Source organism: Bos grunniens, chromosome 7 (assembly GCF_055505025.1).
Source record: "Bos grunniens cultivar Pamir isolate PY7600 chromosome 7, Bosgru_T2T1.0, whole genome shotgun sequence".
NCBI lineage: Eukaryota > Metazoa > Chordata > Mammalia > Artiodactyla > Bovidae > Bos > Bos grunniens.
In genome coordinates this window covers 27,302,211-27,590,568 of record NC_141171.1, presented here as the reverse complement: position 1 = coordinate 27,590,568, position 288,358 = coordinate 27,302,211, and the positions used below count along the sequence as shown (strand labels likewise).

Genomic DNA, 288,358 nt, shown 5'->3' with positions numbered 1-288,358 from the left:
AAATAAAACCAGAAATGAAAGAGGAAAAATTACAACTGATACCACTAAAATATGAAGGATCATAAGAGAACACTTGGAGAAGGCAATGGCTTCTTTGCCTGGAATATCCCACGGACGGAGGAGCCTGGTAGGCTGCAGTCCATGGGGTCACTAAGAGTCGGGCACGACTGAGCGACTTCACTTTCACTTTTCACTTTCATGCATTGGAGAAGGAAATGGCAACCCGCTCCAGTGTTCTTGCCTTCGAGAATCCCAGGGATGGGGGAGCCTGGTGGGCTGCCATCTATGGGGTTGCACAGAGTCGGACACGACTGAAGCGACTTAGCAGCAGCAGCAGCAGCAAGAGAACACTATGAACAATTATACACCAATAGATTGAACAACCTGAGGAAAATGAATACATTTCTAGAAATGTACAACCTATCAAGAATGAATCGTGAAGACATGGAGAATCTGAACAGACTGATTACTAGCAAGGAGACTGAATCAGCAACCAAAAACCTCTCAACAAAGTCCAGGACTACATAGCTTCTCTGGTGAAACCCACCAAACACTCAAAACAGAATTAATGTCAGTCTTCTCAACTCTTACAAAAAAATCAAAGAGGAGGGAATGTTTTCAAATTCATTTGACAAGGCCAGCATTACACTGATACCAAAACCTGACAAAGACACCACAAGAAAAGAAAATTACAGATCAATATCCCTGACAATGGGGCTTCCCAGGTGGTTCAGTGGTAAAGAATCCACCTGCCAACGCAGAAGATGCAAGAGAGACGCAGGTTCGATCCCTGGGTTGAGAAGATCCCCTGAAGCAGGAAATGGCAACCTGCTCCCATATTCTTGCCTGGAAAATTCCATGGACAGAGGAGCCTAGAGGCCTGCAGTCCATAGGGTCGCAAAGAATTGGACATGACTGAGCTACTGAACAACAACAGCAACAACACCATGATTGAGTGGGATTTATTCCATGGATACAGGGATGGTTCAACATCTGCAAATCAGTCAATGTGATATATCACATTAACAAAACAAAAGATGAAAACATATGATCATCTCAATGCATACAAAAACATTTTTTACAAAATTCAATTAATTATATTTTAAAAGGACTAGATGAAAATAAAATGAGTGTGTTAAAACATGGCCAAGATTAACTTATTTTTGTACTTCCCCCTACAGATTAATTTCCAAATGAGCTTATAATTAGAAAAACTAAAACTCGAGAATATATTGACTCCTATATTTCTTATCTCCCTGGCAGTGATACCTAAACAGTTACAAATTCACATTTATTAACGGACCAGACTAATACAACCAGTTTTTAAAAAGCCATAGAAATAGCAGGGTCATGTAATCTATTAACTGCATGTAAATTTTTTTCCTTTTCATACCTTTTTCAATAATCCAATAACCTCTACCAGAGGGCTTATAATAAAGGCCTTGGGATCTAGGAGGACAAAGATAAAAGGATTAATGCAAAACAACATTAGAAAAACAACTCAAAATTCAGTTCAGAGTATCATCTTCATAAACAAACATAGCATTTTTAAAAAACAAAACATAACATTTGCCAAACAAGTATCCATATCTGAAAGTACGGTTAATCCAACACAAAACATGTAAACTGGTAAAGAATTAGCAATGCGGAATACAAAGAATAGTCATTCTCACTTCTAACTAAGAAATACAGTAAGTCTCCTTCAAGTTTGGAGTTTCGTTCCAGGATACAACAAAATTTAAATAGCATCAAAGGTACTTCTGTTTCTTTTTAATATGTTGAATGAGGGTTAACAAACTTTTTGTGTAAAAGGCTAGACAGTAAATATGGGACATATGCTTTATGAGACATATGGTCTCTGTCACAACTCAGAGGGTAGCTGCAGAAATTATATAAGCCACATAGGCGTGGCTATGTTTCAGTAAAACTGTATTCACAGAAACAGGTGATGGGCAGGGAGTGGACCATGAATCACAGTTTGTCAACACCTAATGTAGAGAGTCCGGAGAAGGCGATGGCACCCCACTCCAGTACTCCTGCCGGGAAAACCCCATGGACGGAGGAGCCTGGTGGGCTGCAGTCCACGGGGTCTCGAAGAGTCAGACACGACTGAGCGACTTCACTTTCACTTTTCACTTTCATGCATTGGAGAAGGAAATGGCAACCCACTCCAGTGTTCTTGCCTGGAGAATCCCAGGGACGGGGGAGCCTGGTGGGCTGCCGTCTGTGGGGTCGCACAGAGTTGGACACGACTGAAGCGACTTAGCAGCAGCAGCAGCAGCAATGTAGAGAGTCACAAGTGAAAGTTACTGTCATGCAAACAGTGAGAACAAATAGTAAGTACAATAATATACAAATAATAAGTTTTGAGTCCATCAAAGAGCTAGGACTTTTGGATAAAACTAATATAACCAAAACCCAAAGAGTATCAAACTCCTCCAAGGAGAGAAAAGAACCACTGAATATTTCATCTCTAGTAGGAAAGCAAGAAGAAAAGAAATGTACCATAGATAGGGGTAAGAAAAAAGGCAGAAAAGTTAATAAATTTGTGAAAGCGAAGTATGGGTTGGTACATTTAAGCATTTAGTATTATTCATTTTGTTCAATTTTTAGGCCATATCTATTTATGTCACATTAACTTTTTTCTTAACATTATATTTGTTACAATGAACCTCCACGGACACATCATTGTCATTCAAAGACCATAGTTGACATTAGGGCTTACTCTTGGTGTTACCCATTCTATGGGTTTTGAAAAATGTGTTATGACATATCCACTATTACAGTTTCATGCAGAGTAGTTTCACTGCCTTAAAAATCCTCTGTGTCCCCCAAATTCTCTGTGCCACATGCATTCATCCCTGACAACCACTGACCCTTTTACTGTGTTCATAGTTACACGTTTTCCAGAATGTCATATAGTGGAATCATATAGTATGTAGCCTTTTCAGATTGGCTTCTTTCGCTCAGTAATATGCATTCAAATTTTCTCCATGTCTTCTCATGACTTGATAGTCATTTCTTTCTTGTGCTGAATAATGTTTCATTGTCTATATGTACCTCAATTTATTTACCCACTCACTTACTGAAAGATATCTTGGTTGCTTCTGAGTTTGGGAAATTGTGAATAAAGTTGTTGTAATTATCCATGTGTAGCTTTTTGTGGGGACATACATTTTCATCTCCTTTGGGTAATTACTAAGGAGTATGACTGTTGGATCGTATAGTAAGTTTAGGTTAGTTTTATGAGAAACTGAAAAACTGTCTTCCAAAGTCGTTGCACCATTCTGCATTCCTATCAGCAGTGGATGAGAGTTCCTGTTGCTCCAAATTCACTCCAGCATTTGGTATTGTCAATGTTCTAGATTTTGGCCATTCTAAAAGTGTATAGTGGTATCCTACATGCGCATGAGTGCTAACTCACTTCAATCATGTCTGACTCTTTGTGACCCTATAGACTGGAGCCCTCCAGCTTTCTGTGTCGGTGGGATTCTCCAGGCAAGAATAATGGAGTGGGTTGCCATACCCTCCTCCAGGGAATCTTCCCAATCCAGGGATCGAACCTGCCTATCTTAAGTCTCCTATATTGGCAGGCAGGTTCTTTGCCACTAGTGCCACCTGCGAAGCTCTAGAGGTATCTCATGGTTGTTTTAGTGTTTCTTCCTCTTGGTTTTCATGTGATCAGTGGTACTATCACAGCCCCCATGGTGGATGGTAAATGTTACTCATCTATTATCAAACCTCTTAGGAAAAATTTTAGTACTTAATTTTTATTATGCAAGTACTTCCAATTCTCTTGGCTCATTACTGACTAAAAGGTTTGCTGAAATTTTTCTTAAAGTATTATCAAATTAATAAAAGTTATTACAGCAGACATTGTCAATACTCTGTGAATATCCCTCCAACCTCTCCATGTCTTCTAGCCAAATTCCCATGAGTATCTGCATCTCTGTGACAAAGGGCTCCTTTCGTCTAGCCCACCCTCAGAACTGGGGACTGCTGTGCTACTTTTTTATACAGAAATCCAGAAATTCTGAGTAATCAATAACCTCCCAAGAGAAATTCTTGACAACCCTCCAAAGTAGATGCAGAAATACACCCTAACATTGTGCTCCTTCAGTGAAATAATTCTGAACTGTTTGTTTCGTACCATTTCCCAGAGTGTCTCCACAGGATTAAGCTCCAGTCATGTGTGGCAGTAAATGGCTTAATTTTGCACTGTTTGTTTGTTTGTTTAGATCTTGCTGTCCTTTCTTTATTTTTTAATTGAAGGATAATTGCTTTACAGAATTTTGCACTTTTATTGGCCTCCTTACTGCTCTGATTTCCTTCCCCACTACCCTCTAGATATTACTTGCATCTCACAAATAAAGTACATTTACTCTCATCTTTGTTGGACAACTACTCCGCCTCTGAGAAAAAACAAAACTAAGACATCTGTAGATTTATACCATAAAATGAATGATAAAATTACTATTCAAGAACATTCAGACTACTGTCTCTGTACACATCTATTTCTGGTACCCATTTCAGGAAGATCTAACCTGTAATATCCCACTGATTCCATCGAGAGCAGACTAGCCGCTTCCTGTGTTTCAGGTGGAAGCAATGGCCACACGTAACTGGCTAGTACACCAAGAGACCTGAGAGGCAACAGCACCAAAATATTTCTCCTGTCACTATTCAAGACTGGAAGGAGCTAGCCGTCCCTAATCACCAGTGACCAAGGACACTATTTTTATCACTGAGAACCCTGCATATTGGCCTTAAAAAGGAGACATTGGTTATGTTGCCAGCACACTGATCATAGGTCTCATACATGTCCAGACAAGACCACAGAAGAATCTAGAAACACAAAATGGAGGTCTGCTTAACACTTCCCAGCTTATTTTAAGGGGAGAAATATCAGTAATCTCAGATATGCAGATGACACCACACTTATGGTAGAAAGCGAAGAACTAAAGAGCCTCTTGATGAAAGAGAAAAAAGAGAGTGAAAAAGTTGGCTTAAAACTCAACATTCAGAAAACAAAGATCGTGGCATCTGGTCCCATCAGTTCATGGCAAATAGGTGGGGAAACAATGGAAACAGTGACAGACTTTATTTTGGGGGCTCCAAAATCACTGCCGATGATGACTGCAGCCATGAAATTATAAGACGCCTCCTCTTCGGAAGAAAAGTTATGACCAACCTAGACAACATATTAAAGACAGAGACATTACTTTGCCAGCAAAGGTCCATCTAGTCAAAGCTATGGTTTTTCCAGTAGTCACATATGGATGTGAAAGTTGGACTATAAAGAAAGCTCAGCACTGAATAATGGATGCTTTTGAACTGTGGTATTAGAGAAAACTCTTGAGAGTCCCTTGGACTGCAAGGAGATCCAACCAGTCCATCCTAAAGGATATCAGTCCTGAGTATTCATTGGAAGGACTGATTCTGCAGCTGAAACTCCAATACTTTAGCCACCTGATGCATGCAAAGAACTGACTCATTTGAAAAGACTCTGATGCTGGGAAAGATTGAAGGCGGAAGGAGAGGGGGATGACGGAGGATGAGATGGTTGGATGGCATCACTGACTCGATGGACATGAGTTTGAGTAGGTTCCAGGAGTTGGTAATGGACTGGGAAGCCTGGCGTGCTGCAGTCCGTGGGGTCACAAAGAGTCAGACATGACCGAGAGATTGAACTGACTGGCTAACAATAAAAAAATAATGTTTCCTCTTTTAAATTAGGAAATAAAAACAGTATAAATATTAAATTAGATGGAATACAAGGATGTTACGGATAAACCAACTGTGTTTCAGGCCAACAAGAATATGTTCTCTCAAACTTAACATTAAAATGTTACAGGGCTAACACTGAGTACTGCCTACACAAAAGCCATTCACAGCCCCTTTCTCAGCTTAACAGTTGGAAAGGGAGAACACCTTCTCTTGCTCCCTGACCCAGTTCTCACCAATGATATGTAAGCAAATGCTACTGGATGGGGCTTTGGAGAAAGCTTCTTAAAAGAGGCAAACTGGCAGGCCTTTTCATCACTTGGCCCTTCACCCTTCTCCTTTCTGCTTTCTTGTATTCGAATATGATGACTGGGAATCCACTAGCCATTTTTAACCACGAAAAATGAGAAAAAATGGCAATAAAGATGCTTGAGTAATTGGTAATATTGTAGATACCATGGACTGGTCTTTGGATCTCTTTTTATGCACACACACACACACACACAGTCTTTCTTTGTTCATGTGGCTCTAGTAGAGTTTAGTTCTGTTTGGAGTGAAACATTTTCCTAATTGAAATGTATCCAAGTTCTTTCAATAAAAATACCTAACATTCATTATACCCATGAAAGGATTTCTTTCTCTGCTAGTCTTCATTAACTCTACCAAAAATGGAAATTTGATAACTTATGACTCGTGTATGTTAGATCTAAGGTACCATTTGAATTCAATATTAAGACATACACTAACAAGCTTTCTTAACACCTTTAACTTCTTTCCCAAATATTGAGCACTATCTAGAGGCTGCCTAATATTCAATTTTTATGCATATAAGTCATCACAACTTTATTGAAAACTTCTTGAGGGCAGATACAGATTCATATACTTCGGCTGACTCTACGAAATTTATCAATAATTGACTTGAAGCACTTTGCACAGACTTCACTTTCCTACTTATTAGAAACTATTAGAAATGTTTTCCTAAAGATTTCTGTTTTAAATGCTTTTAAAAGCTCTAAAAACTTTCTCTGAATTAAATTATTTCAAAAAGTAGTATGAAAAGTGTATTCCCTCTTTTCTTAGATTAGTTTTAAGTAAACTGAATTTTATATCCCTGTTTAACGTTTTTAAGTTGATTGGCAAGAAGCGAGCTTTCAACACTACAAATTAACCACCTGAGTTAGTTATTTTTAAAAAAGCAAATAGCTCATTTCAATTCCCCTGCCCCCAAAAAGCTATTTTTTACTTCTCTTAGAGTAGATCTGCCTTTAAATGAGAGGATGATTGTGAATCACTCTGAATTACTCACAGACTGTGTTATATTGTTCCTCAAGATGAACTTTAAGAGGTATCTTGTGATTTATGTATTTGTAATCAAAAATAAAGGCATCCTGATGTATTTACTCTGTGAGCAATTTGCATTCCATTATATGTGCTTAGTCAAATGCTAGGTATACAACTGAGGCAGAGGAATGAAGAAAGCAGAGTAATTATAGGTCTTAGTACTAGAATTTACCTGGTTTTGTAAGATCTGAAAGTGAATCACTTGATTGGTCACACACTGTTCTGCTGGGATCCACGTGATAATTTGTACATGTGGGTCAGTTTTTCCTCCCCAACGGGACTAGATTATTTGTGGGCAAGAAATGTGCCTTTTATGCATTGTTTTCTGTCTTCACTGAATGATGTGCTCCTGGGCACATAGCTGAAATTGCATGAATACCATTCAAATGATTGACTGACATCTCACAAGTTGATAGCTATTTTAGGAGCATAAGACCTTCCAGTGATTACTAAAGAGAGAAGAATAGAGTGTCCTTGATTCCCATATTTGTAAGCACATATTTAATAACACAGCTTCTCAAGGGCATTTCTTTCTACTTTGAAAATCACTTGGAAAACATTTGGCACCTATTCTTGGAATCAGTATTAACTTGAAGGAAAATGCCTATAAATTCTTTCAGAGTTATTCCTTCTGTGTTTTTTTTCCCCCTTATTGTATTCTTTTACTGCTAAAAATGAAAACCAAAACAACAACAACAACAAAAAACAATTCTCAGTTGTGTACTAAATTCAGAAATCCTTCAGCTTGATATTAAACTTCCCACTTTGATCATGTGTTCCAGCCAAACCACCTGATTTCTACAGTCCTGGACGCTGTTCATGCTCCCCAGCCTCTATCGTGTCTTAGTGTCCTCTATAACTGAAACACTTTCCTCCATTCTTTGCCTGTCATGATTCTACTCATCTTTGAAGATACCTCCCAAATAATACATCATCCATAGCCTTCTCAAAGGGATATCACCTCTTTTATCCTTAAACCTCCCATATTGGTAAGGTTTCCTAGGTCTCTTATTTGACTCTATTATATAAAGTCATGAGATATGCTTTACATTGCTTCAGCTGTCTGTTATACGGAATTTTAAAAATGCCCTTCATTAAGTGGGAACTGTTCCAGGAACTGTTAGTTCTCCGTACGTTGTTATTTGATCGTCAGAGCAACCCATGTTACTATCTCCATTTTACACGTGGACTGCTAAGCCCTGGGTGGTGACTCATATTTAGGCTCTTGTCCATGGGGAAATGATCCAAGAAGAGAGTCTGGGCAAGAAATATTTAATATAGTGACTACATATCTGGAAGATGCTTAATTAAAATAGAAACATGACTGTGATGTTTAAGGCACAATTTCCTCTCTACCTATCTCCATTTTCCTTCACTGAACCCAATTTGATCTTTCTTGGTTTGCTAGCATTTTCCCGAAATTTGGAGGTTTCTTGAAGGAGCACCGTGAGGTCTCAAATTTAGCTTCCTACCTTATTTACAGCTATACTGTTTCAACACTCTATCCTTAATTATTTTTATCTCACAATCTAACAAGTGCTAGTTTGAAGTCCATACTTACTTGCTGCCTATGGGAAAACCATTCAGTCTTCAGTTAAGTATCAGACTCTTGCTTACACTCATTATTTTGGGTCCAGAAAGTTGGTATACATTTTAGAATATTGCTTTATTAATTTAAAATAATCTATAGGAAAAAAACTTCTATTGGAATGATACTCTGAAACTGTTGTGGTCTGAATTTTCTAACATTTACTTTTTAAAATTATCTCAATCAAAGTAATTATTTTTTCTAATGTTACACTAAAAGTAGGAGCTTAAATTGTTGGACATGAAGATATAATTTAATGAAGGGCATCTTTCTCTACATTGACATGGATGTTAAATCTTTTTTTTAAGATTCTAATGTGGCCTAATTACTTTAATTTAAAATTCTGGGTATGCATGTTTTATTCATGTCTTTCTAGATGATTGAGAAAGTTTTTGCAGCTCCTTTGAAGCTCTAACTTTGGAAATATAACAAATAATGAAGCCATCATATTTTCAAAATGCTCAAATAGAGAAGACTTTTGAAAGACAGTGTAATTGTGAATCAAAGCTTAATCAGCTGCTGTGAAATGAGTTTTTAATTATTACATTGCCCCTGATATGCTGGAGTTCATCAAGGGTAAAAGAATGACCTCACACACATTTCCTCTGAAATGGTAGATTTTTTTTTCTTTGCAGCATATCACCTTGAATATTCAGAAACTAAGTTGTTCTGCCTCCCATGAAAATACTTCTCAGAACAATTGTTCACATACCCTTGGTTAATCTCACACAAGAAATGGAAAGTGTCACTCATTTTTCTCTCACTAAAATACATTATTTCTGCAGTGGGCATGACGATTTCTGAATCAGAATACTCATCTTCTCCCACTGAAAAATCCACATTTTATGAAGTATTTTTAAGTTCATTAAAGAGAATATCATAAAGGGTGCTCAAGGCATAAATCTTTAGATCTAAGAATTCTGGATCAAAATAACTAGCTTTATTTCAAGTGGCCAACGATAATACAGATTTTCCAAGCTAGGGAAGAGTATGTTTACACAAGGAGACTCTCCAGACAGTCAGTACTTGATATCTCTTCAGATAAAGTTCAACTCAAATTTCCATTTTTCAGTTCAGTTCAGTTGCTCGGTCATGTCCGACTCTTTGCGACCCCATGAATTGCAGCATGCCAGGCCTACCTGTCCATCACCAACCCCCGGAGTTCACTCAAATTCATGTCCATCGAGTCGGTGTTGCCATCCAGCCATCTCATCCTCTGTTGTCCCCTTCTCCTCCTGCCCCCAGTCCCTCCCAGGACCAGAGTCTTTTCCAATGAGTCAACTCTTCGCATGAGGTGGCCAAAGTCTTGGAATTTCAGCTTTAGCATCAGTCCTTCCAAAGAACACCCAGGACTGATCTCCTTTAGAATGCAAGTGGTAATCTTCTTGAGTTAAAACAAACAAAATGTAAATAACTTCTCAAACTTTCTGCCTCAAGTGTAGACATTTACATCTATATATTCTAATCTCTCATCACTAAATAAGACAAAGAGATCAGAACTTGTAAGTTTTATGGGAGGAGGGATAAATTAGGAGTCTGGGATTAACATATATACACTACTATGTATAAAATAGATAACCAACAAGGACCTACTGTACAGCACAGGAAACTATACTCAATATTATATAATAAGGGGAAAGAATCCAAAAAAGAATATATATATATATATATATATATATATATATATATATATATCGGAGAAGGCAGTGGCACCCCACTCCAGTACTCTTGCCTGGAAAATCCCATGGGCGGAGGAGCCTGGAAGGCTGCAGTCCATGGGGTCGCTAAGAGTCGGACATGACTGAGCGACTTCACTTTCACTTTTCACTTTCATGCATTGGAGAAGGAAATGGCAACCCACTCCAGTGTTCTTGCCTGGAGAATCCCAGGGACGGCGGAGCCTGGTGGACTGCCGTCTATGGGGTCGCACAGAGTTGGACACGACTGAAGCGACTTAGCAGCAGCATATATATATATATATATATGTGTGTGTGTGTGTGTATAACTGAATGGCTGTGCTGTACACCTGAAACTTACATGGTATTGTAAATCAACTATACTTCAATAAATAATTTTAAAAAAACATGTTTTACAAATATATTTTAATGCATATATATGAAATCTAGAAAAAATGGTATTGATGAACCTATTTGCAGGGAAGGAATGAAGACTCAGATACAGAGAACGGACTTGTGGACACAGTGGTGGAAGGAGAGACTGGGACAAACAGGAAAAGCATCATCGACATATATACATTACAGTGTGTAAAACAGAGAGCTGGTGAGAAGTTGCTGTATAACATAGGGAGTCCAGCCTAGTGCTCTGTGATGACCTAGAAGAGTAGGCTGGGAAAAGGGGAGGGAGGCTCAAGAGGCAGGGGATATATGTATAATTATGGCTGATTTGCACTGTTGTACAGCAGAAATCAACACAACATTGTAAAGCAATTTCCCCTAATTAAAAATAAATTTTTTTAAAAGAAGGAAAAAATAACATTTATTTATTTTAATTGGAGGATAATTGCTTTACAATATTGTGTTGGTTTCTTTTTTAAAAGTTCTCCAAGAATCATAAGAAAACTATTACATCACCACATATTCAAAGCAAAGCCAAAGGACTTTTGATTTCAATTCTGTTGCATATTTTTTCCTTTAGGCTGTAAACAGAAATTCACAAGTGAAAATCTTAAGTTCTCTACAGAAATCAGCACTAACACCTTGACCTTTTCTAAAGCTCTCTCTACGCATGTGTTTGAACTGTGATTCCAATGTGATTTTTTTAATTGATTTATTTTTTATTGAAGGATAATTGCTTTACAGAATTTTGCTATTTTCTGTCAAACCTCAACATGAAATCATAGGTATACATATATGCCCTCCCTTCTGAAGTTCCCTCCCATCTCCCTCCCCATCTCACCCCTCGAGGTTGACACAGAGCCCCTCTTTGAGTTTCCTGAGCCATTAACTCAAGTATTTGAAAGTCAAAATCTCTTAGGTTCCTTAAATATATATATTCAATCAAATCAAAGAAACAGGTGTAGCTGTTGTATGAATCATGACTCAGACTTCTTACTGACAGTTTTCCTTTCTGAGGAATGCAAACAACCTTGGGCTTATTTAATGAGAATAAGTAAAATCCTGAAATAAGTGTTACTTACAGGAGAGTTGTCATTAGAATGCAACAACAGAGGTTCAATTTGCATAAGATCTGATTACATTTAGTAGCTGTTCACGGACCTGTGCTGAATCGATGTCACTTCATCCACACACAGGTTATCTCTGCTGCTCACTTTAGAATGGCCTCAAACTCTAATTGAGAAATGCAGCTTCACACACCCCGTGTGTTCCTCTGTCACCTGCTTTGTTTGCACTCGTTCTTGGCTTATAAAGAAGATCACTCAAGTCTCATATAACATTTCTAAAGTTGAGCAAACCCTGTGTAATTTATCTCTTGAAAATGCTATCTATGAAAGTATCTGACATCTCTGCCAATGGAGATAAATGACCTAAGAGATAGTAGACTCACTAGAAATAATAATAGCTAGCATTTATTGAGCAATTACTAACTGCCAGATGCTAAGGTAAGACTTGCCCAATCATTTAATCTATCATCGGACCTTCTGGCATCTACTATTGTTAACCCCATGTTTACAGGTAAGAAAAATGAAGGCTTGAAGAGGTTATTTACCTAGCTCAGTATCACAGACTCCTCACTGGTGGAGTCAAGACTTAAATTCTAAAGTCTATGCTCTATGCATGTCCCAGGAGCTGAATAATCAATGCTCTAAAATTATGCAGACCCATGCAAAGCTAAAGCAGAACTCTGCTTTTATTAGCTTTGTTGAAACTTAAGAAGCAAATCCACCTCTGTGGAACAAAAATCATTCAGAGGTGTCATCAAAGTGCATTGACCTCTCAATGACACTAAGCCCAGAATAGGACCTGAGTTCCCACCCCCAACCCTCACCACTGCATCCTGATTCTTTACAGCCTAGGCACTTTCTGCTCCAGATCTTAACTGTAAACCAGAAGGAAGGAAAATTGACAGAAAGCCAAAATTGTGCTTTTTGTAATGCACTGAAACTCAGTTTGTGTTTTAAATTTCTATTGTAGTCACTGAAAACACAATTAAGAATTGATGAAAATATTGTAAGCTAATAATATTAATAGAACTAAAAAATTCCCCAAAATTATTGTTAAGCCATGTTGACTACCTGTACAAACACAAACATGTCTTACTTACCATATACCCAGATACACCTATGTGTACTAAGCTAATAGAGAGCTTCACTATTAGAAATCAATTAATATGCAAATAGAGGGCTTCTGTTGCACATGACTATGATCCTAGTTCTGCCCACACTCTACTGGAACATACACAAGGCATTTGTGTATATTCTATTTCTCTAAGAAAGATTTTAAAACTCAAATACTATGAGTCTCAGCCTTCATCAGAATGTTGAGATTTCCATTAACACAAATACTGAACATGGTAGTAATATAAACTGCTAGAAAATGTGCCCTGCTAAAACACACCTTGGAGAAGGCAATGGCACCCCAACACACCTATTGAAGCAACAGATTTTTTAAAAGCATAGTTAAAACAACAAAAAAATCCAGCTTAAAATAAAAGATTATTTTATGTAACTAAGAGATCTTTGGGATTGGAATGAAAACTGACCTTTTCCAGTCCTGTGGCCACTGCTGAGTTTTCCAAATGTGCTGGCATATTGAGTGCAACACTTTCATAGCATCATCTTTCAGGATTTGAAATAGCTCAACTGGAATTCCATCACCTTCACTAGCTTTGTTCATAGTGATGCTTTCTAAGGCTCACTTGACTTCACATTCCAGGATGTCTGGCTCTAGGTCAGTGATCGTGATTATCTTGGTCGTGAAGATCTTTTTTGTACAGTTCTTCTGTGTATTCTTGCCACCTCTTCTTAATATCTTCTGCTTCTGTTAGGTCCATACCATTTCCATCCTTTATCGAGCCCATCTTTGCATGAAATGTTCTCTTGGTATCTCTAATTTTCTTGAAGAGATCACTAGTCTTTCCCATTCTGTTGTTTTCCTCTATTTCTTTGCATTGATCGCTGAGGAAGGCTTTCTTATCTCTTCTTGCTATTCTTTGTAATTCTGCATTCAGATGCTTATATCTTTCCTTTTCGCTTCTCTTCTTTTCACAGCTATTTGTAAGGACTCCCCAGACAGCCATTTTGCTTTTTTGCATTTCTTTTCCATGGGGACGATCTTGATCCCTGTCTCCTGTACAATGTCACAAACCTCTGTCCATAGTTCAACATGCACTCTATCTATCAGATCTAGTCCCTTAAATCTATTTCTCACTTCCACTGTATAATCATAAGGGATTTGATTTAGGTCATACCTGAATGGGTCTAGTGGTTTTCCCTACTTTCTTCAATTTAAATCTGAATTTGGCAATAAGGAGTTCATGGTCTGAGCCACAGTCAGCTCCTGGTCTTGTTTTTGCTAACTGTATAGAGCTTCTCCATCTTTGGCTGCAAAGAATATAATCAATCTGATTTCGGTGTTGACCATCTGGTGATGTCCATGTGTAAACTCTTCTCTTGTGTTGTTGGAAGAGGGTGTTTGCTATGACCAGTGCATTCTCTTGGCAAAACTCTATTAGCCTTTGCCCTGCTTCATTCCATATCCCAAGGCCAAATTCACCTGTTATTCCAGGTGTTTCTTGACTTCCTACTTTTGCATTCCAGTCCCCTATAATGAAAAGGACATCTTTTTTGGGTGTTAATTCTAAAAGGTCTTGTAGGTCTTCATAGAACCGTTCAACTTCAGCTTCTTCAGCGTTACTGGTTGGGGCATAGACCAGTGATTGGATTACTGTGATATTGAATGGTTTGCCTTGGAAACCAACTGGGATCATTTTGTCATTTTTGAGACTGCATCCAAGTACTGCATTTTGGACTCTTTTGTTCAAAATTCTCCAAGCCAGGCTTCAGCAATATGTGAACCGTGAACTTCCAGATGTTCAAGCTGGTTTTAGAAAAGGCAGAGGAACCAGAGATCAAATTTCCAACATCTGCTGGATCATTGAAAAAGCAGGAGAGTTCCAGAAAAACATCTATTTCTGCTTTATTGACTACACCAAAGCCTTTGACTGTGTGGATCACAATAAACCATGGAAAATTCTGAAAGAGATGAGAATACCAGACCACCTGACCTGCCTCTTGAGAAACCTGTATGCAGGTCAGGAAGCAACAGTTAGAACTGGACATGGAACAACAGACTGGTTCCAAACTGGGAAAGGAGTACGTCAAGGCTGTATACTGTCACCCTGCTTATTTAACTTACATGCAGAGTACATCATGAGAAATGCTGGGCTGGAAGAAGCACAAGCTGGAATCAAGATTGCCAGGAGAAATATCAATAACCTCAGATATGCAGATGATACCACCCTTATGGCAGAAAGTGAAGAGGAACTAAAAAGCCTCTTGATGAAAGTGAAAGAGGAGAGTGAAAAAGTTGGCTTAAAGCTCAACATTCAGAAAACAAAGATCATGGCATCTGGTCCCATCACTTCATGGGAAATAGATGGGGAAACAGTGTCAGACTTTATTTTGGGGGGCTCCCAAATCACTGCAGATGGTGATCGCAGCCATGAAATTAAAAGACGCTTACTCCTTGGAAGGAAAATTATGGCCAACCTAGATAGCACATTCAAAAGCAGAGACATTACTTTGCCAACAAAGGTCCATTTAGTCAAGGCTATGGTTTTTCCAGTGGTCATGTATGGATGTGAGAGTTGGACTGTGAAGAAAGCTGAGTGCTGAAGAATTGATGCTTTTGAACTGTGGTGTTGGAGAAGACTCTTGAGAGTCCCTTGGACTGCAAGGAGATCCAACCAGTCCATTCTGAAGGAGATCAGTCCTGGGTGTTTTTTGGAAGGAATGATGCTAAAGCTGAAACTCCAATACTTTGGCCACCTCATGCAAAGAGTTGACTCATTGGAAAAGACTCTGATGCTGGGAGGGATTGGGGGCAGGAGGAGAAGGGGACGACAGAGGATGAGATGGCTGGATGGCATCACTGACTCGAGGGACATGAGTCTGAGTGAACTCTGGGAGTTGGTGATGGACAGGGAGGTCTGGCGTGCTGCGATTCATGGGGTCACAAAGAGTCAGACACGACCGAGCAACTGAACTGAACTGAACTGAAGAGGTCTTTGTGTGGCTGAATGAGAAACATATTAGCTCATAAATAGCAAATATTATATGCCATAACTGCTTCTGGATATTTTTTCCAAGTATCATCAATTCAATCAATAAATGTTTATAGAGCACCTACTACGAGAAAAGCACAAGGATAGACACTAGAGAATACAGAATGATTGACACATGTGCTACACAGCCCCTGCCCTCTATGCCCACCAAAATCATCAGTATCAATGAGTTGGAATACTGACAGTGAGCAGACCCCACAGGCTCTCCTAAGCCTAGACCTGTGCTAGCACCCTGGCAAGGAGTCTGCTTTCTCATGTCAAGGTGGTTTACAAACTTATTTTTGGAGCCCTCTGTGTGAAGCTGTTAGTCAGGGGACACCTACAGGTGTCCCCTGACAGGTACAAGTATGGCCTATACCCGTATCATCATCATGAAGGATTTTAACCAATAAGGTGAAAACTACATTGTCTAAATACAGGATGCACAGTGTCCTCAATCATGGAAACAGGATTACCTTTTCTGGTAAGATATGTGAATGGAGTACCGGTGTCTTCACAGAGGCAGCACCTAGGGTTTCGAAGAAATGCATGAATTGATCCTTATGGACAGGCACACATGTAAACAATTGTTATACATACACATAGGTTAGCTCTTTTGAATTTACACAGTTATATATACGAGTAACTAATATTAAACCTGTGCCAATTGTTTGAATTTTTCATTTGTACATTTTGGACTTTTTCTCTTGGTTGAGTAGAGTATTAAAGTTTCATATGCAAAGTGTATCAGTTTTTGTGTGTGTGTTTTTAGAGCAGAGCAAAGGAAATTGCTACCTAGAGAACAGACTATCTAGAAAATATTGTTAGACTTGTTCTTACAACTAAGCAAAATTATTCACTAATCAATCTAAATCTCTGAGAGAAGAAATAAGAAATCATCTCATCTACTGTTCACTGAATTGCCAGAATTCACACAGGAGTCATATGTGTAACCAAAACAAAAGTAATGTTTCTATATTTCAACCTGAAATATCTGAACTCCAAATTAGTTCCCGAGGCATTCTGAACCATCCTTTTGTTTTCTCTGAGTAGCTCTGTTACACTTGTGCCTACAGAGAAGTGACTAATAAGTTTCACTCTTTCATTGAGGATCAACTTTTGACTTACTTTGGCCTAAGGGAGGGAGGCATATAAATAATATTTGGATCAATTTTAGGCACAGATTAAATAGAACGTTTTCATGTACAAAGCAAGAGCCTAATGAACATCGGACAAACCAGGTGCAGGTTAGAGTATAGCCTTCCTCCCTTTTCACTACGCTGCTGTTAACCTAAGTTCTCTTCTGTCTGAGTGCCCCACTCCTCTCCCCTTTCATACCTCCAAAATATGGAGTACATCCCTTTTCTCTCATGACTATTGTAAGATGGATTTGAAGATGTAACAAACCCTGCGTCCTCATTCTCATATTCGAATGTAACTCCTAGTTTCTGCTTGTGTCAATTTTTACAAAATCTTAACCTGGTGCCTGGCCTCCAGCCTCTGTCTCTGAAAATCACCCTAAATCACCACCTGGTTAATCTTTCCAACAATAATTTCAGCTTCCAATTACTCACCGTGGATGGCACAGTAAAATACAAAACTCTTTAATATGGCTTCTTTAATGGGCTTCCCTTGTGGCTCAGCTGGTAAAGAATCCACTCGCAATGCGGGAGACCTGGGTTCGATCCCTGGGTCGGGAAGATTCCCCTGCAGAAGGGAAAGGCTACCCACTCCAGTATTCTGGCCTGGAGAATCCATGGACTGTACAGTCCATGGGGTCGCAAAGAGTCGGACATGACTGAGCGGCCTTCACTTCACTTTAATATGGCATTTAAGTCCCTCCACTTCAAGGCCCCAAGGAACTAAATGTCAGTAGTAGCTCCATCCAGTCTCTGTGACAACTGAAAGCAGGCACACGTGCTTCCAAGCATACCCTGGGAGACAAGGAGACTCAGACAAGCCTGTGTCACTCTACAGGTGCACATGAGGAAGTTTCTTGTGGTCAAAGGCTGGGTCTGTTTCTAACCTTGTCTGTTTCTGGGGTGCACCTCATCTGATGAAAGCACTGAGAGACTCATTCTCACTTGAATACATTTTTTCCCAAAGCACATGAATTAAAGGAAAAGACATATAAGCGTTAAAGAATTTGAAAAATGTTAAGGTGACAGAGGTTTCCCAAAATTTCTAAGAGTTGTGCATAAGAAGATTCTCATGTGAAATACTAGTCCTATTTCCCCTGAACCCAAACTAGGCATCATTATTCTATAAAAATGTAAGTAGAGAAAAGCCCTTGCTCTACCTTCCCCAAACTTTCCAAATTGAATATTCTTTTCTAGTCTACTCATATCTTTATTTTCCAGATTGTGCTAAAGCTTGAGGACATTTTAACTTTGGCATTTTTGAAAAATAACAATGTTACTTCCTAAGAAACAGTGTAATATAATGCACTAAACTGGGAAGTCCTTGAGAGTAAACACTACTTTAATTATATTTGTAGATTTTCCAGCCAATTGCCAGGTTATTCTTAGGGTAAAATCAGAATGAGAAAAGGGTGCTATGGAAGGCAGGGATTTCACCGTTAATATGCCAGCTACTGACAATATGATTGAAAGGAAATCCCATAACCTGTCTGAGTCTGAGTTTGCTCAATGGCTACAGAGGGGTAATAACAACACTTCCTTCACAGGATAGTCTTGTTGGGAGGACTAATGATATAATGAGTAACAATGTGGTTTGTAAATGATAAGCACTGCATGATAGTGGTTATTGTCACCCCCAAGTATGAACTTGAATCCATAAAATGGGTAGAAAATAAAAAGAGAAAGCTGCACACCTGTAAACAGGCATCTTCTCAATCAGAAAAGCCAAGGCCAAAACCTGGAAAATATGTTATCCACCTGAAAGTCTTCCCCTAGTATATGTCTACAACAGAAAGGAAAAAGAAGAAAATTTCTTTTACATATAGTAAATTGGATTTGGTTTATTTTTTTTATTTTTTTTAATTTTACTTTATTTTTAAACTTTACATAATTGTATTAGCTTTGCCAAATATCAAAATGAATCCGCCACAGGTATACATGTGCTCCCCATCCTGAACCCTCCTCCCTCCTCCCTCCCCATACCATCCCTCTGGGTCGTCCCAGTGCACTAGCCCCAAGCATCCAGTACCGTGCATTGAACCTGGACTGGCATCTCATTTCATACATGATATTTTACATGTTTCAATGCCATTCTCCCAAATCTTCCCACCCTCTCCCTCTCCCACAGAGTCCATAAGACTGTTTCATACATCAGTGTCTCTTTTGCTGTCTCGTACACAGGGTTATTGTTATCATCTTTCTAAATTCCATATATATGTGTTAGTATACTGTATTGGTGTTTTTCCTTCTGGCTTACTTCACTCTGTATAATAGGCTCCAGTTTCATCCACCTCATTAGAACTGATTCAAATGTATTCTTTTTAATGGCTGAGTAATACTCCATTGTGTATATGTACCACAGCTTTCTTATCCATTCATCTGCTGATGGGCATCTAGGTTGCTTCCATGTCCTGGCTATTATAAACAGTGCTGCGATGAACATTGGGGTACACGTGTCTCTTTCCCTTCTGGTTTCCTCAGTGTGTATGCCCAGCAGTGGGATTGCTGGATCATAAGGCAGTTCTATTTCCAGTTTTTTAAGGAATCTCCACACTGTTCTCCATAGTGGCTGTACTAGTTTGCATTCCCACCAACAGTGTAAGAGAGTTCCCTTTTCTCCACACCCTCTCCAACATTTATTATTTGTAGACTTTTGGATCGCAGCCATTCTGACTGGTGTGAAATGGTACCTCATAGTGGTCTTGATTTGCATTTCTCTGATAATGAGTGATGTTGAGCATCTTTTCATGTGTTTGTTAGCCATCTGTATGTCTTCTTTGGAGAAACGTCTATTTAGTTCTTGGGCCCATTTTTTGATTGGGTCATTTATTTTTCTGGAGTTGAGCTGTAGGAGTTGCTTGTATATTTTTGAGATTAGTTGTTTGTCCGTTGCTTCATTTGCTATTATTTTCTCCCATTCTGAAGGCTGTCTTTTCACCTTGCTGATAGTTTCCTTTGATGTGCAGAAGCTTTTAAGGTTAATTAGGTCCCATTTGTTTATTTTTGCTTTTATTTCCAATATTCTGGGAGGTGGGTCATAGAGGATCCTGCTGTGATGTATGTCAGAGAGTGTTTTGCCTATGTTGTCCTCTAGGAGTTTTATAGTTTCTGGTCTTATGTTGAGATCTTTAATCCATTTTGAGTTTATTTTTGTGTATGGTGTTAGAAAGTGTTCTAGTTTCATTCTTTTACAAGTGGTTGACCAGATTTCCCAGCACCACTTGTTAAAGAGATTGTCTTTAATCCATTGTATATTCTTGCCTCCTTTGTCAAAGATAAGGTGTCCATATGTGCGTGGATTTATCTCTGGGCTTTCTATTTTGTTCCATTGATCTATATTTCTGTCTTTGTGCCAGTACCATACTGTCTTGATAACTGTGGCTTTGTAGTAGAGCCTGAAGTCAGGTAGGTTGATTCCTCCAGTTCCATTCTTCTTTCTCAAGATCGCTTTGGCTATTCGAGGTTTTTTGTATTTCCATACAAATTGTGAAATTATTTGTTCTAGCTCTGTGAAGAATACTGTTGGTAGCTTGATAGGGATTGCATTGAATCTATAAATTGCTTTGGGTAGTATACTCATTTTCACTATATTGATTCTTCCAATCCATGGATTTGGTTTATATTCCACCAGTTGAATTGGCCAAATCCAATAACAAGTTGAAATAAAAACTTTGTTTTAAAGCTGTATGGTTTATATGTCAGAGTAATTTGTATCAGACTAACCTTCAATGGAAAACAACTATAAAAGATGGATAAAACACTTGAAACAGGTATTTGGAGTCAGAAAAGATCAAATAATCAAACAGCAGAACTTGAAGGAATAAATCCCAGACAGAAAACGAAATGCACATGTGCACTGGAAGTAGTCTGGACATCAGCCTCCACTTTTGTCCTCATACCATTTTCTAACTCACTGCACACACACACAAAAAGAGCCACACTGAAAGTAAGGGAACTGCCAGTCCCACTGAAGATGATCAATTAATTGATTTATTGATTGATAACTGAATTTAAGAATTCCATAGATGAATTCAGTAAAATTCTAAAATTAAACAAGCAAAAAAAATCGTTGATAACTGATGTTGGATCATTTGGGTAGCCATAAGGGAAAAGGTCCTGTTGACCCCTACCTTATACCATACATACACACACAAAAAAATCAGTTTCAGTTAGATGATAGACATCAATACGAAAGACAAATAATTATGCTTCTAGAAGTTAATATAAGAAACTGTATTTGTGACCTTAGTTTAAATAAATTTCTTTGCGACTCTGTGAACTGTAGCCCACCAGGCTCCTCCGTCCCTGGGATTCTCCAGGCAAGAATACTGGAGTGGGTTGCCATTTTCTTCTCCTTATACAGGGCACAGAAAGAGCTAACCATAAAGAAAAATGTTGATAAATCATATTTCATTACACTTGAGGAAGTCTATTATGTGAAAATATATCACTATGGGAGCAAAAAAATAAAATTAATATAAAAAATATTTTTTAAAAAAAAGTGAAAGAGGCAAGTCAGCAAATAGGAAAAAAATATTTGCAATATATATTTCCAATAAATAGATCATTTCCATAATATATAAAGAAATATAACAAATCCATAAGAAAAAAGCAGAGAAACCAATTTTCAAAAATTGGACAAAAAATCCTGAATATACTATAAAAATCCAAATTGGCCAATTTTAATGACAATATCTAGTGTTAGTACAAATTTAAATCATCTGGAAGATTATCAGTAGGAGTATGAGCCAGTAAAACCACTTCAGAAAACATGCTGTCAATATCTGCCATAGTTGAACATATGTATCCTTTTTAATCCAACAATTCCACCACATGAAAAGCATTAAGATAAGCACAAAAGACATACATAAGGATGTTCATAACAGCCTTAGGCATAATTTCCCCAAAACAAAAATAACCTAAACACCTACAGAACGAATAAATTGTGGCATGGTGTTTCAATAATACAGCAGGGGTCAGCAAACTATAGCCTGTGGGTCAAACCCAGCTATGCTCATTTACAGATCTACAGCTGTATTTGCACCACATTCACCAAGTTGAGGAGTTGCAACATAGACCATATGGCCTACGAGGCTAAAAATGCTTACCACGTCTAGATCTATACAGAAGTTTGTCAATCTCTGCAGTGAATGAGAGCAATGAGAAAGAATGAAATACTACTACTACTTTATCATTATAGCAAGGCAAACTTGACACATATCATGCTGGTGGGTAAAAGCCAGACACAAAAGAATGCGTGTTATGATTCAATTTATGTAACTTTATATAAAGCTCAAACACAAACAAAATTAACATAAGTCAGAGAGAAACAGTGATAGATGCCAGAATGTTGTTTACGTTTGGGGAAACAAAATAACTTGGAAGGGTTTCCCTGGTAGCTCAGCTGTTAAAGAATCTGCCTGCAATGCAGTAAACCTCAGTTTGATTCCTGGGTCAGCAAGTTCCCCTGGAGAAGGGATAGGCTACCCACTCCAGTATTCTTGGGCTTCCCTGGTGGTTCAGATGGTAAAGAATCCACTTGCAATGAGGGGCACATGGGTTCAGTCCCTGGGTTAGGAAGAGCCCCTGAAAGAGGGCATGGCAACCCACTCCCATATTCTTGCCTAGAGAATCCCCATGGACAGAGGAGCCTGGCAGGCTACAGTCCATGGGGTCGCAAAGAGTCGGACATGACTGAGCGACTAAGTACAGCACAGCACAGTAACTTGGAAAAGCAATGGTGCAAATGATCCCTCTCTCTAAACTTGACAGTCTCATTTAAAAGTGAGAATGAAGCGAGCAGGGCTGGAGAGAAGTACCCACACCCAACTCAGTCCTCCACGGCACATCACAGAGGCCACTGCCAAATCTCTCATCAGGTTACACTATAGGCTCCTGAGTTGAAAAGACAAAAGGAGACAAAATCAATCATTCCATAGCTGCTGGGAAGTTTAGATAAAGACCTATTACAAATCTCCTCTGATCCCTTTGTATTTGAACAGTAGGAAAAAAGTGAGCTACAACAATCTAAACCAAATAGAGTGTTTCAATGTCAACTAAAAGAATATGTCCACCCCAAATCCACCCCCTTCATTTGGATGAGTGAATGAAATTGCTGGAGGCTCGTAAGAGTATTGATTTTGGAACAATAATTAAAATCTAATGGAGTTAATCAGCTTCACATAGAACTATAAATTTCATCCAAAGACATGATAAATTGCTTTAAAAAATATCTGACTGCTCATCTACTCAATTTTTTAAAATTTAGATTTCATTTTCTGACAATGTTATTCATCTTAACTGAGAGAAATATTCATACCATCTGAAGTGCTGGACACTTTATTCAAAGAAGAGGAGGGAAAAGGGAATCATTTGGTTCTTTATGGGGGTCAAATTAGACATCAAATAAAGTATGAAGTTTCTTCACCAGATACATTTCATAAAGTTAAATGGTTCTTTCAAGATTATGCTGACAATAGAGTCTTCAGCCTTTATTATAATATAGTCTATGACCTAACTAATAAGGATAATAATGTATCATCAAAAATGCTGTTAATTGAAAACTGTAAGTCTAATTAACCAGGGATGTGACCATGCATAACATATTATTAATAGAATGAAAAGATCGCACCACACCAACTGCTACCCAGGAAAAAACATGACAAGGACAGTCCAGCAGTTCAAAGACACTTCACATCCATTTTGGCAAAAGTTACTGATGTTATTTTCCTTTCATTAAAGGAAATTAATGTAGACTTCCTTGCAAAATGACTTAAAACCAGAAGAAGTAACTTGAGGCAGATTTAAAAGATAGGTCACAGGGCAGCTGCTTGGGACCCCCACCTATAAAGGACCCTCAAACTCTGCTGAAGACATCAGAAATATGGTGCCAATTAACTTGTTTCCACATGAAACTCTATGTTTACATACTGGGTAAAATGTAAATTGGTCCCACTTCCAGTGAATTCTCTGTAATGAAAAATATATTCTGTCCTAGTGCTCATCCCTTTCGATTGAGCATTGTGTGATACGCACGCACATCAGGAAGCTTGGGGACCACTATAGTTTCTCAAAAGTGCTAGCCGCTCAGTCGTGTCTGACTCTCTGTGACCCCATGGCTGCTCTGTCCATGGAATTCTCCAGGCAAGAACACTGGAGTGAGTAGCCATTCCCTTCTCCAAATCCCAAAACAGCCACTAATATTTACTGAAAGTCAGCTGTTAGAGCTAATAAAATTTTAACACTAAAAGAATATGTGGTACAGGACTCACTCCAGATAAAAATGGATTTATTATCTAAATTTTAAATTCTATTTCTCCTAAGAAGTTCCCTTGTATCAGGAAACATCTTCTTAAAAAATCTAACAAGTAAACTGCACTACAGAAAGATGGAACTCATTTTGCCAATATTAAAAGCAAGTATCCAGATGAAAATGGCTTGCTGAGAGCATGTTAAAATCTCCCCAGTCCAGCAGCTAAGACTTAAAATAATATATTGAATACAATGGATATATAGAGAGATATTTAAACATATATATCTGTAGTTGAAGACAAGAAAATAAAATCTCTGCGGGTTAGAAAAGGGAACTCAGTAACAGATGCTTAAGCCTCATAGCTCAAAAGAACTTGGATCTAGTTTGGAATACTGAGACTAAGGCCTCTATGGTCTCATGTGATTGCTTTTAAATGTACCCTAGGGACTTCCCTGGTGGTCCAATGGTTGGGAGTCTTCCTGCTGATTCAGAGGACATGGGTTCAATCCCCAGGTCTGGGAAGATTCCGTGTGCCATGGGGTAACTAGGCTTGTGGGGCACAAATATACAGCCTATGCTCTAGAGCAACAGAGACCCAGTGCAGCCCTAAATAGATAAATAAATATTTTTTTAAGTGTACTCCACACAATGTGGGTGACTCAAACCAGGTTCTCCAATTAAAGGTGACAATTCAGTGTTACCCATGACCTCATGTGAAGCATGTTCAGGGAGCACGACTCTCTCTGTCCTCTAGCATCAAAATTAAATAACAAGCTAGAGCTGCTTTTCAAGAGAGAGATTTCTGACTGGAAATTCCTAAGTTACTACACATTCATTCTGTTGAAATATTTTAAATTTTTATTTCTGATAAAAGTATATATAAATCTTAGTGCAATTAACACCAACAAAATTGTTACATCTACTGTATTTGAATAGGAAGGGTTAATAGACTTCAACACTTTGAAAAAAAATTTTAATATGAATTTATTTATTTTAATTGGAGGCTAATTACTTTACAATATTGTATTGGTTTTGCCACACATTGACATGAATCCACCACTGGTGTACATGCGTTCCCCATCTGAAAAAAAAAAAAATTGACCAAAGATCTCCCAGTAAAAGTTAGTGATGTGCTGAGAAGAACTGTAAGTGTTTAAGAACTTTAAAGATATACAATCAGTATTATGGTTCATAAAATAAAAGCAAGAGTCACGAAGCAAGGGAAACCTAGAAAAGAACAGTGTAATCATTGAAATTTAAACATTCAACAAGTAGACTACATAGCATATTGTGTGTGTGTGTGAGTGTATGTTCAGTTGCTCAGTCATGTCCAAGTCTTTGCCATCCCATGGACTGTAGCCTGCCAGGCTCCTCTGTCTATGGAATCTTCCAGGCAAGAATACTGAAGTGGGTTGCCATTTCCTTCTCCAGAGGAACTTCCCAACCCAGGGATCGAACCCGCATCTCCTGCACTGGCAGGCGGATTCTTTACCACTGTGTCATCTGGGAAGCATATAGTATATTGGGCACAGCCAAAGAGAAAACTGCCAAATGGAAAATTGAATTGAGGAAATCTCCCAAAGCACAACATAAGGAGGTAAGATATGGACATTTAGAAGATAGATATAGAAGTCCCAACACGCAGGTAAGAATGCTGTAAGAAGCAACTAATGGAAAAGCTATGTTCAATGAGATAATTGCAGAGAATTATACAAAACTAAAGAAGGACATGAAACCTCAGGTTAAAAAGCCCATTGAGTACCAGACATGAAAAATTTATTTAAAAATCCATGCTGAGATATATTGTTCATAAAACAAAAATAGATTCTTAAAAACTTCCAAAAAGAAAAGGCATTGTCTATCCAAGCATGACAATCAGACTGACAGTAGATATCAGGTTACAACCCCAGAAAAGAAAAAAACTTAACTTGATACAGTCTAAACTTTCTCAATTAACTATGCTATGCTATGCTATGCTAAGTCACTTCAGTCGTGTCCGACTCTGTGCAACCCCATAGACGGCAGGCCACCAGGCTCCCCCGTCCCTGGGATTCTCCAGGCAAGAACACTGGAGTGGGTTGCCATTTCCTTCTCCAATGCATCAAAGTGAAATGTGAAAGTGAAGTCACTCACTCATGTCCGACTCCTAGCGACCCCATGGACTGCAGCCTACCAGGCTCCTCCGTCCATGGGATTCTCCAGGCAAGAAGAGTACTGGAGTGGGGTGCCATTGCCTTCAAGGCTCAATGAGCATTACTGTCCTCTGACTTAAAATGTAAAACCACTGTTCAGTCTACCTTGACCTCTGTCCTTCCATCCTAGCCTTCTTACTAAACTTACTTTCTTATTAAACTTACTAAGCTTCCCAGGAGGTGCTAGTGGTAAAGAATCCACCTGCCAGGACAGAAGATGTGGGTTCAATCCTTGGATCGGGAAGATACCCTGGAGAAGGGAATGGGAACCGACTGCAATATTCCTGCCTGGGAAATCCCATGGAGAGAGGAGCCTGGCCAGATACAGTCTGTGGGGTCACAAAGAGTGCACAACTGAGCGTGCGCACACACACACACACACACACACACACATACTTACTAAAATTCTTAACTTCAAGGCTAGACTACCTGATGATGAAATGTAGGAAATGATAATTGCTATTCCTACACATGCATCATCATATGTAAGAATTCAAAGTTCATTCTTGGTGAGAAATGCTTCCTGGGATGAATCTTCTCATTTTAAAAAACAGATTCGACTGTAGGAGGAGTAAAATGAATTTCCACTTCCTACATCACATGTCCAGTGGCAATAAGACAAACAGCAAAAGGGAGCTCAAGGCTTCTGCACACTAAGTGTCTTCATATGTTGGGACACTCTAACAGTACACAGAGATATCAATGCCTCATTGAGTACACAGGACATATTTTAATGTAAACTAATTTTTTTCAAAGAAAAACAGAAAAAATGAAGACCTTTTCCCAAATTCTCATATAAAGCATTGTTAACAGAAGAGCTCAGCAGTTTTCTACCTTGAAGAAAAAGGTTGTACTTACATTTCTTACTTTTGAAAAACGTCTTCCACCTGTATTGAATCTGTGCTTCAGTCTAATTGAAAATGAAAAATCTCCAGATAGGAGAAATCCAGTGACACTCAGAGCCTAAGGCTTGACTCACAAAGTAATTCTACCAGTAATATTTTTATGGTTGCAGAAAATGGAAAAACACAGATATTTTGGCTTGTAGTATTAAATTTAATTCATAAGGTTTAGTAGCAATACTTCTGAGGAAAGAGAAAAGCCAGCTTTCAATATAACTAGTCCAGAAAAAAAGAAAAAAAAATGAAACATTGCTGTTGCGGAAATTGCTTACTTCAATTTTCAAATATAGGCTTCAGGGTTCTGAAACATGGAAAGATATAAATGGTTTATTATATATCTCAGATTGTAAAAGTATAAAAAAGATTTTCTAGGGTGAATATAGTTACCTAAAATCATAGAACAAAATAACAGAACAAAGAAAAAAAGGTATTGTTTTATTTTTATTAGTTCTCCTGTCATTCATAATATATAAAGAGGATTCAATATTAGTTTTCTGAATAGATATTATGAGGACTGTAAATACATCTTAGAATCTAGTCTATTTCCCCTTAAAAAGTTATATGTTTTTAAGAAAATAAAGAAAACAGGAGGAAAAGTCTTGGTTTGTGAACATATGCACATATATATCATTTGAGGGACTCCTCAAGTGTAATAGAAACCACTTACAAAGATCAAACCACATTCTTTCATTGTTTTCATTGACCATGTGTCAGAATACTGACCCATTTGACATTGTTAACACACATTGATTAAGTATAGAAATGAAGATTTCTCCCAAAAAAAATAGTAAATGCACCCTCTTCATTTTAGAATTTTATCCATATTAGAGGGAAGAGTTGTAAGCAACCTCAAATGTTCAAGTAGGGACTTAAAGAGAGCTTGCTGTACACTATAATGTACAACACCTGTAATGAAATAACACACTTTAAAGAAATATTGAAAGGAAAATAATTACATTCATAACTTAAATATAATTCTTCAATTCTTCATTTTTAAAGCTGTATACTTTTTCAGGATTTACCTAATTCCAAATCCTACTTCACCTGGGAAAGGAAGGAAGGGGGAACACAGGGAAGGAGGAAAGGAGGAAGGAAGGGAAAAGGGCCCTTTTTCTTTTATTAGCTCAAATATTGTTCTACATTTTCAGAAGCCCAGCAAATATTTTACTTTATTCATGGTGTCTAATTTTCAGTCAATAGAAATATTATTATTCATTTACCATCTAATGAAGGAGACATTTTCATTAAAAAATGCTAGACCAGAAAAAGTATTAGGACAACATATTAAACATTTAAAAGATAGAAGAAAATTATAACTTAGACATGCTGCTGCTGCTAAGTCACTTCAGTCATGTCCGACTTTGTGCGACCCCATAGATGGCAGCCCACCAGGCTCCCCCATCCCTGGGATTCTCCAGGCAAGAACACCGGAGTGGGTTGCCATTTCCTTCTCCAATGCGTGAAAGTGAAGTCGCTCAGTCGTGTCCGACCCCCAGCGACCCCATGGACTGCAGCCTACTAGGCTCCTCCATCCATGGGATTTTCCAGGCAAGAGTACCGGAGTGGGGTGCCATTGCCTTCTCCAATAACTTAGACATGGACCTCACTATTTACTCTAAGCTAATTCCAAATGGATTACACATTTACATATTTTACAAAAAATAGAAGTACCAGACAAATCCAGGGGTTTAATATAGTACTGGAATGGAGAAGGCCTTTCCAAACATGTCACAATTACAGAAGCCATAAATTAAATAAATAAATAAATTTAGTAACCTATTTGGTAAAAAGTTAATGTATACAGAAAACTGCTTTAATAGGCTAGGCTATCATGAAGCAATCCTGTTGATTACACTGAGTTACCATAAAGCAATCACACTGCAGCTTCATTACCAACGTACAAATCATTTTACTTGTATATAAATATGAGTCTCTTTTTCACACTACTTTTTCATTTTTGATGCCTAGTATTAGTAATACACATAACACCTACAGTGTTTTGTATCATATAAGACAATATTGATACAGGTGCTGACAGGTGATCCATCTTATAAACAGACGAGGTAAACATATGGTATTGATAAATACAGTATAGTATTGTAAATATATTTTCTCTTGCTTACAATTTTCTTAATAACATTTTCTTCTCTCTAGCTTATTTATTGTAAGAATACAGTACGTAGTACATATAACATATAATTATGTCTTAATTTTTTTATATTATTGGTAAGGATTGTGGTCATCAGTAGGCTATTAGTAGTTAAGTTTGAAGGAAATCAAAAGTTATACATGGGGGCTTCCTGGGTCATTCTGTAGTAAAGAATCTGCCTGCCAAAGCAGGAGACAGAGGTTCAATCCCTGATCCAACATGCCACAAAGCAAGTAAGCCCATGCACCACAATTATTGAGCCTGTGCTCTAGAGCCCGAGAGCAGCAACCACTAAGCCCACAAGCTGCAACAACTGAAGCCAGAGTACCCTAGAGCCCATGCTCCGCAACGAGAAAAGCCACCAAAACGAGAAGCCCGCACGTGCAATTGGAGAGCAGCAGTCTTTCTTTCTCTTTCTTTCTCTTTCTTTTTCTCTATTTCTCTTTCTTTCTGTCTTTCTCTCTTTCTCTTTCTTTCTTTCTTCCTTTCTTCCTTTCAATTGGAGGCTAGTTACTTTACAATATTGTGGTGGTTTTCGCCATACATCAACATGAATCAGCCTTGGGTGTACATGTGTCCCACCATCCTGAACCCTCCTCCCACCTCCCTTCCCACCCCATCCCTCTGGGTTGTCCCAGAGAACCAGCTTTGGGTGCCCTGCTTCATGCATCAAATTTGCACTGGTCATCTATTTTACATATGATAATACACATGTTTCAATGCCATTCTCTCATATCGTCCAACCCTTGCCTTCTCCCACATATTCCAAAAGTCTGTTCTTTACCAGATTCTTTACCATCTGAGCCACCAGGGAAGCCCAAGAATACTGGAGTGGGTAGTCTATCCCTTCTCCAAGGGATCTTCCTTACCCAGGAATTGAACCGGAATCTCCTGCACTGCAGGCTGAGCTACTAGGGAAGCCTCTCCTTTCCCCTGGTAACCACTAATTCTTTCTCTATGAGTCTGCTTCTTTTTGTTAAATTCACTAGTTTGTTGTATTTTTTATATTCCACATATAAGTGATATTGTATAGTATTTTCATTTCTCTGACTTATTTCATTAAGCATAATACCCTCTGGGCCCATCCATGTTATGCAAATGGCAAATTTTCATTCTCTTTTTTGACTGTGTAGTAGTCCATTCTCTCTATATGTACCACATCTTCTTTATCACCTTGCATGTTGATGGATACTTAGGTTGCTTCCATATCTCGGCTATTATGAATAATACTGCTATGAACATTGGGGTGTATCTTTTCAAACTAATGTTTTTGTTTTCTTCAGATATATAAACAGGAGTGGTATTGCTAGATCATACACTAGTTTTATTTTTAGTTTTTTGAGGAAACTCCATGCTATTTTCCACAATGGCTACACCAATTTACAGTTTCATCAACAGTGCAGGAAGGTTCTCTTTTCTCCACACCCTCACCAAAATTTATTATTTGTGTTTTTTTTGACAACAGCCCTGCTGGGAGATGTGAGGTGACACCTATTGTGGTTTTGATTTGTATTTCTCTCATGATTAGTGAAGTTGAGCTTCTTTTCATATGCCTGTTGGCCATCTTCATTTCCTCTTTAGAAAAATATCTATCCAGTTCTTCTGCCCATTTTTAATATGTCCAAGGTAATCTGTCACAGTATAATTAATAATAGCAAAAGATTGGTATTAACCTAAATTTATGTTAACAAATGTCAAGTAAAATGAATTATGGTAAATCCATTCTACATAGTATGATACAGCTTATTGAAGTGAATAAAAAAAACCTCTTTACACATCTATTTATGTACACATAAAATTACTAGAAGGAGCTGTATGAAAATAACTGCCACCAGGGAGCAGACTGCATTGCTGACAGAATGAGGAAGCCGACTTCGCACTCTGTACTTTTACACCTTTGGATCTTTGATCTATGTTAACGTATTGTTCATTAAAATAAAATAGTAAAGAATGGTCTTGACTAACAACAGTCACTTGTGCTTGACACTCTACTGTTTTACATATTATTTTATATAATTCACATTTTTTTAAATGTTCAATCTCACTCATGATAAATAAATGTATGTCGAAACTACACTGAGATAACTCTTTTCACTTATCAGATCAGCAAATATCCTAGAGTTCGAAAACACACTGTCTGGGCAGGGGAAAAGTTCGCTTTCAGAGGAGGACACTGTGACCCGTGAAGGCTGAGACTTCTCTGTAATCAGAGGCGGGGCTGGAATATTCTCCCAGAAGATCTGGGTCAGGTGTTACGCTGCCTCTCACCACTAAAGGGTGATTATAGCAACATTTTGGTAGAAGACACAGTTGTGACTTTTCACTCTTTATAACAGTCAATAATTATCAACATAAAATTGATTTTTTCAGGGACATTACTTCAGAGACTTTACAGATGATATTCAAAAGGAGTCAACAGAAATGCACTGGACTGGCCATCAGGAGTCGATTCCAGCCTGACTCAGCCATCCCTTTAAATTCTCCTGGCCTTCATTTCTATGTATAGAAAATGAACAAGAAAATATCTAAGTTTCCTTTCAAACTCTAAACCCTTTATGTGACCCAAGTCAACTGTATGATCACAACTCCTCCAGCATTTGGGGATCAGCTCTTTATGTAAAACCAAGTCAGATAGTTTATGTGCCTAACCCAAGTCATAACATGGTCTAGCCTCCTCAACTCTTTCCTTTTCCAACAGTCATATTTCTATGTATTTAAGACCACAAGATTCATTTCTTACCCATCCCTAACAGGTTACATGGAAGCCTGCTTCTTTGCTGTTGCCATACACCTAACAAGCTGCATTCACCTTCTGTCCCTTGCTGACAGTCACTGCTGGGAGCTCGGGAACTGACACCTCTTTCTTGATCCCACTCCAGCACCCCTAACACAATAACAGACATTTCAGGCACTATCAACAGAATATAAAACAAGCAGAAACAGCTACAAATCAATAAAGAGGTAATGCTATACAGTATTCAAATCACTTTGCTGCAGAAATGGCTGGGGATAAAACCTATTCCTAATAAGGAAACAGGAAAATCCTACTGTGTGCCCCTTTCCAAGCCCAGCTCTAACAATAAAAGTCTTGTAAAATAATTTATAATCATAAGAGGGAGGTTTAAGCCAGAGGAGTTTGGTTTTAGTCTAAATGGGTGCTTCTCTCTAGGCTTGAAAGAGTAGAATACCCACAGAGGGGACTACGGGCAAGGGCTCATGAGCCTTCTTGTATTTACTCAGCCATCCCCTGAAGGTCATAAACTCAATAAAGGAGGAGAAAATACAGAAAACAGCTCTCCTATTTCCCCTAATTAATACATCATCTCTGTAATAGGTGAAAGAAAAGCTTTCAAGTTTCCATGTGATTTAAAATCCCTTCTTTCAACAGTGTGACAGAGAGCAAGAAAATTTACACACCCTTGAGACAAGACAGTGAAAATATATTACTGTCCTGCGCAGGTAGATGCAAATTGCTAGTGGTGATTTTTTTATGTACAGATGTAGAAATAAATGCACTGGCCAAATCTGTTGCTAATATTACAGGGCATATTGGATAGCTTTTCCAGAATTGAAACAATCTCAAGTCCTGTATTAACAATGGCAGGAACAATTTTATTACATCAGCAGCAATTTGTAGTTAGTCTCTCAAAATCATTTAAAATGACCACAAGGAAAATTTGAAAAGCAAAATAGTTGCCTACCTGGCATCTTTCAGACCTTTAATGATATTAGGGGTCTCTCCAATTACCTCCAGCACTCTATATTATTTTGCATGAACTCTTCAGACAACCACCTAAATAATGGTAAGCCGTGTAAGTTCTAGTATTACCCTTCTAGAATTTCCACTCACAACTGGTTTAAATTACTCGGGTCCATTCTGGGACAGTAGTTGGCATTCTCCATACCTTGAACAGATGAAAAGGTAATTATGTCAAGAAAACTGGCTCTGTTTTTCCCACTTGGGGAATTAAAAGTACCTATTTTCCTAGGCTTGTCACCTTACCCGAGAACCTGCAAATAAAAATATTTTTTATTTGCTTCAGACTTTGTCGGGCCTTCCTGACATTTCCAGGTGCTGCTAATCCTATGTTTAGTAATTTTCCAAAGGAGAGCATGCTATATGGTCCCATGAACAGTGGATACAAGCAAGGTTATGAAGTCCAGTATCCCAGCAAAGATGGGCAAGGGCCAGGTCTCCTGTTCTCAATTATGAAGTTTAGGCACTCTCATTCCCTTCCCCCACCTCAGGGGCCCTGGAGAGACAGCTGTGACCTTGAAGTCATTGCTCCTCAATGACAGGAGGCAGTAGGCCTTTTGTCAGGTGGCGTCCAGCACCCAGGGACTGGGTCATCGCTCCGATGCAGAGTGTACGGTTGAGGCAGTCAGAATGCTCTTCACACAAGAGGTAGAATGGCATCCAGGTGAGAAACTCAACCGCCTGCCAGTTGTGTAATCTTGGTGGAGTCATCATTTTCTCAGTTAATGTGGGGAAAATACTTAAATCCGGAATTCTTTCTGAGCACTAAATAAGTTTGTACATGTAAAGTGCTTGGAACAGTGCCTGGCACAAAGTAACTACCTAATAAATTCATTAAGTACAATCAGCTACCATCATATTAATTTTGGTTCTTAAAAGTCCAGCAGCCATTCCATGAGACCAGCGTTCCAAATCACACCGACATTCTAAGGAGCCAAGGCCATGAAGTCTCTTGCATTAGATGATATGGTCCCCATCTTGTGGATCCTATTTAAGTAGACAGCAGGTATGTCAGTTTAGGGAGCGTAAATATACCCCAATAAACCAGGTGTGCTACAACAGCCATGGATCTCTTCCTTAATGACTTCTCTAATTCCATTTGAGATGGTTTTCTAAGAATGGAGAAATCTGGCCATTGCTCTGACTCTCTCTTTGCCCCATCCAGATCAGCAGTTTGGATGGATAGGATAGCTCATGATGTAAATGATGCAAATAGATGCAACTCTGATCTTCATTATAGTGGTGGAACTCTGGCCATTCTGTCACCCTCTGCGGAACATTGGACTACATCAGGGCCAACTGCCTTCAGCTTTGGGCTCTTAGATCAAAACTATGAAATAGTAGGAGAAATCTCATTTGACATCCTGTTACATTTGTATCTGTTTTGCCCTGGTGATTTCTTTTTTTTAATGACATTTCTTATTTTCTTTATAATTTTACAAGCAATATATCTTCAATATAGAAACTAGAAATACATAAAAGCATAAAGTAAAAAATAACAAACATCCATAATCCTTACCCTCTAGAGATAACCATCATTAGCATTTTTATACACTTCCTCCCAATGTCTACATATTTTTTAATTGAAATATACTTGACCTACAACACTATGTTAGTTCCAGACACACAACATAGTGATTTGATATTTCTATACATTACAAAGTGATCACCATGCTACATCTAGACTGCGTACTTCTTTACCTTCCAATGTATTCCGAAATCCCAAGTCACTTGCAAAATGTCAGTAAAACTATGTACAATGAAAGAAAGAACCCTGGAGAATCCTTTTTGGAATCAGCCAGCAGGGGAAATAACATAGCATTGAACATTAAGAATGGCCACTGATCAAATTTCACCAAAGACTAGTTGTCTTGACTCAGAACTTCCCAGAAAGAGTAAATAAGAAATAAAGTTGACTTGATTTATTTTGGCAGCCAACAGATAGATTTTGGTTTATTTTCTTCCTGTCTTACAAGATAATTTTTTTTTTAAAGCAAAGAAAAAAATATATAGGGAAGGAACAAGGTAAATCCCAGGTCAATTTTTAAGTAAATGTTCTACTTTGTCCAAAAGGAGCACTGAGCTCACAACAGGCATTAAAAAGAAAAGAAAAAAAAAAAGCTAGGATAAATACTAGACAGTTTAAAATGTAATCAACTGGCAATGCCCTCAAAGGCCACAGGGTACTAAGTAACCCCCAGCAGAAAAGCAAGTGAAAAGCAAGTCCAGTCAGGAAGCAAACGTCCCCTCCTCCCCTCCTCCCTCCTCCCACAGGACAGGCTAAGGAGCTGGCTCTTGACTTGGGACAGGCTTTTTTTTATTCTCTTATACATGAGGTAATAAGATAGTGATCAAGGCTGCCTCCAGCCCTTGGGTTTAAAATATACTCAAGCTCACAAAATACAATAAGTTGATTATTTACCATTATTTTAGAAAACACAATGTCACGTTTCTTGGATTTGTGGTTTACACATTTATCATTTCCTACACTAGACATACTGACAAGTCTCACTTCTACTGATAATTAAAAGAAATTATAAACATTTTCTATGTGTAGCACAATGATCACTTTAACCTTACAAAATACAATTTGCTGCCCACACATTACCATTTTATCTTTCCATTTAACTACAGATAATGATCCTTTATGAATCAAACCCACAACCTAGCAATTTTCTATCCCGTGTTCCTTTGGACCCTTGCAAAAACAATATAGAATGCCTGCAGTGTAAAATTAGGCCAAAACTTAATTATCTTGCAGCTTATTTCCTGAGTTTAATTAACTTTTCTGAGTGGTTTCTACTGCAATGAGGACTAGGCCCATTTTGTATTATTTGGTGTCATAACTTCACTTCTCTCTCAGTTCCAAGGACACCACAAGCTCCCTCCAGTCCTAATTGCCATGGAAAATGCAGAGATATGAGAACTGCAAAACAGCTATAACCAAAATTAAGAATGTGCTGCTGTGCATACTAACAGAGGGACGGAAATCTATGTGTGTGCTATCTATAATCCCTTCTAGCCTCCAAATGAACTGACTTTAAATATTTAATTATCTTGTTAAGTAAATTCAGATTATGGATTCAAATTCTCATCATTACAGATCATCAGGCTGTTTCAGAAGGAGAATAAATTGAGGCCAGGCCAACAGGCTTTTATAAACTAGATTATGATGCACGGTTTATAGCTTAAAGTCTTCCTCCTCCATGCCGATGAATACTACTTCTCTGGACCCTGAGAGGGCTGGAAGTGACAAGACATTCTGCCCTTGGAGTGTCCAAACCTCACCCCCATGCATAGTGGAGTGAATGTGGCCTTTGGAGCCCAACAGATGAAAATCAATCCAGATTGTTCCATGATTTGCTCTGTAGCCTCTGGCAAGTTACTAAGTCTCTCCCAGCCTAGACAGTCCTGCTATTAAATGCAGGTAAAGGTAAGTGCCCCCACGAGGGGTTTTGATGAATGTGGAACTGTGACCTGGAGACTGGGAGGTGAGATCACCAGTGGGCTACCTCACCCTCCCTTCCCACATATAAAGCGTTTCAGGAAAGAAAACAGTTTCCCTCCAGGGAGAATTGTCAACTGATTTTTAACATGCCAAAATGCTTTGTGAATGCCTGAGAGCAGATAATGAACAGGAAATTGGACTTGAGGGAGGAAACAACCTCTGTTGAGAGGCGTAAAAACAAAAAGACTAGAAGAAAGGTTGTGAAGACCTAAACATTGCTTGTAATAAAAAATAAACAGATAGAAAATGCAGTAGAGGGAAGGGGGCAAGAAAAAAGAACATGAAACATCCAGAACATTCTGGCGCAAAGTACAAGAAAGAAGGAGAGCTTACGACAAAAACCAAGGAGAAACCAGAAAGAAAATAGGAACACTACTAGGTCACCTCCCAGTCTCCAGGTCACAGTTCCACATTATCCACGACTGTGCCGCTGTTCTGCCCAGAGCCTGTCTTCACTCCACAGGGCTAGGGAGCAGCTGAGGGTCAGTACTGGGAGATGCTGTAACCTTTTAGATGCCACCAGATAATTTGCGCCTACCCACCTCTCCACTCATTCTTGCTGCTGGTCCAGTCACACAGTTGAGATTCTCCTTGTTTGAAGCACATTTTATATCCTTAGTTCTGTAATGTGGAAGAGTGGAGTGGCCCGCCACTGTTCTGGGTCAGAGGGATACCTCGATCTGGCTCCATTCAGTCTCTCCTTCGTCCCTCCTAGGCTAGCTCTGGAGAATTTTCCTTCACACCAACATCCATCTTTTACCTGTCCAGGACCCTACGCTGGCTCCAGGTATAAGGGTAGGTAAAACAAGGCCTGCTTAAGATCTTCTGAGCCATGGAAAGGGCCATCTCCAGTCTAGAAGGAAGGAACACAGATTTATGACAATAGTGAGAGGAAGGCACTGGCCAAGTGAGGTCCTCACATTAGAGAAAACAAGAGGATAATCACTATAGATTTTAGGCTCAGGTGACCAGTGATGCCACAATTTTGGCTGACACCTAGGATAATGACTGATACTTGCAAAAGTTCCTTCCTAAGCTGTACAAGCATTGCTGTTTATAGTCTAAAACACTCAGTGTCTGGGGGAAAATTCGACTTTCCTGTGCTAAGTGTCCCATACATGAAGATGCTGGGGTTGATCTAGGCAAAGACATGGCTATAACTACAGTGATGACCTCTACTGAGGTCCTGGCATTTTTGTTATTGCTGCTGTTACTGTTCACATCATCTCATAGACCAGGAAGAATTCTCCTCCACATACTCATCTTCTTGCTGTTTTCATTCCAGAATTTTAAATCTACCTCGTCCAGGGAAATTATTCTCGATAATTAATCTAATATATGACTTCGCTCTTCAAAAACAAAAAGGACTCCTAGGAAACAGAGTATCTATATTTTACTCATATTTAGTCCATAACCTTGGCCTTCACAGGCCCTCACATCCATGCACCAGCCCTTATTTTATATTAAAATGTAAAAACTTTGCCTTGAGGTTACTCTGAGCCACAGAGGACTTTGTACCTGAAAGCCTCCTGCCTGCATCTGGTCTCACGGCCTTCCACATACTCCACTGCACAGGCCTTAAATCATCCTGCACACCCTGCTCTTGTACCTGCCAACATCATCCACTGTCTAAATGCAGCTAGCAGCTGTTTATTTACAATTAGATCTGCCAGCTGGAAAGCAAACATTCTCCACTGCCAAATCAATCAATGTTACAGGGAGAGAAAAAAAAATTAGGTACAGCATGAAATGGAGGACAGCAACATCACATTATATTGCAGCTGTCCTTGTGCAATGCCATTAGATGATCTCAGCACCAAGAATTCATATAACTACAGTCTGTGATCAGCTGTCTTCCAGGCACAGATTTGACATCTAAGAAATACTGCCTACCAGAAGTGAAGGTTTGGGCATTGGAAGCCCATGGCCACCTTCTGATGTCATGAACAATACTGTCCTAAGGGGTAGGGTTCTAGCATGGAATCAGGGCTTCTGCCCTAAATTACGATTATCATTTTTGTTTCCTCTTTTATTCAAGTAGTGATTACAACCGAACCATGCATATTGATATTGAGCTTTCAAAATAATATATTACCATGTTGATTATTTGGGGGCATTCTCTCATTTTGGAAATCTCAAATAATGATGAGAAACTCTTCCTCCTTGTAAAGTGGTCCTGCATAAATAAATCCTTCCATTTCTATTGGCTTATGTATTTACTGATGTTCATGACCTTGATTTGAGTTTGGATGTTAATTTAAAAGGCATAAATTAAAATACACTTGACTGATTTAGACCTTTGACTGTGTGGATCACAATAAACTGTGGAAAATTCTGAAAGAGATGGGAATACCAGACCACCTGACCTGCCTCTTGAGAAACCTGTATGCAGGTCAGGAAGCAACAGTTAGAACTGGACATGGAACAGACTGGTTCCAAATAGGAAAAGGAGTACATAAAGGCTGTATATTGTCACCCTGCTTATTTAATTTATATGCAGAGTACATCATGAGAAACACAGGGCTGGATGAAGCACAAGCTGGAATCAAGCTTGCTGGGAGAAATATCAATAACCTCAGATATGCAGATGACACCACCCTTATGGCAGAAAGTGAAGAGGAACTAAAGAGCCTCTTGATGAAAGTGAAAGTGGAGAGTGAAAAAGTGGGCTTAAAGCTCAACATTCAGAAAACAAAGATCATGGCATCCGGTCCCATCACTTCATGGCAAATAGACAGGGAAACAGTGGAAACAGTGGCTGACTTTATTTTGGGGGGCTCCAAAATCACTGCAGATGGTGATTGCAGCCATGAAATTAAAAGACACTTACTCCTTGGAAGGAAAATTATGATCAACCTAGACAGCATATTAAAAAGCAGAGACATTACTTTGTCAACAAAGGTCCGTCTAGTCAAGGCTATGGTTTTTCCAGTGGTCATGAATGGATGTGAGAGTCAGACTATAAAGAAAGCTGCCTAGATGCCCATCAGCAGATGAATGGATAAGAAAGCTATGGTACATATACACAATGGAGTATTACTCAGCCATTAAAAAGAATACATTTGAATCAGTTCTAATGAGATGGATGAAACTGGAACCTATTATACAGAGTGAAGTAAGCCAGAAAGAAAAACACCAATACAGTATACTAACGCATATATATGGAATTTAGAAAGATGGTAACAATAACCCTGTGTACGAGACAGCAAAAGAGACACCGATGTATAGATCAGTCTTATGGATTCTGTGGGAGAGGGAGAGGGTGGGGAGATTTGGGAGAATAGCATTGAAACATGTATAATATCATGTATGAAACAAGTCGCCAGTCCAGGTTCAATGCACGGTACTGGATGCTTGGGGCTGGTGCACTGGGACAACCCAGAGGGAGGGTATGGGGAGGGAGGTGGGAGGAGGGTTCACGATGGGGAACGTGGGTATACCTGTGGCAGATTCATTTTGATATTTGGCAAAACTAATACAATATTGTAAAGTTTAAAAATAAAATAAAATTTAAAAAAAATTAAAAAAAGAAAAGAAAAAAAAAAGCTGAGCACTGAAGAATTGATGCTTTTGAACTGTGGTGTTGGAGAAGACTCTTGAGAATCCCTTGAACTACAAGGAGATCCAACCAGTCTATCCTAAAGGAGATCAGCCCTGGGTGTTCATTGGAAGGACTGATGCTGAAGCTGAAACTCCAATACTTTGGCCACCTGATGTAAAGAGCTGACATTTGAAAAGACCCTGATGCTGGGAAAGATTGAGGATGGGAGGAGAAGGGGACGACAGAGGATGAGATGGTTGGATGGCATCACTGACTCAATGGACATGCTGCTGCTGCTGCTGCTAAGTCGCTTCAGTCGTGTCCAACTCTGTGCGACCCCATAGACGGCAGCCCACCAGGCTCCCCTGCCCCTGGGATTCTCCAGGCAAAACACTGGAGTGGGTTGCCATTTCCTTCTCCAATGCATGAAAGTGAAAAGTGAAAGTGAAGTTGTTCAGTCGTGTCTGACTCTTTAGCGATCCTATGGACTGCAGCCCATCAGGCTCCTCCATCCATGGGGTTTTCCAGGCAAGAGTACTGGAGTGGGGTGCCATTGCCTTCTCCCAATGGACATGAGTTTGGGTAAACTCTGGGAGTTGGTGATGGACAGGGAGGCCTGGCATGCTGCGCAAAAATTCGGACACGACTGAGTGACTGAACTGAATTGAATTGATTTAGACCTAAAAATTAGTAAAGAGTAACAATTTAAAAGGAATATGGCAACAAAAGCATAGCAATATGGTTTGTTTAAATTGGTGTTCAAATGGTGAGGCTCTTTATCTGCAGGAATTTTGTTTGGTTTATGCTGTCCCAATTTTTTTTTTTTTTTTTTGGCTAGTACTTGATGGAGGGGAAAAGGCTACTAATTAAAAATTGGAGGGTCACTAAACATGAGACTCCAGTATACAACCCAACATTTTTAACCCACAAAAATTACTTATGAATGCATTCATACTGTTCAGCACCCCCTAAAACTCACTGCAGTTTGAGTGTATAGCATTTACTTGAAATGCTATAAATGTCCGTCTCTGGCCCTGGTGTGATATGAATTGGAAGGTTTCCCCTCTCTATGTGCTCCTAATACAAAACTCAATTGCACTTGGTGTAAATGCAGAAACATCTGCTCTACCCACCAACTGCTTACTGGAAATGTACAGCCAAGGCTGCTGCAGATCTCCTCTGTCCTCATTAGAAAATATGCTGGCAGTAAACAGAAGCACAGCAAAACTCAGAGGGCTAAAGGAATCAGGAAAAGACAATGAAGACTTTCAGGAGGATAAATGAAACACTCTCAGTCGAGAAGTGGGAGTGGCCATGAGTAGATCCAGAGCCTTCGTTCAGAGCTTCCTAAGTTCTATATCTGCAGGCCCAGATGCCACCCTTTTCATCTACCTCAATTCTAAAGCCATGGTCTACTTTCTTACTGTCTGCTTCACTTAATGGGGCTTCCCAGGTTGCACAATGGTTAAGAATCCTCCTGCCAATGCAGGACTCACAAGAGACACAGGTTCAATCCCTGGGTCAGGAAGATCTGCTGGAGGAGGAAATAGTAACCCACTCCAATATTCTTGCCTGGGAAATCCCATGGACAGAGGCTAATGCTCCAAATTATAGTATAAACACTGAGTTTTCCAGAGTACACAGAAGAGGACTTGGTTCAAAATTATAACCACATGCTGGGAGATTGATAGGTTGACCACGTATATAGGTAGGCTTGGGGCTTCCCTGGTGGCTGCAAGGCAGGAGACCTGGGTTCAATCCCTAGGTTTGGAAAATCCCCTGGAGAAAAGAATGGCTACCCACTCCAGTGTTCTGGCCTGGAGAATTCCATGGACAGAGGAACCTGGCAGGCTACTGTCCATGGGGTTACAGAGAGTCGGACACAACTGAGTAATTAACATACACATACATAAACTTACAGAGGGACCAGACTCATTTCCATACACCATGACATTCAAGTAACAGCATCATATCATCATATTGGCTTGGATTATCTGGCTGAATGTAACAAAGCAGGTTTTGGCTAACTTTAACACAGAAAAAATTTTTTTCACTTTTTGGAAGGAAATTAGGTAGGTAGTACATCAAATGGAAGGGTGAAATGAGCAACCAGATCTCAGGACAGATAAACCCCAGAGTAACGCCGGGAAACAATGTTCGGCCTCTTCAGAACTGCCAGAAGGATGAATCATATTTTTTATCTTGAGCCCTTCTGCTCAGGTTGAGATTCCCATGAAGACTGCATGGAGTGTGGGACAGGAAGGTTCCCAGTGCTGGAGGCCAGGCAGGCATCACAAGTGGCCATCCACCACAACTGTAAATGGACACACTTGTTCATGACACATTTAACACACAGCAATGGCGTGAAACTCAAAGAAACAACATTATCAGGGTCAGCCCTTAAAAGCACAAGTCCGTCAAACTGCTTTTCATTTCATGGCAAAACACATTCTGCTCCAACACCCCCATTCGGTGAATTTTATTCCTTTTAGAAATTTCTCACTTCAGTATCTAACTTTCATTATGCCTGGCTTTCATTCTCCACTCTTGCTCATGAAGTAATTCTGATGAATTCTGTTTATCATGAAGAAAAGCAAGATAGAGCTATAAGAAAGGTCTCAAAAAAAAAGGCGTTTCAACCACATCAACGCTGTCCAAGAGAACTTTCTGTGATGATGGAAATGTATATCCGGATTGTCCAATATGCAAGCCACTGGCCATATATGGCTATTGACCACTTAACATATAACTAGTAAGATGGAGAAAATTAATTGTATTCAATTTCAATTAATTTAAATACAAATCTAAATAACCAAATGTGGGTAGTATGGTAGCATACTAGACAGTACAGAATAGATACATAATCTTCAAGAAATTCCTTGTTCTGTTTATTTTGAATAGATGTGGCTTTTATGTCCTGTCAAATGCCCATGCACTATGAATGTGGAATATTAAAAGCCAAATTAAATGTTTTTCTGGGAACCTACTGTATAAATATGACAAGAAAGGCATCTTGTGGCTAAACAACTTGCATCAGGTCACCCAAAACCAAAACCATCCCAGATAAATACACAAAGCTGCAGGAAGTTCTGAGTTCTCTTTCTCTCTCTTGGTTTCCCTAGGCATGTGACCCTGGGCAGGCCAGCTTTCTCTTTCTTGAAAGGAAAGGGCATAGACTAGATGGGTTCAGGTTCCTTTTCCAACACTAAAAGGCTTAGTTTCTCTTTTCCTCTCACTAGAATCTAGAAGCTATAAGACATGGTTCAGGCTGGTAAGTGAGTAAAACTTGCGTGATGAGATCTGGAGCAAATTGAACAACATATGTCCCAGCGAGTCTTGCAACAGGGAATGTTAGCCCATCATCTGGAGATTCTGGTTTCCAAAAAGACCCCAGAAATCCTTTACTGTTGGAGTCTAAAACTGTTTTTAAGAAAAATTTCTGTGAGCTAAACAAATCTCATCCATGGGAAAGATGCGACATAGCTAAAAACCTGGAACCCTCAAACTCTATCCCAGCACATGACCCCTGGCCCCCATACACACACATACTTCAGAATTTCTTCTCCACAATCCCATATTGTTCTCTGTTTAAATGTTAATTTCCAAATTCCTCTCTTCTAGGTTTCAAACAGAATTTAAGTTAAAATACTAATTGTTAGATCAAGCCATGACACTGCTCTGATTGTGAAGGTAACTTTGTTTCTAATAACCAGAATAGAGGATAAAGTTGTAATATCTCAATGATAACCAGCAGATGCTCCATCTCTCATTTATCATTTGTGATGCTATTAAGGGAATTCAACTCTTATTTGATTCATTAAATTTGTGTTTTACGGGAAATACAGTCAACTCATTCTCTGACAAAAGCTCAAATAATTACCTTCTCAAAAATTTAACCTTTCCCTGAAGCAGTACTTCACGTGTCAACTCCACAAATCTCACTGCAGTAAAAGAACATAAACACCAGGTGGCAGCATTATACCATTAAAGACACTCAGACCTTGCAATTGAGGTACATTGATAACATTTGTCTTGGCACGTTTAAATCAGTCTTCCAACCTTCTAGATCTCTTCTTAGCTGATAATTTATTTAGAATTTATGTTTTAATAAGTTATTACTGTTATTTGAAATTTATTATTATGGTGACTTAGCCTTTAACCTGAAATAGGCCTTCGATTTTTGGAAGGTTCAGTTACCAACATCTTTGGTGTTAAATGGTATAAAATCACATAAAGGATAATTTTTTAATGAATTTGTTTTAAGCAATGCCTATTGTTAATCTATTTGTTTTATAGATGTCTGGGACTGATAAATGTTGCATCTTGGAAGGGAAAGTCTGGATGGTTAAGATTCATGTTCTTGAATCCCAGTACTATACACTCTAGGAGATAGCCTAGATAATAAGCAAAGAACCTCTTTTAAAATCCAAGAATTGCACTTCCATGTATTCTGGAAATGAAGCCTTAGTCAGATATCAACTATAATGCTTAAAACCTGCTCCCCAATGACTGAGAATCAGAGACTCTCTCATCCTCCCTGCCTTCATCCACACAACCTCCACTTTGTTTTCAGTCTGCCACTGGAAACGGCCTTAAATTCAAACAAAACATTTATTTTTACCACAATAAAAAAAAATTGTGTATGGGTTTGTAAATAAAAGGATTTCCTAAATGACTCAGTGGTAAAAGAATCTGCCTGCCAATGCAGGAGATACAAGAGATACAGGTTCGTTCTCTGGGTGGGGAAGATCCCCTGAGGAGGGAATGGCATCCCACTCCAGTATTCTTGCCTGGAGAATCCCATGCACAGAGGAGCCTGGTGGGCTACAGTCCATAGTGTGTCAGAGAGTCAGACACAACTGAAGCGACTGAGCACACACATGTAAATAGAAAGATGGATATACATTATGCCATTTTCTACTTAACAATAATAATTCCTTAATATCATCGAATATCCAGAAAGTGTTCTAATTTTCCATTGTTTCCCTCTATTGAAATGTCCTCAATTCTTAAAAAGAAAAAAAAAATTTTGCATACCTTTTATGCTTCCTGTCCCTCTCCATGTACAATTACATCTGGCTAAAGTCTCACATTTGAACTTGGGAATCCTTTGCTGGGAGGAACAGGGCCAATGTCAGAAGCAGATGTTGCCTTAGGCTCTTTGACCCTGAGGGCTCACTCCCAAAGTGACCCCTCCCAAAACAAAAGATCAATCTGCCCCATCTCCGTTCTTAGAGGAGGCACAGAAGCAAATTCCTGGCAATTATAGAATAGCCGTTTTTATCCCCGATTCCAGAAATCATAGGTCAAAAATAATAGTCAACTCTAAAAGGACCCTGATACAAGTGAGAAATATTTTAACTAGAAAGGGAAAACCATATCTCTCTTCTTCTTTTACTCTTTTCATATTACAAGGCAAGAAACTAACACATTGAATCATTCATTTCATGCTAGTCCTACAAGCCCCTTAGAAAACCTTAAGGAAGTTATGAACTCTCTCTGCACCAAAAAAAAGTTGACATGCCCTAATGCAGAGAGTACATATTTTCTGAGGATTGAGGGATGGAGGACATACCCTTGGCCCCAGTGTCAGAACCCATGGCACTTTCAACCTCTGTGGCCTGTGAGAGCTGTGCTGTACACACAGGACAATACACATACACAGATCTGTCTCCTTAACCTAAATCCCAGTTGCTAGCGGATTTGTTTGTCGTCTGCTTGTCATTTTATTTTGTATTGTTCTATTTTTTCCACACAAAGCCTGTGGGAGAGCTGTAGTGTAACTGAGAGCCACACATAAAACCACATTCAGGAAAGCAAGTCAGAAAGCCAGGACAAAGGTCTAAACTCTCAGAGTTTTTTGGTGGGTGAATAAATTGGGCAGTTTGGAAACCTACAGAGACTTCAAATTCTGCACATGCCTTGACCTGGCAATCCTACTTCTAGAAATTTATCCTAAGGAAATAATTGTGACTGTGCAGGTGATGGTACCCAAAGGGTAGTCATTAGAAATAAACTGTTGGACAATGTTGAAAATGTTAAACCAACTATGGTACATCCATTACACAAAATAATATTCAGCCTTTTGTACTGACTAGATAAAGGTTAGTGATAATACTGAAATAGGTTTGCTATATTAATAAGTAGGAAAAGCAGATTCTAAAACAGTCTATGCTATATGATTCTATTTTGAAAACATATCCTGAAATGATATACACAAAATGGTGAATGTATGATTGATGCCTCCAAATGATAGAATTATGGTTGGTTTTCTATGTTGTCCCTTTTTTCTTTTGAGTCTTATTTCTTCTTACCTGTATTTTTCTAAAGATAAATATTGTTTTATACTAAAAAAAGTTAACAAGTGTGTTCCAGACATAAATACAGTCTGAGGATCCTTGCTTATTAAGGTCAGAGGCCCAAACAGACACGAAATTTGGAAAGTAAGAGAGGCAGGCCCCTGTCAAGCATAAGCATCAATATGGAGATTGAAACCAAGGCAAACTCTACTCCAACACAGCAAGATTTCAAGGTACAGGCCAAGAAGGAGAAATCCCAAGAGGCATGGGTCATGTCAAGAAGCAGAGATGCTGCAGGTAGAGAGGTGCAGTGCTGTTGACATCTACCCATGCCCTTATATTTTCCCTTCTCCTGAAGTGATTCTTGATATACAAACTCTCTTTATATAAAGCTAATAAGGAAATTACTTTGCCAACAAAGGTCCATCTAGTCAAGGCTATGGTTTTTCCAGTGGTCATGTATGAATGGGAGAGTTGGACTGTGAAGAAAGCTGAGCGCTGAAGAATTGATGCTTTTGAACTGTGGTGTTGGAGAAGACTCTTGACAGTCCCTTGGACTGCAAGGAGATCCAACCAGTCCATTCTGAAGGAGATCAGCCCTGGGATTTCTTTGTAGGGAATGATGCTAAAGCTGAAACTCCAATGCTTTGGCCACCTCATGTGAAGAGTTGACTCATTGGAAAAGACTCTGATGCTGGGAGGGATCAGGGGCCGGAGGAGAAGGGGACGACAGAGGATGAGATGGCTGGATGGCATCACTGACTCGATGGACATGAGTCTGAGTGAACTCCAGGAGTTGGTGATGGACAGGGAGGCCTGGCGTGCTGCGATTCATGGGGTCGCAAAGAGTCAGACACAACTGAGCGACTAAACTGAACTGACTGAATAAGGAAATAAATTCAAGTTTCTAGAGCTTTATAAAAAGTGGCTTCCAAAGGACAGGGTGGGACGAATTGAAAGAATAGCATGGAAATATATACATTACCATATGAAAAATAGATAACCAGTGGGAAGTTGCTGTGTGACTGAGGGAACTCAAACGAGAGCTCTGTAACAACCTAGAGGGGTGAGATGGGGTGGGAGGTGGGAAGGAGGGTCAAGGGGGAGGTGATATATGAAAATTTATGGTTGATTCATGTTGATATATGGCAAAAACCAACACAATACTGTAAAGCAATTATCCTCCAATTAAAAATCAATAATTTCTTTAAAGTGGCTCCCAAATTCTTAGCCTGGGGAAAAGAAAATTTTTATTTTTGTATGCAATTCCCTGCCCAAGTCCAGAGAAAACTGCCATATGTAGAAGTGAGAATGCAACACTCTCCCTGATAAATAAGATTAATAGCAAGTTCCAGTTTCTCTGTCAATGATATTTTTTAAAAAGGGGCTTTGTTTCATATAAGAACATTTGAACCCGTTCCTTTGTAAGTCTGAGCACTTTTAACTCAGACACTTATTAAATTCCCAGAATAGGTCCTTTAGATTTGTGAATCGCAATTGATTTTTATCCTATAATCCATGTCTCTAGTCTTGTCTGCCTTTCACAATGGGCTCAAATGCTCTAAGACTCAATCTCCAAAGCATGGATTTCTGCAGAAGCCATCCACAAACCCATCAATAACACTCTTTAAAAAAAAAAAAAAAAAAACACAAATTCCTCATTTCCTTGACTTAGAGACTACCCCTTGTGACAACATTAGCTAGAACCAAAAATTTAGTGTCATAGGTATAGTAATTTGATTTTGAGCTCCCATTTTGTGAAAATGGTAAAAATTCAGTTCTTATTAACTTAGAATTCTTTCCTTTTAATTAGTTGTATCTAAGTTTGGGGGAGTTTATATAAAGCCAAGGCCTCGGGACTTCCCTGGTGGCACAATGGGTAAGAATCTACCTGCCAATGCAGGAGAAATGGTTTGATCCCTGGTCTGGGAAGATACCACATGCACAGAGCAACTAAGCCCATGTACAACTACTGAGCCTGTGTGCCACAGCTTCTGAAGCCCAAGCACCTAGAGCCCGAGCTCAAGAGAAGCCACCACAGTGAGAAGCCCGCACACTGCAACGAAGAGCAGCCCCGCTAGCCACAACTAGAGAAAACCTGCACAACAGCAATGAAGACCCATCGCTCAGTCGTGACCGACTCTTTGTGACCCCATGGACTATTCAGTCCATGGAATTCTCCAGGCCAGAATATTGCAGTGGGTAGCCTTTCCCTTCTCCAGGGGATCTTCCCAACCCAGGGATCAAACCCAGGTCTCACACATTGCAGGCAGATTCTTTACCAGCTGAGCCACCAGAGAAGCCCAAGAATACTGGAGCGGGTAGCCTATCCCTTATTCAGCTAATCTTCCCAACCCAGGAATTGAATCAAGGTCTCCTGCATTGCAAGTGGATTCTTTACCAACTGAACTATCAGGGAAGCCCTAAGACTCACTGCAGCCAAAACTAAAAATAAATAAATAATTTTGTTTAAATCTTCTCTTAAAAAAAAAAAAAAAGAAAGCCAGGCCTTGAGAGGTTCTTGTATCGTCAATCATGAAGGAATCCCCCAGGCTGCATCCAGCTGCCCCAGGGCTGAGAGGATACCCACCCCCTAAAGGCGAAGAAAGTGAGTCAAACTTTGCAGAAGTTCACTGACCTTGTGTCAGTGATTGTTCCCTCAGACTAAACATCAAATGGTCTATCCAAGTCTGATGAATTCCATGAGGGAGGGACTCTCTACCCTAGACAGGAAAAAAAAAAAAAAACATTCCATAGATTCCACAGATCAAATCAGATCAGTCGCTCAGTCGTGTCCAACTCTGCGACACCATGAATCACAGCACACCAGGCCTCCCTGTCCATCACCAACTCCCGGAGTTCACTCAGACTCACGTCCATCAAGTCAGTGATGCCATCCAACCATCTCATCCTCTGTCATCCCCTTCTCCTCCTGGCCCCAATCTCTCCCAGCATCAGAGTCTTTTCCAATGAGTCAACTCTTCACATGAGGCGGCCAAAGTACTGGAGTTTCAGCTTTAGCATCATACCTTTCAAAGAAATCCCAGGGCTGATCTCCTTCAGAATGGACTGGTTGGATCTCCTTGCAGTCCAAGGGACTCTCAAGAGTCTTCTACAACACCACAGATCAAAGGCATCAATTCTTCGGCGCTCAGCCTTCTTCACAGTCCAACTCTCACATCCATACGTGACCACAGGAAAAACCATAGCCTTGACTAGACGAACCTTTGTTGGCAAAGTAATGTCTCTGCTTTTGAATATGCTATCTAGGTTGGTCATAACTTTCCTTCCAAGGAGTAAGCGTCTTTTAATTTCATGGCTGCAGTCATCATCTGCAGTGATTTTGGAGCCCAGAAAAATAAAGTCTGACACTGTTTCCACTGTTTCCCCATCTATTTCCCATGAAGTGATGGGACCGGATGCCATGGTCTTTGTTTTCTGAATATTGAGCTTTAAGCCAACTTTTTCACTCTCCCTTTCACTTTCATCAAGAGGCTTTTTAGTTCCTCTTCACTTTCTGCCATAAGGGTGGTGTCATCTGCATATCTGAGGTTATTGATATTTCTCCCAGAAATCTTGATTCCAGCTTGTGTTTCTTCCAGTCCAGCGTTTCTCATGATGTACTCTGCATATAAGTTAAATAAGCAGGGTGACAATATACAGCCTTGACATACTCCTTTTCCTATTTGGAACCAGTCTGTTGTTCCATGTCCAGTTCTAACTGTTGCTTCCTGACCTGCATACAAATTTCTCAAGAGGCAGGTCAGGTGGTCTGGTATTCCCATCTCTTTCAGAATTTTCCACAGTTTATTGTGATCCACACAGTCAAAGGCTTTGGCATAGTCAATAAAGCAGAAAGAGATGCTTTTCTGGAACTCTCTTGCTTTTTCCATGATCCAGCGGATGTTGGCAATTTGATCTCTGGTTCCTCTGCCTTTTCTAAAACCAGCTTGAACATCAGGAAGTTCACGGTTCACGTATTGCTGAAGCCTGGCTTGGAGAATTTTGAGCATTACTTTACTAGCATGTGAGATGAGTGCAATTGTGTGGTAGTTTGAGCATTCTTTGGCATTGCCTTTCATTGGGATTGGAATGAAAACTGCCCTTTTCCAGTCCTGTGGCCACTGCTGAGTTTTCCAAATTTGCTGGCATATTGAGTGCAGCACTTTCACAGCATCATCTTTCGGGATTTGGAATAGCTGCACTGGAATTCCATTCACTAGCTTTGTTCGTAGTGATGCTTTCTAAGGCCCACTTGACTTCACATTCCAGGATGTCTGGCTCTAGGTCAGTGATCACACCATCGTGATTATCTGGGTCCTGAAGATCTTTTTTGTACAGTTCTGTGTATTCTTGCCATCTCTTCTTAATATCTTCTGCTTCTGTTAGGTCCATACCATTTCTGTCCTTTATCGAGCCCATCTTTGCATGAAATGTTCCCTTGGTCTGTAGTTTTCTTGAAGAGACCTCTAGTCTTTCCCATTCTGTTGTTTTCCTCTATTTCTTTGCATTGGTCACTGAAGAAGGCTTTCTTATCTCTTCTTGCTATTCTTTGGAACTCTGCATTCAGATGTTTATATCTTTCCTTTTCTCCTTTGCTTTTTACTTCTCTTCTTTTCACAGCTATTTGTAAGGCCTCCCCAGACAGCCATTTTGCTTTTTTGCATTTCTTTTCCATGGGGATGGTCTTGATCCCTGTCTCCTGTACAGTGTCACGAACCTCATTCCATAGTTCATCAGGCACTCTATCTATCAGATCTAGTCCCTTAAATCTATTTCTCACTTCCACTGTGTAATCATAAGGGATTTGATTTAGGTCATACCTGAATGGTCTAGTGGTTTTCCCTACTTTCTTCATTTTCAGTCTGAATTTGGCAATAAGGAGTTCATGATCTGAGCCACAGTCAGCCCCTGGTCTTGTTTTTGCTGACTGTATAGAGCTTCTCCATCTTTGGCTGCAAAGAATATAATCAATCTGATTTCAGTGTTGACCATCTGGTGATGTCCATGTATAGAGTCTTCTCTTGTGTTGTTGGATGAGGGTGTTTGTTATGACCAGTGCATTTTCTTGGCAAAACTCTATTAGTTTTTTCCCTGCTTCATTCCATATTCCAAGGCCAAATTTGCCTGTTACTCCAGGTGTTTCTTGACTCTTTACTTTTGCATTCCAGTCCCCTATAATGAAAAGGACATCCTTTTTGGGTGTTAGTTCTAAAAGGTCTCGTAGGTCTTCATAGAACCGTTCAACTTCAGCTTCTTCAGCGTTACTGGTTGGGGCATAAACTTGGATTACTGTGATATTGAATGGTTTGCCTTGGAAACAAACAGAGATCATTCTGTCATTTTTGAGATTGCATCCAAGTACTGCATTTCGGACTCTCTTGTTGACCTGATGGCCACTCCATTTCTTCTGAGGGATTCCTGCCCGCAGTAGTAGATATAATGGTCATCTGAGTTAAATTCACCCATTCCAGTCCATTTCAGTTCACTGATTCCTAGAATGTCGACATTCACTCTTGCCATCTCTTGTTTGACCACTTCCAATTTGCCTTGATTCATGGACCTGACATTCCAGGTTCCTATGCAATATTGCTCTTTACAGCATCGGACCTTGCTTCTATCACCAGTCATATCCACAGCTGGGTATTTTTTTTTTGCTTTGGCTCCATCCCTGCATTCTTTCTGGAGTTATTTCTCCACTGATCTCCAGTAGCATATTGGGCACCTACTGACCTGGGGAGTTCCTCTTTCAGTATCCTATCTTTTTGCCTTTTCATACTGTTCATGGGGTTCTCAAGGCAAGAATACTGAAGTGGTTTGCCAATCCCTTCTCCAGTGGACCACATTCTATCAGATCTCTCCACTATGACTCACCCATCTTGGGTTGCCCCACGGGCATGGCTTAGTTTCATTGAGTTAGACAAGGCTGTGGTCCTAGTGTGATTAGATTGACTAGTTTTCTGTGAGTATGGTTTCAGTGTGTTTGCCCTCTGATGCCCTCTTGCAACACCTACCGTCTTACTTGGGTTTCTCTTACCTTGGGCGTGGGGTATCTCTTCACGGCTGCTCCAGCAAAGCACAGCCATTGCTCCTTTCCTTGGACGAGGGTTATCTCCTCAGCGCCGCCCTTCCTGACCTTCAACGTGGGATAGCTCCTCTAGGCCAACTAGTTATCTATCATGTTTTGCTTTGTCTTTGGCCACACCACTTGTGGGATCTCACTTCCCCCTCCAGGGACTGAACTTGGGCCCTTGGGCCTTACTGCAGAGTCCTACCCACTGGACTAACCAGGGAATTCCCATTTCTTTTGTTTTCTTCACCCAAGTATTTTTCCTAGATCTTTTTGTACCAAAAGTTAGTTTCAACTCATCTTTATTCAACTCTCTGAAATCTTCCAATATTTTTTATGCTTGAATGGTTCTAAATTATACACTCTGGTGTAAAATTAATTTAGACTTAGCATGTACTTTATCTGGCTTTAAGTCACATTGGTATGTATGCCATCTTCCCAAATGATGTATTATCTCAAGGCTAACACTAGGATCTTCGCAGTACATTTTTGTGCCTCTGTTCCCCTGTCAATCCACACTGCAGTAGGTGTCCAATAACTGTGGGCCTTGCTATGATTCCCTTGCAACTAAAGATCTGTCTAGTCAAAGCTATGGTTTTTCCAGTAGTCACATATGGATATGAGAGTTATACCATAAAGAAGGTTGAGTGCCGAAGAATTGATACCTTCAAATTGTGGTGCTGGAAAAGACTCTTGAGAGTCCCTTGGACTGCAAGGAGATCAAACCAACCCATCCTAAAGCAAGTCAACCCTGAATACTCATTGGAAGGACTGATGCTGAAGCTGAAGCTCCAATACTTTGGCCACCTGATGCAAAAAGCCATCTCATTGCAAAAGACACTGATGCTGGGAAAGATTGAGGGCAGGAGCAAAGGGTGAAAAAGGATGAAATGATTGGATGGCATCACTGACTCAATGGACATGAGTTTGAGCAAACTCCAGGAGATAGTAAAGGACAGGGAAGTCTGGCATGCTGAAGTCCATGGGGTCACAAAGAGTGGGACACGACTTAGGGACTAAACGACAAGGCAGAGGCTGCGTACACTGTCCAGAGTGTGGGCTGTGACCTCCAAGGACTGGGTTTCAACACCAGCTCTGCCATGATTAACAGACAATCTTAGTGTTCTCCCTGACTTCGTTTCCTCTTCTGAAGAATAAAGTAATAATAATACCTATCACACAGAGTTGTTTAGAGGATTTAATGATGCAATGTATATCACACACAGAAAAGTATGCAGACACAAATATAGAACATTTTTAACATTTCCATGAAACCAAGTTATAAATCAGGGCATTCTAAAGGGAATCATGTTTTCTCACACTATTTTACAGAAGTGCTACACACCTGTATAGCTTTCTTGGGTTGGATGCAAGAGATTGTGTTTATTTGTTCATTTGTACAAAGATTGGCATCAAACGACTAATGGCTAGGCCAGAAAAATTCCACTGAAACAAAAATTAACTACAAAGATGTAAACCTTTGTAATTAATCAAAATAGTAATGTGACTGAAGTTCCATATAAATACACCAACAAAACCTCTAGTTCTGGAGGTAAGTAAAACTCCATATAAGAAATCTTGTCACCAACACTCACTTTCAGTAGATGGCAATGCCCATATATACCAGGATATAAAATATTAAAAGACCCATATGAAGGAAAAGACTATAGTTGTACATGCCTTCATTTAACAGTACTCTCCAGAGGGGGAAAAAATACTCATGTATTTTATATAGAGTATACCAGACAGGTAAGGAAGGCTTATCCTTTTGACAAAGACCCTAAGGAATTATCATTTGCAAGGTATATTACGTTGAAAATCTGGATACCAACTCTTTCTGGTTTGCAAGACACAATGTTGAGGTTTTCATCTTCTGAAACCTCCTATGAAAGTCACTGCTCAGAGACAAGCAAGGGTTCTTTAGTCAGGTAACTACATGTGTGTTGATTTAAAATCCTTCCAAAGATAACCCTCTCTGCTGTGAAGAGGCCTTCTTAGCACTGCACAATTCATTCATCATCCTTAGCTTCTGTTGAAAAAAATTTAGCTGTTCACCTCTCTCTAAAGATCAAACCCACTGTGTTCAAGACAAATTGCTTCCTTCTTAGAACTTTAAAAATATATATTTACTTCTAAGTCCTAATGAAGATATATGACTTCAAAAGCTATAAAATAGAAGTCCCAGATACAGCATGAATCCCAAGAAAGGTCAGCTAGGTTGTAGACATAAGAGGTTTCTGCTGCCTTGAATCAATCCCTCAAAGTGTTCCTCCAAGCTCTCTGCAGTCTGTGCTAACCAGCAGCCTTGGGGGGTCAAGGAAGGGCCATCTGTTGGAAATGACTTTCACCTCTGAGACAGCAACCGAACAATGAGATGATTTTTTTTTTTTTTTTCCTGCAAAGGAGGATGCTTCTACACTCCTTTCATTCAATATGTTCAGAGGGGAAGACCAAAATGGCAGCAGAAAATGCTTTCAACAAAAGACGCAATAACAATTCCCTTTACTCAAGCCCTTAGAAGGGAAGTGGCTAAGAGTTTTCTACCAGACAAGGAAATACTCTGAGACATCAGGGTCCAGAAGAGTTCAAATCTCCTGCACTCAATCAGGTACAAAGGCAGCACTTCTTTGGAAGACTTACACCAGCTCCCTCTTTTCTCCCTGAACCTTAGTGAACACATCTCAGTCAGAGGTCTTCACAGCACCTTTATGGAAAAGTGAGGGGGACATGAAGGGTAATCCCGAGCAATTTTCAAAAGGCCATTCAGCAAGACAGTGGCAGATAAGGAAACATCTTCCCGATTCTGATAACTACATTTCATTTTCTCTTAACACAAATATTGATCCCGGAGGCCTAACCGTTAGATTACCACAGTAATACAAATTGCTCTTTTCAAGAAACCCAGTTGAAAATGTTACATGGAAAAGTAAATTACCATCTCAACAAGAATCTTTATTGTCTTCAGCACATTCCAGGCCTGAGTAACCTCTACTGACTCTGGGAAGTACAGATTTAGGTCGAGTGGTTTTCAAACCAGACTCTGTGACGCCTTTTTAGAGAGCTCTGGGGGAGTAAGAAGAGCCAGATGGGACTCTGCCTTTCAACCCCAAGTTCAGCCAGAAAAGCTCCAAGTGCATCTGCTCAAAGACATTCATGGTTTTTAAATATTTTCAACAATCTAAGATAATTATATTCCTTTAAAAATGAAGGAGGACTTCCGTGGCATTCCAATGGTTAAGACTCGAAGCTCCCACTGTAGGGGGTGCAGGTTTGAGTCCTGGTCCTGGTCGGGGGAAGATCCCACATGCCAAGTGGCACAGTAAAAGAAAAAAGAAAAAGAAGGAAAAGAAGCAAAAAGAAGTTAAATAACTAGAGAGAAGCATGGGTGAAAGAATGAGTGGTAGAAATCAGTATGTAAAGCAAGCAATCAATGCTTGGGGTTTAAAGAAGAAAAGAAGGTGAGCTTGGATGGTGCTAGGACCCAGGAAGATGAGCACTTTCAAGAGGTGATCCTCATAAGGGCATAGTACAAACCCAAGAGGGACTTAGCTGATTGACTTAACATTGGTCCTCTTCCTTTGAACCTCATTTTCTTAAAATAGGTGAAATAGCAAACAGTACCATGACTGTTGACCTCCTTCATCATAAATACATTTACCTTCCTACAAATTAACCTAAGTGATTCTTTTCCTTTTCTTCTCTTTCAGTTCTAAACTCCTTTCCTGGGCTACCTCTTCAAATCCCAACCCTTCCATGAGGTTTTATTCTGAACTAGTAAAACCAGTTTGGTCCCACACAATTGCATGTACATTATATATATAATATGGGCTTCCCTAGTGGTTCAGACAGTAAAGCATCTGTCTGCAATGCAGGAGACCCAGGTTTGATCCCTGGGTTGGGAAGATCCCCTGGAGAAGGAAATGGCAGCCCATTCCAGTATTCTTGCCTGGAAAATCCCATGGATCGTGGAGCCTTGTAGGCTACCGTCCATGGGGTCGCAAAGAGTCGGACACAACTGAGCGACTTCACTTTCACTTATATTATCCAAAAGCATCAATTCAGTCTTGCATCTGTGGCCAATTCTGTCTCATGGAAAATGTCTGGAAAGAATATTTACAAGAATACAAGAGATCATTTTAAACTATGTGTTCCCTCCATACACTGGTACAGTGGAATCAGATGATATGAGGATTATAGAGCTAGAGGGTCCTTAAGAGACCATTCTAAACCACCAACACCATCTTCAAAGAGCAACATCCTACACTCCTGACAGTAAGAAACAGTTTAAAACGCATCCAGAGAAACTTTAACACACATTTTAAATAAAATTGTTCCCCTGCCTTCTCTTCTCAGTTTCCATTTCTATATTCTGTCCTCATGATTTCTATTTTTTATTTCTATTTGTTATCTTTTGACCCTTCTTTATACTCTTCTTGGTTTTGCATATCCCTCTCTCATCTTGAAATGTCAAACCATCTACTAGATTTCAACAAAAAAACAACATTTTTCTGAGCTTCTCCATACTAAATTCTTAACTGGGCCTCTGAGTTGCTTTTTCCCAAGTTACTTGACGCCTACTAGCAAGTAGACAGTATTGTTAACATCTTAGTGTACTCTTTCACTCGTTTTTCTTTTCTTTTTGACTGTGCCTTTCGGCATGTGGAACTTTCTCAATCAGGGCTTGAACACCCACCTCCTGCAGTGGAAGTGCAGATTCTTAACCACTGGGCCACTAGGGAAGTCCCTCACTAATTTTTCTATGTAGAAGGATAGATAGGTTCAGAATCTCACTGACTACATTTTTAAAACTTTTTTATTCAACAGTATCTTTCGGACATCTTTCTGTATCATTAAGCTAGATCAACACTGTTGCTGCCATACTTTTCTGGTATTTCACCATCCGTATGCAATAACATTTAAATCAAGGATGAATTCTGCCTTCCAAGAAGTTGTTCTCCCCTCTTTAACTCACTATCCTTATAATTGCTGATCTTATCTTCCTAAAATACAGGAAAGACCATGCTTCTCCCCTTTTTATAATCCTTCTACTGCTCTTTGCTCTACTGCTCGAAACTCCTTCCAGGGCATACAAGCTCTTCTCAAACCTGGCTCTAGCCTAGGTTTCCTGCTCCATTCCCAGCCTCCCATTTCTCACAGCCCCTAACATAACAAACATCATTTCCTGATCACTGCATGGAAATCCAAGCTTCTGTGCTTTTCCTGCTACCTAGAATGTCCTTCCCCACTTTTTCTACCTGGTAAATTCCCACTCCTCTTAAGATCCTCCTTTATAGCCTCCATGTCACCTCACCTAGAGCCAGACATCCTGGAATCTGAAGTCAAGCGGGCCTTAGGAAGCATCACTACAAACAAAGCTAGTGGAGGTGATGGAATTCCAGTTGAGCTATTCCAAATCCTGAAAGATGATGCTGTGAAAGTGCTGCACTCAATATGTCAGCAAATTTGGAAAACTCAGCAGTGGCCACAGGACTGGAAAAGGGCAGTTTTCATTCCAATCTCAAAGGAAGGCAATGCCAAAGAATGCTCAAACTACCACACAATTGCACTCATCTCACATGCTAGTAAAGTAATGCTCAAAATTCTCCAAGCCAGGCTTCAGCAATACGTGAACCGTGAACTTCCAGATGTTCCAACTAGTTTCAGAAAAGGCAGAGGAACCAGAGATCAAATTGCCAACATCCACTGGAACATGGAAAAGGCAAGAGAGTTCCAGAAAAACATCTATTTCTGCTTTATTGACTATGCCAAAGCCTTTGACTATGTGGATCACAATAAACTGTGGAAAATTCTGAAAGAGATGGGAATACCAGACCACCTGACCTGCCTCTTGAGAAATCTGTATGCAGGTCAGGAAGCAACAGTTAGAACTGGACATGGAACAACAGACTGGTTCCAAATTGGGAAAGGAGTACGTCAAGGCTGTATATCGTCACCCTGCTTATTTAACTTATATGCAGAGTACATCCTGTGAAATTCTGGGCTGGATGAAGCACAAGCTGGAATCAAGATTGCCAGGAGAAATATCAATAACCTCAGATATCCAGATGACACCACTCTTGTGGCAGAAAAATAAAGTCAGCCACTGTTTCCACTGTTTCTCCATCTATTTGCCATGAAGTGATGGGACTAAGATGCCATGATCTTAGTTTTCTGAATGTTAAGTTTTAAGTCAACATATTCAATCTCCTCTGAATCCCAAGGGGGAATTGTATTTCCACCCATCACAGTTGTATCCGTGATACAACAGCAATTGAAACTGCTAACCTCTTTTTCATTCTCCAGTTTCAACTCGAAGGTAACACCTCAGATATGCAGGGAATAGTCCTAAGGATAGTGTCGTTGATATTATTTCAACCCTTCCGACTGGTAGGAGGGAATGGTGAGTTCAGGCACTATGTCCAACATTCTATTACTACCCACAAACATCCTGGAAGAGGCACCCGCTGTGGGAGAAGTCAGTACTGTTCTAGGAAACAACACAAGCCTGACAACAGCGTCTAAATAACATTTAGATGTGAGTTTTGGCAAATGTGAGGTATTTTATTAGTTTTATCATTATACATGACTTCCTTTTTCCTTTCCTTTCCAAGAAAGAATATACAGCTCTCAGAACAGAATCAACCAAGAAATATCAAATGCCATAGTTTTAGTCTTAGATTGTGTTTTCGGGGTGGGTGGCGGCGAGGAGAGAAGCTGTCTAGATAACGTTGGCTTCAGTGATATCAGTGTTCAGTTCTCAGTTTCTTCTTAGATTCTAGATTTAGTGGAGCATGGTGATTTTTTTTTTTTTCAGTAAAATAAGAGTCCTACAGCACTGCAATACTAAACATGTTTTTGTTTGTTTGTTTGTTTGCTTTATATTGTTTTCATTGCTTCTGATTGTCACTGATTTATTGGATGTTTGCCCTCTTAAGTGTGGTTTACATGGAAACCAAAACCCAATAAAATCAAAATCAGCATTGCAATAAAGCGGGTCTGAAAAAATAAATACATGGTACCAACTTAATGATACTCAATCTCAGGTTTCCCTTGAGAGTCAGTGAGAACCATTTTTCCTTTATTGTTCTATTTTTTAAAAAACTGTAACAAAGAAACAGCAAAGTGCAAAAATCTTAAGTGCACAACTCAATAAATTTCCACAAGCCAAGCCCATCAATATAACCAGTACCTAGTGCGGCACCACAAAAACCCACTATGTAACCCCTCTTCTGGTCGAACTACAGATGAACTTAGCCTGTTTTCGAATTTTACATAAATGGATTCATACAGTGCCCATTCTTTTGTGTCTGGTTTCTTTCACTCCAAGTCATCCTGGTGAGATCCGTCTTTGTTTTTGCTTATGGAAACAGTGTGTTCATTGTCACTGCTGTATAGAATAACCCCTTTTTCATTATTGTTTCAGAAGCATCTAAACAAACAAGTGTTCTGAGGAAATCACAGGGATCCCAGTGTTAAAATATAAAAGCTGCAGTCAAAAGAGGAAACACTGACTGAGATGACCTTTAGAAGCAGCTTCAAGTCAATTGTCAAGAAGCAGCTGTCTGAAGAAAGAAGTGGAATAGTAAAAAGCAGTCTGTGAGATAAGCCAGAAGAGCAAGCTTGGGAAGAAATGCCCAGAACTGAGCCAGGGATCTTGGTTCAAAGTAAAATAAAATGTGGCCTTCTGGAAAGGTTTGGTTTAGGTTGTCTCTGCCTCATGTCTTCAGCAAAATCTTTCTCTGTCGGTGGAGTTCTGCCTCCAAAGCCCAGTGGTTGGGAAGGCAGGATCTCCATAAAGGACCAGATTACTACATCTTTTCCACACATTGTATAATATTTGACCAAACAATTCCTTGCATAAAAAGACATCTGCATTCTATTTCTGCCTCTTTTAAACACAAGTTATCAAAAACTTCTTTGTAAGTCTTAGATATTACCATTATGGCGAACTACTGCTTTATAAAAGTTTATAAATTACTAAAGCATTATTGCCAGCTAATTCTGATATTTAAGATAATTAAATTTTTACTAGTGCTTCTTTAAACTATCTTCATTTAAAACATTTTTATTCTACTATGAAGATGTTTATTAGAGTGATTATCAAAATGTTCCCATAAATATTGATGCCATATTATGAAAACAAAATATCCCTTTCTTCTTCCCTAAAAAAATTCACACATAAAAACCTTTTGCTAATTTAAAAAATAATTCATTTGAAATATTTCATTTGCTATCATTTTAAACAGATAGTAATTGATTCCAGTGGTCCAGGAAATATTTATTCTGAGAATCTAAGCTTTCCCCTGCATCTTTCTCCTTACACAAGTTTACCTAAACCTGTCACATATTTCAAGGGTTCTGGCTTTAAATAGTTATCAGGAATGAGAATAGACACACTTAAATATTTACCTGGGTATTAGTAGAAGAGAGTAGAAATGATTGTCAGCACATGAGTAATATGAATTCTTGCTTTAAAACAAAATCCACAAGCAAGAGGACACAGCACCCAAAATTCATTTCATTGGCTACTAAAATATACTAGAGTAAATTAAAAATGGTCATAAATGAATCTAGCTCCTTCCTTCAAAAGATAGAATCTCTTTCCTCACAATGACAGACTGAGTCAACTTGTGACTGATCTGACCCATAGGCAGAAGTGACACCGTGTGACTCTGAGCTCAGACCTTAAAGAGGCCTTGAAGCTTTGCTCTCACCTCCTGGACTTGCTGCTTTCACAAGAGAAAGCTTGTGAAGGAGGATGTCGTGTGGAGTAAAGACAAGTCCTCTCAGCTGAAGTCCTTGACTGTGATGGGGAAACCATGGGTGATGAGTGAAATCCATTTCTCCTGCCTTCACTAATCAAGGTCATTTTAAGATGTCCGTCAGCGGGGAAAGGAGAGGGTGGGATGAACGGAGAAAGTAGCATTGACATTTATACACTATCATGCGTAAAATAGATAGCCAGTGGGAAGTTGCTATATAACACAGGGATCCCAGCCTAGTTAGTGCTCTGTAATAACCTAGAGGGGTGGGATGAGGGGGGAGGGGAGAGAGACTCAAGAGGGAGGGAATATAGGTATAATTATGGCTGATTCATGGTGTTGTACAGCAGAAACAAATACACTGTAAAGCAATTTTCCTACAACTAAAAAACAAATTTAAAAAAACATTTGCATGTCCTTCAAGTAACACATAACCTAAGCAAAAAGTTGTTTGCTCAAGTTATTGTCCAAGAAAGTGGAATCAGCTGTGTCTATTTCAGCTGAGTTGGTTAAGACAGGACAGAACCTCCGACCCTCCAACTCAGCATGCTCAGAGTCATCTCAGTGCCATTTGCACAAGCAGAGGACTGGAGCTGAATTATGCCTGTGCAGAACATGATCACACTTTTTCCCCATCACCTTTCCCCACAGTCCCACACCCTCCATGCCTCAGATCCAGCCCATGAATATACCACTTCTTTACCCCTGAATATCCCAGCCCCTTCCCCTGGGGAGGCATATTTAAGATTTGTTTGGTCTCCTTAGTTGACTGCCTTTGAATAAACCCACTTTTTGCTGCAAATCTGTCTTAGCATTTTGGTGTGCTGTGTGTCAGGCAAAACAAACCTCGTTTGGTAACAATAATTAATAGACGTGTCAACTCACCTGGCCTAAGAGATGCTCAGAAAGCTGGTAAAACATTATTTTGAGTGCGTCTGTAAGGGCAGTTCTGGAAGAGATTAGCATTTGATTCAATAGACTGAGTTAAGAGAATCGGAGCTAACCAATGCAGGTGGGCATCATCCAATCCGTTGGAACACACAGGCAAAGAAAGGGTGAATTCTTTCTGTTTTTAAACTGGGACATCCACCTTCTCCTGTCCTCAGTCCTCAGAGCTCCATATTCTCACCCTTTAGGCTTGCCTGGTTCTTCAGCCTGCAGATGTCAAATTGTGGGACTTCTCAGCCTCCATAACAGTGTAAGACAATTCCTATAATAAATCTGCTCTACTATGCTTATATGTGGGCTTCCCAGGTGGCACAATGGTAAAGAATCCCCTGCCAATGCAGGAGATGCAAGAGACACAGATTCAATCCCTGGGCTGGGAAGATCCCAGGAGTAGGAAATGGCAACCCATTCCAGTATGTTTGCCTGGAAAATCCCATGGGTGGAGGAGCCTGGTAGGCTGCAGTCCATGGGGTTGCTAGGAGTTGGACATGACTCAGCGACTTCACTTGTACTTTTCACTTTTATGCACTGGAGAAGGCAATGGCACCCCACTCCAGTACTCTTGCCTGGAAAATCCCATGGGTGGAGGAGCCTGGTAGGCTGCAGTCCATGGGGTCGCGAAGAGTCAGACACGACTGAGCGACTTCACTTTCACTTTTCAGTTTCATGCATTGGAGAAGGAAATGGCAACCCACTCCAGTGTTCTTGCCTGGAGAATCCCAGGGACGGGGGAGCCTGGTGGGCTGCCATCTAAGGGGTCACACAGAATCAGACACAACTGAAGCGACTTAGCGGCAGCAGCAGCAGGGATTGCATTGAATCTATAGATTGATTTGGGTAGTATATTCATTTTCCCTATATTGATTCTTCTGATCCAAGAACATGGTATATTTTTTCATCTATTTGTGTCATGTTTGATTTCTTTCATCAGTGTTTTATAGTTTTCTACATATAGGTCTTTTGTTTCTTTAGGTAAATTTATTCCTAAGTATTTTATTCTTTTCATTGCAATGGTGAATGGGATTGTTTCCTTAATTTCTCTTTCTGTTTTCTTATTGTTAGTGTATAGGAATGCAAGGGATTTCCATGTATTAATTTTATATCCTGCAAATTTACTATATTCATTGATTAGCTCTAGTTATTTTCTGATGGTGTCTTTAGGGTTTTCTATGTAGAGGGTCATGTCATCTGCCAACAGTGAGAGTTTTACTTCTTTTCCAATCTGGATTCCTTCTATTTCTTTTTCTTCTCTGATTGCTGTAAGCCACCAAATTTGACGAAGTTTCATTTCACAGCAAGAGATACCTTGGACAGACACCCAGAGCCCATTTTATTATGTAACATAACAACTGAGTAAGGAAAACTGGCTGATGTATTTGGAATTTTACTATCATACCTCCAACTTTAAATTTCTACAGCACTTTGCTGCCAAATTTAGGCCCAATGTATTTCTAATCAGGACAATTCTAGTTGTCCTGACATCTGTGCCTGCTCCCATTTACTTCCTATACCAGTCTAATCTTCAAGTCACCACCAAATTATCTAGGATCATAATTAAAATTCTCCCTGCTATTATTCTTCCATTTAAACATTTCTGCCTATGGGATAAAATTCTGAGCCTCCCTTTCAAAACATTTATTCCACCAACTAGGGAAAGGGAAAGTGAAGTCGCTCAGTTGTGTCCGAATCTTTGCGACCCCATGGACTGTACCCTACCAGGCTCCTCCATCCATGGGATTTTCCTGGCAAAGGTACTGGAGTGGGTTACCATTTCCTTCTCCAGAGTATATTCCTGGCACAGGGATTGAACCCAGGTCTACCTGCATCCACCAACTAGGGTTGCTCCCAAAGGTAGGCACATACCATGGCCTAGAAAGTTCCTCACAACCTCTGTAACACCAAAGGAAACACTGGGGCATTAGGTGAAGACTTAACAGGAGACTATGTCACCTTCAAGTTAGTGGAAACCTGCATGGACCTGCCCAGTATAACCACAAGTGAAATCACAGGGCAGCCAACAAAATGTGAATCAACTAGCCATTGTTGCTGCTGTTCCATGTCTAAGGTCATATCTGAAGATCCGTTTCCTTGAAGATCCTTATATCAAAGTTCTCCTGGAAAAGTCCAGGAGCTCCCAAGGTGGTTGTACAAACCATGGGTTCCCATGAGTCAGTAATGGGATAACTGATATCATGCATTCCTTGATCCAGTACAGAGAAGAACTCAAACATCACTTCTTGCAAAAATAGATATGCTGAACTTACCCAAGAGGCAGCAAAAGCAAAAATAAACAGGACCTAATTAACCTTAAAAACTTTCGCATAGCAAAGGAAACTACTGACAAAATGAAAAGACAGCCTTCTGAATGGAGAAAGTACTTGCAAGTAACATGATCAATAAGGGGTTAATATTCAAAATATATAAGCAGCTGATACAATTCAATATTAATAAACAACCCAATTTAAAAATAGGTAGAATATCTGAATAGACATTTTTCTGAAAAAGATATACAGATGATGACCAACAGCTACATGAAAATATGCTCAACATTGTTCATCATCAGAAAAATGCAAATCAAAACCAGTATGAAAAACTGCCTCATACTTATCAGAATGACTATCATCAAAGAGATTATAAATAGCAAATGTTAGAGAATATGTGTAGAAAAGGGAACCTTCCTACACTGTTGGTGGGAATGTAAATTGGTGCAGCCTCTGTGGAAAACAATGTGGAGTTTCCTCAGAAAACTAAAAATAGAACTACCATGTGATCAAGCAATTTCACTCCTGGGTGTATATTTGAAGAAAACAAAAACACTTACTCAAAGAGCTGCACTCCAATGTTCGTAGCAGCATTATTTATATTTGCAACAATACAGATGCATCCTAAATGTCCATCAGCAGACAAATGGATAAAGAAGATGTGGTATATCTTCAAGATATATGGACAGGAGATTAAGAGGCACAAACTACACATAAAATAAGCTATAAGGATATATTGTACAGCACAGGGAATATAGCCAATATTTCATAATAACTAAACATGGAGAAATGCAAAAAAGCAAAATGGCTGTCTGAGGAGGCCTTACAAATAGCTGTGAAAAGAAGAGAAGCGAAAAGCAAATGTCAAAAGGAAAGATATAAGCATCTGAATGCAGAGTTCCAAAGAATAGCAAGAAGAGATAAGAAAGCCTTCCTCAGCGATCAATGCAAAGAAATAGAGGAAAACAACAGAATGGGAAAGACTAGAGATCTCTTCAAGAAAATTAGAGATACCAAGGGAACATTTCATGCAAAGATGGGCTCGATAAAGGACAGAAATGGTATAGACATAACAGAAGCGGAAGAAGAAAAGTAGGCAAGAATACACAGAAGAACTGTACAAAAAAGATCTTTACAACCAAGATAATCACGAAGGTATGATCACTCACCTAGAGCCAGACATCCTGGAATGTGAAGTCAAGTGGGCCTTAGAAAGCATCACTACGAACAAAGCTGTGGAGGTGATGGCATTCCAGTTGAGCTATTTCAAATCTTGAAAGATGATGCTGTGAAAGTGCTGCACTCAATATGTCAGCAAATTTGGAAAACTCAGCAGTGGCCACAGGACTGGAAAAGGTCAGTTTTCATTCCAATCCCAAAGGAAGGCAATGCCAAAGAATGCTCAAACTACTGCACAATTGCACTTATCTCACAGGCTAGTAAAGTAATGCTCAAAATTCTCCAAGCCCGGCTTCAGCAATACGTGAACCATGAACTTCCAGATGATCAAGCTGGATTTAGAAAAGGCAAAGGAACCAGAGATCAAATTGCCAACATCCGCTGGGCCATGGAAAAAGCAAGAGAGTTCCAGAAAAACATCTATTTCTGCTTTATTGACTATGCCAAAGCCTTTGACTATGTGGATCACAATAAACTGTGGAAAATTCTGAAAGAGATGGGAATACCAGACCACCTGACCTGCCTCTTGAGAAACCTATATGCAGGTCAGGAAGCAACAGTTAGAACTGGACATGGAACAACAGACTGGTTCCAAATAGGAAAAGGAGTACGTCAAGGCTGTATATTGTCACCCTACTTATTTAACTTATATGCAGAGTACATCATGAGAAATGCTGGGCTGGAAGAAGCACAAGCTGGAATCAAGATTGCTGGGAGAAATATCAATAACCTCAGATATGCAGATGACACCACCCTTTTGGCAGCAAGTGAAGAGGAACTCAAAAGCCTCTTGATGAAAACGAAAAAGGAGAGTGAAAAAGTTGGCTTAAAGCTCAATATTCAGAAAACAAAGATCATGGCATCTGGTCCCATCACTTCATGGGATATAGATAGGGAACAGTGGAAACAGTGTCAGACTTATTTTGGGGGGCTCCAAAATCACTGCAGATGGTGACTGCAGCCATGAAATTAAAAGACACTTACTCCTTGGAAGAAAAGTTATGACCAACCTAGCATATTGAAAAGCAGAGACATTACATTGCCAACAAAGGTCCGTCTAGTCAAGGCTATGGTTTTTCCAGTGGTCATGTATGGATGTGAGAGTTGGACTGTGAAGAAAGCTGAGCGCCGAAGAATTGATGCTTTTGAACTGTGGTGTTGGAGAAGACTCTTGAGAGTCCTTTGGACTACAAGGAAATCCAACCAGTCCGTTCTAAAGGTGATCAGCCCTGGGTGTTCTTTGGAAGGAATGATGCTAAAGCTGAAACTCCAGTTACTTTGGCCATTTCATGCAAAGAGTTGACTCATTGGAAAAGACTCTGACACTGGGAGGGATTGGGGGCAGGAGGAAAAGGGGACGACAGAGGATGAGATGGCTGGATGGCGTCACTGACTCAATGGACGTGAGTCTGAGTGAACTCTGAGAGATGGTGATGGACAGGGAGGCCTGGCATGCTGTGATTCATGGGGTCGCAAAGAGTCGGACACAACTGAGCAACTGAACTGAACTGAAACATGGAGTATAATCTATAAAAATTTTGAATCACTATGTTGCACACCTGAAACTAATATATAATATTGTGAATCAACTATTCTTCATAAGATAAAATTTTTTAAAAACACAAATTTAATTATATTCCAAAACTAATTGTTCAGTACTTTTAAAGGGTCAAATCAAGTTTATTGAAAGGCAAAAACTAAGGGGTGTCACAGACTGGAGGCTAAGGAGACATTAATTAAACAAAATATGAGAATCTGGAGTGAATTGCAGACCAAGAAAAGAGCACTAGGGGAAAAATTAGAAAATTTACATACAGTCTATGTGTAAGGTAATAGTATCAATGCTAATTTGCTGATTTTGATAATTGTGGTGTGGTTTCGAAATGTATTATCACTTAAGGAAACTGGATGAAAGGTTATGAAAATTCTTGGTATGTTTGAAATATTTTGTAAATTTGAGATGACTTAAACCTTCAAAATAAAAGGGTGAAAAGTTTTAAGTATTAAAATCAATAGGATAGAAGACGATGGAAAATTTAAGAGGAACCTTGAAAATAGATGACAAATGTCTTGTGTCCTATTTAATTGGCTATTGGCTGACCAGAGCAATGATTGGCCACACTGGTTTGGGGCCACCCTACACCACTCCCCATACACATACAACTTCTCAACTCTGTTTTGATTTGAATGTGTCACAAAATCCTCAGAATTTCAAAATAGCATTTCTCAAAATTCAATTTGATCCTATTGTATAAAATATCCTCTATAAATACTTCTTACAAGGGGTGAAGGAAAGGAGAGGGAAAGTCATACAAATGAGAGGCTATAAGCAGAATCACCTGTGTAACTTGTTTTTTCAAAACTCTCATGCCTAAGCCCTATGTCAAACCCGCCCCTGGTAGCTCAGCCGTAAATAATCTGCCTGCAATAAAGAAGATCCAGTTCAATCCCTGGGTGGGGAAGATCCTCTGAAGGAGGGCATGGCAACCCACTCCAGTATTCTTGCCTGGAAAATTCCATGAAAAGTGAAGCCAGGCAGACTATAGTCCATGATGTCCCAAAAAGTCGGACACAATTGAAGGGACTGAACACACAGGATTCTGAGACATACCAGGAAAGTCTACTGCTGCTACTGCTGCTAAGTCGCTTCAGTCGTGTCCGACTCTGTGCCATCCCACAGACCGCAGCCCACCAGGCTCCCCTGTCCCTGGGATTCTCCAGGCAAGAACACTGGAGTGGGTTGCCATTTCCTTCTCCAATGCATGAAAGTGAAAAATGAAAGAGTGTCCGACTCTTCGAGACCTCATGGACTGCAGCCTACCAGGCTCCTCTGTCCGTGGGATTTTCCAGGCAAGAGTACTGGAGTGGGGTGCCATTGCCTTCTCCGGCCAGGAAAGTCTGAGAACTGTTAATACCATCCTCAAAAATGACTGGTCTCTGAAACAGGATCTGTTAACCACTAGATGGTGCCAGGATTCTGAAGATGGAATTTTCATGTACATTTCCCTTTGAGTAAACAGTATATTCATTTTCCCTTTTATCTCTCTCCTCCAGGTCTCTCCACCTTTTAGAAAAGGAGCATAACACACCAAAACAACTCAGCATCTTTCTCCTTGAACTTATTTCAGTTGTCTTAGTCTTTCTCTGAGTGGGGCTTAAGGAAGGCTGTTTTAGGGCTTGTTTTTCCCTTAGCATCTTCCTTTCTGAGTGGAAATATTTGGAGGAGAGCTATGACCTCAACATTTTGGTGTGGTAAGAGTAAGTTTGAGATGTTTATTTAATATGGGAAAAGTTAGGGGGAGATTATAAGATTTGATGGTCATCAGCATGTAAATAGAATTTAGAGCCCTGCTGCTGCTGCTGCTGCTGCTAAGTCACTTCAGTCGTGTCCGACTCTGTGCAACCCCATAGATGGCAGCCCACCAGGCTCCCCCGTCCCTGGGATTCTCCAGGCAATAACACTGGTGCTTGATACTCTCTCAATAAGACTGTAGTGGTTATTTCTAATATGATGTAGTTAAGGTGAGAATAATAATACTCTATATGGTTATTGCAAGGAATAAATGAATACATAAAATATCTAAATGTCAGACAGAGTAGACTATCAACAAGACATTACTTTTTTCCCCTATTTCATTCCTTGGTAAAAGTGGATTCTGCAGTACATTCCAATAGAATTAAAATATTTCCATTAGCTCAGATGTCTTTACAACTGAAGGAAATCTTAAGAATCATCTGTCTCCACATCTTCAAAATGAGGTTTTTGTAAGGTGTTCACAAGTGTCCAGGATCTCTGTCAAGCCTGAGTTATTAAAGTTCAACAGATTTCTTACAACAAGGACCTACTGTATAGCATAGGGCACTATAGTCAATATCTCATAACCTATAGTAAAAAAGAATCCAGAAAAGATATATATTAATATTTAAGTTACTATTTGCTAAAGCTTTGACCCATAACACAAAGTTTCTAAATCAGTAGAAAGTATCTTTTACCAGTGATCAAAAGAACATTCAACTAACTTTTTTAAAGCAATAGCTAATATTTTCCCCTAACTGTAAGATTACACCATGGAGAAAAAGAATAGTGCATCACAGAGCGCACTTTCTCACCAACATTTTGCAGAGAAGACTGGAGCACAAGGACATCAAACCCTTGGCGTGGACTTCCCTGGTGGCACAGTGGTTAAGAACCCACCTGCCAATGCAGAGAACACAGTTTCCATCCCAGGTCTGGGAAGACCACACATGCCTCGGAGCAGCTAAGCCTGTGGGACATAACTATTGAGCCCACACTCTAAAGTCCTCCAGCCGCAACTACTGAGCCTGTGTCCTCAACTACTGAAGTCCACACATGCCTAGAGCCTGTGATCTGCAACAAAGAGTAGCCCCCACTCTCCACAATGAGAGAAAGCACGTGCAAAGGGAACGAAGACCCAGTGCATCCAAAAATAAATAAATAAATAAATACTAAAAAAAAAAAAAACACCTTGGCATGCCTGAGGGCCCATCACACATCAGACATGAGCTGGATTGGAAGCCTAATTTGTCTTACACCAAAGAAGTCACAAGAGCTTCAGTGCAAAGACATAGAACATGGTCAAGACAGGGGTAAGAAGAAGGACTTCCAGAACAGACCTGACAAGAGTAAATGGCAGGTGCTGCTGTAGGATTTTCATGGGGAGTAGGAGGGCTGAAGGGGAGGCTGGGGAAGAGGGGGATGTGGTGGTAACAGCATGCTGAAAGTGAAAGTTGCTTAGTCATGTCTGACTCTTTGCGACCCCATGAACTATACAGTCCGTGGAACTCTCCAAGCCAGAATACTGGAGTGGGTACCCATTCCCTTCTCCAGGGAATCTTCCCAACCCAGGGGTTAAACCCAGGTCTTCTACATTGCAGGTGGATTCTTTACCATCTGAGCCACCAGGGAAGCCCAACAGTGTGCTGGTCTCTGTCTTTAAAAGATGTCCTCTACCCTACCTTACCTTAAAGCTACCTTTCCTTATTTCTGATGAGAAAAGTCTTCTGAAGTATATTCAGCTATTCCCCCAGGAAGATTCCACTACAGTCTCCAAGTTCCCTCTGTCCACTTAGTGAAACTGAAGACACTCTCAAAGTTACTTTCATGTAACTCAAGCAGTTCACAACAGGTAAAATATACGTGCCCCTAAAAGGAGCTATTATCATCTTACTCCATTAGTGATAAGAATGTAGAATCTGAAGAAGTTGGCTACTGCTGTATAACAAACCATCTCAAGACATATGGGTTTAAAATAGCTACTTATTGTTTATAATCCACATGTTAGCAGGTGGTTCTACTGATCTAGACCAATTAGATTCTGGCTGGACTCAGTCACGTGTCAAATAGCGGGTCAACCAGGAGCTGAGTGGTCTGTGAAAGCTGGAATGACTCATCTGTGCTCCACCGGGTCTCACCTGGAACATGCCCCTAATTCAGGCATGTTGCCATGGTGACCACAGAAGAGGCAGAAAGGAAGCAGAAATACACTTGGCTTCTTGACTCAGACCTGTCACCACATCATTCCTGCTATGTTACATGGCCAAAGCAAGTCACGAAGGCAGCCCAAGTTAGAGGATCAGGGACTCCAAGGTTATCAGACAAACAGTATGGACACAGAGAAGCCATTAATTTAACTGAGATCATTAATGCCTTCAATCTAACACAGGATGGAAAGGCAAATTTTGCATGCAAGAGTAGGAAAGAAATGATAGAGAATAAAATTATGTGTACATTTTACAATCTTATGCATGGAAGTCTCTAGTTCTATTATCTAGTTTTGAACTCAAGCAAATTGTACTCTTTCTGCTCTATGTAAACCTTCATCTTAGTATTTCCTATACAAATAAATCATCTCCCCACATACATTTTGTTGTGCAATGGTCTTAGATTAAAATGAATTAGATATTCTAAAATATTTACATTTGAGTTCAGTCAATTAGACTTTTGTCTGAAACAGAGCAAAAAAGGAAATTTAATGTCATTTTATTATTTTTCTAGTTAATGAGCAACTTAAGTGTCTGTATTAGTGTCATGGTAGAACAGCTAAAAAGAAGGAAGAATAAAAAAGATCAATTTCCCAGTAAATCTGGCTTTAAGTACAGCAGGTTTATCACCAGTAAGTATTTACTGAGCCTCCACAGTGAGGAAAAAACCATGATGAATACAGTATAAAACATGTTCTTTAAAAAAAAGTATATTCTGATTATAGAAAGCACAGATGAGACATGGGTGATAAAATATTGATGTTTTATCAATATTTTGATAATATCAAATTTGTTATGTTTAATTGAAATAAATATGAAAGTTATTATGCTGGGCATGTTTAATTTAAATAATATACCGTCATGAACTTCAGGGAGTAAACTGAAGACCATTTAAGAAGAATTAGGGTAGAACCTCTGAGGTAGCAGGCACTTACTGTTTTCTAAAGTGAGGAAAGACATCAAATTTTGTGTAAGACAAAGATCATCATGAATAAGGGGTCAATGAAAGTAACCCCACACCAGCCTCAAGAAAAGATGAAGCTCCTGAGGTGACAGGATAACATTATCCTAGGAGTCACATAGAAAGTCTCTGTGGCCAATTGCTGACTCTCACATGTGGGTTTCAGATGTGGCTGATCTGTCCCTCTAACCAGACCCTGAAAGAGAAACTCTTTTATATACTATTTGTGAGGGAAGAACAGGCCACTTGGCTGAAAGGCCTGTTATTGGCCACGTCAGGAGTAAACTCAAAGTTCCTTCCTGACACTCTTCAGAGTTTCTTGAAGATTAGTTAGCCTCTAGAAGGTGTGGAAAATACAACAGGCTCTGGCAGCAAAGAGGAACATCCAGCAGACACTCCAAGCACAGCTCATGCCCTGGAAGAGTAGGCTCCAGGGGAAAGCAGCGAAGCCAAAGGATCCTGACCTGGAACTGTGACAGGTCTCAGACCTGGAAAAATTAGTTAAGTGTAGAATGTTGCCTCTTTGCTGCATTAAGGGTCTTTTGGGTATCTCTAGGACAGAAAGTCTCCACAGGAAGGAGATCCTATCAGGGCAAGTTTCTATGTTTAATCATCAAGGATTTGAGCACAAACAAGGGTGGTCCCTGGTGCTCAGGAATCTCTGATACAAATGCCTTTTGCTTATAGGTTGATTGCAAAGGAGACCTGGCAGAGTTGAAAGTTCTTCATGTCATTCAAGCTGAAGAGGGCGAACTCAAGCAGAGGGAGACCATGAACAATTCTAGGAAGGACTTGGAAGTGTGGTTGCAATCTGGGACACAGTTTGTCCAGGAGAACTCATTATGTTCTACACAAGGGAAAGAGGATGATTACATACTTGCACTGCTACTCATGCAACTTCCTGTGCAACTCTGCAAGTTTTGGGTTTAAGTTCCTTTTAATTTAGAAAGACAGATTAGGTTTTAGGTTAGATTCTTTGACTTCCTTATAAGCAGACACTGTAGATTAAGCTTTTGGTTTTTTGACTTTTACTGTGTTTATTAGTTCAAAGTTTGTAAAACTACTAGCAGGGCACCATGTATGTGGTAAGGTGTTGGATTTTATTTTAATTCCTCTACAGGTCCAACTATGAATGCAACTGCTTAAATATCCCTCAAAGAATCCTATCTGCAAAAGATTCTCTTCTGGGAAGGTGATCAGTCTCCCCTAGACCCAGGGCAATTAATAGAAGGCCTCAGAATGGCATTTGAAGGCATCACAATAGGTACACACAGATACTGTGAAGGCATACACTGCATGAGGCATGATGGGAACATAAAATGTGATATAATAAGTATGTTGAAGAAATCAGGAACCGGAACCATGTGTTTTATTTTCCTTTCAGAAAAACTGTATAATAGCGGAAAGACTTTGGATTCTATAGGCCTGCATTTAAATTTCAGCTCTGCTGCTGTTTAACTGAATGTGTGAACTAGCAAAAGAAGCTGTTTTTCTTGAGTTTGGTTCCCTTATCTCTGAAATGATGAGAAATATACCCGCTTCCTAGCATTACAGGAAGGTTAAATAAGTTTCTACATGTAAAGTGCCAGGAATACAGAAATTACACAACAAATAAATCCACTTCTACTCTTTATCTTCCCTCCCTGAAAACCTAACAAGTAACACTGGAACACAATTTATCAGAGAAATAGTCTCTCTCCTCAGCCCCACGATGGTCCAGGCAACCACCAAACCCCACCTTACTCTATAGAGTTTGCACAGAAACATAGGGCAGAATTCAAACTCTGGTTTAACCAGAAATCTCACGATGACCTCTGACCAGTCTGGGCTAAACTCTCCCTGTGGCTATGGAAGGGATCAGCATCTATACCTAGGTTTGAGTCTCAGCTCGGTCACACACAAGCTGTGAGATGTGGGATAAGTTCATGAAACTCACAAGCCTCAGCTTCCTCCTCCACAAAATGAGGATGAGAACTCCTTTATGGGATATTTCCAGCATTGAACACATACATGTTAAGAAGCCTACCACTAGCTGTAGTCTCAAATGGTGCTGCTGAAATGGGCAAGTTCATGAAATCCAATATTATGAATCTGATCTTGGCCAGATGCTACTCTAGACACAAAGTGGTCATCATGAAGAACATTGGTAATAGCACCTCAGGCCAACCGTACAACCATGCTCTTGGGGCTAGAATTGACCACAAACAGACAGCCACCATTAACAAGATGAAAATTGTTAAGAGGTCAAAGATCAAGTCTTTCATGAAAGTTTATAATTATAATCACCTCATGCCCCACAAGGTACTCTGTGGATATTCCCTTGGACAAAATCATTGTCAATGAGAACGTCTTCAGAGATCCTACTCTCAACAAGACACCAAGGTCACATTCAAAGAGCAATATAAGACCCACAAGGACAAATGGCTCTTCCAGAAGCTGCAGTTTTAGGTTTGTCTTGCTTCAGTCATTTAAAATACAAAAAAAAAAAAAAAAACAGCCTACTACCATCACCACAAATTTGGTGATCTTTAAAAAAACTCTGCTAATTTGTTACCCAATTAGGTCATCATCTGCATTTTTTATAATTAGTAGAGAATATTTTTCACTTATTTATTATCCATGTATATTTCTTCTTCCATAAATTTCACACTTCTATCCTGACTCACATCTTAAAGATACCATAAAATAACTTTTTAAGACTAAACTGTCACAGACAGTGCCATCACAGTCAGTTGTTGTAAATTCAGCCCAGCCTCACCATTCATTACTGTTTTTTTTTTAATGTTACAAGATGAATGCTAAATTGAAGAAAAGTAATCAACAGTAAATAGAAACATATTAGTAAGTGAATCTCTTTCTCTTTGCCGGTCTTTAAGACTGGTCTCTTAGTTCATTCCCTTCTAAATGCTTGACGATTTTGTAGAGAATCATTACTATTAATGTTCTTTGTTATATCACTGTTACAAACAGGTGAAATAAACAACCACCTAAAAAACACGATTTTAGGATTACCAAGAAGGATAAAGGGAAAATACCAAAAATGCTGGTCCTGGACTTATGTAGACCAGATCTTATGAAAAAGATAAAAACACACATCTTCAAAAGAAACAGTGTTGATAAAATTAATCAATTGTTAATAAATTTCTAATTATATTGTTAAAATAGTTAGCCAGAAATAAAACCTAACATTTACGGTCAATTAATTTTCAACAATAATGTCAGGAAAACTGGCCAAAGAGTTAAGTGCTGGGACAACATGCAAAAGAATGAAGTTGGACCCCTAACAAATAATACATTTAAGAATCAACTCAAAGTGGATCAGAGACCTTACACTAATGTAAATGCTAAAATCATAAAACTCTTAGAAGAAACATAGGAGTAAATCTTCATGAGCTTCGGTTAGGCAATTATTTCTTACGTATAACACCGAAAGCACAAGTGATAAAAGAGAGAATTGATCAAATGGATGTTACCAAAATTAAAACTTTTGTTCTTCAAAGGTCACCATCAAGAAAGTGAAGAGAAACCTATAGAATGGGAGAAAGTATTGCAAATCACATCTTGGAAAAGGTACCTATTTCCAGAATATGTGAAGGATACAGCTCAATAATAAAAAAGACAACCCTATTTGAAAACGGGCAAAGGATTAAACAGATTTCTCTCCAAATAAGAGCTATAATAGCCAATAAGCACAGAAAAATGCTCAACATCATTTGTCATTAGGAACATGTAAATAAAAACCATAATGAGATACCATTTCACATTCACTAGAATGTCTACAATCAAAAAGAAAAAAATAATAAGTGTTGGCAGGTATATGGAGGTATTGGAACCTTCATCCATTGCTGGTTGAAATATAAAAAGGTGAAGCCATTTTGGAAAGCAATTTGATGCTTATGTTCAAGGTCAGGAGGGGCAGCGGTGAGGAGACACCCCTCGTCCAAGGAAAGGAGCAGTGGCTGCACTTTGCTGGAGCAGCCGTGAAGAGATACCCCACCGCCAAGGTAAGAGAAACCCAAGTAAGACGGTAAGTGTTGCAAGAGGGCACCAGAGGGCAGACACACTGAAACCATACTCACAGAAAACTAGTCAATCTAACCACACTAGGACCACATACTTGTCTAACTCAATGAAACTAAGCCATGCCTGTGGGGCCAGACCTCATGGTGGAGAGGCCTGACAGAATGTGGTCCACTGGAGAAGGGAATGGCAAACCACTTCAGTATTCTTGCCTTGAAACCCCATGAACAGTATGAAAGGCAAAAAGATAGGATACTGAAAGAGGAACTCCCCAGGTCAGTAGGTGCCTAATATGCTACTGGAGATCAGTGGAGAAATAACTCCAGAAAGAATGAAGGGATGGAGCCAAAGCAAAAACAATACCCAGTTGTGGATGTGACTGGTGATTAGAGGCAAGGTCCAATGCTGTAAAGAGCAATACTGCATAGGAACCTGGAATGTCAGGTCCATGAATCAAAGCAAATTGGAAGTGGTCAAACAGGATATGGCAAGAGTGAACGTCGACATTCTAGGAATCAGTGAACTAAAATGGACTGGAATGGGTGAATTTAACTCAGATGACCATTATATCTACTACTGTGGGCAGGAATCCCTTAGAAGAAATGGAGTAGCCATCATGGTCAACAAAAGAGTCCAAAATGCAGTACTTGGATGCAATCTCAAAAATGACAGAATGATCTCTGTTCGTTTCCAAGGCAAACCATTCAATATCACAGTAATCCAAGTCTATGCCCCAACCAGTAATGCTGAAGAAGCTGAAGTTGAAAGGTTCTATGAAGACCTACAAGACTTTTTAGAACTAACACCCAAAAAAGATGTCCTTTTCATTATAGGGGACTGGAATGCAAAAGTAGGAAGTCAAGAAACACCTGGAGTAACAGGCAAATTTGGCCTTGGAATACGGAATTAAGCAGGGCAAAGGCTAATAGAGTTTTGCCAAGAAAATGCAATGGTCATAGCAAACACCCTCTTCCAACAACAGAAGAGAAGACTCTACACATAGACATCACCAGATGGTCAACACCGAAATCAGATTGATTATATTCCTTGCAGCCAAAGATGGAGAAGCCCTATACAGTCAGCAAAAACAAGACTGGGAGCTGACTGTGACTCAGATCATGAACTCCTTATTGCCAAATTCAGACTTAAATTGAAGAAAGTAGGGAAAACCAATAAATCATTCAGGTGTGACTGAAATCAAATCCCTTATGATTAAACAGTGGAAGTGAGAAATAGATTTAAGGGACTAGATCTGATAGATAAAGTGCCTGATGAACTATGGATGGAGGTTCGTGACATTGTACAGGAGACAGGGATCAAGACCATCCCCATGGAAAAGAAATGCAAAAAAGCAAAACGGCTGTCTGGGGAGGCCTTACAAATAGCTGTGAAAAGAAGAGAAGCAAAAAGCAAAGGAGAAAAGGAAAGAAATAAGCCTCTGAATGCAGAGTTCCAAAGAATAGCAAGAGATAAGAAAGCCTTCCTCACCGATTAATGCAAAGAAATAGAGGAAAACAACAGAATGGGAAAGATTAGAGATCTCTTCAAGAAAATTAGAGATACCAAGGAAACATTTCATGCAAAGATGGGCTCGATAAAGGACAGAAATGGTATGGACCTAAAAGAAGCAGAAGATATTAAGAAGAGATGGCAAGAATACACAGAAGAACTGTACAAAAGAGATCTTATGGGGAGGGAGGAGGCAGGAGGGTTCAGGAAGAGGAACACATGTATACCTGTGGTGGATTCATTTTGATATTTGGCAAAACTAATACAATTATGTAAAGTTTAAAAATGAAATAAAATTTAAAAAAAAGAGAGAGAGATCTTCACGACCGAGACAATCACAATGGTGTGATCACTCACCTAGAGCCAGACATCCTGGAATGTGAAGTCAAGTGGGCCTTAGAAAGCATCACTATGAACAAACCTAGTGGAGGTGATGGAATTCCAGTTGAGCTATTTCAAATCCTGAAAGATGATGCTATGAAAGTGCTGCACTCAATATGCCAGTAAATTTGGAAAACTCAGCAGTGGCCACAGGACTGGAAAAGGGCAGTTTTCATTCCAATCCCAATGAAAGGTAATGCCAAAGAATGCTCAAACTACCACACAATTGCACTCATCTCACACGCTAGTGAAGTAATGCTCAAAATTCTCCAAGCCAAGCTTCAGCAATATGTGAACCGTGAACTTCCAGATGTTCAAGCTGGTTTTAGAAAAGGCAGAGGAACCAGAGATCAAATTGCCAACATCTGCTGGATCATCGAAAAAGCAAGAGAGTTCCAGAAAAACATCTATTTCTGCTTTATTGACTATGCCAAAGCCTTTGACTGTGTGGAGCACAATAAACTGTGGAAAATTCTGAAAGAGACGGGAATACCAGACCACCTGACCTGCCTCTTGAGAAACCTATATGCAGGTCAGGAAGCAACAGTTAGAACTGGACATGAAACAACAGACTGGTTCCAAATAGGAAAAGGAGTACGTCAAGGGTGTATATTGTCACACTGCTTATTTAACTTCTATGCAGAGTACATCATGAGAAACGCTGGGCTGGAAGAAGCACAAGCTGGAATCAAGGTTGCTAGGAGAAATATCAATAACCTCAGATATGCAGATGACACCCCCCCTTATGGCAGAAAGTGAAGAGGAACTCAAAAGCCTCTTGATGAAAGTGAAAGAGGAGAGTCAAAAAATTGGCTTAAAGCTCAACATTCAGAAAACGAAGATCATGGCATCTGGTCCTGTCACTTCATGGGAAATAGATGCGGAAACAGTGGAAACAGTGTCAGAGTTTATCTTTTGGGCTCCAAAATCACTGCAGATGGTGACTGCAGCCATGAAATTAAAAGACGCTTACTCCTTGGAAGAAAAGTTATGACCAACCTAGATAGCATATTCAAAAGCAGAGACATTACGTTGCCAACAAAGGTCCGTCTAGTCAAGGCTATGGTTTTTCCAGTAGTCATGTATGGATGTGAGAGATGGACTGTGAAGAAAGCTGAGCACCAAAGAACTGATGCTTTTGAACTGTGGTGTTGTAGAAGACTCTTGAGAGTCCCTTGGACTGCAAGGAGATCCAACCAGTCCATTCTGAAGGAGATCAGCCCTGGAATTTCTTTGGAAGGAATGATGCTAAAGCTGAAACTCCAGTGCTTTGGCCACCTCATGTAAAGAGTTGACTCATTGGAAAAGCCTCTGATGCTGGGAGGGATTGGGGGCAGGAGGAGAAGGGGACAACAGAGGATGAGATGGCTGGATGGCATCACTGACTCGATGGGCGTGAGTCTGAGTGAACTCCGGGAGTTGGTGATGGACAGGGTGTCCTGGCATTCTGCAATTCATGGGGTCGCAAAGAGTCGGACACCACTGAGCGACTGAACTAAAAAGTTAAACATAGCAGTTTTACTCTAAGGTATACAACTAAGATAATTGAAAATATATGACCACACAAAACCTGTACTCAAATTTCCATAGCAGCATTACTCATAAAGCCAAAAAGTGGAAACAATTCAAATACCCATCACCTGAAAAATGGATAAATAAAACGTGGTATATCCGTAGTTGTTGTTTAGTCGCTAAGTCATGTCCAACTCTTTGCAATCCCATGGACTGTAGCCCACCAATCTCCTCTGTCTATGGAATTTTCCAGGCAAGAATACTATAGTGGATTGCCATTTCCCTCTCCAGTATCCACAGAGTTGAATATTATTTGCTCACAAAATGGAATAAATTGCTGATACATGGTACAATGTGGATGAAATCACATGTTAAGTGAAAGAAGCCGGTGGAACATGCTAAGTAAAAGAAGCCAGTCAAAAAAGATCACATATAGTATGATTTCATTTACGTATGATCTCATTTATATAAAATACTCAGATAATGTACTTAGTTTCTCTTATATAGGGCAGTTACATTAGTAGATTAGCAGTTGCTAAGGGCAGAGAAAGGTGGTTGTGAGGGGATCCAGAGTAACTGCTCATAGGGTACAAGGTTTCTTTTTGGAATGAGGAAAATGTTCTAAAATTAGACGATGGTGGAGGTTGTGTAACTTTGTAAATAAACTAAAAACCACTAAGTTATACACTTTAAACAGGTGGAGTTTATGTTATGTAAATAATATATTAGGCTGTTCTGAAAACCTTGAAAAACAGTTAGTTACTGTACATAAGGCCCTATAATTTTATTATAAATTTTCCAGGCAAGAATGTTGGAGTGGGTTGCCTTTTCCCACTTTTATAAATGTTGATAAAAATAATTATAAAAGTTGGTAATAATTATAGCAACTTACTGAGTGCTCCTTATGTGCCAGACAATATTCAAAGTTTTTGCAAGTATTAACTAATTTGCTTTCCCAAGAAACCTGAACGTGAACGTGAAGTCGCTCAGTCGTGTCCGACTCTTTGCGACCCCATGGACACCAGGCTCCTCTGTCCATTGGATTTTCTAGGCAAGAGTACTGGAGTAGGTTGCCATTTCCTTCTCCAGGGAATCTTCCCAACCCAGGGATTGAACCCAGGTCTCCTGCATTGTAGACAGACGCTTTACCATCTGAGCCACCAGGGAAGTCCTTTTAAGAAACCTATTAGGTAAGTACTATTACTAGTCATTGCACAGATTAGAAAACTAAAGCTAATAAGTTGCATCATAAGAATTCAAGCACAGAGAGTCAGTGTTTTTATTTTTATTTTTTTTTTACTGTTACATTAAATGCTTATTCAAAAGCCTCACATATTGGAAAGCTCTTTTGTTGAGATAAATGTTATAGGAGAAATTATTTCTTTTTTTTTAAGTTCTTTTTTTTTTTAATTTTAGAGTCGATGTTTTTAAATAAAATGTGTACTGGCCCTAGAATCCAATAGCAAAATATAGGGAGAAAAATCCCTGAAATTCAGAAAGCTGGAGAAAATTTTAAATATTATGATTAATGACAAAGCCTAAAAAAGTTAATATCTAAAAGAAAAACTGCTGCTTCACACAATAGCAGTGAGAAATGAAATGTATAAAGACAACAGCAAATACAGGTGAGCTGCTGCTGCTCCCTGATATGTTATTCTCCTGTGAGTGACAAGAGGAGGAATCCTGCAGACCCTCATGGTGTGAACAGGAGCCAGGTTACCAGACCAGGAATGAAGAGAGAGTCCAGGAGGCAGCCCCACCTCTGTTACTATATAATTATTCACATGATCTTGGGTGAGTCATCTAACCCTTCTGGATACATCTATAATGTGAAATATCTTTAGGTCCCTTTTCGTTTTAAAATCTCATTATCTACCATCTAGTCCCTAGACTAGAAACATCTTGGCCAGTGTTGTGCTTACTCCCAAACAAATCTTGCTCAAATCTGTCTCATGAAATTCTCCAAACATGTCTTTTCTGGCTTTACATCAACTTCTCTGGCCCCATATGCTCCATTTGGGGGGGGGCGGGGGGTGGGCACGACTGAAAAGATATATCTGTTTATTCCTCACTTTGAATGCAAGGCCCCTTACAAACAATAAAAATCTGTTTAGTAAACGTTGAATATTTTTCCAGGATTAACAATTTGACAGTCCTTTAGAGTAAAACATGGCAAGTAGATGGGGAAACAGTGAAAACAGTGGCAAACTTTATTTTGGGGGGCTCCAAAATCATTGCAGATGGTGATTGCAGCCATGAAATTAAAAGATGCTTACTCATTGGAAGGAAAGTTATGACCAACCTAGACAGCATATTCAAAAGCAGAGACATTACTTTGTCAACAAAGGTCCGTCTAGTCAAGGCTATGGTTTTTCCAGTAGTCATGTATGGATGTGAGAGTTGGACTATAAAGAAAGCTGAGCACAGAAGAATTGATGCTTCTGAACTGTGGTGTTGAAGACTCTTGAGAGTCCCTTGGACTGCAAGGAGATCCAACCAGTTCATCCTAAAGGAGATCAGTCCTGGGTGTTCATTAGAAGGATTGATGTTGAAGCTGAAACTCCAATACACTGGCCACCTGATGTGAAGGGCTGACTCATTTGAAAAGACCCTGATGCTGGGAAATTTTGAGGGCAGGAGAAGAAGGGGATGACAGAGGATGAGATGGCTGGATAGCATCACTGACTCAATGGACATGAGTTTGGGTAGACTCCAGGAATTGGTGATGGACAGGGAGGCCTGGCATGCTGCAGTTAATGGGTTGCAAAGAGTTGGACACGACTGAATGACTGAACTTAACTAGAGAAAAACATAATTTTGATAATGCTAAAATATTCACTAAGATTATTCCTGGGAACTGAGGATTATAGGTGATTTTTAAACTTTCTTTATATTTTATGTATTTTGTCTTATAAACCTTATGGTAAAATATTATGAACCACATTATTTAACCACAATAAAAATAATACCCAGACAAGATCGGGCGCGTTCAGGGTGGTATGGCCGACCCAGAGGGATGGTATGGGGAGGGAGGAGGGAGGAGGGTTCAGGATGGGGAACACATGTATACCTGTGGCAGATTCATTTTGATATTTGGCAAAACTAATACAATTATGTAAAGTTTAAAAATAAAATAAAATTTTAAAAAAATAAATAAATAAAAAATAAAATAAAATAATAATACCCAAAAAATCCATTATGAGGACATTAAAAATCATATACTGTTCATAAATATTTCTCTGGAAATTATTAATATTGCCAATTTGTATAAAATCAAACAAAACAGAATATACTGTAACTCCTACACAATTTATCAGATGATTGTTGTTATTGTTGTTCAATCACTAAGTCATGTCCAACTCTTCGCAACCCCATGGACTGTAGCACACCAGGCTTGCCTGTCCTTCACTCTCCCAGAGTTTGCTCAAATTCATGTCCATTGAGTCAGTGATGCATCTAACCATCTTATCCTCTCCCACCCTCTTCTCCTTGTCCTTTAATCTTTCTTAGCAATCAGAAGCTTTTCCAGTGAGTTGGCTCTTCATATCAGGTGATCAAAATATTGGAGCTTCAGTTTCAGCATCAGACCTTCCAGGGAATACTCAGGATTAATTTCCTTTAAGATTGACTGGTTTGATCTCCTTCATGTCTAAGGGATTCTCAGGAGTCTTTTCCAGCACCACAATTAGAAAGCATCAATTCTTCAGCACTCAGCCTTCTTTATGGTCCAGCTCTCACATCTGTACGTGACTACTGGAAAAAAGGCGGGAGGAGAAGGGGATGACAGAGGATGAGATGGTTGGATGGCATCAACTCAATGGACATGAGTTTGAGTAAGCTCCATGAGTTGGTGATGGACAGGGAAGCCTGGCATGCTGCAGTCCATGGGGTCACAAAGAGTTGCACACAACTAAGCAAATGAACTGAACTGAACTGGAAAAACCATAGCTTTGACTATATGAACCTTTGTCATCAAAGTGATCTTTGCTTTTTAATATGCTGTCTAGATTTGTCATAGTTTTCCTCACAAGGAGCAAGCGCCTCTTAATTTCATGGCTGCAGTCACCATCTGCAGTGATTTTGGAGCCCAAGAAAATAAAATCTGTCACTGTGTCTACCTTTTCCCCTTCTATTTGGCATGAATTTGATGGGACTGGATGCCATAATTTTATTTTTTGAATGTTGAGTTTTAAGCCAGCTTTTTCACTCTCCTCTTACACCCTCATCTAGAGATTCTTTAGTTCCTCTTCACTTTCTGCCACTAGAGTGGTGTCATCTGCATATATGAAGTTGTTGCTATTTCTCCCAGAAATCTTGACTCCAACTTGCAATTCATCCAGTCCAGCATTTCACATGATGTACTCTGCATATAAGTTAAATAAACAGGGTGACAATATACAGTCTTGACATACTCCTTTCCCAATTTTGAGCCAGTCTGTTGTTCCATGTAATGTTCTGTTGCATTCAGTTGCATTGTTCTAACCCACATTCAGGTTTCTCAGGAGACAGGTAAGGTGGTCTGATACTCGCATCCTTTTAAGAATTTTTCTCAGTTTGTTGTGAACTACACAGTCAGACTTTCATGTAGTCCATGAAGCAGAAGAAGATGTTTTTCTAGAATTCCCTTGCTTTCTCAATGATCCAATGAATACTGGTAATTTGATCTCTGATTCCTCTACCTTTCCTAAACCCAGCTTCTACATCTGCAGGTTCTTGGCTCACATACTGCTGAAGCCTAGCTTGAAGGATTTTTAGCATAACCTTCCTAGCACGCTAAATGAGCACAATTGTCTGGTAGTTAGAACATTCTTTGGGGAAAAAAACTGACTTTTTCCAGTTCTGTGGCCACTGCTGAGTTTTCTAAATTTGCTGACGTATTGAGTGCAGCATTATCTTTTAGGATTTGAAATAGCTGAGCTGGAATTCAATCATCTCCACTAGCTTTGTTTGTAGTAATGCTTCCTAAGGACCCCCTTGACTTCACACTCCATGATGTCTGACTTTAGTTGAGTGATCACACCATTATTGTTACCTGGGTCATTAAGACCTTTTTTGTACAATTCTGTGTATTCTTACCACCTCTTCTTAATCTTTTCTGCCTCTGGTTATGTCCTTACCATTTCTGTCCTTTATTGCACCCATCTTTGCATGAAATGTTCCCTTGATATCTCCAATTTTATTGAAGAGATCTCCAGTCTTTCCCATCCTATTATTTTCTTTTACTTCTTTGCATTGTTCATTGAAGAAGGACTTATCTCTCTTTCCTGTTCTCTGAACTCTGCATTCAGTTGGGTACCTCTTTCCCTTTCTCTCTTGCTTTTCACTTCTCGCCTTTCCTCAGCTATTCGTAAAGCCTCCTCAGTCAACCACTTTGCCTTTTATAATCTCTGTTTATAAAAATACAGCACTGTGGCTTACTGGAAAGCATCAGAAAAATGAGGTATTTCCGTCCTCGGTGGTCTTACTTAAAACTGCCTTCTAGTTGGCAGTTTTTGTCTTGTTTAGTTTTATTTATTAATCTCCCTTTCCATGGAAAGATATGAAAGGTCTCTGCTATCTTTATTTTCATTGTATTCTGGTTGTTATCATAGATCATACTTTTTTTTTTTTTTGCCAGTGTCTCTGTCACCTGGTCTTTATTTCCATTTTTCCACATAAAAATGAAAGTTGTGGCAATGGCTAAAAGTGCCTTGAGTATAGGCCACATCTAAACACAGCCAAAGGGGTCAAACGGCAGCAGCTGAGTGTCTGCAGGTGTAGATTAATGCACAGCTGTCAACTGCCATCCATTTAGAAACTAATCAGTCATATTTCTTTCAGTGGTCATGTGCTATCAGAACCTTATTCCTGTTTGAACATAAAGTGCAGACATAACTACTAGCAACATTTTTTTTTAATTAATTTTATTTTATTTTTAAACTTTACATAATTGTATTAGTTTTGCCAAATATCAAAATGAATCCACCACAGGTATACATGTGTTCCCCATCCTGAACCCTCCTCCCTCCTCCCTCCCCATACCCTCCCTCTGGGTCGTCCCAGTGCACTAGCCCCAAGCATCCAGTATCGTGCATCGAACCTGGACTGGCATCTCGTTTCATACATGATATTTTACATGTTTCATTGCCATTCTCCCAAATCTTCCCACCCTCTCCCTCTCCCACAAAGTCCATAAGACTGTTCTATACATCAGTGTCTCTTTTGCTGTCTCGTATACGGGTTATCGTTACCATCTTTCTAAATTCCATATATATGCGTTAGTATACTGTATTGGTGTTTTTCTTTCTGGCTTACTTCACTCTGTATAATAGGCTCCAGTTTCATCCACCTCATTAGAACTGATTCAAATAGCAAAAATCAACAAAGCCAAAAGCTGGTTCTTTGAAAGGATAAATAAAATCGACAAACCATTAGCCAGACTCATCAAGAAACAAAGGGAGAAAAATCAAATCAATAAAATTAGAAACGAAAATGGAGAGATCACAACAGACAACACAGAAATACAAAGGATCATAAGAGACTATTATCAACAATTATATGCCAATAAAATGGACAACGAGGAAGAAATGGACAAATTCTTAGAAAAGTACAACTTTCCAAAACTCGACCAGGAAGAAATAGAAAACCTTAACAGACCCATCACAAGCACGGAAAGTGAAACTGTAATCAAAAATCTTCCAGCAAACAAAAGCCCAGGTCCAGACGGCTTCACAGCTGAATTCTACCAAAAATTTAGAGAAGAGCTAACACCTATCCTGCTCAAACTCTACTAGCAACATTTTTAAGACTGACCATAGGTAGCTCATATCAGGAAGTGGAATTCAGTGGAAAAGCCATGACTGAATCCTGCCTTCAGACAAGTGTAGGTTGCCCCCTCCCACCAGCATCTGTGGTTTCACACTGACAAGTTCTAGGGAGGGCATGAGCGCTCCACTTTTCTGCCACTTTCTACAGACTTCTACGGCCCCTCTCCCCGTCATGGTTTTACTTATCTTCTGGGTCTTGAAGGCATTTGAGTTTGTGACCCATGCTCTAGAATTTCAGCAAATCTCTGACACAGTTTCTTATAATAAGGAATGAACTCAATATCTTACGTAAGAGCTCAGTCAGTACTGTTTCCACTACTTCAGGGCTGCCTCCCGTAGGCTAGTCATTGCTGCCTCTATGAAACAACCTTAACACCAGGTGATGGCAGTAGTGAATCCATGCATTCCCTTCTGCTTCCAAAGCATTACGATTTACTGCTTTCCTCCCTCTTTCATTGGTTAGTTAACTTTTCAGTTACTTATATTTTCTCTTCCTAGCTACGTATTGGAGCAAGGACCCATTTCTTTAAATATTTTTTTATCACTCACTGCAGCTAGCATGGAAACTTGCTGATAAAATATTGTTGATTGAGTGAATATTAAGAAATCTTCTCTATTTAAAAATATGTCCAAAGACTGACTGCTGACCCTAGGACTTCTTCCTTTTGAGACATTTTGTCCTGAGTTAAGCATTGCCTCCAGTTAAAATCCAAACCAGCCTAGGAAACAGTAACATTATGTTTAATTAGTTGTAGTATCTGTGCTGATGAGACTTTTTTATTTATAAGGAGCAGAAACTACCTTATAGGTTGCTGCTATGATAGAAGTTTGGTAATGGATTTTTTTTTATTGAAGTATATTTGGTTTACAATGTTGCCTTAGTTTCAGCTGTACAGCAAAGTGATTCAGGTCTTATCAATAGATTCCTCTATTACAGGTTATTGTGAAATGCTGAATATAGTTCCCTGTACTAGACAATAGGTCCTGGCTGTTTATTTTACATATAGTAGTGTGTATCTGTTAATCCCAAACTCTAAATTTATCCCTCCCCCACATTTCCCCTTTGGTAACCATCAGTTTGTTTTCAATGTCTGTGAATCTATTTCTGTTTTGCAAATAAATTCATTTGTATCATTTTTTAGATTCCACATATAAGTGGCATCATATTTGTCTTCCTCTGTCTGACTTCATACGATAATCACTAGGTCATGATTGGTTTGATTAATCCATCCACTTTAGTATAAATTACCTTACCTAACATCTTTCTAACATAACTGCAACACAAAAGGGGTACATAAGGGGAAACATAAAGGGAAAAAAAGAAATATGTATACTGCACTATTAAAAAAAAATTAGGAGGGAAGCTGGGTGCAATGCACTGTCAGAATTGTAACAAGACAACACTTGGAGCCAGGGTGACCACCTGCTTTGGTTTGCCCAACCCCAAGAGGTTCCTGGGATGTGGGGCATTCAATGCTAAAAATTAAGGATATTCTGGACAAACTGGGATAAACTGGTCATTTTGGTAGGCACCAGTAAAATCCTACTGAAATATACACTTTGTCTAATAATTTCAAAAGTATGCTTAGAGTCAGTACTGCACACAGAGATGCAAAAACCTACCCCTGACCGGTTATCAGCTGGTTAGAGCAAAGTGCTAACAAAAGCAAGGCTAAAGGTTTGATTTCCCAGGAAACTTTGCTCTCTTCCGCTATCGGAATCTGCGCACTTCACTTAAGGCAGTCATTCTCCAATGTCACTGACTAATCACAAAGGGAACAGAAGAGAGAGAATATAGCTCCTTTGAACTAAATCCTTCCCTGCCACTAGTAACACTGGTGAAAACCTGATGTTTTTCTTGTGAGGAAACATTAAGTGATTGACGATCTGAAGATCATCACACAGTAAATTAATTTTCCCTCCTGCTATTAGTGGGTTTCCCTGCTGGCTCAGGCAGTAAAGAATCTGCCTGCAATGCAGGAAAACTAGGTTTGATCCCTGGATCAGGAAGATCCCCTAGAGAAGAGATTGGCAACCCATTCCAGTATTCTTGCCTAGTGAATCCCATGGACAGAGGAGCCTGGCAGGGTACAGTCCACTGGGTTACAAAGAGTCGGACAGGACTGAGCAACTAACACTTTCACTTTCACACTTTTAGTAGGGTTCTAAATAACAATAATGATAATATGTAGAATATTCTCCAATATGATTTCCTTCTAATCTTGTGAGAGACACATTGTTGATATGCTTGGCAGGATTGGGATCACCTGTGGTTAGACAGCCAGCATGCAATGAATGGAGTCTCAGCCTTTAACTCCTAGTGTTTTTTTGTTTGTTTGTCTTTATTGTCATCACCGTTTTGATACCAAGTACAGTTTTCTATAACAGCAAAATACATAGCCTGAATGTTGAAGCTCCCCTAACTTTGAACGTATCACTTCCATAAGAACTCTAGAGCTCTCCAGGTCCCAGAGACTCAGCACCACAGCACACAGCCTCCTGTGTGTCTTACCAAACATGGGCTAGTTATTTCCTATACGTGTAAAGGTGTCAAGCACATTCCCTGCCCTTTTGATCAGACTCGGGAGGTTAAAGAAAACATTTCTGCTTTTAATGTTTCGTTACTGCCTGTCTCTGCATCTCGGTCTTTTAAGTCTTTGAGTTTCCATAGACGTTTCTGCCTAAATCCAGAGTCATATGGTGTTCCTATTAGTAAACTGAAAGCTGAGTCTGCCAAACATGTTTATTTCTCCTTCAGAGCAAATGTGGGTAGGATGAAAACCACTCCATGTTATACTTACATGTTACTCATTAACTGGCTTCAAAAAAAAAAAAAAATCACCTCAGCTAGATTAGGAGTCATGTGAAGAAAGAGCTTCCTGCAATGCAGAAACCGAACAAGGCTGAAACTCAGAGATTTTCACATTACTGGGGAGCTTCAAAAATGAGCCCTTGAGTTTACTTCTTGAGTTGGCGATTGACAAGTGTACAATGGTGAAGAAAAGGCTCTCATCAGGCAATGATACAATGTTCCGGTCTGAGATTCCAGGCAGCCCAGGCAAGTCCGGTGCAGAGGCCCAGAACAGCATTCCTGACAGCCCCGGCTCAGTGTTTCTCAGGTGGGTACATCCTCTCTGCCCACCCCCGACCCCATGGCTTTGGCCACCCAACAGATACTGCTTGGAGAGCTCCTTCCTCATCCCCAAAGGGAGGATTCTGCCAAAGAGAAAGAGAGGGCACAGCCCAGACCCCTGGGCTGGTAGATTTTAAGGGAGTACCTAGCAAAGGATGTGATTTGTTGAACAAATAGAACTCTTATCACCATGAAGGGACAATAATCGTTGTTGACTTGTTAGCACTATTTAATACGTACCGGAAAACTCGCCAGCTATGCGGTTACTTGATTCCTGACCCACTCTCAGGTTCATAGTAAGCGAAACCAAATTGTTGTTGGTGGTGGTGTGGTGGTTGTTGTTTGGTCGCCAAGTCATGTCCAACGCTTTGAGACCCCATGGAATGTAGCACTCTAGCTTCCCTGTCCCTCACCATCTCCCAGAGGTTGCCCAAGTTCATGTCCATTGAATCAAACAGTTAAACCAAAAACCTCCCTTTGCTGTCAAAATTATGGTATAAGTATCAGAATATGCTGTGTGCTTAGTCATTCAGTTGTTTCCAACTCTGTGTGATCCCATGGACTGTAACCTGCCAGGCTCCTCTGTCCATGGGGATTCTCCAGGCAAGAATACTGGAGTGGGTTGCTATGCCCCCCTCCAGGGGATCCAACCCAGGGATCAAACCCAGGTCTCCTGCATTGCAGGCAGCTTCTTTACCATCTAAGCCACCAGGAAACCCAAGTATCGGAACAGTAATTATTAAAATATCAAAACAGTTTCCTTCTTTGGAGCTTTCTAAATTAAATGTTAAAATAATACTGGCTGTGGTCTGGTCCTGCTACTTACTGTAAAACGATTTATAGCAGCTTTGACTAGATTCAGAACATATCTTTTTTAGCTATAATTGTTAATACCTACATGAACACCACTCTGATAATTTATATTTTTAATGAAAATTCATTTATCTACTCTTCATTCATTTGTCTCAGAATAATTCTCCAGCAACTTATACAATGGGGAAACCAAAAATCCATTACAAGAAAGTTTTTCATCCAACTTTTTTAAAATTGAGGTTTAGTTGATTTACAAAACTATGTTAGTTTCAGATATACAATGCAATCAAATTTTTACAGATTATAACTCATCCAACCTTGGTGTAAATTTTTTAATGGAGGTGATGTTGGTCTATAATATTATGTTTCATGTTTATAACATTTTATTTCTACTTCTATATACATTACAGCATGCTAACCACCTAAAATTTACTTTCCATCTAATGTAAATGTTAATGTAACTTCCATGTAAAGTAATCAAGTCAAGGTAGAAGAGGAACCTCCACGTCTGAACTTCACTTTTGCATAGCACCGTATCCAAAAAGTCAATCGTCTGATTTATTTTTTAATCATTTTAAATCATTTATGCAAAAAAGTACTCAAAATTATAGCTTTTAAAAATTAAACAGAAAATAAAGAAATCCCACTAATAGCATTCACATATTAGACTGTCAGTTTAGGAAGACAAATTCATTTTTTAAAAGTTTTTGACATCAAGAGCCTGAATTTACATAAAATGTTTCTCAATACATCTATTTAAAGTTAGTTTAATTTTTTTATCCATCAATAATATAAATCTACCTTACTTGCATTATAATTGTTTGAATAAGAGTACAATTCTAATTGAAAATGTAAAACTCTTGGATTATTTCCATATTTTCCTGAAATTTGTTTCTTTAATTACTTTGCCTACCCAATCCTTCTTTTACATTGACTGTAGTGCAAACTCTTCTTGTAACTCAAGATCTAAACAGGAAAAATTAAATTAAATGTATAAAACTATTAAAATGTATAAAATATGCAAAATATAATTTAAGTAAATATAATACATATGACTTAAATAAATATAGATAAATGGAATACTAATAAAATAAAAATCTAAATCAATCCATATTTAAGACATTTTTAAAAGAGCCCAGGCCTATTTTACCTGCATCTTTGAATATTCAAAATTAAATCTATATATTAGTATATGTAAGGGTTTTTTTATGTGTATTGGAACCTATCTTAAAACATTATTCATACCTCCGAATATTTTGGCTCTAGAATTTTAGTCTAGTTGAAAGATCTACTTAACATATTGTGTATAAAATCTTTTAAAATAATTTTTTGAAGCACTCAGTCATGTGTTGGTTAATTATTTGAGGTCAAAAATCAGATAGAAACCAACAAGGACCTACTGTAGAGCACAGGGATCTATACTCAAAATCTTGTAGTAACCTATAAGGAAAAAGAATCTGAAAAAAATATACGTATACATATAACAGAATCACTTTGCTGTACACCTGAAACTGACACAACCTTGAAGATTAACTATACTTCAATTTAAAAAAGAATCAAAAAAGATAAACACTTTCCTTTACCTTCTAAATAAATGTTGGGAATTTATGTGGCTGTTGTATTATCCCATTATCTTTCCCATGAACTAAAGCTAATCAAATGTACCCTCAGATCAACAAACTACTCAAACAGACACATAGAATTTATGCAGTTTTTTTCATTCAATCATTCAGTTCAACAAAGATTTATTGACTAAGTATTATATGCCAGGCTATGTGGAAGACATAGCAAGTCCAATCAAAAGCAAGATAGACCTAGTCCCTGTCCTCATGAAAGTTATGAGTTTAACATTGAACATAGGCAAAAAAAAAACAAAACACTATGAATTAATGCATATATACATGCATAATTTAAATATTAATGTATTATTATAGGAAACAATTACAAGGCAGAGATGGAGAATAAGATGGGAAAAACTACTTTAGATGAAGTGGCTAGTCAAGGACTCTCTGAGTGATATTTAGGCTGACTTTGAGGATGAAAAAGCCAAGCACAAAATTACTGGAAAGGAGCAAGTTGCTCTGAAGTGGAGAAGACATGTGTCCTGAGGAACCACAATGGGCACCTGATGAAATCAGATAGACAAGCAGAGGATAAGGAGTTTAAAATTCTACTCTAATTGATGTGGGACACCACTAGAAGATTTAGGGGAGTATCATGATGTGATGTTCCTTTTTGCCCTTCTCTGGATATTTCCTGTTTGTTGCTCATTCAAGCAATGCTCCATCTTGCCCAGGTGTCCGTCGTGTTGTGCAAGAGTGTCTCCAAGGTTCCTACCTAGGAGAGGAACAGTGGGGCATTTTATGGACATGATTAACTTTACTCATTAAGTCAAATTCCATTTCAAAGTACTGTGTCATTGATGCTACCACCAGCAGTTATTCTGCTTCATCAACATTGCCATTATCTAAATTTTCATTTTTTTCTAATCTGGAGGGTGTGAAATGGCATTTCAAAATAAACGGTTTTAATGTGCATGTCTCTTATTAAGACAAGAGAAGCATCTTTTCAGTATGTTTATTGGTCATTTTCATTTCCTCGTCTTTTAAATTACTGTTTATGAATTTATGACCCTTTGGGGAAGCAGAAATGGAGAGAGATTACTAATTTTTCCTTATTTTTAGATAGCTTTTGAAATACTCCCAATACTGATCTTTTGTTAGCTTTGTATGTTGCAAATGTTTTATTCCAGCATATGACTTGTCTGTTCAAGTTGCCTATTATGTCTGAGCTCTTATTTTTAACTTATTAGTTTGCTTATTTTATTTTTTTATTGAAGTATAGTTGACTTACAACATTTCAGGTGTACAACATGGTAATTCAATACTTTTATAGACTGTACTCCATACAAAGTTACTATAAAATATTGACTATATTCCCTGTGCTAAACATTACATCCTTGTCAATTATTTATTTTATACCTAGTAGCTTGTACCTTTTAATCACCTTGACCTATTTTGTCCCTGACCCTACCACTCTCCTCTCTGGTAATCACTGGTTTGTTCTCTGTATCTGTGAGCCTATTACTGTTTTGTTATATTTTTTTTAGACTTCACGTATAAGTGAAATCATACATTGTCTTTCTCTGACTTATTTGACTTATTTCACTAAATGTAATGTCCTGCAGGTCCATTCCTGTTGATGACAAAATTTCAATCTTTTTATAGTATATGAGTAATATTCTGTTGTATATATATACCAAACATTTATCCATTCTTCTGTTGATGGACACTTAGGTTGCTTCCATATCTTGACTTTTATAAATAATACTGCTATGAACACTGAAGTGCATACATCTATTTGAATTAGTGTTTTTATTTTCTTTGTATTAATATCCAGGAGTAAAAATACTGAATTGTATGATAGTTCTATTTTTAAGTTTGTGAAGTACCTCCATACAGTTTTTCATAGTGGCTGTACCAATTTACATTCCCACCAACAGTGCATGAAGTTTCCCTTTTTTCCATAGCCTCACCAATGCTGGTTATTTGTTGTCTTTTTGATAATAGCTATTCTGACTGGTTGTAAGGCAATATCTCATTTTCTTAATAATTTGCACTTTCTGTAATTTAAGAACTCCTTCCACTCTGAGGTTATAAGAATGTGCTTGTGTATTTTCCTCTAAAAATATGTTTTCTTTCAAACTAGGATCCTTTATGTATTTGGAATATATTTTTGTTTCTGGTGTGAATTAAGGCATCATCTAATCATTTATAGGGATAATGAATTCTTCCCTGGTGGCTTAGACCATAAAGAATCCATCTGCAAGGCAGGAGACCTGGGTTTGATCCCTGGGTTAGGAAGATCCCCTGGAGCAGAGCATGGCAATCCACTCCAGTATTCCTGCCTGGAGAATTCTATGGACAGAGGAGCCTGGCAGGCCACAGTCCAGGGGGTCACAAAGAGTTGGACATGACTAAGCCACTAAGCACAGTACAGCACATGTATTTGGAATTATTTTTGTTACTGCTGTGAATTAAGGAATCATCTAATCATTTATATGGATAATGAATCCTCCCACCTTATTTATCGAACAGTCTTTCCTTCCCCATTAATCTGCAATGCAGCTCTATCACACGTTGCTGTCTTCATTACTGTCACTTACAAGGAAAGTTTTTTATCTGATAAGACAAGACTTCTTACCTACTTCAGAAGTGATTTGCTACTTTTGACCCTTTGCTCTTCCATTTAAATTTTAGAATGTGGCTTGTCAAGTAAAGATTTATTTTAAAAGTTGAAATTGCAGAAAATCTATTGCTCAATTTGAGAAAATGTGACATTTTATGGTGTTCAATATATCTACTCATATACATGATGGGGCCTCCATTTATTACATCTTTAATATCCTTTGATAAAGTTTTAGAGAATTCTTCACAGAAGTCTTGCACATCATTTGTTAGACTTATTCCTGGGTACTTTACACCTTTGTCGTTTTTGGAAATTTTAATTGCATTTTATTTTGTTGATGTTGTACAGAAATATAATGGAATTTCTAAATGGATCTTATGTTCCACATTCTTGCTAAATCTTATTAATGTTAATAATCTGTAGACTGTGTTTTTTGTAGACAATAATATTATTTGAAATTTAAAAAATTTTTTTACCTTTCTGAACTTTAGTCCTTTTAAATCTTTTTTATTTAATTATACAATAAGAAACTCCATATAATGTTGAATATAAATAGTAATTCCAGGCTTTTTCATTTTGTTCCTAATTTAAAAGGGAATGCTTTTATTTCAGATTTTATCAACTTTTCTGAGGTTAAAGAAGTTTCCTTCTTGTTGAGGTTTTTTAAAAGGTTGTTGAAACTATTGAGTGCTTTTCCGGCCTCCACTAAGATAATCCTCATTTGAAAATCTCTGGCACTCATAAAGCATATAGCACTTCATCTGAAGTTCATGAGAAGTCATCATTTCCCAAAACACAGAACACTGGAAGGTCTTGAAAAACACAAATTGCTTTAATCTTCATAAATAGACTGGAAAAGGCTTGGATGAATTAACAGTTCAATAAACTAGTCATTCAGCAAATAAAAATCAGGTATTTTTAAATTAGTTTTTGGAGATTTACTATACAAATTAGCCATTAGGTCTATTGCTTTTAAAAAATGTGTTTCTCCAAAATATTTCATTTTAGATTGTCAGTCTATTTCCATTTTAGACAAAGATGAAAGTTGCCCAGTGAAGCTAATGTGTTAAAAGGAGCGCCATGGGCTTTGGGGGCATAAACAAGGGCCAGGATGACAACAAAAGAGGGCAAACATGGGGCAGTTCCAAGCTGGAATGTGAAACTAGGATGGACCCAGTGCTGGGCTATGGTTTGGGGAACCACTCCAGGCTGCAGTGGACGATGAACTTGGTAGGTTCAAAACAGCCTTGAGTCACTTTCACTGTGTCTCCTCGTAGTGGCTCCAAAGACTCTGCTTCCACTCCTCTGCTCATCAGCTGTCATCAATGAGTAGCAGAGGAGATGTTGACCCTTCTTCCTTTCCACTCTCCCCTCCCAAGAGCCTTGCTTTTTCTTAGCCAGTCCCATTTCTGCAATTAGGGAAACGATAGAAGACTATTTGGTACTTGAAGAACAGGAACACAATAGATACTATACCTTGATCCATTTTTACTAGGTAAGCCCCATGGCCTCAGCTCCTGTTCACAGGAGTTGTAGAGTTAAGAGTGATATTTAGAAGCTAAAGGGAGGTTGATTTTTAGGAAATGGGCTTCCTTCTGCAGGAACAGGGGTGAAGGCTAGCAATCAAAGAAAGCAGGACTGTGTTAAGGGGAAAGATAATAGTGTCCTGAGTACGAGGCAAGTATTTCAGTGAATGGAGTGAGGTGAGGTGGGGTCAGGTGAGCAGGTGAGGGCAAGATGGCAGGATCAGTGAACTCTGCTGGGCCTTGGGGTACAATGATGTAGTAGAAGTTAGAATGAGGAGGTGACATACAGAGGAAGAGGCCTCTTTGATGGAACAGTTAGAATTTTCCAAGAAGAAAAGAGAACTCCCCAGCACTAACATTGCCAGAAGAGGAGGGACCTACAGTCTCCTTCCCAAACTGTGCCAGACACTTTTCCTACTGTCTAATGATTCTCACAATACACATGCTCAAGCCTATTACCAGGCTTTTGTAAAAGGAATAAGTCTGAAAATTCCCATTCATCTTTCCAGATACACCTCCTGAAAGGTTTAGTATAACATCAAAGCTCTTCCCTTGCCCCCTTACTTCTGCCCTCAAAACTAGAAGCCTTTTCTTATTATCCCATATTAACTATGTATCAGAGTGTATTGTCCAAAGGGAAGTATTTATTATAAAACCAAAGAAGCTTAATCTTATACCTTCACTTATTTGGGCCCTTCCAAGGCCCTGGGAATGTCCCTAGCAAGATATTCATGTAGCTGTACATTTTAATAAACTTTTCAGATAATATTTTAACTACAATTATAATTGCCTTCTCTTCACTCCAATTTTCTCTCTGTTACATGTCCCCTCCAGTCAGGTAGCCAAGGGCATTTTTGGCACTGTGAACTAAGGGGAAGTTGTTTGGAGATACATTTAATTAGAGATAAGTGGAATATATTTATGGGATTTGCCATCATTTCTATGTTTATCACTAGTCCTCCTGGCTTCCAGGAATACTCCACTAAGCAAATTCACCTTGCTTGGTGACACAGAAGTGCAGGAACAGGGACTACACTGGTGGTCCAGTGGCTAAAACTCTGTGCTCCCAATGCAGGGAGCCCAGGCTTGAATCCTTGTCAGGGAACTAGATCCCACATGCCACAACTAAGAGTTCACATGCCACAGTGAAGATCCCGCATGCTGAAACTAAAACCTGTAATGGCCAAATAAATAAATAAATGTTAGAGGGAGAAAAGGTGCAGGACCCAAGATGATACCATCATATAAACATGTCCTACAAGTGCCATGCATCAGAAGCACGTAGGTAATAGAAGAGAAATTAAGTTGGAAATGTACAGAGCCAAAGGTTGTCTCCGGCAAGGTCTTCCCATCATCACACATGTAAATTGTAACTTCTGGGTTCTGTTCTCACTAACACCAAGTCAAACCAGAAATTCTCTCTCCTGTTATGACTTGATGCTTCATAATGCAGCTGATATAAGTATACCGAATTTTATTTATGCTCATTGCACAATTTGTCAGAATTCTTTATGGAGCACAAACCCAAGGTAATACTAAAAGCAGCCATTGTGTCTGTGTATCACATAGTACATCTTGCTGCTGCTGCTGCTGCTAAGTCGCTTCAGTCGCGTCCGACTCTGTGCGACCCCATAGACGGCAGCCTACCAGGCTCCCCGTCCCTGGGATTCTCCAGGCAAGAACCCTGGAGTGGGTTGCCATTTCCTTCCCCAATGCATGAAAGTGAAAAGTCAAAGTGAAGTCACTCAGTCATGTCCGACTCTTCACGACCCCATGGACTGCAGCCTACCAGGCTCCTCCACCCATGGGATTTTCCAGGCAAGAGTACTGGAGTGGGGTGCCATCACCTTCTCCGCTTAGCGTGACATTATCAAGAACAGGTTTGAAACTGTCTGAAAATGTCTAACCTGTTGATAAAACTCATGGCTTCCCCGGTGGCTCAGATGGTAAAGAGTCTGCTGGCAATGCGGGAGTCTCAGGTTCAATCCCTGGGTCAGGAAGATCCCCTGGAGAAGGAAATGGCAACCCACTCCATAATTCTTGCTTGAAAAAAATCCTACGGATGGAGGAGCCTGGCAGGCTACAGTCCATGGGGTTGCAAAGAGTTGGACATGACTGAGTGACTAACACTTTCAATTTCAAACTTTTTCTAGAGAAAAGACTGTATTATCTCTAATTGAAAATTACAAAACTTGTGTCATATGAAAGGATCAACAAGTACCAGTTAAAAATAAAACAGCATAGAATATGTCAGGCAGTTAATTTATAAGAGTGTTACATTAGTTTTTTGGATTTGGAGATATTGATGGAGTTTGTCAGCTATTTCTAAACTAATAACTTGACTTCTTTTCTCTTTCTAAATATATATTCCCTTTCATGCCTAATTTTTTGTTCCTAATTTCTCTTAAAGAAGACCCTAAAGTAGTATAAGCCTTCGATCCACAAACTCCTGATACACTCCCGATTGACATACTCCTGATTCTAATTGTTTCTATATCTGTGTTCTCCAGGAGATCTGAGCCTTTTGGTCTTAAAACTTCATGGAAATCTATGGATATGGATAAGTTTAGCTTAAAGTCCCACTTTCATTAAGAGTTTTTTTGTTGTAACAGATTTTTAAAAGTCAGACTCATTTCCATGCCTTCATCTCTTTCCTTCCCTCTCTAGCTCTCTTTCCCTCCCTTCCTCCCTCCTACCTCTCCTCCATGTTTAACCAAATAAAACCAGCCAAGGGTAACTGATGTGGAAATTCTAGGAGTTTCCTCCATGTGTATCTATGTGGGGCTGGATGAGGGAGATTGAAAGCCCTGCCAAGAAGTACATAAGTAATGAGTAACTGTTTCTACATAAGCCAGCAGTAACAATAATAGTCTCCTCTATTTGCACTGTGGCATACTCATGGGAACTTTTTAGAGATATGACCTTATAAACTTTGGTGGCTTTTTCCTGTGATAGATGGATTATGGTTACTCTCTGTGTTGCTTAGGTGAGGAAAGCAAGTAACAGAAAAGGAAGAGAAGTTTTATGTTGTTGCCATATGGCAAAACTGAAGCAGTGAAATGAGTTCATGCAGTGAATAGGCAGCCAGTTACAAAAGCAAAATAGTTATCCAACTTCATTAACCAATTTATTCACCTGGCTTGGCTCCAATTATTTGGGTTACTTCCAAAAATCAAATCCAAACTTCAAGGGTCATTTCATTCAGTTTCTTCATGGTGATTTTTACAACCCCAGAGGGGACACTGGTTTCTGAGACAGGCATAATTCTCTGTTTGAAAAAACTAAGTTAAGAAGACTTTTCTGGGATTCTGATTTTTACATTTAGTCCTTTTATGATCCTGTGAGTTTCAGTTAAATTTATGTTAAAAGACAATGGTATTTGCTGTATGTACTTTTGAGCAATAACAAAAGAACAAGTATGGTGGGTAATTTCATTTATTAGAAAGTTATAGAATACTTTCTAAGACCTCTGGGTAAGGATGCTCTGTCTAGGGAGTATTGCCTAGTGTACATCTGGTTTCATCACTTTCTAAACTGTGTAATTCCTCAGTGCCTCACTTTCCTCAACTGTAAGACAGAGATAATCATAGGATTGTGGAGAGTATTAAGTGAGATAATACAGAAGGTGCTTGGCACACAGCAAATGTTCTGACACTAGCTGTGATTATTATAAGGCAATGGGAGAGTAATAATGGTGATATTCACTTGTCACCTAGAGCTCTTAGAGGCTAGGAACACATCCTTGTCTCTGTATCCCTAGCACCTAGCACAAAGAAGAAACTCTATGATAAGGAGAGACTCCTGTGGAGTAAAGAAATGGCTAAAGAAGGGATGGGATGGGGAGGGAGGTAGGAGGGGGGTTCAGGATGGGGAACACATGTACACCCATGGCTGATTCATGTCAATGTATGGCAAAAACCACTACAATATTGTAAAATAACTAGCCTCCAATTAAAATAAAAAGAAAAAATTAAAAAAAAAAAAAAGAAAGAAAGAAATGGCTAAAGAGTCAGATCCTATTTCCAAGGGACTTCAGTTTCTGCTGGAGACAGACACACACTCAGACAACCATAAAGGGTAGGGAAGGTGCATGTACCTTGAAGATTATTGACTGAACTCTCCAAGCTATAATTTCCCACAGCATGTTTCCTGTTAATCTCAATGTTGCAATACTTAGATCTAGAAATAAACTACACATTCGAAATGTTTGTGGGACAGAATAAACTTTTCCTAATGTGGAAGTCTCACAGCTGCCAGGATGATCCTGGAGGAAAAGAAACTTTTACTTTATTCCCTCCAACAAACCCAAAGGGGCAGAACAGGATGCCAAGAACAAGCCTCACTCCAAGCGTATGTGTTCAGTCATGTCAGACTCTGCAACCCCAAGTAGCCTGTCAGGCTCCTCTGTCCATGGAATTTTCCAGGCAAGAGTAATGGAGCGGGTTGCCATTACCTACTCCAAAGGATCTTCCCAACTCAGGGATCGAACCCACGTCTATTGAATCTCCTGCTTTGGCAGGTGGGTTCTTCACCACTGTACCACCTGGGAAGCCTTTCTCACTCCAACCATGCTCCTGCAAAAGGAAAAAGAAACTTGGAAGCAGGAATGGTCGTATCATACGAGAGTGTTGATTTATCTCTGAGCATTGTCCTTTGGACTGTGAGGAGGGCACTCTGTGACCCGGTCGGCTTCTCTGTCACATCTCTTGCCCTGTTTGTATCCCAGAGAGATTACATTCCAGCTACACATGCTAATTCTGGGCCTTTGAACCTTCTTCTCTGCCTACAAGAATTGGACACAACTGACTGACGAACACACACACACTGCCTACGACACACGGGCAGAGTAAAGTCTGAGCTGTCTTTCAAAGCTGGACCAGGTACCACCACCTTCAGAAAGTCTACCCTGACCTTATCCCCCTTTCTCTGGACTTACATTGTACCTTTTGTTTACTTTCATTACTGCATTTATCACACACTCAATCTTACTTGTTGTTAATATCTCTCTTCCTTACACTCTGCCTTTTATTCCTAACCAATCACTTGGCACAGTTCCCGGCCTAAGCTAAACAATGATAAATGTTGGATGAATGAATGGTGGTGGGCGATGGATACATAAGGAGCTCCCCTGAGTTGACCAGAATAGCTGACCCTTGCTGGGGTGCTGCTGACCACACCCCAGGAAGGCTGAGGAGGAGCAGACAAGTTGGTAATATGCTCAGCGCAGGGAGAGCAGCTAATGGCAAAGTCAGATGACCTCTCAGATCTTCTGACTCCAAGTCTAGAATCTTTTCACTCTCCCACTAATTTCACTCTTCTAATTCATTATTAGGTCTCAACTGCTATTTGCTTCACTATGGTCCCAAATGCTTTACCCTTGCCATTGGAGAGAGAGAGAGGAGAAAAGTACACAACTGAAAGGCTATGAGGAGCAACACAGGCTGAAATTCCTGTTTCCATAAATATAAGCTTAATTTTACCTTAATTCTACACTGAATTAATTTAAGCTTAATAAGCTTAATTACTCTAAAACTCAATTAATAAATATAAATAATTTAATACACATTGGTTTTTAGTTTAATAAATAATCCCTCAGAGATGCCTCACATTTTCATAGCTTCATGCCTCTGTGCCTGTTTTCTCTCTGCCTGGGATAGTAGTTCTCTCAAGCAATACTTAACCAACAAGTATTTTGCATTTTTGCAATATCCTGTTGGCTACACAGGTTGGCCCAGCGTATTCAGTGGGCGTGGGGACCATCAAGGGGGAGAAACCCAAGAAAGGGAGGGATCACATGAGACCATCGTGGAGGCGGGGCACCTCAGCAGTTTGTAGATGACACCAAAACTACTACATATTTCTAATCTGAACAGTAATATATGAGGGAAGGGCAGGAGCCCTGGAGTTACTCAGACCTGTATTTGAATCACAATTCTAGCACTTACTGCATTACCTTAGTCTAGTTACCTAATTTTACCAAGCCTCAGTTTTCTCATCTGTAAAATGGGGCAAGCAGCACCTCTTAGGACTGTTTTGAGGATTAGGCATGTGCAGTGTGTGGCAAGCAGGGCACTCAAGAACTGCTGTTACAGTGACAAGGTCGGCGAAGTGTTACTATAGAAATACAATCAGTTCAGTTCAGTTCAGTTGCTCAGTCGTGTCCGACTCTTTGCGACCCCATGAATCGCAGCACGCCAGGCCTCCCTGTCCATCACCAACTCCCGAGTTCACTCAGACTCACATCCATCGAGTCAGTGATGCCATCCAGCATCTCATCCTCTATCGTCCCCAAATAGGAAGTCATAATCCAGACACTGAGTCAAATCTTAAGAGTTCCACCCCCCGCCCCAATTTGTTTTATTATCCGAATAGGATTTCCCTTGATAACTCAGTGGTAAAGAATCCACCTGCAATGCAGGAGACCAGATTCTGGGTTGGGAAGACCCCCTGGAGAAGGAAATGGCAACTCACTCCAGTATTCTTGCCTGGGAAATCCTATGGACAGAGGAGCCTGGCAGGCTACTAGTCCACAGGGTCCCAAAAAGAGTCAGATATGACAACTTAAACAACAACAATAAGTAATACCAAAAGTCCATGTGCCCAATACACAGAGAACAAACAATACCAAAATGTCAGAGTTTGGAACAGAGAAAGGTTTACTGCAGGACCATGAAAGAGACAGGTCACTTATGACTTGAAAACCCCCAAGCTCCCTGAAAGTTTTCAGCAAAGCCCTTTTGTAATAAGTTTTGCAAACTTTTTGGTGTCACATCCTTCATTCTTGAGTTCGGGTCATGGTCAGGTAAGGATGTTCCCGTAAATCTCTATCAAATGAATGTTTTTCTCTGTTCTGACAAGAAAGGGCAAGATTCCAAGGCATAGTTTTCACCCTCCAAGGTCCCAGTCCTGGCTAAGGAGGCAGATATCAGTTGGCAGCTCCCTCAGGGCCAGGTTCCCAGACCCTGTCCAGCCAACTGGCCCTCAGGTCCTCAGGCCACCCAAATGATGGGAGCCAGGTCCCGAAGACTGCATCTTAAGCAAACGGCTCCTGCCATTAGGTCGCAGAGGCAGGGATCGGGGAGAGGCTCCACCGTGGCCCGACCAGCCTTGCTGAGGGCTCTAGAGCCCTGCAAAACATAGCTCTTAGCCTGTTCCCTGGGCCCGCCACCCCCAACCCCCACCCACCACTCACCTGGTGGCCCAGAGCCTGTGAACTGGAGGGTCTGGGGTAGAAGGCCAGGAATGGCCTCTTACATTGCTCTCTGTATGAAGACTGCCACTTTGCGCAGGCCCACCATTGATTCAATGCACTCGCTAACCGGCGGCTCTTTGACGGTTGCTTGTGGGCAAGTCCAGCTGCGGCGCTGACCAATGACTAAGTAGGACCACGAACAGTCCCCCTGGCTCAGCGTTTAAGACTCTGCCTGCAACGCAGGAGACCCGGTTAGATCCCTCTCACTTTGACTTTCACAACCGTTGTCTGGTAACAGGGTAGGTAGGGGCTGTTGCACGGGTGATGCACAGGTGTGGATGTTTGTTGCTCAGTCGTGTCCGACTGTTTGTGACCCCATGGACTGGAGGCCGCCCGGCTCCTCTGTCCATGGGATTTCTCAGGCGGGAATACTGGAGTGAGTTGCCATTTCCTTCTCCAGATCTTCCCAAAGTCAACTAAACAATAAAACAATTCAATGAGAGCTAAAAACAGGGGGGTAAAGTAGATGAAGCTAAAAAAAAATACTTTTTTATTTATTTGAAACATGGAAACACTTGAGAATTTAAGATTCAAACTTGAAGAGCCAAGCAGCTGTCAAAGTATTTCATTTCTTAATTGTGACTGAAGTCCATGTTATGATGGTCTTAGAAAAATACGAAATAAGAATTAAAAAAAAAAAAATAATAACAACCGATGCTGGGCTAAGTAGTTTCCTCAAAATTACACTACTTTGTGTGGAGGCAGGGGGCAGGGAGGGATGTGATTATCTCTAGGGAAAAAAAAAAAAGGTTCAAAATGTCTGTGTCACATGAAAATGAAAGGTTTTCCCAACATTGCTACCAGTTACAAGGTAAAACAATGTTCTATACTCAGGAATTCGACACTTTGGGCTTTGAATTTTGTTGTAAATTTGTCCAACAATGTTCTGTACTCAGGAATTCCACATTTTGGGCTTTCACTTTGTTGTAAATTTGTCCCAGCTTAGCTTCTTCTCCAGTAAAGTAACACTAATGACCCTAAGAAAAGAAGCTTCTTTGTGTCTGATACAAAATATTCTTTCTTAAAATTCATCTGCTGAAAAGAATAGTGGAAAGACCCCTAACAGGCTTCTGTGACATAGAGCAAATCACTGACCCTTTCTTCTTCCTCATCTCACAAAATGGAGAGATCTGTTGTGAATAAAGTTTTTCCAGACAACTGAGAAATTAAAAGGAGAAAAAAAAATCAGATGAGGTGATATATAAAGTTTAAAATTACAAGATCCTTCTGAGGAAAAAAAAATGTGAAGTACTCTTTTGGGGTATTTTATTCTTGTGGAATTTTTTTCAAATTTTATTTTAGTTACTATCTGAAGTGGTGCTTTATCATTTAGGCTAATTAAGCTGAAATTTTTAGGGCCTATCAGAATGAAGCACTTCTAATTCAATATTCATTCTTTGCACCTAATTTTGTAGTGCTTCTGAAAGAAGTCCTCCATATTGTTTAGGCTTTAGACCCTACAAAACTGAGCCTGCTGTAGTTGCTGAAGTTTTCAGTCAAGACTAATAGACATTATCATCAATATTTCATAAAAGCAAAATGGGAAATAATCTAACAGTTTAAAAAATCTATGCAGGAAGCTATTGTGATGGTATGAAAGGGTATTTGCAAAATTGGAAAATATGGAAATAAAACGTATTCCCTACACAGACATACTTTGAAGGAGACCATTCATACTGTCATACAAGATGACCACATTATATAATCCATATATACTACAGTATGTGACATATGCTTAATGTAGAATGTAATTTTAGAGTAAAACATAAAGGTGGTAACATCTTTAAAAGAGAGAAAGGAGTTATCAGATCTTTTATTTATATGCATTATTATATCCCACATCTGGGGAGTTTTGAAGAAGTAGAGGTTCCACAAATCCAAAAGCTACTCTACTAATAATAATTCTTCTCTGAGTTAAGAAGTAGCGTAGGAGAGTAGTTAAGAAGACCAATTCCTCAGCCAGATTGCCTGGGAGCCCACCTCATTTGAGTAGCTTGTCGTGTCTGTACTTCATTTGCCTCTCCTATTAAAGTGGGGGAAGGGTGATAGTGCCTACTTCAAAAAGCCATTGTAAGGATTGAATGAATAACTGGATTTAAGTGCTTAGAAATCTGCCTACCATATATAAGTGCTACCTGTGAACTTGTATGCTCAGTCATGCCCAACTCTTTGCAACCCCATGAACTGTAGACCACCAGGCTCAGCTGCCCATGGAATTTTCCAGGCAATAAATGTTACTTAACACACCTTTGGCTGATTTCTAACTTTGGCTATCACCTCACAAATTGCTTTATCAACTTTATGAAATGTTTCATCTTATCCTACTGTCGTTCTCCCATTAATGATAGCATGTTGCCTCTAGATCACCTACTGAATTGCCAAATTTTTAGTCAGAAAGAATGTGTTATTCATCTTTGTATCCCCTTAAGTTTATTGGCTAGTCTTCTGGCCTTATTAAGGATGGAAGTAATCACTAAATATTTCTGAATTGCAACTTAACAAGTGAAATAGAAAATCGTGTGGCAGAGCTTAAATGTTTCACAGCATAGGATTATTATGGGTTTTTTCAAAAGGGTTTTTAATATTTGCTAAATTTTCCACATTAAGAAGTATAATTATGCCAATTACTGAGCAAGAGTTGAACTTTTCGATGATGAATAAAATAACAAAATTTTAGGTCGAGTTGGTTAAACAGAAGATATTAAAAAGCTTCTTTCTCTTAAGTTATCAATAAGATATTTCTACTGGAAACTGCCTCATTTATTAGTCTAACTGCCACACAGGAGAAGCCTATTAAGATGGTTTTACTTTGAACTTTCCCCAATACCTGGGTTTTTCATAATAAAACAGAGTATGTTTTTATGCCCTAAACTACTCTGTTTATGTGAGCACTAAATGACTGGGTTAGTTCTAAAGTGATGTTGTAAAGTATGGAAAATATTTAACGGAAATATTGAGTGACCATTCTTAAAGTCCCTTACCTAAGTGACAGGTAGAGAGTTTTGTTCATTTCATAGTTGTATAAATGGCCCTAAATTAATGATAAATAATAAGAAACACATGCTGATGCTGACACCACAGTTTTTTGGGTCTAGGTCTCTCCTTTGGATCCCAAAGAGAAATAGCTTTGTTTATTCCTGAATTCAAAAGAAATAAAATTATCCCTACTGTGTGCCTATCAGGTTTTTCCATAGTGCTGGAAAACTATATAATAATAAGCAAATCTGCAGTTCTATGTAGTTTTAGCAGCCTATCCAAAATACACAGAAACAGAGTGATAGCTCTACTTCTACTGAGTAGTTCTTGATTAGGTCCAGGCTCAGTTCCACCTTCTCCTAATAAAAATGACAATAGACTAGTGTATATTAGATACCTCCTATGTGCCAGGTACCACGGTAAACTCTTTTTGCAGTTTAGCTAATTCAAATTTCACAATAGCCTTATGAAGTAGTAACTACCCAATTTTGCAAATAGAAAGCTGAAGTTTGGAAAATTAAGTACTTATATTCCATGACAGATGAGTTGGGCTCAATCTTTAGATTTTAGGCGCATGCTCTTTCTATCTCGCTATACTCTAACCCCTTCCACTTTTAATCTCCTTCCATCATGGAGTAGCAGTACTGGCTAATGGGTGTGGACATTCTAAAGTAAGTGGGGTGATCTAAATCCCCACCAAAACTGGAGAATTAAATGTGACGCCAAAAGCCTAAGTTACAAAAGAAATAATAAATTGGACCCCATCAACGATAAATACCAAAGACCATCAAGAAAATGAAAACAATCCACAGAATGAAAGAAAATATTTATAAACTGTGTTTCTGATAAAAGTATAGCATCTGGAGTATATAAAGTATATACTCCAGTATATAAAGAATTTCTTACAACTCAATAATGAAACGACAATTCATTTTTAAATGGGTAAAAGATTTGAGTAGCTTTTTCTTCAGAAAAGATGTATAAATGTCCAATAAGAAGTAATATGGTGATCAACATTATCATTCACTAGGAAGATACAAATTAAAGCCACAACGAGATGCCACTTCCCATCTAGTAGAATGACTATACTCAAAAAAGAGAAAAAAACAAGTGTTAGTGAGCATGTTTGAGAAACTGGAACCCTCATACACTGTTGGGAGTGTAAAATGGTACAACCACTTTGGAAAAAATTTGGCAGTTCCTCTAAAATCTAAACTTAAAGTAGCTGTGTGACCCATCAATACCACTCCCAAGTATATACCCAAGATAACTGAAAACACCTGTCTAGGCCAAAACTTGAACATGAATATTCATAATAGCTAAAAAGTGGAAAAAACCCAAATGCCTATCTATTGATCAATAAAATGTGGTATATCCACAAGATGGAATATTATTTGGTATAAAAAAGGAATGAAGTACTGTCACACGTCACAACATGGATGAAAGAAGTTAGTGACAAAAGACTTCATCATTCTATTTATATGAAGTGTCCAGAAGAGGCAAATCTATGGAGACAGAAAGTAGAATAGTGGTTACCAAGGGCTAAGGAAAAGGGACAATGGGGATTTACTACTAATGGTGACAGGGTTTCATTTTGAGGTAATGAAAATGTCCTGGAATTAGTGGTAACAGCTGCATAACTCTATATAATGATACTAAGACCCCTGAATCACATAGCCTTCAAAAGAATGAACTTGATGGTATATGACATATATCTCAATTAAGCTGTTATTTTTTTAAATGCTAGTGAAAGATTATAAGAAATCATTTATTTTTTTTGCAAGTTCATATTCTGTAAGTATAAAGTATGTAAATAAGTTTTCCATGACTGATGAATTGGCTTGTGCATGCATGCTCATATCCGACTCTTCGTGACCCCATGGACTGTAGCCTGCCAGGCTCCTCTCCCCATGGAATTTCCCAAGCAAGAAAACTGGAGTGGGTTGCCATTTCCTACTCCAAGGAATCTTCCCAACCCAGGGATCAAATCTGCATCTCCTGCATTGGTAGGTGGATTCTTTAACACTGAACCACCCGGCAAGCTCTTTAAATTGGCTTCCTGACTTTTAAAAGGAATGACATGTTTTTACTGAACCAGAACTTCTAGATCAATATTTTCTTTATTTGACACTTAACTTTTTAAAAATGCTTCCCTTTTACCCTTTCACCAGAATTGTGTAGCATTAGGATAGGAATACTAGAGTACTATAAGAAAGGGGTTGTGTCAGAGGTCCCCCAGAACAGCCCACACTCAGAGATTCATATTGCAGGGAGATTCTTTACCATCTGAGCCACCAGGGAAGCCCCAGAAAGACTCACAGAACTCAGCATATGGTTGTACACGTGGCTAGGATTTATTACAGTGACATAGTAAGTTGGGCCATAAGGGGAAAAGATACTGGTGGAGTCAGGAGTCTGTGTATAGGATTCCTAATGCTCTCTCCCTCCCTGGGTTACAGGGAATGCATTCCTCCCCCAGCAACAAAAATGTAGCAACATGCTTATGATATTTCTGCCCAGAGAAGCCCATTAGAGATTCAGAACCCAAGGTTTTTATTGGCAGCTAGTCACTTAGGCACCCTCTGCCTAGTTCATACTCCAAATACAAACTCTCAGAAAAAAAGGCAGATGATCAGAGAATTCTATGGTGGTCCAGTGGTTAGGACTCGACACTTTCACAGCTGAGGGCTTTGATTCAATCCCTAGTTGGGCAACTAGGATTCCACAAGCTGTGTGATGCAGCCAAAAAAAGGCAGATGATAGGCATAAATTATATTATCTGTATATTCTAGGCTCAGTGAGGTGGAGAACAGTGGAAATACCCCAAAATCCAAATTCCCAAATGCCAACTACGAGTCAACCTTGCAAACAGGTCTTTCTTAGAAGTCTCAGACATGCTATGTTACCTCATCTCTGCACAGGAGTGGAAAATGAAGATCTCAAAACCAGCATCCCATGAAAATAGATTCTTGAGGGAAAGAGGAAGAGGATCAAGAGTTTTGAAATAGACTCAGAAGGATTTCAGGGCCAGGGGGACACTGTAAGCTTTGGTTTTCAAGTCAGAAGTCTATTGACTCCACAACCTTGGCAAGAAGATTGATTCACTAGTCTTAGGACCACTTAGGCCTGATCACTTTGAAGTAGTCCCAGGAGTTTCTAGCTTAAAGTCCTGTCTGTTACCACCATCATGGCCTTCCACTCTCCAGCCTTCCAAGTGAAAGTAAACCCCTGTTCCTTTCTGGGCACCTACATGTTCCAACAGAAAGAAGAATGTCTGAATTACAAACATTCTTTGATTCTTACCAAAAGGTAAGAATGGAATGCCCTGGCATTCCATAAAGAATCCTCACAGATGAACAGATGCTGAAATGGTTATCAGTAAGAGCAGAGTTCATGACACACCCTTGGCATACTTATCAGCCCAGCAGTTCTTATTAGCCCAGATGTGATCATCAAAGATGTAACCTTGAGGAATAAGCCCTATGCAGAAGGGCTCCAATTTAGTCCTTTTCTTTCCTGCAAATACTGAATAAGAATAATCTTCTATCTCATGGAAGTGTAGAACAATCTGTTGGCTGTTCCCGCTCTTTTTGGAACCAACTAACACCATAAATCAACTAGAATACGTCTAAAAAAGGAAGTGAAAGGGAAGTGAAAGGGAAGTGAAAGGAAGTCTTTTTTCCCAGGGCAATGAATTTCTATTACATAAGAATTGTTTAACTTTGACCATTGAGTTACTAAATATATCATAATGCAGAACTCAAAGTGCATGCAAGAAAGCAGGAAAGGACTCTCTGGCCACTTGGAAATACTTAGACATTCTACCTTCACCGTCCCATTTCACTCCCCACCCCTCTCCTCCTTTCCACTCCCTACCTTCACCCATCAGCTTCCTTCTCTTGCTCCTCCTGTTTTCCATCATCCCACCTCCCCAAACAATTATAAACTGACTGTAATTTCAGAGGATTCAAATAGATGCAAAGAATTTTGTTTTCCTTTACAATTTTATTTCTCTACCCAAATGTGAACATTTTATCTCACTCATAGATTATTTCTAGTAAAAATACCTACATATTTACATGTACCTGCATCTTCTACATTAATGTCATTGTTACTGTTCAGTTGTTAAGTCATATCAGATGCTCTGCAACCCCATGGACTGCAGCGCGCCAAGCTTGCCTGTCCTTCACTATGTTCCAGAGTTTGCTCAAACTCATGTTCATTGAGTCGGCGATGCCATCAACCATCTCATCCTCTGTTGCCCCCTTCTTCTCCTGCCCTCAATTAATAGTTTGATTTAAAAATTATCTGACAATATTAAAGTTCATGAAAAATCAATAAATTCTTTTTGCTAAACTGTGTCTTTTTAGCCCTATGGGGGAAAAATATGGTAAATTCATTTTCAGCAACTGCCTTTCAAAATCTTCAGAATTCTATCATAACTGTCAGGCATCCACATGGGGAGACCTTAGTTTCCCAGAATCAGACTTGGCAGTCCTAATGATTGGCTTGGATGCCACAAAAGAAACATTCCTGACAGAGATCACACAGAGAGAAATGCTCCATCTAACTCCCTAGATTTAATCTTCACAAAGATTCAAATTATCTTGAATCCAGATAAGTCCTCTTGGAAACAAGACACAACAGATAAACCATTAGCAGATTAAACCTACCTCCAAGATAATAATTATCTCCCATTTAATTTGCCTTCCTTTTAGGTAGGATCTGTCCAGACTAAATTAGAAGTTCTCTCTGAAAAGCTGAAAAAATGGATTTATCAAAAAAAATTAGAAAGTTAATTTGATATTAAAAAGCACCAATAGACTCTAGAATGCAGAAGGTAACCAGCCCATGCAAGTCAGGCCTTCTCTGACCATCCTGCCTACTTACAGGTGGGGGAATCTGAAAGCATGCAGAGACACTAATATCTAAACCACTTGTGGATGAACTAGGGTTATTAGTCTGCAGAAGCAAAGCCCAGAGGCCAGGCGGGGAGAGTAGGGCATGAGGGTGAGCTCAGATATTTAAAGGTTTGTCACATTGTAGAGCAAGTCTGTGCAGCCTGATGGGGTAAAATGGAACAAATATGTGGGAAGAGATAACAACCGAACCATTGTAAAGAGGAACTCTGAACAACCAGAAATGCCCAAGCATGAATTAGGCTGTTTTGAATGGTAATGAGTTCCTGTAGTCAGAGTTTTCAAGTCTTTGATAGTTTCATTCAATATTCTACATTCCTTTTATCAGATACTTACTCTGAAGGCTCAACATAGGCTGCTGCTGCTGCTGCTGCTAAGTCGCTTCAGTCGTGTCCGACTCTGTGCGACCCCATAGACGGCAGCCCACCAGGTTTCCCCGTCCCTGGGATTCTCCAGGCAAGAACACTGGAGTGGGTTGCCATTTCCTTCTCCAATGCATGAAAGTGAAAAGTGAAAGTGAAGTAGTTCAGTCGTGTCCGACTCTAGCGACCCCATGGACTGCAGCCTACCAGGCTCCTCCGTCCATGGGATTGTCTAGGTAAAAGTACTAGAGTGGGGTGCCATTGCCTTCTCCACAACATAGGCTACACACAGGTAAATTAAATAACCATGGTTCCTGCACTCATCCAAAAGAGGAGACTCAAACATACATCTAAGGCAGGACCTGTGAAATTTTTCCTAACCTCAAGAAACTATGAAGTAAAATCCATATTTTTTCCTACATTTGAAGAGCCCCAGATATGTTTTTATTCTTACCAAGAATGAGCCAACCAGATTGATAACACTTACTTATGAAACAGCTGAAGGCTAGCATAAAGAGTATTTGGGATACTATTGGGATCAAGCCATTGAAGTTATAACTGTTGGTCTCCAAATTGCATTAATAAGGAACCTCAAGTCTATCTTCCTAAAGTGAATTATTTAGAATCATCCTGTTGCTCTTGCAACAGGTTTCATGGTTAGAAGATATTGAGTTGGCCAAAAAGTTTGTTCAGATTTTCTGAATAACTCTTTGGCCAACCCAAAAGTTTTCCTTTGGAAAAATGGAATAACAGTATTTCATAATTAAGAAAGAAACACAAGGCTGGTATATATCGAAAAAGGTTTTTTTTTTAATGGTTAACATTAAAAACATTAGTCTCAGAATTAAATCCCTTAATGAACAAAGCTGGTTAAGTATTTATAATCTATCCTTGCCTATTAATGTTGGTTATTGAAGTTCATTTCTAATTATTTACCTAATCAGCACATTCCAGGACATGATTAGTTTACCTTAATCTGAATTTAACAACTATGATCTTAGACTTGGATCACATGATAGCTTGGAAAAATGACCTTTTGTAGCTAAAAGGCACCTTAGAGTTTGCATAGATTGTCAGGAGGTAGAGGAGAGAAACTCTAGGGAAATTCCAGGGGGTTAGACTCACTGAACCTCCCAGCATGGCTCCAGGCAACAGAGTACTCACAAATATGCCTTCATGGAAAATATTCTGGCACTAACAAAAGCTCATTTCTTTAAAAAAAAAAAAAAAAAACACTTTACTTTTATTGCTAAGACTAATCCCCAAAACTTCTAAAAGCGAGCTATGTGTTAATCAAAGCTAGAATGCAGAAGAGAATAAGAAAAAACAAAACAACCTCAGGGATTGAAAAGTCAAAAGCAGCAGGAGAGAGCCTGCTATCTCAGTTTCTAGAATGAGAAGCAGTGTTTTATGGAAACTTCTGGATTTAGGTCTACTTTATTTCTACTTAAACAGGAGAACGGGCTTCCCTGGTGCCTTGGTGGTAAAGAATCTGTCTGCCAGTACAGGAGATGCAAGAGACACGGGTTCAATGCCTGGGTCAGGAAGATCCCCTGGAGAAGGAAATGGCAACCCACTCCAGTATTCTTGCCTAGAGAATCCGCATGGACAGAGGAGCCTGGTGGGCTACAATCCATGGAGTCTCAAAGAGCTGGACACAACCCAGAGCACATGCACACATTGCAGAACTGAATTGAAGAGATTTAAGGCTATGAACAATGTCTATTTATCTCACTTCATGGGAATATTCACTCATTTAGCTAAAGAAATATTATTGTGTTGAATTACAAGCTGGTGATATTATATAACATGCAACATATGTCATATTACCTGCCTAAAATCCAAAAATCTCTCTGAATTCCAAAACACCTGTCCCCAGGAATTTTGGATATAGGTTTGTTAGATCGGTAATAGAGTCAAAATTAGTTCCAGAGGTTTTTTTCAATATTTTATACAGGATTGTGGCTAATAGAGAGAGGCCATGTATAGAAAATTAGAAGTCCTCATAATTGAGTGGAAAGTGCTCGGAATTTAATGGAAAGTGAGTACCTCTATAGAGCTTGACTTAGGGTAGAGTGTCTCCCAAAGCCCTGGAGAAGACAGTGTTTACCCTTTGACAGCCAGTTCCTTGTCTTTCTGGACGCCTGTGTGCATGCTCAGTCGCTTCAGTCATGTCTGACTCTTTGCAACCCTATGAACTGTAGCCCACCAGGCTCCTCTGTCCACAGGGTTTTCTAGGCAAGGACACTGGAGTGGGTTGCCCAGCCCTCCTCCAAAGGATCTTCCTGCCCCAGGGACTAAATCTGCATCTCCTGCAGTTCCTATGTTGCAGGCAGATTCTTTACCTCTGAGCCACCAGGGAACCGTATCTCTCTAGATTCCTTTGACAAATATTCACCCAGGGAGGAAACTACATGGAGAGAAACCTGTTCTTGAAGTCAGTGCAGAATTCCCTGTGGGATAAAATATCTCATCGCTGTACAAATTTTAAAGTGATGATTTGATTCCTGAGCTAACCCCCCAAAAGTTTGCTCCTAGCATAGCAAAAGCAGTAGAATTTGTAATATGGGATAAGCTCACTTTTAAGAATGAATCTATGGATCTGAGTTCTTTTTCACAGTACTGTTTAATATGAAAAAAATGTGTTCTGCATCCCAAATAATGATATGCAAAATGTCATTTAGAACACAATGCATTTCTACATTGGATGTTGCCTGTGATACGCAGTATTTTCCTAATTGTCATCATTCATTGTTCAGGAAATATTTACTGAGCACTACTCGTAGGTATTGGAAATAGAGAGTTCAACAAGAGACAATGAACCAGCCCTCATATAGTTTAGATGCTAGGGGGAGAGACAGTAGGAAAAAACATGAAAGTAAGCTTTTCTTTTTAGATTGAAGTAAAGTTAATTTACAATGCTGTGCCAATCTCTGCTATACAGCAAAGTGATCAGTTATACACACACATACATTCTTTTTTTTAATTTTCTTTTCCATTACGGTTTATCCCAGGAGATGGATACAGTTCCCTGTGCTGTATAGTATTCAATTGGACCTTGCTGTTTATCCATTCTTAATGTAATAATTTGCATCTACCAACCCCAAATTCCAAGTCCATCCCTCTGGCTCTCCCCTCTCTCCCTTGGCAATCACAGGTCTGATCTCTATGTCTATGAGTCTGTTTCCATTTTACAGAAAGGTTCATATGTGCCATACTTTAGATTCCACATGTAAGTGATGTTATATAGTATTTGTCTTTCTCTTTCTGATTTTCTTCACTCAGTATGATAATCTCTATTTGCATCCATGTTGCTGCAAATGGCATCATTTTGTTCTTTTTATGGCTGAGCAGTATTGCATTGTACATATGTACCACATTTGCTTTACCCATTAGTCTATTGGTGGACATTGAGGGTGTTTGCATGTTTTGGCTATTGTGAATAGTGCTGCTATGAACAGAGGGGTGCATGTATCTTTTTGAATTACAGTTTTGTCCATGTATACATCCAGGAGTGGAATTGCTGGTTCATACGGTAACTCTGTTTTTAGTTTTCTGAGCAACCTCCCATACTGTTTTCCATAGTGGCTATACCAACTTACATTCCCATCAGCATTGTAGGGGGGTTCTTTTTTGCCACATCTTCTCCAGCATTTGTTATTTAGGCTTTTTAATGATGGCTATTCTGACTGGTGTGAGGTAGTAACTCAGTGTAATTTTGATTTGCATTTCTCTAATAATCAGCAATGTTGAACATCATTTCAAGTGCTTACTGGCCATTTGTATTTCTTCTTTGGATAAATGTCTATTAAGTCCTGTCCATTTTTCAATTGTTTGTTTTTTTGTTATTGAGTTGTACAATTTGTATATTTTGGAGATTAAGCCCCTGTCAGTCACATCACTCGCAAATATTTTTCCCCATTCTGTAGATTTTCTTTTTTTTTCCCCAATGGTTTCCTTTGCTGTGCAAAATCTTGTAAGTTTGATTAATTCCCACTAGTTTATTTTTGTTTTTGTTTCTATTGCCTTGGGAGACTGACCTAAGAAAATCTCGGTACAATTTATGTCAGAGAATGTTTTGCTTATGCTCTCTTCTTGAAGTAAACTCATCTTAATGTAAAATTAAGTATTCATAAAGTTACATTTCTCTTGTAATTTATACATCAAAACACTTGCATGATGAGTTCTACCTTATTTAAAAGCAATTTCAGATTTCCTGATACTGAGTTTGACACATTCAAAGATTCACACCGAATAACTCAAAAGTCTCCAAACTTGCAGAGAAGGCAATGGCACCCCACTCCAGTGCTCTTGCCTGGAGAATCCCAGGGATGGGGGAGCCTGGTGGGCTGCCGTCTATGGGGTCGCACAGAGTTGGACACGACCGAAGCAACTTAGCAGCTGCAGTAGCAGCTCCAAACCTTCACAAAGGCCAGGGAGGCTTTCTAAATACATGTATTCATCCTCCGGGTTCTGCTATTAAGGAAGAGGTTATCTGGAAGGAACAACTTACACAGTGGAATAATAGCGTCATTTTTCCAAAACTCAGAGACATTAAACAATATTTGAATCTTAAGACAATAGTGCTGAATTTGTCATTAAACACACACACACACAACTTTGCCAGAAAAGGATAGAATGCTAATTATGTTTGATTGTGGTAGTCCACATTTTTAGAAATATTCCATATATCATACTTTGGAAAACAATAGTTTCGTGCTACTGAGATGCCGAGGTTAAATTTTCTGAGTGGAAATCAAAAAACACCAGCGACCTCCCTGAAATCAGGAAATCTCAGGATTCCAGTCTCGACACAACCCAAGGAAATGAAGCCTTGGACTTTTCTGTGATGGGAATACTTGATAGAGAGTGTAGTGTGAAGGGAGGCAAAAAGAGATAAAGACCTGACTTTTTCTCCTGGCAGCTTGAAGGTGGAGTTAAAGAAACAGTGCCGGTGGAAATGGGAAGCTATAGGCAGACAGCACATGCTGGGATTCCTTGCTTGTTCCAGTAATCCAGTTTGCATCAACCACATAACACCAAGGATAGAAAGGCAACACATGCTTGATGTTAATCCCCTAAAGGAACGACAGAGAAATAACTAACTCCTGAATTGAATCATGAGCAAATGCAACTACCCCTGTACTTCTAGATTTCTAAAAGCAATGAGGGTTTCTTGGGATAAATGCTAACTGAGAAATCTTTTCATCAGGGTTGTCAAGAATAGCAGGATAATGCTTGGATTCTGCCCTTGATGGAGTTGTTGATGCCATGCTAGGTCGCTTCAGTCGTGTCCGACTCTGTGCGACCCCATAGACGGCAGCCCACTAGGCTCCTCTGTCCCTGGGGTTCTCCAGGCAAGAACACTGGAGTGGGTTGCCATTTCCTTCTCCAATGCATGAAAGTGAAAAATGAAAGGGAAGTCGCTCAGTCATGTCCGACTCCTAGCGACCCCACGGACTGCAGCCTACCAGGCTCCTCCATTCATGGGATTTTCCAGGCAAGAGTACTGGAGTGGGGATGGAGTTGTTAACTAGTGATATTTGGAAGATTTGAAAACTCATTAGGTAAATGAAATCAATTCAACAGGTCTTTGTTCTATGTCTAGAATTGGTTTTTTGTTTCTTTTTTAAATTTTTTGTTGTACCCCTCCATTTCTGACATGTGGGACCTTAGTTCTTTGACCAAGGATCAAAGCTGCACCCCTTGTATTGGAAGGCAAATTCTTAACCACCAGAGTGCTGAGGAACTCCCGTGTCTAGAATTGTTAAAAATCAATCTTAGCACTGAAGGGAGAATTACCAAGATGTGCCAGACCCATCTCAATCCCACCAGAAAGGCAAGCCTACACACATTTAACCATAAATCAAGAGAGAAATATTATGCTACATAACAACAAAAATGAATCACTGATATTCATGAGACACTTATTACATACCATACCCCATTTTAAAGGGCTACCGGTGTTTTTTTGTTTGTTTATTTTTCTGGTAGAGGCAGATTCTGTGTCCCCAGGGCCCTTAAATTTCTATAGCATCTGCTGCTAGTAGACTTCCAAAGGGAAAGAGAAAGGGAAAGTACAATCTGATGCAATGAACATTTTAATCACATGACAATATATTGCTGCTGCTGCTGCTGCTGCTAAGTCACTTCAGTCATGTCCAACTCTGTGCGAAATAGACGGCAGCCCACCAGGCTCCCCCATCCCTGGGATTCTCCAGGCAAGAACACTGGAGTGGGTTGCCATTTCCTTTCCAATGCATGAAAGTGAAAAGTGAAAAGTGAAAGTGAAGTCGCTCAGTCATATTGTTCCACTTGTAAATAAAGCCTATGAAGCATATCACGAACATCAATCTACTTGTTTTTTTCCACTGTTAGTAAATGGTCTAGGAGAAAGGTCCTGTATATAGAGACTGAACAGAAATACCCTGAAACATATGAAGTGAGCTTATACTGTGCAATGAATAAGAACAAAATTTCAGTGTCTCTAACAAAGTTTCTTGCTCACTACACATGTCCAACATAGGTTTATTGGGGGAAAGGCTATCTATGTTTTAATACATTAAATTTAATCCATGTTTTATTAATACATTTAATTATCACAACCACTCTACGAGACAGGTACTATTATTTTCTTCTTTTTCACAATGAAGACACTGAAGCTCAGAGAGGTTAAGTAACTTAATCATGGTCACGCATCTCGTACATGGTAGATAGGGGATTTAAACTCAGGCTCCAAAAGTCATTCTTTCATACCGTAAAATATATACAAATGATTTTAATTCTGATTAGGGTAGGTTAGTGAGGCAGGATGAGGTAGAGAGATGAGAGAAGTAGAGGGAGCTTCCAAAAAGAAATAACAATTGAGCTGTGTGCTGTCCAGGTAGACAAAAAATAACCTCCTTAGACCCAGTTCCTTACCTCCAAACAAGTGGGACTGATGAGATTATCTCTAAAATCCCTTTGAATTTTTTCATCACTTCAGAACCCACCTCTTGTGATACTACTGGAGATAACACAAAAGGAGTAAGCTTCAAAACTCAACATAACTGAATTATTAGCTGTGTGATCTCTGAAGAGTTGTTTATTTTTCTGAACCTTAGTGTTTTTTCATTGATGCAATACGAAAATCCTCATAGGGTTGTTGTGAAGATTAGCTATCTACGCACAGTGCCGGGCACATAGAAGGCACCCAAGTAATTTTTATCTCTCTTTTCCCTTAGCTATGTGTACTATTCTCAGTCACTCAGTCATGTCTGACTCTTTGCGACCCCATGGACTGTAGCCCGCCAGGCTCCCCTGTTGATAGAATTTTCCAGGCAAGAAACTGGAAAGGTTGCCATGCCCTCCTCCAGGGGATCTTTTCAACACAAGGATCAAACCCTCATCTCTTGGGTCGCCTTCATTGGCAGGCAGGTTCTTTACCACTGTGCCACCTGAGAAACCCCTTCCCCCTTACTTTTTCTTTAACTGTATATAATTAAAGTTCTTGAACTGACCTAAATCTTAGATCACTGTGTGGCTACACAGTAGTAGGGTACCATTTGGAGGCAGATAGTAAAGTAAAAGAGGATATTTGAGGGCATCGAATATTTTCTAAAATATACGTTAGATCTAATTTGCAGTGCATTTGTTTGGGGAAGGGAATGGCTACCCACTCCAGTATTATTGCCTAGAGAATTCCATGGACAGAGGATCCTGGTAGGCTATAGTCCATGAGATTTCAAAACTCAGAGTCGACTGAGAGACTTTCACTTTCACTTTCTTCAAATGCTATTTGCTTCTTTTGCTGTTTTTGTTTCTATAACTCAGCTGACTTATTAAACCATCACATGATAAACTGGAAATCAAGAGGTGAAGCTACATACTATTTATAAGCTGTGACTGATATGGCTCAGGAAGCTTTCAGTAGATACTGCATGGGTTGTGCAAAAGGTTCATAGTTAAGAGTTTTAAATTTTGTAATGTCACATACTGAAGTAAACATGTGAATGGAAGTAAGAAGAAAAAGTCCTATTAAAAAACTCTTTTGTCATAATTTCAACTTTTATTATCAAAGATGGAGATAATAAGATACACATCCATAGAAAAGAGTAAGAAACAAAGATCATATTGATACTTAAGAGAAAAAATATATATAAAGAACTTCATTTATGTAGGTGTTTTGTTTCTTCTCTCTGTTACTTTATTAACCAGAATACATTTTTTTAAACTAGCTCTGACTAAAGAGATTTGATGCTCTTCATTTTACTTCTTTTAATTGAGGTTTACCTTATATATACATCTGTGTTTCCCGGGTGACTCAGATGGTAAAGAATCTGCTGCAGTGCAGGAGACCCAGGTTCGATCCCTGGGTCGGAAAGATTCCCTGGAGAAGGGAACGGCTACCAACTCCAGTATACTTGCCTGGAGAATTCCATGGTCAGAGGAGGCCGGCGGGCTACCTGGGGTCACAAAGAGTCAGACACGACCTGAGTGATTTTCCTTATTTCATTATACACATTAAAATGCACAAATTTTGGCGGTACACTCAAAAACTTTTACCTAGGCATATGCCCATGTAACCACACTCAAATATATATATAGAACATTTCTAGTGCCCTTGAAAGTTCTCTACCCTCTTCTTAGTCCATACCCACAAGGTAACTACTATTCACATTTTAAACAAAGCAGGTAACAAAAACAGAAAATGATAAATGAAAAAGTAAAGGAATCCTAAACCTGATATTTTGTTTTCTGTTCTAAGAGTTTTTCTTTACAAAACTTACATTGGTGGTTTAGTAACCATTAGATACCCAAGGCTCTAAGGAATTAGCTCATTAAGTGGTAAACTAAAAACCACAGCCTGGTTAACAGAGGCAGCAGACTTCAAATTCTTTCCGTAGAAGAGTCAGGCGGCCAGTTCTTTCTTCCGAAGACACATGATAAAAGAAGACATCTGGAGAATTAAATTGGACTGTCTACAACTTCAGTATCAACATAAGTACAACTCAATTAGGTCTAAGCAAAAAGTCTGCGTTGTGTTTAGCAAAGTCAAGATAAGTAATAACAGTGAGACACTTAAACCCAAACTCCTGGTTGGATCATGAAGCTATCAACTCTGTGAACAATTTGACACTAAGGGAGCATGAACTTTGAGTTGTTTTTCAAGTAACTGTGGTAATTTGACGTTCTTGTATACAACGATTTTCACCCCAGCATTCCATACTTTCAGGTTATTAAATAAATTTGGGGGTACAGTGAGTGACAGAGGGTACTCTACTGAGCAGCAAGACAATAAGATCCAAGAGTCTGGTCCATCAGATGCCTAGCCTAACAACTGAACTGACATGATATTTCACTTTGGCCAGTACTATATGCTGGCTATCAATAAATTATCCAAATAGGCACACCTTTTGAGAGTAAAAGGGGCCACTATCATAAGTATGCCAGAACAGTAGAACTAAATCAGGACTAACCCAAGCAAACCAGGATATACAGTCATCTTAGCTATCACAAGCCTTCAATCCATAAAAGTTCATGCTGATTAACTCTTGATTCCAACGATTCATTTACCAGTTAAGCTAAAGCTTTTACAGTGGCAAAGACATCTGAGCAAGAGGAGGGAAAAGAAAAAACAAAGGATGACCCAGAGATTATAGCTGAGTTCCAGTAAGTTAAACATATCGAAGCCACTGATACAAGGATGCAGCCTTGGCTTCTGACATGAGAAAAACAACCTGAAGAGGGTCGAGGACTCAGAGGAAGAGAAGTTACATCTATAGCTTTTGTAAATCTGTCTAGCATGTGATATAATACTCCACACACTGTCTTTAAATACTGAGAGCTGATGAACTAAGGAGGGCAGTACCCTCATTTGTTAAGATATTATCTTGCTCAGTAATAATGTAATAAGGATCATCAGTAGTTTATACAACTTGAGTGCTTACTATGTACCTGGCAATGTGTGCTAATTCCTTTATATATATTTGCTCTTTAAATTCCCCAATGAGCCTTCAAGATAATTTAACTTCTGTTCCCATTCTTTCCCCACAGATAAGGAAATTGAGGCTTAGAGGAGGTTAAGGCATTGGTCCAGGATGTACGGTGCACACTAGGACTCTAAGATCTGTCTGACTCTTAGCTGTGCTCTGGTTTTACACTACATCCACCCCTCCTGAAAGTGAAAATGATAGTCATTGAGTCATGTCCAACTATTTGCAACCCCATAGACTGTAACCCATCAGGCACCTCTGTCTTTGGAATTCTCCAGGCAACAATACTGGTGTGGGTAGCCATTCCCTTCTCCACCCCTCCTAGGGCTCTTTAATTGGGGATAAATTCATTCAACTAGCTCAAACAAGGGATATGTTTACTGACAGGATAGCACGGGAAAACACTTAGATATCAAGGGCAGAAAAGCAAATACTGTAGGACCACCTGGGGCAGGCAACTGAGAAGCTAGGAACCAAAACCATTCCCAACAGCTCTCATCCCCTGTTTCTCTGCAGTGTCTACTACAATTTTTTACAATATATTTTTGAAACCTGGGGACTTGGGATTCTATACCACCAAGCATTTCCAATGTCTAAATCTCCCTCTACTATATGTCATTTTAAAAAAAAAGAACACACATTTATTGATACGGAGGATGAACTTTTCATTTTGTTGACTACTACTCAAACTAAAAATTAAATTCTGATTTTAATTAGTCTGTGATCTTAACACATAGGAAAACATTCTCTTTTCATCTGGTTTGCTTTTAAAAGTAGAAATGAATGCAAAGAAGCACAAAGTCCTACAGGAAGGAGGTCAAGGCCCTAGCTTCCCACAGGAAATAGGTTTCCATGATTACTCTCTCCTCATGAGAGAGTAAAAAATTAATTTATTTAAAATTGGCATTTTGCAATGGGTAAATGCAACATTTCTGTGTAAAAGGTGTTTTGGTTTTTTTTCCTCATTCTTACAGTCAATCTGTGTAAAGCAGAAAGTGATGAAGCTATAACTGTGAGATATAGGGTCCTTCCCTTGAGGCCAGTGTTGTTACTTCAATGCCATGTTCCATGAATAGATCCACATTCCAGCTCCAAGCACAGTGCTTGGACTAGAGCCCAGTCCTCCTGACTTCCAGCCTAGAGCCTTTTCAACAAGTTGTGCAGATGTCTGGGGATGGAGGAGGGGGTGGCTGGTGTATGACCCAAAAAACAAGAACCTGAAGACTCAAATGTCCATCTCCTGCCCCTCCCATGACTTTACATCATGATGTTACTTGATCCAAGTGTCTTGTTGTGATATATGAAGGTAAGTTTTTGACTAAGGTTTTGTATGTGTATGTTTTGTAAATATCTGTATAATGAACTTTCCCATTGCACTGCAAACTCACAGCAAGCAGACTGTGTGACTACGTGCGTGCTCAGTCATGTCCGACTCTTTGGAACCCCATGGACCGTAGTCTACCAGAATCCTCTGTGGGATTCTCCAGGCAAGAATACCAGAGTGGGTTGCCATTTCCTTCTCCAGGGGAACTTCCTGACCCAGAGATCGAACCCACACCTCTTGAGTCTCCTGCATTGGCAGGAGGATTCTTTACTGCTGAGCCATCAGGGAAACCACACCCAGAATATAGCCTTGCACATAAAAGGCATCAAAAAGTGTTGATTGGAGGGAAGGGAAAAGGAAAGGAGGAAGAAAGGAAGGGAAAAAGGAAGGACAGATAGACTGCACAATTTGCCTCAAATGTAGGTTCTGTTTATGAATCAGCCAAAAAGTAAAAGCAAAGTAAACTTGAGAGATAAATAAATTTTATTTGCCTGAGGTGTTTTTTGTTTCCCTCTCCCATGTTCCTTCTTTGTCAGGTTATTTGTTAGACAAATTTTTTAAAATAAATAGTGCTACATGGAGAACAGATTGGAAGAAGAGATAACCAAATGCTAACAGGAATTGTCAAAAAAAAAAAAATGAAGGTATGTAAAAAAAAGAATGAAAAGCCATTAAAAGTCTATGATATTGGTGACATTAAGAAAAAATGCAACTTGAAGAAACTAATAATAATTAAATGTTACCTGGCTTTGAAACAGTGTGCTGATTGTGCTACACAGACTGCCTTGTCAAACATTTCATAGGGAGGGAAACAGAACATGCCAAACCAGGGTGCAAAGAAAGAGAAAGGTCAGTCGGCATGCTGATGGCATGATCCTTAGTTCCCAAAACAAGCAAAGGAAGTAGCTGTATGAATGTTTCTCTACGAAAATAGGAGTGATTCCATCACTTTAAATTGTTGCCTGTGGGTTATAAACAGTAATTCTTGGACTTCCTCCGGAGCTAGACCATCTGGGAGTCATGTGACCTCTCTGACCTGTTTGAAGCACTTGTCCTCAGCTAGCAGACAAGCGAGAAGCAGCACAGGCCTAAGGTTTTCCTTCCTAAATTGGGAGGGAGGATTTAGAAAGGATTTAAGTTCTATTTCTTTTCATGCACTCTTTTTTTACCCCCTGCAAATTGAAAAAAAAAAAAAAAAAGACTGATATTATTCAACATCAACATCTCAGGAGAGCTGGAGTGTGGTTGAGAACCACTGGCTGGAAACAGTCATTCAATGATTCATTCATTCATTCAGCACGTATTTATTGAGCATCTCACATGAACCAGGTACTGTGAATACAGTGGCTAACACAACAGACAAGTCTTTTATTTTTGAAAAGATTTCATTCAGGCAGGAGAGGACAGATAATAAACAAATGGGCAGAGAAGATAATATCTCTATGAGACCATCTCCCTCCACCCTTCTCTTCCCTCCTTTTACTCCAGGTGAGGTGTACAACAGTGACCTTCTTGCCCCTCCTCAAATATGCCAAGCTTAGTCCCACCTGGAGGCCTTTCCCCATGTCCTTCCCTGTGGCTGGTAAGCTTTGCCCCCAGATATCATATAGCTTCTGTCTTCCTCTCCTTCAAGTCTCAGCAGAGATGTCACCTGTTACAGAGGCTTCCTTGATCTTCCTATGTAAAACAGTCTTTGATCTCTTCCACTAGAATGTAAGCAGTATGGGTTTTTCTTGTTTTGTCTATGTCCATATCTCTCAAGTTTAGAACAGTGCTGTTAGAAATGCCCATTTACGCACACGCCCAATGACAATGTATCTAGCCTCAGAGGACCTCATCTCTTGTCTGCGCTGTAGTAGCTGGTCTCCAAAGTTGGCCCACAGTGAACTGCACTCCTGGTATTCACACCTTGGGTAGTTCTTTTGCCTTGAACCTGAGCTGGCACTGTGCCTCATCTGTGTCCAACAGAATGAAGCAGAGGTGACACCTGATGTCCCAGGCTATCGCATAGGAAGCCTTGCAAATTCCATCTCGGTATCATGGAACACATATTCTGGAGGAAGCCAACCCCCAAGTTAAAAAGTCCAGCTATATTGGGACTTCCATGTGTAAGAAAGCCCAATCTAGCCACGTGGAGGGCCATGCAGAGAGACTCAAATGTTCAGCTGGTCCCCAGCCAGTTCACTTATCTCAGTTGAAGCGTGGATATGAGTGCGCACATCCATCAGCTGAACTTTCAAATGGCTCCAACCCTGGGGCCATCCGACTGCAGCTGCATGAGAGGCCCCAAATGGGAACTAGCCAGCTGAGCTCCATCAGTACACTGAACCATAAGAGAAAATAATACATATTGTTTTAAGCCACCAAGCTTTGAGGTGGTTAGTCATGCAGCAATAACTGCAGATAACTGTGAAATGCGGCCACCAAAGCTAGCTCCTGGTGGCTCAGTGGTAAAGAATCCACCTGTCAGTGCAGGAGACAAGGGTTCAATCCCTGATCTGGAAGAATCCCACAAGATGCAGAGCAGCTAAGCCTATGTGCCACAAATATTGAGTCTGTGCGCCACAACTACTGAAGCCCATGTGCCCTAGAGCCTGTGCTGCACAATGAGAGTAGCCACCACAGTGAGAAGTCTGTGTTCGGTAACTAGAGAGCAGCCCCCACCCACCACAGCTAGAGAAAACCTTGTGCAGCAACAAAGACCCAGCCCAGACAAAATTAATAAATAGATAAAAAATTTGAATTGTATAGAAAAAGATAGCTCTAGATTCATACATTATGTTCCTTGTAAGCATAACATATGTCTAAGGGTCCTTGGGCTTTGCCCACCCCCAACTCTTTAATAAGGCAGGTGTCTCTGCAATTAACAAACTTTGTTTGCACTGTTCACTCTCTTATTCTCCTTTATAAGCACCCACTGGAAGTCAGAAAAGCTGGTTCTTCATCCTCATGGGACCACTGTAATTCTGGGTAAGTCACTAAACTCTAGTTCAGTTCAGTTCAATCACTCAGTCATGTCTGACTCTTTGCAACCCCGTGGACTGCAGCATGCCAGGCCTCCCTGTCCATCACCAACTCCCAGAACTTACTCAAACTCATGTCCATTGAGTCGGTGATACCATCCAACCATCTCATCCACTGTCATCCCCTTCTCCTCCCACCTTCAATCTTTCCCAGCATCAGGGTCTTTTTAAATGAGTCAGTTCTTCACATCAAGTGGCCAAAGTATTGGAGTTTCCGCTTTAGCATCAGTTCTTCCAATGAATATTCAGGACTGATTTCCTTTACGATAGACAGGTTGGGTCTCCTTGCTGTTCAAGGGACTCTCAAGAGTCTTCTCCAACACCACAGTTGAAAAGCATCAATTCTTCGGCGCTCAGCCTTCTTCACAGTCCAACTCTCACATCCATACATGACTACTGGAAAAACTATAGCCTTGACTAGATGGGCCTTTGTTGGCAAAGTAATGTCTCTGCTTTTTAATATGCTGTCTAGGTTGGTCATAGCTTTCTTCCAAGGAGCAAGCATCTTTTAATTTCATGGTGACAGTCACCATCTGCAGTGATTTTGGAGCCCATGAAAATAAACTCTGTCACTGTTTCTATTGTTTCCCCATCTTTTTGCCATGAAGTGATGGGACCAGATGCCATGATCTTAGTTTTCTGAATGTTGAGTTTTAAGCCAACTTTCTCACTCTCCTCTTATATGAAAAATCATAGTAGGGGTTTGATTTTTTAACTCTGGGCAGTGTGTGATACACAACCCGTTCCCCCCTCCCTCCAACTGAAACTAACACAAAAAAGAAGTCAATGAAAGAGATACAAGCGGAAGAGCTCTGTTGGAAGCAGGACAGGCTATGTATTGGTGTAGTGGTCAGAAGTAGAGACTGGAATCAGAAGACCTAAGCTCAAATGCCAGCTCCTCCCCTAACCATCTGCCAGAATCTTATAGTGTGAAAAGCACTGTACGGGGTGGTCTCAGAGGCCTCCCCACTTTACATGTTGTGGTTTTTAACATTTATCACACAGAAAATAGATACATAACTTCAGGGTAGATTTTAATTCATTGTTCATATGGTGGTACTTTATTTTTTGTTTATATAAGAGTTTATTTATTATTACTTGTTTATGTGGCTGTACTGGGTCTTAGTTGCAGCATATGGAATCTTTGAGTTGCAGCATTCGGAATGCTTTGTTGTGGCATGTGGGATTTAGTTCCTTGACCAGTATCAGACCTCGACCCCCTGCATAAGAGTGCAGTCTTAGTTACTAGACCACTGGGGAAGACCCCTCCTTTTTTTTCAATTTAAAAACAGAGTACTGAGCTGGAAGAGTTTTGTTATTGCTTCTGCTTTCTTATAGAAACAGATTTATACTAGTTTTTCCCAACCACTATCTGCCCCTAGAGCAGTAAGCCCTTATGATCTTGCCTGTTCATTTCAATACAGGTGCTAAACTTAGTTCTTGCCTCATCCTTAGAGAAAGAAATCGAGTATTTCAAAAAAAAAAAAGAAATCGAGTATTTCAAATTTCCCCATCTGCAGAATAACTTGGCTTGGGAAATACTGGCTTGAAATCATTGTATTTGATTTTTTAAATTAATTCATTCATTCATTTTTGGTTCCACTGGGTCTTCATTGCTGTGTGCAGGCTTTCTCTAGTTGCAGTGAGAAAGGGGGCTGTTCCTTGTCGTGGTTCACAGACTTCTCATTGCTGTGGCTTCCATCATGGAGCAAGGCTCTCGGCACACAAGCTTCAGGAGTTTCAGCATTCCAGCTCAGTAGCTGCAGCTCTTGGACTGTAGAGCTCAGGCTCAGTAGCCATGGCACAAAGGCTTTTTTTGCTCCTTGGCATGTTCTTCCCAGGCCAGGGATCAAATGTGTGTTCCCTGCATTGGCAGGTGGATTTCTATTCACTGTACCACCAGGGAAGTCCCATTCTATTTGATTTTTTAAATATTTTCAAAGGCCTCTACAGTAGGAGACTTCATAGCCTACTATATACATTCCCACTCCAACATTTAATGAGTGTATTCATTAGGAAACTTTCCTTAATTTTTGACAAAAATCACTCAGTAGAGGTCCCCTTCATATAATGCTTCTTAACTTTCATATAAGTTTTTTTAAAGTCATCTAATTAAGTTTTTCAGTGTCACTGTACTACTACTACTAAGTCACTTCAGTCGTGTCTGACTCTGTGTGACCCCAGAGACAGCAGCCCACCAGGTTCCCCCGTCCCTGGGATTCTCCAGGCAAGAACCCTGGAGTGGGTTGCCATTTCCTTCCCCAATGCATGAAAGTGAAAAGTGAAAGTGAAGTCGATCAGTCGTGTCCGACCCTTAGCGATCCCATGGACTGCAGCCTACCAGGCTCCTCCATCCATGGGATTTTCCAGGCAAGAGTACTGGAGTGGGGTGCCATTGCCTTCTCCAGTCACTGTACTAGCGCTCCTCTGAACTCTCTCAATCTTTTCTCATTTTCTCCTCTGCATAGTGACCTTAAATTGAAAACAGGAATGGTCCGAAGAGAGTTCCTAAAATTATTTGACTTGTGATGTATATTAAATAATATGCATAGTTAAATTATTACAGCACTTCCAGGTTGCATATTGATAAGAGCATCAACATCTTCTAAGACATACGTCATCAGACATTATGCATAAAATTACAGGATTGTGATGACACTTTACATGTGCTAATATTGACTAATAATTACATACCCTGCCCTGTGTTGTAAATTACATAACTACTTGACCATACATTGCAACCAAATAGCCACTCAAATCTCCAAACTCATATTTGAACTCTGCCCCAAGACTATGGACAGATGTCCAGTGTATCTGATCATGTTAAAAGCAGACCACAATCTGATCAATATTTGACTGAAGAAACACTGCACAACTTGAAAGTTTCGAGTTGAGCTTTATTTGAGGATCTTACTGAGGACTATGTCCCAGGAGACAGTCTCTCATAGCAAAGAGGTAGAGGAGGCAACAGAGGAGCCAGGATATATACGAATTTTTTGCTGGGGGAAAAAAAAATATGCAGTCAAATGTCAAAAAGTCACTGCTAATCACAAAGAATAGACATCTCAATGTTTTTAATGTTTTTCTATATGCTGGAAGATATAAGACTCAGTTCATTACAATTATTCCTTAGATATGTATGCATCTTAACTATCTAGTATCTAGGACCACTATCCAAAGTACATAAAATCTTCCTGGTTTTCTCTATCCTGAATTCCCCTCAGGGTGCACCATCGATGGTTACCTGGAGTGGCTAATGGCTTGATCCTTGTAGAAAAGAGATGATGGGCAACATACTTTGTTTAGGAAATGTCAGGCAATGTTCTCTATTCACAATATTCTAAGCTATTGAATGGAAACCCCTATATCCTGAAAGGCGATAGGTTAGACATTTTCTGCTAGAACTGCTTCAACACCTGGAAAAAGTATCAGCTAGAATTTTTCTTTGATATCAGAAAGAAGAAATTTTGTTCCCAGAGGCTTGTAGGAAGGAAAATAGAGGGTAGAGCTTTTTTTTCACTGGTGTGAAATCAAAGGGTATCCCCAAAATGTATTTTAGACATAATCTTATGTCTATTTTATCACACTATAATTAAGTTTCCCCTATTGTTTCACTGCTGTGCATGCTCAGTCGCTCAGTTGTGTCGACTCTTTGAGACCCCTTGGACTGTAGCCCACCAGGCTCCTTTGTCCATGGAATCTCCCAGGCAAGAATACTGGAATGAGTTGCCATTTCCTTCTCCAGGACATCTTCCTGATCCAGGAATCGAACCTGGGTCTCCTGCATTGGCAGGAGGATTCTTTACCACTGAGCCACCAGGGAAGCCTTATTGTAGAACAGCTCAAATTATGAAGCTGTCTGACAGCATCTTTTACACTTAATCAAATGCCACTAAGTAAAATAATGTCATTTACTAGCTCCTTTCTTTCTTTTTTTAAAATTCATTTGGCTTCACCAGGTCTTAGTTGCAGTACACAGGATCTTTGTTGTAAGATCCAGGATCTGGTTGCTTGATCAGAGATCAAATCCAGGCCCCCTGCACTGAGAGCAGGGAGTCTTAGCCACTGGACTAAGGGAAGTCCCCCTAGCTCCTTTCTAATTCCTCCCCACACTATCAACTATTTTCCCCACCTGCTCCTCTTCAAATCCCTCCCTTACCCCTACCTTTCTCTCCCTTTCTCACTTAAGATCATACTTCTGGAATTCCTCATCTCAGGCACTGAGGAACATATTTCAGGGCAATTGAACTCCTTAGTTCAACTGTAAGCCTGTGCAGGGAAGCTATGAACACTTGCCCTTACTCATGCATCAGAAGAAATCTGACCATGGTTTCTGAAAAGGTTGAACCTAGAACTACCAAAAGATCCAGCATTTCACTCCTAGGTATATACCCAAAAGAATTGAAAGTGGGAACTCAAACAGATATTTGTACATCAGTGTTCATTCCAGAATTATTCACAATAGCCAAAAGGTAGAAACAATCCAAGTGTTCCAGGGATGAATGAATAAACAAGTGTGGAATATGCATATACAATCAAATATTATTTAACAACAACAAAAAAGAGAATAAAATACTAATAAATGCTACAACTTGGATGGACCTGGAAACATTATGCTTCATGAAATAAAGCAGACACAGAAGGAAAAATGTTGTCTGATTCCACTTTCATGAAGGCCCCAGAATAGAGAAATTCATAGTGACAGAAAATAGAATAGACGTTACCAAGGCCTGGGAGAAGGTGGGATGGAGGAATTATCGTTGAATAGATATAGTTATGTTGGGGTGATTTTTTTAAGTTTTGAGTCTAGATGGTGGTGATGGTTACATACATCATGAATGTAATGTCCCTAAATTGTACACTTACCAATGCTTAAAATATTATGTTACATACTTTAACAGCAATAAAAAAAAAATTACTTAGGGGGCCGAAAAGTCATTTCTGATCTGAATCCTGCAGTGAGGGTGGCTTGAAGTACACCTGAGTTTTAATGAGAGAGTCACTACCCAGAGTTTGGGATGGTGATAACCTCCTCTATATTCTAAATCCACACCCATCCCAAGTACAATGGTGAATTAGAGAAGGGACCGGGAGCCTGAAGGCATGAGTAATATCTCCAAGCCTCTGGGTCACCCAGAGCCTTCCCCACCCTGCCCAGAGAGGCTCGTGCAGAGGAAAAAAAAAAAAAACAGGGAGAGAGAGAGATCTGACCAAGCCAACTCAAATGGAATTTCTGTAAACTTTTTTCTTTTACTTACTTTTCAAGTGTCATGAGAGTCATTTTTGGAGCAAGAAGGTCACAAAAAGATGTTTTTGTCCTCTCAGCTACTAAACATAGAGGGAACAGGAAAACTTCGGAAAGGACTTTCACTTTCAAAATGTTTGAGGTTATTTAGAAGGATACGTTTTGGTTTTTTTATACACACATTGTTGACTGAAAAAAGTGCACAACCTAAAAGCTGAGAATTATATTGTATTCCATGGAATGGGAGACAGTTTCTCAGATTGCTCTGAGGCACTGTTCCAAAGAGGTAAGGGGGGAGCCAGATTATAGTTTTTGCAAAAAACAAAAACAAAGCCCTAACAACACAGGTAGTTGAACCAAAAGATTACTGTTAAAGAAAGCCAGAAACTTCAAATTAATAAATTTAGCATTTTTCTATGTAAGGGAAGATGCAAGAATCTGGGTTTATTGAAATAATACCTTTGATGTGCACGTTACCTGTCTAGGGCCAGTATCCTGTTTTTCTCCATCGTGAATCCCCTCAGGGTGCACAGTTGTGGGTAGCTCCAGTGGCTTGTTGGCAGGCAACATTTTTCCTCCACAAATAAATGTTATGGTTGCCTATTCTTTGTAATTATTCTTAAATCTAAAATCATTTTTAAAAGAAAAATTGAAAGCAGCCCCAGAGCATAGAGTCAGTCATTTTTTTCCCAGCCATAAAGTTAAACCTCCAACAATAAGGTTTTATATTCGTTTTTCTTAATCCTAACTACTCTGTAGTAAATCAGAAATCTACCAACACATACCTTATTTGCTATTGTAGGGGAGCAAAATTTGCCATTCCGAAATGTATCCATTTGGCATGCAGATTATTTCAAGCTAAAAATAATCAAGGCTCAAAAGATTGGAGAAGAATCTTTGACCTCTCCTCTAACTGCCAAAGAAAATTTAGCTAGAAGACCTGATCCAGGAAGGGACTTGTCACTGTAGATTACTACAGTATGATACAAACTAGGCATGTACACAGGGAGGAACCTAAGCAGAGTCTGTTTGTTAAAATTCCTCTCTGTGTTCCATTGTTTCTGTATGGCCCAGCAAACATTTTATCAAATATTTGCTCATTTTAATCTTTTTGTGAATGGCCTTCCTTCCCTTTTGTGGATAAGAATGTTGCCTGCCGTATTAGTAAACAACAGATATTACAGCCCCATCAAGTCATCAACCACATGGCACCCACAACTGTGCACCCTGATGGGATTTAGGATGGAAAAAAGGACACTGGCCCTAGACAGTTAAGGTGGATATCAAGGAACGATTTCAATAAATACAGAGTCTTGCATCTCCCCATACATAGTCAGTTCAGTCAGTTCAGTCGCTCAGTCGTGTCCGACTCTTTGTGACCCCATGAACTGCAGCACACCAGGCCTCCCTGTCCATCACCAACTCCCGGAGTTTACCCAAACTCATGTCCATCGAGTTGGTGATGCCATCGAGTCGGTGATGCCATCCAGCCATCTCATCCTCTGTTGTCCCCTTCTCCTCCTAGAAAAGTGCTAAATTCATTAACTGAGATGTCTGTTTTTTCTTTGCATGCTAAGGCACTTCAGTTGTGTCCAGCTCTTTGCCACATTATCAACTGTAGCCCGACAGGCTCCTCTGTCCATGGCATTCTCCAGGCAAGAATACTGAAGTGCATTTCCATGCCCTCCTCCAGGGGATCTTCCCCACCCAGGGATGGAAGCCACCTCTCTTATGTTTCCTGCATTGGCAGGTGGGTTCTTTACCACTAGAGCCACCTGGGAAGCTCAATTATTCTTTGATTAAAATTATTCTTTGCCAAAACTCCTATACATCCCGGCTCTTCCCTTACTTCAAGTCAGCCTTTTAGTACTATCTGAAACGCTGTCTGTTGGGCTTAAGTCTGCCAAATAAAACATAATTCTCAACTTTTAGATTGGGCAGGTTTTTGTTTTTGTTTTTGTTTTGTTTTCAGTTGACACTTTGAAGTCCCAAATCCCTGCCTGCCCTATTCTCTTTTCTCAGGTGGCTCATAAATCTCAATTGCCTGACTTGGTCTTGGGTCTCATATGTTTGCCTGCAGTTCCCTGAACGCAGGTAATTAAATTTGATTTTATCCTGTTAATCTATCTCACTTCAGTGTAATTCTTCAACTAGCCAGAAGAACCTAGAAGGGCAGAGGAAAGTTTTTTCTTTCCTCTCTCTACTAAGTTAAGTGGATGTTTAGAGTAATGCCTGGAACATGGTAGCTCTGAGTAAGTGGATGCTCCAAACACAAAACTTCAGACAGAATCAGCAAGATGGGGAAGAAGAGGCATTCGTTTCATTGGCTGGGTGCATAGTAGGCAAGTTGCTGGTGAGATTGTGATGGCTGCTTCTCCATCTGCCCCTCTGCCCTCATCAACTAGGAAGGGTTAACCAGGCAACCAGCTCATATCACCTCTGCTGCACGACCGACCTATTGCTTAAGCTCTGTTAGGCAGTCCTCAAGAAGGCTACTCCCTGCTTGAATAATGTGGGCTGGGGAACAGGCCAGCCTACCCAGCGAATCCGTGCGCGATAAGCCCTATGGTTTCCTGTATCTACAGCTGGTTGCCCACTGTTCAACCTCCGTAGTTACAGTCTAAATAGGAGAAGAAAAAAAAAGGCCCAGTTTCCTAGGAGGCTACTTATAGGGCTCCGGGTTAGGCAACTGTTTCACCTGCTTGGCCAATTAGCTTCCTCTCCCAGAAAGACGAGTTCTACAGGTTTCCTTTTTCTCTTCCTCTGCCTCCTGGGTTGGGAGGAGAGGCTGTCACTTCGCTTCGACCCTCCCCTTCCCTCCCTCCCGGCTCGGCCCCTCTCGCCCGGACCAATCGCGCCGGCCCGAACGTGTCCAGGTTGGCGGCCCCCGGCGCGGGCGGCCCGGATGCACCGAGCGGCCCAGGGCGCGGGGGAGGGCGCGGCGGGCTCGCGGGGCCTGCAACCCGGACGGTGGGAGCCGGGGAAGCGGGGAGGAGGAGACGGTGTGAAGGTGCCCTCCAGACGTGGCCCTGATGACCGAACTACAGCAAGATGTGGACGACACAAAGTCTGCCAAAGTGCTCGGGAAGAGGGAGAGCAAAGTTGGCTCAGCCCAGTAAGTATCCTCCGGTGGACCCAGCCGGGGCGGGAGGACGCGCGCTGCCCAAACTTCTCCGCCAGGGGCGAGTTGGAAGTGGACACGGCTTTCTGGAGCTTTAAACGTGGACAGACTTGTGCTTGAACTCTTTCTGTGGCGCCCGGCCTCTTTTTTTGCCCCCGATTCTATAGTAGAGAAAAGGCATGGCAGAGTTTTGTGGAATGCACTGCAGCATGCATTCCCGCGGGGCTGGGAATTATTTGAGCCGAAAGCACCGTTGGTGTTTTATAAATCCCTAGGGAGGTCTGGGGCGAACTTTCAGATTTCCAAGCCGAGAAACAGCGCTTCACATTTATTCTAATTGTCTTACTTCTTAAGGACGCGTGTGGAGATGCCGCTGTCCCGTAGATGGTATCTCATCAGTAGCTTCACAACGATGCGTATTTTGGCATTCTGATTCGGACGTGAGGGTGTTTTTCCCTCATCCCCTTCCCTGTTTACCCTCTAGAGACCGCAAAAATAGTGGAAAACATGAAACATGTTTTATTTCTCCCCCTCAAAGACTGCCTGCCTTTGTTGGATACTTAACACAAACTTGTTACACAGTTTTTAAAAGTGTATAAAAAGGGAGGATGCGGGGGTGGGGAAGCACAATAAAAGTATAACAAAATAAAACACAACAAATATTGGACGGTGACTGTCGTCTTAGAGGACTCTTGTGGGTAATAGGATTTGCACATTGTTTGACCTATAAACTCTTCTGGTTTAAGAAACTCAAATATTTGATCACAAGGATTGGCTTCGTGTAACATTTATCGCGTGTACTTAAAAAAAAAAAAAAATCCAGCGTTATGGTTGTTGTATGATTGTTATTCCTAAACTCTTCTTTTAAAAAGGAGAAGAATCTTTATTTGCTTATTTTCTGCATCACTCTAACATTAAGTAGGAGTAAAGTAAATATCTAAATAAGCCCAGTTTTACTTTTTATGGTACCAAGCTGTTGGGTATCTAAAATGCTTTATTGATACTAATATAAAAAGATGATACACTTTTTAATAGTAAAGATTCAATCCAAAAAAAAAAGAGAAAAGATTTAAAAAATCCAATCCCCATCATTCATTATTTCAGCACTTACTGGTTTTTTAAAAACACAGCCTGGTTCAACATAAAGATGTGCATTTGCAAAAGCATATTCCACCTATTTATTGAAGTTTGAGCTGACCTTTTAGAAAAAAGAATAGCTTTTATTCACTGCTTTGATTTGTGGTTTCAAAAGTTTTGGTCACATTCTCTTCCAGTGTCTGCTTTCTTTGGCTTCTCTTACGTTTTCCCTCCATCTTCGTCAACATAAACTGATGTTCTTTCCTTTCTACTGATTGAAAAAAGATGATTGAGGGAAAAATTCCTATAGGTATAACTCTCACAACATATTCTTGTTTCCTCGCCCTCAAATAAAATCCATATTTTATACTAATAATTCAAACCCAAGAAAAAGATGAACTAGCAAATGATGTAGATTTCCTTTATACTTAATCATTCTTCTATGAACTTTACTTCCCTGAATAAGAGGTGTCACCATTTCATAGATGTCTGAGGTGGTAATGGGCACAGGGAAGACTGGAACTCTAAACTCCTAGTTCAAAACTCATCCAAAGGCAGTATTTATTTCCAGCTACATAAGGCAGAATGAGTCAAATCTACCCCACAGATCTTAAGTTTTAAGTTGTCACATTCCTAGTCCTTTAGGTACTCAGTCAACGAGCTCATTTTGATTGATTGCAAACATCTATTATAGACTAAATGTCTGCTATTTAGACTAATTTAGTTAAACTAAAACTCTTTAGATATTGAGAAAATAATTATGTAGAATATAAGCACAACAGCACTGAAGCTCAAGGCCCCAAATGGCCAGCCCCTTCCTTTGAAGCCCATTCTATTTCACAAATTCATTTCAGTTCTATAAATATTGGAATATTTACTGTTTCTTCAATAACGGTGGGGGAATACAAGAATGAATGTGATTCGGTATCCATCCTTCTGTACCTCCAAGAGTAGCGTTTAGGGGAGGCACATATGTGTATTACCATTAAACGCAAAAGAATCTATAAAAAGTTTGGCCTACAACTGAATCTTCTCCACAGTTCGGATGTTTATCCACTTGGCAGTCCTTGGTTTATTGGGGTTTTGGTTTGCTTTTCCCAACAAAATGGTAATTCCTAGATCCATTGAAGTCACTTCTGATTCAGTCTAAGATTTTAGACACCATTTTATTCTGAGCTCTTAACCTCTTGCTTTGGTAACAGAATAAATATCATTTAAAGACATAGGTAGATATATTATCACAGTGATATTGCTGTGATGACTCCATATTTGAAGTCATGGTGACATTTTTATGCTTGGAAACTCAAGTCTAACTTCTCTGTTTTGAATTTCCTGTTTTAGATTAATTATCACTAAACTCCCAAGTTGTTGAAACCTGGGTGTCCCAAGGGACATTTTCTTCAAGAGTGTTAGAATGGCTTGCTCCCTCCCCAGTCTCTACATCTGTAACTTCACCCACAGGAGCCTCATCACCTAAGACCTTAGCCTCTTAATTAATAATAGATGCCAATTATGGAGAATGCCTGCTATGTTACAGACCACGTGCTCAAAACTTCGCATTCATTTTCATACAAATTCAGGTCGACACTATGACTATGGCCATTTTTAAGTAGTAACATTGAAACTCTGAGAAGTAACTCGGCAGGCAGAGACACAGTTAATAAGAGAACAGCTCATATTCAAGTCCAGGACTCCTCTAAGTCTAGAGCCTGAACTTGAATCTTTATCTCTACTCCTATACTTCGGAAACTTTGATGGCCCTCTATGACCTACTCTAAGAAACAGGGTCCTCTGCCAAGATTTTAAGACCATTGGTGATCTGGACACACATAGACCATTTCCTAATATACGTTTCCTAGTACTAGTCAGCTTGCACGGAAGCTCGCACCGATTCTGCAGCCAACAGTCACAGCAGCAGCTCTGTAATTCAGAGGTGATAACGCAGAAGAATAAGTAGTATTCAGTCGTAGTACTGAATCAAGCTTCCTCATCCTTCCTGCCTCCTCAGCTCTATTACTTTGCTCAAGCAGTGTGCTCTCTTCTTTCTCTTAAGATACTTCTGTAAATCAGCTCAAGCTTTCCTTCATTTAAAGCCTCTCCTATCACTGGCCATACTCTCCTCTTTCTTACCAGTGCTCGCTTTGTATGTATGTGGTCAGCCCAGAGACGTGAGCTGCTACTGTTATTAATTTTTATTAATAGTTAATGTTTACATAACATTTAGTATGTACAGAGTACTGCTTTGTTAACATGTATTAATTCAGACACTAGTCCAGTGTACCTTAGTTAACTGTCCCCAAATAAATTGCAAACTCCAGTCACATTTTTTTTGTATTGAATTTCTCAAAGAACTTGGCAAATAATCACTTTCAGTAACTATCTGTTGATGAACTATGAAGGCTAAGACCCATCCCACCTACTTAAGGTATGTAATATGCTTATAGCTGACTTTCAGTTTGACTATCTCAGGGGAAATTATACTTTTAATCAAATTTTCTGTCAGTAGCAGGAGAATTTTTAGATACCTTTACTTGCCTGCGGAGAAGGCAATGGCACCCCACTCCAGTACTCTTGCCTGGAAAAGCCCATGGACGGAGGAGCCTGGTGGGCTGCAGTCCATGGGGTCGCTAAGAGTCAGACAGGACTGAGCGTCTTAACTTTCACTTTTCACTTTCATGCATTGGAGAAGGAAATGGCAACCCATTCCAGTGTTCTTGCCTGGAGAATCCCAGGGACGGGGGAGCCTGGTGGGCTGCCATCTGTGGGGTCGCACAGAGTCGGACACGACTGAAGCGATTTAGCAGCCATAGCAGCAATTACTTGCCTGAGAGCTGTGGCTTATTTATTCATCTTTGTGCTAGAAGTGAGACTGCACATTTGCTTACCACCAAAATACATATTTGACTTAAAAAATAACACTCCCCCTTTTTTTAACCAAGAATTGGTAGTTTTCGCTACATATTTCTTTTTGAGAGCCTAGTTTTTCTCTGCTTTATCTTTTTCATTCTTGATTTCTTTCATGTTCACAATACATAGATATTTCTAACATAGACTAACTTTTTTAGATACACTTTTATGTCTTAAAGTCTCTGATGGATCTAAGTTACTTTTAATGAATTTCAAAAAGTATCTAAAACTAATACAGAATTCTGGGCAGTTGATTCATATTTCAAATAATGAATTATATCACATATATACTTGTGATACAATTTGGTTTTTTTAATACTAGTTTTTTTAGTACACAGCTGTTGATTTATTTTTGGCTGCACTGGGTCTTTGTAGCTGCAGGCTTTCTCTAGTTATGGCGTGCAGGGGCTACTCCCTAGTTGCAATGTGCAGGCTTCTCATTGCAGTAGTGGGTTCTCTCGTTGCAGAGCACAGGCTCTAAAGCAGTGAGCTTAGCTGTGCCTTGGCATGCCCACACGAGCAGGGATCTAACCTGTGTCCCCTGCATTGACAGGTGAATTCTTAAATATTGGACCGCCAGGGAATTCCCTGCAGTTTGAATTTTAAACATGTAAGCTTTAATACCTTAGGACATAATAATTCTAGAAATTTATTCAGTTTCTTATACGTGGAGAAAGAGAAGGTAAATGAAAGAAAAAGTGAATTTGCTCAGTCGTGTCCGACTCTTTTCGACCCTGTGGACTGTAGCCTACCAGGCTCCTCCATCCATGGGATTCTCCAGGCGAGAATACTGGAGTGGGTTGCCGTTTCCTTCTCCAGGGGATCTTCCCCACCCAGGAATTGAACCTGGATCTCCCGCATTGCAGGAAGACTCTTTAACCTCTGAGCCACCAGGGAAGTATGCAATACAAGCATTTTTACCTTAAAAGGAAGTTCTCTGGGATTATCAAGAAATAATAATTATTTGCGACATATACTTTAACTTTAAATAGTGAATTCAAGTAAAAATAAATTACCTGTAGTGAAGGTATTTATCTTCCAATTACATTGTCCTTGTGGGTACTTGACAAACAGAAGGGTTGCAGTTGGGGCTTGATCTTGCATTGGAAGCAAGAGGAGTAAAGATGAATACTTATTGAATGTAGCTTGATTTTTTAGTGCTTTCTTAACTCCAGACTTTGAAAGTGCCTATTTAGTAAGAAAATCTCTATAATTATCTGTATATTATATATCTTCCCATAGGTGTGTATATTTTTTTTCTTTTTTAATTCTAATTTTCAGGTAACTCTGACAGGATGTCCACGGTACTTTTTAATATAAACTTCTGGATAAGAGGAAAAAATTATAACATATTAGAAAATATTTAAATTATATTAAGGTACAGTGCTTAATTGAGGAGTTTGAAAAAATGGAGAAAAATAAACAGTGTTTTAGTTTGAACTGTTTTGAAAAGAAATTTAATGACCCAAATCAGCTCCATGGCTAAATGTCGTTAGAAATTGCTAATTTGTCAAGGCAGTACAGATTAAGAACGCAGGCTCTAGAAAACGAGGATTTGAAATATGACTTTCTTGTCTTCTAGGAATGTGACCCTGGAGGTGTTACTTAGCACCTCCAAGCTTTGTTATATAAAGAATAATAAAGTCAGCTGTGGGAATTCCCTGGCAGTCCCTGGTTGGAACTCCAAGCTTCCGCTGCCCCAGAGCACAGGTTCAGTCCTTGGTCGGAAATCCAGCAAACCCCATGGCACGACAAAAAATAAATAAAGTCAGCTGTTTCGTATAGGTTTACTTTGAGGTTTAACTGGGAAACATCAGAAACTCATTTCACCTAGTTCCTGAAATGGTTGTGAGTAAGTGAGTGAAGTCACTCCGTCGTGTCCAGCTGTTTGCAACCCTGTGGACTGTGGCCCGCCAGCCTCCTCTGTCCGTGGGATTCTCCTGAAATGGTTAGTGTTCCAGAAACCATGTGGTAGTGCTTGCTGTTGAAGGTCTGGGACATGCTGTGGGGTGGGGAAGAAGCGTGACATAAAATGTACTTAAACAAAATAGTCAAAATTCAAAAGGCCTAGTTCTAACAGTCACAGGTGCCAGTCCTGTTAAGTAAGCCTCTGTTCCATCAACTAGACTTATCTGGCACTCATGATAGCCACTAAACATTTCCACGAATCCAACTTGGCAGCTTGGTCGTTACTTTATGCTAAAAGGATCCCACGCCATAACTCTTCAGTGGCCTGCAAGCTCATTTCCATGTTGCTTACTGATTTGGTGTTCTCCCATCTACAATCAGGGCTTCTCAGATGGCTCAGGGGTAAAAAATTCCACCTGCCAATGAAGGATACACAAGAGACGTGGGTTTGATCCCTGGGTTAAGAAGATTCCTTGGAGAAGGAAATGGAAACCCACGCCAGTATTCTTGCCATGGCGTCACAGAATTGGACAAGACTGAGTACACACACACGCACACAGCTATTATCAGTGCATTTCTCTCTGACCCATTGATTATACATCCTGCGTCCTGGTTCTGAGCTTTTCTGCATGGCTCCTCATCTTTTTTCCTTTGATAAGCAAGCAATATTAATAGATTTATTATTATAGGACGCTTGTAAGAGATGCTGGTGGGGAAGCTCTGCCTCATGGCTCCTCATCTTTAAACTGCTGAGTTGTTTCCATTAGCTAAATTTTCAGTAGACTTGTCCTTCAGCATCTTCCTAATTCTTTAAGTGCCCAGCTTTAGGCATTTTACACGTTTTCAAGTGCCATAAAGCACAGGTCCTCAGGAGAAACTCCTCCACCGCCACTTGAGTGACTTAAAGTGACTTCTTCTTTGATTAGGAGAGAAGAGAAGCAGAACCAACTTAAACTCCAGTCCCTAATTTATTAATAAACTAATTCATATGTTCTCATTGGTCACTCCACACATACTAGAGGTTCCCACATTCACGATGGGACACGATGACCAAAGATGCTGGTGATTTTTAACAGCTTTATTGAGGCATATTTTACACATCATAAAATTTACCTGTGTCAAGTAGACAATTCAGTGACTTGTAATAACTTTACTGAGTGGTGCGCCATCACTATAACCAGGTTTTAGAACATTTTCACACACTTCCTCTTTAAGAGCCATTGGGCCCATTTATACTAACTACCATTAGCACGACATAAATTGTAGTTTTAAAAATAGTTAAAGTTCATCCCCAGCCCCACTATTTTCTGTCTCTCTAAATTTCCTGTTTCTGAGCTTTTCATACAAATAGAGTCACATGTAATTTGTGACCTCTCGTGTCTGCTTCTTTCACTTAATATCATGTTTTTGAGGTTCATCCATGAAGTAGCATGTGTCAGTGGCCCATTCCTTTTCGTTCCCGAATAGTATTCCACTGTGTGGATAGACCATTTGTCTGTATGTCCACCTGTTCATGAACATAATGTGTAATGCTGCCTTGAATACTTGTGTGAAAGTCTTTCTGTGGATATATGTTTTCATTTCTCTCAAGCATGTACCTAGAAATGTGATTACTGGATCATATTGTAACTCTGTGTTTTAACTTTTTGAGGAACTGGCAGACTGTTTTCTGAAGCAGCTACACCATGTTACATGCCCACTAGCAGTGTATGAGGGCCCGTGGTTAGATTTAAGAGAAAGTACTTCCACATAGCAGGGAAACAAGACTGTAAGCACCTTAAAGATATGTCAGTACCTTACACTTAATAACATAACAGGTATCTGTTGCATTGTTAACTGAGTGACATTAATACTTACGATTTTGAAAACTTACCCCAAACGACAGTGTTAAAAAGTTAACTCAGGCTGTCATACTTGGGACCTGTTTTTGCAATCTCTTAAAATTTTGCAGGTAACATTTATTACTGGATTATTTTTAATGATGAAATTTACAAAGAAGAGATTTTTAAACAAGACTATAGCGTTCCCCCATATGTGCTAACATATTTAAAAGCTAAAAAATTAAAACAGTATAGATAGGTATAAAATGAAAAGTGAAAGTATTCCTCCTCTCTTCTACCTGACAGTTCCTGTTCCTTGTCTCAAAGGTAACCACTTGCCAAGAGTTCAGGTTTTGTTCTTTTTTTTTTTTTTAAATAATGTATTTTGTTTATTTATTTGGCTGTGCTGCTGGCTCTTATTTGCGGCACTTGAGATCACTGATCGTTCCAGCATGCAAGATCTTGTAGTTGCAACATACAGGCTCTCTTTTTTAGTTGGGGCCTCAGAATCTTTAGTTTCAGCATGTGGGGTCTAATTCCTTGACCAGGGATCGAACCTGTTCCCCTTGCATTGGAAACACGGAGTCTTATCCTCTGGACCACCAGAGAAGTCCCTTTGGATTTTGTTCTTATGCTATTGTCATTTAAAGCCAGAGTCAAGTTTTTTTGTTGATTTTTCTTTTTCTTTAGAATAGCCACCTCCCAGTATGACTCTTAAGTGTGCTGTACTTGGCACAATGAAGCACCTCGTGAGGTTGTCAGGAGGATTAAGTGTGATCCTACAGTATCTGGACTGTACACCATAAGAGAGCTCAATAAACAGCAGCCATTATTCTCATGAGCAACTTTTCCCAAACTTCTTTGCAGAATAATTAATTATCTAGGTGACCTGGGCTTCTCTGGTGGCTCAGAGGTAAAGAACCCGCCTGCCAATGCAGGAGACACAGGTTCCATCCCTGGGTTGGGAAGATCCCCTGGAGAAGGAAATGGCACCCTACTCCAGTATTCTTGCCTGGGAAATCCCATGGACAGAAGAACCTGGCAGGCTACAATCCATGAGGTCGAAAAGAGTCAGACACAGCTTAGTGACTGAGCGTGAGCAAGATGACATACAGAGTTTAAATATTGATGAATAAATAAATCCATGAGAACAGAGGTTTGCCTTAGCCAGGTAGACTTGGAGTGTTAGATGGAGGAGTTGATGTCCTACTGACCTATCCTCAAGTTACCAGTTCATCTTCTAATCTTTTCTTTGCCTCTGTCCTACCTGGATGAGCCTAGAAAGACTTCTGGTCAAATGAAGCAGCAAGAAATCTGGACTACCTCGTGAACAACTAGATAAAAGTCACAGTAGTGACGAGACAAGAGCAGAGCAGAGACCAGAAATGGAGAAATGGAAATGTGACATTGGAGGCAATGAGTAAGCAGATGGGGAGAGAATAGAAGAGCTTTAGAAAGACGAGAGGAAGATTGAGTCATACTGAAAAGGTGAAAAAACAAATGGTACTTCACCACTGACCTGTCTAATCTCCCCCTTCTCTCCTGAAAGATGCTCCTCCTTGTCTCTCCCGGTGCTGTTCTGTGTCTTGTCACTGAAGCTGGGTGGCTGACATGCCTCTCCTTCCCTAATGGAGATGCTAATCTCTGTACAAGTGTTGGTGTTTTCTTAAAGTCTGTGTATGTCAGGTTTATGATTATATCCATGTTTATTACCTTCTGGATTTTTCAAATTGTGTCTTGCATCCTGTTCAATGAGTTAAAAAATGGGAAGAACTCAGAATACTCTAATTTTTGTGTCTTTTACTGTTAAGGATTATTATCTGAAAACAGTTATCTTATGATCCTACAGATTATTTTGAAACATCTAATGTGTAGAGCTATAAAAGCTGCATTGTGAGTTGAGTTGCCATGTCAACAGTGAAGGAAAACTATTCATCATGACAACTTTTATTATCACTGTACTGTTTCTGTAATTCATAGGAAAATGGTTCCTCATTTGATCTTAACAACTTAAATGTTTGTATAACATGTAAGGTGGTCCTCTGAGAGCCTATGCAAACTGTCAAGCATGTTTTTTCCCCTCCCTCTTCCCCTTCCGCTCATCTGAAGTTGAACTAGTTTTTACATGAACCTGGTAGATAGCTTATATTTTTTCCTGATTTGATCAGAATCTTTTCTGAAATTGTTATATACAAAGAATCACAACACATTTTCTAAATTCAAATTCTGAAATCACCACATGTCATACTTCTCAACAGAACCTGAGATGAGAGAGTAATAAATGGTATATGAGCCAGGAGAAAGGCAATATTTTAACAGTTGATAAGGACCAGAGAGATTTGCTCATGTTGTCAGCTGACATTTATTAAGGAGTTCTGTGTATTGGGCACTGTGCTGTGTCATGGCAGTGACCAAGATGAAGATGGGGCCTTTGCCCATACAAAAAAGAGTAAAGGAAAGGAATATTTTTTGGGGGGATTTCTTTCAAAGAAGAAACTAGGTAGCTCCAGAAAATGTATATCAAATATAGCAGCTGATATATTTAGATGAGATGAGATAATATTATTGTTATATGCTAGATCCTTTTCAAAGTACTTGTATATATACACATGTACAATGGAAGGGACAGTTAGCATCACATTTTTATGCATAACAGAGACACAGTGACTTGCCCAAGTTTATAATAGCTGTTGAAATGTTGGAGCCAGAATTCAAATATAGGCAGTCTAATCTGAGCCAGGCTCCTAAAATCATTAATTCTACAGGCTCACTAGAGCTGGGAAGAGCGAAAAATGCAGAAGACAAAGTGGCTTCCATTAGGTATCTGTGCAGCCCAGTTTAGATTTGTTAACTTTTATAGGTCTGCTTTCTCAACTATAAAACCAAGACTCATTTCCTTTCTTTCTCATTTCCTTCCTTTCTACAGTTCTAACACTGAAAGGATTTCTAATGGTCTTTTAGAGGACAGAGTAGAGAGAGCACCTGTAGCTGCCAGGTGGGAGCCAGTGCTCTGTGTACTGTCAGACACAGGTGCCTTTCTGGATTCTTTTGTCTCTATCTGAGCTCAGACCTGACTATGTAGACCTGAAACTTTATTGTTTCAGTTCCAGCTTCACATGGTGATTTGCAAAGCAGTCATTCAGATTCTGATTTTTAAAAACCATGCTTAGGTTCTTCTTTGCAGAAGTACATAGTGTTTCTGTGAAGTAATGTGACCGATTTTGTTTTTAAAACCATGTGAATTTTTTTAAATAATTGCCGAAGGGACCAAGAACTTTTGTAAAAATTCTGCAATTGCACAGAATCTTTTTGAAATTTTTGTGAAGTTACTTTCAGAGCCTGGAGCTCATTCTTTGAATAGTCATAAGGTTGGCAAATCCTCTTTCTTTGAAAATGAATTCAACTTTGGGAAACAGCCTGAAACCAAATTTGGTGAATAAGAATAGTTTAAACACCTTTAAACCAGTCTATGGATAAGATCATTTTTGATCCAAAAAGATGTGACTATAAAATAATAAGTCGGAATTTCTGATGAGACTTACAAACCAATTTCTACACCCAATTTAGGCTTATTACTTTGTAACCTCATTATGAAAACAGTAAAATGTTCTACTTATTGTTCTGTTCTAAAATCTTCTTCAGTGTATATAGACAGTGACGTAAGCAAAAGGCTCAGCTATCACAATCATCTTGTTCTCTCTTCTGCTTCGTTACACACTGTGGGAATTTGTATACACATTATATTTTCTCAGGTCCACTCCCCATATCCTCAGTTTATACCAGATGGACTTTCCCACTGGTGTATTCAAGGCATGACTCATGCCTTTCCCATATGATAGCAATCAATTAGCTATGAAGCTTGTGAGGTTTTCCATTTTTCTGTTCTTGTTTTTTTCCCATTCTAATTACCTGCTAGTTAATATCTGTGAGCTGACTGGTCTACTACCTACCAGTCCTGGAGCCTACTTAAAAACAAGCATATTTTGTTATTCCCTTTTCTTGCTTTTGAGTTGGAATGGATTCCTTATCATAGCATATCTCAGATCTGATTTGAATCTCGTGTTGTTTGGTAACTGCTATGTAACATATCTCTACTCTTCTCTAATTCAGTGTAATTAAGCAAGCATTTCTTTTTTTTTTTAATTTTAATTGGAGGCTAATTACTTTACAATATTGTGGTGGCTTTTGCTGTACATGCACATGAATCAGCCATGGGTGTACATGTGTTCTCTATCCTGAAACCCTCCCCCACCTCCCTCCCCATCCCATCCCTCAGGGCCATCCCAGTGCACCAGCCCTGAGCACCCTGCCTCATGCATCGAACCTGGACTGGCGATCTATTTTACATATGATAATATACATGTTTCAGTGCTATTCTCTCAAATCATCCCACCCTTACTTTCTCCCACGGAGTCTAACAGTCTGTTCTTTACATCTGTGTCTCTTTTGCTCTCTCGCATATAGGGTCATCATTACCATCTTTCTAAATTCCATATATATGTGTTAATATACTGTATTGGTGTTTTTCTTTCTGACTTATTACACTCTGTATAATAGGCTCCAGTTTCATCTACCTTATTAAAACTGATTCAAATGCATTCTTTTTAATAGCTGAGTAATATTCCATTGTGTATATGTACCACAGCTTTCTTATCCATTCGTCTGCTGATGGACATCTAGGTTGCTTCCATGTCCTGGCTATTGTAAACAGTGCTGCAATGAACGTTGGGGTACACATGTCTCTTTCAATTCTGGTTTCCTCGGTGTGTATGCCTAGCAGTGGGATTGCTGGGTCGTATGGCAGTTTTATTTCCAGTTTTTTAAGGAATCTCCACACTGTTCTCCATAGTGGCTGTACTAGTTTGCATTCCCACCAATAGTGTAAGAGGGTTCCTTTTTCTCCACACCCTTTCCAGCATTTATTGTTTGTAGACTTTTTGATAGCAGCCATTCTGACCGGCGTGAGATGGGACCTCGTTCTTAATCATGTACTCTGTGCTGGGAATGCATGACTGAGAGAGATGTAGACAGTGCATCTGAGTGAGAGTTTTAGGAGCTCTCAGTCTGGTGAGAGGAGCGTGGAACACACATACACACACACATACACACACCCCCCACACACAAGCAATATTATGTGATAAAAATTCCGCAATAATTCTCAAATGCTAATAGAAATGGTATAGCTCATTACCTCCACACAGCTCCCTTAGAGACTTTGAGTGTCATGTGCCAGACATAGATTCGTCAAGGAATTGGGGGCACCACAGTAAGGAGACTTCCATCTCTCTTCTACACCTGGCTTCTGAAAAGTTTGCGGGTTTTGTTTCTGGCCTTTTTTTTTTTTTTGAGGTGAGCTGAGCTAAGTGCTGGTGTCTAAAATGCAGCTGATGGGTAAGAAAGAATTTGTCCTCAGCTAAGGGAAAAATTATTCCAGGCGAGGGGTGAGCAAGGGCAGGCTTGGAAGTTCAAATGTGTGTTTTCGATGAATCCTTAGGGTCTGCTGTGGCTGGACTGTTGACTGGTCGGGGCAGGAAAGCAGAACTGGGGAGGACCTGGAGCCCCCATTTACCAATAGAATTCCCCTGCTTGGCTCTCTGTGCTTCGCTTCTGGCTTTGGCTATACTGTTGATTCTTTGAACTTTGGGGAAGCTGTTTTCTTTGGTCTTCAATTAACTCCTCTATAAAGAGAGAGGGCTGAGTGACCTGATTTGTTCAATCCCTTCCAACCTGAAGAGTATGAGTTCTTTGAAGAAACTGCCCTACTTCTCTGCGCTCTTCTGGAGCCTTTATGTGAAGAATTCTATCAGACTGAACACGCTGAGGAAAGTGTTTTGAATAAGAATAGAATCCTCGCTTTCTTACTTGGTTTGGCCTCTTTTTTTTTTTCCTTCTTTTTGGTTAACTTATACTTGGCTAAGGCAGACTGCCGCTGAAACATACCTCAAGTCCCTCCCACATATTTATAGATACACATCAGCATCCATGTTGGTTTTGGACAACACTGGCTTGCCCTTTGGCTACAGGTGGCAGGACCACAATGCCTTCTGAACAACTTGTAGTAGAAAGGTCTAAGCAAGTAACAATGTAAAACCTATATAACACAAACGGGGAGCAAATTCATTACCAGTGGCACTGCAGGTTTCTCTGGTCTACTTCAAATCTGAAAGTAATCATATATAGCACTTGAATACAAAAGACAATTTAAAGTTAAAAAGCCCTTTCCTCAGATACGAAGTCAAGGATACTAGCTTATCCTTTCCAATTAGTAAGTATTAACAGCATTTTAATTGGAAAGAGTAAGCTGGTGTCCTTGACTTGGTATCTGAGTCAGGAAGATCCCTTGGAGAAGGGAATGGCAACCCACTCCTGTATTCTTGCCTGAGAATTCCATGGACAGAGGAGCTTGGCGGGCTACAGTCCATGGGGTCCCAGAGTCGGAGACAACTGACTAACACACACACACACACACACACACACACACAGCAGTTTAACACACTTTGTATCCTTAAAGTACTTTTATTTGTAGCAGTAGTTGGAATTTAGCACAGTTTTTGTGTTAAGTGCTTGACACTATCGTCAAGCACTATAGTGTGTTATAGGAATATTAGGATATAGTAGATGTGGACCTTGCCCTCAAGAACATCACAGCAGATTTCACTATAACTTGAGCAGTATCTTACCATGACGCTAAATACCAACTTCAGCCTATTGTGATAAATAAGAATATTGTACGGGCATTTTAAGAGAATAGTGGAGAACCAACCAGCCCAGTGCAGGGATTGTATAAAAGCCTTCTTAGAAGAAATGGTGATACCCAAATTTTGAAGGAGGAATAGGAGTTAGTTAGCTAAAAAAAAAAAATTAGAGAGATCATTTATTCCAAACAGAATAGCCTAGATGAATGCAGAGTAATGTGAAACAGTCTGGTGATTATGGGGAACTAATATTACTAGAACATAAAATATATGTTCAGTGGCAGTACCTGGGCAGACGCAATGGACTGAAGGAAGGTCACAGAGGATGACCTTGTATGCCATGAGAAGGAGCTTGGACTTACCTATAAGACATGGGAGTCACTGAAAGGTTCACACAGGTATGTGATAAAGTCAAGTTTTAGTTTTTCAGGTCCAGTAGCAAGGTTTAAAGTAGACTTGATGGAGAACAAAATAGGAAGCAAGGATTAGCTGTCTGTGAAACAATCCAAATGAGATTGATTTAGTAGGAAAATGGGAGAACAGGTTTGAGAAATGTCAAGGAGATAAAATCGGAAGAACCAGGTGATGGATTGGATTGACAGAAGAAGGAAGGTAGAGAGACTCTTATCTTCTTTCTCCATGAAGGCTGCATGGATTGTGATGCTGTTAATTAAGCCATGGAAGATAGGAAAAGAGAGATTGGGGTGGAGGTTTGTTCTGTAATAAATATATTTGGTCTTTATCCCCAGTTTCTGGCACAGAGTCCCAGAATTGGAATTTCCTGATAGGAAGGAGTGTCCCTTATTATTCATAATGATGCGTTTTGATCACACCTGAGTTTATGCTAATGAGATGGTTTAGGGCAGTACACCTAGATAGCCTCAGGGTGGGGCTGGCCACCAGCAAGGCCAGGTGATTAGAGGTTGGGAGCTTTTGGCCCCATCCCTGGCCTCCTGGGAGGGGAGGGCACCAAGAGATTAAGTAGTATAATAAGATTTGATGCACTTGATTGGTGAATGAACACATCAAGATACTAGAAGGGCAGTGCACCCAGAGAGGACATGAAAACTCCACACACCCCCATACCCTGCCTTATGCAACTCTTCCATCTGGCTATCCTTGAGTCGTCTTGCATAATAAAGTAGTAAATGTAAGTTAAGCATTCCCCTGGGGTCTATGAGCCATTCTAGCAAAGTATCAAACCGAATGGGGAGGAGAGAGGTAGCTTGGAAACCTCTGATTTATAGCCACTTGGCCTGGGACTTGCAGCTGACATCTGAAGCAGAGGCAGTCAAGCCTTTAACCTATGAGATTGGATCCAACTGTGGGCCATTAGTGCCAGAATTGAACTGGACTGTTGGATATCCAGTTGGTATCTGGAGAATCAGAGAATTGGTTGTTGGTGTCAGAAAATACCCCAGAAGGTCAGAGCTGGGACACAGAGCTGGGAAATGCCAGCATAGAAGTGATAGTTAAAATCCAGTGGATGGAATTTCCCAGTGGATGGAATGGATGGAATTTCCCAGTGGAGCAAAAAGGACCAAAGAGAGAACCTAGGAATGATGCTGCGTTGAAATAAAGGTCAAAGAAGAGGCTGCAAAGGTGATGGAGAATAAATAGTAGAGCAGAAAATAAAGCAAAGGCAAACAAACAGAATGGTGTAGAAACAGGAGGAAAAAACAAGAGAAGGGAAATCTCAAGATACAGTCAACAGTGAGAGGTGCCACCAACAGCAGCACTGAGAGAGCTCCTTACATGCCACCGGCATTTAGCAATGTAGAGATTGCTGGTGAACTCTGCCAGAGAAATACTAGTGAAGCAGTGGGAATGGAGGCCAGACTGTAGTCGAGTGGGTTAATGGGAAATGTGGAAACAGACCCAGCATGGGTGGACTGGCTTTGACAGCCTTGACTGAGAACTGAAGGGAAAACAGGAAGGTAACCCTTAGGAAGTGAGAACTAAATAAGATTTTGGCTTTTTTGATGGAGAGCTTTGTGAGCCTGTATATAAATTAGGAGAAAGAACCAGCAAAGAGGAAAAGATGAAGATGTGGCCCAAAGATAGAATAACTGATAGAACAAGGCCAGAGTATCAGAAAGTGGGCTTGGACATCAACTGGAGGAATGTATGATGCAGTAGATGGAAGTTTAGGTGATGGTAGTCAGGGGAAGACATACCCTTGTCTGAATACTTCAGTTTTCAGTTGACTCAGCACAGTGATAAGGTAAGCCGTTTCATCCAAAGGTATGAACTGTGTTTGGTTAGAGACTTGAGAGCCTGCAGAATGTTTGGCACACAAGTTGAGGGAATAGGAGAGAACTGGCAAGGGCCCAGCTGACAACAAATGTACCAGTCCAGCATAAGGGCTGATTTCTCCCCCTTTAACAGTGTGCAGAGCTGGTCTTGGGGTAGTTGTGCTGAATGGCTGTGCAAAAGAATGGGCACAACTGCAAACTAAAGGTGATCAGTCATGTGTGTGTATATATATGTGTGGTCTGAGCTGCTTCAAGAAATAAATCCAGAAGGGATTGATTCAACTAGAAGAACATGGAAATATCAAGGACTGTAGTCTGTGTGAGGCCAAAAAGTACATGAGGTGGAAACTGGAGAGATAACAGGCTGAGAGTGGAAAGTTAGAGATGTCCTCAATTTCTGGATGGAACAATCTGAATAATGTTGAAAGCAAGACACTGGTGGTGGTTTATTCTATTGTATTCTGTGCATGGCTGCCCAGTCGTGTCCCACTCTCTGTAACCTGTTAGACTGTAGCCTACCAGGCTCCTCTGTCCATGGGATTTTTCAGGCCAGAGTACTTGAGTGGGTTGCTGTGTCCTCCTCCAGGGGATCTTCCTGACCCTAGGATCTGGCCCACATCTCCTGCTTTGTAGGCAGATTCTTTACTACAGAGCCACTGGGAAATTGTGAAGTGAAAATAAAGGTCACTGGACTTAATGCCAAGTTGTTGGATGCCATCCCTCTTGAACATTGGACTTTGAAGGACCAAGATGTCAACATTCTCAAGAAATGGAACATGACCAGTATGTTAGAGGATGAAAGCAATAAAGAACTAGGTCAGTGTAACTCACAGGAGGTTGGACCTTCTGTATGCTGAGCACAGGTAAAAATTAATTTTAGTGTTTAAAATCAAGTAAGCTAACAAATTTAGAAACAAGAATATTCAATAAGTTAATTATCTGAAATATTTTTTTAATTTAATTTTATTTTTAAACTTTACAATATTAGTTTTGCCAAATATCGAAATGAATTCACCACAGGTATACATGTGGTATGTGAAATATTTTAAAAATTAACAGCAGAAACTAACACACCATTTAAGTCAACTATAGTGAAAGTGAAAGTCGCTCAGTTGTGTCTGACTCTTTGTGACCTCAAGGACTCTAGAGTCCATGGAATTCTCCAGGCGAGAATACTGGAGTGGGTATAGTCTTTCCCTTGCCCAGGGGATCTTCCCAACCCAGGGATCAAACGCAGGTCTTCTGCATTGTAGGCAAATCTTCACAGACTGAACCACCAGGGAAGCCCAATAATACTGGAGTGGGTAGCCTATCCCTTCTCCTGAGGATCTTCCTGACCCAGGCATTGAACCATAGTCTCCTGCATTGCAGGTGGACTTTTTACCAGCTGAGCTGTCAGGGAAGCCCTTTAAGTCAACTATAAGCCAATAAAATGTTTTTAAAGAATCAATTACTTTCTAACAATGCTAATTTGAAAAGTAAACTGGAGGAAGAAAAGACCCTGAGAGCTGAAAACTCCCAGAAATAGATGTTAGGACTTAAAGTAAAACTATATACCTACTAAAGTGAAAGTGAAAGTCACTCAGTCATGTCCAACTGTTTGCAACCCCGTGGACTATACAGTCCATGGAATTATACCTACTAAATGGGACAACTTAAACGGAGTGGTTACCTCCTTTTAAAAGGAAACCTTCACATTATAAAGATAGCTTCATTCCTTAAATTTATAAATTCAGTACAACCAAACAGAATCTCAGTGACTCTCTTAAGAAACATTAAGGGTGGTCCAATGGCTAGACAATGCAGGGAGAACGATTCCATCCCTGATCAGGGAACTAGATCCCACACGCGGCAACTAAGAATTTTCATGCTGTAACTGAAAGACCCCCTGTGCCGCAACTAAGACCCAGCACAGCCAAATAAATAAATGTGTTTTTTTTTTAATTACAGAATGATTCTAAAATTCTTCCGAAAGGATAAGCCTGTAAGAATATCCAGCCTAAATCTACATGACAGAAGAAAGGCTCATAACTTGTCTCCCTGATGTATTGTCAAGCTATTGGATTTAAATTTACCATATTAACCCATTAACTCCTAATCTCATATTCAGCTGCCTTCCTTACCTCAGTATTTACATCAGTCATCATTTTGAAATAAGCTCCTTCAAAACCCTATTTAAGATGTAAAGAACTTTTAAACAATATCTTAGCGAAAGTCACTTATGTCTGATCTGCAACCCCATGGACTCTTAACAGTCCATGAAATTCTCCAGGCCAGAATACTGGAATGAGTAGCCTTTCCCTTGTCCAGGGGATCTTACCAACCCAGGGATCGAACCCCGGTCTCCCTCATAGCAGGTGGATTCTTTACCAGCTGAGCCTCAAGGGAAGCCCAAACAACATCTATGATTATAGTAAGTTCCTCTGCGTTTTCTGCTGTAAGGGTGGTGTCATCTGCATATCTGAGGTTATTGATATTTCTCCTGGCAGTCTTGATTCTAGCTTGTGCTTCATCCAGTTGGCATTTCACATGATGTACTCTGCATATAAGTTAAATAAGCAGGGTGACAATATACAGGTTTGATATACTCCTTTTCCAATTTGGAACCAGTCCATTGTTCCGTGTCTGGTTCTAACTGTTGCTTCTTGACCTGCATACAGATTTCTCAGGAGGCAGTTAAGATGGCCTGGTATTCCCATCCCTTTAAGAATTTTCCAGTTTGTTGCGATCCACACAGTCAAAGGCTTTAGCGTAGTCAATGAAGCAGAAGTAGATGTTTTTTTGGAATTCTCTTGCTTTTTCTATCATCCAACAGATGTTGGCAGTTTGATCTCTGGTTCCTCTGCCTTTTCTAAATTCATCTTGAGAATCTGGAAGTTCTTGGTTCACATACTGTTGAAACCTAGCTTGGAGAATTTTGAGCACTACTTTGCTAGCATGTGAGATGAGTGCAATTGTGTAGTAATTTGAACATTCTTTGGCATTGTCTTTCTTTGGGATTGGAATGAAAACTGACCTTTTCGAGTCCCGTGGCCACTGCTGAGTTTTCCACATTTGCTGGCATATTGAGTGCAGCATCTTTTAGGATTTGAAATAGCTCCAACTGGAATTCCATCACCCTAGCTTTGTTCATAGTGATGCTTCCTAAGGCCCACTTGACTTCACATTCCAGAATGTCTGGCTCTAGGTGAGTGATCACACCATCGTGATTATCTGGGTCATTAAGATCTTTTTTGTACAGTTCTGTGTATTCTTGTCACCTTTTCTTAATCTCTTCTGCTACTGTTAGATCTATACCATTTCTGTCCTTTATTATGCCTATTTTTTCATGAAATGTTCCCTTGATATCTCTAACATCCTTGAAGAGATCTCTAGTCTTTCCCATTCTGTTGTTTTACTCTATTTCTTTGTATTGTTTAATTAGGAAGGCTTTCTTATCTCTCCTTGGTATTCTTTGGAACTCTGCATTCAGAAGGGTTTATCTTTCCTTTTCTCCTTTGCTTTTTGCTTCTCCTCTTTTCTCAGCTATTTGTAAAATCTCCTCAGACAACCATTTGCCTTTTTGCATTTTGGAGGGTGGGGGGGATGGTTTTGATCACCGCCTCCTGTATTGTGTTCAGTTCAGTTCAGTTCAGTCGCTCAGTCGTGTCTGACTCTTTGCGACCCCATGAATCGCAGCACGCCAGGCCTCCCTGTCTATCACCAACCCCCGGAGTTCACTCAGACTCACGTCCATCGAGTCAGTGATGCCATCCAGCCATCTCATCCTCTGTCGTCCCCTTCTCCTCCTGCCCCCAATCCCTCCCAGCATCAGAGGCTTTTCCAGTGAGTCAACTCTTCGCATGAGGTGGCCAAAGTACTGGAGTTTCAGCTTTAGCATCAGTCCTTCCAAAGAAATCCCAGGGCTAATCTCCTTCAGAATGGACTGGTTGGATCTCCTTGCAGTCCAAGGGACTTTCAAGAGTCTTCTCCAACACCACAGTTCAAAAGCATCAATTCTTCAGTGTTCAGCCTTCTTCACAGTCCAACTCTCACATCCATACATGACCACAGGAAAAACCATAGCCTTGACTAGATGGACCTTAGTTGGCAAAGTAATGTCTCTGCTTTTGAATATGCTATCTAGGTTGGTCATAATTTTTCTTCCAAGGAGTAAGCATCTTTTAATTTCATGGCTGCAATCACCATCTGCAGTGATTTTGGAGCCCCAAAAAAGTCTGACACTGTTTCCACTGTTTCCCCATCTATTTCCCATGAAGTGATGGGACCAGATCTTCGTTTTCTGAATGTTGAGCTTTAAGCCAACCTTTTCACTCTCCACTTTCACTTTCATCAAGAGGCTCTTTAGTTCCTCTTCACTTTCTGCCATAAGAGTGGTGTCATCTGCATATCTAAGGTTATTGACATTTCTCCCGGCAATCTTGATTCCAGCTTGTGCTTCTTCCAGCTCACCGTTTCTCATGATGTACTCTGCATATAAGTTAAATAAGCAGGGTGACAATATACAGCCTTGACGTACTCCTTTTCCTATTTGGAACCAGTCTATTGTTCCATGTTCAGTTCTCACTGTTGCTTCCTGACCTGCATACAGGTTTCTCAAGAGGTAGGTCAGGTGGTCTGGTATTCCCATCTCTTTCAGAATTTTCCACAGTTTATTGTGATCCACACAGTCAAAGGCTTTGGCATAGTCAATAAAGCAGAAATAGATGTTTTTCTGGAACTCTCTTGCTTTTTCGATCATCCAGCAGATGTTGGCAATTTGATCTCTGGTTCCTCTGCCTTTTCTAAAACCAGCTTGAACATCTGGAAGTTCACGGTTCACGTATTGCTGAAGCCTGGCTTGGAGAATTTTGAGCATTACTTTACTAGCGTGTGAGATGAGTGCAATTGTGCAGTAGTTTGGGCATTCTTTGGCATTGCCTTTCTTTGGGATTGGAATGAAAACTGACCTTTTCCAGTCCTGTGGCCACTGCTGAGTTTTCCAAATTTGCTGGCATATTGAGTGCAGCACTTTCATAGCATCATCTTTCAAGATTTGAAATAGCGCCACTGGAATTCCATCACCCCCACTAGCTTTGTTCGTAGTGATGCTTTCTAAGGCCCACTTGACTTCACATTCCAGGATGTCTGGCTCTAGGTGAGTGATCACACCATCATGATTATCTTGGTTGTGAAGATCTTTTTTGTACAGTTCTTCTGAGTATTCTTGTCACCTCTTCTTAATTTCTTCTGCTTCTGTTAGGTCCATACCATTTCTGTCCTTTATCGAGCTCATCTTTGCATGAAATGTTCCCTTGGTATCTCTAATTTTCTTGAAGCGGTCTCTAGTCTTTCCCATTCTATTGTTTTCCTCTATTTCTTTGCATTGATCGCTGAGGAAGGCTTTCTTATCTCTTCTTGCTATTCTTTGGAACTCTGCATTCAGATGCTTATATTTTTCCTTTTCTCCTTTGCTTTTCGCTTCTCTTCTTTTCACAGCTATTTGTAAGGACTCCCCAGACAGCCATTTTGCTTTTTTACATTTCTTTTCCATGGGGATGGTCTTGATCCCTGTCTCCTGTACAATGTCACAAACCTAAGTCCATAGTTCATCAGGCACTCTGTCTATCAAATCTAGTCCCTTAAATCTATTTCTCACTTCCACTGTATAATCATAAGGGATTTGATTTAGGTCATACCTGAATGGTCTAGTGGTTTTCCCTACTTTCTTCAATTTAAGTCTGAATGGTAATAAGGAATTCATAATCTGAGCCATAGTCAGCTCCTTGTCTTGTTTTTGTTGACTGCATAAAGCTTCTCCATCTTTGGCTGCAAAGAATATAATCAGTCTGATTTCGGTGTTGACCATCTGGTGATGTCCATGTGTAGAGTCTTCTCTTGTGTTGTTGGAAGAGGGTTTTTGCTATGACCAGTGCATTTTCTTGGCAAAACTCTATTAGCCTTTGCCCTGCTTCATTCCATATTCCAAGGCCAAATTTGCCTGTTACTCCAGGTGTTTCTTGACTTCCTACTTTTGCATTCCAGTCCCCTATAATGAAAAGGACATCTTTTTTGGGTGTTAGTTCTAAAAGGTCTTGTAGGTCTTCATAGAACCGTTCAACTTCAGCTTCTTCAGCATTACTGGTTGGGGCATAGACTTGGGTTACCGTGATATTGAATGGTTTGCCTTGGAAACGTACTATGTTACAAACCTCTATTCGTAGATCTTCAGGCACTCTGTCTGTAAGATCTAATCCTTTCAGTCTGTTTGTCACTACCACTGTATAATCGTAAGGGATTTGATTTAGGTCATACCTGAAAGGTCTAGTGGTTTTCCCTTCTTTCTTCAGTTTAATTCTGAATTTGGCAATAAGGAGTTCGTGATCTGAGCCACAGTCAGCTCTTCGTCTTGTTTTTGTTGACTGTATGGAGCTTCTCCATCTTATTTTTGCTTTGTTTTTTTTTTAAACCATAAATCAAAGCAAAAAAAAAAGGAAAAGAAAAACAACCAGTAATTGTGTCTACCAAAGAGTTTTAGATAGTACATTTAACTAACATAGAAACTTCATTCCTAAAGTATAATTACACATTCTTCGGTAAGGGGGATTATTTTTCCAGAAGTACTTGTTTGTGCTGATAAATTAACCCTTCTCTTCCAGTCCTCATCATACAATTGCTGGTTTTAAAGAAATAAAAAAGTCAGTTGTTTTCCACTCAGCTCAGTAATCTTGGCTTGGTTGACACTCAGCTCAGTAGTTTCAAGATTTTAATGATTATAAGACTTCAAGGGGTCTGAAGGTGGGCTAAGAACATGCATTTTTACGTTAACGTGTGGTTAGACCCTCCCCTAACCACAGATGGGTCTGAGATAGAAGGTCCTTAGGTCCCACTCTGAGAACCGCTAAATTGTAGAATTCACAGACTGATCTTACCAGAAACTGCATGGCTCAAGCACACCTAAAATACACACCCTGGAGGACAGAAACATTTTTTAGCCTAATTTGTCTTCTCGGTCTTGGTTTTGGTACGTGTTGTTTTAGTCTGTATATTTGTGTCCTGAGCCCAGGGTTCCATTAGCTAGTTAAAAGAAAATAGGATCCAGGCAAAACCTTGAGGACCCAGAGCCCTCCCACATCCTCTTTCACATCTCTCTTCTCTTGTGTTTCCAAAGACACCTTCTACCCAGTCACCTACTGTTGTCCCCGCGGAGAGGTTGACACAGTGATGACTTTGACCTTGCTGTGGTGGAGAGACACCCTCAGTTACTTCACGTATCAGTAGGTTCATCAGAACCATTTTTCTAGATTCCACATATATATATACACATATATATGTGGAATTCCATATATAGATTAATATATAGATTAATCTAGATTCCATATATATATTAATATACGATATTTGTCTCTTTCTGACTTACTTCGCTCTGTATAACAAGCTCTAGGTTCATCCACCTCAGTTCAACTCAAATTCGTTCCTTTTTATGGCTGAGTTTTTTGCATTGTATGTATGTACCACAACTTCTTTGTCTATTCATCTATCAGTAGACATCTAGGTTGCTTCCATGTCCTGACTATTGCAAATAATGCTGCAGTGAACACTGGGGTGTGTGTGTCTTTTTCAATTATGGTTTCCTCAGGGTATGTGCCAAGTAGTGAGATTGCTGGGTCATAGAGTAGTTTTAGTCCTAGTTTTTTATGGAACCTACATACTGTTCTCCACAGGGGCTGTGTCAGTCTGCATTCCCACCAACAGTGCAAAAGGGTTCCTTTTTCTTTTTGATGATGGCCATTCTGACCCGTGTGAGGTAGAATCTAATGCTTTGAGAGTGCTGCTGTTTGCACCTAGAACTCCAGATTGTGTTTCAAACCTACATCCTGCTTGCTTTTTATATGGTGCAGAACTGACACTCTTCTGTGCTCAGGAGGTGTGACCTAACGCTGTAAATTCTCAAAGGCAGAGGACCACATGTGTGGGAAAGCCCAGAGAGTCTCGGTGCCAGGATAGCCCGAGGCTTTGCTGACACCTACTGTTGATGGGCCAGAGGAAATGGCAGCTGCACTATCACATCACCAACTGTGTCTGCTCTGCTCAGGTTTCTTTCGAGGCTGTCCTTTGGATGTGAGCGGGGGGAGGTTGGAGAGGAGCAGCTGCTGCATGAGGCGCAGGCAGGCTACAGGCGTGACTCCATGGTCCCACCTAGAGTTACCGTAGCTCATTCAGTTGGATGCTCTTTGCTCATAATTACAGTCGGAAATGACTGAGCAACTTCACTTTCGTTTATGTTCATGTTAACCCATGTAAGTTTGAATCTTTTTTCCTTCACTCCCAAGAAAACCTAATCTGGCCCACATATTGAGATTAGGGAATTTCACGTCTGTTTTTTACTCTCCCCAGAGTAGCCAGGGCACCTAGGCTCCCAAGAGAAAAGGTACGCCTAGCAAGTAAAGATACCAAGGTGGGTTCCTTCTACTGCCAAGCTGGTAACAGCCACATGGACTCATACAAGAAATGTGAACTCTCCCAGATCCCATATTGGATGCTCAAATATCCATTTCTGTTTAGAGATGATTCAGTTCCTACAGTCCTAAATACTGGACAGCAAGAAAAATAATTTTCTCTCTACCCTTCTGAGTTCTTAGCTATATATATATATATATATATATATATATATATATATATATATAGGTTCTGAGACACCTATAATACAAGACAGGTTAACAAGAGAAAAGCAAAGAGAAGTTTATTAACAGGTAGAATTCATGTATACCTGGGAGATTCCCCAGGGGAAAATGAGTAACTCCAGGTGGTTGTAGAATTCAGGATTAAATACCATCTTAAAAAAGAAAGAGGAGAGAGGATATAGTCCTCCTGGGGGAGAGTAAATGATTTTTAGGAAAGATGAAGGGCCCATAGAATAAAGGGGAGGTGTTATAATTGTGACAGAATTTGTCTGGGTGTGGTGTAAGCTCCTAGTCTCCTCTCTGATGAAGTCAGTCCTCCCTGGTTGATGAGACTTGGGGAGGAGATTTATGGCAATTGAGTTCCTCTGGGAGAATCTGTCTTTAGGCAGACATGAGACATTCAGAGAAAGCCCCTCCTGGAATTCGCTGTTCTTCAGGTACCTACAAGTAGCTCAAAATCAATATATAATACCAAATTGACATCTTTTAGGGTAGCATGCTCTGCTACTCTTCCTTAATAATTCATAATGCTAGAGACTTCCCTGGCGGTCCGATGGTTAAGACTCTGTGCTTCCATTGCAGGGGGCACAGGTTCAATCCCTAGTCAGGGAACTAAGATCCTACACGCTGAACAGCATGGCGAAAAAAGAAAAGAAAGAAAGAAATTGTCTTCCACCCTGAAATAATAAAGTGTTTATTCTAAAAAATAATAATTTGTAATGCCAAAACCTTCCCTGAAGAACAGCTAGATTTCACATGTTTTTTGTTGATTACAATTAGTTAACTAATCCTTTTTTGAGTGTTACTGGTATTGTGTTTATCTTTTTTGAAAAAGTGCTTATCTTTTACAGCTATGTATTAATTACAGATGTGAAGATAATGTGGCTATTTGTTGCACAAAAATATGAAGTGGGAGGAATGGACAGAGATACGGGTGAAAAAAGATACTTATCTGAGCTATGAGTAGATAATCATTCTTCTGCCTACTATATTTCATAAAATTTTCAAAGTAGGTGGTTGGAAATTTTTGCAATCATTTATGAAAGTAAGTGAAAGGGTAGCTTTAATTACTCAGCTATGATGTAAATTGGGCTTTCCTGGTAGTTCAGCTGGTAAAGAATCTGCCTGCAATGCAGGAGACCCCAGTTTGATGCCTGGGTTGGGAAGATCCCCTGAGAAGGGATAGGCTACCCACTTAAGTATTCTTGGGCTTCACTGGTGGCTCAGTTGGTGAAGAATTTACCTGCAATGCGGGAGACCTGACTTTCATCCCTGGGTTAGGAAGATCCCCTGGAGCAGGGCATGGCAACGCACTCCAGTTTTCTTGCCTGGAGAATCCCCATGGATAGAGGAGCCTGGTGGGCTGCAGTCCATGGGGTCGCAAAGAGTCGGACACGCCTGAGCGGCTAAGCACAGCACAACACATGATGTAAATTACTAACCCCAAGAAGTAGAGAGTCCAAGTTTTTCTGATGAAATCTATGCCTGATCTTCAAAAATTGCCAGTATTCCTCTTGTCAGTGCCACCTAGCTTCATTTAAACTCCTTTATTTCCTCCTCCTCTGCTTTTTTTTAAATGAAAACAGAATGTGTTTTCTAAAATCAACTTTGATGTGACAGAGAGCAGCTCTGTACAGTGCTGCTTAAACACATGCTGTGGAAGGGAGGATCTGGTGTGGAGATGAGAAAGTCAGGCTCTTATCAAGACACTGAAATATGATAAATATCCCTTGTGAAGATGCCACTCCCAGAAACCATGCATTGGGTTACTCTTAGAAAGTCACAGCATTGATTCCTCTCCTCGAGCCTTAATCCAGTTCAGAGGTGCAAAATGAAAAAAAGCAGTCCTGTTCTCTTTCTGTTTCTTAGAATCTGCAATAACCAAGCATTGCCCTTTAAACCCTTAAAGGAAAGCCACTTAAGGTGTAGCAGCCCCTCCCAGCTGTATGACAGCTCATTTGCCCTTCCTAAGGTTGACTCCATTACCTTTCACCCAGTTTGGGAGGAAGGAATGGTTGAAGCTTCCTCAATGGGAATGTTTCTTCTCTGCCCCCAACATTTGCAGGTTCCGTTTGTCAGATCTTTGTCTGGCAGGCTTGGAAAGGCAGGGCATGGCCCCACTGAAACTGCTACTGATTAGTTTTAGTCTCAGATCAGATCAGTCGCTCAGTCGTGTCCGACTCTTCGCGACCCCATGAATCGCAGCACGCCAGGCCTCCCTGTCCATCACCAACCCCCGGAGTTCAGTCGGACTCACGTCCATCGAGTCAGTGATGCCATCCAGCCATCTCATCCTCTGTCGTCCCCTTCTCCTCCTGCCCCCAATCCCTCCCAGCATCAGAGGCTTTTCCAATGAGTCAACTCTTCCCATGAGGTGGCCAAAGTACTGGAGTTTCAGCTTCAACATCAGTCCTTCCAAAGAAATCCCAGGGCTGATCTCCTTCAGAATGGACTGGTTGGATCTCCTTGCAGTCCACGGGACTCTCAAGAGTCTTCTCCAACACCACAGTTCAAAAGCATCAATTCTTCAGCGCTCAGCCTTCTTCACAGTCCAACTCTCACATCCATACATGACCACAGGAAAAACCATAGCCTTGACTAGACAAACCTTTGTTGGCAAAGTAATGTCTCTGCTTTTGAATATGCTATCTAGGTTGATCATAACTTTCCTTCCAAAGTTTTAGTCTAAGTTTGCCAAATATGACCCAGCCTCCAGCAGAAAAGTTCCCTGATCTTTCCCATGCCAGTTTTCCTGAGTCCAGGAATTCACAGTGGAGTATATCGCTTCTTATTGCTATTTATAAGGTCTTTGTAGTTAAAAAAGGGTTCTGGGCTAGAAATAACATATCTGGCCTCAGTTGTGATATAAGGAACATGAAATGAATAGAGTCCCCCCTCCCCGGACCCCACCCCCACGTCCCATACAGAGATAGATAATACCCAGGCCCTGCCCTCCAGGGGTTACGGTCTAAGAGTAAAGGTGAACAAATAGTAGCCCATTCATAATTCTTAAACCCCATATTAAAGCATACAGTTCACATGGCAGTCATACCTTTGAGGGTACTGGGGGGAATCATTAAGTAAAGGAGGGTTGGTCCTTAGGGCACAGAAAGGACTGGGGAAGGCTTCCTGTAGGAGGAGACCCCAGCCAGAGCTAAATCCTGGAAGATGCCCAGTGCTTGCCAGAACCATGAAAGAAGGCTTGGGCAGCCCGAGCACAGGGCTGGACAGAACATGGCAAGAGGGTGAATGCCAGTGAGGAGGCTCCAGATTGCAGAACGCCTCCTGTACTCAACTTCAGTTTTATCCTGTAGGCAGTGGAGGTGAGGTTGGGGAGATGATGTGAATATTATAGTATATTTGGGCTTTTCAAAGATCACAGGACAACGTGATCTTCCACACTGATGGAAGGAGAAAGTGTTGGATATCATTCAGATGAGGTGGGGAAGTTTAGGGGTATGGACAGGAGACACTGAGGACCCTAGCTAACCCAGTAGTCCTGGGAAAGAGCGGGAGGGGTCATAAGTGGAATATGTTAAGGATGTAAAATCCACAGTTTTTGGTGTCTGACTAGCTTTGGTAGGAGACGGATAGTCAAAGTATTAGAACTATGGAGGTTCCAGTCACTCAGATTGTTCTTTGGTCACTCAAGGCTTTCATCTGAGTTTCCTTATGTGTGAAATATGGATAACCCCTGTCTTACATACCTGGCTCATAAGGTTGGCATGAGGACTAGTATGGCATGGTGGTGTGGGTGTGAATGCTCTTTAAGAACAATGCAACTGGAAAGTCATCTGGAAAGTCCACCAGGAGGGTGTGGCAAGGAAGAGGGGAGGGGCCAAGAATAGGTGTTTTCCAAAGCAATATATGTTTTAGCACAGGTAGAGAAAATGCATATTTGTAGTGGGAGAGATAAAGGATAGGAAATAAGGATATCAGATGTAAGATTTATTAGACTTTTACTATTTATTTCCTTGAAAGAGGTACTCATTATTATGTATAAATTACATTAATTATAATTATAAGCATTTCTTTTCAACAGAGTTGCTAGTTCTACAATTATTCCATACTTTGATACATATATCAATTATACATTATATAATACATGTTATACAGCATATAATATGTATTCTTTTAATGATATTTTATGATATTAATATTCTGATATATACTACTTATATATATTATATAATTATGGAATTCCATATTGAAATAATTAAAAATGTACTCTCTTATTTTCACCATAGGGTAGCATGAACTGTTCTTCCCCTAAGTATGTCTAGTTTGGAAGTGTTTTGGTTAAACCAAAGCCTGTTAATGAAAACTGTTTTCTCTAATGTAGAGTTTTCCCATTTTTTAAAAAGTGATAGTCTCTGTCTCCTTTAGAAATTGAGTCCCATTACTTTTTCATTAGGAAGAAATCCTGAGTTTCAGTAATACTGTCTAGCATTCAAGCAGAGAGAATTTTCCGCTGTGGTAATGACATCCAGAAGGTCCCATGCCCATTTTCTTCACTGGGGATGATGTGGCATTTCCCAGTGACCTCTGGGAAATTCCTGTGTGCTCCATCACGAGCTGTCCTCATACACATGTAGTTCTGCACCTTGAGATCAGAATACAGGACAGTGAAACAGTGGTTCTGCCAGTTTTAAGTGGGGGGAATCAAAGGAGAAATAAGTTTCTAGATGGCTCTCTGGTACTATTTTGGACTCTTGTGGCAACTTTTAACTCTCAATGCCTACGTACCTTGGTCTTTCAGCTCTCTTGCATTTGATCTTTTCTCCTCCTCCCCTACATGAAACTGAAAGATAGAGTTCCAGGAAATGAAGGGTATAAGAGGAAAGAAAACACGTAAGTCATCACAGATGGCCACCAGGGTAGTAGGAGACAGCTCATATCTCCAGTGCTTCCAGTCCAAACACCTCCTGCAATAGCTAAGGGCCGGAGGAACACAGCTGGTCTCTACAGGGACCAGGATTCCTGAAAACAAAGCAAATGTTTCTCTCTTCCCAAGTCGACTTCTAAATGGCCTTGTAGTGTTAGAGTTTTCTTTAACCTTAAATGTTACTGTGCTATTCATTGGTAAAATATTCCGTTCTGGCTAAATGCATGCATTTCTGGCATGGTACGTTCTGTTTCTCTGTTGCTCTCCAGATAAAAGTTATTACTGTAGGTATGGTAACAAGAGAAAGGAAGTCTAACTCAAAAGGAATTTCCGTGAACATAAAACACTGTTCTACCAATGCAGTTTACTAAGACTCCATCCCTTTGGGGTGTCTCTCCCTCCTCTTCCTTTTCCCATTTACCACTTGGTCCTCATTCCTTCTCTTTCCTGGAAGAGTGCCTCTAAAATGGAACTCCCTAACGGGATCCTCTTCCAGCACCCACGTATCAGAAAATACACACCAATCTTCTCAGGAGTAGCATTTCCATAAAGCTGAGCCTCATTTCAGGAGACCGTGGCAGGGCTCTGTTAGTCTCTTGCAAACTCAGAACTCCTCTGCTCTGCTGCACCCTCATCCCTCCAGGCTTAAGGACAGCACCTCAGACACCCAGTTCTTTGTAGTCCTACTCACCTCCCAGATTCTAACACTACAGATACCTTCTCATTGGCATTCCTGATACAAAGCACTTGTTCTTTTTTTTCCTCCTTCTTTGCATACTGTAAAGTTTTTATGACTTTGCCTGCAATCCTCATCCTTCCAGTTCTTGATCCTCTGTTCCTTTAAAATGGGGTTCCAAACTGATCTACTGTGAGAAGGATTCCACTTACTTCTGAAAAACCCAAAATAGAGGTCTTAACTTTTTTTATATATTCTGGATTTTAATGGGGTTCTTTTGACAGTGGGTTTAGTTTTCTTCTGTGTGTGCTTAATCTACAGTTCTCAAGGCAAGAATACTGAAGTGGTTTGCCATTCAGAAAACTAAGATCATGGCATCTGGTGCCATCACTTCATGGCAAATAGATGGGAAAACAGTGGAAACAGAAACTTTATTTTTCTGGGCTCCAGAATCACTGCAGATGGTGATTACAGCCATGAAATTAAAAGACTCTTACTCCTTGAAAGGAAAGTTATGACCAACCTAGACAGCATATTAAAAAGCAGAGACATACATTGTCAACAAAGGTCCATCTAGTCAAGGCTGTGGTTTTTCCGGTGGTCATGTATGGATCTGAGAGTTGGACTCTAAAGAAAGCTGAGCATCGAAAAATTGATGCTTTTGAACTGTGGTGTTGGAGAAGACTCTTGAGAGTCCCTTGGACTGCAAGGAGATCCAACCAGTCCATCCTAAAGGAGATCAGTCCTGGGTGTTCATTGGAAGGACTGATGCTGAAGCTGAAACTCCAATACTTTGGCCATCTGATGCAAAGAGCTGATTCATTTGAAAAGACCCTGATGCTGGGAAAGATTGAAGGTGGGAGAAGGGGACGACAGAGGATGAGATGGCTGGATGGCATCACCGATTCGATGAACATGGGTTTGGGTGGACTCCGGGAGTTGGTGATGGACAGGGAGGCCTGGTGTGCTGCGATTCATGGGGTCACAAAGAGTCAGACACGACTGAGTGACTGAACTGACTGAATCTATAGTACCTGAGTAATTTCCAGTCTTATTTGATATTTATGATTTTTTGAATATTTGCTGTAATGGATGAAAATTTGTTAATGCTGTGTTGTTGTTTAGTTGCTGAGTCGTGTGTGACTCTTTATGGCCCCACTGACTGTAGGCAGCCAGGCTCCTCTGTCCATGGGATTCTCCAGGCAAGAGTACTGGAGGGGGCTGCAATTTCCTGAATTTCATGCCCTACCTGAAATTTTCATTCTTATCTTTCTGTTTTGGTAAGTTTCTCATTACACTTTTAAAAATCTAAGTCGTTCGCAAACACTTCCTTCTGGCCAAAGCCTTAATTAAATAGATTTCCTTTAACGTATCTTAGGTATATTAAAAGTGTCAGTTGGTGGAAGAACACTTTCAAAACAAGAGTAGAGATAGAAATACAAAAAAATATTTAAAGTTCTTGCCCCTGGGAAGATTATTAGTTTGAAGGAGATATATATATTTTAGAAACTTTGTTAGCATGAGCAATGTACTATACAGAATCGTGTTTACATGCTGAGGGTATAAATAACAAAACAGAGCTATCAGCAGCATCAATCTACCTTTCCTGGAAATTGGAAAAGTCAATTGCTGTCTCCTTGATTCATTTTCTTGTCACTTTGTTTTGTTGTTTTCCAGTTGTGCTTGGCGTCAAAATACCACTGTCGAGAAGTTATTTAGTTTGATTATGATTTTGCTTACAATTGTTTCTTCCAACAATGAAGACAGTCAGTTTTCATATATTTCAAATTATTCCTCACCTAACTAATGATCATTTTGAAAGATAAGTTTGCACACAATCAATGAAAGGAAATCAATGAATCAATGAAAGGAAAAGATGACTTTCTTTCTCCCCCTTCCATCTTCAGCCTGGTCCTCTTCCAACAGAATTTAAAATCACACTTGGAGTTTTGTACATAGTTCTTGAGATTAAATTTAAGCTCAAGCCCCTTTTCCAGTGCTGATTATTGTTCTGAACTCTATACATACTCAAAATTGTCCAGTCAATGAATAGTAATTACATAATTTTTTTATGTCCAGACATTAGAGGTAAAGAGATAGGGGCTAATATCTAGAGGGACACATCCTAGGCATGGAACAATGAATAGTTGTGGGTCGTTAGGAAGGAGCAGAAAGGACAGTCTAGGCTAGACGAGCCAAGAGCCATACACAGAGGAAGGATGAAATACATAAGCAAGGCTATGGGCTTCCCTGGTGACTTAATCAGTAAGGAATCCGCCTGCAATGCAGGAGACCCCAGTTCTATCTCTGGGTTGGGAAGATGCCCCGGAGAAATGAATGGCAACCCACTTCAGTATTCTTGCCTGGAGAATCCCATGGACAGAGGAACCTGGCAGGCTATAGTCCACGGGGTTGCAAGAGGCAGGCACAACTTAGCGACTAAACCATCATGGTGAGAGGCCCAACATGCCTGGAATGGAGGAATCATTTTAGAAAGTAGAGAGAGACTGCAAAACTCTGGAGAGTCTTGACTCACATCCAGATGCCTCATTCTGATGCTCAATAGGAAGCCGTTGTTAGTTCTGGAACAGGGGCATGACATAATGGAGGCAGTGTCTCAGGGGGATGAATGGGGCATTGATGTCCCAGAAGACTTGGAGAGGGAGACCCTGGAGATCACTGCTGCGTGTCTCCAAGGTTGTGTCTGCAGCTGCAGCTCTTCTCTACTGTTAACTTCATCCTCAAGCAGTGACAGAAGCCCTTGTGGGTGGCTTTTTAAAAAATAAAAACATAAGCCAGTTTGAGTTGGGCTTCTCTTCTTTCAGAATCAAAATCTTAATATTTGAACACACTTTAAAGTTATTGTGAGTTGCCTTAGGCTTTGAAAGAAAATCAAGGAAAACAGAATTCAGTTCAGTTCAATCACTCAGTGGTGTCCGACTCTTTGCGACCCCATGGACTACAGCACCAGGCTTCCTTGTCCATCACCAACTCCCACAGCTTGCTCAAACTCATGTCCATTGAATCAGTGATGCTGTGCAACCATCTCATCTTCTGTCATCCCTTCTCTTCCCACCTTCAATCTTTCCCAGCCCAGCAGCAGGGTCTTTTCAAATGAGTCAGTTCTTCACATCAAGTGGCCAAAGTATTGGAGTTTCAGCTTTGGCATCAGTCCTTTCAATGAACATTTAGTACTGATTTCCTTTAGATGGACTGGTTGGATCTCCTTGCAGTCCAAGAGATTCTCAAGTGTCTTCTCCAACACCACAATTCAAAAGCATCAATTCTTTGGCGCTGAGCTTTCTTGATAGTGCAACTCTCACATCCATACATGACTACTGGAAAAACCATAGCTTTCACTAGATGGACCTTTGTTGGCAAAGTAATGTCTTTGCTTCTCAATATGCTGCCTAGGTTGGTCACAGCTTCTCTTCCAGGGAGCAATCATCTTTTAATTTCATGGCTGCAGTCACCATCTACAGTGATTTTGAAGCCCAAAAAATAGTCTGTCACTATTTCCACTGTTTCCCCATCTATTTGCCATCAAGTGATGGGACCAGATGCCATGATTTTTGTTTTCTAAATGTTGAGTTTTAAGCCAGCTTTTTCACTCTCCTCTTTCACTTTCATCAAGAGCCTCTCTAGTTCTTCTTCGCTTTCTTCCATAAGGGTGGTGTCATCTGCATACCTGAGATTATTGAGATTTCTCCCAGCAATCTTGATTCCAGGTTGTGCTTCATCCAACCTGGCATTCTGCATGATGTACTCTGCATATAAGTTAAATAAGCAAGGTGAGAATATACAGCCTTGATGTACTCCTTTTCCTATTTGGAACCAGTCTGTTGTTCCATGTCCAGTTCTAACTGCTGCTTCCTGACCTGCGTACAAATTTCTCAGGAGGTAGGTCAGGTGGTCTGGTATTCCCATCTCTTTCAGAATTTTCCACAGTTTATTGTGTCCCACACAGTCCAAGGCTTTGGCATAGTCAATAAAGCAGAGGTAGATGTTTTTTGGAACTCTCTTGCTTTTTCGATGATCCAAAGGATCAATTTGATCTCTGGTTCCTCTGCCTTTTCTATATCTTGTGCCTCTTGAATAGCACAAACAAAACCTTGTGTGTACCAGGACCCAGGAGAAAGGCGCTATGACCCCACAAGAGACTGACCCAGACTTCCCCATGAGTGTCCGAGAGTCGTCAGCGGAGGCGTGGGTCAGTGGTGGCCCCCCTGAGCAGGACTGGGGGCACTGAGTGCAGCAGTGCATGCGGACATTATCTTCATTGCCTCCACCTGATTTTAGCCTCTGGTCAAACAAAAGGGAGGGAACACAGCCCCACCCATCAACAGAAAATTGGATTAGATTTACTGAGTGTGGCCCCGCCCATCAGTACAAGATCCAGTTTCCCCCTCAGTCCCCCTCAATCAGGAAGCTTCCATAAGCCTCTTATCCTTATCCAACAGAGGGCAGACAGAATGAAAACCACAGTCACAAAAAGAAAGAAAGTGAAAGTGAAGTCCCTCAGTCATGTCTTTGTGACCCCATGGACTGTAGCCTACCAGTCTCCTCCATCCGTGGAATTTTCCAGGCAGGAGTACTGGAGTGGGTTTCCATTTCCTTCTCCAGGGGATCTTCCCAACCCAGGGATAAAACCTGGGTGTCCTGCATTGCTGGCAGACACTTTACCGTCTGAGCCACCTGGGAAGCCACAGTCACAGAAAACTAATCTAACTGATCCCATGGACAGCAGCCTTATCTAACTTGGTGTAACTATGAGCCACGACATGTAGGGCCACCCAAGACACATTGGTCATGGTGGAGAGTTCTGTCAAAATGTGGTCCACTGGAAAAGGGAATGGCAAACCACTTCAGTATTCTTGCCTTGAGAACCCCGTGAACAGTATGAAAAGGCAAAAAGATAGGAAACTGAAAGATGAACTCTCCAGGTCAGTAGGTCCCCAATATGCTACTGGAGAACAGGGGAGAAATAACTCCAGAAAGAATGAAGAGACGGAGCCAAAGGAAAAACAACACCCAGTTGTGGATGTGACTGCTGATGGAAGTAAAGTCCAATGCTGTAAAGAACAATATTGCATAGAAACTTGGAATGTTAGGTCCATAAATCAAGGCAAATTGGAAGTGGTCAAACAGGAGATGGCAAGAGTGAACGTCGACATTTTAGGAATCAGTAAACTAAAATGGACTGGAATGGGTGAATTTAACTCAGATGACCATTATATCTACTACAGTGGGCAAGAATCCCTTAGAAGAAATAGACTAGCCTTCATAGTCAACAAGAGTCTGAAATGCAGTACTTGGATGCAATCTCAAAAACAACAGAATGATCTCTGTTCATTTCCAAGGCAAACCATTCAATATCACAGTAATCCAAGTCTATGCCCCAACCAGTAATGCTGAAAATAGAATTGGGAGTAGGTATAAAAGTAGGAATGAATAATGTGATTGTTCATGGAACCAGGTTATAGGGCCATGTTGGGGCCAGCTGGTGGTCTGTGCTCAGCCATTCCTCCAGCCCTGATATTGCAGCTAAGATTTAGAACTTCCCTGATAGCTGAGTTGGTAAAGAATCTGCCTGCAATGCAGGAGACCCTGGTTCAATTTCTGGGTCGGGAAGATCCACTGGAGAACGTATAGGCTACCCACTCCAGTATTCTTGGGCATCCCTGTGGCTCAGCTGGTAAAGAATGCGCCTGCAATTCAGGAGACCTAGGTTTGACCCCTAGGTTGGGAAGATCCCCTGGAGAAGGGAAAGGCTACCCACTGCAGTATTCTTGCCTGGAGAATTCCATGGACTGTATAGTCCATGGGGTCACAAAGAGTCGGACATGAATGAGCATCTTTCATTTTCACTCGCTATGGCAGTGTGCTTGGGACTCAACAGAAATCATTTCCAACTGAAAGAAACCTTCCTCTGCGAAGACAGTATCTTTTTGTTGTTCTCTGGGCTCTGCTGGTTTTTATATATAGTTTTTTTACCTGCTACCAATATATGTCTATTATATAGCAAACTAGATTTGCAAAATCACTCCCACAAAACTACAGTTCTTCTTGTGTTCGCTGTAACTATCCCTGGTGGTGCTGATCTTCTCCACTCCCCAGATAACCTTTGGGTTATCTTGGATGTTCCTCTTCATTGCTTGTTCTCCCACTTGATCTGGTGTTATCTCTCAATTATCTCTCCAGCGTCTGCCTCTCTGGAGGTCAGACTCCTCCCCCATCTGCCTTTCTGTGTTCTCACTGTCTCCAGCCCCCACCTGCGCCCATTCCCTGTTCTTGTACATTGATGCGAGTGTAACCCTCCATGAGGACGTGTATCATCAGGCCCCTTATATGTGCCAGAAGAGGTAAGCACTGAGTAATATCTCATCTTCATCGTTTCATCCCTTCTGTCTAAAAATCTTCAATTAATCCCCACTGCCAACCAAATAGGAGAAGGCAATGGCACCCCACTCCAGTACTTTTGCCTAGAAAATCCCATGGATGGAGGAACCTGGTAGGCTGCAGTCCATGGGGTCGCTAGAGTCGGACACGACTGAGCGACTTCACTTTCACTTTTCACTTTCACGCATTGGAGAAGGAAATGGCAACCTACTCCAGTGTTCTTGCCTGGAGAATCCCAGGGACGGGGAAGCCTGGTCGGCTGCCGTCTATGGGGTTGCACAGAGTCAGACACGATTGAAGCAACTTAGCAGCAGCAGCAGCCACCAACCAAATAAAGTCTAAACACAGCCCTATCTCATTAAGAACCAAACTTAACAACAGTTTAATTTGCTTCTTTCTGCTGCCTTACTCCAGAGAAAAAACAAACTGCTAAGTTTTTCATCTGCCTCCCCAATAACTTTTAACTCTGCTTGGTTTTAGTGGTAGTGTTACTTCATTATCTATAAAAATGTATGCATCCTGTTCTTTCTTGCTTACTAATTCTCTACTTTCTCAGCTTCCTGTTTTGATGGAACATAAGTGTCAACTCATTTATACTAACTTCCCTGCTTGCCTCTCTTGCTGCATATCACTTTCTCCTTCCTATTTTCATGCATTTGCCTCTTTAAAAAACACCCTGACCAAAATATCTTGTGAAGTTAATTTGACTCCCAACTTTTTAGAATAAGAAGTTAGGAACCTCTGCCCTTCTTTGACCTCTTTACCACTCATATTTTTTGTTTAATAATACCTTCTCCTTTTTTTCTTTTCTGTTTAGAATTCCTGTTCATTTGATAAGGAAGTACCTGGCTTAAACATGTCTTGTTTTTCCCTCTTACATTTTCTCTTTTCAGATTTCTGTATCTTGATGCTATTTTCCAACCCTTTGATTACGTAAATAGGTCTCATTCAGTTCAGTTCAGTTGCTCAGTCGTGTCCGACTCTTTGCGACCCCATGGACTGCAGCGCGCCAGGCCTCCCTGTCCATCAACAACTCCCGGAGTTTACTCATGCCCATTGATCGGTGATGCCATCCAACCATCTCATCCTCTGTCATCCCTTCTCCTCCAAGCTTCAGTCTTTCCCAGCATCAGGGTCTTTTCAAATGAGTCAGCTCTTCACATCAGGTGGCCAAAGTATTGGAGTTTCAGCTTCAACATCAGTCCTTCCAATGAATATTCAAAACTGATTTCCTTCAGGATGGACTGGTTGGATCTCCTTGCAGTCCAGGTGACTCTCAAGAATCTTCTCCAACACTACAGTTCAAAATCATCAGTTCTTCGATGCTTAGCTTTCTTTATAGTCCAACTCTCACATCTGTACGTGACTACTGGAAAAACCATAGCCTTGTCTTGATGGACCTTTGTTGGCAAAGTATTTCTCTGCTTTTTAATAATAAGCTGTCTAGGTTGGTCATAACTTTCCTTCCGTTGAGTAAGCATCTTTTAATTTCATGGCTGAACTCACCATCTGCACTGATTTTGAAGCCCCAGAAAATGAAGTTTGCTGTTTCCACTGTTTCTCCATCTATTTGCCATGAAGTGATGGGACCAGATGCCATGATCTTTGTTTTCTGAATGTTGAGCTTTAAGCCATTTTTTTCACTCTACTCTTTCACTTTCATCAACAGCCTCTTTATTTCTTCTTCACTTTCTGCCATAAGGATGGTGTCTGAGGTTATTGAGATTTCTCCCAGCAATCTTGATTCCAGCTTGTGCTTCTTCCAGCCCAGCGTTTCTCATGATGTACTCTGCATAGAAGTTAAATAAGCAAGGTGACAATATACAGCCTTGACGTACTCCTTTTCCTATTTGGAACCAGTCTGTTGTTCCATGTCCAGTTCTAACTGTTGCTTCCTGACCTGCATACAGGTTTCTCAAGAGGCAGGTCTGGTGGTCTGGTATTCCCATCTCTTTCAGAATTTTCTACAGTTTATTGTGATCCACATAGTCAAAGGCTTTGGCATAGTCAATAAAGCAGAAATAGATGTTTTTCTGGAACTCTCTTGCTTTTTCCATGATCCAGCGGATGTTGGCAATTTGATCTCTGGTTCCTCTGCCTTTTCTAAAACCAGCTTGAACATCAGGAAGTTCACGGTTCACGTATTGTTGAAACCTGGCTTGGAGAATTTTGAGCATCACTTTACTAGCATGTGAGATGAGTGCAATTGTGCGGTAATGAGCATTCTTTGGCATTGCCTTCCTTTGGGATTGGAATGAAAACTGACCTTTTCCAGTCCTGTGGCCACTGCTGAGTTTTCCAAATTTGCTGGCATATTGAGTGCAGCACTTTCACAGCATCATCTTTTAGGATTTGAAATAGCTCAACTGGAATTCCATCACTTCCACTAGCTTTGTTCGTAGTGATGCTTCCTAAGGCCCACTTGACTTCACATTCCAGGATGTCTGGCTCTAGGTGAGTGATCACACCATCGTGATTATCTGAGTGGTGAAGATCTTTTTTGTACAGTTCTTCTATGTATTCTTGCCACCTCTTCTTAATATCTTCTGCTTCTGTTAGGTCCATACCATTTCTGTTGTTTTTCAAGCCCATCTTTGCATGAAATGTTCCCTTGGTATCTCTAATTTTCTTGAAGTGGTCTCTAGTCTTTCCCATTCTATTGTTTTCCTCTATTTCTTTGCATTGATCGCTGAGGGAGGCTTTCTTATCTCTCCTTGGTATTCTTTGGAACTCTGCATTCAAATGGGTATATCTTTCCTTTTCTCCTTTGCTTTTCGCTTCTCTTCTTTTCACAGCTATTTGTAAGGCCTCCTCAGACAACCATTTTGCCTTTTTGCATTTCTTTTTCTTGGGGATGGTCTTGATCCCTGTCCCCTGTACAGTGTCACGAACCTCCGTCCATAATTCATCAGGCACCCTGTCTATCAGATCTAGTCCCTTAAATCTATTTTTCACTTCCACTGTATTATCATAAGGAATTTGATTTAGGTCATACCTGAATGATCTAGTGGTTTTCCCCACTTTCTTTTAAGTCTGAATTTGGCAGTAAGGAGGTCATGATCTGAACCACAGTCAGCTCCTGGTCCTGTTTTTGCTGACTTTATAGAGCTTCTCTGTCTTTGGCTGCAAAGAACATAATCAATCTGATTTCGGTGTTGACCATCTGGTGATGTCTATGTGTAGAGTCTTCTCTTGTGTTGTTGGAAGGAGGTGTTTGCTATGACCAGTGCATTCTCTTGGCAAAACTATTAGCCTTTGACCTGCTTCATTCTGTACTCCAAGGCCAAATTTACCTTGTCACCTCAGGTGTTTCTTAAGAACATAATATTTGAGTAATGACTTAGGGAAAGGAGAGAGAAAATTATGTGTTGCCCTTAATGGGGACAACGGCACTCCAGGCAGAGGGAACAGCCAGTGCACAGATTTTCTTGTGGGAGCATAAACTGAGAAAAGGGAGTTAGAGGAATCCGGAGGGGCAGAGAGGGCAGATCCGGAAGTGCTTTGTAGGCTATTAAGGATTTGAACTCAGTCCTTTTGCATAATACTGTGGTCTGTTTTATGAGTTCCGTCTTCTCTCTGAAGATATTAATTAGAAGGTTTTGGGTTTCTGTTTTTCTTGTTTGCTTGTTTATTTTCTTCTATTCTCTGAAGTCAGTTTTCTAGAGGTTTTACCTTCTTGTTGGTTTATCCTGGTCTTTTCTTTAAGACTTCAGATTTTCTTCAAGGGTCTAGCAATCCTTTGCTGTCATTTCATATGTAAGAATGAGGGACTGGTGGGTGGTGGGGGGTCAGATGAGGAATTAGAGTAGTTCAGTAGAACATGGATAGGGAATTGGTACTTAGCTTGGGACCACTTTGTTCAAAATGGAAAAAAGAGAAGGGATTTATTCTGGGGTTTCACCCTCCGTACTAGGTACCCTGATTTCCTGCTGCTAAATTATCCGTTTTTTTAAATTGACAACCTTTTGACGGTGAGGGTGGGATGATTTGGAAGAATGGCACTGAAACATGTATATTATCATATGTGAAACGAATCACCAGTCCAGGTTCAATGCATGAGACAGGGTGCTCGGGGCTGGTACACTGGGATAACCCAGAAGGATGGGATGGGGAGGGAGGTGGGAGAGGGGTTCAGGATGGGGAACACATGTACACCCGTGGCAGATTCATGTCAGTATATGGCAAAACCTCTACAATATTGTAAAGTAATTAGTCTCCAATTAAAATAAATAAATTTATATTAAAAAAATAAATTGACAACCTTTCTAATTTTTTTTTTTTTTCCTCACGGTCTGAGTAGCTGACTGACATTTCGGTATTGAGGTTGGGCAGGGGGTGGTGGTGAGTTGGAGGATGGGCAGAGATTTTGAGCACCTACACACACACCTTTAATTTTGTTTAATGTTTTCCACACTTCTTGCATCGTCCTCTTATAGCATTTTATTGGATTCTGAGAAACAGGTTGCTATTCTCTTATCTTCTACTGATGCCCAAATTCTAAAATACGACTTCCTCTGCTTTGCTGCATGAGTTCACGTTGTACTTCACTTTCATTTTCCAGATATGTGGGGAAATCATCTTCTGTGGATGGTCTCCCACCATTATTGTAAGCAGGATTATTATTTCTCTTTTTAACAGGCCTCAGAAAGGAGAGGCAAACACCTGTGCTCCTGTTCTCCATCCTGAGCTGGAAGCCTGTCAGGTTTCATCACAGGTTTTGCTGAAACCAAAGAATACTATGTTTTTGGCTTTTCTTTTTAAAATCTGCCAGTAAGCCTATCCAGAAAAAAGGAAAAGTTAACTTGTCATTAATGTTTTATTTTAACGTTATGCTGACCTCTAATATCCATTTAACTTTTCTAAATGTTTATTTATTTAAAAGGTCAATTCCAGGATATTGCCAAGAATTTGGTGATGCAGTCATAACCAGAATTGTTTTCCCTAAATGTTTCTATCAGCAGCCCATCAGAAAAATTGGCAAAATGTACATACAAATAGCTAATTTGCAAAACAGGAAATAAAGAACACATATGAAAATACACTCAACCGTACTCATCAGAAGAGAAATGTAAATCAAATCAAAACTATGATGGGATTTTTTTTTTTTTTACCTCTCACATTTGTAGAGATCAAAAATTTTAGCAGTTTAAAAAGAAAAACTTTAACACTAGTCATTGGTAAGATTGTTATTCTCTGTGCTAGGTACCTGCTAGGCACTCTGGATTATTTTTTTAAGTTTAACACTTTGTTAGAAATGTGTAAACTCTGATACATATTATGGGTGTGAGTCACAAAACGTTTACTAAAGGCAATTTGACAATAACTATAAAAATTTTTTTATTTGTGTACATTTTAACACAGCAGTTTCATTTCCAGGAAATTATACTGTGGATGTATTCACACATAATAACATACGAGGACATTCTTAGTAATGTTTGTATTTATGATAAGACTGAAATCACCTAAATGCCCATAAATAAGGAACTGGTTAAATTATAAATCAGCCATTACAGTGGAACTCTATGCTGTCATTAAAAAGAATGAGGAAGCTCTATGGGTACTAATAGGAAAAGAGTACCAAGATATCGTAAGTTGAAAAAAAGGGGGTCAGGGGTATAGAATAGCATGCTGTCACTTATGCTTAAAACACACACACACTCGTGGGCACTCAGATTCCCTGGAAGGATACACAGGCGCTGGGAACAGTAGGTGCCTCTGCAGAGAAACAGGGTGACCGTGAAACAGGGGTGGGCACAGGGGAGGTTTGTTTTTCCATTTGTAACTTTGAATTGTATTGTTGTGCTTCTAGTACCTGTTCAGGAATAAATATGTCAATAGATAAATACAATGTAACGTTTCCAGATAAAGATATACTTACATCAGAATTGTAAATGAAAGACCATTCTTCCTGACTTACAAAATCTAGTTTGCTCCCAGACTAGACTGAGTTTGCTTTGCACTTGGGAGAGGCTCAGAGGTCTTGGAGAGGTACCGATTTCCATCACCAGCTCCTGCAACTTGCGTACCCCATGCTGCTTTCTGCTTCCCGTTACTATGATTCTGGTTACCGTATGGCTGCTGAACAGTGGTCCCCAGGGTCCTCCTCTGTCCCTGCAGCCCATCGCTCTGCTTCCCAAGTACTAGCCACTCTTGCCCACCGGCCACGGGGTCACCAATCAGGCAGCATACTAGGAGCAAGTCTGAGGCTACAGATCTTGGCAAGTCCAGGGGCAGCCTACTTTTCAGCACAGGGTTTCCGTGTCATTGTGCTTTCACACACCTGACCTTAATCATGACCATCCAATTTCCAGGATTTTATTTTCTGGTGAAACATATGCTATCTTCAGGTCACTTCTTAACCTTTGCTGGGCAAGACTGTGGTTTCGAGAAATGATAATCAGGGAGTTTTTTAAATGATAGTAGATGTAAAACTATCTCACTGGTACTACCATAAAGGAATTTAGTGACCTTTTTTATGCCCAAGCTTAGACTAATTTAACTTGAAGGGAGACAAACACAGGTTTATCACTGTAGTTAGGAAGGAACACAGCTTCCTGGACTGAACCAAAGTGAGGCACTTGTTTGCATTTATCTGAGATACAGTATAATCATTCACCTGAGACAGAACCTAATCGTCACTGAGATGTGATGGTGCCTGAGTACAACACAGCCTCAGCAGGAGAGGCAAAGAGCCTGGGAGATAGAAATGACAGGAGAGAGGTGTTGAGTTTACTCTAAACTCAGAGACTTTCCAGGAGGAATAATAGTGGACTCCACATAAAAATTCTAATTCTGAAACATTGTGAAGTCTGAATCAACTCATCATCAAACTAATGAGGTCCAGGAAGTAAGGAATATCAGACTGTTGATAGGGATTGTCAACCTGGTTTTTTAATTTATAGATTGTGTAACAGTGTGTGGCAGTGTATTATTGAAACCATCACTGGTTTCAATGTGGTAGCTGGTAATACATATGCTACTGCCTAGCAGGTGAAGTCAGGCTTGGTTAGTATAAGTGTGTCTGTCTTATCTCCCAAGCATTGCCACCCTTGTCTCTCTATGGCAATTGTTCAGAAACTCCCTACTGAGAAGGTTTCAGGGCCCATAACTGATGCTTAAATTGGGTTCGAGATTGGAGAAGATTGGTGAAGATGGATCCCCTGTTCCCAGCATCTTCTCCCGCTTCTCTGCTTCCTTAAAACGGAAACTCATTTATCCGTCTCACCAGCAGGGCCAGCAGGGACCCATAAACAAGCGTTTGTTGAGAGAAAAGGATCCTTGACTTGGCTTTTTTTTTTTTTAGTTAATTCTTATAGTCAGTGTCCTTGAAAGAACCTTATCTTCTTGTTTCTGGTTTGTTTGTTTTGTTTTTTAAAGTGATTTCCTTGTTTTCATGACTTAAGTGAGACCTGTTATTTCATCTCCCTTGTCAGTGAGAGTTCAGCTTCACTGATGGTAACTTTACGGTGACTGAGAGGCACTGAGGAAGTGGTTTCTTTCTTCCCCTACACCCTCCTCACTCAAGCACAGGCAAGTCTCTGTTTTTCGGATTCTAGCAGTTAGAGTCTGCTGCTGACAAGACGACCTCTGGGCTAAGGGGTGCCTCCAAGAATCATCTCACCAGTGTTAGGAATTAGCTTGCTTGAGTTTCCTTAGCATCTTTGAGTAAACAAAAACCCCAAATTGAATTGGCCATAGACATTACAGAATCAGTAATTGTCAATCCCATATTGATCAACACCAGCAAATGACCACAGTAAGCAAAATGCTTCCTCCAAGTCTTGGCACTGGGCTCTTTCTGCCCAGAGCGAGGGGCACCATTTCTCTGGCAGGCCATGTGTCCACTGGGCTAAATCAGACAGACAGCACCGTTTCCTGGGTGCCTTTGACTGGGCATGGCTCTTTCTGAGTCCACAAAGGTGCTGTCCAGGATGGGCCTGAATCTGACCCTTCAGAGAGGTTGGTAAATATTTGAAGGAATGCTAAAGTGGATTATTGAAGTTCCACACACACTTTGTCTCCCTACTTCAAGAGGGACTATCGAGTGGATTTCTTTTTCTTTTTTTGGTTTATTCAATTTCCTTGACTAGGTTGTGGGAACTTTTTTCCTGTGTCCACCGCACTGGCCCTCCTCCATCCTTAATGGTTCAGCATGTGGCCCTCTGACTTACTGTCCCCTCTTCTCCCTCTTTCACCAAGGTCAGACCTAATTTTCCTAAAGCCCATTAGGCACGATTACATACCAGCACTGTCCTAGACCCTGAGGTCAGTAAAAAGATCAATGACATTTTCACCCCAGCCTGGGGATTCCACATCACAGAACTAGTAAGAGGGTTCAGAGGATAGATTAGGTGGTTGGGGGGATGGATGAATGCAAAGAAAGAAAATTTGAGTATGGCCTTCTACACAAAGGCCTCTCAGATGGACAGACCTGAGTTTGAATCACAACTCAGACAGGCCAGTTCTATGAACTGGGGTGAGTAATTCACCATGTAAGAGCCTCAGGTTCTTCCTCTGTGAAATGGGGGTAGTAATTCCCACCTAGCCTAGGTGGTGGTATGGATTAGAGATAATAATTGCTGAGAGAGGCACTTGGTGAAATTAGCAACCACCCAAGCCAAGTCCTATAGGTCTACAACAAAAGATGATAAGTGACAAATGCAAACAAAACGGGTGGGGGCTCCTGGGGGACAACTCACACCTGGCAGGAGGCCACACGTGAGCAGGTTCAAGAGGCCCTCCCAGCCTCCAGGTGATCTGCCACCTCCGTGCTGGGCAGGGCCGAGCCAGGCAGTACAGGGCTCATGGGCGACAGACCAGGGAGCCAGCGAGTCCCTACAAAGTCGGACATTTACCTCCATGTAAACCTGCAGGTATGTCTGAAGCCAGCATGACCCAGAGCTCCTCCTCCTCTGGCACCAGCGGAGGGGCCAGAATGGAGGGATGGGAAGGGCACAGCTGTCCTTGTTGACTTCAGCCTGTCGCAGGATTGAAGGTCATTCCACTCTCAGAAAAGTGAGGTCACGTCATCATCTTTCCATCCTCCCCACCCTGGATGTCTAAGGTGAAGCGTTTTCTCTTCCCCAGCTCAGAGGCTGAGAATGGTGTGGAGGAGAAGAAGAAGGTATGCAGGTCGCCAGCAGCGCTGTCTCCCACCCCATCCAGCGAGGCTGAGTCCCAGGACCAGAAGAGAACCATTTCCCTGCGGTGAGTCCTCACATGACTCCCTCTGTTTGTTTGTTGTTGTTTTTTTTGGCTTTTCAGAGGGAGGGGTTGCTGGAAAGAGCTGGTATTTCTAGTTTTATGGTGGTGGCTAAGACGAAAGCTCTCCTACAGGCAGGGAACACCCCTGAGAAAGAAGTGAGGTGTTTTTCCTTCACATCCGGACACTGGCACCTGCTTTCTCTCTGAGCTCTTCCTAGCGGTCTCTCTTCTCCTTCCCACCCCAGTCTTCTGCAAACTTTCTGCCCCTTTCTTAAGCACTGATTTTGCTACGTGATAAAGCCTGGGTGGCACAGAGTTAGAAAGCACCTGGAAAGACTGGCAGCGTTACTGATGAGGCCACCCCGGCTGAACTGTGTGCTCAGCCTTTGGGTGTGCACAGCTGCCGTCTAGCTTCCCTGGCAGCTGCAGAAATGAGAGGAGGGAAAAAGCCTTGCCCGGGATCCCTGGGCAGGGTGTGCACTGCCTGTTTCCGGGGGCCAGTGCTGGAAACCAGGCTCAGTTTGATCGTGGGACTGTGAGGAGAGAGGAGGTTTGAGACATGGACTTCTGCTCCCCATCACTCTCAGGGGCACCAATTATGTGCTTTTTTTCACATGGAAGAAAGAAGTAGGAATTTCAAGTTGCTTTTCTGCCCTTAAAGGAGAATGGTTAAGCCAACAATCACAGGTAACTCTGGCCGTTCATCTACACCGAGTGGAGTGATAGTTCTCTTCCCCTTATTAGAACTGTCAGAACTGCTGCCTTCTACGACTTTGGGCCTCTGCTAAAGGATGATTCAATAACTCCTACTTTTCCTTTCCTTCCTGGCCACCCCAGCCCACGTCTTCTCTGCTAATCTATTCCTCACTCAGGACCAAGCATAAGTCTTTACTGTGCCCCCTGCGTGTTCTTTTCTCCCACTCCCAATTCTCTCTCCATCTTTTCTGCAAGTCTGTTGTGGCGCATCTCACTTTCAACCATTCTTTCTACAGCTGTTTTCCTGTCAGAGCATCCTGCCTTACTCAGCAAAGACATAAAGCCCGTTGTTTCTTGTGACTTTCGGCACCATTGAGTGCCTACCACAGGTGCTCTGAAATGCACTACACGTGTAACTCCACCTTCCCCAAGCTTTACACGAGACTAATACACTCATCGTCTTACACCAAACACCAGGGCTTGTGAAACTTCTCCAAAGTCTGATCTGTGTAGTGCAGAGAGCTCTGCACTTGGTTGAAGGCTCTGCTCTCACTGTCTGGAAGTTCTGAATTTTTGAATAAAAATATCTGCACTAGGCTTCAGGTCCTGCTCATAGTCATTTGTAAGAAGTGAGAAGTTGAAAAGGCACAAAGAAATCATGTGTGTAAATGAACATCCCTCCCACCCTTACTTCAGGCCAGTGCTGTGCAGACAAACCCTTCTGCCTGTACCACTTGGAACCAAGGGCACAGTGGCCCTTCTGTCGCATTTGCGACAGTTCTTTGAAAGGTCTGATCATTGCCTTGACAGTACCATTAACATTTATTAATTTGAATCCATAGAGGTGATAAATTCAAATTAGTGGCTAATATAAATAATAGGTAATTTGACATTTGTAAAAAGTTTTATTTTCAAGTAGAGTACAAATGTTTACTCATAGTTTTTTTTTTGTTTTTTTTTTTTTTTTTTTAAGTAATTCCTAGAATTCTAAAGGCATTTATATCCATAAATTGGTTCAATGGCCAGTACTTGAATCCAAATCTCTGTGCCTTGAATTGAATGATAGTATCTTGGACACAAACTGTTGGGGCTGGCAGAGGCCTGGGGCATTGCATGCTCCATAGCCTCATAGCTGAGAAAACCAGAGCCTAAAGTCTCTCTAACTTCATTTCTGTTTCTGGGTCACACCCATATGCCACCCCAATTGCTTAAGAGTCTTCTTAAATTCACTTTGAACCAAACATTGTTTTTAACTGCACCTTGATCTAAAGAATCCTGTTGTGGAATCATGAATTTCATGTGCCACGTTCCCCCCAAGAAACAGAAAAAAATCTATATAGCTGTATCACAAAACTTATTCATGCATATACCTCTAAAAGTCATGCACTCAATCCACACTGACATGGCTGTGTTTTGCTGTATGGTTGAAGATGCAAATGCTACCCAAATGGATAAGCAGGACTGGAATCATTTTGGAAAGAAGTCGGGGAGCTCTGACCTCTGCCCTTATGAGAACAAAGGAAGGACTTCCAAACATGGTCTTTTTTTATCATGATTTCACTTCTTTATTCCCACTCTGTGATGATCTGTCTCTCTTTTCCTCATACCCAGTTCCTGCTCATCCTGTTAGGCCAAGTATATTAAACCCATGTTGTCCTGTTGGTCTCTTCTCTTCCCTCCTGTTGGACTTATTGTCTCTGTATCTCCTCCTAACGCCTGTGATAGGCATTGTTTTGATGCTGTATCACATCCTGCCTCTTTAAAGAGATGCTTGATGTGTGCACAGGCTCCTTAAGGATAAAGACTGTCTTGTCTGTTCTGCTGCATTTAATGCAGCACCTCACTGAATTAACACTTGAGAAGTATTGACAGAATTTTGAAACCAAATATTCCTGGATTGAACTGTAGCTGCAGCTTCCATCATTGGCCTCCAGTACTACTCTGTATACTGCTTGACGTACTTTTGAGATGATATAATTACTTTCACAGCTCGATCAATACTTCTTTCTTCCATAAGATATGATTTCTGCAGTTTGGGATGACCAGCTGCTGAAATCACCCCGTCACCCACATCACTTGCTGGGTAAATGCCCTTAGAGTACTGAGTGATCATTGATATCTAGAAGAGAAAAACCAATGAAAGGCTTTGTTGTGAGCTGGCGTGATAATTAAGATGTAGTAATAAAATTAGTGGGTAGCATAAAAAATTTCATTTTATAGACTCCCTGGATTTTCTTTCCTCAGGTCAAAATCCAGTTTCGATGGGGCCCCTGTAGCAAATGAGAAAAGCGACTGTAAAACTGAAAGCAAGAATGACTCTAAGATTGAAAGGAAAAAGTCCTCATCTTCAAGCCAGGTAATTTAGGAACGAGATGTGTATCGTCTCAGAGGGCGAAAGGGGCATTGATTTGAAGCCAGCTGGAGGAAGGAACGCAAGGGCCAGGACTAACGCTGGTACAGATTTAGAGAACAAGGGATTTCACAGCTGACCTTCCAGCATGTGCTGAATGGTAGTGAGTCCCGCACTGTGGCCCCGTACTCTGACAAGTACCCAGAGAGCAGGGGCCAACCCAGATTCATGTGCTTGTCTAATAATTAGCCAAGCGCAGGAGAACTGTGACATCCTCACACTGCAGTTACAGCCTGATAAGGCATCTGTGTGAATAGAAGGCCTCCCAAGTACACACAGAGGAGCAAAGCCTGGAGCAGGGTGATGATTCTTCTCCAGAAGAATATACCCAGACAGATCTGTGGCATAGAGTATGACATACTGGGGTTTTTTGACACTTTACTCCTAAAATACTTGAATATGTGTCTCCTAACAACTAGAACAAGAAACTGTTGACTCACCCGAGAAATTTAACTAAATAGTAAATTTATGAAGATATTACTAACGTAAAATCCATTTTCAGTTTCCACAGTTGTCCCAGTAGTCAATGTCTTTTACAGAGGTGTTTTCCCCCCCACTCTCTAGAATCCAGTTGAGCCATGCATTGCATTTGTTTGTCATGTCATGTTTAATTTAGATCAGTCCCTGCCTTTTTTAAATTTGATTTTTATCCACATTTTTGAAGATTTCATTGCCCAGATATTTTTAAATCAAGCATGCAGCCAGTACTCACTGTAGCCATTAAAAAGAAAATTTCAGCAAAGCTCTGAGAGAACACCTAGCTTTTTAAATTTTTACTGGAGTATAGTTGATTTACAGTGTTGTGTTCATTTCTGCTGAACCGCAATGTGAATCAGTTATACATATATCCACTTTTTTAGATGCTATTCCCAGATAGGCCATTACAGAGTATTGGAGTTTCCTATGCTATCCAGTAGATTCTTATTAGTTATCTGTTTCTTTAGAACAGTGTGTATATGTCAATCCTAATCTCCCCATTTATGCCTCCCTCCCACCCCCACTTTCCCCACTGGTAACCATAAGTTTTAGAACAACGTCTAGCTTTAATCAGAGGGAACTTTCTGGATGCCAGACGTACTCCAAGAAGCAGCATGAGCGAACCTACTTTATGTGAAGTGTTCATCCATGAATTAGTTGTCTCGAGGGGACTGTCTGTCATATGAATGACCTTTGTGGCCATACTAGGACCATTTATGCCATTGAGACCACTTCTAGTTTAGATAGTAAATCATCAAGGGCCAATTTGTGGCATCTCTTTTCTGCTCATAAGATTCTGCCTGCTGGATGCTTTTGAAGAAGAGTGATCCTGTGGACAGAGGGCCCAGCTCTACCTCTCAGTAGATGTGTAGAGCCAGTTAAGTCCCCAAGTGTCCCTGAGGCACAGGTCCCTGGATGGTGCAGTACGAACATCAGTTCCCAGGTTATTGTGGAGCTGGGAGTGGTGTTTTGTGAATGCCCTTTACAGGCTGTAAAGGAGAAGGCGATGGCACCCGACTCCAGTACTCTTGCCTGGAAAATCCCATGGGTGGAGGAACCTGGTAGGCTGCAGTCCATGGGGTCACTATGAGTCGGACACGACTGAGCGACTTCACTTTCACTTTACAGGCTGTAAAGTGCTGTCTGTACATTGTTATCATAACTGGAAACAGGTGCCTTGAAAATGAAGTGATTTGTAGCATTTCAGACTCTTGGGCCTTCTACTGCCCTGGAGAGCTAAATCTTTCATGTGAAATCCTGTTTGTCATCTCCCCCAACACTGGTTAAGGAAATACCTTCACCACAGTAATAGTGATAGGGACACACCCAGTAGCAGGTCCTGGAGATGTATCACCCCATTTAAGCCCTAGGACATCCTTCTGACGCAGATACAGAAAACTGAGGCCCAGAGAGGTTAAGTTACTAGGCCAGGATCACATACCACAGAAGAGGTGCAGCCAAGACTTAAACTCAGAGTTATCTGATACAGAGCTTTTAACCACTACCCTCTTCTGAGAGTACTCACTGGGATCTTGAGTGCCCTGGGATTCACACTACCTGGTGAGATTCTGACAGTTGTACCTCATTTCTTATTAGGGATACCCTTGTCCAGCCACTTCTGCAGAAAGCTGCCCACTGGCTACTTCATGATTATAGATACATGTCCAGTCATCAGGTCACTAATCTTGTTGGAAAATGAAACCTTTGTGACCTCTACTGTTTTTCCCTGAAGGACTGTGTTGGAGACTATAAGATCAGGGAGAAGGAATTCCTAAAGATTCTTTATTTAAGAGTGGGAAGACTTGTTATATAATTTCAATTGAAGTTAAAATTTGTTTATGTTTGACAAGAATGCCGAGAACAGTACTTCTGTCTGTGTTTTGTCTTCCTTGTAGGACAAAGCAAACATGCACTTCCACAAACTGTTTCTAGATGTCCCCACGGAGGAACCTTTGAGACAAAGTAAGTTCTGACCTGGTTGACTTTGAAAAGATGCTAATTGGTTTTGGGGGTGAAAGAGCCTGGGGACTGAATCACCAAGGGGAATAGGTTTCTGAAAGTCATGATGTGACAGTAATGCTGACCTCACTCAGCTCTCACCCAGCACCTTGAGAGATAAGAGAGGAGAATGGGGAACTGACTCCCTCCATGTGATACAGAGTTATCCCAGAGGTTTCCAGAATGTCCTCGCCTTCCATTTTCGTGCTAACATGCATTGTGATTAGACTGTGCTGAGTTTTAGGATAACAAGACCAAGCAAGACCAGACTGGAAGAAAGCAACACAGACCTAGGTCGACAGACATGGTGACCCCTGCACTGTTCAGGGCTCAGCGGTCACACCTAAACACCCGGCCCAGCACGCCATTCAGCACCTGCTTGTCTCCTCCTGGGAGCAGAAGGACCCAGGGTTCCATTCCAGCCTCCCTCAGTACACAAGGCTAAGGCAGCGTGCTGGGTTCCTGCCATGGTCTCCACACAGGAAGGTGTGGGTCATGCGCTCTTCCCACAATGAGACCATCTATTTCGAAAGAGTCATTATGACCATCCCAGGGAAGGAGGGGCAGGCAGCAGTGTCAACATTAGCACAAGGGTGACACACGTCCCCAAACGGAGATTTTTGAAACACCATTCTGAACCCTCATCTTCAATGACAGACTTGCCTTTCTGTTTTGATGTTTATACTGAAGTTTGTAAGACTTGGAATTAAAAAACAAACTCTCATCTCCTAGCTTTATCCCACTAAAGATGACTGAAAAGCAGGGGAGAGATCTTTTGAGCATGAGTGTGTTATCTGCCCATCCCTGAGTCATCAACAGATATATGCAATTTTCGTCTTAAATGGAAATTGTAAATGATGTTATACCTGTGTATATCTTCCCAGGTTTTACGTGTGCTCTACAGAAAGAAATATTATACCAAGGGAAGCTCTTTGTATCAGAAAACTGGATTTGTTTTCATTCCAAGGTCTTTGGAAAAGACACTAAGGTTAGTATTTTTTAAAAAAGAAAACTAACCCTGCATTTTCTTACATATTGTTAATATTAATTGTTAAATGTAGCAATGTTTATAAATATTTGTGTCGTTATGATACCTTTATACCAAGTTTCCTTTACTGTAGTCCCAAATACTACAGGTTCTAAATGCCTCTGCATGAGTGCTAAATCTCTTCAGTCGTGTCTGACTCCTTGTGACCCCATGGACTATAGCCTGCCAGGCTCTTCTGTCCATGGGATTCTCCAGGCAAGAATAATGGAGTAGGTTGCCATGCCCTTCTCAAAAGGATATTCCCAACCCAGGGATAGAACCAGTGTCTCTTCCGTCTTCTGCATTGGCAGGCGGGTTCTTTACTACTAGAGCCACCTGGGAAGCCCCCTAAATGCCTCTAGATGACACAAACTTCTCTTTTTCCCTAACTTACACTCTTTTCATTCTTTTCCTTACATACATATATCCCTCCTAAAATCCTGCCTTAAATCCTTTTTACCAAGATGTCACCAGCACACTCAAAGTTCTTCATATGGAGAATTTGTTTCAAAGACATACATTAAACCCAAAACAGTTCTTTAAAAAAAAAATTTTTACACCATATTCACACAGTTACCATGAGAAATCTAGGTAAACAGGCCTATAAATAAGCTACTTATTAGAGCTCCCTTTGTCACTAATACAAAATGAGCAGGCTTTGGAGCTTTTTGGTCCTGGTCTGGGAATCACATACAATCTCCAGTAGACGCAGACTGACATCTTTTCCTTCTCACTAAATACAGATTTGGGGGAGCAGAGTCCCATGATACCTGAGCCATTAAGGAGAAGAGCCTGAAGGAGTTGGTAGCTTTCCCAGGGCACCGCCTTTTAAAACAAGGCCCTTGGGAGTTTGATGTAAGAAAGGAAAAAGCTTATTCCTTCCCAGTGACATTCTTTCCCTTTGAGCTATGACGTCACATCACACAGTTCAGCCAGGCCAGCAGGACAAGGAGGCAAAGAAACACCTGGGGTTTGCGTGACTGTGGTGAGTTTTTAATCATTCTGATTCATGACTATGAATAAGCAACTTTTATATTCATGAAGTAGCTGATTAAAAACTCCTTTTGTTTTAACTGGTAGATATGTTTTATTTAAATACTCTTCCTAAAGCTACTGGCAGTCTTATAAATAAAGGCCACTTAACAAATATAGTGGAAATTCTTTATGTTGGTGTTGAGTCAGCAGACTAGCATCAAACATGTAATTTTTATTGTATAGAGTTGTGTTGAGATAAACGTAGTTTAGATTCACAGTATTATTTGAATCAGTGTAATGGAAAGCGATATTGAGTAATATTACACCATGTTTCTAGATTTCTGGATTATAAGCTCTTGTGCATAGAGTGGATAAGGGGACTGATTTCCGGTTCTGTGGGATAAAGATAATTCTCAGAAATAGCAAAAGCCAACACCTCTGACCAAAGCAGCAGGGATTGAAAACATTAGAGAACAAAGAATTAGCCTTTGTTAAGGGATGAGGAATTCACAAAGCCAGTAAGTGGTTTCAAGCTAATATTATTCTAGTAATGGTTTCAAAATCCCTCCTCTAGCTAAGAAAGAACTGACCGAAAAAAAAAGGATTGACCTGGATTTTTCAAGACAAGGACACATGGGATTGCTTTTGCCTGTGCTGTATCTAATCTAAGAGGGGTGGGAAGATAAGAACCACAATAGTGACTTGCACATTCCTTCTCCACTGAGGATGGTGTCATGGAAACTTGGGCTTCAGTCCTCCGGCAGAATTTGCTCCCTGCCAACAGACCTTGGCCAAACGCAATCTAGCATGAACTAAAAGGAGCCAAGCAATCTGCACCAGGAAGGGGAATTTTCTGAGCACCCTACCCTGGAGAAATGTTAATAATAAAGTGTAACCTTAATTTAATCAAGACCTTTTCAGCCTGTGTGTATTTTCAGATGCTAGTAAAATTAAAGGCATGTATCACATTCCATCTAAGCTCAAACAGAGAAATGATTCATGCTTTATTTCTCCAGTGTTATGTAGTTGTCATTTTATACTTATGAAGCAATTGATTGAAAATTCCATCTTAAGGGTGTTCCATGCCTCAGATTCTGCAAAAATCCAAATTTATAGCTCTTGTCACTGTGTATTCGTGTTGCTGCTGAGAATCGAAATTAGACTCATTGTTATATCATCATCTTTCTTGGAAGATACTAAGTTCTTTTTTCCAAAGTAATCCCAGTGTATCGCCTCTGAATTATTTCCCCAACTTCAAAAGTTTTGTGGGTAGAGTTCTTTGGTGAAATAGCTTTTTTTCCTCTAGTGTCTAATTTAGATCAGCCCCTCTTTCTTCATAATCTTCCCATCTTGGGCAGTAGAACAACTCCATCTTGTAAACCTCAGTATGAACACAAATATCCTAAATTTAAGCGTAAGAAAATTACAAGTTCAGTTTTGGTCGTTCAAGCTGGAAGTACTAGCATAAGGCCCTCCTCCCCTCCAACTGACCCTGTTGATTTCTTTCAGAATATATAAAGCATTTTTACAAAATGTATGTTCACGTGAGTGTGTGCACCCATGGGTAAATTCAGGCCCTTATTACCAGGAGTGTGGGTGCCTCTGTTTTCAGGGATCAAAGTAATGTGATCCATTTTCCTTTGAGATCAAACCTGATTGATCTCATAAAAATTAACCAGGTTTGATTAAAATATGAGGAACATCTACTATTTATGGCATCTGGTACGTTCTTGCAGTACATTGTATAAAAAAGAACCCCTATTTTGGATCAGATTGGTTCAGATTCTATCTTTGTAACTTATTTATGACCCTGAGAAAGTCATGTGTGTTACTCATTCAGTCATGTCTTACTCTTTGAGACCACAGGGACTGGAGCCCACCAGACTCCTCTGCCCATGGAAATCTCCAGACAAGAATGCTAGAATGGGTAGCCATTCCCTTCTCCAGGAGATCTTCCTGACCCAGGGATCGAACCCAGGTCTCCTGCATTGCAGGCAGATTCTTTACAATCTGAGCCACCAGGAAAGCCCTGGTGAAAGTCATATACCTCTCTAAACAAACATCCTTATCTCTTTATATCTATATTATAGGAATGTCATAATTAAATGAAATTATCATCTAGTGAATAGGTATTGATAATGGTAGCTGCTGTAATTGTCATTACCTTATTGTTTGAATCAGAAAAGAACTTAAGAGTTCTTTTATTTCACCCATCCTCTTTTTTAAGAGACAGATGAATGATATTTTTATTGAGTGCTAGGTATTTTCCATCTGTTATCTCATTTAATCCACAGAAAATCCTGGGAAGTAGGTTAAGACTGTCCCTATAAATCAGGGAACTAAGGCCAAGAAAGGACAGCTTACGAGGTTGGATCGGTCATGTAGATAGTAACAGAACTGAGAATTCAGGTACCAGGATTCCTGTCCCCAAATGGATCTGCTACCCCAGTGCTTTCAGCCTCTTCCCCTAAGGACAGAGGAGAGCAGGGTGGTTGGAGATGAGCTCAGAGTGGGTAACCACAAGCACGTAACTTCTTTAGGGTCTTAGGATCACCTTTAAAATGACTGTACATTTTGCATTCTGTTCCCATGTCTAAAGATAAAGGTTTCCCACCAAACCCTTCAACAGACTCAGTGATCCACACTTATCCTCCTGCTTTGCAAACACCAGGTTGAGACCTCGGTGACACACCCATACCACTCTTTAAGATTCCCTTTTCTTCATGGAGACTGAAGAGCTGGCTGTTGGTTTTATCTTTTCTTTTTCCTTTAACATGAAGATTTGGAATGCTGCTCTGTGAAGCCTGAACCCATGTTAACTCAGTGATTCTGTTTCAGATCTCGATTCCAGCTTTCTCAGTAACCTTGATAAAGAAAACCAAAACTGCCCTCTTGGTGCCAAATGCCCTGATTATAGCGACAGTCACAGACAGGGTGAGTACGCGTGGGCACCCTGCTTTGTCCTTGTCTGGGTTTCATTGCCTTAGAGGCCTCTTGCCAAGTACCAAGACCCTGAACCATAAATACCATGAATTGGGAGTTACTCTAGAAGACTAATTTTTAAAATCACAGTTTCAGACATTTGTATAGTGTGGTTTCCCCTGACAAGGTGATTTATTCTAATCATTGCCTATTTTGAATTTCCTGCTGACTTCATTATACTTGCTTGACCAAGGTCCAAAAAATTAAAATTCTTTCCCAACTTCCCTTTCCCTAACATCTATCAGGTCAGGTCAAGCTAAAGGGATATATTTCATTTCTTTATTATTATTTAAAACACTACCACTGCCTTCCTTACAGGGTGAGGCAGGGTGATAGGAGGAGTCCCTGGGGTGGGGGTGGCCAGTCTCCCTGTAACTCCATTGGTGCCTCCAGAGCCAACCTGAAAACATAAAGGTGGGGTCTGCTATTCGGGTGCAGCTTCAGGCCCAGTCTAGGCCCTCTCTGCTTCCCTCTCTGCTTCTTTGATACAGAAGTTCTGGAGTTGTCATTGGCCTTGGGCTACCCCAGGCATGGACAACCTGAAATATTTGCATGGAGAGCAATGTTTCTTTCATCTTGGCAAGAGAGAGGCAGTGGAATGGTTTGGTTACTCATTTTTCACTTGAATTTTTTTTTTTAATCTTTTCCCTATTGTTTTTCTGAAAGCATAAAAGCTAATTTCTAACCCTACTAAATAACTTAAAGAGGGAAGGAAAGAGAAGGGAAGATTAAAATAAGCTATTCTGATGAGTTAGGAAATATGCTGATACCTATTGTGAGAATTTTTTTTTTTTAATACTAATGGCTAGCAAGCATCAGATACTTCTTGCCAGACAAACACAAGATACTTTCCTTGTATGTACACGTTTATTCCACACTGCCATACTATGAGGGTAGGGACTGTTAAGAAAACAGAAACTAAGAGGCATTAAGTAAGCAATTTGCCCAGTGTCACCCACTTGGTAAGTAAAGGAGCCAAAATTTGCAACTCGGTCCACCTACCGCCAGAACCCATCATGTTAACTACTTTGGAATACAGTATTTGCTTGGAAAGTATATCAAGTTCTCTCATGGGTGAGCAAGAGAGGGTAGTCACAAACTTTGGAAAGCGAGTGTGAAAAGACTGTGTGACTCGAACAGATGGAAAAAGAGTGAGCCTTTTTATTGTTAACATGTGGTTGATGGTAAAATCATTTTTCCTTATGTTATTTGTCTCCAAATGACTTGTCTAGCTCTGACTTTACTTCTTTCTCATAACTTACTTATAAGCGTCCACTAGGAAATCTCCATATTTGTGCAAGAAAGAATCTGGAAGTGGCTTGAAAAAAAATGAGCCTGTTAGAGCGGCTGGGAAATTTTCAATGGAAATCTAGGTCAGAGCAGAGACAGCAGACCCTTGGGAACTGTTAAATACCTTCTCAAAAGGAGGTGGGGAGGGGCGGGAGAGAGACTTAAAAGAGGACTTGGCAAAAACACCACGGGCCTTTCTTTACTATTCAGGTCCCTTTCTGTCCAAGCTTGTCTGGGGCACCAAGGTTAGGGTATCAGAGCTTTCCTTTTGCTATACATTTCTCTATTATTTAAGTTCGGTTTGAGAGTTTTGTTGCTATTGTGGGAGAACATATCCACTTTATTCCAGGAATGGAATAAAAACTCTATGTGTGGGTGAGAGGAAGGAGAGTATAGACTCTATATAGAATATAGGCTACATTGTTTGAAAAAATATGGATAGAAAAAATTTTTAACTCTTATCTAGTCAAGCAGTATCTGTTAATAATTATTATTTTGTTTTTCAGTACATATTTGTCTCCTTACTCTCCAGAGATTCAACTTACAAACTACTGAAATCTGTGTGTGGACACTTAGAAGTGAGTATGACATCTCTGAGCCTCAGCTGCTCTCTCTCTTCTATATTTCTTAGTTTGGGAGTTGATCTGGTTTTTCCATTTTGTAAAAATAATTTTGTTTCAATAATTTCAGAATACAGGTATTGGCAGTGGTCCCAGTCCATCTTCTCTTGAAAACAGTTTCCGGGCAGACCGCCCTTCATCTCTGCCTCTGGTGAGTTGCCTACATAATGATCACAGTGCAAGAAGGTCCCACAGTGGCTCTGCTCCTTACACCATGACCAGGGTGTGGGAGGAACGTAGGACCATGGTGTCTGAGGCAGAGTTGAAGAGGGCATTTCTGTCCTGAAGAAGAGAGGACCATAGGAAGTCATAAACTTATTCAGGTAATTGAAGAGCCATCCTGCAAAAGAAAAGAAACAGGTTAGTTGGCTGACTTGGCCAGTTACAGGCCCACAAAGGTATTCATCAAATCTTGATGTATTTATCAGTGTTGTTTAGAGGGATTCACCAATTTATTTGGGGAGGGCATGATTCGGTCCCACAAATCATTGAACGTCTTCTGCGTTCAAGGCACCATGCTAGCATAGTATAGCCATAAAGACACCAGGAAAAATCAAAACTAGTTCTTGCCTTCAAAGATTTTACAGCTTAGTAGATGATGAGGGATACCCAGAAATAACTGTGGAAGAAGAAAGCTGTAATGCCCAAGTGAAAGGCAGAGAGATTCTTTGATTCCCTTAGACGTTTTGACTATAGCGTAAATCTCTAATGGGAAATAGCTCCCCCCAATTTGTATAAGATTTATACCTGAGATGGTATAATATAAGACCAAGAAGTCCCAGCCATGTTGTTCAAATGGTTATTCCCGAATTGATGATTGTTAAATGTTTTAATACCTTTGGTGAAGTGGGATGAGTCCAGAGTTTCAGCATCTACACATCTTTATTTTTTTTTCAGAGCTGTTAAAAAGTACTGGGATTGAAAACATGTTCCCACAAGAACTTAAACCAGAATGTTCATAGCTGCATTATACATCACAGCCCAAAAGTAGAAGCAACCCCAATACCCATCAGCTGATACATGGATAAATAAAATGTAATATATCTATATAGTGAAATATTATTTGACCTAAAAGGAAGAACTATCAATACATAATACAGCATGGATAAATCTTGAACACATTATGCTAAGGGGAAGAAGGCAGACACAAAAGGCCACATATTGTATGATTCATTTATATGAAATGTTCAGAATAGATGAATCCATAGGGACAGAAAATGCATTGGTGGTCACCAGGGGACGAAAGGAGGGAGAAACTGGAGTGACTGATGATGGATAAAGAGTTTCTTTTGGTGGGGAGATGGGCATATCAAGAAATAAGACAGGGGTGATGGTTGTACAATAATCTAATTATTCTGAAAACCACTACATTGTATACTTAAATCGGTGAATTTTATCTCAATTAAAAAAAAAATCTACCTTAAAAAAACAGTGAGAAATAGGATAAAACACTTATGATTTGGAATCCATCAAACCTGGTTTCAAATCTCAGTTCCACCCAGCTGAGCTATGCCATCAGGCAAGCTCTTTAATTACTCTGACTCAGTTTCTTCATCTGGTAAAATGCCAAGCTCCTTACATGGCTGTGAAAATTAAATGCAGTCATGAAATCATAGGTATGGAGCTTTGCATACTGCCTGATCTATGGTAGGCATTCCATTAATACTTATTAAATTGAGGAGATTTGAATTGTTTAATTTTCCTTCCCCCATAAACTCTTGCATGAAGTTGCAATGGCTGTTGAAATGATCAAGAGACAGCTAATTGAAGGTGAAATGTTGGTAATTTGCTTACAGGCCATGTTTCCTTTTCTTCACTTGGTCGCTAAATAAATTGTGAAAAGCTCGCCTAACTGTACCTTTGCCTAATCGCTTAATTGTACTTTCACCGGCACATTTTAGTGACGCCTCTTGTCTCTTCATTTCTTCAGCACTTTGGGGAACAAGTAGGGTACACAGCAAAAACATCCCACTTTTTCCCAACTCCACACTCCTGTATAACCCTTCTGTCATTTAGAAGTATGTTACTGACCCTGTTTTGATTTGTTTGAGGGAAGAAAAAAGCTAAAACTCTCCCTTCAGTGTCCAGTTTGCTTAAGCCATTTTCCCTTTTCTGTTTCCAATACCTCTGTTAAAACTATAATTTGAAAAAACCTTTCTCTGCATTTGTTGTTGTTCAGTCACTAAGTCACATCTGACTCTTGTGATCCCAGAGACTGCAGCACACCAGGCTTCCCTGTCCTTCACCATCTCCAGGAATTTGTTCAAACTCATGTCCATTGTATCAGTGATGCCATGCAATCATCTCATCCTCTGTCACCCACCTCTTTCCCGGCATCAGGGTCTTTCCCGTTGAGTCAGCTCTTCATATCAGGTGACCAGAATATTGAAGCTTCAGCATCAGTCCTTCCAATGAATGTTCAGGGTTGATTTCCTTAAGGATTGACTGGTTTGATCTCCTTGCGTTCCAAAGGACTCTGCATTTAGAACATACATTTAGAACTTTCTGGCAACTTTTTTGTTATATATATGTATTTCAGTCACTTTTTCTCATTACAAAATGCAAATGAGACTTCTCCAGCTTTACCCGGAAGCTTTTCTGCCATTAGCATTCCAGTTTTTTCCCTAGACATTTGTTGTTTCAAACAAGTTGGCCACTGTGTGTTAACAGAGTTCTGACTGCCCAGAAAATCAGCAATCAGATACTCTGATCTGTTGAGGAAACCCAGTAGGATGGGGTAATCCTTCCTTATTTGTATTTTATAGGTCAGGCCTAAGTGAAAGGCCTACATGTTGAATAAAGGATAATGGGCCTCTTTGCATTTCATTATTTCCCTTCAGGATTTCAATGATGAATTCTCAGATCTGGATGGAGTGGTGCGCAGAAGAAGGCAAGACATGGAAGGATACAGTAGTTCTGGATCTCAGACCCCTGAATCTGAGAACTCTCGAGGTCTGGGAGATTTTTGTATCTTTACTGAAATGTAATTCTCCACAAAACATCCTTACCTCAACCGAAAACAAAACCAACCAATAAACAACACAGCTTCTGAGCTTACAGTTAAAATGGGACTCTAAACAAAGGGTAGTTTGAAAGTTCAAGGGAAACGAATTGCCTGTGTGGTAAAAACCCATTTCTGTTTAAATGCATGTAATAAATGTCTCTTTGAGAATGCCCTGATGGTCCAGTGGTTAAGGCTCCACGGTTTCACTGCAGAGGGCCCAGGTTCAATCCCTGGTTGGGGAACTAAAATCCCACAAGCTGTGTGGTGTCGGGGTTGGAGGGGGAAATCATCTCTCAAATAGACATAATATTGGAGTGGTCGAAAGACAGAAACATGCAATATTTTCTTACCTCTTCTTTATAATATTATTAATTATTATAGCCGAATGATCCCCATGAGTCAGTGGGATAAGGACAAACTGCCTTTGTATCGTTTTATTTCTTATTTGCTTAAACATTGAATTTCATCCCCAAACCACTCAACCAGCTTGTGAGAAGATCCATTTATATTCCTGACCATTATGTGTATATTCAGGGATTGATTTGCTTTGTGGTTGATCCTACGTGTGTCAACGCACTGGAGGGAAAACTTACCCAGCCCTGTTTCATCTTGGTAGATTTCCACGTGACAGAATCCCAGACAGTTCTGAATGTCTCCAAGGGAGAAGCAAAACCAACTCGGGCAGATCCCCTTGTGAACAGAGTACCTGAGGGAAAAGCCAAGAGTCTCCCTGGGCATGGTAAGGAACGGATTATGATGCCAGGTGGGTAGTGGGGGCATCTGCTTGTAACTTTAAAAGGTCCTCATGTTTCACTTTATGACTGCCTTTCCTGTTCCCTCTCCTCTCTTCCTGCTGTAGGTCTTTGCATATTAGTTCATTTATTCACTCAACAGACAGTACCCAGTTCTGTGCTTTACTGTAAGGGATGCAAGGATGAATAGCTTCTGTAGAGGACCTTTCATCATTCTGAATACATTGAGACTATGATTCAAAAATTACCCATAAAACTAAATTACTTAATTATTATTTACTGATTATTATCATAACTGGTCACCGGTTGTCCCGGTAGGAGATCAAGGCTGGGGTCTCTATTGTTCACCAGTCACTCACTATCCCAAGGCTTGGCACAGAGAAGGCTCTCAACAAATATATACTGAATGAAACATGTGGGAAGGAATTGTAACTACTGATTGAAATGAAAACTGGAAGGCTTTAGGTAGTATTTTCTCTGATTCCAATTGCCTGGAAATAATTCTGTCTCTCAAGTACTTCTTCCCTATAAGGATACTGCTGCATGAAGGAGATATGTTATCACTTTAAAACATGTATTTTGTTTTCCATTCAGCAGGTCAGTCAGAAACCACTGGAATCATACCCAGAGTAAAGTCTGAGAAATGTCCAACTCTCCACCATATTCTTATATTCTATGCAATTGTGTAAGTAAATGTATTTATTGTGAATGACTTAAGACTTGTATTTTACTGTTAATGACTTAAGAAAATGATTCATTTCACTAAAGGAAAAATCTCTTCACGTTGTCAAGAGCCATGAATGTCTAATGTCTCTAATATGACCCAGATCTTTCGGGGGTCAATTTTCATCTCCCACTTCAATATTTTTTTCTTAAACTTAGGTCATGTTTTCATATTCATCCCTTTTTATTTAAATAAATAGCGGAGAAGGGAAGAAAAAAGAGCAAAATATGCCAGATCCAGGACTAAGTTCTGAGTAGATACTCTTAGTAGAGAAATTGTTGCCTGAAATATGATGCATCTTTGTTCTTGTTTATTTTTTCATCTATCCAATGTCCTCCGGTTAGAAACCAAAACAACTTTAAAATGTCATCCCCTTAAAATTGGACAGCTACAAGTAAATCAATGAAGTTAGAACACACCATCTCACCATACACAAAACTAAACTCAAAATAGCTTAAAGACTTAAACATAAGACATAACACCATAAAACTCCTAGAATAAAACATGGGCAAAACATCCTTAGCAATGTTTTCTTAGCTCAGTCTCCCAAGGCAATAGAAATAATAACAAAAATAAACAAATGGGACCTAGTCAAAATTTTACAAGCTTTTCCACAGCAAAGGAAACTGTAAACAAAATTAAAACCCACAGATTGGCAAAAGTATTTGCAAATGATGTGAACAAGAAGGGCTTAATTTCCAAAATACACAAACAGTTCATCCAACCCAACAACAACAAAAAAAACCACAACACAATTGGTAAATAGGCAGAAGACCTAAATAGATAGTTCTCCAAAGAACAGCTGCATATGGCCAAGAGGCACATGAAAAGGTGTTCAGCACTGCTAATTATTAGAAAATTGCAATGCAAAACTACAGTGAGATACCACCTCACAGCAGTCAGGATGGCCATTGTTAAAAAGCCCAGAAATGCTGGAGAGTGTGGAGAAAGGGAACCCTGCTACACTGTTGGTGGGAATGTAAACTGGTGCAACCACTGTGGAATACAGTATGGAGTTTCCTCAGAAAACTAAAAATAGAACTACCATGTGATCCGGCAATCCCATTCGTGGGCATATCTCCAGACGAAACTATAATTCAAAAAGACACATGCACTCCTATGTTCTTAGTAGCACTATTCATAGTAGCCAAGACATGGAAGCAACCTAAATGTCCATCAGCAGATGAATGTAAAAAGATATGGTGTATACACACACAATGGAATAATAGCCATAAAAAAGAATGCCATTTGCAGCAACATGGATGTTACTAGAGATTATATACTAAGTAAGTCAGAAAGACAAATATCATTTCGATACCATTTAAATGCAGAGTCTAAAATATGACACAAATCAACCTATCTGTGAAATAGAAACAGACTCATGGACACAGGGAGAAGGCGATGGCACCACACTCCAGTCCTCTTGCCTAGAAAATCCCATGGGCGGAGGAGCCTGGTGGGCTGCAGTCCATGGGGCCGCACAGGGTCAGACACGACTGAGCGACTTCACTTTCACTTTTCACTCTCATGCATTGGAGAAGGAAATGGCACCCCACTCCAGTGTTCTTGCCTGGAGAATCCCAGGGATGGTGGAGCCTGGTGGGCTGCTGTCTATGGGGGTCTTACAGAGTCGGACGAAACTGAACCGACTTAGCAGCAGCAGCAGCAGCATGAACACAGAGAACAGACTGGTAGTTTCTAAGAGAGAGAGGGTGGGGGGATAAAGTGGGAGGTTGGGGTTAGCAGATGCAAATTATATACAGTTATAAAATATAATTGTATAGGAGAAACAACAAAGTCCTACTGTATAGGACAGAGAACTATATTCAATATCCTATAATAAACCACAGGATAATACAAAAGAATGTTGAAAAAATGGAAAATATTTTAAAAGAATATTAAAAAATAGTATTAAAGACTGTTTCTAAAAATATAAATATATGTATAACAATCACTTTGCTGTACAGCAGTAATTAACACAACACTGTAAATCAACTAATCCCCTTCAATAAAAACTTAGGCATTGACTTTTTTTAAATCCCCCCTCAGCTTCCTCTCTGTAACCAGTTGTTCTTCTGAAAATAGCCTGACCCAGTTCGAAGCTGTTGCTCACAACCGAGGAGGATGTGCCCAGTTTGGTTTTCAGATAAAGCAGGGAATTTGTGAATCACAAGACCAGACACTCCCTGGCCAGGACTTCCGACAGTACCTGGCGGGAGGAGGAGCCCCAGCTTGACAATCTACATTGGCTGGCTTTGAGTAAGACTCCTAAATGGCCATTATTTGTAAATTGAGGGACTAGAGAATTTAATATCCTAGTTCTAAAGTATGGTGCAAGCATCAGTCTGTTAAAAAAAAAAAAATGACCTTTCTAAAGTCTCTGTAGTCAAGTTAGTTTGGGTAAATTCCTTGCCTCAAATGTACAGAGTTTACATTTCTTCTTTAGGAACATCAGTCAGGCCCTGGCCATTAACCAATTGATGATTTCTCTTTTATCCCTTTCCAGTGTCTGTGCACTGATCATCTCGACCTTCTACATGAGATACAGAATTAATACTCTGGAGGAGCAGCTGGGGTCACTAACCTCCATTGTGGACACCCATCAGACTGAGTAAGACAGTTCCCTCCAGTGCTGTCTTCTGCTTGCTTTTCACATTGGTATAATGTTTGACCTGAGCATGGCATCCTTCTGGCAAGCATTAATTGAGGATACATTCTGTGTGAGACATTTTGCTAAGTGTACATGTAGAAAATAAAGAGGTAGGTGGACCCTGGAGAAAAAAATGAATGACCTGACTCTGCATGTTTTTGACTTGCTATAGTGTTGCCAACAAGAAGGCAAGAAACAAGCCTAATTTTACATTATCTTGTTCTCTTATCCTAAGCTCCGTTGTGACCTTGGCCCATTTATTAAAATATTCAAGTTTATCTTTGTAAAATGGCAGTGAGTCAAGTCATTCATATAAAAGAAGCAATTCAAGTAACTCAGCACATTTCATCATTTATAGCTCTTTATAGGAACTCATTATTTATAAAACTCTTGACCACTATAAAGATCCATGTGACCAGTAATTCACTGAATGTGTCTGTAAAGATTTTCTACCACAGTATTTTTAATAGGCCCCAACTAATTACCACCCTTATGGCAGAAAGTGAAGAGGAACTAAAAAGCCTCTTGATGAAAGTGAAAGTGGAGAGTGAAAAAGTTGGCTTAAAGCTCAACATTCAGAAAATGAAGATCATGGCATCCGTTCCCATCACTTCATGGGAAATAGATGGGGAAACAGTGGAAACAGTGTCAGACTTTTTTTTTTGGGGTTCCAAAATCACTTCAGATGGTGAATGCAGCCATGAAATTAAAAGACGCTTACTCCTTGGAAGGAAAGTTATGTCCAACCTAGATAACATATTCAAAAGCAGAGACATTACTTTGCCAACAAAGGTCCGTCTAGTCAAGGCTATGGTTTTTCCTGTGGTCATGTATGGATGTGAGAGTTGGACTGTGAAGAAGGCTGAGCACCGACGAATTGATGCTTCTGAACTGTGGTGTTGGAGAAGACTCTTGAGAGTCCCTTGGACTGCAAGGAGATCCAACCAGTCCATTCTAAAGGAGATCCGCCCTGGGATTTCTTTGGAAGGAATGATGCTAAAGCTGAAACTCCAGTACTTTGGCCACCTCATGCGAAGAGTTGACTCATTGGAAAAGACTGTGATGCTGGGAGGGATTGGGGGCAGGAGGAGAAGGGGATGACAGAGGATGAGATGGCTGGATGGCATCACTGACTCGATGGACATGAGTCTGGGTGAACTCCAGGAGTTGGTGATGGACAGGGAGGCCCGGCGTGCTGTGATTCATGGGGTTGCAAAGAGTCGGACACGACTGAGCAACTGAACTGAACTGAATTAAATCTATTGACATAGCAGTCTTTCCAATAAACCCATTTACATGAGGATTTTGACACATTCCCTAAAAAGTAAAATAAAAGCGTACTGCTAGCTAAAGTTTTAAAAGTAGAGATATTTCTTTATAGAGTATGTATCATGTGCTAGAGAAACTGTTGAAATAGATACTTTCACACACCAACAATGTTCTCTCATCATATCTTCACCATAACCCTGTAAGAAGTGAAGTGACGTCACTTAGTTTTGCCAGACTCTTTGCGACCCTGTGGACTATAGCTTACAAGGCTCCTCTGTCCATGGAATTTTCCAGGCAAGAGTACTGGAGTGGGTTGCCATTTCCTTATCCAGGGGATCTTCCCGACCCAGGGATCGAACCCAGGTCTCCACATTGCAGGCAGACACTTTACCATCTGAGCCACCAGGGAAGCCCAAATCCAGTTTCTGATCCTGAGGGGTTGTGGTTCAGATATATGCTGGGAGAAATTTACTCTGTGAGGTCTGTAGTCTTGTTCCCTTAATCCCTGTGACAAACCCAGACATATCCATCTAGCTGAAAAAGTGCTTCTAAATAGTATTATCTGTGTGACGCCATGGACTATAGCCTACCAGGCTCCTCTGTCCATGGGATTTTTCAGGCAATAGTACTGGAGTGGATTGCCATTTCCTTCTCCAGGGAATCTTCCCAACCCAGAGATTGAACCCGGGTCTCCCACATTATAGACAGACGCTTTACCGTCTGAGCCACTAGGGAAGTAATCCTATAAGATAGGTGTTATTCCCTCCTTTACAGATGAGAAAACTGAGACTCAGAGAAATAGTTTGTAAAAAAAAAAAAAAGAAATAACAGAATCAGGATTCAGGTCTATATGACCATAGAAACTTAGTCTACCAGTGGTTCCTTGCATGTAAGGAATAACTGAGAAGGGAGTCAGTATATTTTCATTGTGTATCAGAATCATCTGGACAGCTTATTAAAATAGACTGCAGGGCCCATTCTCCAAGCTTCTGGTGCTGGTCTGGGGTCTACACTTTAAGAACTATTATGCTATATCATTCTGGGGCCTTTCTTGACACTCGTAACAGTTACCTAAAAGTTTTGTTCTATGGCTTATGTGTATGCTGTTACACAGGTTATTTCTGTACCATGAACATACATTTGAAGCAATAATAAGAAGTCTAATGAATGGTTTGGGACAGATTTATACCCTGCCCTTACTCTCTCCCATGTTGTTCAGAATGTTAATAATACACCTAGAGCTAGAAGGTGACTCTACATTACTGTAAACTATTAGTATTAGTTCACTATAAATGATATAAGTGATTTTATTAGGGAAATGTACCTCCTGTCCTGTTATCATTTAATTAACTTGGTGACAATGAGGGGGAAATTCTATTAATGAAAGTCAAATGGAATATTTATTCTACTATTTAGTCAACCCAAGAGGAGGTAACAGTCTGAAAAACAATCATTTAAAAGGAAACTCATAGAGGTCACATATGACATGAGGTCAGGGAACATCTATGATGGGAAAGTCTGTTAATAGAGTAATTTAACAGAACCTGAATTTCCTCTGTATCTTACTTTATCCAGGGTCATCCATCCATGCTGCCCAGGTAGCTAAACCCACACTTGTAATCTGCTTTCATTGGTACAGAACCATTTTTTTTTAATATATACATTGTACTAGCTTTGTTAGTGGGTTCACAGCCTGTGGACTATCAGAATTTCATGTGGATAAATCAGTACCTTGAGTCTCATATCCCTCGTTTAGAAACCAAAAGATTTCACCAGGTACTTCCCCGGTGGTCCAGTGGCTAGCCCTCACACTCCAATGCAGGGGACCGGATTCAGTCCGTAGTCAAGGAACTAGATCCCACATGCTGCAACTAAGACCCAGTACAGCCAAATAAATAAATAATACGTATATTTTTTAAGATTTAAACTCAGTTTCCTTTCTGGGATATAAGACTTTGATACTATGGATCAAGGTTAAAGAAAAAACTGTTTCACCTCTGCTCAATGAAAAACATGTTTGCTTTCTTAACATTTAGATAATCATCAATAAGTTACCAAGTATCTATGGCTCAAAAATGGATCCTATGTAAAATAAATTAGACCAATTAGTGCCATCTAAAAACTTCACAGCTTATAACAAGCACATGAAAAGATGCTCAACATCACACATTATTAGAGAAGTGCAGATCAAAACTACAATGAGCTATCACCTCACAGCAGTCAGAATGGCCATCACCAAAAAGTCTGCAAACAATAAATGCTGGAGAAGAGGGGACGCTCTTTCACTGTTGGTGGGAATGTAAATTGATACAGCCCCTATGGAAGACGGAGAAGGCACTGGCGCCCCACTCCAGTCCTCTTGCCTGGAAAATCCCATGGACGGAGGAGCCTGGTGGGCTGCAGTCCATGGGGCTGCTAGGAGTTGGACACGACTGAGCGACTTCACTTTCACTTTTCACTTTCATGCATTGGAGAAAGAAATGGCAATCCACTCCAAGGTTCTTGCCTGGAGAATCCCAGGGACAGGGGAGCCTGGTGGGCTGTCGTCTATGGGGTCGCACAGAGTTGGACACGACTGAAGCAACTTAGCAGTAGCAGCTAAGTTGTGACCCAGCAATCCCACTCCTAGGCATATACCCTGAGGAAACCAAAATTGAAAATGACACATGTATCCCATTGTTCATCGCAACACTGTTTACAACAGCTAGAACATGGAAGCAACCTAGATGTCCATGGACAGATGAATGGATAAAGAATTGTGGTACCTATACACAATGGAATATTACTCAGCCATAAAAAAGAACACATTTGAGTCAGTTCTAATGAGGTGGATGAACCTAGAGCCTGTTATACAGAGAAGTCAGTCAGAAAGAGAAAGATAAATATCATATTCTACACATATATATGGAATCTAGAAAAATGGTACTGAAAAATTTATTTACAGGGCAGCAATAGAGAAACAGACACAGAGAACAGACTGATGGACATGGGGAGAGGGGTGGAGAGGGTGAGATGTATGGAAAGAGTAACGTGGAAACTTACATTACCATATGTAAATAGGTAGGCAACAGGAATTTGCTGTATGGCTCAGGAAACTCAAACAGGGGCTCTGTATCAACCTAGAGTGGATGGGGAGGGAGATGGGAGGGAGGAGGATATATGTGTACCTATGGCTGATTCATGCTGAGGTTTGACAAAAAACAAAATTCTGTAAAGCAACTATACTTAAAAAAAAAAAAACAACTTTACAGCTAAAATTAAATTACAACCAAGAAACAGAGAAAATACAAACCATGGTGCTTGACCTTAACATGAAAATCTGATCAATGGTTTTTGAGCAGCTCTCCAGGAAAATGTATACATATCTCTAAATGTCCTACAGTTTTAGCTGGTATAGGACCCCAGTGGACCCCAGAGTAAGAGCCCATGCCTTTAACACTCGAGTGGTAAATAGTGAATAATCAGTTATATTACTAGACAAGGGCAATTAACATTTATATGGCAGGTCTCAAGGAAGGAAATACAGAAGTCACATACATCAACAGAAATTTGATTAAAGACAGGCTCCTCTGTCCATGGAATTCTTCAGGCAAGAACACTGGAGTGGGTTGCCATTCCCGTCTCCAGGGGATCTTCCTGACCCAGGGATTGAACCTGGGTCTGTTGCATTGCAGGCAGATTCTTTACCGTTTGAACCACCAGGGAAGCTCAAACATGAAAGTTCTAGTGTAAATGATTGCTTCTCCCATAAACAGTACTAATATGACTGAGAAAAGCAATAGTCCTTAAAAATGCATGCCATCATGGACAGAGAGGAAGTATCAGCGGTTAATAAAAGGAGTCTAAGAAACCACATGCTTGAGAATAATTGATTCTTGTTTGGAAGCCGAGGTACAACACAGCCACTTAGACAAAAATAGCTTAAGAGATTTCCAGCTGATCTTTGTAGAATTAGTCTCCTAAACATCTAGTCTGGAGTTGTAGATTACTGCAGGGCCTTTCTGATGTTAGCAGGTTAAATGCACACTGTCTTCTATTATAACCTAGTTTTCTGTTCAGATAAATTTAAAATGTGTTCATTCCACTTGTTTCTTTGCCATTCCTGCCCACAGTAATTTTTCTCTTGGTTCTTACAGACAGACAGCACCATCTGGCCTGGGGTCACAAGTACAGTTAAATGTGGAAGCCTTGTGCCAAGAGCTTACAGCTAACATAATGAGATTAGAAAAGGTGAGTGCTTTCTTTCCTGTGTTGGGGCAGTCACTATACTTACTGCCTCAGTCAATCAGTTCAGTCGCTCAGTCATGTCTGACGCTTTGCAACCCCATGGACAGCAGCATGCCAGGCTTCCCTGTCCATCACCAACTCCCAGAACTTACTCAAACTCATGTCCATTGAGTCAGTGATGCCATCCAACCATCTCATCCTCTGTCATCCCCTTCTCCTCTCACCCTCAATCTTTCCCAGCATCAGGGTCTTTTCAAATGAGTCAGCTCTTCGTATCAGGTGGCCAAAGTATTGGAGTTTCAGCTTCAACATCAGTCCTTCCAATGAATATTCAGGACTGATTTCCTTTAGGATGGACTGGTTGGATCTCCTTGCAGTCCAAGGGATTCTCAAGAGTCTTCTCCAACACCACAGTTCAAAAGCATCAATTGTTCAGCGCTCAGCTTTCTTCACCATCCAACTCTCACATCCATACATGACCACTGGAAAAACCATAGCCTTAACTAGACGGACCTTTGTTGGCAAAGTAATGTCTCTGCTTTTTAATATGCTATCTAGATTGGTCTTACTGCTTGGTGACAGTTTTTATGCTAAGATTCCTGTGAGCAATGTGTGCAACTTACGACTATTTATAATGTCAATCCATGCATTTTGACCCAGAATCCTCTTTTCTGCTTCTGCTTTGGGACACAGGTTTATGTTGGTACTATAGGCCCCCTACCACCGTAGGGCAGGGGTTACACACACATGGGTGTGCAACAAGCCATTGAAATGACTAAACCTCGCCAGGGGATTTTCCACAAAGAAATAGGTTTCAGCTCATTTTCCTTATTATTAATAGTAGATTTTGTGGTTTTCCTCCTTGGTTAGAAATTATTCTCTTGTCCTAGGCCCCAAGGATAAGTGATACCTGACATGGGGATAAGGTCACTGAAGAGTGAGGCAAACAGGAGAAGATGGTGGGAGCCAGAAATATCCTGAAGTTAAACCTTGTTAACATTTCTTCTCTCTTCTTTCAGCATGTCTATTCCTTCCCATCTGATGCTTTGTTTTGATCCTTATCTCAGGAAAGGTTTAGTGAATTATTCAATTCTAATTGCTGCCACAAATGCTTGGTATTTGGTGGATTTCCATAATAGTACAGTTATGCTTACTTGGGAAGAAACATAAAACACAAATGAGTCAAATTAAGTTTGTCCTGTGATACCAAATGGTATCTAGCACTTAACCACTTAAGTATGGAGAGCAAAGGAGTCCACAGGTTTCTATTCTAAACCAAGGCATGACAGATAATTCCCACTGAATCACTGTATCAGTGGGCAGACTCAGACATTCTCTCTTTTTGATCCATAATCAAGCTAGAGAAGGTATGGAGTAGCAACCAGAACTGTTTTCCTTTCTAAAACATTAGTTGCTAGAATTGAAGATAAAATTTCTTTGATGAAATGCTTAGACATGTTTAGAGCTTCCCTGATAGCTCAGTTAGTAAAGAATCTGCCTGCAATGCAGGAGACCCCAGTTCAATTCCTGGGTCGGGAAGATCTGCTGGAGAAGGGATAGGCTACCCACTCCAGTATTCTTGGGCTTCCCCTGTGGCTCAGCTGGTTGAGAATCTGCCTGCAATGCAGAAGACCTGGGTTTGATCCCTGGGTTGGGAAGATCCCCTGGACAAGGGAAAAGCTACCCACTCCAAATTCTGGCCTGGAGAATTCCATGGACTATATCACAAAGAGTTGGACATGACTGAGTGACTTTCACTTTAGACATGTTTGACTTCCATGCTGACCTGGAGAATGGAGTGATAATTTTCTCTTTTGTTCATGCTGGCACATGGTGATGTTCTTTGGACTGGGAAGCATGCAGAACCCAGCCACCCTCTTGTGCATTTCTTCCATTCTCCTGTGGATCCTGGCAGGGACAACACTTTCTGTAATGAGGGACAGGAAAGCAGGAGAGACAGCTGGCCACGTCTTGCGCAGAACCCAGCCACTCGGCTAGGGTGCCAACATAAACCTGTGTCCCAAAGCAGAAGCGGAAAGAGGGGATTTAGGGTCAAAATGCATGTGTTGACCTTATAAATAATCATAAGTTGCACTCATTGCTCATAGGAATCTTGGCATAAAAAGTCACCAGGGCACACCCGTGTGCTTGTTACTCAGGCTGTACCCCCCAGCCCCGCCCTCCCCAGGCAGGCTGGTGATGACCTAGCAGTGCATGGCGGAGGTGGAGCAGCCATGGGGAGGTAGGGGCCACGTCTCGGCTGTTTCTACTCAACACCAGCAACTCTCTTTTATTCTCCCGCAGGGACTGGTCATGTCTCAGCCTCCTGATCTGCCTGCTTATATCTTACCCATTTCTGTTCATGGCATCACTGCCCTTTCAGTCATTCCTGTGGGAAATTGAAAAATATTTTAACTCCTTCCTCTTTTTTTTACTTGCACAAGACTTTGTTCACTAATTATCTTCAAATGTCTCCTCAGATTCTCTAATGTAGACACCATCTTAAGCCATTCTGGCCCCCTCCCACATCCTAGACCGAGTGTGAAGTCAGATCTCATGGTTTATATTTACATTTTCCTGATTAATATTGTGGTTGAACATCATTTCATATATTCTTCATATGGATTTCCTTTTGTAAACTGCCCGTTTATCTCCTTTGCATAGAAAACCTGCCTGTGTGTGTGAATGTGTGTGTGGTTAAGGTGAGCATACATGAAGTTCCTGGGACATACTTATTAGACCTCCTCCTCTCCATTTACTCTGTGGATACCAGTAGGACATCACAGAATATTCTTGCAAAAGAAGACTATGTTCTCTTTCTCTTGTTCCACAGAGTTCCCTATTCCCTTCACAGTCTTGATCCTTAAAAACACCCTGCTCTGGATTCTTTCAAATTCGTTTACCCACACATTTACCAAATCCATTTTCAATGCCCAACACTATCCTGTGGTCTTGAGATCCACAGCTAGGCAGTGTCCTGTGAAATTCTGTCTTCTGGGGAATGTTATATGGTGGTTTGTCCGATTCAGACCATCAGATGGGCTTTGTCAACGACAGTCTCCCATTGCCTCTGAGTGCACTTGGGTCACACCTGGTATTGCCAAGGTTTTTGTTCTATTTCTCTTAGTCTCTACTGACATCGTCACCTTTGTGCCATTCTTTCATTTTTTGCCCTGTCTTTTTTCATTTTAAAGTGGACTGTCCAAAAGTTTTGTGCCATGATAGTGCATTTATTTGCCTGATCTAAATTTAACCCATGTGTAGCTTTTAATTCAAGGTAGAAGAGATTAATCTCAAGCATTATATGAACCCCCGCAAATACGCCATTACTGTATACTCCACTCTATGGACTAAAAGGAGCTTTTCTCTCTATTATTTCAAGATACAAAACAACTTACAAAAGCTGCTTGAGAATGGTGACTGAAGCTCAAGCCACGCAGTACCTCGCACTTCCCTTCAAGTAGGTGCTCCCAGGGTGTTCTGGTGGAGTGCTCCCTGCTGGCCAGAGGAGCTAGCGGGCGGGCAGCCTCACTTGCCCTTGGAGGTCTCAGGCTCAGGAAAGGGGGGAATGGGGAATAATTCTGGTTCCTGTGCAATAAAAGTTGACCTTGACTCTCTGAGGAAGTTTTCAGCGCTGGTGCCTGAAGAAAACACCCGTCTCTGGAGGTCTCAGAAGGGCCCGGCGGACACTTGGATGATTGTGGTTCGGCAGGTTATTGTGACTGTGTCAGCAAACATATTCCACTCCAGCCTTTTCAGTCCTACCCATCAGCCTTTTCTCTCATGTATCCATCCCCGCCTTAGCCAGCCTTCAACGGAAGGGATAAATCATGTGCCAACAAACTCGATACAGTCCCTTAAAGAATTTGCCATGACTTTCCAAAAGGGCAAAAAAAAAAATTCTCATGGACAAACTTGCTTCAAACAAGTAGCATTTGAGTTTTGGGGTTTTTTCCCTTTCTGATGTTATGTTCTGGTTTAAGTTACGTGTGTATCTTAACGTCTCAGCTGCGTATTGGCAAGAAAATCAGGCAAAGCTGATTAAACGATCCCATTTTATGTTTTGTTTTGTTCCTCTCATTAATACTTAGTAGGATTAATTCTCACCCACCCCAAGTCAAGAATCTGTGAGACTTGAGACTAAAGTACTAAATATATACTGACTCTGAAACCAAAACTAATCTTTAAACCAAAATATATAATAGTGATTTGATACTGGATGGAAGATACTGCATTTTTAAGATTGTAGGTGGACTGTGTTTGTTTTGAAACAGGATGTCTATAATTAATGGTGAAACCCATCAGCATGATGATAACATGCTTTACTCTTTTGCTGACTAAAATATATAACTGGTAGTTTGCTAACTTCTATTTACCATATGGATTGGCTGGTTTTTATTAATAATTATTTAGGTACCCTAAGATTTGTTAATATAAAAGATATTCTGTTTATCTATAATGCATTTTATAATCATTTCTATGAAATGTATTTTGTTTAATCAGATAAGCTAATAAGTGAATTGGTTACATCATTTGTATTTGTTAGCCTAGTGGACAGGACTTGTACCTGGTGCGCCCCTGGCTTTTAATAAATACTCATTGGTTTAAATACCTTGCTAACATTGTCTTTTGTCAGTCTGTAAATTCTTGTAACTAAGACTTTTTAACTGCTTTTTAACTGCTTCTCATCCCTCTCTACTACTTCCAAATCACCCATTCTTTTTTCCTCCCTAGTATTCACTTGCAAAAAAATTGATTTAAGTTCTTATGTTACAACAATACAGGGGAAAGAAAATGAGCTTTGTTATCAGAACATCAATGCATGATTCCTGGGTCCTCATTTTTGAATTATGTGACTATAAGCAAGATATTTGGTGATTTTGCCCCATTTTGATGAGGATAAAAGTACCAAGGGAAAGTGTCATTGTGAGAATTAAATGTGATAATCTTTCTAAAGCTGATGGCCTTGTGGGGCAAGAAATATACTCTTTTAATAGGAACCGTATTTATTTTTTCTTAAAATGTTTGCATATCTGACAGTCCGGTGTTATCAAAGTTCTACGTCAGTGTTTTATACTTAAAACCATGAAAGATTCAAGAGTGTCAGCCACCTCTGGAGAGAAATTTTGCAACTGTGTGAGGAGCCTTTAAAAGTTATTTCACTAAATTAGTAAGGCTATCCAGGAATTTATCCCAAAGCAATCAGAGATTTCCTCAAAGATTTACATACAAGAATATTCTTTGAAGCCTTAAGGGCAGAACATTAGTGACATCTACTGAATAGTAGCAGAGCACTTAAATTATGTCACTGTGTAGAATGGCACTGTCAAAAATTGGCATAGAAAATAGCATTAAAAAGGTAAGCATTATGGAGATAATGTGGAGATAAGAGAACTCTCCTACACTGTTGGTGGGAATGAAGATTGGTGCAGTCACTATGGAAAACAGTATGGAGATTCCTCAAAACATTAGAGCTACCATATGATCCAGAAATCTGACTCCTGGGCATATATCCAGACAAAACTCTAATCCAAAAAGATACATGCACCCCTATGTTCGTAGCAGCACCATTCACAATAGCCAAGACATGGAAACAACCTAAACATCCATCTACAGATGAATAGATAAAGATGTGGTCCATATATACGACGGACTACCGCTCAGCCACAAAAAATGATGCTATTTGTACAACATGGATGCAACTAGAGAGTATCAGACTAAATGAAGTAACTCAGAAAAATTCCATATGATAAAAATATGACACAGATGAACCTATCTTCAGACAGACTTACATAGAGAATCTGTGATTAAAAACATACTATTTAGGTGAATAGAAATGACCAGTCTTACATATGGAAAGGAGACATGATTATTGATCTCTCAAGCTGTGTGAATGTTGAAGATATTTTCCTAAATATACACAACACTCCAAGGCATTTCCCAGCTATTCATTTATGTAGTTCTTTAAAACCATCCCTGACACATTTTTTATGTATTAAGCCTAATTTATTTCGAAGATAAAAATTATTCGTACACATACATACAGATGCAGAAAGAGCAATCTTTTCAAACAATAAATGCATTCCTGTCTCTCCTCTTTTTTTTAATTGAAGTATAACTGATTTACAATGTTCTGTTTATTTCTGATGTACAGCAAAGTGATTCAGAAATATACACACACACACACACATATACACACCCTTTTCATATTCTTTTCCACTCTAGGTTATTACAAGAGACTGAGTATAGTTCCCTGTACCAGGACCCTGTTGTTTATCTGTTTCATATACAGTAGTTTATATATGCTAATCCCAAACTGCTAGTTTATTCCTCACCAATCCCTTTTCCCTTTGTAACCATAAATTTATTTTCTACCAAACACATTGGCGGGGGGGGGGGGGTGTGCTGTGAGGCTTAAGGATTTTAGTTCCCCGACCAGGGATTGAACCCTGGCCCCCTGCAGTGGAAGCACAGAGTCCTAATCACTGGACTGCCAGAGAATTCCCCACCAGACACATTATTTAATGCTTTTTCCTTGCCTTCTACAACTCACCCTAATTCATAAATTCATAGAGTCAGACTGAAAATTTTCCAACCTATATGTTAATTGTGTTGTATGCTGTTTTGATTTATGTATCCTAAAATTTCAATTCGGGTGATACTTTCCTTGTTTATCTGTTTCTGGTGATCTAAAGGATGGATGGATACCTATAACATGGACACTAACATGTTGTAGACAGCCCAGTGGATTCTGCTCTCAAGCATTGTTTTAAAGTCAGAATTCTACTCATCTGTAACAGTTAATACTGGCATTTGGGGTCTGTAACCTGATCTTCTTACAAAGGAGCTCAGTGATGTAATACTTCTCATGCACTTCTTTTAGCCCTGTCCTTGCTAATAGTGATATTACCTTTCTTGACATTACAAAACAAAATCACAGACATTAAACGGAGCATCTTTGACCACTAGTATTTCCAGCACTTTTGTTTTTTCCAGATGCTAAGCCTTACTCAAAACAATGTACAGATTCAATGCAATCCCTATCAAAATTCCAATAGCATTTTTCACAAAAATAACAATCCTAAAATTTGTATGGAACTACAAAAGACTCCAAATAGACAAACAAAGCAACCAAGAGAGAGGAACATAAATGGAGGCACCACACCCCCTGATTTCAGATTAAATTACAAAGCTACAGTAATCAAAATAGTGTGATACCAGCATAAAAACAGACACACAGATCAATGGAACAGAACAGAGAGCCCAGAAATAAATTCACACATATATGGCCAATTATGACAAAGGAGTCAAGAATATTCAGTGGGAAAAGGACAGTATCTTCAATAAATTATGAGCGGAAAACAAGACAGCCATATACAAAAGAGTGAAATTACACCTCTAATACACAAAAATTCACTCAAAATGGATTCAAAACAGTTATTGTCTAAATTGACATTTTTCTAAGGAAGACATACAGATGGCCAATAGGCACATGAAAAGATGTTGAATGTCACTAAACAGGAAAATGTAAATCAAAAGTATAATAAGATATCACCTCATATCTGTTAGAATGTCTATTATCAAAAAGATGAGAAATAATAAATGCTGGTGAGTTTGGAGGAAAGGGAACCAACCCTTGTGTACTGATGCTGGGAATGTAAGTTCATGCAACCAGTTTTGGAGGTTCCTCAAAAACTTAAAAATAGGACTACCATAGAATCCAACAATACCACTTCTTGGTATTTATATTAAGAAGATGAAAACACCAACTCAAAAAGGTATATTCACCCCCATGTTCACTGCAGCATAATTTACAGTAGCCAAAATATGGAAACAACCCAAGTGTCTATATAAGGTAAATGGATGAAGAAAACATAGTATATGTGGTGTGTGTACACACACCCATAAAAAGAATGAAATCTTGCCATTTATGACATTATGGATGAATCTTGAGGGCCTTATGCTAAGTTATATAAATCAAAGAAAAACAAATATCTATGATCTCATATATATGCAGAATCTAAAAAATAATAAAAAACCAAGCTCATAGATGCAGAGAACAGTTTTCTGGTTGCCAGAGTCAGGTGGGGTGGAAGTGGTTGAAATGGGTGAAGGAGATCAAAAGGTACAAACTTTCAGTTATGATATAAGTCAGGGGGATGTAATGTACATACAGCATGGTGACTATAGTTAATAATACTGTATTCAATAATTATAAGTTGCTAGAGTAGATCTTAAATTCTCATCACACAAAAAAAATCATCAACTGTGTATGGTGACTGATGTTAACTAGACATATTGTGGTGATCATTTAGCAATATATACAAGTATTGAATCATTATGTGGTATACTGAAACTAATATATGGGATATGTCAATTATATCTCAATTAAAAAAAAATTTTTGGTTTTAGTTACTCTTGCTAAGGCAAAATTCTTTTTCAGTGTCTGTTTTTAATCTAAATGGCTGTTCTAGGTCTTAATTCTGTCTCCTGTAGAGAATAGAGAATTCTTCCTCAAAGAATATTTTTAAAAGCCACCAAGATATATTTGCTATTATACTGTTCAGTGAAAAAAGCTGAGTGCAAAATTATATGGCAACTTCTACATAAAAACATTCAGCTTTGTGGACAAATCCCTGGAAGGAAATAGAAAGTAATGAGAATACTTGTCTTATTACAGTGGTGGAATTGTGAATAGCCAGTAATCTCTGGACCCAAGCAGTATAGGCTCATTCTTGGTCCTGGCCAGGCAATGATCCCATTGGCCCTTCACCCTTTCTCCATACAAAGATTGTGACTGTGAACTCTATTCCTTTTTGTCTGCACATCCATGGGCCACAGTAGGAACTAACAGAAATCTTCCCCAGGACCTAGCACTAGGGATTGCTTGCCCCTGGATGAAAGCGACCTTAGTCAGATGCCTTCAAGGCAGTAGGAGAGTAACAGTTTTGCTGGCTGCCAAAGGAATGTTTGTGCAGTTTTATCTAACCAGCAGCATCCTAACAGTACTTCAATTTTTTAATATTTATTTATTTTTAATTGATTAATGATTGCTTTATAATATTGGTTTGATTTCTGTCATATATCAACATGAATTAACCATAGATGTACATATGTCCCCTCCCTCTTGAACCTTCCTCCCACCTCCCACCCATTCCCACCACTCTAGGTTCTTACAGAGCCCCAGTTTGAGTTCCCTGAGTCATACAGCAAATTCTCATTGGCTATCTATTTACATATGTTAGCGTATATGCTTCCATGCTACTCTCTGTTCATCTCACTCTCTCCCACTTCACCCCCACCCTTGTCTGTAAGTCTGTTCTCTGTGTCTGCATCTCTACTGCTGCTTTGCGAACAGGTTCATCAGTACCATCCTTCTAGATTTCATATATATGCATTAATATACAATATTTGTTTTCTGATGACACGTGACTCTGTATAAAAGGCTCTAGGTCCATCCACCTCATTAGAACTGACTCAAATGTGTTCCATTTTATGGCTGAATAGCATTCCATTGTGTATATGTACCACAGCTTCTGTATCCATTCATCTATCGATGGACATCTAGGTTGCTTCCATGTCCTAGCTATTGTAAATAGTGTTTCCAGTTTTTAACATCTTTATTGAGATATAATGTATGGGTATAGTAAACTATACATGTTTAAAGTACGTGTTTTAAGTATATACCTGTGAAACCATCACAGAATCAAGAAACATATCTATCACCCCCACAAGTAATTTCTCTGGGAGCACTCTCTATGCCCCTCTCCACAGCCTCCCCCCCAGGCAACCACAGATCTGCTTTCTGTCTCTATATATTACTGTATTTTCTAGAATTTTATATAAGTGGAACCCTAGAGTCTGTACTTTTTTGTCTGGATTCTTTTATTCAAACTAATCTTTGTAAGATTTATCTACTTTTTGCATGTTTCAGTAACTCATTTCCTTTTATTATTTAATAGTATTTCACTGTATGTATAAGTAAATGTATTTACTTATATTTACTTATACATACAGTGAAATACTGTATATATCTTATTACTTAATACTATTTTCACTGTATGTGTGAATATATATATATTTATACATATAATAAAATACATATCAGATCAGTCGCTCAGTCATGTCCGACTCTTTGCGACCCCATGAATCACAGCACGCCAGGCCTCCCTGTCCATCAGCAACTCCCAGAGTTCACTGAGACTCATGTCCATCGAGTCAGTGATGCCATCCAGCCATCTCATCCTCTGCCATCCCCTTCTCCTCTTGCCCCCAATCCCTCCCAGCATCAGAGTCTTTTCCAATGAGTCAGTTCTTCGCATCAGGTGACCAAAGTACTGGAGTTTCAGCTTTAGCATCATTCCCTCCAAAGAAATCCCAGGGCTGATCTCCTTCAGAATGGACTGGTTGGATCTCCTTGCAGTCCAAGGGACTCTCAAGAGTCTTCTCCAACACCATAGTTCAAAAGCATCAATTCTTCAGCGCTCAGCCTTCTTCACAGTCCAACTCTCACATCCATACATGACCACAGGAAAAACCATAGCCTTGACTAGACGAACTTTTGTTGGCAAAGTAATGTCTCTGTTTTTGAATATGCTATCTAAAATATATATATATATATATATATATATAATATACATATAATGAAATATATATATAACACAAATTGTTTTTACTTTTCAGCCTGTGGATAAACATGCAGGTTGTTTCTAATTTTAATTTATTACAAATAAAGCTGCTAAGAACATTTCTATAAAGACTCTGTGTAGATATACCCATTCACTTCTTTTGGGTAAACACCTAGGAGGGAATGGCTGGGTCATATGGCAGGTTTATGTTAACTTGTTAAGAAAGTGTCAAACTTTTTCCCAAATGTGCTGCTAAACATTAGCATCAGCAAGTCATGAGAGTGCCAGCCCCTCTGCATCTTCAACAGCATTTGGCATGATCAGTCTTTGAAATTTTAGACTTTCTACTATAGAAATTTTAGACTTTCTACTGTGTTGTGGTATTTCATTGTTGCTCTAATTTGCATTTCCTTAATGATTACCAATGCTGAGCATTTTTTCATGTGCCATTTGACATTATTTGTATACTTCTTTGATAAGAAGTCTTCTACCTGTTTTTTAAATTGGGATGTTTACTTATTATTAAGTTTTGACAGTTCATTAAATATTCTAAATAAAAGTCCTTCATCACACATGTGATTTGCAAATATTTTCTCCCAGACTGTGGCTTGTCTTTTCATTCTCTTTATGTCTCTCCAAGAAAGCTTCTCTCCTCTCCAATGCTCTGCTCTGCCAACTCTAGCCACCTGGGTTTTCTCCTACCTCCTCATTCTGCCTGGGTTCCCTTCCTGCAGCCTGAACATTCTCTCCAGGAAGTCAGCTGGAACAATCAGAGAACTCACCTCCATTGTTTCTCTTCTCTCAGGATTAACTGTCCTTCTGTACCTAATCTGCAGCATCTTGAAAACCATTGTTTATACATTTTTTCTGGATTTTTTTCATTGGGATGATATAATAAAAATCAAATGGAAATTCTTTGAAAATTCCCTGAGCAGACAAAACCAATTTAGACATAAAAGAGAAATTCAGTGTAGTTTATTTTATAAGACTCAGTTGACCTGGGTCATTTCTTCTTCATGCTTCTAGAAATCATAACCAAAACTTGAAGTGTTTCCTAAGGTTGATATGAGGTATATATCCTGACCAATTTTCCCTATCAGTTAGGAAAATCCTAATATGATAACCAATAACAGAAAATTAAACAGTTACTGCCTTTCCACTATTTGGAGAAGGCAATGGCACCCCACTCCAGTACTCTTGCCTGGAAAATCCCATGGACGGAGGAGCCTGGTAGGCTCTAGTCCATGGGGTCGCTAAAAGTCGGACATGACTGAGCGACTTCACTTTGACTTTTCACTTTCATGCATTGGAGAATGAAATGGCAACCCACTCCAGTACTGTTGCCTAGAGAATCCCAGGGATGGGGGAGCCTGGTGGGCTGCCGTCTATAGGGTTGCACAGAGTCGGACACGACTGAAGCGACTTAGCAGTAGCAGCCTTTCCACTATGTAAGTTGCTCCATAATATACCCCTGAGCCTTGCAGCATGAGCCTCGTTCCATGTTTGGGTTGAGTGCTCCCAATTCATGGACTGTCTTTTCGGTGTGTGTACAATCAACTTCTACTAATGACCACTTCAGTGGTTCACTGATTTTACTTCAGTTGTTGCTGAACTTTTGACACACAGAGATGGCAAATCAAGTCCGGGTTACTCCATCTTGAGTGGAAATGGAATTCCCACACCAGAGAAATTTGATCTCAAGTACTGTGAAATAGGTAGAAAGAACTGTTAACTTGAACACACCCCCACACCATATACAAAAATAAACTCAAAATGGCTTAAAGACTTGAACATAAGCACGATACCATAAAACTCCTAGAAGAGATCATAAGCAAAACATTCTCTGACATAAATCGTAGCAATGTTTTCTTAGGTTGTCTCCCGAGGCAATAGAAATAAAAACAAAAATAAGCGAATGGGACCTAATCAAACTTATCAGCTTTTGCACAGCAAGGGAAACTATAAACAAAATGAAAGACAATGTACAGAACAGGAGAAAATATTTGCAAATGATGTGACTGACAAGGGCTTAATTTCCAAAATATACAAACAGCTTATACAACTCAACAGAAACAACAAACAAACATCCCAATCCAAAAATGAGCAGAAGATCTAAATAGACATTTCTCCAAAAAGAAATAAAAACAGTCAGAAGGCACATGAAAAGATGCTCAGTATTGATGAGTATCAGAGAAATTCAAATGAATACTACAGTGAGGTACCAGCTCACACCAGTCAGAATGGCCGTCATTAAGAATTCTACAAATAAATGCTGGAGAGGATGTGGAGCAAAGGGAACTCTTCAACACTTGCTGGGAATGTAAGTTGGTACAACAACTATGGAAAACAGCATGGAGAATAGAGTTGCCATATCATCCAGCAGTCCCACTCCTGGGCATATATCCAGACAAAACTGTAATTCAAAATGATGCATGCACTCCTATGTTCATAGTCAAAACATGGAAACAACCTAAATGTCCATCAACAGATGAATGGATAAAGAAGATGGGGCACATATACGCAATCGTCTACTACTGAGCCATAAAAAAGAATGAAATAATGCCACTTGCAGCAACAAGGATGCAACTAAAGAGTATCATACTAAGTAAAGTCAGAGAAAGACAAATACCACATGATGTCACAATATCACAAAATATGATACAAAATGAACTATCTGTGAAACAAAAACAGAATTACACATATAGAGAAGAGCCTAGCAGTTGCCAAGAGGGAAGAGGTAGGGGGAGGGATGGAGTGGGAGGTTGGGGTTAGTGGATGCAAGCTATTATGTATGGAATGGATAAAAACCAAGATGCTACTGTATAGCACAGAGAGTTATATTCAGTATCCTATGATAAACAATAATGGAAGAGAATATTTTTAAAAAAGAATTATATACATGTATAACAACCACTTTGCTGTAAACCAAAATTAACACACTGTAAATCCATTATATTTCAAAAGAATTGTTAACTTGATGATGTAACCGAGCAGGGTCCTATGAAGCCTTCTCAGAACAAACTCCAACCTCCCCATGTCCTCTGCCTGTCTTTTGTCTGTAGAAAAACCTTAACCTCGTAGGCATTCCCTGAGTTTCAAAGAGTAAATTTAATCAGAGAACTGAGAAAATGCAGAAGGAAGGGAAAACAGTCAAGCAAAACGAAATAAAAGTTTAGCCATTAAACAAAGTCAAGGACCTTTTGTTCCTCCTCAAGGGCTATGGATGAAATTCTGAGTCATGTCCTCTGAGCTGTTTTGCAGACCCTGACACCACCACCAAGTAGAAGAAGTTAACTGTATGCTGCCCACAAGCACAATAGAATCCCAACCCGTTGGAACCAGAAGGTTGATGATGTTGACTCTCAATTACCTCACCACCAGCCAATCAAAAGAATGTCCGTGAGCTGATCACACACCTCACAACCCAGTCTTTAAAAACCTTTCCCTGAAAGCCTTTAGGGGCTTTGGGCCTTTTAAGTATTAGTTGCCTGGACTCCTTGCTTGGTGCAATAAAAGCTGCACTTTCCTTCACCACGACCTGGTACATCAGTAGATTGACTTTACTGCAGCAGGCAAGTGGACCCAAGTTTGGTTCAATAACAGTGACAGTAAAGGGAATCAGAACACAAAGACAGCATGGAAATAGCAAACCCAGGTTTGGAGGGAACAAGAGTCAGGTGGCTGAAAATATCCGAGCTTAGAAGCTGGGGACCGGCTGGGTGGAGCTGAAATTCAGCCTTCTGCAGAAGGGGCACGTCAGGAGGCAGTAATGTGTCAGAGGGGGCATAATGAGGCTGGTTCTGCAAATGCTGGATAAACTGCAAACCGGATCCACCTGCTGCTCCAGAACAAATTGCCAGTGCCAAGCCAAAGCCATGAGAATAAGATCACACTCACTGTAACAGGAAGAAGTTAAGAAACCGGAACGAAGCGCAATCCCTTCTTCCTGTCCAGCCTCACAGGCTCTCCCTAGAGCCCCATGTTAGCAAAATCTAATAGGGAGCAGCTGGCAAAACAGAAATATGGTTTGAAAAGTTGCAACTTTAGCAGCACAAAGCAGAGTGCAAAGGAAGGGCTTTAAGCTAAGAAAGAATCCCTTAATAATGGCTATGAGGCACCCCTTGGGCTATGCAGCATCCATACACATCCCTTCTATAGACACTTGAACTCTCACACAAGAAACACAACTTTGTTTCTAACAGGACGCAACTCCACTTCATGCAAAGGAAGGCAGCCTCATCCTTACCCGAAAATGATGAGAAGCAGTCCTGACACTGGTTGTATCCACTTCTGTGACACAGCAACTTCCACAAGCTACTTGGAGATCCAGACTACCTCCTCCGCCCAACCTCCTGCATCTCCTCCATGAGTTCCTTACTTCCCCCGTCCCAGCCCCGACCCCCCCCATGCACAGGTGTTTGGTGGTTCAAAGCCTCAGTGGTTGAGGTGCCTCAGAAACGGGCTAAGAACTCAATATGCTCCACAGTGCACGTGTCTGTGCTCAATGACAGCTCCCAACTCAATGAGTTCTTCTGGGGTGGGGAGGTGACAGTCCTCTGAAGTGTCCAGGGCCCTGTGAATCCTGCCACCTTCTCTGATCCCCACACCATCCCCTTGATGAGCCTGGGCTCCGGTCCTTGTTGAGTCCTGGTTGCACCAGCAACTCTCAGAGAAGAGGGCTGCAGAAGAGGAGGGGCCTTGAGGTGTTGAAATTGCCAAGGGACCATCCCCCACCCCACACCCTCACCATCCAGCTCTGCCCACCTTTAACTGTGGAAGCACCAAGGAGGCATCCAGTGCCCCTGCCAAGGCCCCCTCAGTGAGGCTGAACTTGCCCTCTTGGACTGCTTTTCCAAGGGAGAAGATGCAAGCCTCATGCCTACCCACATCGGTGAGTTGGCATCGAAGTGGACAGAGTCATACAGGCTGAATTGAGGTCTTGGGAAACAGGAGGTCAGGGAGAGGAAAAGAAGAAAAGGCCCATCCCTGCTGATCTGAGCTAAGCTTCAGGGCTTCTCACCCAGGGCTGCAGAAGGAGAAGGCAAGTCTGCAGCTCTGCAGGGTTACCAGGACAGCATGCACACGCTGATTCAGGGAGATCCCAGTGCCCCATCCTCTGGTCTCAGGGAGGGTGTGAAGAAGGCAGCCGGCTACCTGAAGCACCAGAGGCAATTCCACACCTGCAGCTGTCCCAACTCCCCCCCAGGAAGGAGTGGCTCCCTCCCCAGGGCTCTAGCACCGCCAGCCACCTCCTTCTCTCTCCCTGGTATCCAGCCCAGTCCCCAAGTCTTGTAACTCCAGGAGACATTTCTGTATGTTACTAGACCAAGGATGAGAAAAATAAAGAATTCAAAGCTCCCCAAAGAGTTTTAATTTAAAATAAATAAAATTATTTTTCATTATCCCTCAAATTTGGTCATAGTGCCATCTGAATATTCTGCTCTCTAGTGACTAAATGGTAAAGTTAGCCTCCAACAAAACAGTGTAGAATATTAAGGGGTAGGAAAAAGAAAAAAATTGTTACTATAAACAAATATTAATACAAATCATACAAATATACACACACATACACACAGGAAACAAGAAAATAGGCATAGCTGCAATAGCCTTCATTTTTGTAACTAATCACAAAAACAAATTTATAATCTCTTTCCATCTTCCACTACCCTTTACATCTTTTCTTTGACCTCAGAAAGAACCTCAGCTGATCAGAATTCTTTACCTGGCAAGGCGACTCAAATCTTTATTCCTGAAGGGTCTGAATTCCCAGCGCCTTTCTCTCTCTTCTTCTCCCCACCACCTTTTGTTGGTAGTGGTGGTGGTTGTGTATTGGCTCAATGGCATGAACAAACCAAAGTAGATATTTGGCAGTCTTAGCTTCCAATTCAATAGAGACATTTGTCCATTCGGACAAACATTTGTCTGCTCCAAACTAGCAGAGTTCAGAATTGCAGGGTTGGGGGGCAAGAATCCCACAAGTAGATTATTATTAAATAGTAATAGTGAAAGGAAGACTTCCCTGGGGGTCCAGTGATTAGGAATCCGCCTGCCAGTGCAGGGGACATGGGTTCAATCCCTCATCCGGGAACCACATGATGCATGGTGACTAAGCCAGGCAACTACTCAGCCCACGTGCCCTCGAGCCTGTGCACCTCAAGAAGAGCAGCCACTGCAGTGAGGAGCCTGAGCACTGCAACAAAGAGCTGCCACAGCTCACTACAACTAGAGAATGTCCACACAGCAATGAAGGCTCAGTGCGGCCAAAAAAAAAAATTTAATTAGTTTTGAAAAATATTGAAAGGAGATACACTTAACTCCAACCTTGACTCTTGGGCCTGTGCCTATAGGAGAGGCACGCGTATGTTAGTTTCTTTCTTCACCCTGTAAGATAGAACCCTATGCTTTCAGGGTGTCTCTTCTAACTGGTAGCCTAACAGGCCTTTTACGAGGCCATGCCCTGTCTTATTAAGCCAGCAGCTTCTGAGTGATGGAGTATGTGGCAAAAAAAAGAAAAGAAAAAACCAGTGGATTCTGTGGGCACTAGTCCTCTGCTGAAATTCTGTATCATGAAATGAGTTCTTGGTCAGAAGCAATGTGGCATGCAGTGAAGTCACCACGATGGTGAGTAAGGCAGAAACATGGACAAGGAAGGCAGATCCATATCAAGAACACATATCTATTCCAAAGAGAAATCTTTCCCCTCCATGTTGGAAGAGGTCCCAAGCAACAAACAGTCTTGCCACCAAGTTGATGGCTGGATCACAGAGGAATGACGTTATATCAAAGGTTGTTGCCAGGTTAGGCACTCAGATGGAACACCCCTGGTGAAGGTAACTTTGTGTGGTTGAATCTAGAACAAAACTTCATGACAATCAATATTCATTCTCTATTTAAAGATTAACATCTGAATGCACTATTTTACAGGACTCTAAACAAGGACTCTAGCCCTTAGGGTCGCCCTTTCAAAAAACAGAGATAATCACAGTTTCCGGTCTGCCTCCCCACCAGCATTGGACTTGTTAAAACGCTATTTATTAAGTGGATGCCTAATTGGGCAGTCAATCCGAGATGGTCAGCTGTCAGGGAAGTGTGAAAAAATTTTCCAGATTGCTTGGCTTTGCATGGTTCTGCTGGCTACTCCAGGAGAGAAGAGCGGTAAGTGAGCCAGCTGCATCTCTTCCATGGCACACTTCCTCATTTTCAAGGCTGTGGCAAATTTCCATTCAAGGGTTAAAGCCGCCCATGGGGAAATTAAACCATTTCTTGCTCAACAAAGAAATAAGGACAACAGCCACATGATAATGCTGGGGCTCTGACACGCTTGATCTGTATAACGTTGCGTGGAGGACGTGATACGCTGCTGGCTTTACAGACAAGCTTATGTGACCCAATTTGTTTGCCATACAGTGATTCCAGAGAGGTAGAGTTTACTGACAGAAGAAAAATGAAGTCAGAGTACTGACTGCACAATCCAAGCCGAGTGGCTGCTTAACAGAATACAATGCTGTGTAAATCCTGAAGCCATCCCGGAGTAAAGAAAACTGAGTAACAAGGAGAAAGAAATACTAGAAATGAAATACTGGGTGATTTCCACTTACATCTCCCCCCAAATTTAGTTACCTTTGGTAACTAAAATAGGCATGAGCTCTATTTTCTTAGTACTACTTAAGGTATATATTTAATTTTCTTAAATTCCCTTAAAAAACTTAATTCTATGGTTTTGATTTTAGGTTGCAAACATTTAAAATCTGCAGCAGTAAGTTCTCAGTTTTGCCAATTCTTTTACTGTCATGTAACCAACTACGTTTGTATGTGGATTTCATGTTACTTTCTGTGTATTTAATCATGAAATTTAATTTTGCATACTTATTTGTAATGTTTCTTTTAAATAAAAGTGACTAATTTTGTTGATAAGAAACAGGGGGAATAAATAATGGAGTCTCAGTCTCCATCTGGGCTCAAATTCCTCCCCATGAGCAGAATCTGACTAGCAATCTTGATAAAAGTAGCAAATAAACTCTGAGTCACCACACACATCCTTTGTTGTCATTGTTGTTTAACTCTTAGGAATCCTTAAAAGAGGTTTTCAAGTGGATTTTTACATCCTTCTGTATGAATAATGAGTGGTATATGATATTGATGCTTTCCTCCGACACTGTTTTCTTTAATGTGAACATGAAATTCAACTTAAGGCAAGTCTGTTTTGCAGGCTTGTGACTGTATGATCTTACTGCCCAAATGGATTTTTAAATAAAGTTTTATATATATAAAAAAATAACACAGTCTATGGACTTTTTGAGGGGACCGAGCTTCCTTAAGACTCCTGATCTTTTTCCTTGTACTTTCAATATTAGTTTCAAAGAACAAATAATATGAAAACAGGTATCCAAAAATGAGATGAATTTGGCCTAAGAAGCAATCGTAAACCTTTCTGAGCAATTGATTCATTTCTCCATTTGAGGGACAGATAATTAAATTGGGTGGGAATCCACCTATGTCAAGTTGTAGTCTCTAGAAGAAGGGTTTCGTCAGGTAAGGAGAGAACATGCCTGGCTCCAATCAGAACTAGACCCTTCCATTTCTGCATGGAGCCTAAATGAAGGTTAAAAGTTTGCTAGCTTCAGATGAAGATGGCAGAGTGGGAAGACCCTGGGTTCACTTCCTCCCGTGTGCACAGCAAAACTACAACTATTTACAGAGCAACTACTGATGAAAACAACCTGAAGACCAGCAGAAAAGCTTCTCTACAACCAAAGACATAAGGAAGGAACCACAATGAGACGGGCAGGAGGGGTAGAGATGAGGTATAGTCAAGGTCCACATCCCTAGCCAGGCAACCCACAAACAGGAGGGTAATCCCAACTGCAGAGGTTTTCTCAAAAGAGGGTTTTGAGCCCCACACTGGGCCCCCCAGCTCAGAGTCCTGCAATAGGAAAACAAGTCCCCAGAACATCTGGCTTTGAAGGCCAGATGTTTTGGGAGAGTCAGAGGGTTGTAGGAAACAAGCTCCATTCTTAAGGGCTCACATGAATATCTCATATGCTCAGAGACCTAACACAGAGGCAGTAATCTGAAAGGAGCCTGATCAGACCCCTTCTGAGCCTCCCAGAGTGGGAGGAGGCAAATGGGATTCCCCTTGGGACATAAATAATAACAGCAGCCATTTGAGAAGCTTGTTCTACCACAAGGACACTGGTCCTGCAAAGTGCCATTTTGGAGTCCTCTCTCCAACCTGTTAGCACCAGGGCTTACCTGCCCACCAGCTGGGTCAGAACCAGTCCTGGAAACCCTAGACTGCATAGCCCCCTTACCTCTGAACCCAGCCCTGTCTACCAATAGGCCAGCCCCAGCCCCAGGGTTCCCTGGGATGTGCAGCCAGCAGTGCCATGACCCTACCCTACCCAACAGCAGGCCAGCAGCTTATGTATGAGGCAGGGTCTGGCAGCCAACCAGACCAGGGCCCAGCCCTACCTACCCGTGGGCCAACAGTAGTCAGCCACACCACAGCAGATGGACCCATACAGTCCACGCAGGGGCAGCACTCAGTTCAGTTCAGTTCAGTCACTCAGTCATGTCCAGTGGTTTGCGACCCCATGGACTGCAGCACGCCAGGCATCCCTGTCTACCATCAACTGCCAGAGCTTACTCAAACTCATGTCCATTGAGTCAGCGATGCCATCCAACCATCTCATCCTCTGTCATCCCCTTCTCCTCCTACCTGCCTTCAATCTTTCCCAGCTTCAGGGTCTTTTTAAATGAGTCAGTTCTTCACATCAGGTGGCCAAAGTTTTGGAGTTTCAGCTTCAGCATTGGTCCTTTCAATGAATATTCAGGGCTGATTTCCTTTAGGATGGACTGGTCCAAGGGACTCTCAAGAGTCTTCTCCAAAACCATAGTTCAAAAGCATCAATTCTTTGGCACTCAGCCTTCTTAACAGTTCAACTCTCACATCCATACATGACAACTGGAAAAACCATAGCTTTGACTAAACAGACCTTGGTTGGGAAAGTAATGTCTCTGCTTTTTAATATGCTGTCTAGGTTGGTCATAACTTTTCTTCCAAGAAGCAAGCGTCTTTTCATTTCATGGCTGCAGTCACCATCTGCAGTGATTTTGGAGCCCCCCAAATTAAAGTCTCTCGCTGTTTTCATTGTGTCCCCATTTATTTGCCATGAAGTACTGGGGTCAGAAGCCAGGATCTTAGTGTTCTGAATGTTGAGTTTTAAGCCAACTTTTTCACTCTCCTCTTTCACTTTCATCAAGAGGTTCTTTAGTTCTTCGCTTTCTGCCATAAGAGTGGTGTCATCTGCGTATCTGAGGTTATTGAGATTTCTCTGGGCAATCTTGATTCCAGCTTGTGCTTCATCCAGCCCAACATTTCACATGATGTACTCTGCATGTAAGTTAAATAAGCAGGGTGACAATATACAGTCTTAATATACAGAACTCCTTTCCCGATTTGGAACCAGTCTGTTGTTCCATGTCCAGTTCTAACTGTTCCTACTTTGCCTGCATACAGATTTCTCAGAAGGCAGGTAAGGTGGTCTGGTATTCCCATCTCTTTAAGAATTTTCCACAGTTTGTTGTGATCCACGCAGTCAAAGGCTTTGGCGTACTCAATAAAGCAGAAGTAGATGTTTTTCTAGAATTCTCTTGCTTTTTCGATGATCCAACAGATGTTGGCAATTTGATCTTTGGTTCCTCTGCCCTTTCTAAATCCAGCTTGCAAAATACTCCTTATTGCAAAATTCAGACTTAAATTGATAAAAGAAGGGAAAACCACTAGAACATCCAGGCATGACCTAAATCAAACCCCTTGATTATACAGTGGAAGTGACAAATATATTCAAGGGATTAGATCTGATAGACAGAGTACATGAAGAACTATGGACAGAGGTTCATGACATTGTATAGGAGGCAGTAATCAAGACCATCCCCAAGAAAAGGAAATGCAAAAAGGCAAACTGGTTGTCTGAGGAGGCCTTACAAATAGCTGAGAAAAGAAGAGAAGTGAAAGGCAAAGAAGAAAGGGAAAAATATACCCAACTGAATGCAGAGTTTCAGAGAATAACAAGGAGAGATAAGAAAGCCTTCTTAAGTAAACAATGCAAAAAAATAGAGGAAAATGATAGAGTGGGAAAAAATACTACAGAGCTCTTCAAGAAAATTAGAGATACCAAGGGAACATTTCAGGCAAAGATGGGCACAATAAAGGACAGAAATGGTATGGACCTAATAGAAGCAGAAGATATTAAGAAGGTGGCAAGAATACACAGAAGAACTATACAAAAAAGATCTTCATGACCCAGATCACCATGATGGTGTGGTCACTCACCTAGAGCCAAACATCCTGGAATGCAAAGTCAAGTGGGCCTTAGGAAGCATCACTACAAACAAAGCTAGTGGAGGTGATGGAATTCCAGCTGAGCTATTTCAAATCCTAAAAGATGATACTGTTAAAGTGCTGCACTCAATATGCCAGCAAGTTTGGAAAACTCAGCAGTGGCCACAGGACTGGAAAAGGTCAGTTCTCATTCCAATCCCAAAGACAAGCAACGCCAAAGAATGTTCAAACTACCACAGAATTATACTCATCTCAAACACTAGCAAAGTAATCCTCAAAATTCTGCAAGCCAGGCTTCAATAGTATGTGAGCCCTGAACTTCCAGATGTTCAAGCTGGATTTAGAATGGGGCAACTAGAGCATATAAATCTGGTAACCAGAAGGGAGTGCTGCTGGGTCCCACAGGATATCTTCTATGTAAAGCCACTTCTCTAGTGTTAGGAAACATAACTGATCCACCTAACACAGAAAAATAAAAACAGAGAAAGGCAAAATGAGATGACAAAGGAATATTCCAAACAAAGGAATAAGAAAAAGCTCCAGAAAAAGAACAAAGGAAAGCAATTATAATGAAGAGATCGAGGTAATGATCGTAAAGATACTCAACAAACTCGGGAGAAGAATGAATGAATACAGTGAGAAGTTTAACAAAGAGTTTGAAACTAAAACGAAAAGCCAAATAGAGTTTAAGAATATTGTAAGCTGGACTTCCCTGGTGGTCTAACTGTGAAAAATCCACCTGCCGGTGCAGAGGACACAGGTTCGATCCTTGGTCCAGGAAGAGTCCACATACCCTGGGGCAACTAAGCCCGGCCCCACAATGACTCACACCCTGTTAGTGGGAATGTAAATTGGGGTAGCCACTATAGAAAACAATATGGAGTTTCTGGGAAAAAATTAGAACTACCACCCAACCCAGCAATTCCACTCCTGGGTATTTTTCCAGAGAAAACAAAAACTCTAAAAAAGAAATAACACACCCCACTGAAGCTTTATTTACTAGCCAAGATATGGAAGCAACCTGAGTGCCCATTGATAGATGAATGGATAAAAAAGATGGTATACACACAGACACACTGGAATATTGTCATTAAAAAAAAAAAGAATGAAACCTTACCATTTGCAACAACATGTATGGAGGGTATTATGCTAAGTGAAATAAGTCAGGCAGAGAAAGCAAAATACCATATGCTTTCACTTATATGTGGAACCTAAAAACAAAATAAATGAACAGCACAGCAAAACAGTAACAGACATAGATACAAGAACAAACGAGTGGTTTCCAGAGGGGAGGGAGATGGGGAAAAATGAAATAGGTGAGGCATAAATTCCAGTTATAAAATGAGTCATGGAGATGTAACACCCAGCACAGGTATACAGTCATTTTGTAGTAACTTTGTGGGGTGACAGGTGGTAACTAGACTTATCACAGTGATCATTTTGTAATGCCTAGAAATACTGAATCACTATGTTGTGTGCCTGGAACTAACATAGTGTTGTAGGTCAATTATCCTTCAATTTTTTTTTTAAAGTTTGCTAAATGTCATCTGGGGAAGTGGTGATGAATATGAAATAAGGACACCTGAAAAGCCTCTGAAGCTATAAAATGACATAAAAACTGTAATAAGATGATGGCACGTACAGGGCTGCCTTTTCGGAGGCGAGTAACCTTAATGGCCTGAATAGATCTGTGTGAAAGGTTGTCAGCTTTCTGTCTGGTTCTGCTCCAAGCAAATATTCCCCATGACCACGTCGGCTAGTGAGGTGTGCTGTGTGCTTAGTCACCTAGTTGGGTCCAACTCTTTGTGAATCCATGGACTGTAGCCCACCAGGCTCCTCTGTCCATGAGGATTCTCCAGGCAAGAATACTGGAGTGGGTTGTCATGCTCTCCTCCAGGGATTTTCTCAACCCAGGGATCAAATCCTGGTTTGATACAGGTCTCCCGCATTGCAGGCAGATTCTTTACCATCTGAGCCACCAGGGAAGCCCCAACGTATAGAAATAAGAACGCGGTCTTCCTGGAAAAAGAGGAGACTGTATCAATTTCTTTTTTTTTTTTTTAATTTTAATTGGAGGCTAATTACTTTACAATATTGTAGTGGTTTTTGCCATACATTGACATGAATCCGCCACGGGTGTACATGTGTTCCCCATCCTGACCCTCCCTCCCCACTCCCTCCCCATCCCACCCCTCAGGGTCGTCCCAGTGCACCGGCCCTGAGCACCCTGCCTCATGCATCAAGTCTGGACTGGCGATCTGTTTCACATACGATAATATACATGTTTCAATGCTATTCTCTCAAATTATCCCACCCTCGCCTTCTCCCATAGAGTCCAAAAGACTGTTCTATACATCTGTGTCTCTTTTGTGGTCTTGCATACAGGGTCATCGTTAACATCTCTCTAAATTCCATACATATGCGTTAGTATACTCTATTGGTGTTTTTCTTTCTGACTTACTTCATTCTGTATAATAGGCTCCAGTTTCATCCACCTCATCAGAACTGATTCAAATGCATTCTTTTAATGGCTGAGTAATACTCCATTGTGTATATGTACCACAGCTTTCTTATCCATTCATCTGCTGATGGACATCTAGGTTACTTCCATGTCCTGGCTATTATAAACAGTGTTGTGCTGAACACTGGGGTACATGTGTCTCTTTCAATTCTGGTTTCCTCAGTGTGTATGCCCAGCAGTGGGATTGCTAGGTCATAAGGCAGTTCTAGTTCCAGTTTTTTAAGGAATCTCCACACTGTTCTTCATAGTGGCCGTACTAGTTTGCATTCCTACCAACTGTGTAAGAGGGTTCCCCTTTCTCCACACCCTCTCCAGCATTTATTGCTTGTAGACTTTTGGATAGCAGCCATTCTGACCGGCATGAGATGGTACCTCATTGTGGTTTTGATTTGCATTTCTCTGATAATGAGTGATGTTGAGCATCTCTTCATCTGTTTGTTACCCATCTGTACGTCTTTTTTGGAGAAATGTCTGTTTAGTTCTTTGACCCACTTTTTTAATTGGGTCGTTTATTTTTCTGGAGTTGAGCTGCAGGAGCTGCTTGTATATTTTTGAGATTCATTCTTTGTCAGTTGCTTCATCTATTATTTTCTCCCATTCTGAAGGCTGTCTTTTCACCTTGCTTATAGTTTCCTTCGTTGCGCAAAAGCTTCTTTCAACAACTCAGTGGACATGAGTTTGAGCAAATTCCGGGAGATAATGAAGGATAGAGTAGCCTGTCATCCATGAGGTCGCAAAGAGTTGGACACAACTTAGCTACTGTACAATACTATCTAGACCTTGGTTTCAGGAAGTAAGCAAGCATAGAAGTTAGTTTTTTCTTTCATGAATTTGATTTTCATTAAGCATGTAGGATCCCATGAACATTATATTTCATGTTTAATAGTATTATTTATTTACTGAAACTTGGCACCAGACAGTACAACTAGACATTGCAATTCCCTGGTGAGACTAGTTTGAACAGCTAGGACACAAACGCTGGCTGAGTTTGAAACACTCAGCTCAAGCAGCTCATTCTCCCAGGTACTTAGGTTTCATCTACCTTCAAGCTCTCCTAACTTACTCTGGCACTGGGAAAAGCACAGGCCTGCTGCAACAGAAGTGTTCTTATCTGCCTCTCTTCTCAATCTGATTCTGTGACCACAGGCCCAGTCTGAGAAGGAATTCTTTGATTATTGGGCCATTCTATTTAGCAACTCTGCATTTCTCAGGGATAAACTCACAATGGAATTAAAAGCATGGTCCTCGCACCAAAACTACATGGTCAGTGCCAACCTCAGCATCCCAGGGAGGATCCTGAAACCCCGTCAGATCTCCTGAATTAAAATTTCTGGTGATGGGTTTGAGAATCTGGTCTTCTCACTTAGAGTAAAATGGTTAAGTCCAAACGCATGCTAGTTGTGAACCATGAGTTCCTTTACATTTGCAACAGATGACAGTAAGTCTAAATATCACATTTATTAGGTAACTTAAGAACTTCATTCTCAGTCAAATGTACTAAAAAGGATCACAATATGGTGTCCCATTTGGACATAGAATTACTTTGTGCTGAAGGCTTTTGAGTCTATGAAATCTCTTATCTACCAAAAAGCAGAGTCTCCCAATAGAACTCAATTGTCGTAAGTCCACTCCCTGAGAAGAACTCTAATTTAATCACACCCAACAGACATTGTTGGACGACTAGCATTTTTCCACTTAGTCTCCTAAGTGAGCCCATTTACCTTTCCAAAACTTCATTTGTTTTCCCCTAAGTGCCTTTTCTCTCCCTCCCTTTCTCCTATTCATCTAGGTATATAAGACTCCAACTATGTAACTGCTTCTTTGGGGTTTTCACTTCTTTTCTGTGAAGTCCTTCATACATGTAACATTATTTATATCAGTAAAATCTGTATAGATTTTCTCCTGTGAAGCTGCCATTTATCAATTTAATTTGCAGGTCTCACAGACTGAACACAAGAGGATGGAGGAAAAGCATTTCCTCCCCTACAGTGTCAAGTAAAGTCCATGGAAATTTGTGACATTCATCCAGTAGAACAACAGTAAGAAGAATTTTTTATTTTTAGATTAGAACTGGCCCAGACAAAGGACATAGATATTCTTGATATTCCCAGGAGTTCTGGAAGAAGTGATATACCAATTTCTAATTCTAGTGACTTATGAGCTCAAAAGTAGTTAGCAAGTGTCAAGACCATAGATTCTGGAACCCAAATCGCTACATTCAATTTTTTTTCCAGTGACTTACTAACACTGAGGTTTGGCAAAGTTCCCTGTCTTTCTGGCATTCATCATATTGCCTGAAATGGAGATAGTGACTCACAATTCTGCATGTTTATTGGAAGCATTCAATGAAATAATGGGCAAGAGAATCTGGGAAGCGAATCTGAGCCTCATCTTCCAGGGATGCAAAATCCCCCCTTTATGATCATTTTTACTTGATTAAGGATCACTTGTGTTGGAACTGAGTATCTCATCATAGAATGCAATTAAGAACATATCTGAGGTTTCTCCTTATGAGTCACAAATTATATGAACACCGTCTTTCTCACACAAATAGTAACAGGAACTTGTTACAAAGCTCTTTTTTATATATATAATATGCCTTCAAGCCATAGAAACATCTGGCCAAAAATGAATTTATTCCCATATCAATATTAAAATTTTACAGATGAGGAAGCTAAATTCTGAGAAACTAAATGACTTTACTAAGGGACTAAATGCCAGGGGAACACACTTGCACCCAGATGCTCTGATTCAAAAATCCCAGCCTCTTCCTACCACACACTCTGCCTCATGAGCTTGTCCTAAATCCACACTGTAGTCCTTTGAAAAATCTCCTAACCAGGAGGGTGGGGGGGAAAAAAAAAAAACTAATCCCAAAAGACTCTCAAATTAAAATTATTGTAGACTTCATGTTATATCACATTTCATTAACCATAATGAGATGTCACATGTCACAAACCAGCTATTATATGGACAAGATTAATACAGCCATTCTTTAAATAACTCAGTTTGCATTTTTTGTTAAATATAACAGTAACTTAAGAATTTACATTTTGCCTTAAGTTATGCAAACTTTACCCAGAAATTCTGAAGTAAGTTTGATTTTGATCTAGTGGGAACAACTCTCCTTTGCTTAAGGGCAAAGTGTTGGGCCCATTAACCTTTCAAAATCCATTTAGTGCAACGATCCTATGATTTTACTGAGACCTGAAGTTTAAGTTCAATTGTATGACCAGTATTTGTGACTGTGGTGTTGCCATAGTAACTTACATCATTATAAAGAAGTTTAATGCACATACAAGGCTGCTATTAAGGGGGGAACAAATTCATTACAAAAGTATCTTTGATAAGAACTAATTGAAGTCCACATAGTAATGTGAAATTACTATTCTCTGGACTTTCAGTTCAGTTCAGTTGCTTAGTCATGTCTGACTCTTTGCAACCCCATGGACTGCAACACATCAGGCCTCCCTGTCCATCACCAACTCCCGGAGTTCACTCAAACTCACATCCATCGAGTCAGTGGTGCCATCCAACAATCTCATCCTCTGTCATCCCCTTCTCCTCCTGCCTTCAATCTTTCCCAGCATCAGAGTCTTTTCCAATGAGTCAGTTCTTCGCATCAGGTGGCCAAAGTTTTGGAGTTTCAGCTTTAGCATCACTCCTTCCAATGAATATTCAGGACTGATTTCCTTTAGGATGGACTGGTTGGATCTCCTTACAGTCCAAGGGACTCTCAAGAGTCTTTACAACACCACAGTTCAAAAGCATCAATTCTTCAGCGCTCAGCTTTCTTTATAGTCCAACTCTCACATCCATACGTGACTACTGGAAAAACCTTAGCTTTGACTAGATGGACCTTTTTTGGCAAAGTAATGTCTCTGCTTTTTAATATGCTGTCTAGGTTGGTCATAGCTTTTTTTCCAAGCAGCAAGCGTCTTTTCATTTCATGGCTGCAGTCACCATCTGCAGTGATTTTGGAGCCCAAAAAAATAAAGTCTGTCACTGTTTCCATTGTTTCCCCATCTATCTGCCATGAAGTGATGGAACCAGCTGCCATGATCTTAGTTTTCTGAATGTTGAGCTTTAAGCCAACTTTTTCACTTTCTTCTTTCACTTTCATCAAGAGGTTCTTTAGTTCTTCGCTTTTTGCCATAAGGGTGGTGTCATCTGCATATCTGAGGTTATTGATATTTCTCCCAGAAATCTTGATTCCAGCTTGTGCTTCATCCAGCCCAGTGTTTCTCATGAAGTACTCTGCATATAAGTTAAACAAGCAGGGTGACGACATACAGCCTTGACAGTAATGTAAATCAATTCATGTATTACTGGTATCAAATATCTCACATGAATCTAGTCCTAACACATTAAGATTTAAATAGCCAGATTCTATTCCAAGCATCCAGGGCATTTTTGAGCTTAAAAACATTTCTACACCTCCCAGATTTCAACGTAATTGCTCATTTGCTCTATTAGTTTCTACTCCTACAGAATTAATTTACATCACCTCATTTATCCAGATTTCAACCCTCCAGAACTCTCAAGCAACCAGAGCATCTCATACTCTGATAGTTCAAAATAAAAGAAAGCAAGAAACAGTAATAAAAAGGCAAAAGTTAACCAAACAATTAAAAAGAGAAACAGCCCGAAGAATAACTGAACACACAACTTCTGGAGGTTGTTAGAAGGCAAAATTCTGGTTTTCTAATGACCAGGCCTGGCCTTTTGCATAAAGCTCATAAAACAATGGGGAAAGAAAAGATGATTGGAGAAAAAGAGCAAAGGAAATGGGAAATGGCTGTTGATAAGGAGAAAACAGGATGGGTCAGGGAGCCAGGCAGCGTCCACTTAGTAAAAAAGAGAGCAGAGGCACCCATCTGAGAGGATCCGCCTCTCTGAATGGGTCACTCAGGCTTCCACCAGCCCTGTGAGTGCCAACACCAGAGCAGGGTGTGCCCCTGCACCCAGAATGCAGTCTGAGGACAACCAGTTCCCACTGTCACCTTGGGGGGAAGGCTGGGAGCCAGACCAGGCCAGGAGAGCCCTCAGACCTAATTGTAAGTCTAAGCCCAGGGAGGAGACAGAGAGAAGGTTGGCTGAAAACATCATGAAAGGTGGGTTAGGCAAAGCCGTCAAGAAGTCCTTAGGCCAAAGGGGCAAAGAACGGAGCTCCAAGCGGTCCAAGATTGGGTCTGTCTTCACGTTCTACCATACGCAGTGGGCTAGGAGCAGCCGTGGGGGCCTGGCCTCAGTGCACCTCGGTGATGGATGTCAGAGTACAGTGGCTGGCGCCCTTGGCCAGTCATGCTTCCTGCAGCCAGAGGTCTGCAAAGCACATCTGAGTGACCACCACGTCCCCCACCCCACTGGATAAGTAGTGAAACTGAGTCACAGAGGGAAGTTAAGTAACTTCTGAAAAGTCAGAACTAGTAGTAGAGGAACCAAGGCTTTGATGCTCTGGTTTCAGAAGCCATGCTGCTGAGCACTATGCTATAAGCTGTCTCCTGCCTAAGCCTACGTTTTTCACACCTTCAGAAACTGTTTAAAATTCACAACATTGTCTTTAACAGACAACTGCGTGTGCTTCACTGGGAATACAGCCTTCAAGAAAAGGCACTCTATAATAGTTTCGGTAGATGCCCATCAAAGCACAGTTACTACATTCATAAACCACCAAAATTAGGACAGCATTTCCTAAGCCTAGATAACTATAGAGCAGTCTAAAAAACTAAAATAAAAATCATACATCCAGAATGACTCCTGAGCCCATGATGTGGAATAATTGAAATGATCACTATTTCTTGTTTTATTTCCATCCCACCTCCAGCCCTTGACAACCACAAATCATTCTCTATGTCTGGTCACTATTCTTTTTAATAGCACAACATCAATCAACTCTATTTCATTAGGTCCCTCAAATCTTAGAATACCTGATGTATGTTTCCATTCTCTAGGACCAAGCAAGGCCAAATTCTGAATGAGAAACCACGTATCACTGGGTGAAGATTTTCTTAGTAGACTTGGAAACACGTCTCAGTATCCTAAGTTTCTTTCCTACAAGTAAACATTTCTAGAAAAATTTTCTTTATGGAAAAGGGACTACAGAACTGAAAGCCCTGGAGACAAAAGCTGCACAAGGCTCCCCCAGGGCCTCTCATCACATCTCAGGCTGAACCAAGTCCACCTGCCACTTGCTGTCTGGCTCCAGCTCTGAGGGTCAGTGCAGGCACCCCTGGCCTCCACAGCAGCCCGGGACCCTCGTCTAATTCCCTCTGTGGCCAGGATTGCAGCCAGCACCCAGGGCCCTGGGAGCAAAGACATAAGGAACCAAAGCCACTCCTCATTCACGCCTCACACCCAGGAGCTCCAGGGGCCCAAACGTCCCATTTCTTTAAAGTCACCAGGGAGTAAACCTATTAAATTGTTCAAGATTTCAAGGGCCAGTGAAAAGTTATCCCAAACTAAGTAAAGTCTCCTCCTGGAAGCCATTCAGTGGAGAACATCCATGCTGTGGCTTCCATCCATCTATCCATTCAAATTTTGCACCCAAGGGCACTCATTTGGGAATCACTGTCCCTGGACTCAGAATCATACAAATGGCAGGTCTTTTGTCCTCTTTCTGGGCCTCAGATTGCTTAATAAAATACATTTCAAGTGTCTTACTCCCTCTGCATGTGACAGACAACCAGGAACTTTAACTTTTATATAAAGAAAATCCACTAAAAGCAAAAACCTATTTGTATTAATTTGATTTGTTTTCCTTATGATAATTCAGGAAAATAACTGCCAAGAATAATGGTCCCAAATCCTCTGAGTTTGGTCTGAATTTGCAATGTATGAGGCCACCCTCCATCCACCCCCACAAACACACTGATCCCAGAATGCACTGGGCCCCTGAGACTACAGCTGGAAGCAGCTGGCACATCTCAGATCTTAGGTTTCACCAAAAAGTGTATCAAGTGGGACATTTCAGCTGGGTGGGGATTGTGGGTGGTTTTTCCCTCAGAATGGGTGTGTGAGAATGTGGTGTCCTTTTCTCACCATCCACCAAGCGAAGCTTTCCAACGCACAGACAAACGTGAAAAGAATCTCCCTTTTCTAACACCCTGTTAAACTCTGGGAAATCGCCCATTTGCAAAGAAAAAATGTCCTTGGCTTTTTGTTTGCTTTTGTCTTGCGTAAGCCTGCCATCAAGTACCACCCAGAATACGCCAATCATTTTTGCCATATGTGCCTCTTAAAACACTGTCTTTTTCACTATGAAGTTTGACTAGTCAGGACTGGATACTGAGACTCTCAGCACTGAAACTCTGAAAGTAACTCATGTCAGATGGGCACACGCCATAGTCCCTGTCTCCCTTTTGGTGATTATCAACTGAAAACAGTGATGATGACCCAAAAGAGGATAGTGATGCAAAGCAAGCACAGTATCTCCCCAAATGCCCCACTGATCTACCACCTGAAAGGCAGAGGGGCATATTACTTTCTCAGAGAAATCAGAGTATTACTCTGGCTAAATATCAAGTTATGTGATATTCTGAAGAAAATAAAAGTAGACAATAGACAATACAATGTTAATTAATAGTATTAACACCGTGTACAAATTAAATTTTATCCTCTATTTGGGCTTCAGAGAAGGCAGGAGACAGGCCAAAAACAAAAAAGGGTCTTTTCCTCTCAGGAAAAGGCCCACTTGTGAATTTTCACTCAGTTCCAGGGAAACAACCTTCATAGCTCCATATACAGGTAAGGGGCAGTTTTCCCCTTACATTGGTAGGAAGGAAGAGCTAGTCTAGTTCCCTAGGTTACAGAGGCAGTGACAGAACAAGAAACAGGCAGGATTACCTGGGTAAGGACCCTGTCGCAGCAAAAAGACTCTGGACCCAAACCGTAGGTATTGATAATTTAAGAGTAAGTTACAAACAATGAGGGACACAGACGTATTCCATTTTTGCTTTTAAAACTACATCTATAACTAATATCCCGTGGGTCAGAATTCTAGCTCTCTTCCTAGTCTCGTGAAAGGGTGCACCACGTTGCCAGCACACACCCCCTGCCTCCCTCCGGGCCGGTCACACCCGTCTCACCCCCCTCCTTCCAGAAAGTCTGTCCTATGTGCCAGAAATTGTTCCTCCATCCTCTCAGCTTCTGTGGCTCTGGAGCCTATGGACTGAACGGACAAAAGAGAGATTAAGAACAAAAATTTCCACCAGGCCAACCTGATGACCCAATCTGCTTTCAGGGCATGGGGCATGCAGAGCTAAAAGTGCTTGTTTTAAAATCCCATGACTCCAATCAGATTGATAAAATTCCCAACTTCATGACTGTCTAAGCTTAATGGGAATTCTATAGGGGAAAAAAATATTATAAACTGAACACTGAAGGGAAAGCCTTTTCTCATACAAACCTGTTATCTAGAGGCATAGCTCCCAGACTGCCTCCTCCCCACTGTCTGCACGTCACCACAGTCACCACTGCTTGAAAAGAGACAGAATTTCCTTGTTCCTTTATGGTTAAGGTAAGTGAAACGCAGCTTAGACAACTAGGTGTATGTAGGAAAGAACTAGGTTAAAAGAGAAGGAAACATGTGATTGTCAAGAAGTTCTTACTCATATGAGCTAAATTAGACTAGGCAATAAAGAAATTAAAATTTTATAAAGGACACCAGGAAACAGAAATTGCTTCCAATGACATAAACATAATAGAGGAAAAAAATCTTAAAAAAAAAACAAGCAAGTGATTGCTTGCACTCTCCTTGTACTTAAGAGCAAAAAAATACCAAGGTGCGCATACCAGACTTTTTGCTTTGCTGCCAGTTGTAGGCATGTAGCTATTTTCAGCCTCATAGGACAAACCAATAGATCAATACTTAATGTACTGATTTGTTATTTACATTTCTAATCCAAAGGGTAAGAGGGGACATGCTCCATTTTGGTGAGCATATTTATGAAATAAATTACCAAAGAAAATAGGCTTCCCTCATAGTTCAGTCAGTAAAGAATCTGCCTGCAATGCAGGAGACCTGGGTTCGATTCCTGGGTTGGGAAGATCCCCCGGAGGAGAGCATGGCAACACACTCCAGTGTTCTTGCCTGGAGAATCCCGTGGATAGAGGAGCCTGGCAGGCTACAGTCCAGAGAGTCTCAAGAGTCAGACACAACTTGCCGACTAAATTACCACCACCAAAGAAAATACCCTCAGCTGAAGCTGTCTTAAGATTCAGAACATCTCTAACTGGCATGGTTTTCTATGATCATCCCAGCTAGATTCAGATTTCTAATCCAAATCGCTCCTCAGAAAAGCCAAGACACCTGTTTCAATTAGGTTTGGCTGCAAGTCATAAACAAAACATAGTAACTCCAATAGCATAAACAAGGTAGATGGTCATCTCTCTGTCTCAAAAGAGCCTAGGAGTTGGCACTCCAGAGGTGATTCGTCTGCACCCAGAAGTTTTCAGGAACCCAGGCTATTTTAATACATGGCCACACCCTGCTGTAAGAGACTAGTAGATACTATCTGTCTTTATCCAGGCACTCATGCACCCTCCACAAGAAGGAGAGGATGGATGCTGGAGTAGGAAATGAGCTGTCTCTACCAGATCCAAATTCTACCAAACACATAAAAGGGATCACAATATGCCGCCCCCAATATGCCACTTTGGCATAAGAATTCTCCTTGAGCTGAAGGCAATTGAGAAAAAGCAGAAAAAGCTCTCTGCTCATCCCCAATCAGCCTAAAAGCTTAACTTGCCTTGTGAAGATGTCCTCCTCTCTCACACCCAGAAGGAAAGAACGTTTATCACCAGAGCTTAAGACAGCACCCAGACGAGTCTGCAGAAACTAAACCTTACTATTGACAGATAACTCTTTCTCTGTTTCCCCGTATACTCAACATCCCAAAACTTACTACCCCTAGAAACACAAATCCCCTTAACTTCATCTTTTCAATCCTCCACCATTCATTGCCCTTTGTTAAAATGGAATGTAAGTCCCCAACAATAACTACTTCTTGGGTTTTCACTTCATTTGTAAGAAGGTCTCATGTCAGTTGCTCAGTCATGTCCAACTCTTTGGGACTCCACGGACTGTATGGACTATAGCCTGCCAGGCTCCTCTGTCCATGGTGATTCTCCAGGCAAGAATACTGGAGTGGGTTGCCATTTCCTTCTCCAAGGGATCTTTCCAACCCAGAGATTGAACCCGGGTCTCCTGCATTGTAGGCAGATCCTTCTGAGCCACCAGGAAAGTCCCCTCTGTGTACATAAAATACTATTAAAATTTGTATTTCTTTTCTTCTGCTAATCTTTTTCTCAGTTTAATTCACAGGTCTTAGTGAAAGAACATAAGAGTGAGGAAGAATTTTTTTTCCTTCCCCACACATACAAATCGAAGTCAAACCCTCCACAGAGCATCCATTTATTTCTTTATTCAACAAACATTTACTGATTCCATACTATGTGGGAGGAGAGACAGAAAACTTAGTTAAGCTCGGCAAGGTCCTGCCCTCACAGAGCTTTCCTTTAGTAAGGGAAGCAGACATTAAAAAATGACTGGTGCAGGGCTTCCCTGGTGGCTCAGTGGTAAAGAATTCTGCTCATGCAGAAAACACAGATTCAGTTCCTGATCTGGGAAAATCCCAAATGTCCCGGAGCAACTAAGCCTGCGAGCCTCCACTACTGAAGCCTGTAAACCTAGAGCCACTGCTCCTTAACAGGAGAAGCCACTGCAGTGAGAAGCCCGTGCACTGCAACAAAAAAAGTAGCCCCTGCTCTCCACAACTAGAGAAGAGCTCTCAGAACAGTGAAGACACAGCACAGCCAAAAATAAATAATTTAAAAAATACATTACCGGTGCATCAGAACTGTGCGGATGCAACAAGAAGATCTAACACCGGGGTGAGAATGATCATATGAAACTTTCTGTAACCTTCCTTATTGTTGTTAAGGAACAGACAAAAAAATAATAATAATAATAATAACAAACCAGAAGTAGGCCTTGTAAGTTCAATAACAGCCCTAAAGCGAATTTCCTGTAGTGATTGACTTGGAGCCACAGAGCGGCCAGCACAATGCTGCTTAACCGTAAACAAAGGTCAGCCAGGGAGACTTTGCTGGAGGAAATCGGTCATCTAGTTTAAAAAAGCCTCTTTTGTTTCTGGAAGCTACGAAAAATCCAAGCCTTTCAAGTCATTTGGGCAACACAGAGGGAACAATTGGGCTTTTCCCTTTTTCAGAGGATGCACTTTACGGAGATGAATCCTGCTGGGGGAGAACGAGGGCAGCACACCGACTAGGTTCTTCATAAAGATCCGAGACTGGGGGGATGTCGTGACTTCAGCCACTTAGCCAGAGCGGCATGTAGACTGTGACATCTCGACCTGGGAGGGAGGGGGCCCTCGGTGGTGCGGAAGCTCTGAGAGGGCTGGGAGGGAGGCGGGGGGATACCAGCAGCAGCTAGCTCTCTGCTTTCGTGAGCAAGAATAAAATGAAATCCCTCAAGGAACAAAGGAGGGAGTGTGGTCCTGAGAAAGTCCTTGTTATATGTGCAGAGGTCAAAAAATACAATGGGGAACGCAGACTCAGCTTACCTGTGTTCATAGGAGATGCTGGAATGATCTGCCACTTACTAGGCAGCTAAGGCAGACTGCAGACGTAGGCAGAGGTGAGAATTCATCTTCTCTTTTTCTGACTCCTTGTGCAGGGCAAACTACGAGAATAAAAAGTTCACTGAGTCATTCCTACAGAGTCTACAGCCCTAAGCTGTACAAAGTTTCCTGGTACCTCAGAGGTTCTTTCAATTTCAAGAGGTTAAAATCATTTGATCACTCTGTTTTGGGTAGCTAGAGTCTGGATTTAAAACACCAGGAAACACTGCAATGATTATGCAGAATTCTTTTAAGTTAGGGCAGATCACTAAGTCAAGAAAAGAAAGAAAAACCTTCAATGAATCATCTTTGTTATTCTTACCACAGTTTGTTACATTTTTTAAAATGAATAACTGAGGGAAGTAATATAAAACTGACATTCCATTCTCCATGTTGCAATTCAAAATAAAACAAGATGCATCCCTGAGACACTGTCCCCTCGTGTTATCCCCAGAAAAGACAAGGCCACGTGTCATCTCCTCCCCTAAAAAGAACACAGGAAAAGACGCTCTCATAGTCTTCTCATGAGGACTCCTCTCACAGGCTGTTTGAGATTATGAGCAAAGAGCATTTCCTGGCTCACAGCTGAATGTCCTCATTTTAATTGCAAACTCAATCCCTAAACTGGAGAAAATGTCTCCTCTTTTCAGTCAGATTTTTTCACAGCTGAAAGCCAAACAATTTGAATATGAGTTCACCAGCTCAAAAGGAGAGATTCAGTGCTATGCCATGTGGCTCACTGCAATCCAAGATCAAACCAGTTCCAGTCATGGTTCTTGGGTTCCTCTCAAGAGTCTTATTTTAAGACTTCCTTAAAGGGACTCTGAGCTCATCAGAGAAAGCACTGGCAATCCCACCACAACAGGAGTAGCCCCGCCTAAGGAGCATCTTTCTGACCATACACGAGACCATGCCACCCTCCCCACTCCTTTCCAGATGTGTCTATGTGACAGCCTAGGTCTGGACCTGTCAAATAGGGGTTAACCTCCACATTGTGTGGTCTCTCCCAGACCATTTATCAAAGGAATGACCTTTGAATCAGAGGTGACCCCCATCAGTCCAGATCTCTGAGCTTCTCTATCAGTGCCCCTGGGCTGGCCCAGACCAGCTCCACACAGAATACAGGGAGCTCACCGCTTCTTCCAGCATCACCATGCATCTATTACACTTTATCCAAAAAGTTCTAACATCTGACATGGCACTTGTATTTTACAATAGTGCTGGGAAAAGAAGTATTGGAGGAAGATTATGCCCATTTTACCGAGGAAGACAGGGGCCTCAGAAGAGATGTGGTTTAGGTTGAGAATGGAATCCTGCCCTTCTGACAGCCCTGATACAAAAGATTAGAAATCCACTGAGCCACACCAGAAAATGCAGAGGAAGCTCACATCTGGTTCTCAGCCTCTCTCTGTTTTCCCACTTCTCTTAAACCAGCACTGACTTCTCCAGGTACCCACTTTCCACTTGGCTATTGGCTCTCTACAGAATTTCCTGACTTTGTCAACTCTACCTCCAACTATCCCATTTGTCGAAACTCATCTCTTCCACCTCCCATTCTGTTCTAACCACCTCTGAAATTTCCCTGACTGGCTGCTTTTGGAAGCTGATGACTTCTATTTTTTATGAAGGGTCATGACGAATAGCCCTAAGTAATCATAGCAGAATCTAAATGAATTCTTAATTGGCTGATCATCAGAGCCCAAGGAAGTAAAATGACATGTGAGAAGACATTCCCCAAAGTGGGCAGAAGGGAGTATTTTTAACAAACACTCTGGTAGAAGTTGCTAATTTTCCCCCAATAATCATTTTGTCCTCTCTCAACAGAACACCCAAGTTGTGTCTGAGTACACAGCTGCCAAAAATTAAGGTTTGTTTCTCAACCTCCCATTCGGCTGTATATGCTATGTGACTAAGTTCTGCCACGTGATGTGACATGTTGCAATTGACATCTGCAACTTCCTGGTCACACCCTGAAGTGGAAGAGTGCCCTCCCCTACCCAAGTATGTAGTAGCGATGAGTCATCTTTCATCAGGCAGAACAATCAGAAGCTTCAGGCCCAGACACCAGGAGGTCACCAGTTCACCCTGGACTACCTACATCTGGACTGTTAAGTAGGAAAGAGATATTACCTTGTTGAGCTTTCATTCTTTGCAGTCTCTGAAAGAGAAGCTAAAATCATATTCTGAATATGGGCCTTGACTGAAAGTCTATAAGCTGTCTTCATTCTTCTTGGTATAAATACTGCCTTTAGCCGAGAAGGGTCAGACTGGGGTAGGCTTGATTCACCAGGGCCTAAACCTCAGAACCTTTCGGCTGGAAGGAAATGTGTGAAACTTGGAAAGATCATCTGAGCTGTGGCCCACCTGTGGCTAACTGGCATGCACAGCCTCCTTCCAAAGAAATTTAAATTTGAATTCTTTTCTGAAGGCTAACACCCAAATATAAATCAAGCACTTAGCCAATTTTGGCCCGCGGTCTCCACATGGCCCAGCCTATTCATTTTATAGATGAGAGAGCTAGGGCACAGATAGGTCAAATTACTCCTCTAAGAACATTCAGGTTCTTAGAAGCAGAACTGAGCTGAAGACACAGATGCTCCACCTCCCAGACCTGTGCCACCTATACATCTAGCTGAAGCCCCAGGCATCTCAGCTCCCAGAAAAGCAGGCAGGGTGAGGGACAGCATCATTTTAACTGACTCAGGACTCAACATTTCAGGAAAGGTCACAGAAACTACCTTGTTGAGCCTTCATTCTTTGTAGTATGTTACAGGAGCTAAAATCTATTCTTTGTCTACTTTATTTCTTCCAGAGCAGTTCAGTCCTAACACCATTAGGCAGGTGGAAGACTGTCCCCATTTGGGGACAGCTATGTATAGGATGCCTGAGTGGGCTGAGAAAGAAATCCACGCAGGAGATGAGACCAGCACCCTCAAAACCAGAAGTAGGTGAGGGAAGTGTCCTCAGAAAGATGGGAGATTGGCTATTCCAGTGAAAAATACATCAGGGGTAATGAGAGGCAGTTTCTTACTATCAGAGTTGCAAATACCAAAAGATAAAGAACTAAAATGAACTGTGATGTTGGGTTGGATATGGAAGTTTTGATGTGAACTCCTAGCTCTCAGTATAAGCAGATAGATTCAGAAGACAGAGGTACTTGTGTATACAGTTGACCCTTGAACAACGCATTAGAGCACTAACCCTCTGCAGTCAAAAATATACATATAACTTAAAGTTGGCCTGCTGTATATGAGGTCCTGATCCTGCAGATTCAACCAACATACGACTGTGTAATACTGTAATTCTGTTGAAAAACATCTGAGCGTAAGTGGACCAGTTCAGTTACTCAATTGTGTCCAACTCTTTTGCGACTGTATGGACTGCAGCACACAAGGCTTCCCTGTCCATCACCAACTCCTGGAGCTTGCCCAAACTCATGTCCACTGAGTCAGTGATGCCATCCAACCATTTCATCCTGTTATCCCCTTCTCCCCCTGCCTTCAGGCTTTCCTAGCATCAGGGTCTTTTCTAATGAGTCAGTTTTTCGCAACAGGTAGCCAAAGCATTGGAGTTTCAGCTTCAGCCTCAGTACTTTCAATAAATATTCAGGGTTGATTTCCCTTAGGATTGACTGGTTTGATCTCCTTGCAGTCCAAGGGACTCTCAAGTCTTCAATACCACAGTTCAAAAGCATCATTTCTTCGGCATTCAGCTTTATGGTCCAAATCTCACGTCCATACATGACTACTGAAAAAACCATAGCTTATGTAGACTAGACAGACCTTTGTCTGCAAAGTAATGTCTCTGTGGACCAGTGCAGTTCAAACTCATTCAACAGTCGGTCGTACGTGTATTTCCCAGCTCTATCCTCTGTAAGGATCTAGCAGCAGTGATATCTTCATGTCACTAGTCATACCTACACCAGATTTTGGCTTCCAAATGACTATTTTTTTGGCTGTGCTTCATGGCATATAAAATTCTAGTTCCTTAACCAGGGTTCAAACCTATGCCTGCTGCAGTAGAAACACAGAGTCCTAACCACTGGACCACCAAGGGAATTCCCCTAAATATGGTTCTTGACTAAAAGGAATCAGAGCTCCTGGGAGAAATGGCTGGTACCAGAACTGGAGTAAGTTAATTACAAGAACAACCTGGGACATCTTGTTTCAAAAAGCTAGCAAGTGCCCAAAGAACAAGGACACACTCAAAAAGCACAAATGTCAGCTCGAGGGAAACTCTGCTGGCCAAATCAGGAACATCAAGGTACACTGTGAGCATCCAAAGAGGTAATAAAACAAATGGATTATAACTCACTGTATAAAATAGGAAAATAGATGCGACAACTAAGTGGATAAAAGAAAGTTTGAGGGCGAACTGAACACACAGGTAGTTTCAAAGTACCTCCCCACGGAGGACATTAATTTACAAAGGAGAAATAGTTCACAATGAAAAAAGCTAGTAGACACCACTCTGGTCAAGGTATCAATGGTCATATGAGTATTAAGACAAAACGCAATCATGCACCATCTCATGGGACGCAGTTGGGGGAACATGGCATCATTTCTGCAATTGCAACTGCTAAAGTGCACAACCTGAAGTTGAAGGTCACCCTACAAAGGAAGTGGTCTGCAGTTTCCAAAGTATCCAGGCCGTAAAAGTCAAGAAGAGACTAAAGGAAACTAAGTATATATGACATGACTCCCTTTGCTATAAAAGACTCAACTGGCTCAAACGAAAGGATGAGTGGAATCAGAGTATTAGTAACGTATCAATTGTATGTGGTTACATAGTAAAATGTAGTTTGTGGGAAACAAACGCTGAAGTAGGAGCTGACGTGGAATCAGGTCAACAACACACTCTCACGGTTTACAGGGGGAAAAGTTACTTCTATTTTTAAGTTCATGATTATATTAAAAATAAGAACATTACAAAAGAAAAAAGATTAGCGATTGAGAAACAGGCAGGGAAGGAGGCATTACTAGAGCTCTAGTTTCAGGGGCTGCAACTCCTGTCACCAGACACTAACTCTGGGGCCAAAATGCTTGGGTGCAAATTTTAGTCCCATCATTTATCAGCAGTGAGACCTGGGGAATGTTGCTTACCCCCTCTCTGTACCTCATCAGTAAAATGAGGATCATAATACCTAATTTGTGGAACTGTTGAGAATTAAATGGGTTTATATTTAAGTGCTTTGAAAAGTGCCTGGATCACAGTTTAAGTAAAACACAGTGTCCCCTGGAGTTGTTAAAAATGGAGTAAACTCACATATATGCTCACTACGGGGAGCAGGGGAAGGAAGAAAAGTAATATTTTTTTTTTAATGTAAAAGACACTATTCTGTGATTATAGCCATTGTTTTTCCTCTGACACTTCGGGCCTTATGTTTTACCTAAGCACAATACTCAACTGCAGCAAAGATGATCTGTGTAGTTATCAGATGGAGGTAGGGAAGTAACCAACGGTGCTGGAATGAAAAGCAGCTCAGAAAAGCCCAACCTTAAGTTTAGCACATTGAGTTTAACGAAAAACCTTTTCCATGGCGACTTCCTGGATACCTAAAAGTCGGAACGAATCACTCCCCTGCCACACTGAGGCGCTTGCTCTGATCAACAGCGCCACCTGCAGGGCAACACCGTGAAGGCTATTTGATAGTACTTGATCCTTGGCCAGAATTCTCTAATAGAAAACCCTAGAATTGCCAGTGAAAAGACCAACAAATCGCAAACGCTGAGGAATTACTGAATCTGTCCTCCTATTTTCACACCTAATCTACCCAGGGAAGAAAACTGCCTCTGCAAAAATTTACACATAAGGAAAGAGGAAAAATCCAACTGACAACAAAAACCGTAAATTATATAGGAATAAATTTTGCTATGAATGATAAATACTTGAATTCAACAGATACCGTATACCTAGGTTTTTAAAATGAGTATTATAAATGGTTCTTTCCTACTTATAAATTTGTGATTCCAGTAAACATTTCAAAGAATTTCACTTTTCAAAACCCAATGCTTCCAAATTTCTTTCAGGAAAACACATTAAAAAAATTTTTTTTCAAGTGCAAAATACAGAACACACCCTAATAAACATTTACTGAGCTCTTACCATTGACAGGCACTATGTTACTTTGTGGGAGAAGCCAATGGCAACCCACTCCAGTACTCTTGCCTGGAAAATCCCATGGACGGAGGAGGGGCCTGGTGGGCTGCAGTCCATGGGGTCACTAGGAGTCAGACACGACTGAGCAACTTCACTTTCACTTTTCACTTTCATGCATTGGAGAAGGAAACAGCAACCCACTCCAGTGTTCTTGCCTGGAGAATCCCAGGGACGGGGGAGCCTGGTGGGCTGCTGTCTATGGGGTCGCATAGAGTCGGACACGACTGAAGTGACTTAGCAGCAGCAGCATGTTACTTTGTAATATTTTTTAAAAATCTTTATAATTGTTACTGTCCTGTAGAGTAGAAATGCTAACCACAGCTGCTCAGGTCCACTGTGGAGGTGGAACTCTCACAGTATGGTTACAACACTCAGGGAGGGTCAGTCACAAGGGGATTCAGTGTAACCAGCATCCAGCAGCACAGGACTAGGACCTGGACTCCCAGCACCTTAAATCACATGGCCAGAAATAATGCATACAGATGTACATTTTAACTTCTATGGCTATTATAAGTAACTTTTATTAAACCAGTAATAAAACAAAGAGGGCCATTTAAAGGCAAAAATTTTTAATAAATGTCACAGCAAAAAATGTCCTTGTTGCTAGAAAGATGTAGAAAACTGAATTAGTTTCAGAGAAAACTTCTGGAGTCAGTTTAATTTGACTTTTATAACCTAAGATTAGAGCTGTTGGTACCCCTCTCACCAGTGTATTGGAGATTATTATTTCAAATTGGCTATAGCATGGCATGGCTTCAGGAGATACACAGGAAGATGGAGAACCTCCTTAAATACCTGATTAGAGAGAAATTATAAATGTAAAAATTTTTTAATTAAAACACTAACACAGCTTGTGTTTCAGAATACTCATTAAAAAATAAAATGCTTGGAAAAAACTGGGTATAAAAAATATTTCAATTACTATTAATCTCATATAATTTCACAAAATGAAAACAACCAGTTACTACATGGTTCCTAAAAATGTTTTAAAATAGTGTTTTATTTTCTTTGGATTATATTCTATAGACAGGGCTACAAGACCTAGCACTGTAACTTACAAAGAAAAACCATGGTGAGGTTTTTAAAAAAAAAAACAAAACAAATGCTCAAAGAGAGTAATTTTCTCAAGCATCAGCTTGTATTAAAAAGTATGTATATATCAATACAAGGTGATTTAGTCTATTCTGAACTTCAAAACATGGAAGAAAACTTGGCTTTCGGCACAATCATTTCATGAGATGTTTAAAAGGAATCCCTGGTTCAGGAAAAAAATGGGAAACAGTGTGCGGGTATGTGTGCTAGGGAGTGGGGGTGGTGGAAACGGGATCAAGAAGTGGAGGATTTCAAGCACCTGATTCTCCAAGATCATTTTCTTTTTCATTGGCTTTAATTTTTAATCAAAGTTATACATCCTCTTGATTTAAAGACACAAACAGCTCTGTAAGACCTGTTATGGAAAACAGTAACGCCTCCTTCTTCGTGTCCCTCCCCCTCAACCAATTTACCTTCTCCTGAAGCAAAGATTTTTTCAGAATTTCCTATCTTTAGAAGCCTATGTTGGTATTTCCTGTTTTGTAATTTTAGACATTATTGATTCTCCACCACAGAACATAACTGCCTGCCTTTCTAACCTACTCTCATACCCTGAACTCCTGCCAACATGCTCTAAAAAGGTTTATCACCATGTTTGGCTTAATATTCAAGGTTGACCACAGCTTTACCTAGGTGAACACTAGTCACAGCTGGGCCATAGAACATGCTATGAATACCATTCCTTCCCTGACAAATTTTAAATTGGTTGATCTTTTCATTTGCTTGCTTCTCTGTCATAACTCAGCCCCAAACTCTTTGCCCATTGTCTAAATCTCTCCAATACATCCTGACACATCAGGTCCTGTACAAACGTCATCTTCTTCCAAGGCTTCTGCCCAGTCCAGTCTGGCAGGAGTCAAGGTGCTGGGTAGCTGCTACCCATTAGGGGAGCGAAGGCTGCCAGGAAGATGGAACTGCAGGAGCCAGTGTGCGCTTGGCAGGGCCCTTGGCTGAACCACTCCCGGGGCTCCTGGGCAGATTCTCAAGAGAAGGAGGCAGATGCTCAGCAAAAAGAAGGTGAACTACGCCGAGGTCACTGCAAACACACACTGCTACACACTTGGTATTCTCTAAGAACAAACCTAAAGGCAATCACAGAAGCCTAACAGCTAAAAAGGAGGGTCTGAGGTTGCCTAAGAAATCCAGAAGTGCTTTGCATAGAAGCCCAGTCATCCAGAGGTGCAGGTTCTAGGGGGGCAGGGGCAAATCTCCGTCTGTCTCGCAAATTTCTTCTGTGGTGACACAGGTGATCCTGAGCGAGAGAAGCTGTGATGGTGATGAACGCCCTCAGTCATCTTTAACACCAAGTCGATCCACAAGCGCAACTGTGCTATGGTCCTCCATAAACAAGGACACTCTCTTCAATCACACCCTTTCCAGGCTGTGAGGGTGACGTGAATCCAGCTCGCCCCTGATTTCTTTATTTGCTTAGGAGATGTTCCTGCATCTACTGACAAGACTTCTATTTTCTTCTCTATTATGTTCTGATTTTTTCCAAATTCCCACCATGACATGTACTATTATTTTTTCTAAATTATAAAAATAATCCTAAATTTAAAAAATCAGTAACTACTAGTAACATAAAAATTCACCTACTCTTTTTTATTACTTGAGATGATGTCATGAAAACTTTTATTTTTTAAAAAATGAGTCTCTTGATTTAGGCCTCAGACACATAAGGGATTAGCCACCGTCATATTCAAAATGATACATTTATTCAAGGCAAATACTCATTTTCTTTGTCTTCCTCAGAAGAAAGAGTTGTAACAATGCGTGAAAGACTTGAAATGTCAATTTAAAGCACTTTTTACTGAAACTTGATTCCTTGGGCCAGAGGAAGGTCCTTACTGTAGTTGATGGTACTACGGGGGGTAAAAAATGAACAAAATTAAATGAAGAATAGTACACATGTAATAGAGGAAATTTTATGTCATGAAAAAAATGTAGCCGATCTGCAATATGTCAACAAGGCCAAATGTTCAAGTTATAAGATGGTGAAAAAAATTAGTATACAAAAAAGTTAGTATAGATCCAGTTTTATAAAAGAAAAAAAAAAGGAGAAACACCAAAGTCTGAAAAGACACAGCCTATCTGTTAGTCGTGGTTTTCAGGGTGTAAAGAATATGGAGACTGTAACTTCATCTTCTTTATGTCTCTCAATAACGTGCAGTGAATTAGCAGGAAAAACACAGGGATCCACATTTGATAGAGATAAGAACTATAATAATTTGGAAAATAAAAGGTTCCCTTTTAGCCATCTGGCTTTACTCCTGACACAGAGTGTCCCCATTAAATGGGTTCCAAAAAGGCCGCAGCTATTAATACATGCTTGGTCCCCTAGATCCCAAGTACACAAGACAAATAAAAGGAACAAGACTGTCTTCAACAAAAGGGAATCAGACAAAGAGCATGCGTATGTCTGAGACTAAACAAGCCATAGCCAAAGCACCTCAGAAACTCCTAACATACATTCAAAAATTTGCTAAGAGTAGATCTTAAGCATGCATGCACGTGTGCGCACACACACACAATGATGTGAGGCTAAGAATGTGCTAACCTGACTGTGGGACTCTTTTCACAATGTATGCATACGTAAACCATCATGTTATACATTTTAAATATATTGCGATTTTCTCAATTATATACCTCAGTAAAGCTGGAGGGGGAAAAAAAATTCCTGACCTACATGAAGTTGCTGGAGAACCCCCCACCTGCTCCTTCTGAAGTTCTAGAGCCAGTGAGAAACAGTAAATGAGACCAACAGTGTCCCGGTTCCTCACCCGTGCTCCTTTAACACCTAATACCACACGGGCCTCACCTCACATACCACCTTATTGCACTTGGATGGAGCGATTTCTAGTTAAAGGGGAGGGAAAATAGAAAACAAGTAAAAAGTCCTAATCAAAATCTCCCAGCAACAGGTTCCCTCACCGGCTACCCTTGTGCTGTTCTACTTTCAAGGTTCATGCTCGCTATTCCCAGAGAGCAGGATATCCCCCACTCACTAGCCAGGCCTGCAGGCAGCCCGCCCACCTCCATGTCCTTCTACCCTGGTAGATTGCGGGGGTAGGTTAACCACACCCAGGGAAAAAACTCAAAGGACAGCCTCTTCCGCTTTATCCTGCGGGATGACCTCAAGTGTCTTGCTACGGTCCTGTCCCTAGACAGAAACCACTGGTTTCACAGTCAGGAGCTGGGCACTAGCTGAGGACAGTTAGGAAAATAACAGTACCAAGTGGATGATCTGGGAGGGGAGAGCTGTGGAATGTTAGAAACACAAAATCAAGAGAAATTACACGAACACAGAGCAGAAAGCAGAAATGTGTAAAGCATGTTCCAGAGGCTGTAAGGCCAAACCGCTTCCCCAAAGCCGTCTCTTACCAAGTAGATCTTCTCATGTACTGCTTCCAGGCATCACTGCCCGACTCCCTGCCACCGCCAGTGTGCTTCTCTCCTCCTAGAGAAGTACACAAACAGCTCATGAGCAGCGCCTGTGTGGGCTCCTACTCAGCATCATGGAAATGAAGACACCAGGGGACCAGAGCTACCTGACCAGTTACCTTACCTTTGGCCACAGTAGCTCCTCTGCAAACAAATAAATAAAAGAGACCAAGACAAACACAAAAAAGGGAACTACTATGAAAAATAAAGTTAAAGGAATTAACAAAAAATAGAAATATCAAGCAGCAGAAGGAACCTTAAAAAATACCTTACCATTAGACCAAGGTGTTAAGAGTAGAAACCTCTCGACAAGGGAAATATAATTTATTTTCCCATTTATGCTTATCTCTATATAATTTTCTAAAATATACATAAACTAATCTTATAATAATAAAATGCTTAAATGTTATATTAATATTTTTAAAGATATTATAAAAAGATAATGATTCCACAAAATAAGAAAAGGCTACATTTAAAAGTATGCTATCAAAGTACACTTAATATTGTTTTTTGGTAAGAGCAGAGGAGAAAAAACTTGAGAGAAGGATTAGAAGAAAAGTTTGAAGAAATCTCTCAAAAAGACTAATGATATAGATAAAGGGAAAAAAAAATTAGATAATTCTTCAAGAGATAATATTCAAATAATAGGAGTTCTAGAAATTAAAACAGAAAAAAAAAAAAATCAAAGGGAAAAAAACACCACCAAAACAAAATAAAACTATCAAAAACTTTCCATAACTGAAACTTGTGAGTTCCAATACTAAGGCCAATTACTAGCCCACTGACTGTGCAACAAGAATCTTACCAAGATCTCCACTGAGGCATATTACTGAAGAATTTCAGAACATCAGACGTAAGTAACAGACCCCAAACTTTTGAAATGAGGGGAGAGATCAGAAATCAAAGTGGATTGGGCTTTTCAGCTACAGTAATGGAAACCAGAAGACAAGTAAGATATAACTTCAAAGTCTGAGAAAAGTTACAATCTGCGCAGAAAATACACAGCAGATCTGTTTACAATGCCGCTAGCATCTGGAAATTTACAGGCTAACCAGCTCCCCATATGGTCTCACTGGGCAAACAATGTAGTTTTATGTTTAATACAGGTTTTCCTTCTGAGAGTCTGAAATCTGGGGGCATGTTAGGCCTTGCATGCCTGGGCGACCAACTCCCAATAAAAGCTTTGGGTACCAAGTCTCTATGCTTTCCTGGCAGACAATGTTTCACACATGTTGTCCAACACGGTAAAAGAAAAAGGATTCTCCACATACCAAATGCACCTCCAATCTCAGCCCCACTCGTCGGAATGTTGACGTTTACAATGCCACAGTCTGATCCTTTTGGTCTGCATATATAAAAAGGGAGGCACAGCGAAAGCAAAATATAGGGAAGTTAAAAACACACACACACACACACACACACAAATGAATAAATAAATAAGCCAAACAAAACTTCTAAGATTCTCAATGCTGAAAAACAGATTTTCACCTATGATGGTGTCATTTTCTTTTTTGTAAAGTCCATTCACCACACAAATCAGACTTATATACATTTTCAAAATAGATAAAGTTATACCCAAGCCAGCGAAAGATTCTGCCCATATCCTTGGTAAAGATGCTACTTGAAAGTCCCTGTTTGACTTCATTGTTCCATGCAAAGACCTCATCTTCATTCTAAAAGGACAGACATTGGAAGCTGTTAGATGATACAGTGTCAGGTCCAACCGCTAATGGTAAACTCATTCCATAAAATTTACCAGTGTAATCGTAGGGGAACTAAGGAGTCAACATCTTCCTAATACAGTGCTTTGTGGGATGTTCCCCTCAAATGAACTTTGAGAAAAACATAGGGGGACTTGCTTGGCTGTCCAGTGGCTAAGATTCAGTGTTCCCAGTACTGGGAATCTGGGTTCCATCCCTCATCAGGGAACTAGATCCCATATGCTGCAACTAAGAGTTTCCATATGAAGACCCAGCACAGCCAAATAAACATAAAACACACATACACACACACAAGTACATTCTTCCGTTCATGCCACGACATATAAGATCTATGATTTACTAAGCTCTTACTACATGCAGCATAAACACACTGACCTGGGCACTGAACATGCATTTATATATTTAATTCTCAGCCAATGACATAGGATCAATGTTATCCAAAATTTACAGATTAGGCAAGAGGGGCTAAATGATATGCTCAGAAACTCAAACATGTAGACACATGACAAAACATGAAACTACAATTTATAGTCACATTATGTGGAACAACAGTAGACAATTTAAAGCAAGATTTTAATTCATGCAATCACATAATTGCAACAAGGCATGTCTCGTTACCCTTTAACTGTTAATCATAGTAGCCAAGCCTCAATTCAATCTCTAAGCTTCTGCTGGCAGAGTAGGGCCTGCTGCACGTGAGAAAGGAGACCCTCCAGATACCTATGTCTGCTGAAACCTCTGGCAGCCTGTCCTCTGATACAGGTTGTAACTGTATGTTTATATCTTCTCATTTTGTCTATTGATATTGAACACTCAGACTATCAAACTACCTGATCCCTTTTGTGTACAAGATGATTGCACAGCATACACAGCTCAGAATCAGGTGATACAGACAATCTGGGCCACATTCTCCATTAATTTCAACATTGGCCCTTGGCTTGTCTCAATTCCCCTGGAATCTAGCTTAACATGCTTTATTGTCTGAAGTGTTCGGATCATCATATTTTGTCCTTAACTTTCAAATCTCTACTAATCAGAGTCATTTTATAAAACCTCCCCAAAAGGCTAACTGAGTGAAATTTAATATGCCTTTATTTTCTCCTGGTCTTCTCATTTGTTTCAACATTAAACTAGAGAAAAGCGAGAAGGAATCCACATTTTACCTTGAATTTAAAGACATAAAGAATCGGGGCAAAAGTCTCTGTGTGTACAATGGATGCGTCATGGTCAAGACCTGTCACGATTGTCGGCTCTACGTAATTTCCAGGGCGATCCATAACCTGCAGCAGAGAACGGAAATAAAACCAAGAACGTTTGTTTTTGGTTCTTTGGTTCAGCAGATACCATCTTTGCCTATACTTTAAGGTCTTTTTTTTTTTTCATATGGACCATTTTTAAAGTCTTTATTGAATCTGTCACATTATTGCTTCTGTTCTATGTTTTGGTTTTTTGGCGGGGCATGTGGGATATCAGCTCCTCAACCAGGGATCAAACCCATACTCCCTGCATTGGAATGCGAAGTCTTTGCCAGGGAAGTTCCATGCCTATACTTTCGGGGAAAAAATAAATATCATTTATAAGTGAATTATTTCTCCAAAATAACTTCCCATCACGAGTGACAATTTCTCTGCCACCTATTGGTTCTAACTTAGTTGGTCAGAAAAAGAAAAGAAAAAAGGGTCAAGGACAGAGAGCCAGGCTATGCATCATGACCACGTTACAGTGAAAAAACGCAGCTATAGGTGGCTATTTTTAACTCCACGTAATTTTTAAAGAGGTAATCTATATCCATCCTGTTAACAACATACCCCCCTCCACCTCCTCCCCAATTCTTATGCTGAAGCCTTAAACCTCACCTTCTCCACCGTGACTAAATTTGAAGACAGGATCTTCAAGGAGGCAAAGTTAAATGAGGTCATGTGGGTGAGGCCCTTAGATAGAACTAATTGCTCATAAGAAGAGACACCAAGGACCTCTCTCTCCAGGCAGACCACGTGAAGACACTGAGAGAATGTGGCCACCTGCAATCCAGAGGCCTCATCAGGAAGAACCAAACTTGCCAGCACCTTGATTTTGGACTCAGCCTCCAGAACTGTGAGACAATAAATGCACTGCTTAAGCCACCCACTCTGTGATGCTTTGTTATGGCAGCCCTAGCAAACTAACACACAGGAACACAGAAACCTAAAGCTCCAAGAGACACGCTCCTAACTAAGCTCCACATAACCAAATAGCTAGTTCATCTCCACGTTAACTTCTATAAAATACTCTGATGCCGGCAGCAAGCTGCTTGGCCAGTGGTCAGTTCTCCGGTGTGCCTGTACAATTCTGTTCTCACTGTTCTGAGCTGTATGTTTACCAACAGTCATCTGTATTTACCCCCAGTTCTGTATGCAGCAGCTGTATTTGTTACTGTAATCCTATATTGCATTATGTAACTTAAGCAAATATTACCCAAGGGGGGGAAAAAGTTACTTCTAAAAAGATTAAGTTATATGCTTAAAAAAAAAAAAACTCAAGGTAAATAAGTAACAAAAATACAAATATGTATACACATGTCTATCAGACGAAATGTAGGTGTGTCAATGTTAAGAGAAGGATTCTGCTCTCAGAGAGCTTTGCAAGAGACTCAGTTCACTGTGATTTTTAAAGAACTGAAAATACATTGTAGATAATAAATGATACTTATAGCTTATTCAAGGATGAAGACAAATTTCTATTGTACATGAAGAAAATGCCTTGGATCTACATCTCAAGAATCAAACAAATAGACTGTGAAATGAAATTCACATTTTACAGCAAGACAAGAAAAATTTAACCATCAAAAGCTTTCTTTGCCCTATGGCCCCCTCTCTCCCCTCTACTGTGCATTGTGTATCTGTATTATGCGTCAACCAAACCTCCCCATAAACAGAAACACCTACTCAACCATAAAGAGCAAACATTCTCCAAGCACCAATAATACAATTCCTAAAATGTAACACTCCTTCATTATCTTGTAAGGAGCCACGATGACATTTCTCTAGACTGTGTAAACTCTCATTTAATATACAGCCCTCTGTCTAAAATACTTTTATAACTGCCTTGACTTCTAACAGGCAGAATGGTTCTCGAAACCTTCCGAGATGCTGTTCCTGGGTTACAATCCTCAACTTGGCTCAAATAAAATTTTCCATTTCTTTCTTAAACCAACTAATTAATCTTCCACTGACAACAGTAATATGTGTCAAATTAAAATGCTTGTAGTGGGTATTTTTTTGATTCTCTGCCTTAAATGACTTAAAAATCACGATTAAATGCAGATTTAAACTCTACTGAATACAATCTTCCCCTGTACCATGAGAAAGAGGTCTTCATCTTCCTTCCATACTAATTGCCAGGCACCCAATTCAAAGATAACCTTGGCTCTGAGTTGTGTCTTTTCAGAAATGTTCCATGCGTGTTACACCGTCATCCTTTCAAATATGTACTTACTCCCCTATTACAAAAGGACTGCAGAAAAGAAAGCTGGCAGTCAGGGACGCGTCATCAATTTACCCAGAGCCTACTTGTGTGCAAAAGGAAAACAAAGTCCTGATCTCAAGTGGTCCTTACCCTGCCACCATAGACAACGGTGCCACCTGCTTTCTTTGCTTCTCCCACTGCTCCAAGAAACATGCTCACTGCCTGTTTGGTGTGGAGTGGCCCATACAGAACGTTAGCTGGAGAGAAAAAAAGAATGCTCTTCATTTCACCCTAAAAGGCATCATTTTATTATTCTAACAGCTATTCCAGTGAGCACACCAATCCCTTCATGTATCACTTCAGTTTAGAGCAGGAGGTTTCAGCAATCTTTCTCTGCAAAGAGCCAGACAGTAACTATTTAATGCTTGGTGTGACACGTGGTCTCTGCCATGACTACTCAACTGCACCAATGCAGTGCAAAAGCAGCCACAGAAGACTTGCAAAAAAGCAGGTGTGACTGAGTCCTCATAAGCTTTCTATAGAGAAACATGGAGGGTCAAATCTAGGCAAAGAGCTATCAATTCATCAGAGCGCTGCAGTCAAAATATAGGCTCTGCTTCTTCATTACAGGGTGACTATTCTCTAAGAACTTCATAGGCCCAGCAGTCGTGAACAAGTTAAGGGTGCACAGGGGGTCGGAGGGGCGATGAGGTCAGACCACGCAAGACTATAAACTTGCTAAAATGGGGCTCCAAAGGCATCCAAGTTTTAGTCCACAAGCAATGAATGTGTTAAGCAAGAGAGTGAATTATCTGATTACATTTTTTAAACTACTTTGGTTATGCTGGAAGGCAGAAATGGAAGCAGAGAAGTCAGGTAGGTGCCTCTCGCCACCTTGCCTAAGAGAATATGGTGGTAACTCCAAAGAGGGAAACAGAGAAGGAGCAGCTCCTCAAACTCTCCCCACCTCAAGATCATTTCCCAAGCTCACGCACCAGCTCACATGAAACACTCAGATCCTAACTCGGAGCAGACTTGTCACTCCAACTGCCCAATAAATAACCTGCTTCAGAGTCCCTTGGGCCTCTCGGAAAGGGAAAATATGTATGTAGAAAATCAGAAACTCTTATACCATCAGCAGTTAAAAAGAAAATCTCTGAACTCAACCAGATACTCACAGTCCCAAGGGTTCCCAACACGGATCTGTGCGTAGGCCTTTTTAAGTCTATTGACAACTTCATCATGGATGCTTTCATGTAAGAACTAAATGAAGAAACATTCAAGGGATTAGGAAATATAAATGCACTATTAATAGTACATATAAATGCACAAAATTGCTAACAATGTACAATTTCCTTTTTTTCCTGCAGCTTTTTTTTGTTTTTTGGCCACATTGTGAAGCTGTGGGATCTTAGTTCCCTGGCCAGGGATTGAACCCATGCCCTCAGCAGTGAAATCTCAGAGCCCTAACCACTAGACTGCCAGGGAATTCTTCCAATTTTTCTTTTTCTTTCTATTTTTTTTTTTAAAGGTTTACCTATTTATTTGGCTGGGCTAGGTCTTAGTTGCAGCATGTGGGATCTAGTTCCCCAGCCAGGGATCGAACCTGGGCCCCCTGCCTTGGAAGCTCATAGTCTTAACCACTGGACCACCAGGTAAGTTCTCCCAACTTTTCTTTATAGTACTGATTTATACAGGTGACCCTGGAACAACATGGGTTTGAACTGCTCAAGTCCCCCTGTATAAAAATATTTTTCTAGAATAAATGCTTCAGGACTACATGGTTCACAGTTGGTTGAAACAGAAGATTTTGAATACAGAGGGCCAATGATAAATGATAGAGAGGTATGTAGTACTGGAGTGGATTTTTCTAAGGACTACTACTGTCCCTATAGAAATTGATTTGGGTTATGACCCAAATAGTATCCTTTAATATTTGACACTTAATAGAAAGGATACAATAGTATCCTTTAATATTTGACACTTAATAGAAAGCATAGCTATGCATATTTGCTCCAGGACACAAAAGAAAAACAAAAGTTGACCAAATAAAAAAATACTTGACATTTACATCATTTCATAGTTTGCCATGTAATTAAGACTACAATATTTTGGAGTATGACTGCTTCCTTCTAAGCTTTAATGTAATAAATGCTTAAGGTGAACAAATTTAATAAATTATAAATACTTAATGAAAATTGTAGCTTATTAAATGTTTTTGAGAACTTCAACTGAATAATGCAAAAACAAAGAAAAGATTGATATTCATTCACTATAAAATATAGGAAAAGTGAAAATGAGAGGTCATGGCAAAAGTAAAGACTTAATTTCCCTATTATCTTATTCTAAAATTAATTTAAATTATGCTAATCTTATAAAGAATTTGTTCACATTCATTATGGGTGAGAGGAAAAACTCAAAGCTATGGCCACCTCAGAAGAGTTGACTCATTGGAAAAGACCCTGATGCTGTGAGGGATTGAGGGCAGGAGGAGAAGGGGACGACAGAGGATGAGATGGCTGGATAGCATCACTGACTCGATGGACATGAGTTTGAGTGAACTCCGGGGAGTTGGTGATGGATAGGGAGGCCTGGCGTGCTGCGGTTCATGGGGTCGCAAAGAGTCAGACACAACTGAGCGACTCAACTGAACTGAACTGAATTCCTCCATAATTCGATTTTTTTTTTTAATGACAGGAAGAAAACTCAACAATAATTAGTTTTAAAAAGGCAAATGTAGCCTTTTTAAAAATTTTCTGCCTAATCAAAACTTGTTTTGCACAAGTTTTCAGTAGCATGAGTCATGAAAATCAAGGCTGTATCCGATAAAAAAACATTTTAAAATCCAGCCCAAAACTAAGGGTAGATATTAAACTTCCCAAGCCCCAGACACTGAAGGGAAACCACTCTCATCATACTCACTTAATATTTATGTGCTCTATACACTATGTGAACAGACTTAGACATTTCTAAAGAGAGAATACACATACATTTACTTTTCAGAGAATTATGTCACATCAAGTCAAATCCAAGACTTGACTTACAGGCCAAAGTTGTTTTAATTTTTAAAATATTTTACTACTTAAAATGTCTTTATAAAAAAGCCAAAATTGTCTATCTTTTAGCAAACAGTTTTGAATTTTTCAAATGTTTTGTTGTTATTGTTCAGGCTGTAAGTCGTGTCCAACTCTTTGCGACCCCCTAGGGTATTTAGGTTGTTTTATTCTCTAAGTGACATGGGACTCTGTCCACATTGCTAGGTGCAGGATTGAAAGCAGGTCTAATATCCCAAGTTCCACTCCAGGGAGGGCTGGGCCACATCCAGCTTGGGGCAGAGCTGAGGCAGGGACCCCCGCTGACCAGCACAATGTGCCACGAGCACAGAACAGAGCAGGAGCGTCAACCACATTCAGAAACCGCAGGTTTCTAGCGGCGCTTCTATCACAGTTCCTGAATGGTACAGTGTGTTAAAAAATGGCAATGGAAAAGCGGGACACCCTCACATGCCCATGCAGACACTCACCAGGCGCCTCGCGGTGGTGCACCTCTGGCCAGCTGTCCCCACGGCTGCAAAGAGAGCTGAGGGGACGACTAAGCTGAGGTCCGCGTCCTCAAAAGCTTAGGGAAACAAAACACACCCATTAGTGTCATGAAGTAGGCAGACAAGGTCCTTGACACTAAGTGGTGCAAGATGATGCCTTTAGAAAGCACTGGAAGAGAACAGCAGAACTACTTCTCTAAGATGAGCAGGTTCACACCGCAGAGGCAACTTCTCTCCCAGGGAAAATGATATGAGAATAGAGCGATGAGTTCATCCTCTTTGACCTGTTTTATCTTTCACCTCTTGGGAGTTTCTGGTGCTGACTAAGCCTTGTCTGCACTCAAACGTGATCTCTTCTATAAGACACCGTTGTCTTTGTCAGTTTTACTTGCCTCCACCCTCAACCCCACGGCCGATTACAATGGCAGCTTCCCTGGGCCATAGAGAGCCCATTGGGACCCTTCTGATTTATTACCAACATCAAACCAAGCTCTCTAACAATATCTACACCCTCACCTGCATCAGTCCGTTCCCTTAAATGCCACTTGTTCCCCCCTCTATAGAAGTTTTTTCAAATCTCTCAAATCCCTCGTGCCCTTTACTCCCTCACCAGATGACCTTACCCTGCACTTCGTGAAAAATCTTGGATAAGCCCTTTCCTGCTTCCTCTGCAACTCTGAAGAGATCAACACAAAATCACCTCCAGATTCCTCTCCCCTTTTGTCTATATTCCTTCCTCCTACTCTTCTGCCCTCTGAAGAAAAAACGAGCATCGTCTTTACAAGATTAACCCTTCCAGTGATACACTGTATTACTTATAACTCTTTCCTTTCCACTCCTTCCATAAACTTACAGTCCCAATTGCCTTTTACATCCTCAATTTTCCCCTGCCCAGTCTAATAGCATTCTCAGACTAATGTGATAGTTAAGAAGGTAGTTTGTACAACCAAACAGACCAAAGTTCTTATCCATCCCCATCCCTTTTTAGTTGTGTTATTTTTACCTTTTTAAGCCTCAGTTTCCTCACCCATAAAATGGAATACTATTATCTGGGGTACTAATGGACGATAGGAAGGAGTTTTAGAAAGAGAGCTGTGCTCTGGGGTCTGATTGCCAGGATACAAATGCTGACTCTGTCACTTTAGGCACATATCATTTTAAGCCTCAGTGTAACTTTCTAATGAGATTAATAAAGGTATCTGCCTCATGGGACTATTGTGGGGATTAAATGACATATGGCATATGAAACAGCTTATCACAGTACTTGTCAAATGCCTGCTGCTGCTACTGCTGCTGCTGCTAAGTCACTTCAGTCGTGTCCGACTCTGTGCGACTCCATAGAAGGCAGCCCACCAGGCTCCCCCATCCATGGGATTCTCCAGGCAGGAACACTGGAGTGGGTTGCCATTTCCTTCTCCAATGCATGAAAGTGAAAAAAATAAAGTGAAGTTGCTCCGTCGTATCCGACTCCTAGCGACCCCATGGACTGCAGCCTACCAGGCTCCTCCATCCATGGAATTTTCCAGGCAAGAGTACTGGAGTGGAGTGCCATTGCCTAGTGATCAATAAATGCTAACTGTATTTTTTAATCAGCTCTCTCTTACAAGACTAGAAGTTCATCCAGAACAAATCCTTCATCATACACTTTTTCTATTCCTGGTGTCCCCCACAAACACAAAAGCATTAAACACAATAACGACAGCAATGTACAATTAGGAAGTTTTTTAATCATAGAATTCATGATTCTGCGAAGTCTCAACCAACTGATATTCATTATATTATCCAGAAGTTATGCTGGTGGACTATTTCCTTTTGTGTCAAACAAGTGAAAAAGAGAATTAAATAATCCCTAAGACTATAGCTAAATGATAAAATACCTTAAGGAAGTGTTCCTTCCCAATGTGAAAGCACTCAACATTCCACTGATGACAAACTAGTATTTCTGGAAACAGATCATATAAGAGTGACTTATTTATTCTAGAGAAACATGTGGCCCGTTTAAAAAAAAAATAGGAGAACAAGAAACATGCTACATTAGAAAGTCTCACACATAGGTTCTAAGCCCCAGGGAACATTTTCCAAACATGAACACACTGTGCTCTGTCTCATAAGGAAAAGTTCCCATGCACGGGAGTTAGATCTCAAACAACAGACAGAACAGATGAGTTCTCACACGAGTTCTACACATTCAGGATGACTACTGAAGATATGTCAACCAGAAAACAAACAAACAAAAAAGGCAGCCTTACCTATAATGGCATTGTTTCCTCCAAGTTCTAATAAACTTCTCCCTTTAGAAATATATAAACACAAATTAATGCCTATTTCAGTTTATTGCACACACCTGCAAACCACAGCCTATCCCATTTGCTTTACTTTCAGATTTAAAATATAGCATGAGCATAAATCAGTTGTACCTTAAGGAAAAGAAAAGTGAACGAGCATTGCACTAATGTCAAGATGACTGATTTTAATAACTGTCTGATGGTTATATGATAGAAAGTCCTTGTTCCTAGGAAATACACAAACATATTTAAAGGAATACAATGTCTTCAACTTTCTCAAAAGGTTCAAAAACAATATGTATGTGTTTTTGTGTGTGTATGTGTGTGTGTGCTGCTGAAGAGAAAGTGATTTTAAAAATGGGGCAAGTGACTGGTAAAACTTATTAAAGAGTATATGGGATTCTTTGTGTTAGTCTTACAATTTCTCTAAGCTTGAAATTATATCCCCTTAAACTCCAAACAGTTAGTGTAAAATGGTACAGTCACCGAGGAAAATTATATGACAATTTCCCAAGAACTTAAACACAGTACTACCATAAGATCTAACAATTCCACCTCTGGGTACTTAACCATAAGAAGTAAACAGGGGCCTAAGTAGTATTTGCAACAGCATTTTTCACAATAGCTAAGAGGTAGAATCAACCCAAGTATCTATAGACAAATGCACAGATAGATAAAACAGTGGTATATCCATACAATAGAGTATTACTCAGTCTTAAAAAGGAAGTTCTGACACATGCTACAACATGGATAAACCTTGAAGATACTATGCTAAGTGAAATAACTGAGACACAGAAAGGCATCTACTGTATGACTCTACTTATAAGAGGAGGCTCTTAGAATAGTCAAGTCTGAGACAGAAAACAGAATGCTTGTTCCCAAGGGCTAGGAGATGGAAGAAATAGGGAATTGGTTTTTAATGGATAGAGAGTTGGGAAGACAAAAAAAGTTCTGGAAATGGATGATGGTGACAGTTTCACAACAATGTAAGTGCAAATGTACTGAATGCAACTGAATTGTACAGTTATATATATAAACCAAATGTTAAGTTTTGTATATATATATATATATATACACACACATATATATTACCACAATAAAAGAGTTTAAAAATTATGTGCTCATTGTAGAAAATTATTTGGGGAAAAAAAAAAAGGCGAAAAAGAATCAAATAAGCCAAAGGCATGGCACAAGTTACCATGAAATCTCTCCTCATACTTTGATACAGTGCCTTCCAATCTCTCTCCTATACATCTATATTCAGTTGAGATCATAATAATCAATTTTGCTTTATTTCCTTAATAAAAGCCTATCAGTTCAGTTTTTCTCTAAATTATTAAGAGCTGTATTTTTTAAACATCACAATATAGCATTCCATCACCATGATACAAGCCACCTTTTGTTTAACAACTTCTCTAGTGTTGCATATATTTGATGTTGATTACCTACCTCTAGATTATCTACTTAGGTCAGGGGCAAAGGGTATGAATATTACAGCCCCTGATACACACTGCCAACTTATATCCCAGCAAGGTATACAGGAGGTTATGTACACCATTCTCATTTTACACTCCTGAGCACTGAGATTTGAGATCTGTTTGCCTCAACTTAGAGCTGTGTTTCCTACTGACCTTTTAAATATATATTTATTTTTTCTTAACTGCACTTCAAAATCAGCTTCCATGTAAGTAACTTTTATTTACTTGTGGTATTAGCAGCATATGTAACAACCGGAGAATATGTTCTCACCTCCACTACTCTGAAACAGTTAAGCATCAAATGGATTTTTATTTTTAAAGGATTTTTAAAAATTAATTTATTTTTGGCTCTCTTGGGTCTTTCTTGCTGCGTGGGCTTTTCTCTAGTTAGATTGAGGGGGCTGCTCTCTAGTGTGGGCTTCTCATTGAGGTGGCTTCTTTGTTGCAGAGCACGGGGCTCTTGGGCCTGTAGGCTTCAGTCGTTGTGGCTTCTGGGCTCAAGAGCACCAGCTCAATAGTTGCGCACAGCTTAGCTGCTTCAAGGCATGTAGGATCTTCCTGGATCAGGGATCAAACCCATGTCACCTGCAGTGGCACGTAGATTCTTTACCACTGAGCCACCAGGGAAGCCTAAGCATCAAGCAGATATTACATTACATAGGGATGGGGCTGTTATTATCAAAGCCACTGAGAGCTACATCATAAATGAGAGAAGAACAGACGCAAGTCTTCTATACCACATTCACTCTAGGTCCTGTACTCTGAATAGTCCTGTTTAAATCGCGAGTTTTCTTTTTTCACTTGCTAAACTGGTCTGATACAGATTAATAAATACATTTGATATGATTCTACTACAGTCAGTTAGGGAGGGAATGACATCCTTTTCCAAATTATCGTATTATATCTGCTGTTAATATTAACCCACTATTAACTATATCTTTTCTTTTACTTGGACAGTCCGTCAAATAATCCATGGAAAAAACCCAATCTTTAGATTGCACATCCATAGTTGAGGGTATTAAAATGCTCATTATAAAGCCAACACTTACCAAACCTCTCCTGTACCATAAGGGCCACCTGTTTTCCCACTTGAGTGCTCCCGGTGAAGGACAACAGGTCCACTCGCTCATCCTTGGCCATTGCTGTGCTGCAGGGGAACAGACACGGTCACCCAAGGAGAGAAACCCAGCAATGCTGGCATCTGACAATGCCTAACCCATTCTGGGAGCTCTCCATAAACAGAAATCGCCTCAAGGATGTTGTTAAGGAAGATATTCCTTCTTGTACTGATGGGTGACTGGACATTTCAACTGGAGCATTTCCTCGATGAGCATCTCAGTTATTTTGAAGTCTCTTAAAACTGATTCTTTCAAGAATTAAAAGTTTAGGGACTTCCCTGGTGGTCCAGTGGTTAAGGCTCCATGCTCCCAATGAAGGGTGCACGGGTTCAATCCCTGGTCAGGGAACCGAGATCCCGCATGCTGCGTGGCTTGACTAAAAACAAATAAACTCTTCAAAATAAAATAATTAAAAAATACTTTTGAAAAAGAATTAAAAGTGCAAAGACTGTAGGGAAATATCCTAATCATCCCTCTTGGAAGCTGACTTAGAAAGTCTGTGCTAGGATTTCCAGTTTCTAAGGAAGGTAGACCAGACACTGTCAATCTGAACCTCCTTGCTTATAGCTCAGTGCTTCAAAGGGTGTGGTGTGTGCCAAGCAAGACAGACACAGATTCAGACCAATGCAGGGCTGGAAATGCTTGATGACACTGTACATGTGGGCTTTCCCAGGTCAGTCCAGCACACATGCGCACTGACACTGGAGGGGGTTGCTGCTTAAAGCCCTCTTGTACACACTACTGTTATCATCTGAGCAATACCAAGGCCAACTTGAAGGACCGCACATCCTAAGTATAAGAACAGAGTGGGTCAAAGGATAGACATGTTTTAAATGACATTTAGATAATACTTCACTACATGCACTCTTTATATAGGAGCTGTATTTTCTAAATAAAATTTCTAAAATGTTCTCACTTATCTAAAAAAAAAAAAAGCCTTTACTACTCCTTTTTCAGACTGCCCATTAAGTACAATAGATGGAGACAAGAGTAAGACTTTCACCATACCAGTAAGGGTTCTAAGACCTGACTCCTAGGAAACATCACCTAATAAAAAGGCCAGTAGAACCAGCTTTTACCATGGTTCAGAGAAAGTATAGTCCATTCCAGCTGAAAAAGGAGGTTGTGACATTCTGCCAAGTGAAAGAAGCCAAACGCAAAGGCAACGTGTTGTATGATTGCATTTATAAGAAATATCCCAGACAGGCAAATACAGAGACAGGAAGTAGAAGAGGGGCTGCCAGGGGAAGAGGGAGGGGAAGTGACTGCTCTGTGTCTCAGGCTCTTTTGAGGGGCGGGTAACAAAAATGTTCTGGAATAAGGTAATGAGGATGGCTGTACAACACTGTGTCTATTCTAAAAACCACTGAACTGCACATTTTTAAAGAGAAAACTTTATGGTATGTGAACTACATGGAGACTTTTGAAAATCAGTAAATCAGAAGTTGCCTTTCCAGGGTTCCCTTCTCTGGTCATGGAGGAACCCAGAGAATAGGCTACGTGTCCTTGGTGGGGAGTGAGACAGCAGAGCACAGCTCCACAGCTCTGCTTTGTAAGTGAGCACATTGATATATCAAACGCCAGGAAACCACAGGCTGCATGCTGGCACAGTAATGTGTAACACGAACACCTTACAAGAGTAGCTCTGGGCAATGAAAAAGACAATTCTCACTCACCCTCCAACAACATCTACATATTTTTTTTTTTTCTAATTTTATTTTATTTTTAAACTTTACATAATTGTATTAGTTTTGCCAAATATCAAAATGAATCCGCCACAGGTATACATCTACATATTAATGAAGTAAAGCCCAGTGAGATCCGTAATAGTAAAGATTTCAAAACACCACTCTCACCTCCTCCACTATACTGGGTTTTGAAATTCTAGTAAAGATGATTCTAGGTGATCATCCCAGGTCCTTCAGCAGAAAGACACTCTGGGCCTGCTGACTCACCCGATATCTGCTCCACCACAAGTCAAGGAACAAATTGCACCAGGCAGCTTGTTGTCCTCCAGAACTTTGGCTATTATTCTAGAAAAGAAAAGGCGATTCTAAGGAAGGGACTGATTTAATTTCTTACCATATTTTGAAAAATAATAAATTCCAACCATTTGGCTTTCCTTTGTCAACTTTCTCTCCCATCCCTCAAATATCTAGGCCTCACATACTAGAGGAGGTTTTCAAACACTTAAATGCAGAACTTTTTTTCCCCTAAAAAAAACTTCATAAGAAGACAGGCAAAATATATAAAAGACCTAAAGCATTGGTTAGGAAGTCCAAGTGATCACTGTTCTCAAATACCTTCTGCCCAACTATGAAGACATCTAGTTCAAAGTGGTAAACTGATTACAGGGCTTTTGGGGGCAGGTAGGGGAGCCCTTTCTCACCACAAATCCATTAAAATAATGTTAAAGAAATAAAAAGGGATATATGGAATAAAACCCAGAAAGATGAAGACAATGAAGGATAGTTTCCATTAGCCATGAGAGGTTTTGCTGCATCTCTTCCAACCAGAGTCAGCTAGAGAAAGGGTAAAGGATGAGATGGGAAAAAGGTTCCCCAAACCAAGAGCGGATGTGGAGGAAACAGAAGAGGGCTCAGGACCTGCCTGCAGAACCCCAGAGAAGTTCAGGACTAGTGTCTACTGGCCTCCCACCAACCTCTCAGTCAGGAAACAGTGCCCCACCCACCAGATTAAAGTAAGGTGGACAAGCACAGTCCTTTCTTAAGTCTATGCTTACAACTGAGGCTGTTAGAGTCAAAATGAGAAACACAGTTCAGTGCAATTTAACTCTGATTTTAAGTTGTAAAATATGGCTCCAATAATTACGATTTCTCTGAAACAGGGTTCTTTCGTTGATTTGAAGCTTCCTGAGGGGGAGGTGCCTCAGTGGAGCAAAAATTCCTTTGATCCATCACCCCAAGCTATTGGCTACTTTCTACCTGATATTTCATAAAGATATAAATCCTATACCCACTTCCATAAAAAAGATACCATTATCATACCCAAGTAAATTCTCCAATTGGCCCCCCAAATGTCCTTTACAGCTGTTTTCTTTCCTCCACCCATCAAGGATCACACACTGTAGCTGTCATGTCTGAGACTAAGGATCAGGTTGTATGATTCTCTCCAGGGACTCAGGGTGTATCTGCTGTCTGCACAAGCAGCTGACTGTGCCTGAAGGGCAGGCATTTTGCTTTGCACCTGCGGGTAAAAGTTAATCAAACCCTCTTTCCCTAATTCATGAGAATCTGACCTTGGGTTAACTCTCAGTTTTGTTCCTCAGCTTACCTGATAAACGCCAATGTCAACAATGCTATCTAGACAACACGGCTCACGGTAAAGGCAACCCCTGACTTATCACCCCCATCTAAACTGGAATAATGACCCGAGAACTATGACTGGAACCTCATGCTTTTGCTCTTCTCTGACCGCAGTGGCTTCTGTAACTACATGTCCCTCGTGAGTGGCTGAAAGCCACGCATACAAGAATTGTTACAAGACTTTTTGGTTTCTGTGGGGCATTGAGCTTCTAGGCCAAGGTAACCCCTGTCCAGTGTAGATCTCAGCTCCTTTTCCCGAAATAAACTGCTCCAAAAACAACGAATGAATAGAAATACCTGTACCTGATGCTATCCTCCCAGAAAACTATGTTCTTGTCTATATCCTTCTGAACAGACAGGTACAATACGTAGTCATCTTATGAGTCTGAACAGCAGCTGAATTTAAAAACTTCCAGTGAAAAAAAATAAACTCCCAGTGGATGGTATGATACCTGTGGTTAACTCCAGCATAATATATCATCATTTAACTTACTGTCTTCTATCACAAAAATCAGATGATATTCTCAATCATCTAAAAAAAAAAAATCGGCCATGTTCCTATGTGAACACCTCAAACCTTTCAAAGGTTTAGCCAAATAAATATTTAAAAGCACAAAGAATAACTTTATGCTTTAGAATACCAAAGCAAAAAAAAAAGAATACCAAAGCAATAACTGAAAACATTAAAATAATAATTTAATCTGCTATTTTATAACAACTGGCAAGTCAGTTCACCATATTCATATTAACTGTTTGCTTTTTTTTTTAAAGATTATTTTAAAAAACTGCCTAGGGGAATCTCATCATTTTTATGTGTTTTGTATATGGGTTCTTTTTCATATTTAATTTGAACCCTTACCTTGCAATATATTGTTTCCTCAATATCACACATTCCTTTTAATACTGACACACACTACTCTCTTAGCCGACTTTTTGCTTCCTAAGCCAGTGTTCCTAAATGATCGTCTAAAATTAAGGACCCTCTTATGAATAGACTCCATCACAAGCTCTCTGCCAATAATTCTTAAATCAGAGAATGCAGGCCATGCAAACAAGGCATCGTCAAGGGCCCATCATCACCCATACAGGCAGCCATTTTCCTCTATACATTCTCTAATTCTGGAATGATAAATTAGTAACATGGATTTTATGACTTAACTAGTGTTATCATGTTTCCAAAGAGGAATAAATAAAACAGTAATTTTTAACCAAAAGATGAAATACATTTTAGACAGCGTCAGAAGAATCAGTTGAACAGTATAACCCTTTCTTTGTTTTGCTAAGGTCTATTAAACAAGAGCAATAAAAGTATTGGCCTGAGTAGAAATTAAGACCATTAACATGCTGCATAGTTACAGCATATAGCCCTTAAATTGCAAGACTATTTCCTCTCCACTGGATTTGTTTTTATTTTGCAAGTGACCAAAAAAAAAAAAATGTTTTAAGAGTTCAACATTTATATCAGTATCTGGCATGTTTCCCACGACTTAAATGACATGGCCCTGAAAAAGATCTGTAAACTACACAATGATATAAAAATGTTATCACAATCAAAGAACAGAGTTTATCCAGATTCTATGCTAAAATAAATATGACATTTCATGTCAGATTAAAAATTCAGTGCTATCAATCACCCTTTTACGATTCTCCCAGACCCAGGAAAAAGAAAGCCACACATACTTACTTTGTGACAGCTACACTGATGAGGGAAGTTGTAGGAGCTCCTTTCCTTGTAAGAGTAAAAAATAAAAACAAAAAATCAGCTTAATTTGGTGACAATCATAAATACCTTTTATTTTTAAGCAGAAGCAACAGTCTTTGTAAGAAAAAATTCTAAGTAAATAACACAGCCTAATAATTGAAAGAGAAATCAGTCCTTCGGTTTGGTGCCTCTGGGGTCCAAGGGACTATAACACTTTCATAAGTACAAAAATGGCCCTGAGCAGTTATGAACCTGCTTGCTGCACTGATCGCAGGAACTTTACATTAACCTCTGCCTATTGTGCCAACTCGGAGAAGGCAGTAGCACCCCACTCCAGTACTCTTGCCTGGAAAATCCCATGGACGGAGGAGCCTGGTAGGCTGCAGTGCAGGGGGTCGCTAGGAGTCGGACACGACTGAGCGACTTCACTTTCACTTTTCACTTTCATGCATTGGAGAAGGAAATGGCAACCCACTCCAGTGTTCCTGCCTGGAGAATCCCGGGGACGGGGGAGCCTGGTGGGCTGCCGTCTATGGGGTCGCACAGAGTTGGACGTGACTGAAACGACTTAGCAGCAGCAGCATTGTGCAAACTGAGTAAAACAGAGATCAATCAACATGAGCTTTCACTGGAAGACTCGGGGGGCTTCGGAAAACCATACTGCTAGCCTTTGGTAACATGATGCCAAATCACTAACCCTTCCAACTATGCCCTGCTTATACAGTCTTTGAGTACCTTCAACTGAGTACAACACAACACTAAGATCATCAGTACGTACTAGCGGGGCAGACACAAACTGGGCAAAGACAATTCTCCTGGTTCTCCTGATGGAAGTTGCTCCATTGAACATGAAAGCTAAAAGCAAGCAACTGTTTTGTCATCTATAAACACTAACGTTTCCCCAGCTAACTTTTACTATTGCATATTTTATAGCAATGTAACATTTAACGCAGCAACGAGAATACGGGCCAAGTGCCTCAAAATCACTTGGGAATTCACTATTAAATTTTTATTGAATTAAAAAAAAAAAGAATCATGTTTCTAAAAGAAGGTTGTGACTTATCACGAGTTCTCTTTTCCCTCCTAATTGTTTATTCAGTTTTCTGCTTGTGAAATGTAGCATAATGAAGACTGTATCTGGTGTTCAGTTCAGTTAGTCGGCCACTCAGTCGTATCCAACTCTGCCACCCCATCGACTGCAGCAAGCCAGGGTTCCCTGTCCATCACCAACTGCTGGAGCTTCTCAGAGATTTGGCTCCCAGTTTCTTGCATACCCAGTATCAACAACCTCGGAACTGTCTGAATGACAGAAGGGCCTTTGTTATGCTACTGAAGTAACTAGAGCCCCTCCCCACAAGATAGCTTCAGGATGGGAGGTGGTGATGAGAAAGATCAATCATGGGGAGGGAAGGAGGAAGACTTGAGTTTAGTCACATGTACAGTGATTTACTCAATCATGCCAATGTCATAAAAACCCCGTAAAAATTCTGGACGCCAAAGCTCAGTGATGCCTTCTGGTTGTGAAAGTGATATGTCCTGACCTCACAGGGAGAGGGCAGGGATGCTCTGTGTTTGAAACCCTTCTAAACCAGGCCCTAAATAGACCCTTTACAACAAAAGTGCAACCATTAAATACTGCGCTTTCTTGAGTTCTGTGGGCCATTCTAATGAATTACTGAAACCAACGTATGTGCTGTGCTTCAAGTCACTCAGTCATGTCCGACTCTTTGTGACCCCATGGACTGTGGCCTGCCAGGTCCCTCTGTCCATGGGGATTCTCCAGGCAAGAATACTGGAGTGGGATGCCATGCTCTCCTCCAGGGGATCTTCCCAACCCAGGGATCAAACCCAGGTCTCCCACATTGGAGGCAGATTCTTCATCATCTGAGCCACCAGGGAAGCTCTACTGAAACCAGTGGTAACCTCCAAATCTGTAGACAGCCAGTGAGAACTGCAGATGTCCTGAGGACGGGGAACATTTGCAGCTAGCATCTTAAGAAGGAGGAGTCTCATGGAAGATTGAGCCCTTATACAGGTGGAGTCTGACACTGAGCCCAAGCAATTAATGTCAAAATGGAATTACAGTATACTTGCTTGGGGTAGAAATAACTAGAAGGAAGAGGGTATAAGGCTGTGTCAAAAAGTTAAGTCAAAAAATATAAATTTTACCAATGGTAAAACATGTAAAGAACTAAAACCCAGCATTTCATAACTAGCAGGTGTCATTTGCTATGTTAACAGAAAGACTAGTAGAAAACATTTCAACTAGCAGAAAACATTTCGATATGCAAAGTACTACATTTGCAATACTTTCAGTAGTACCTGAAAACGGAGACTTTTACCATCTAACTAGTGCATAAAAAAAATGAACCGTTCTTACCAAAGACAAGCATTCCCACAGATCATGGCAATGGCGTTGTTCCAGCCATACACGGCCACAGGGAAGTTGAAAGCAGTGATGATTCCAACCAGGCCTACAGGATTCCACTGTTCAATGAGAGCATGGCCAGGTCCTAAGGACGAAGAAGGCATGCAACATGCTTAAACACATTAATTTAATGCCTGCCGAGGTCACAAGAACAAAGTCTGCAATTTTTCAGTTTCAGAACAAAGATGCACCAGATCACGTGGGGACTACAGATGCTTTGAGCAGATGACCTTACACAGCCGGGGAACACTGGTACATTCACCAGCATAGAACAAATGCTGTTATTACCAGACTATCTTATAAACCATAAGGATATCCATTAAGCCTCTACTCCTCAAAGGAACTCTGTGGATCAGGGCAGTGCCAGTCCCATCTGGGAGACAAGGAAACTTCAGAGGGTAAACGAGACATGTCCTCGGTGATGTGATCGCCAAGGGCAGGGCACGACCACAACACAGAGTCACGACTCTCAGGGCCATGTTCCTGACGGTGCCGGATGAAGCCCTCAGCTCACCTCTCTAAATTCAGGACAAGGTGACTCATGTACAGCGGGAAAAGTTTTACTAACTACATAAACGTTGAATGAATTAACTGTACACATCTTTACATACATATAGGAAAACTGAAAATATAAATTAAAACAGTTGTATCTTATAGACCAACTTAAGTCACCATAATCCCACAAGTTGTTGTTGTTCAGTCACTCACTTGTGCCTGACTCTTTGCAACCCTGGGGACTGCAGCACCCCAGGCTTCCCTGTCCTTCATCTCCCAGGTTTGCTCAAACTCACGTCTATTGAGTTGGTGATGCCAATCAACCATCTCACCCCACAAGAGCCTTATTTAATCAAAGGCAGCTGAAGCAGTGAAGAACCAGAGCAAGGAGTGCGAAGGTTCATGAAACCTGGCTAAAAGCATTAGGAAGGCCGCACTCCCAGCCATCTACCTTTCTGGCCATGCTCAGCCTGTCAGCAAGAACAGGGAACCCAGCACTTGTTCCACCTCACTCCCAGGCCCTCCCTTAGTCCGGGAACCCTATTCTTCCTGGAGGTGATGTGCTGGTACAGTCTCTTCCTCACACAGCCTGTCTCCTCCTCTCTGCCCCTCCCCTCCGTATCCTTCTCTCCAGGGAGACAGAATAGCTCTGATGACACCCTCCCGCCACACTCCGGCAACCCCATCACTACTGGAGCTGCCCTCAGGATAAAGTCTAAACTCCAGGAAAAATTCCTTCCCAAGGTTCCTCCTCCACCCATCTCTCCCTTCACACTGCGCCCTCCGGCAGGGCTGAAGTAACACAGTTCCCCTAATAAACCAAGTTCTCCCATCTTAAGCTTTTACACAGGCTTCTTCCCCGTTTAAAACCACCCCTGGGAAGACCCTGGCAGTCCAGTGGTTAAGATTTCATGCTTCCACCACAGGGCACAGGTATGATCCCTGGTTGAGGAACTAAGATCATGCACGCCGTGTGGCAAATAAGTAAAAATAAACAAAATTAAAATGCAAGGAATCTACAGCTTTATACATTTCTTGAGGGAAAGAACTACACTTTTTCAACCAAGTATTACCTATTAGATCACTTGGCAGACGCTCAACAAACACTAACTGAATTCATGAAGTCAAAGTTACCCAAGAGCTTCTGCATAAATGAATAATCTATTTTTCTAATGTGTAAGCAATTGAAAAGGATTTTAATTGGTGAGTCAGACATTAGAGCAGGTAAAAATCAAAGTTACTTGCTTGCACATATATACCTCCCCAAATTGGCAGTTTACCGTAACTCTGAAAAACCTCTGCAAAGTGTTCAATATAAAACTAACCTTGGCTAACGGGACTCACTGTTACATAGCAAATTATGGACAATAACTATACATTTGAAGAGAACTCCCTCTTTCTACCAGCAGGGAATTTGCCCAATATTCCAAGAGGAAACAGGAAAACGTGATTTTTCAATGTCTTTTCCTGATTATAAATGTAACCTAATTCCCAGTGTGGAAACTTTGGAAAATATAGAAGACAGACAGTACCAACCATTAATAATTCTGCCTTGCCAGATAACCAGCATTACTACTTCAGGAGATTTCCATCTCTGTGCTTTCAATACAGTCACGTGAATTCACCTGGTTTGTTCCACTGACATGGCAAACACACAAACTGTGTAAGCCCTTGTCCCCATCACTGAGTACAAGGCCGCAGCACAGTTTAACTGCCAAAGACTGAAAACACCCTAAGTATCTATTACTTGGGAACCGGTCATCCTTGCAACAAAACAGCCATTAAAAAAAAAAAGATGAAGGAAGCACCTTATTGGAACAATATGAAACAATTTCTAAGATACAATAAGTAGGAAAGGAACACATGGTTTGCTACATATTCGTCTGCACCTGAAAAAGCTCCAGAAAGATACACTCAAGAAACCAGAAACATTTGCTATGTTCATGGGAATACTATGGAGTATCCCACTGGGAGGAGGAAAATATTTCTTCCTTCACCTTTTTAGTCCTCTTTAATTCTGTGAAATGAAAAATACTATCTTTTCAAAAAAAATCAAAATAATCTAAAAATAAGTTAAGTATATATAAAAAAAGAAGACGAAGTAAAACTAAGTACAACTTTCCTATAAAGTTTGCGGTTGGGGAAGGCAATCTTTATGATCTCTTGACAATATCTGCTAATAGACTGCCAAAATTATTTGCTCAGGCTTTGTCATGATTGGACATTTAGGCCATTCCCATTGTTTCCTGTTAATGGGACAATGCACACCCTAACACTTGAACCTCGGTTGCATTTCAGATTATTTACTTAAATCAAGATTCTGCAAACTTTCATTAAATATTTAAGGGATTTAAGGGAAACTTGCATTAAATATTTTTGGGATAGATATTTTTCCAAACTGTTTTCCAGATAAGATTGGTGATTCACTTCACAAAGTCTCCATAAAAAAGTGTCAGTCTCACCCATGAACTTGCCGACACTGAGCTTTATCTTTAAAAATTTAAAAAGTTTTAAGCATCTTGACCTGATTATTTTCACCTGTTTTAATTTGACTTTCTTAGTAAAGAGATTAAAGACATTTTCATATACAAGTATTTTGTGGAAACTGCTCACAACCAGAGAATCTTGGGGAGTTCTGTTTCGGAGTGCAATACTTCGCAGAACTGACTTCGCTGCTTACTTTCAGAAGGCAGGATGGGTCCCCCAATCATCCGAGATAAGCCAACAGCATAATCACAAACATCCACGTACTCCTGAACTTCTCCCACACCTTCCACCAAGATCTTCCCCATCTCCAAAGACACCTAAAAATACAAAAGACCAAGCAGCATTTTTCCAACAGAATTCCTGCTTTAAACATTAAATTTGAGGTGGGGAAAGCAACACATTTTGTTTCTACTTTGTGAGGGTTATAAACCAGTCTGTTCTTATTTTTCTGAAGAATTTTAAAGCCCAAGAATTGTCTTCACATTTTCCTGTCCATCTTGTTAATCCTTCCTCTAAAGAAAAGATTTTTGAAATATATGTTACAAATTTATATACATATTTTTGAAGTACATAAATTATGACCTTAAAAAGATCACATCTTATACACCCAAGTAAAAAATAGCCTTATTCTTCACTCAAAGTACTATATATTTACTACAAAAATACTTTACCAAGCTTCCTAGTACTTGGATCTTCTCCCGCAAGGCATCACCAATCTGTCTCACTACTTCTCCTCGCTTTGGAGCAGGAATCTAAGGAAGGAATGGCATTTTAGTGTCTGCTGAAAAGTGTAAGCTCATGTCTATTATCACAGTACTAATGTGCTGTAAAAGAACAAAGCACAACCACATCAAAAACATGTTTTGATCTCATCAGTGTCTGACGTGACAGGACTTAAAACCCATTCCAGAGACGGAGAAAATATACAGATAACACATTCTTGGTGAGCAAGGACTGTGCCAAGTACAGAGAGAAATTCAGATTGAACACAACTTTTTGGGATGACTCTGCATGCTTAGTTGTTTGTTCCTTCAGCCGTGTCCAACTCTCTGCGACCCTATGGGCCGTGGCCTGCCAGTCTCCTCTGTTCATAGGATTCTCCAGGCAAGAATACTGGAGTGGTGGGATGACTCTGCTGCTGCTGCTGCGTTGCTTCAGTCGTGTCCGACTCTGTGAGACCCCAGAGACAGCAGCCCACCAGGTTCCCCCATCCCCGGGATTCTCCAGGCAAGAATACTGGAGTGGGTTGCCATTTCCTTCTCCTCTAAATACCTTACATAACCTGTAACCCTATATGATTCCCAGTGATGTTCTCATAATGGGTCAAACTGATTGCAAACCCAAACCCTAAATTCAGCTTACTTAGGCTGGTGTCCAAAATCCATTCAAATCATAACACTCACTCACAAAATACTTTCTGAGCACTTACTGTGTGACATTAGCAATACTAGGCACTGGAGCTAAAATAATTGAGGCACTCATGGAGCTCAGGGCTCTTCTTCACTCTCTCTCTTCCCCAAATGTACACCAAATATCCTTGTATAGTTTTTCTAATCTAAGGGTAGCCTGGCTTTCTATTAACATTTAAAATGCATCCTGCGCCCCCACTACTTTGAACAGGCAGTTCTACTTCTGGAAATTGAACATAAGTGTGCAAAAGTATAGGTTACAACAGCATTTACTGCGGTGCTGTTTCCAATAGAGAAACAGAAACCATCCCAATGCCCATCAGCACATGATTGGTTAATTATGGAATAGCCATAAAATGGAGGGCTTCCCTGGTAGCTCAGATGGTTAAGAATCAGTCTGCAATGCAGGAGACTGGGGTTCGATCCCTGGGTTGTGAAGATCCCCTGGAGGAGAGCATGGGAACCCACTCCAGTATTCTTGCCTGGAGAATCCCCATGGACAGAGGAGCCTGGTGGGCTACAGTCCACGGGTTCACAAAGAGTTGGACAGGACTGAGTGACTAAGCACAGAATAGCACATAAAATGTCTGGACACTTTCTAAAAAGAATAAAGATTTATTATAAGGAAAAACTTCTAAGAGCCATAACAAGACAACAACAAAAAAAAGCAAGATAATGCATATGGTAAGTAAACTTTTGCTTAAATTTGATGGAATATACAACAAGAGGTTAACAGTTGCAATTTCCAGGAAATGGAATCATAACATTTTGATTCTCTGCATTTTGTATGTCTGCAACATTTGCTATTTTTATGATACATGCACACTTTTGGAAACAGTAAACAAAAATTGTAACATTAAATGCAACAGCAAAGATCCTCTGTATTTTCTAAGGCATTGAAATGAGTTGAACCAAATTTAGCCCACACATTTATAGCCTTAGCAAATTGGTTAATTTCAACTCAGAATGGCTAATTCAGTACACATGACTATTCTGAGCTTATTTATTCTATCAGTCTTTGAACCACCACTTACTGCATACATTTTATGTGCCAGATAGTACACTATTCCCCAGGATTCAAGGGAAACAAGGCAGCTAGAATCAACTCCAATGGGGATGGCAGACACAAAACAGGAGATTATAATCTCACGTGGTAAGCGCCATGATGAAGCTAGACTACGCAAGTGGACCACCTTTGACTATTAACCCATCGTTACTTGGGGGCAAGGAGGTGGGAAGGAAGGGGGCTTTTTAGAGAGTTGAGGCCTTAAAGCATGATTGGTGTTTGCCATCTGAAGAGGTAGATAAAGTAGAGGGAAATTATGGGGGACAGAGAAGATAACATATGCAAAGGCTAAAAGGCAAGAGAATATGATCATTTCAGGAAACTATAAAGACTTCAAAGAAGTAGGAGTGGAAAGTAGGGGCCACACTGCAAAGGACTAGGTAAAGGATCCAAAGAGCAGTGGGGAAATCACTAGAGGGTTCTGTACAGTGGGGAGAAAAATCACAGTGCATTTTAATTTTTTAGCTGCATCACGCAGCAGGCAGGGACTTGGCTCCCCGATCAAGGACCAAATCCAGGCCCAGTGCAGTGGAAGCACAGTCTTAACCACTGGCCCACCAACAAAGTCCCTCACAGTGCCTTTTAAAACACCACTCTAGATGTGGTATAGAAAATGTTACCAGAGGGAGGAAAGATTCAGGCAGGAAATTATGAAGCCAGACAAGAGATGGTGGCTGTCTGGACCACAAAAACAGCAACAGAGATAAACAAACTGTTAAGACCTGGCAACTGATCAAGTCTCAACCCTGGGTACACATTAGAACCCACCACCCAAGGTTTAAACTACATTCCCTCTCAGACCACTCAAACTTGACTTTTTTTGTTTCTTTCTTCCCGCTTCCAAAATGATGGGTAGGAGCAGCAAGAGACAAAAAGAATGTCAGGGTTAAGTATGAGGTGAGGGATGAGGGCGAGCAGGAACCCAGGAAGACAGTCCCATTGCCCGTGTGGGTTTGACCAGCCCAGCACAACAGCACATCAATAACCTTAGACCCTCCTGAGACAGCCACCGAGAGTCCTCGTCCCTGCACACTTCACTCTGAAGTCAGGTTTACAGCGAGCATCAGAGGCAGCCATGAACAGGGAACTAAGAGCACTGAGTTCGTTATCTGTTGAGCCCTTTGGGAAGTATTGCAAAGACAACTGTGTTAAAGGGCTACAGAGACATATGTATACCTATGGCTGAGTCATGTTAATATTTGGCAGAAAACAACAAAATTCTACAAAGCAATTATCTTTCAGTTAAAAATTAACTGAAAAAATAAAAGAGAGAGCTACAGGTATCTGGAATCCCGTTATGCAGCTGGAGAAGGCCCACTCAAGTTCCTGTCATCAAGAGAAGAGACTCTGGCTTTCCTCCTCACCAGGAATCCAGAAGGACAGTGATGATACCCACAGGGGATGCAGACGGGCAGAAACAGGTGGCATTTGGACTAAATCAGCTCATGAAAGAAAGCAGAGCAAGAATTCCCAACCAGGTTCTTGGTGGTTAGTTTTAGTTAAGAGAAACATTTTTATAAACTGCCTTTTCATATTGTCATACTCTGTCTCCTTTTTCCTTTAAAAAAAAAAAAGTTCCCTTTGAAAAATTCCAGGCCAAATACAAATGAACTAAATGGAACTGTGGTGTGTCCTCACAGGCAAGGCACCCAGAAGGGTCAGGGCCAAGCAGAAGTAGCCCCATGCAAGTGAGGAGCCAAGAGGAAAAGTGTGTACACCAGGAGGGGGCCAAGCCTTGTTCTGTTCATGTTTGAGGAGTCCTGGAGGCACACTGAAGAAATGCTCCGCTTCCTCCCTCAACTCTGGACTCAGTTGCTTAACTCAAATTCCAACAAGTGGGATTCCCATCACCCAGAAAAGCCACTCGTTCCCACTCAGCAGCCCCACTCTACGGAGAGCAATAAAACTGAAGAGCAGAAAGAAAGAACATTAGGTGAGGAGGCTGGCACGACTGTGGAAGAGCAGACTTCAGATCAGAACCTGAATTCAAAAACAGCAATAGCAAAGTACAGCACAATATTCAAGACATCACAGTGCCAACTGCCACCCCCTGGGCAAAGCCAAGACTGACCTAAAAGTCAGTTCAGGGAAAGAGAAGACCCTGAATTCACACAAATCTTTTTTCAAACAAGACTGTATTTACTGTGGGTACATACACATATATATTGGAAGTTTCTAATCAAAAGTTCTGCTAGCATTCAAAACAGCACATGCAAAGAGTGAATCTTAATGCAACTTATGGACTTCAGTTACTAACTGATGTGTCTGTACTGGCTCACCAATTATAAGAGGTACCACACTAAGGCAGGGTGTTAATATAGGAAACTTAGGAGTTCAGAATAAGCCACCCCAGAATGGGCCAGTCTGACAAGTTCTTTGGCTTTACTTTGAGCTACAGATAATTAAGGCCCAGGAGACTCAGGAAAAGATTTCTAACTCCCCTTAACAGCCCAAAAGAAATTAGAAAGGGACCTGTACCAGGAGTTATCACCAGTGAAAACTTTTTTATATCTGACTTATCTGCATGAGAGGGAAAACATCTGCTTACCGAACACTTGCTCTGCTCACATTCCTAGCACCTGTCCTCCTCTTTGAAGCCCTGGGCTCCTACCCCTTTACTTAGCTCAGGACGGTGTATAAGCCTCAACTGCCTGGATGCCTTTGGGTCTCATATCTTTATGCCTCCCCCTCATAAAAAATTAAAATTTGTTTTTCTCCTGCTAATCTGTTGTATATTGGTTAAGTATTAGACCAGCCAAAGAACATAGAAGGGAAGAATAAAAAATTTTCCTCCCCTACAGTTTCACCCTAAAACTTTTCTAAAATATAGTCTATTAATTGAAAAAACAAAAACAATACAGCTGTCCCTCAGTATCCATGAGAGATTGATTCAGGACCCCCACGGATTCCAAAACCTATGGATGCTCAAGCACCTTAAACAGAGTGGTGGAGCACAGTCAGCACTCCATACCTGCAGATGTGAGCCCCGCAGATGGGGAATGAGCTGATTTAAAAGAAGTCGACATGGCATCGGTCACTATTCTCTACACTGCTAGGGTGAACTTCACTTAGCACACTACTTTTGGAAGCAGTATTTTCTTTGTTCAAGGATTTTTTCAGTTCAGTTTTTGCTTGTATACAATAAACCCTGAGCCTAACTTATAGCCAAAATTAGTTAAAGGAAACGTTCTTCCTGCTTTGCACAGAGGCAGTCTCTTGGCTAACAGTAACCCTGCATCCAATTCAGGGCTCTCCTGGAGAGTCTGCCCTTCCCCAAGTCCCCAGAGCAACCACTGATTCCGGAGAAAAAACAACAAAAAAACCCCCACTGAGGCTCAGCAGTTCCAAATTCAGCAGCACATGGTTCTAAAAATCAAACAGGTACTAAGGTTTACCCCTGTGTGTAGGCATGCTAAATGACTAACTCATTTAACCCTTATGATAACCCAAGAGGCAAGCACACCTGGCCTCCTCTTTCTACGAAAGACAAAGCGCACTAAGGCGAAGTAACTACCTGGCAGAGCTGGGTTAACCTTTCAGGATATTCCTAGTTTCAGGCCAAGTATCTCAGGCGGAAGACCAAAAGGGATGTTCAGGGTAAACCGGAAGATCCAGACTAAGCCAGTTCTTTACTCTCCCCTCCTCCCGAGCCTGGCCCTCATCTATCAACAGCTCAGGGTGGTCCAGCCCAGCTCCAGTCAGGTCCTACACCTGTTCACAGAACTAGTTGAGACAGAGACGGGGGAGGCAGAATTAGCCTCAAAGCCTCATCAGACTGCCGAGGAACTGGAGCCTAGGCTCCATGAGAGCTGCGGCTGACACCACTCCCTCTGAACCAAGAATGCCAACCTACTGGTAACATCCCCTCCCTGCCCCTAAAAAAACTTGGAGGTGGGGGAGGAGCATATGGTTTATTTTTAGCATAGATATTCCTTTCTCTTTGCTTAATTTTTGGAGACTTGGCTGTTCATAGATCAGTTGGAGACCAAAGTGTTCATAGATTGTTTACGCTACAACAGTACAGAGTTCTTTTCCCTTTAAAATTACCCTGCTATTGAAGGCAAAATATGGAAAAGAGTACTAGTTTAGGACTACAGCTTAGAGATAGTTAAAGCCCCCAAGAAGCTCCAGTTTCAGCAAGGGGATGCTGGCTGCCTCCCGTCAGTCATTAGAGTAGGTTTTTTACGTCCCGGACTCTGTACTTACATCTGCCCAGATGCTCCATGCTTCTCGTGCTTTCTCTACAGTTTCTTCATAGTCAGCCATGCTGGCCTAAATAAATATTTGAAGGGAGACAAAGGGAAAAGGAAAGGGCAGTGATGATCTTCTAAGAACACAGACTTTTGGAAAAGAACTGTAAAATCCCCAGTGACCCTAAGATTTGTGGTTTAAAATGATTATCACGGGTTATACTTCCCAAAACTTGCTGGAATTTGCTAAGCTAGAATCTGTACTTTTAAAACCTTGCCTTTCAAAGCAAGGTCCAGGAGTCCCATCCGTGAGCAATACCTGAAGTATGTTAGAAATTCAGAACCTCAGGCTACAGCGTAGATTCAAGAGGTCAGAACATTCATCTTAACCCAAGTCCCCTGGTGATCCAGAAACACAGACCTCAGTGGAACCCCTCTTGGGTAGTCCTCTCTAGGGGTCTCCTTTTCCAGGGCACATACACTCTCACAGAGTACAGGGTCTCCCCGAGAATGTTTTTTTTTCGAGCCAGGCAGTGTAGCATGCAGGATCTAAGATCCCCGACCAGGATCAAACACATGTTCCCAGCAACTGAAGCCCAATATCTTAACCACTGAACCTGCAGGAAAGTCCCTCACCCAGACATTCCTAAATGTTAAAAGGAAACATTCTTTGACTTTGTAAATCTGTATTACTCAGAGATCACTGGCACAAACTCCCTAAGGGCACTTTGCATTTAAAGAAAAAAAAAAGCACTTACCTGTCTGACTCTTGCAATGGGCTCATTGTTAGCAGGACAGTAGGTGGTGATAACCTAAAACAAAAAGATGATGTACATAAATAGAAAATGGGGGAGCAGACCAAATGGAGGAAGGTAAAAAGGCAGGTGGGCGGGGGCAGAACTAAGATACAATAACCAAACTCAGAACCTTTACATTGGTGGTGGTGGTTTAGTCGCAAAGTCCTGTCCGACTCTTGCGACCCCATGGACTGTAGCCCGCCAGGATGCTCTGTCCATAGGATTCTCCAGGTGAGAATACTGAAGTAGGTTGCCATTTCCTTCTCCATTAACTTGTTACAAACTGGAGACTAGAGTTTTCACTTTTGACCTGAACACTCAGAACAACCTTTTCGTCAAAACCCACCCTCGCTATCCAAATATTAGGCATCTAAACAAAAGCCTAAAAGTAACACGTTATTTTGCCTCTTCTTCCATTAACAGACCAAAGTTACAAGTTTTAGGGACTTCCCTATAGCTGAAATGGTAAAGAATCTGCCTGCAATGCAGGAGACGTGGGTCAGGAAGATCCCCTGGAGAAGGGAATGGCAATCGGCTCCAGAATTCTTACGTGGAGAATCTCATGGACAGAGCATCCTGGCGGGCTACAGTCCATGGGGTCGCAAGAGTCGGACAGGACTTGGCGACTAAACCACCACCACCACCACCAATGTAAAGGTTCTGAGTTTGGTTATTGTATCTGTATCTGTACCCTGGCGAGCTACAGTCCGTAGGGTCGCAAAAGAGTCGGACACAACTGAGCAAACACACTCGCAGTTACAAGTCTAGCTTATTCCCTCTCTCCATAACTCTGCCCAGCCTCCGGTCAGAGGTGAAAGGCCAAGGTTAGACAACCATTCATGCATTGGAGAAGGAAATGGCAACCCACTCCAGTGTTCTTGCCTGGAGAATCCCAGGGACGGGGGAGCCTGGTGGGCTGCCGTCTCTGGGGTCGGACACAACTGAAGCGACTTAGCAGCAGCAGCAGACAACCATGGGAAAGGCGTGTGTCCACATGAACTGGAGGGATACATTAGGGAAAAAAACAACCCAGGTATAGTTTTAAAAAGGCTTTCAGGAAAGGTATTTTATCCATGAACCTAATGATTGGATACCACAGGAAAAACAGGATAAAACCACCAATGGGGGATTGGGAACAATTAAAACCACCTGCACTTCCTACACCCACAGATAACTAAAAGATGCCTTTCCTCTAACAAAGCGGTTCATTCAACAAACTGTTGGGATGTTATATAACGTTTTCTTACAAGTTTTCTTTCGTATGCAGCCCTCAAAAAAAATCCAAGTAATAACAACCTTATCTTTCCATCCTAGTCTATAAAACATTTTATTGAACATTAACAGAGTCAAGCTGTTAGGGTCTGGAAATAGAGAAATGCTGAAAATCTGGCCCTCAAGGAAGCTCTGAGCCCAATGACTGAAAAACAGGATTTCGGCAACTTCGAGCTTGCATTCCAGAGGATTTCAAAAGATAATATAAAATTGTAGAACATTACCCGTGGCGCACGTCACATGTGAGGAGCCACAGTCAAGTAGAAAAGTCAGATGATTTCCACCGCCAAGTGTGTGGCATTTCGCACTACAGAGTGCAGAACTCTGCCGTGCGGTTTTAAGTACGCTTGGAAAGTTCAACCCCTTTCTGCTCCAAAATGAACTCGATTCTCGGTAACACGCAGGACCTAATATCTAGTAGCACTTTTAATGGTTCTACTTGAGAAAACGTTTACTATGGAATTCAAAACTTCCCACCCAGTATAAGCCGACAGCGTCCGCGGGGATTAGGGCTGGGCAGTGCCTGTCCCGCCTCCCAGGGCGAAGAGAGGCCGCAGAGATTTGCCCAAGATATGCATACCTCTCCCCGGCCTCCCCAGCTTCCATTATACACGCCGTCGTTTTCCTCGCGGAGCCCCAGCTCCTTCAGCCAAGCATACTGGGGCTGATTGATGAGCAGAGTGGACATGAAGGCGGCAGGCCTGTTCCAAGATCCGGAGAACTTGCTCTTCCTCGCAACGCGCACGCAGAGCAGACCAGGAACGCGCCACATACCGAGTCAGGGATGCGAACAGCGCCTGCGGCCCGAGGAACTGAAGTGGGGCCCCGCCCCCCACCCGGAGGAGCCCATTGGGTAGGCCCGGCCCCGCCCTCGAGCACGCCCCCCGCCGTCGCCCTGCCTAGCTGGATCCTGCGCGGGAGCCGGGAGCTGTAGCCTGGAGGTCAACCAGGGCCTGGAAAACAATGAGGGTGAAACCCGAAGGAAGTGAGCAGGCTACTGCCATCTAGTGAAAGACGGCGGGAACAGCGGCACCAGCTAGAACTTTTTCCAGCAAAATATTGGCTCTAAAATACAGTGAGTTAGAGCCAGGCCTCTCAGGCTGGAATGTGCATGTGATCTCTCCTAGCTATCGTGTTAAATGCACATTGTGATTCTGTAGGTCTGGACTGGGGTCTGAGAGTCGGTATTTTAACCAGTTCTGGTGGAAAGGAGAGGATTGTTTCCGCCCCTTTGTTACATTATAAATTAGAGTTTTCTAATTAATGAAAAATGGTAAATTGTGGTAGTTCCCTCCAAATATTCTGAGTGGGTATATTCTTGCTTTTCAAGAACAAAGACAGTTTTGATCAATCTCCTTTTTTCTCCATTGCTTCTCTCTTCCTGCAATATTCTTGCCATCCCCACCATCCCATCTGCCACCTTTAATTCCACAGTAACTAGGCCTATCCTATTTAAGGGAAATGGCAACATCTCAATCAGCATGATTTGGGCAGGAGTTTAAAATATACACACACTCTGAAATCCTTGCATAAATAAGGTGATTCCAAACCTACTTTCCCAAAATATTACTTCTCCGTACTTGCCTTGTGGCCTTCCACATGGCAACCAGACAGTTGAGAGTCACACATTTCTTTCCAAAGCCTGTGTTTTCCTCTCATGGTGCCTTTGCCCTACTGTTCCCTCCACCTGTAAAACCTTTCCTTCCATCTCTGCATTCAAGCTTTATCTGTTCGACCCTTAGAACATAAATGATTTCAACAAATCATGTTGAAATAGGCAGGTATCAAGCATCTACCAGAAACTGTGGTAAGTGCTGGCGATATCTGAATAGTGTTTCCACTTGAAAATGTTATACTTTTCCCCCATTAAGGCAAGGACCGCCTCTGACTCATCCTTGCATGACTCCACAACTCCCAGCATCCCACCAGGCTCACATTCATTTACATCATTGGGAAAAAAATGAACCTATGAACACACCTCAGCAGTAATAAGCAAGGATACCCTGTTCAGCATTGGTAATCCATATCAACAACCCAACTACTTCTGTCCATCCACTCCTAGGACTGATGCACTAATTTCCTTCATTTCAATTCTCAGGCATTTTAAAGAATTTAAGTCTCCTCGCTTTCTGGCTGCCAGTAAGATTCTTTGTACATCTATCCCGACATCACATCCTTCCATTCTCTTCCCCTCCATTTGATTCAAAAAATGAAAAGTGCATTTACAGATGCACTAAATTTTAGAAGCAACACATGACGCTCTCAAGGAATGTTAACTTCCATCTCTTCACTTGAGTCCAAAAGAGAGGTTCATGGTGGTCTCCCTCTAAACAAGTTTTGGGACGATAGACACTAGCAACTGCCTATATGGAAAATAGGCATTACATCTCTCTTCCACCTTCTTTTTTCAAAACTTATTTAGCTTGTCAATAGGAGGTCAGGAAAAATCACCAACAATGAATTTTGATGGGGCAAAGCGGGAAAATATAGAAGTAAATGAATCCTATGAAGGCACATTTCACACTTGAAAAAGAATTAAATGGATTGTACATGAAAGCATATATAAAAACCGCAAAGCCCTACAGAAATTCAAATGTCAGGATACCTTGAACTAATTTTGTATTAAAAGTGGAGGAGTTAGTAGATGGCAAATTCTACTTTCCAAATGACTTATCAAAGGCCTCAGAGAGTGGTTAAAGCAAAGACTCTGGAGTCACAGCATAAGTACAAATGACCAGTGCTTGGGAAGTCCTCTGTGAATACTAGCTGTCTTTATTCTTC

The 288,358-nt window shown here is 40.6% G+C and overlaps 2 protein-coding genes, 3 long non-coding RNA genes and 1 pseudogene across 17 annotated transcripts; 3 read left to right on the top strand and 3 right to left on the bottom strand.

Annotated features, from left to right (window-relative positions):
* Positions 1-74,375: 74,375 nt before the first annotated feature.
* On the top strand, positions 74,376-74,765 carry LOC147368964 (large ribosomal subunit protein eL27 pseudogene; annotated as a pseudogene).
* A 14,639-nt stretch (positions 74,766-89,404) lies between these two features.
* Positions 89,405-210,600, top strand: GRAMD2B (GRAM domain containing 2B). 6 transcript variants are annotated; one of them, XM_086410552.1, is made up of 14 exons: positions 89,405-89,664; positions 180,774-180,893; positions 183,831-183,942; positions 186,369-186,435; positions 187,356-187,459; positions 191,312-191,407; positions 193,252-193,323; positions 193,436-193,516; positions 196,206-196,317; positions 196,986-197,108; positions 197,716-197,806; positions 200,352-200,456; positions 205,901-205,994; positions 209,374-210,600. In XM_086410552.1, the coding sequence occupies exons 1-14, from the start codon at positions 89,537-89,539 to the stop codon at positions 209,413-209,415; spliced, it is 1,347 nt and encodes a 448-aa protein (XP_086266678.1). In that variant the 5' UTR covers positions 89,405-89,536; the 3' UTR covers positions 209,416-210,600. The 6 variants fall into 6 exon arrangements, with proteins under 6 accessions (XP_086266678.1, XP_086266679.1, XP_086266677.1 ...); XM_086410553.1 differs by having other exon boundaries at positions 89,408-89,664; positions 197,719-197,806; XM_086410551.1 differs by having other exon boundaries at positions 89,420-89,664; positions 196,986-197,132; positions 197,719-197,806.
* Positions 192,595-197,078, bottom strand: LOC147368963 (uncharacterized). 2 transcript variants are annotated; one of them, XR_015167003.1, is made up of 4 exons: positions 196,963-197,078; positions 195,689-195,841; positions 194,202-194,264; positions 192,595-193,705 (listed from the first exon to the last, which is right to left on the bottom strand). It is a non-coding gene; the product is annotated as an uncharacterized LOC147368963 (long non-coding RNA). The 2 variants fall into 2 exon arrangements; XR_015167002.1 differs by lacking the exon at positions 194,202-194,264.
* Positions 210,601-223,671: 13,071 nt separating the features above from the next.
* On the top strand, positions 223,672-224,110 carry LOC147368961 (uncharacterized). Its single transcript, XR_015167004.1, has 2 exons — positions 223,672-223,774; positions 224,027-224,110. It is a non-coding gene; the product is annotated as an uncharacterized LOC147368961 (long non-coding RNA).
* A 10,518-nt stretch (positions 224,111-234,628) lies between these two features.
* Positions 234,629-242,747, bottom strand: LOC147368960 (uncharacterized). 5 transcript variants are annotated; one of them, XR_015166999.1, is made up of 5 exons: positions 242,449-242,747; positions 242,070-242,188; positions 238,892-238,961; positions 238,572-238,654; positions 234,629-234,741 (listed from the first exon to the last, which is right to left on the bottom strand). It is a non-coding gene; the product is annotated as an uncharacterized LOC147368960 (long non-coding RNA). The 5 variants fall into 5 exon arrangements; XR_015166998.1 differs by having other exon boundaries at positions 238,892-238,958; XR_015167000.1 differs by lacking the exon at positions 238,572-238,654 and having other exon boundaries at positions 238,892-238,958.
* Positions 242,748-249,653: 6,906 nt separating this feature from the next.
* ALDH7A1 (aldehyde dehydrogenase 7 family member A1) lies at positions 249,654-286,357 on the bottom strand. Of its 3 annotated transcripts, none has more exons than XM_086410545.1 (18): positions 286,158-286,357; positions 284,267-284,320; positions 283,525-283,590; positions 277,515-277,595; positions 277,037-277,160; positions 273,814-273,946; positions 271,416-271,460; positions 268,361-268,438; positions 266,337-266,434; positions 263,774-263,815; positions 261,507-261,601; positions 259,162-259,246; positions 258,134-258,240; positions 255,703-255,819; positions 254,394-254,491; positions 254,090-254,163; positions 252,759-252,834; positions 249,654-251,239 (listed from the first exon to the last, which is right to left on the bottom strand). In XM_086410545.1, exons 1-18 carry the CDS (start codon positions 286,347-286,349, stop codon positions 251,185-251,187), a joined length of 1,620 nt encoding a protein of 539 aa, XP_086266671.1. In that variant the 5' UTR covers positions 286,350-286,357; the 3' UTR covers positions 249,654-251,184. The 3 variants fall into 3 exon arrangements, 2 of the variants coding, with proteins under 2 accessions (XP_086266671.1, XP_086266672.1); XM_086410546.1 differs by lacking the exon at positions 249,654-251,239 and adding an exon at positions 252,216-252,233; XR_015166996.1 differs by lacking the exon at positions 258,134-258,240.
* Between the last annotated feature and the right edge of the window lie 2,001 nt (positions 286,358-288,358).

What these genes read in the sequence shown, in the direction of transcription:
- ALDH7A1 (XM_086410545.1), bottom strand. Translation starts at nt 286,349, where the DNA reads ATGTGGCGCGTTCCTGGTCTGCTCTGCGTGCGCGTTGCGAGGAAGAGC. An exon ending in GCTGGGGAGGCCGGGGAGAG is followed by an intron (nt 284,321 to 286,157) that starts GTATGCATATCT and finishes TTTTTGTTTTAG; the next exon opens with GTTATCACCACCTACTGTCC. An exon ending in TGTTGGGAACCCTTGGGACT is followed by an intron (nt 258,241 to 259,161) that starts GTGAGTATCTGG and finishes TTTTCTCTCCAG; the next exon opens with CTAACGTTCTGTATGGGCCA.
- GRAMD2B (XM_086410551.1), top strand. Translation starts at nt 89,537, where the DNA reads ATGGTGAAGAAAAGGCTCTCATCAGGCAATGATACAATGTTCCGGTCT. An exon ending in CCCGGCTCAGTGTTTCTCAG is followed by an intron (nt 89,665 to 180,773) that starts GTGGGTACATCC and finishes TCTCTTCCCCAG; the next exon opens with CTCAGAGGCTGAGAATGGTG. An exon ending in CTGTGTGTGGACACTTAGAA is followed by an intron (nt 193,324 to 193,435) that starts GTGAGTATGACA and finishes CAATAATTTCAG; the next exon opens with AATACAGGTATTGGCAGTGG.